This window comes from Mirounga angustirostris, unplaced genomic scaffold (genome assembly GCF_029215605.1).
Source record: "Mirounga angustirostris isolate CCGP_5_RB_7025 unplaced genomic scaffold, mMirAng1.0.hap1 SCAF_7, whole genome shotgun sequence".
Classification (NCBI taxonomy): Eukaryota; Metazoa; Chordata; class Mammalia; order Carnivora; family Phocidae; genus Mirounga; species Mirounga angustirostris.
Window position 1 is genome coordinate 2,101,100 of NW_026991715.1, and position 273,406 is coordinate 2,374,505.

Here is a 273,406-nt window from a genome sequence, read left to right on the forward strand (position 1 = left end):
GGCATGCACCCCGCCCCAGGGAGGCCCAGCTCTGGGGGTGCCTTGCTCCCCCACTCTAAAGGAGGAGGCTGCCCTGCTCCCCGCGGCCCATCCAAGCAGGAGGCTGGCATGCCTCCTGCCAGCTGCGTCCCTGGGTGCTTGGAGGTCCTGACACTTGGCACATTCCCGGTAACCCTGGGGGGCTTCTAGGAGGAGGCGAGACTTCCACGATGGAGCGGCACCTCCAAAGAGGAGCTCGGAAGTCTTGCTCTGACCCTCCAGCTCCCCCAGGGCTGCTCTGCTTCCAGCCCAGGTCCTGTCGCCTCCCAGGCCAGGCTTCCACCCCGTTCAGCCTCCTCCAAGTCCCACTCTCCACACACACGGCCCTGCCCCACCCAGCAGCCATCGGCACCAGGGAAGACAGGAATGTGGGAAGGCAAGAGGTGAATAGTGGAATTCGAGGCCTGCAAGGGACGGCACTTCCGCTCCTGTCTGTCCCTCGCCTGACAACTGGGCGCAGAGGCGGGCAGGCCCACGCACAACCTGCAGACAGGCAAGGCGGGAAGTGGGTAAGGCCGCCTGAGATCTGCAGCCCCGTAAATCACTCTGCCCTGGGTGTCCTTTTAATTCCCAGGCCTGGGCCAGACAGAACCTCCGGGCCAGAGGACGTGGGCCAGGCAGCCTTCCTGGTCACACAGCCCAGAGCTAGCCCCTCCTGTGCTCAAGAGCCTTCCATAGCTCCCCAGTGCCCACAGGGTGGAGCCCATGTCTCAGCCTGCAGCTGCTGCAGTCTGCCCCCTCTGAGCTGAAGGGGTTCCTCTGACCCACGGTGGAGAAGCTGACCCCAGGCAGGGCATGACACCAGCAGCCCTCGGCAGAGTCCTAAGGAAAGCTGAGCCCGTAAGTCATGGCCTTGGGTCCCACCTGCAGCGCCCCCCCCATGCCTTCCTTCACTCTTACCTCCACCCCTACAGCCACGGGGGCCGTGGCTTGGTGGCTCCCACCTCACTCCTACCTGGATCCCTCGAAGGGGCCCATGTGAGGCACCCGGGCTGTGGAAGAGCTCTGCACGTGTGCGTGCGTATGTGTGCATGGGCGAGGGGGGGAATGCCTCGGTGCGAGCCCCCTGCCCGGCCTGTCCCGACACATCCACCCTCCCCAGCCCCAGCCCCTGGCAGGCCAGGCCGAATGGACCACAGTAAGGCCCCCGGAGCCTTTCAGAGGGACACCTTGTCTGGGGACTGGCAACGTGTGGCTCCCCCACCAGCTGAGGGGTCCTGGTGCATAGGCCCACTGGGGAGCACACTGTGGCTTCCCCATCAGCATGCCCGGGCGGTGGTCCCGAGGAAGGACGCCCAAGTCTCAGAACAACAGCTGGGCTGCCAACAGCGAAACAGGCCTCGTCCCAGCCTCAGAGTCAACAGCAAACTAAGGCCAGGCCACGTGCAGGGTCCCTCCTGCCCTAGGAGCCCACCAGCAAAAGGCCGTGTCCAGGGCAGGCGGCTCCAGCCCGGGGAGCCCCCAGGGAGGGCAGGGTTAGGGTCCAGCCTGAGGTCCAAGGTCAGGGGTAGGTCTGCGGCAGGATGGAGGGTCAGTCTACATCCTGCAGGGTAGGGATGGGGGAGCCTGCCCAGGCTCCCGGACACCCCCGCACGCGCCGTAGCAGGTGCCTGGGCCCTGACCAGCCCCCGAGCCCCTCAGCTCCACGGCCCCCCACCCCAGCAGAGTGCTGCTTGGAGAGCGGCCCAAGCACTACCCAGCGGCCCATAGTTCTTTCAGCACTTGCTTGCCCGCTAGTCCTGGAGTGGGGTGGGGTTAGGAGAGCGGGCGAGCAGCTTGGACCGGCCGGGGCGGGGTTAGGGGAGCGGGCGAGCTGCCTGGACCGGCCGGGGCGGGGTTAGGGGAGCGGGCGAGCAGCTTGGACCGGCCGGGGCGGGGTTAGGGGAGCGGGCGAGCAGCTTGGACCGGCCGGGGCGGGGTTAGGGGAGCGGGCGAGCTGCTTGGAGTGTGGCCTCCACTAGCAGATAGTTCAGCCCACCAGGCCTCAGCTTCCCCTCTGAGCCACGGGGATGCCGCCCAGCTGCAGACAGCTGTGAGGGTAACAGGTGTGGTGCGCAGAGACACAGGTGCCACGCACACGGGAACGAGGCAGGTGGGACAGTGCAAGGGGGCATACTGGGGGCGCTGCACAGAGCGCAGGGGGGAGGCCTCGGGCGGGACGCACTCGCCGGAGGCTCAGACCTGCTCCTGCCTCTGCCGTCAGGCGGGCCGTCAGGGCTGAGCGGAAGGAGCTGAGTTTTGTTCCCGACTCCAGGGCAAGCTGCTCCCAGGCCCGACCCTCAAGGGCGAGCTGAGCCCGGCCCAGGCCCTCGGGGAGGTGCCTGCATCCTCAGAAGGAGAAGGGACGTACTGACTTCCCATGTCCCCTCCCACGGGGGCCGGGGGCCCTGAGCAGGCCCTTGGGTTAAGGGAGTGGGGCCACGCCTGGGCTCAGGAAGCCCGCAGGACCCCCCCGGGTCTCCCTCTGCAGCCGTCTGGCGGCAGCCCCCACAAGACCTCGGCTCGGCTGTGGCCTCCAGCTCTGTGTCTGTTCCACTGAGGTGCTCTTTCTAGATTTTTCTCACCCAGTTAATGAGGGGCAATTTCTCCCCAGCCAGGACTCCTAACACAACCTGGATGCCCGCTTGGGCTCCCCCAGGCCCCAGCCCAGCGCCGCTGGGCCTCCGGGCCTGGACCCTGCACGTTGCCTGGAGGCCCAGGCTCTGGGGGCACGCAAGCAGACGGCTGTCCTGCGGGCAGCGGCATGATGCTCTCACCTTCTGTCCTCCCGCCAGTGGCCTAACAAGGCTAGCTTTTGTCAGGGACTTGGCCTTTCTTGGCCAGCCTGTAGTCTCGCTCTCTGCAGCCAGGCCTTTGAAGGTTCGGCTCCCAGATGCCCACGTCACTGGCTTCTCACCTGGCGGGCCTCAGAGCCCTCGTCTCCCCACTGCCCGCATCCTTCATGGGGCGCCCACTCCCCGCATCCTTCATGGGGCGCCCACTCCCCTGAACACAGCAGGGAAGCCAAGAGCCTCCTGGGAAAGGGGCTCCCCAGACTTGGTGCATAGCTGAGCCCCCGGGGGAGGGTTGGGGCCCTAGAGGACAGGCCAGCCCATCATGGCCTGGGAGCCAGAAGCAGGGTCTGGACCCCTGGGCTGGAGTCGAGAGCTGGCACAGGCCGGCCAGTGCCCCCAGCAGCCCTGCCCTCTTGCTGGGGTCAGAAACTCGGGGTCTCTGAGCGATAGTCACCCCCTTGGAGGGGTGAGCTGTGAGAAGGTGGACTCAGGGGCCCAGGTGGGGTGACAGGCGAGGGGGCAGACCTCCGGGGCGCGGGGCGGGGTGCGTGCGGGCAGGCGCTGCGGCAGATGCCAGGACACCACGATGCCTTCAGCTGGGCTTTTTAATTAACCTCGGCCGCTCTGAAGGGCCCCAATTAAGTGGAGAATGTGGTGGCAGAGTGGGGTCAAGCAGAGGGGCGGGCTTTAATTAAAGCGTGGAGAGTTCCCAGCCCGAACGGGGCGGCAGTGGCCTGGGCAGGAGCGCCCCCGCCTGACCGCCGCCGCCCGCATCTGGCTCCGAAGGGCCTGGGCTTGCCTTCGCCAGCCCCCGACAGGGAGCCCTGCCTGCGTCCCGCCCAGCCGGCCCCCAGGGCCTGAGGCCTTGTCTGGTCTGCGGGGCCCCTCTCAGAGCCTGCCAGCTGCCCCGAGACCCGCCCTGCTCTCCGGTCATCTGCCCTAGGACAAGGGACAAGCACTTAGCGAGCGTCTATGGTGTGCCTGTCAGCAGGAGGCAAGCAGTAAAACAAATAAATGCATCCGATGTGTCGTGTGCAGTGGAAGAGAGCGGAGTCAGGGGCAGAGACAGGCAGGAGCACAGACCCACGAAGGGAGGGAGGGAGCTCACTTAGAGGCGGGCAGCCAGTGCAAAAGTCCCGGGGCAGGAGCCTGGGTGCAGCTGAGGGGCTCTGGGGGCCGGAGCGCTGAGGCCTGGGAACTGCAATGAGCGGGAGGGTGTCGGGTGGCAGAGGGCCATGGGCACAGGGAGGGAGGGGCTGTCAGCTTCACTTGGGGCTTGCTAGGGACCTGGCCCCCATGGCCCCCACTCTGCTTGCTGTCCAGGCGCCCTGGCTTTGACATGCGTGGTCCTCGAGAGAGTCCGTGTATCCTGGCAGGTGCTCCTGAGGCTGGTGCAGCCCTGGGACGGGGCCTGCGGCCGGGGTGGGGGCCAGCTGTACCAATCACCCCCGGTGTGGGGGCTGAGGGCAGCAGGCTTTGTCCTCTCTGGGTCTGGAGGCCAGGAGTCTGCGGTCAAGGTGTCGCAGGGCCGTGCTCCCTCTGAAGGCTCCAGGAGGAACCCTCCTGTCTCTCCCAGATGGAGGGGGGGACCCAGGCGTTCTGGGCTCGTGGCCAGGGATTTCAGAACCCTGAGTGAATTCAGGGCCTCCCAGTAGGCAGGGCCCCTTGCTCCCATTGCCCTCTGTTCTGGGGCTTGAAAGACGGAGAAGGACCGGAGAGACCGGGACACAGGCAGCAACCCCCCTCAAACCTGGGGGGTGGACCTCAAGAGAACAGCTTCATCCAGGTGAGCCTGGAGCTGTACCCCTCACATGCTGTGTCCCCTGCCAGACCTGTGGGGCGCCAACCCCTTCCTCCCTTCCCTACCCACCACCTCAGGGGGTGCCAGGCCCTCCCCAGCCACACCTGAGGGACCCCACCTGACTGACTGTGTCCCGACGAGACCCCTACGAAGCGGGGTCTGCCCAGATGTTCTCCAAAGACAAAAGGAAGGTCCTCTACTCAACACACGCCTCTCCCCGTTCTGACTTCCTTCTGCACAAGAGATAATGGAATCGTAGCTCTAGCTCACTTTGAGCAAGCCTTACCTGATGCCAGACTCCCATGTGGAAAATCCATTCAGCCTCCTCTTGCATGCTTCCAGCGACAGGAGCTCACCCACGCTGTCCCAACCTGTGGAGCTGCTCCCTGCCCTGTGCTGGCCCCCTGCCGGCCTGGCTGCACCCCCAGCCCCTGGGCATTCCTGGAGAGCTCAGAGTGGAGCAGGCTCTCGTGCCCGCCCCACCAGGTGGAGCGGATCCACACCCTCCGCCATGTCCCCGGACGGTACACTGCAAGGTTAGTTCCCAGAGCGCTGAGCTCAGATGCGGGCCCTGCTGGTGGCCACGGGACCACACCCCGGTGTCCCAGACAGACCCCAGCTGCGGGATCCAAGGGAGGATTCTGTCGAAGATGGTAGAGGCCCCCCTCTCCTCCCCGGCCCCCAAGAAGAGGGGCAGGCTCAGGACCTTATTGAAGGTGAGAGGGCAGAGGGCAGGGGTGCCACAGGGGAGGGCCAGAAGCCTCTGCCCCCGACAAGGTAACTACGGAGCAAGAAGGGGAGCTGGCCCGTGGACGGTGGGGCCCAGGGAAGACCCCGGTCTGAGGGTGGGGCTCAACTCCGAGGCCCCCAGGAGGGGAGCCCGGCCTGCCAGGCCAGTACGAGCACTCAGCCCGTCCCTGAGGCCCAGCTGCCTCCTTTCCACAGTGGGTGTGTGTGGAGCGGCTGAGGCAGAGTCCTTCCGCCAGGGGTGGAGACGCTTGCACCTTTGTTGAGGTGTGGGTTTTCCTGGGGTATGCACGGGGGTATCCGTGTCCCCACGCTTACTGAATCGATGTGCATGCCAATTTAAACACTCAGGAGAGGGGCGCCTGGGGGCTCAGTCGTTAAGCATCTGCCTTCGGCTCTGGTCGTGACCCCGGGGTCCTGGGATTGAGCTCCGAGTGGGGCTCCCTGCTCAGCAGGGAGCCTGCTTCTCCCTCCACCTCTGCCCTCCCCTCTGCTTGTGCTCGCTCTCTGACAAATAAATAAATAAAATCTTTAAAAACAATAAAAAACCCCAAAAGCTCAGGAGAGTGCCAGGACCGCTGCCCACTGGCCACGGCTGGTCGGGGAGAAGCCACTGGTCACTGGGGCAGCCTGTCCTGCCCTCAGGCCCTGGCTCCCTCTTCCGTGGAGGAGGGGCTGGGTGGCGCCCTCGCCACTCTCCGTGGGCGAGACTGGAGGCTGGGGGTGGGACATGCTCTGGAATCGGGTGCAGTACCGCCCCCCATCTCTGGGCTGGGTACCGCAGAGCTGGGCCCAGCACAGATGGGGCTGGGGGTGCAGGGGGGCTCTTCCCAGAGCCCACCCAGCCCTGTACCAATGGTCAACTTCGTGTCATCTTGACCGGGCTGAGGGATGCCTGGACAGCCGGTAAAGTGGCATTCCTGGGTGTGTTTGATGAGGGTGTTCCAGAGAGATGAGCATGGGGATCCGTAGGCTGAGAGGCCCACCCAATGAAGCAGGTGGGCCTCGTCCAGCCCCCTGGGGTTTGAATAGCACTAAAGGCAAAGGACAGGTGAATTCGTTCTCCTGCGCTCTGGGTTCCCGGCTGTTGGAATGACACCAGGCCTTCCTGGGGTCCAGCTTGCGGACAGCAGATCCTGGGACTTCTCGGTCTCCAGAACCGTGCGAGCCAATCCCCGTGATAATCTCGTCTGTACGGTTCCGTGTCCTCTGGCGAGCCCAGACTAATACATCTAGAGGGAGCAATGGGGCCTGGAGGCTGGCCACCGTCCAGGTGACATGGAGGAGCTGCATCCTGGGGCCCCCTTGTCCCCACAGCCTGGCTGGCAGAACCGATCCCCTGCTAGTTCCTGGCTTCCTCCATGCGTTTATCCGGTGCATCTAAATCCTTCTGGCTGCAGACTTGGCCCCTTCCCACTAGCCGGTGGGATTAGCTGTTCAATCCAGCAGACACGCCCATTGCTGGCTGGGGTGGGGGCCGGCCAGGGCCAGGTTGGCCCAGAGACCCCGTTCTGCCCATCATGGAGAAGTGGGTCAGGCAGCAGGGCTGAGACAGGGGCAGGCCGACGAAGGGCATGGTCCCAAGTGTGGAAGGGGTCACCGTCGTTCTAGAGTGGGGAGGCTGTGTGTGCGTCAGGGGCCCCTAACACGCTGGTGAAACGGGCCCTGTCTCAGAATGAGGTTGGATTAGTGCCTCAGATAAATGAAGCACCATTTGAAGAGGGACAGATCCTGTTACCGAAAGCTGAAAACCATCCCGGGCACGTGAGCTCAGGGGTGACAGGTTTCTAGGCGAACTCCCGGGTGGAGCACCTCCAGGGCGTCCCGCTGACTGCATTCCAGCGCACCCCTGTGACGCCAGGAGTCACGGACAGAAGGATGGGAAGCGCCTTGCAGAGGGAGCGCGGGAGGCGGCCCCACTGTGCCTGTCAGCTCCAGGGTGGTGGGGCGGTGGCCTGCGGACGCCCTGCCTGAGCGCTCTTGTGGGGGGAGCAGAAACAGCCCCTGGCCCCTGCAGCAGCTGCAACGGGACGTGAAAGGGAGGTTCCTGTTGCCCGCAAAACCACAGGTCCCGCACATACTGCTGTCTGGGCATGAGGCCTACTACATCCAGCGTGCAGGCAAGGCCCCATGTCGGGCAGAGACGTGCACCCCCATGTGGTGCCTCCTGAGCGGGGCGCCCTGTTGGCGCCTCGCCAGCTGCCTCCCCAGGGGCGAGGCCAGGCTGAGAACCAGGCCCCGTGGAGCTGGCCTGCCAGGGAGGACCGCCGTGCCCGGGGTGGGGGGAGAGGAGCTAGGTGTGCAGGGGCCACCCACCCCAGGCCTGAGGGAGCAAAGCCCCAGGTCAGGAACGCGTCAGCCTGTCTCAGCAACGAGAAGAGCCCGTGAGCCGGGCTGGGGTAAAAGGAGAGGCTGGGATGAGATGGGGAAACTGAGGCAGGAGCAGGCATGGGGAGAACGGGGATGTCCAAAGAGCCCCGAGGCAACAAGGCCTCTCCCAAGCAAACAAGGCCTCTCCCCTCGGCTGCCCTGTGGACCGGCTGAGCCCATCCCCTGCCAGCCATGGGATTCCAGCATGACTGAAGAGGCAAGAGGCAAGGCCTGGTTGGCTCCAGCCCCTGGCCCAGGCCCAGGACAAGGGGCAGGGCAGCCCTGCGGTGGGGCAGGGGAACGAGGTGTGAGTGTGGGGGCTGGGCCCCTGTCATCAAAGGGCTGAAATTCCTGCCACCTGCATTAGGAGGGACATGCAGGAGGGTGGGCTTTGGGGGCAGGCCTGCAAGAGATGAGAGCAGAGCAGACGGAGATGTGGGGCCCCAGAGGTACCCACCTGTCTGGACAGAAACTTGTCTCGGGGTCCCCTCTGGGAACCAGAGGCCCCCTCTCCCCACACTGCCCCAGGAAGGCTTAAAGGGGACAAAACTTCCTGCAAGCAGGTGCCGGACGTTGAGGGCCTCAGCTAAATGATGACCTGGAGGAGCCCAAGATAGCGAGACCGCGGCTAGAGACCAGGAAGCGCCGGTGTCCTGGGGGCGGGGTGGGGCTGGAGGAAGGGCAAAGGTTCTGGCAACCGGCTAGCTGGGGCCAAGTTCCTGGGGCCAAGTTCCGAGGGCCTCCACCCCAGCCTCCCAGCCTCCTGATCTTCTGTGGGCTCACAGGCTCTCTCAGCCCGCTTAGCCGCCGTGAACAATGCCCACCTCTCAGGTGCCATGCACAGAGCTGCATGAGGGGCCTGCCAGGCCGGGGGACCCGCGGGGAGTGAGCATCTCCACCCCCCACCCCCCCACGCCCCCCCTCTCCTGCCTCTAGCCCTTTGCTGCAGCTAGTCCTTCAGTTCCTTGGGTGGGCGGGCTTCCTGTTCAGCATCCTTGCGTCTGACCTGGTCCTCGGCCTGCGAACCCCCAGAGGTGAGGAGCTTGACCCCAAGCCCCCGCCAGGCCCCCACCGCAAGTCAGGTTGGAGGTGAGAATCTGGGCTTGGGGCCTCAAGTTCCACAGCAGGCTGCACAGCCCTCTAGCCAGCTCACCTCGCCCCCTCCTGGCAGAAGCTGGGCAGGCGCCCCCTTCATCATCCGTCTCCAGGGTGTCCCATTCCGGAACTCCAGGAAAGAGGGGCAGGGAGGCCCTCGGTCCCCAGGTAACCTCAGGTGAGCACCTGGGCCTCAGTTTCCCCAGGTAACCGCCTGGCACGTCCTTGCTCCCTGACGACGGATCCTTCCCCTGATGTGCCCCATACCTGTCTGGCCTGGGCTGAAGATGCCCCCTTTTCCCAAGAATCAAGAGGAAGGTAAATTCCTTTATCTAGGGGCGGGTACACATGAATTATTCTTTTTTCAACTGTGTGTGTATCTTCCATACACTCCTTCCTGCCCGTATTTTTTCACAATTTTTTAAATTTCAAAGAAAGCTTCTGAAGACACAGTGACCACTTGCAGAATCTGGCCGGGGATTGGCTCCCTGGGAGTGGGGAGCCAGCATCACCGGAAGGTTCTGCGCCTCTCCCTGGAGATACAGACCCTGAGGGCACTTTGCATGAGCATTTGTGGTACATGCAGGGCAGGAGAGACCCCCAAACATGTCCATGGAGGGCCAGGAGGGATGAGGGCCTTGGGGACAGATGCTGAGGTGCAGACCACCAGCTGGTTCATTCATGAGTGGTGAGATCTGGGGGAGGCTGGGACTGCCAGGTGCGTCCGCAGGGTCTGGCTCACAAGGTCAGGGGGCCATCAGCCTCTCAGAAGATGAGGGCATCACTGTTTGGGGGTGGAGGAGGGCCTGAGGAGGACCGGGCAGCCGGTAGGATCCCAGCTGCCCCAGTCCAGGGAGGGGGCCCTGCCCAAGGGGAGCAGGTGGGCGAGGGGGGCAGGGGGGCGCAGGAGGCTGCTGGGCAGGCCTTCTCTGCCAGGCAGGCCCCTGGGCCCAGGTGATGGCCTTGCTTTGTGCCCTCACAACACACGGGTTTGGGGAGCCCCTCCAGCAATCTCAACAAGCCCTCTCGGATGTGGGACCCCTCAAAGCAGCACGAAGGTGGGGGAGGGAGCCCGGGTGGCAGAAAGGAGGCGGGCCCGGGGTGGGCAGGAGGGCAGAGTAAGGTCCTACATGGAGTCCAAGCCCCTCACGCCGCTGCGTGGGCAGGGCCTCCCGTGGCCCGGGCCTGTCCCCGCCGCCCGCCGCCCGGCCCCGGCCCCGGCCCCTGGCTCCCAGCCCGGCGCCTCACCCTCGGCGGCCATGTAGGACCTTACTCTGCCCTCCTGCCAACCCCGGGCCCGCCTCCTTTCTGCCCCCCGGGCTCCCTCCCCCATGGAGCCAAGCCCTGAGCCTGGACACCGTGGAGAGGGGCCCCGACTGTCCGCGTCTCCCTTCTGATCAGCCCAGGGAGGTTCCCCCGGAGGGGGTTCCTCCTTCCAGTTTGCCAGGATCTGGGCTCTTGGCGACCCCGGGGGTAGCGCTGTCCCCTGCCCGGCTGGGCTCCTGCTCCCCCGGGTGGGCTCCTCGGGCGCGCAAGGGGCTGCGTGGGTCACGCCGGTACTCAGGCCACCTACTGGTGGCCACGATTTCCCCACCTGGGGTTGGCGCCCGGGGAAAGCGACCGCGGCCCACTGGTCCGCCGGGACCTGCCGGGTCTCGCGGCGACCGCCTGGTCAAGAAGGGGACAGGCAGCCTCTCATGCACCCTGGCGCCGCCTCTCCCCAGCCGCCGCGTCCAGCCCCGCCTCAGTCTCTGCATCTGCAAAATGGGTAGGTGGGGGTGGGTGGGCCCAACACCGCGCGGTCCGGGAGGAGCGCGGCGCAGGCGCAGGCGGACTCGGTCCCGACGAGTGCAAGCGGGTGCGCACGCGCAGCGGCGTGAGGGGCGCGGCCCAGGGCGGGGCGGAGTCCCTGTCCCCGCGCGCTCGCCCCAGCCCAGAGTCTGCGCGTGCGCGCTGTGGCGGGGAGGGGCGGGGCCGCAGGCGGGCCCGCCCCGTTCCCCAGCGTTCCCCGCGGCAGCAGGCACTGACGTGGCCGCCGTCAGAGCCGCCATCTTGTGGGAGCGAAACCAACGCCTGGCTCGGAGCAGTAGCCTCGCCGCGGCCGCCGAGGGTGAGGCGCTGGGCCGGGAGCCAGGGGCCGGGCGGCGGGCGGCGGGCGGCGGGCGGCGGGGCCAGGCCCGGGCCACGGGAGGCCCTGCCCACCGCGGCGGCGGGGCGGTGAGGGCCGTGGTGAGGCTGGGCCGGGCCGGGCGGGGGCCGAGGGAGGCTGGGGCGGTGAGGCCCGAGGCCCGGCCGGCGGCCGCGGCTGGCCCGGGGGCCGAGGCGGGGCCGGGGGTCGAGACTGGGGAGGGGGTCGAGTCGAGGCGGAGGTCGAGCCTGGGGTGAGGGTCGAGGCGGGGAGGGCGCAGAGGGCTGGGCCGGGGGTCCAGTGGAGGCCGGGTCGAGGCGGGGGAAGGGGCCCGCCACCGGGCCTGGGGTCGAGGCGCAGGGGTGGGGGCCGGGGCTGGGGCGGGGGCTGGGAGCCAAGACCCGGCCGGGAGCGGGAGCGGGGCCGGGGCGGGGGCGGAGGCCGGGGCCCGGGGCGGTCGCACCGCCGGGCCCCCGAGCCTCTCGCCGCGGTCTCGCGCCCCTCAGAGCCGCCGGCGTGGACGCCCGGAAGTCCGGCCCGGGCCGCGGGCGCCCCAGGAAGCTGTGCTTCCTGCTCCGCCTGCGAAGCCTCCCGCGTCGGGGTCTCGAGGACCAGGAAGCTGGAGCTCGCGGCCCGGGACGCCGCCAAGGTCACGCGCTGGCCGGGGTTTGAGCCCAGTTCCTGTTGGCTCGGAGGACTGGGGTGGGGCGGGGCCCGCGTTCCCGGACCGGCGCGGCGGGGCGGGGTCCCGGGGTCCGAGCGGGGGCGCCTGGGCCCCGGGAGGCTCCGTCCGCCCGCGGCGGTGCAGGGCCCCCTCGTCGGCACTTGCCGCGACCGGCAGTACTTCGGGCTTTCGTCCTAGCTGGTGAGCGTCCGATGCACCTGTAGAACGGCTCGTCGGGGTCGGGCTGCCGCCCAGCCCTGCGCCCCAGCGCTTACGTCGCACGGTCGGGGGGCTGGCGGGCGTGTGCAGTGTAGCCGGTTCATGCCCAGCCCTTGGCGGCCGCGGGGGTCGTTCACACTGCCCTGTGAGCTGGGTGGCACCGTCCCGTCTCCTCAAGCCGAGTTGCCGTCTTCAGTGCTTGCGCGCACTTGCCCGAGAAGCCGGCGGCAGGAAGGGGTGCGGGCTCCAGCCTGGCCCCGAAGGCGAGAGCCGCGTCCTCTCGTGCGCCTGCCGCCCCGCGGCCAGCTGCAGTTCTGCTTCCGGAGCTGGGAGTGCGCGGTCCGCGCTGCCGCTGCCGCTGCCGCTGCCCCTGCCCGCAGCTGGCATGGCTGGGCCTGCGCCTCGGCTGTGTGCGTAGCCCTGCCGAGACCCACCGCCCCCGGCGCGTCCCCTGCGGGGCTGCCGGGCGTGTGCTGCTGTCACGTAGGCTTTTCCCCAGCACACGAGCGGCCACGTCTGCCGCCAGCTGGGTCCCGCATGGAAGGGAGCTGAGTGTCACTTCGTGGGAGCGTCCTGTCGTCCTGCAGAGGTGCGTCTTGTTAGAGCGGGCTGCACGGACGCGGGCCTCCTCCGCGGCGCCTTCGGGACGTCCCTTGGTCCTCACGCCTGTTTCCGCGGAGGGCTGCCTTCACAGATACCACCTGAAAAGACCTGCAGTAGTGGGTTCGGATAACGGCCGCCTCACACGTTGTCCGATCACCTTTAAAAGAAAGTTAGCGGAAAGCAGGAGCGGGTTGCGCGCTCCTCGTGGGTCGAGCTGTTGGCCGTGTCTCTTCCACAAGACGAAGAGGACATCCTGGCTCGCTAGGCCGCCGCTCCCAGCGCCTGGACGGGCTTGCAGGTACGGGAGGGCACCGTCCGGCTCTCCTGCTGGCTTCAGTAGGCCTTGGTGTGGGGCCTCTGCTGCTGAGACCGTCTCCGCTCGGGGCTCACCCGTGCAAGCTCATGGACAGTGTAGGAACTTGGCTTGAGAAAGTCCAGTCCGTTTTCTGCGGGCTCTTTCAAACGAGGATGGCCCCGAGAACGTGAAGTTCAGTCTGCTCTTCAAGTGTGCCGTTCCTTCCTTGGCTTCCTAAGATTAGGTAAGAGCTTAGGTCTTGTGCTCCATCTGCTCCTCCCTGGTGTGGAGGGTGTTCAGTCTCTTAGAAACGATTTGGACCCGGTAGTGGTTCGTACGTAACTCTGTCTAGTGGCAAGGAAAGGACAGCTTTGCGAATGTGTGCGAGAGAAAGTGTGATATTGAGTATATGAGTGTGTGGGGGGGGAGGGGTGGGGAGTCCAGAGTGTGAGTGTGTGTGTTTGGGGGGGAGGAGGGTGAGTCCAGAGTGTGAGTGTGTGTTTTGGGGGGACGGGTGGTGAGTCCAGAGTGTGAGTGTGTGTGTTTGGGGGGGGAGGAGGGTGAGTCCAGAGTGTGAGTGTGTGTGTTTGGGGGGGAGGGGTGGTGAGTCCAGAGTGTGGGTGTGTGTTTTGGGGGGACGGGTGGTGAGTCCAGAGTGTGAGTGTGTGTGTTTGGGGGGGAGGAGGGTGAGTCCAGAGTGTGAGTGTGTGTGTTTGGGGGGAAGGAGGGTGAGTCCAGAGTGTGAGTGTGTGTTTTGGGGGGACGGGTGGTGAGTCCAGAGTGTGAGTGTGTGTGTTTGGGGGGGAGGAGGGTGAGTCCAGAGTGTGAGTGTGTGTTTGGGGGGAGGGGTGGTGAGTCCAGAGTGTGAGTGTGTGTGTTTGGGGGGGGTGGTGAGTCCAGAGTGTGTGTTTGGGGGGAGGGGTGGTGAGTCCAGAGTGTGTGTGTTTGGGGGGGAGGAGGGTGAGTCCAGAGTGTGTGTGTGTTTGGGGGGGAGGAGGGTGAGTCCAGAGTGAGTGTGTGTGTTTTGGGGGGACGGGTGGTGAGTCCAGAGTGTGAGTGTGTGTGTTTGGGGGGAGGGGTGGGGAGTCCAGAGTGTGAGTGTGTGTGTTTGGGGGGGAGGAGGGTGAGTCCAGAGTGTGAGTGTGTGTGTTTGGGGGGGAGGAGGGTGAGTCCAGAGTGTGAGTGTGTGTTTTGGGGGGACGGGTGGTGAGTCCAGAGTGTGAGTGTGTGTGTTTGGGGGGGAGGAGGGTGAGTCCAGAGTGTGAGTGTGTGTTTGGGGGGAGGGGTGGTGAGTCCAGAGTGTGAGTGTGTGTGTTTGGGGGGGGGGTGAGTCCAGAGTGTGTGTTTGGGGGGAGGGGTGGTGAGTCCAGAGTGTGTGTGTTTGGGGGGGAGGAGGGTGAGTCCAGAGTGTGAGTGTGTGTGTTTGGGGGGGAGGAGGGTGAGTCCAGAGTGTGAGTGTGTGTGTTTGGGGGGGAGGGGTGGGGAGTCCCGAGTGTGAGTGAGTGTGTTTGGGGGGAGGGGTGGTGAGTCCAGAGTGTGAGTGTGTGTGTTTGGGGGGAGGGGTGGTGAGTCCAGAGTGTGTGTGTTTGGGGAGAGGAGGGTGAGTCCAGAGTGTGAGTGTGTGTGTTTGGGGGGGGGGTGAGTCCAGAGTGTGAGAGTGTGTGTTTGGGGGGGGAGGAGGGTGAGTCCAGAGTGTGGGTGTGTGTTTTGGGGGGACGGGTGGTGAGTCCAGAGTGTGAGTGTGTGTGTTTGGGGAGAGGAGGGTGAGTCCAGAGTGTGAGAGTGTGTGTTTGGGGGGAGGGGTGGTGAGTCCAGAGTGTGAGTGTGTGTTTGGGGGGGTGGTGAGTGCAGAGTGTGAGTGTGTGTGTTTGGGGAGAGGAGGGTGAGTCCAGAGTGTGAGAGTGTGTGTTTGGGGGGAGGGGTGGTGAGTCCAGAGTGTGAGTGTGTGTTTGGGGGGGGGTGAGTCCAGAGTGTGAGTGTGTTTGGGGGGAGGGGTGGTGAGTCCAGCGTGTGAGTGTGTGTGTTTGGGGGGAGGGGTGGTGAGTCCAGAGTGTGAGTGTGTGTGTTTGGGGGGAGGGGTGGTGAGTCCAGCGTGTGAGTGTGTGTGTTTGGGGAGGGGTGGTGAGTCCAGCGTGTGAGTGTGTGTGTTTGGGGAGAGGAGGGTGAGTCCAGAGTGTGAGAGTGTGTGTTTGGGGGGAGGGGTGGTGAGTCCAGAGTGTGAGTGTGTGTTTGGGGGGGGGTGAGTCCAGAGTGTGAGTGTGTTTGGGGGGAGGGGTGGTGAGTCCAGAGTGTGAGTGTGTGTGTTTTGGGAGAGGAGGGTGAGTCCAGAGTGTGAGTGTGTGTGTTTGGGGAGAGGAGGGTGAGTCCAGAGTGTGAGTGTGTGTGTTTGGGGGGGGAGGAGGGTGAGTCCAGAGTGTGAGTGTGTGTTTGGGGGGAGGGGTGGTGAGTCCAGAGTGTGGGTGTGTGTGTTTGGGGGGGGTGAGTCCAGAGTGTGAGTGTGTGTGTTTGGGGGGGGAGGAGGGTGAGTCCAGAGTGTGAGTGTGTGTTTGGGGGGGTGGTGAGTGCAGAGTGTGAGTGTGTGTGTTTGGGGGGGGTGAGTCCAGAGTGTGAGTGTGTTTGGGGGGAGGGGTGGTGAGTCCAGCGTGTGAGTGTGTGTGTTTGGGGGGAGGGGTGGTGAGTCCAGAGTGTGAGTGTGTGTTTGGGGGGAGGGGTGGGGAGTCCAGAGTGTGAGTGTGTGTGTTTGGGGGGAGGGGTGGTGAGTCCAGAGTGTGAGTGTGTGTTTGGGGGGGGTGGTGAGTGCAGAGTGTGAGTGTGTGTGTTTGGGGGGGGGTGAGTCCAGAGTGTGAGTGTGTTTGGGGGGAGGGGTGGTGAGTCCAGCGTGTGAGAGTGTGTGCGGGGAGGGGATGGTTCTGGGGGTGAAACTTGGCTGAAAATCATTACAGGTTCTAGCGTTTGTCTCTGTCAAAGCGATGGAAGATTTGTCGGTTCCCGGGTGAGGGAAGAAACCGTATTTCGTCCCCAGTCGCCTGTACCTGAGGGCAGGCCCCCTGCCGCGGGACATTGCTGAGATGCGCACGCTTGCCCAGAGCAGCTGACCGGGTCTCTGCAGGCCTGGCTGCCTCCCCGGAATGTCAGAGGCTCGTCAGACTGCCCCGGCATGAAGTTCGTTGTTGACTTGATGGGCTCTTCCTGACAAACTCGGTTTTTAGGAAAAGCCTGTTCGTAGACGTGTGTGATTAATGCCTGTGGGCTGTGGTAGATGCGCTTGTATGGCTTTTCCTCCGCTCCCTGACGGTGGGTGTCGTGGGTGCCCAGGCCCTGGCAGAGCGCGAGGCTGAGGCTGGGTGGGCGTGCGGTGCCCTGGCCGTGGGCAGAGCAGGCGTGTGGCTGGGGAGGGGCGCGGGGACAGCAGCATACGGACGGGTCTGTGGGAGAGACAGAAAGCCCCCCGCCCCGCCCCGGGCAGGGGGCAGTAGCTGCAGGGGCCCTGCGGCGGGAGCACACCTGGTGGGTTGGAGGCCTGCTGCGAGCCAGTGGGCCCAGCCCCGCAGAAAGGGGATGTCAGGGATTTCTGGGACTGGGAAGAGCGCATTCTCTGTGACCTCACGTAATTGAAAAATCTCGATTTCCCAAACGTAAATGTGTTTTGTGTACGGAAGCAACACTTTTTTTTTTAGTGTGGTCTTAATAGATGTTCTGCATTTTCCAGGAATGCAGCTACCTTGTAAATGAAGGGAGGTTGTACTTTGTTCTTTGTAGAACCTTCCCAAGAGCTGCTCTCTGTTTCCAGGACAAGCTGAACTGCTCCGGGGACAGAGCCACCCTCGGGATCCGCCCCCCTGCCACATGCGGTAATGGCGTGCGTTCGCAGCATCTCTGGCAGGTGGTTCTGCGGAGTCTGCAGTGGTCATGCCCAGCATGGAAGCGCACGTTTGATAATGAGTCCCTGCCCTTTAGTTCCCTGTTTCGTGATAGGTGGAGCAACATGCTGGGTTTTTGGCAGTCCAGGGTGTGTGCTGGTTGTGCCAGCTGCTAGCTTCCTCTTGAGATGGCAGCATGGCGCTATGAAACCGTGGGGGTGTCGGCCCTGACTTTTGTGAAGACCCTAGCTTGGCATGTGGCGCGCAGGCATCTGACTTGACCAACAGGCCACAGGCTCTAGGACCTCCTGGCCACTGGGTGGTTTGCAGGAGGGCTCGGGGGCCTCCTGGCCGCTCTGGGTGAATTTGCAGGAGGGCTCGGGGGCCTCGTGGCCGCTCTGGGTGAATTTGCAGGAGGGCTCGGGGGCCTCGTGGCCGCTCTGGGTGAATTTGCAGGAGGGCTCGGGGGCCTCCTGGCCGCTCTGGGTGGCTTGCAGGAGGGCTTGGCACTCCCAGAGATTGTGGTTGCAGTTCGCTTTGTTTGGAGGGTGTGAGGGGCTCTAAGGGCCTGGCCCCCCAGAGCTCTGCCCCCGTGACTTTGTGGCCCCCGGGCTTCGGTGGGTGCTCTGAGGAGGCACAAGATCAGGTACAGCAGCTTCAGCACGTTTGTGGGGACCCCACTGTGAGAGACACCTCTGAGAATCGCCTAACTGTGGAGGTTATTGCTGGCCACTCTTGCATTCCCATTTCATGGTTGAGCCTTTGTGCCCAGCACCCTTCTCCTGCAGCCGCTCCTTTTGTGAGCGAGGTGACCTTCAGCCCCACTGTGTGGCGAGGGTGCACCCAGAAGGGTGGCGTGGAGAGGACTGTTTCCTGTGGAAGGTGACGTCCCAGCTTGAGTGGGCACCTCATGGAGAAGGCACTGGGGGTGTCGTTGGCGTGGGCTCTTGGGGTCCACTGGATGGGGTTGAGCTACAACTGTAGCCGGCTTGAGAAGGACCAGTCACGAACCCCGTGCAGATTGGTAAGGGTCAGTGGTAGGATGCTTCTTGGGATGATGGGCGGTTTAGAGCTGCGCATGGTTTCCCAGATGCCGCTTTGCCTTGTGGTCACAAAGTACTTAAAATCCCCCGTTTTCAGTTTAATTTGTGCATTTCAATGTTGCGGTTGATGCAAGGTCTTTGGTTTTTTTTTTTCAGTGACGAGTTCTTCAGACTTGACTGCATTTGGGGTCAGAGGGAAGGTATCAATGCCCCTAACATGTAAGCCAGAGGGGAGTGGCTTACGTGGGAGGACACATTAGGAGGGGGCCAGAAATGTCTGTGTCTTCTGGAAGGCCTCGAGCCCAGGGACCAGTCAGGCATGAGAAAATAGCACCAGGACAAATGCAGGGAGCTGAGGGAGGCTCCTGACACAGCATCCTGGCGAGGCCTTATCCTGGGTCAGTGCAGTTGGGGACCGTGGGACGTGTATGTCCAGTGTCCCGCACAGACTGTGTGTGCTATCCACCCTGTTCTGCAGCTGGAGGCCGTGTGACCCCTGTTGAGTGGCCTCCTGTGCGTGTCGTGTATGTTGCGCTGTAGCCCGTGGGGTGATTTGCTCCCATCTGTGGAGTTCACAGGAACACGTTAGGTGAGGTGTTTTGAAGATAGTTAAGTTACAAAGTAGCAAGTAAAACTTCAAGACTCTGAGTAAGGGGGACCTACAAACGAAAGTGGGTTCTTCAGTGAAGTGCTTTGGTTTCTGTAGCTGCGGGTGAGTAGGATCAGTTGCAGTCGGGCTGTTCCCACCTGTGCCTGTTCCGTGGACAGTGGCTCTTGGGCGCGCGTGTCCCTGCACACGAGCTACACTGATGACGAGACCCGCTTCTCGCTGTCGCATTTAGCTCTGAAGCTGAAGCTGACAAGGAGCCCACGACGTTGCTTCTGCCTTCTGAGTCAGACCTGCCAGGTGATGCCCCCCTTCTGCTCGCAGAGGCCGTGTGCAGAGGGAGGTGGTTAGAGAGCATTGGGGTGAGGCCTCCCGGGTCTGGGGCTCATTCTCCCTCCTCGTGGCTGCGTGGATGGGGTCGCGCCTTGTTGGGAAAGCACCATGGGCCTCCCCCAACAGGCCCTCCTCAGAACTGGCCTGAGGCTGCAGATCAGAACGTTCAGGTTCTGCAGTGCGTGTGCCTGCCCTTCTGTTCCCTACGGAAAGTTCGTAGTGGGAGTGGGGGAAATGGGTGACGGTGGCCCCGAGGCTGTCCTGGGACGTAGGGTACAGCGTGGCCGTAGCTGACGGGCCTGGATTGTGTATTAGATTCCTAAGAGAGGAGACTGTAAGAGTTCTCTTCGCAAGAAAGTAACCTGTAGCTGTGATGATCGTTTCACAGTGTACAGCTACCCGAGGAGTCACCGTGTGCCCGTCATGGATTTAGCACTGGGTGGGAAGAAAGCTCAGTCGGTTCACTTACGTCCGTTGAGTGTGCCCGGCTGAATATTCTCCCCTGTGAGCATGTTGATTCCCATCTTTGTTACAGTTGTGTTAGGTCTCTGAGGTGTATCTGCTTAGCACGTGCTGGTTTCCACAAAACAGGGGCGACGTGTCACGTGCCGCTCGGCCACAGGGTGGACTGTGGGGCTTGCAGCTGGGGGGATGGCTTGAGGCTGTGTTCCGCTGGTGCCCTGGAGGCCCACGCGGGTGTGCAGAAAGCAGTGTGCGGCACATTATTTGTGAGCATATCCGCCAGCACTCACTCGTAGAGGACCCCTTCTGCAGTTAAGTTCCGCGTGTCGGGGATGGGTTGGGCTCTTGAGTGACTGAGTGTGTGCGCAGAGCTGGCTGCTGGAAGGCCCCTTAAGAAATAGTCCCTAATGCCTGTCAGCTCCTTGGGAAAGGCTTTGCGGCGTTAACTTTTCTCACACAGATGTCAAAGCTGACAGTGTGGACCACAGAGCTGCACGTTTCACTCTGTGTAACTGAGGCCCAGTGAACTGGACTTGTACGAAGGCGGAGAGAGTTAAGGCTCTGACGTCCCCCAGCTTTTCACTCGAGTAGGGGATTCATCCCTCTGAGCTCCCCAAGTACAGCACAGAAGGTTTTGTCTCAGACTCCAGGTTGGTGGTTTCTTCTTGCTAGTGACTGCAAGCAGTTCAGGTCCTGGCGGTAGTCGCTGCTAGAGATTCTGTCGAGTCAGCTGCCTCCGGTGCCTTGGCTTATCCTGGAACCTCACAGGCCTGTAGGAGGAGGCGCCGAGGGTGCAGGTAGAGGCCACAGCACCACTTGCCCTCAGCAGCTAAACTGGTCTCGTGGTATTCATTTAGGGGAGTGGAAGGGTGTAAACTCACAAAGCTACCTTTTTATCTCGCTGGACTGGCTTCCCCAGGGAGGCCCCATTGTTGGCCCCGGCCTGTGGCCAAATAGACCTTTGCATCCCAAGAACATAGGTCGCCCCATTCTTTGGTTACGTTGTCACTGGCCCTTCCCACAGAGCTGTGGGGCTGGTGCTGACTCCCAGGCAGGAGGGAGCTCTTGTGAAAAAGTCCCATGTTTCCATTGCTCACCAATGCAGAGGGCCATCACCGTAAACCTGAAAGACAGGTTTTGACTTGAGCTCCAGGGATTCTGGTGGCAGAAGGCATGACAGTGTGTCCTGCACTTTGGGACCTGTGCCGAGAGGCCACAGGATGGCTCTGGCCATCGATGTTGACCTTTTTCCTGTGGCAGGGGCTGTGTTAGGTCTTGACCTCTTACAAAACAGTAAATGGTGCTGGACCAGGTGCATGGCAGGTATAGGTGCTTCTGGAGTAGTTGGAGAGAGCAACTGCTATGTGGGGTAGCGTCTTAAACCCAAGACTCCATCCCCAGCCCCCATGGGGCTCTAGGATTTTGATCTGTTGAGAATGCACGTGGGAAGGACAGGGACCAACCATATTGGTCCTGAAGGCCCAGCCCAGCAGACCAGAGACATTGTGTGGACAAGCGGGGTTTTGGGGGGCTGGCAAGGGCACATTGGGAGGAGGAGGCCACTGGGCAGGCTTACTCTGCCCACATGATGGCTTGGGAGAGTACAGAGGACACTTTCACCCCTTAGTCCCTAGGATTCAGTGTCGATTTGTGAGAACAAGATACGTTAACGCTAAAACAAGTAGAAGTCGCGGTCCCCCCTCCTGCCTCCGCCGTGAGAGCTGTATTTGTAAATGAGTGTGCTGGTAGCGTTCCTCGGTCTGTATGCTCTGGGCCGTGAGGGTCGGCCCCTGACCCTGCGGGTGTGGCCTCAGCTTCTGGATTCCCAGCAGTAACAGCAGGGGTACCATGATTGAGCCCGGTGGTCCTGGCTGGTGTTTCCCACAGGAAACATTAAAGTGCTCTCTCCATTTGTTTGTAACTGTCCTCCGTTTTTCCCGAGTGCCCTAGGACTGCTGAGCCCCAGGTTTTAGCCATGCACGTAGCATGTTCACCTTCTTGAGAAGTCTGTCTCTGTGTCTCCTTCCTTCTGGGGGCGGGGGCTGTCCTCCCTTACCTGTGGCCACCTTGCAAGGAAGGCTTGCATTTCTGACCTTCTTTGTTCTGCCCCCTCCCCCTGAATCTCTGCCTTGGCTGGGTATAGAATTACAGGTGGAAAGCACGGTGTGTCACTTCCAAAAAGCACTCTGACCCTTGGTGTCCTCAGAGTGCATCTGTTTCGGTGTTTGTAACCCAGGTTACCTCAGTCTGGAGGTTTCTGTTCTGAGCTGGAGCAATGAAGAAATTCTGTCCCATAATTTTCTGTGTTCTTTGTTTTTTTTTGGAGTTTTCTGTCCGTCAGATTTTAATTATGTTCAAGAATTTCTATCCTCCCCACCCCAAAGACTTTGGAGCGGTTTCTGGCTCCGCAGAATCGAGGGGAAGGAACGGGAGCTCCTATAGGCACGTAGCCGCCCTCAGGGCAGCATCCCCCCCAGCTGATGGACCCGCACGGACGCTGTATCAGCGGAGCCCCTCCTTTCCGAGGGGGTTCACTCTCCATGGTGTGCGTGCTGTGGGCTCGGACGGGTGTGGAAGGACGCGTGTCCGTGCCCACAGGGTCACACAGAGTGATGGTTTCACGGCCCCGGAGCTCCGCTGGGCCCCCCGAGTCCCCCAGCGCCCACCGAGGGGCTCTGTCTCGTCTCCACAGCCCCGCCTTCTCCAGAACGCCGCCGTCCACTTGGAGTCACACGGCGAGTAGCCTGCTCGGATGGGCTCCCTTCGCCCAGTAATACGGCTTCCGCCGCGTCTTCTCGTGGTGGGAGCTCGCTTCTGTCCAGCGCTGACCCCTGTTCGTCGTCTGGGCGACCACAGTCTATGTAGGCTCTCTCCTTCTGAAGGACAGCTTGGGGGCTTCCGACCTGTGGGTAAACAGGCTTTGGTGCAGACGTAGCTTCGGCTCCTGTGTAGTGTGAGAGAGGGTTTTGTTCTGTAAGAAGCCGCCGGGCTGTGTCCAGCGCGGCTGTCCTGTCCTGTGGTCCCACCAGCTGGGTATGAGAGTTCCTGTTGCCCCACATCCTCACCAGCTGGTGGTGTCGTCAGTGTTGTGGGTTTTTGCTTTTCTGATAGGTGCATAGTGAGCAGCTCGTGTGATTTGTATTTCTCTGAGATCTTCTCATGTGCTCATTTGCCATCTGTAGATCTTCCTCAGGGAGGTGTCTGGTCTTTGGCCCGTTTTACAGTTCTTTTTTCTTTCTTTTTTTTTAGAGTGGGAGGGGCAGAGAGGGAGGGAGAAAGATTATCTTCACAGGCTCCATGCCTAGATGCCCAGCTCCGAGCTCAATCCCGTAACTCTGAGATCCAAGACCTGAGCTGAAACCAAGAGTCGGATGCTGCTGCAGTCTGGTTTATCTTCTCATTCTCTTGACATGGTCTTGCCCAGAGTGGAAGTTTGTAGCTTTAATGAAGTCCAGCGTATCAGTTGTTTCTTCTATGGGTTATGCCTCTTGGTGTTGTATCTAAAAAGACATCATCATACCCAAGATAGATGTGGACCTTTGAAATTGCTCCTAATCTTCCTTTTTTATCCAGTGTGTGTGTGTGTGTGTGTGTGTGTGTTTTATTCTGGTTGTCAGGTCATCCATGAGCCTGTCCTTGTTTTGTGGGCACCAGATCCCCACCTTGCTGCCTGGGGCTGTGTGTAGCTTGGGGGGGTTGTTTTTTCCTTTTAAATAGTTTTCTGTGTTGCTTCCTCCGTGTTGGTGACTTTTTTTTTTTTTTTTTTAAGATTTTATCCATTTTGACAGAGACACAGTGAGAGAGGGAACACCAGCAGAGGGAGTGGGAGCAGGAGAAGCAGGCTTCCCGCCAAGCAGGGAGCCCGACGCGGGGCTCGATCCCAGGACCCCGGGACCACAACCCGAACCAAAGGCAGACGCCCAACGACTGAGCCACCCAGGCACCCCTGTTGGTGACTTTTTAAAGGGAGCTAGGGCACAGATGTTCTGGGTCCTCCAGATACCAGCAGCCACACCGTCCCACGTAGATGCGGGTGGCAAGCCCCAGTTCGCTTGCTCTAGAAAGGTCCCTTCCCTGCAGAGCTGAGGAAGAACATGAGGTCCGACTCCACCCACACTTGCGTTGGCTTCCAGAGCTCATCGCCCCTCTTTTCTTTTTGTCTTTGTGGGTCGGGCATCTCTTCCTTAGTGACTCGGCAGAACTGACATTGAAAGTGTGTGTTCCCCAGAGAATTCTTCCTCCTCTGTATGTATGAGGAAAATTGGCTGTCTGTACAAAAAGGAAATGTTACAGTAAAGATTATTTTACATTTTAATTTTTTGAATAGGTAATATTGCTCAGAACCAAAAGAATAAAAACGTGTCAAAGATGCACTGAAGCAGGGCGCCCAGCTGGCTCATTCTGTGGAGCGTGCGACTCTTGATCTCAGGGTTGTAAGTTCGGGCCCCATGTTGGGCGTAGAGATGACTTAAGATCTTTAACGACATCCCGAAACAAGTGCCCTGAAGCCAGTATGAAGGCCTCGCCTGGGCATGCCTGGGCGCTGGAGCATCAAAGCCACCAAGTAAAACAGGAGTGCCACGCCTTGTGGGTGCCTGGGGACAGTGCTGACTGACCGCTGTCAGAATGACTAGGCAGACAGTGACCCGGCCAGGGTGTGTTGGCTGCTGAAACCAGAGGGAGTGGGAGTGTGTGTGTGCTCACGGTAGTGAGAGCCAAAGCAGTGGAGAGCTGGGGACACCACCGGAGCCTGTCCTCAGAGGTGAAGTGGGGCGGGCCCGCGTCTCGTCCATGCTCCAAAGCCTAGGGAGCTCCTGACCGCTGCTGGGGGACGGGTGTGCGGGCAGCGGGGCTCCCTCCTGGGCTCAGGAGCGCTCGGTCTGTGGCTGCCTGGAACACACTGCTGGGGACACAGACCAGCCTCTTGGTCTGAAGGCTGCCCCACACCCTGCTGCTTGGCTTTTGCTCGGTGCTAAAAACCCAGATTCCTGGGTGGTCTGCATTTGAGAAAGGGACCGTTTCTCCCAAGTCCCTGTTTGGAAAGGAAACTGTTGAAGAATGAAAGTACTCCTGTGCCCTGGGGGGTGGGGGGTGGGGAACTGTGGATGGTACACTGCTCCCCCTGTGGCCATGGCCACCGGCGTCTTTCTGCCCCCCCCCCCCCCCCCGACTTGGGCCCTGGTGTCTGCTGTGAACGAGGGGACCCTGTGCGGCCTAGGGGCTTGCCTCCTCGCTGGGGTGGAAGTGCCCGCCTCACGGGCTCCCCCTCGGACTTCATGGCTGGTGTGCTGCCCAAGCGCCCAGGTGAGGTCTGGCTCCAAGTCCTGCCTGTGGGTGAGTGCTGAGCTCTCAGCACATCGGTGAAGGTCGGTCTGGCCTGTGTCACTGGTGGGATGGGTGTTTCTACAGACCTTGCATTCAGGCAAAGCCATGGCCGTCGGGTGCTCAGCATTCCGTCTGCACCGGTCACGTGTCGTACATCATAGCCAGGGCAGGTCGAGCAGACGTGGGCATCACTTCCTTAGGCGACCGCAGCCCCCAACTCCAGTCACCCCTGTCCTGAGATTCCCAGACGCTCCTTCTAAGGGCAGGACTCCGTTTCTGCCGCGTGGGAACCAGGGTTCATCCACTTCTGCCCTGTGAGCTTTCAGGAGTCAGGCCTGTCCATCCACCAGAGCTGGAGGGAGGGCCCCAAGCTGCTTCTGGGCTGCTGGCCCTGGCAGCCCAGGCAGAGACTTGGGGACTGCTGTCTCTACAGGTTTCTCTGGCCAGTGTTGCTCCCACCCGTCTACAGCATGGGAAATATCTTCGCAAACCTCTTCAAGGGCCTTTTTGGCAAAAAAGAAATGCGCATTCTCATGGTGGGCCTGGATGCTGCGGGGAAGACCACCATCCTGTACAAACTGAAGCTGGGTGAGATCGTGACCACCATTCCCACCATAGGTGAGGAGCGTGGGCTGCAGGGGTGGGCCGGGGGTCGGAGGGGGCTCTGGGCAAGGCTCACCTGGGTGGTGCTGCCACAGGCTTCAACGTGGAGACCGTGGAGTACAAGAACATCAGCTTCACTGTGTGGGACGTAGGCGGCCAGGACAAGATCCGACCTCTGTGGCGTCACTACTTCCAGAACACACAAGGTGAGCAGAGGGGCGGTGGCCCATGGCAGAGGTCGGGGAGCCCTCGACACCTGTCCTAACGCCCGCGGCTCTGCAGGTCTCATCTTCGTGGTGGACAGCAACGACAGAGAGCGCGTGAACGAGGCCCGTGAGGAGCTCATGAGGATGCTGGCGGAGGACGAGCTCAGGGATGCCGTCCTGCTGGTGTTCGCCAACAAGCAGGTACACGTGCACGCGGGACCCAGCCGCCCTGTGCTGGCGGGCGGCGGGCGGGGGGTGCGGGGGCCACAGGTGGGCACAGGTGGTCCTTGCAGTGTGCTGACCTGAGGCCGCCGGGCCTGTCCCACCAGGACCTCCCCAACGCCATGAATGCGGCTGAGATCACGGACAAGCTGGGTCTGCACTCCCTGCGCCACAGGAACTGGTACATTCAGGCCACCTGTGCCACCAGCGGGGACGGGCTGTATGAGGGACTGGACTGGCTGTCCAATCAGCTCCGGAACCAGAAGTGAGCCGTGTTCCCCCCCCCACTCCCTCTTTCCACCCTGCTTTACTCTCATGTGGTGTGAGTGCCAGAAGCTGTCTCCATGGTCGGTCACAGTGTGCTTCACCATGCTGTAAATGTGCAGACGCAGCCTGCAGCCGGGTTTTTATTTAATGTAAATAGTTTTTGTTCCCAACGAGGCAGTTTCTGGTACTCCTATGCAATATTACTCAGCTTTTTTTATTGTAAAAAGAGAATCAACCCACTGTTCAATACTGAGAAGGGATGTTAGGCACGCGGGGCCTCTGGGAGTCGCTGTGTCCAACCAGCCTGGTGCGCCTCCTCTGGGCCTTAGATCTGTGTTGAGATCCATTTTGGTGGTTGGTTTTTAACCTGAACTCAGTGCATTTTTAAAATCGTTACAAATACAAGATAAGGAGAACACGTGAACACACAGAAGGGAGAAACGTGCCTATTGTCGGTTCTGCAGCGGCGGCCAGAGTCTAGTCCACCAGTGGTCCGTTTCCCGTCGGGAACGTGAGACGGGGCAGAACCAGCCATGGTCCGTTCTGCATGGTCACGATAGGGTCCCTGTGATTCGCTGTCTCGGGTCATCCCGCATCCCCTAGCGTTTGTGCTTGTTCTTGTGCTCACACAGCCGCCCAGGAGACAGGCTGGGGGCTGTGGCCACAGCTCACGGACGCTCACGGACCCCTCAGAGGGACCCCGGCCTTCCCTTGGGTCCGTGTGGCATCTGGCTTGCTCCGGGCTGCCTGGGGTCTCACCAGCAGGAGTGCGGGCGGGCGGGCGGGCCAGTCACCCTAGAGCCTCAGCCCCCGGAGCCCCTGTCTACATGTGCTTTCACTCCCTCAGCCTGCAAGGGTCGGATTTGCCATCGAAACGACGACCTCTACTGTTTTCTTTTGTATTTTGATAAACACTGAAGAAGCTGGAGCTGTTAGACTTTATCTTGGGGAAATCCTCAGAACTGGTTTATTTGGTGTCGTGGAACCTCTTACTGCTTTCAATACACGATTAGTAATCAACTGTTTTGTATACTCGTTTTCAGTTTTCATTTCGACAAACAAGCACTGTAATTATAGCTACTAGAATAAAATCTCTTAACTATTTCCCGGCTTTCCAGTGCTTGGGTGCCAGCGACCCATGGCTTACCTCCGGGCACGGAAGGCCCCTGGCTGGGGGCCTGGACCGTGCGGCTGTGGCCCCGTGCCCCGTGCGGGTCCGGCCCAGCAGGGCCAGCTGCAGGGCTCCCCGCACGCACCCGCCGCCGTGCACGCATGCGCACACGCACGCACCCAGCCGGCCTACTCCCGAGCCGCAGGAACCCCCTGGCCGGGCTCCGTGTTGCTGCGACAGGCCCCTTCCTGCCCCTTGGAGGCCAGCTCCGCAGCCCCGTATGGCTGTTGGGCAGCTGGACATGCCCAGCAGAGGCCTCGCTCACCTCCACTAACAGGTGGAGAACCAGGGTCAGAGTCGGGAAGACAGATCGTCTTCGTAATTAGCAATCCAGCCTGGGCTGTGTTCTCACTGCAGTTGGGGAGAAGACGTCAGTGTGCTGGCTCGGCGCACACGTCCCTGCAGAGGCGGCGGGAGGCCTGGTGGAAGGAGCCATGCCCCCCCCCCCACCCTACCCCACCCCACCCCACCCGGGAGCAGCAGAAGGGACTCGGCAGGCAGGTCCCCGGGGGGCACGGAGGGGGGGGGGCACCACAGGGACAAGTTTGTGCCCCCCTCCCAACACGGTCTCGGGCCGGTTGTGCTGGAACACGTGGCCACCACCTTCCCTGGAGTATGAAATACTTGCCCCTTAAAATAAGTTTATTTAAGTACAAAGAGCGAAAGAAAATAGAAGCGGCTGTGCGGCGCCTTCCTAGGCCAGTGCGTCGCCCCCGGGGCAGGCCCTGCAGGTGGGACGCCCGGACGCCCCTCCGGAAGCTGCCGTGGGGGCCGGTGTCAGTCACTGTGGTGCGGGCGCCGCTTCTTGGAGCAGGGCCAGGAGTCGCCGTCCGAGTCCGAGCCGTGCCCGCGGTGCCCGGATCTGGGGAGACCGGGGACACCCCGTCCGTGGGACGCTGCCCTGCCCCACCCCCCAGGCCACCCACGGCAGGGGCACACCTACCCCGCAGAAGCGGGGGGCAGCGGCGAGGTCACCCTGCTCCTGTGTGCCTTGTCTTTCTTCTTCTCTTTCTTGTGCTTTTTCTTCTTCTTCTTCTTCTTCTCTTTCCTGCTCTTCCTGTGGCTCTCGGGGCTGCGGGACAGGGTCTCACCATGTACTGACCGCACGTGCCCGTGGCCAGCACGTACAGCCTTCCTTCCACTTGCGGCCGGAAGCTGCCGGGGACACCGGCCCCTTCCAGGCCTGCGGGGCGGGGGGGGCGCGATCCCCAGCAGGCAGGCAGGCAGGGAGGCAGGGCGCCCAGAGAGCCCTTACCCGGACTCCGCCTTCTCCTCCTCCGACCGAGGCTTCTTCCTGGCCGAGGCTGGGGAGGAGCCTGGCCGACCGCTCTCCACGCGATGGTGCTGTGGGGGGAAGGAACACTGGGCTAGGCTGGGCGCGCCCCAGGACGCCCGCGGGAAGGGCCAGGACGCCGGGAAAGCGCACTGGGGGCCCGGCGTGGGCGTGCTAAGGGCAGTTACCGTGAACACCGACAGCCCCAGCTTGGCGGCCTCCTTGTCTTCTCGGGACAAGGCCACTCGGCCTGCGGAGCCGCTGCGGGGAGGAGGAGGAGAAGCCCCAGATGAGAACGCCCCGGCCACCTCCCTTGCCGAGTGCCGCTGCCACGCGCGTAGCGGGCACCACCCACCCCGTCGCCACGCACCTGGAGCTCCCCAGGCCCAGCAGCCGGTCCACTCCCTTCTCCTCGTGGTCCCCTCCTTCCCGCTTACACACCTCCACGAAGTCCTGTGCGGAGGGCACGCGGGCGCTCGCAGCCGCTCCACCCCCGCCTCGCCCCCGCCGCCCCCCGTAAGGGCCCCCTCACCTCCTTGCTCAGGCCGGTGGGCTGCTTCCTCACGTTCTTGTAGCCTCTGCGGGGGCCGCGTGCGCGCTTCAGGGAGCGGCCGGCCTGGCCCGGGCCCCCGCCCCTCCGTCCCCTCCGCGCCCCCCACCCAGCGCGCCCCCGATCCCGCGGGGCGCACTCACAGCGCCGCCATGAGCGCCTCCTGCTCCGCCTGCCGCACGGCCGCCAGCTCCTCTTCCCGGCTCAGGCCCGCGCCGTCCGCCCGGCCCTTGGCGTACCAGGTGAGGTCGCGGCCCTTCTGCCAGCGGCCCACGGGGGCCATCAGCGAGTTGCCTGCGGGGGTGCAGCGCCCGGCGCTCGGCCCGCGGGGTCGGCCGACTCCCGCGTCCGCCCGGACCCGCGGATCGCCCGCGCCCCCGCTCCCCACAGCCGCATACCCCGCAGCTCCCGCGCCCGCGTCCCCCACACCCGCGGACCTCCCGCGCCCCCGCTCCCCACAGCCGCATGCCCCGCAGCTGTCGCGCCCCCGTTCCCCGCACCCGCGGCGCCCCCGTTCTCCGCATCTGCGACTCCCGCGTCCCCTCGTTCCCCGCACCTGGGGTACCCTGCTCCCGCGTCCCCTCGTTCCGGGCACCCGCAGCTCCCCCGTCCCCATCGTCCGCACCCGCGACCCCCTCGGCCCTCGTTCCCCACCCCCCCACGCGCGGGCCCGGCGCCGCGCTGACCCAGGTAGTTCTCTCTCTGTTTGTCGGTCTTCACGTCCTCCCAGTTGAACTGGTCCTGCCCGCCGCGCACGCCGCCCCGGCTGGAGCCGAACATGGTGCCAGGCCGTCCACCGCCCCGCGGGCCTTCGGAAGCCCTGGCCTCGCCGCCTCAGGCGGCGCCGGCGCCGGCACCAGGTCCTGCGTCGCGCGCCTTGACGTCACCCCCGCGCAGGCCCGGCAGAGCCTCGCGCGCCTGCGCACTGCTCCCTAACCGCCGCGCGCCCCTAGGCCCCGCCCCGCCCAGTCGGCGCGCCTGCGCACTGCCCGGGGGGGGGAAGGAGTGGGAGTAGGCTCAGGCGGGACCTGAGCTTCCGGCCCGCACGACACCTGTCGTTAGAAGCCACGTTGTGTGGGTGACGCCGGGGTGCAGGGGCAGGGGCCCGAGGTCGCGCTGCGCGTGTGCCAGGGCTGTGCTGGGAGAGGGGAGGCTCCCGGCGGGGCCCCGTCGTGCCCTCTGTCATCTTGGAGCCTCGGCTTGCGCGCGGGTGGTCCCTGGGTCGGGGGGGCTCCAGCGTGGGAGGGCAGGGGGCAGCCACGGGCGCGCCCCTCCCGCAGGAGCGCGTGGGCATGGCGCCACGGGGGGTGGCTATGGTGGGCAAAGCAGGGTCAGCTCGGAGCTTGCTGCCCCTCCTGCCATCAGCCCCCACCCCCCCCACGGGCCTGGACACCGGGAGGCATCAGCATAGACAGCGTCTGAAGTCCCCCAAATGGGTGGGGGAGAGGTCTTGTGGAAGCGGGGATTGGGGTCCATGGACAGGAAGTCTCAGGGACCTGGAAGGGCCGGGCGCAGATGGGCTTCTCCGCTAGACCAGACCGCCCAGACTCCCGGAGCTCTGCAGACAGGCCGTGGGCCTCCGGTCCCTCTCGGCATCACCCAGTTATGGCCAGAACCCTCCCTCAGACCCCCACCCTCAGTAGGGCTGCAGGTTCCCATGCAGAGCTTGGTGGGGGGGGGGGGTTGCCAGGCCTGCTTTCAGCAGCAGCCCCACTGCGTGGCTTCTGCCAGAACCCCACTATGTGGATGAATTTCGTATCACCAGCACCCACCCTGCCTTGTGGCTGTCAATACCCGTGTCCGTGCTGTGCCCAATCTGCGCCCTGCTGCTAGACCCCTGCATCTGTGGCTGTGACCCCCCTTCGAGGAAACCACAAGCGTCAGGACTAACTCGGTTCTGAACAGCAAGTGCGTCTCCCCCAGCGGGCTGGTGCCGGTGTGCTCGGCGGACCAGCGGGGCCTGAGAGCCCAGCATGCGTCCCCGGGAGCGAGAGACACAGCCACCTCCCTCTCTCCTCGGTCACCGCCGTAGTGCAGGCCCTCCGGTTTCCGAGAGACAGCCTGACAGCCAGGGCCCCGCCATCAACAGCCCAGGACAGGACACCGGGCAGCCCCAGGCCCTTGCAAAGGTTGGGACTTGCCCCTTTGGTCTTGCAGAAGCCTGGCCAGGGGGAAACCCACCCCCGGAGCAGAAAAACGGCAGCTGACCCTACGAAGCCTGGTTTGCGCCATAAGCCAAGCGTGGGGAACGATGGGGTGATGGCGCCTCCCGCTGAGAGCCCCAGTGAGGAGCGGGGTACGCCCGGCCCGGCTTCCCGGACACCCTGCCCCTCCCACCCGGTCCCGCGGCTGCCGTGCTTGGCCAGCAGAGCCCCCAGCGCCCGGAGGCCGAAGGCAGGACAGCAGTGAGGGGGCTCCAGGGCCCTTCCTCCTCCCACACTGTGGCTCGCGTGCCCTTCAGGCCCTGTGCCAACACCAGGCCCCAGCCAATTCCGGGCCACCCGGTTGGCCTGGTCACCAGAAGGAAAGGCCCCGTGGAGACGGCTTTGTGAACACACCATTTAAAGACACACCCTCCCCACCCAGGGCAGCTTCCAGGCAGGTCACTTTTTTGTCCAAAACCGCTTGTACCGCTCCTCGTCAAAGTCATCACTGAGCTCCGGCTTCTCCTCCTTTTTCTTTTGGAGCTGGGTCTCGCGTTTCCGGAGCCGCGTCCGCCTCTCCTCTGGGGACAGGGTGTCCAGGTCCACGGGCATCTGCGGGGAGGAGCGTGCCCACCGTTTGCTCAGAGGGCCCGGGGCCTTGTCCGTGTCCCTTCACCTCGTTCTCCGCAGTTGGGGGTGTTTACCTTCTGCTAGGTTTTGTCTCCCGTCAAAGCTCACAACCCTTAAGCAAACTTTTCTGCTTGTTTCCCCAGCACTGACGCTCATTCGACACACAGCTGCTGTCCGGTCCTGCCCCGCGGAGGGGACTGCACCCTCCGTTCCCCTCTCCTCATTCTGCAGTTCCAGTTCATGGCTCGCCCTCCCTCCCCCTTCGAGCCGCGCAGATGCCGAGTGAGCCCGTAAGCCCCGGGAGGAGCGGCTGCTAGGGGCCAGCCCGCCAAGACCTGTACCCCAGGGAGCGCAGGGAGGGGCATACCTCCAGCACTCGTCGTGGTTCCCGATAGCGGATGTGGACGGTGGAGCCGTCCTGCTTGACCAGGAGCACGGGGTAGAGGCGTGCATAGGCCTGTCGGTGCACACGCGTGAGCCAGGCCCTGCTGCTGTCAGCCTGCCGGGAGGACGTGTGCAGGCCGCGGCGCGCCGGAGCAGACCCCGTCAGCACATGCTGCCGCAGCAGGCTGCAGACAGACACACGCTCCAGTCAGTGGCTGCTGCTGGCCCAGGCCGCCCAGCCCCCCTGGGGGCACGTGGTGATGCACGCCGAGCGGGGCATGGTCCCCAGCTCCTGCCGCATGCAGGAGACTGCTGGGCCCAGTGCAGGAGGCTTTCAGACGAGTGCAGGCAGAGTCAGCAGCTGGGACCCCAGTGGGCTCAGGGCGCTGTCGCTGCACAGCTCAGGAGCCGGACGCACGAGCGTCAGGCCCGGAACAGACTTCCAGGGGAACCTACACCCAGTCCTAGGGCCGGGACCTCTGTCTCCCCCAGATTCACACATCGAAGCCCAGCCTCCATGGGATGACACCAGGCATGGGGCCGGTAGGAGATGAGGAGGATCACGTGAGGTCATGAGGGCCCCCGTGGTGGGACTGGTGCCCTTCTAAGAGCCAGAGAGCAGAACTCCACTGTGAAGACTCAGAGCCAGGAAGACAGGCCTCAGCAGAACCCCAGTCTGCCGGCACCCTGAGCTCAGACTTCCAGCCTCCAGAACCCTGGAGAGGAGGCCGCCCGGCCTGTGGCATTCTGTTAGGGCAGTGTGAACAGACCAAGACACCTGCAGTCCACCTGGTTTCTGAGCGTGGCCGACACCTGGCCTTCCTGCACACAGCAGGGCGTGTGCGCTGAGGTGACGGGAGGACAGAGGAAGCCCCGTGTGCGCCATCTCCCGGGCCGCGTGACCCCCAGTGTCCCTTCCAGCCCGGCTCTCATGCAAACTTGGATTCAGACCCCAGGCTGTCACACGGCAGAATTCCTCCCCGAGCTGTGGGGCTTGCCCGGTGCTCTTTCAGGCACCCCCCACGTGCCTTGCCACTATGCGAGCACCGGCGTCCAGCCCAAACCATCCCTGTGGCCTCCCACCTGGTCCCCACTTTGGCTCCAGCCGCGTCCCCATGCTCTCAGGACCTCTCCGTCCACAAGGCCGCCTGGCTGAGTGCTCTGCAAAAGCACAGCCCCAACCCAGCAGTACCTGCCTCGGGGGGGCGTTCCCACCACGCCCTGTACTTCCCAGCAGCCCCTCAGGCTGAGTGAGGGTGCGTCTCCTCCACTAGACCCTACTGCCCCAGTGGCAAAAACACATCCTGTTTGCTGGGAAGTCCCAGAGCCTTAACTGGACCCTCAGGCAATTCTGACAAAAGACCCCAGTCCCAGCCATTGGAGTCTCGGAGATGGCACAGAGGAGACAGGTGGTAAACTCCGGCCAGGGAAGCCTGCAGTCAGGCGGGCAGGGGAGGAGCGGCGCCAGGGAGCTCAGGACACAGCCACCCCTGAGAACCGTGGGTTGTCCGATTAGGACTGGAAGTGACCCTTGAGAGTGGATGCTCCCTCAAGAACAGCAATTCTAACATGAACTTTCTTAGGACAAGGGCCCTACAGGGAACGTTGCAGCCAGAGTCCCTTGCCTAGTTTCACAATGACCCACAGATTCAGGTGCCCCATCCCTCTCCCCCAGATTCCACAGAACCCACTAGAAGCCTGCTCTCCTTACTTCTCTGTCAACGCTGCGATCACACCATACTTCTCATCTCGAGGAGGCCAGGGGGTGAGGGAAGGGCAGGAAGGGGGCAGTTCCAGGGGGAAGAGCCGGAAGGCATGGCCTTCTCCAAGGACCCAGAGCCAGGCTGGGCTGCAGGATCTGAACAGGAACGTCACCACCACCACGTGTTTGGTGCTAAGTACTCACAAACTGCTTCCATTCCTCCCTCGACACCTGCCACAGCATCCATCCATCCACCGCACCTGCTCGTACCTCATTCCTCCCTCGACAGCTGCCACAGCACCCATCCATCCGTCTGCACCTGCTCGTACCTCCTTCCTCCCTCGACACCTGCCACAGCATCCATCCATCCACCGCACCTGCTCGTACCTCATTCCTCCCTCGACACCTGCCACAGCATTCATCCATCCATCCGCACCTGCTCGTTCCTCATCCCTCCCTGACACCTGCCATAGCATCCATCCATCCATCCGCACCTGCTTGTACCTTCCTCCCTCGACACCTGCCACAGCATTCATCCATCCACCGCACCTGCTCGTACCTCATTCCTCCCTCGACAGCTGCCACAGCACCCATCCATCCGTCTGCACCTGCTCGTACCTCCTTCCTCCCTCGACACCTGCCACAGCATTCATCCATCCATCCGCACCTGCTCGTTCCTCATCCCTCCCTGACACCTGCCATAGCATCCATCCATCCACCGCACCTGCTCGTACCTCCTTCCTCCTTCGACACCTACCACAGCATTCATCCATCCATCCGCACCTGCTCGTTCCTCATCCCTCCCTGACACGTGCCATAGCATCCATCCATCCACCGCACCTGCTCATACCTCCTTCCTCCCTCGACACCTACCACAGCATTCATCCATCCATCCGCACCTGCTCGTACCTCATTCCTCCCTCGACACCTGCCATAGAGCATCCAGCCATCTGCACGCACCTGCTTGTACCTGTTCTCCAGAAAAACACACCGGCTAGGAAAGCTCCCCTTAGATGGCCCATGACAGCAGTCCCCAGGGGCTGGGAAGCCCCTGCTTACCCAAGCAGCCTGCCCATGGTGGCCATTCCTCCTGAGGGCCCCTGTGGCACGTGGAGCCTCGGGGTCAGCTGCTGGCCTAGCGTGCGACCTGCTGGGCAAGGAAATAAGACATCTTTTCAAAAGACAGGGTTTTCCACCTAACTGACCTTCATCGAACCCCAGGCAGGAAGAAGCCACAGACCCAAGTGCGTCTCCGCCACTCCCTCCCGGCACCCTGTCAGGCTGTCGGCCCCGACGTGGCGCTGGAGTCGTCTACGGAAGGGTTCCGAGTGCCGGACGCCCAAGCCTCTGCGTCAGGAAGCCTGCAGCCGGGCCAGACCCTTTCTAGCGGGTTCCGGAGTCCGGGAAGCCGCTCCAGGACGCAGTGTACCGTACACGGTGGGGCTTCCCAAGGTCACCTACTTCCCACAACATACAGCGGTGTCCGCCGAGACTCAAGGCCACCGCTACTAAGCGCCGGGAACCCGGAAGGCGTCTGCGCTGAGGTCTGCGCCGCGACGAGCCGGGACGCTGAACGCCGAACGCCTGCGCGAGACGTCGGACATTCGGAGCCCAGGAAGAGAGCCCTCCCGGCCAGGGCCCCCGTCTGCGTGGGCAGGGGATCCGCAGGCCTCCCTCCGCCTCCAGAAGCGATCCGGCGGGAAAACGAGAGGCTGGGAGACAAGCAAGCCGATGCGCCCCATCCCGTCGCCCCGAGGGCCGGCGGCTGGCGGCGGAGCCCGGCCCACCCATCGGGGAGAGCCCTTCCCGCCCCGCGACGCCGCGCCTTCCGGCACCCACCTGCCCTCCTGCTTGAGCTCCGGAGCAACGTCGAGTGCCAGGGTCCCGGCCGCCGCTGGCCAGACGGGACGGGAAGGGACCGGCGCCGAGCACACGGTCACGGCCGACCCAGCGCCCCGTCCTCCAGGGGCACCGCCGCGACGTCATCGGCGAGCGCTGCGTCGCGCGGCACTGACGACAGCCTGGGGGGCGGGGCGAGGCCGGCGCCGTGCTATGACGCGCACCTCTTCCGACGGTGGCGGGCCGGCGCGGCTCCATGACGTACCCTCCGCGGGCGGGGCGGGCGCGGCGCTGTGACGTAGCCCCGCGGGCCGCGGCGGCGGCGGCGGCGGCGGCGGCGGCGCCCTTCATGCTGCGACGCCCGCTGGCCGGGCTGGCGGCCGCCGCCTTGGGCCGGGTCCTCTCGGACGGTGAGTGGCGGGGCCTCCCGGGGGGCGGAGGCCGAGGCTCCCGGCCTGGGGCTCGCGTGGCGCGGTCGTTGAACCGGGGTCGTGCCCCTCGCAGCCCCGGTGTTCCCGGAGCGCCGTCCGGGGCCTGGCCGGCGGGGTGGCTCGTCGCGGGAGCGGGGCCGTGCGCCCTCACGTGGACAGGGCCGCCCTGGGTGCGTGTGCGTGTCTGCGGTGCTCGCGCTTCTTGCTTGGGCGACTTACAAGCCGCTGCCCCTGGCTGGTCCTCGAGGTGTAGCGGCGGCTTCTACCGGCACGCGAGCCCGCGCGGCCGGACGACTACGCGCCGGATGCCCGTGTGGGGCCTGCGGGGTGCGGAGGGGCAGAGAGGGGAAGCGGCCCGACCGCGCTCCCCCATGGGGGCCGCGCGCACCGCCGGAAGCTCCGGGAGATGCGAGGCCCCTGCGCGCGTGCGGTGCCTTCTCTGAGCTCACGGAGGGAAGCAGAGACGAGAGCAGGGAAGCCGTCCTGCTGGTGCAGCTTTTGGGTGGGCTTCAGTCCCCACCCGGAGGGCAGGCGGTCCTCCGAGCTCTCCCCGCCCCAGGGCCCCCCTTCCGTCCCCGGGGTGGCTGCGGGTCCTGCAGGGGCGGAGCTGGTTCTCTGAGTTCTCCCCGCCCCGAGGGGTCCCCTCCCGTCCCCGGGGTGGCTGCGGGGTCCTGCAGGGGCGGAGCTGGTCCTCTGAGCTCTCCCCGCCCGTCCCGGGGTGGCTGCCGGGTCCTGCAGCGGTGGAGCTGGTCCTCCGAGCTCTCCCCGCCCCGGGGGTCCCCTCCCGTCCCGGGATGACTGCGGGGTCCTGCAGGGGTGGAGCTGGTTCTCTGAGCTCTCCCCGCCCCGAGGGGTCCCCTCCCGTCCCCGGGGTGGCTGCGGGTCCTGCAGGGGCGGAGCTGGTTCTCTGAGCTCTCCCCGCCCCGAGGGGTCCCCTCCCGTCCCCGGGGTGGCTGCGGGGTCCTGCAGGGGCGGAGCTGGTCCTCCGAGCTCTCCCCGTCCCGGGGGTCCCCTCCCGTCCCGGGATGACTGTGGGGTCCTGCAGGGGTGGAGCTGGTCCTCCGAGCTGTCCCCGCCCCGAGGGGCCCCCTCCCGTCCCCGGGGTGGCTGCGGGGTCCTGCAGGGGCGGAGCTGGTCCTCCGAGCTCTCCCTGCCCCGGGGGGTCCCCTCCCGTCCTGGGATGACTGCGGGGTCCTGCAGGGGTGGAGCTGGTTCTCTGAGCTCTCCCCGCCCCGAGGGCCCCCCTCTGTCCCCGGGGTGGCTGCGGGTCCTGCAGGGGCGGAGCTGGTCCTCCGAGCTCTCCCCGCCCCGGGGGTTCCCCTCCCGTCCCGGGATGACTGCGTGGTCCGCCCCGTCCCCGGGGTGGCTGCGGGTCCTGCAGGGGCAGAGCTGGTCCTCTGAGCTCTCCCCGCCCCGAGGGGCCCTGTCTGCCCGGGATGACTGCGGGGTCCTGCAGGGGCGGAGCTGGTCCTCCGAGCTCTCCCCGCCCCGGGGGTTCCCCTCCCGTCCCGGGATGACTGCGTGGTCCGCCCCGTCCCCGGGGTGGCTGCGGGTCCTGCAGGGGCAGAGCTGGTCCTCTGAGCTCTCCCCGCCCCGAGGGGCCCTGTCTGCCCGGGATGACTGCGGGGTCCTGCAGGGGCGGAGCTGGTCCTCTGAGCTCTCCCCGCCCGTCCCGGGGTGGCTGCGGGGTCCTGCAGCAGTGGAGCTGGTCCTCCGAGCTCTCCCTGCCCCGGGGGGGGGGGGGGGAGTCCCCTCCCGTCCCCAGGGTGGCTGCGGGGTCCTGCAGGGGCGGAGCTGGTCCTCTGAGCTCTCCCTGCCCGTCCCGGGGTGGCTGCGGGGTCCTGCAGCGGTGGAGCTGGTCCTCCGAGCTCTCCCCGCCCCGAGGGCCCCCTTCCCGTCCCCGGGGTGGCTGCGGGGTCCTGCAGGGGCAGAGCTGGTCCTCCGAGCTCTCCCTGCCCCAAGGGCCCCCCTCCCGTCCCCGGGGTGGCTGCGGGGTCCTGCAGGGGCAGAGCTGGTCCTCCGAGCTCTCCCTGCCCCGGGTTGGGGGGTCCTCTCCGGTCCCTGGGGTGGCTGCGGGGTCCTGCAGGGGTGGAGCTGGTCCTCTGAGCTCTCCCCGCTCGTCCCAGGGTGGTTGCGGGGTCCTGCAGCGGTGGAGCTGGTCCTCCGAGCTGTCCCTGCCCCGAGGGGCCCTGTCTGCCCGGGATGACTGCGGGGTCCTGCAGGGGCGGAGCTGGTCCTCTGAGCTCTCCCCGCCCCGAGGGGCCCTGTCTGCCCGGGATGACTGCGGGGTCCTGCAGGGGTGGAGCTGGTCTTCCGAGCTCTCCCCGCCCCGAGGGGCCCTGTCTGCCCGGGTTGACTGCGGGGTCCCGGTCTGCCCTGCTGACCAGCGCTACCAGGTGGTACAGATACAAGTTCTTGCCCAACGATAGGGTGTGGGCGGCTCTCCTTTCGGGCTTGTGGGCGTCCTTGGTGGAGCTGAGCTTTTCAGGACCAGAGACGTCAGTCTGGGCTGCTGGACTCTGGCCGGCTGATGTAATCGGACGTTGTTTTGAGAACAGCGAGAGGGAGCGCGCTTCGTTCATCCAGGTACCAGTGCCGCCTCACCCGCTGTCACTGGTCCTTCTCGTCGGGGATGGAGGTGGGGCCCTGTGGCCAGCGTGGGGCCCACGGGGATGGGAGGAGGGAGGCGGAGATCCCCCAGTCCCCTGTGAGGGCTCCTGGGCAGCATGGTTCCCCAGCGTGGCCTTTGCAGGGGTCTCGTGTCCCGCAGACACCGCCCGGCCCCTGACGGGTCAGCAGGGACCCAGCAGGGCTCTGGGATGCCTGTGGTTTCCTCTGCCCCCTGCCCCCCGGCTGAACAGCCACTCACCGCTCCACACAGCAGGCCCCCTCGCACCCCGGGTCGCTGCCAGGCCTGGTGGAGGTGATCCTCGCGTTGACCACGCCCTCGCCCTGGCTGGAGCCGCGGCTGCGGCAGTTCATGGGCGGGCTCCTGGGAGTTCCGCGGGTGAACACACACCGTCTGTTTCTTTTTGACCGCACCCAGACTTTGTTTCTTTGTCTCAACTGTTACTTTCTGGTCTGTGCCGTTTTGGGTGTAGCCGAGAAACGCGTTCATGAAGAGGAGCGGGAAGGGAGGGGGCGTTGTGGTGCGACTGGGGCTGGAAGCGTATGACCCCCGTGTCCAGGAGGAAAGGTGCAGTCGAGAGGGTGAGCTGCTGGGAGCGCTGGTGTGGGGGCGGACGCCTCTGGACTCTGGCCCCAGGTCCCTCCCTGGCCCTGCCTGTGCTGGGCCTCGGTTTCCCCTGTGTGAGAGCAAGGCTGGCCCCCCTCGGAGGGCCTGAGCTTCTTCCTGCTCTGGAGCTCTTATGCCCCTGGCCCGCCCACCCTGCTGGAGTCGTCCACGGTCTCAGAGGGCCCGGCTTCCTCTCAAGGAAGACGGGCCCTGCACCACTGGGGAGGGGAAGTGAGAAGATGTCGGCTGTTCTGTGGGTGTCCCACTTCCAGCCAGGCTCCCGGCGGGTCGCGTAGCTAGGACATGTCCCCCACACGCCTCTTTTGGGGGCGGGCATGACCAGCCTTTTCGGCCCGGGCCCACCTGTCGTGTTTTAGGAGAGGGCCCGCTTGCGCATTGCCGGGGCTTGGAGGCCTGGAGCTCCAGCCCGTGTTGGGTGTGCTCCTGTCGAAGGTGGGTTTGGTCAGGACTCTGCCGCCGTGGCCACTGGACGCAAGACTAGGCTGCCCTGGTGTGGTCTGTGTGAGCCTCCGTTTGTGTCTGGCTGAGCCAGCCTTGGGCTCTGCGGGCACCACTCGAGGGAGGACTCAGCGCCCTTGGCAGGGCCCAAGATGGCCAGGCGTCTCCCACCCCCGCAAGATGATGCCAGGCGGGTGGCCCCTACCCCACCTTATCAGTGTTGTAGGCCTTGAGCACGGGGGTGGTCTGCTGCCCATGGGAGAAGGCGGGCAGGGCGGGGATCCTGAGCACGCACCTGCTGCTCACTGCGGCGCTCCCGGTGGCTGGTGGGCTTGGGAGGGCGGGGCTCTGGACGTTTGGGCGGGAGGCGGCGGTCAGACCTGCGTGGCCCGCCCCGCGCCGGAGGGTGTCGGGCACTGGGACTTCCGTTAGCGGTGTGCGGCCCTCACCGGAGACGTGTATTTCCCGGTAGGTTTGCCGTCTCCACATGTCGGAGCTGATGGAGGTCTGGCCCTGCCCACAGGTACGGGGCGCAGGCAGGAACCGCTGGGGAGTTTACAGTTGGGGGCTCCAGGGTGCCCACGGCCTCTGGGACACAGGTGCCTCTTCGTGCAGTCCTTGGTGGGGAATCCCTCTAGGTCCTTCTGTCCTGGAGGCGGGCGCTCCAAGTTGGGCCCCGAGCGCGGGAAAGCCGGGACACCGCTGCTGGTAGGAGGATGCGTCCTTGAACCGGACACCTGGCAGAGGGGTCGCGGGAGGTGACGCTCAGCGTGTGGTGCCCGGCCCCTCTCGTGTGTCTTTGGCAGGGGATGCCTCCTGCTTGCGGTCCTTCCAGGGCGTGTACGGATGGCGTGGCGGCCTCAGAATAGCCGTGCTTGAGCCAGATTACCGTGCTGGCCTACATCGAGGATTAGGGAGCAGGTGGCCCCAGGCCGGGACCCAGGGCAGCCCCGGGGAGTCTGCCGGCCCGCCGGGGGCCCCCAGATGGAGCCCTGCAGGGCCAGCCCCAGGAAGGAGCAGCTGCGGCTGGCCGCACACCCTCCCAGGCCTCCCTCTGTCCCCACCGTCGGTGCCGGTTCTCCTCACGTGGGACGCCCCGTGGCTGGGTGGTGGCAGGGCGAGGAGCAGCCTTTGCTCCTTGTCCCCGGCGGCTGCCTCGGGAGGGATTTAGTGCTCAGGGGGCGGGGGGCAGGCAGGGGTGAGCTCCAGCTCTTGCAGAGCAACCTCGGGCTGATCACAGAGCTGCACCCTGCCAGGAGGTGGGGCGTGGGGGCGAGCTGGGGGTGGTCGGGTGGGTGCGAGCTGGTGGGGCCGGGGTCCTCTGGAGGGCCCTCTGCTCCGGGGGCAGCTGTCCGAGCCCTGTGCTGCGGGCCGGCCACCTGCCGGCTTCCCGGGGCCCGGCGAGCAGAGGGCTGAGCGCGCTGTGGTCCTGTGGGGTCAGCCCCACGTCCCGGCGCTGTTGTGAGATCAGCCTGGGGCCCCGCGTGCAGCCAGGAGCTGCAGTCCAGGGCTGGACAGCCGGGAGCCGCACGGTGCGGCCGGAGCGGGTTCTAGTCCAGGGCTCTTGGAGGCTGCGCCCCGGCATGGCCTCGCTGACGTCTGTCTCCCTCGCCCACAGGGATGTCAGGACCGAGGCCGGTGGTCCTGAGTGGACCATCAGGGGCCGGGAAGAGCACCCTGCTGAAGAGACTCTTGCAGGAGCATGGCAGCGTCTTCGGCTTCAGCGTGTCCCGTGAGGCCCAGGCTGCGGTGGGGGTGTGGCGGGGGGTTTCAGCCATGCAGGGGTGGGGCCAGGCCCCTGCTGACCCACACAGACGGGGGAGGATCCCCATGCGCTGACCCTGACCTGCAGCCCCCCCACACCCACACAGACGGGGAAGGGTCCCCATGCGCTGACCCTGACCTGCAGCCCCCCACACCCACACACATGGGGGACGGTCCCCACGCCGCTGACCCTGACCTGCAGCGCCCCACACATGGGCAGAGCCTGGCCCGCGGGGGAGGCGTGGGTGGGGTGTGGGGGTCCAGGTGTCCCAGGTCGATCCCAGGCACTTGTTCCTAGACACCACGAGGGACCCGCGGCCTGGAGAAGAGAATGGCAAAGGTGAGCTGGGCCTCGGCATCTGGGTGCCCGTCTGCAGGGTGGGCAGCGTGCTGGCGCTCGGGTGGAGACGGAGTGAGGTCGCCGCGGGGCATCTTTCCTGACCCATGCGAGCGTGTGTGGTTGACTCCAGGCTTCCTCTGTAGTGTCCACGGGATCAGCCCCCATAGCATCCCCCAGGAAGCCCGTGGTTTTCTGGCTCTCGTGACAGGGATGATGTGAGAAAGTGCTGTACGTGGGTTCTCTGTTCGGTGGGGCTGACAGGTCCACGGGGAAGCGGACTCTGGCCACGTTTGGTCCCCGAGCGCCCTGGGGCTTGGGCCGTGGGCAGGCCTCAGATAGCTGTCCTTGCAGATTACTACTTCGTGACCAGGGAGGTGATGCAGAGGGACATCGCCGCGGGCGACTTCATCGAGCACGCCGAGTTCTCGGGGAACCTGTATGGGACTAGGTGGGCCACCCTGGGCACCTCCCCTCCCTCCCAGGGCCTTCCCCTTTGGCTAGACCCAGGCAGGGCGTCTTGTGTGGGTTCTCTAAGGTGCCCACCACGTCGGGTCGAGACGGGGCAGCCGTTGGGGCCCTCCGGGCTGCCTCCTCCCGGCCACCTGTGTGCCCCTGGCCAGGCCTCTGTGGGAACCGCAGGTCCCTGGGGACGGTGCACAGAGAGGACTCGGGGAATCCGGGTCCCCTAGGTGCACAGGCTGAACTGCGGCCTGCCTTCCTGCAGCCCCTGGGCGGGCATGGGAGTGCCCCCCCGTCCACAGGGTCTCTGCCCGCTCTTCCTACCTGGCTGGCAGGCCCCGAGCAGGGTCGTGGGCAGGCGGGCCCAGGCATGCCTCTGAGCAGCCTGTCCCTGAGCCGCCTGGCGAGGGTGAAGCAGAGACCCCACGAGGTCTATCTTGCTGCACCCCAGGCCCTGGGTGCAGCTGGGTGGGAGGGGGGGCCCCAGAGGGGTCACTGGGGCTGTTGGGCAGGCGCAGTGACTGCCAGGGCCCTCGTGCCACTAACCACAGCCACCCTCGGCCCATCAGAGGGCCCAGCACGCAGATGCTGCAGAAAGGGGGACGAGAAGCTGGGGTCCGGGTATGTTCTTGTGGACGTTCTGGCCGGGCCCACGCCCAGCGCAGGCCAGTGGGGGAGGCAGGAGCCCAGGGCATGGGCAGCGATGGTCCTGCGGAGGCCCTTTGAGGCCTTGGGGGGCTGCTGGGCCCAGGCAGCCCCACTGAGCGGTTCCTGCTCCTCTGTCCTCCAGCAAAGCCGCCGTGCGGGCCGTGCAGGCCATGAACCGCATCTGCGTGCTGGACGTGGACCTGCAGGGTGTGCGGAACATCAAGAAGACGGACCTGCGGCCCATCTACATCTTTGTGCAGCCGCCCTCGCTGGACGTGCTGGTGGGGGCGCTGGGCCGAAGCTGGGGGGCCGGGGCAGGGGTGCAGCCGCCCTCGCTGGACGTGGAGGGGGGTGGGGCAGGGGTGCAGCAGTCCTCGCTGGACGTCAGGTGGGGGGCGCCCTGGGGCAGGGGTGCAGCCGCCCTCGCTGGACGTCGGGGGCGCCCTGGGGCAGGATGCGGGCGACCCCAGGGACGCTGACCCTCCTGCGTGTTTCAGGAGCAGCGGCTGAGGCTGCGGAACACGGAGACAGAGGAGAGCCTGGCCAAGCGGCTGGCGGCCGCTCGGGCTGACCTGGAGAGCAGTGAGTGTGGGCCCTGGCCGCCGGGTGTCCCCCCGTCTCCTCAGCCAGCACGGGTCCCCCAGCAGCAGGATCCCCTCCCGTGGAGGACCCCCAGAGCCTGCACTGACCCTGTCCCCCCACCCCAGGCAAGGAGCAGGGCCTGTTTGACCTGGTCATCGTCAACGACAATCTGGACGTGGCCTTTCGGGCCCTGGAGGAGGCTCTGGCCGAGGTGGGCTCCGCAGGGGGCGGGACTCAGCCCTGTGTTGCACATGGGAGCAGGGGCTGGGTAGGCCGCGTGGCCGTCAGCCCACACTGGCTGAGACCCTCCTTCTCTGTCCACGGCAGGAAATCAAGAAGGCTCAGCGGACCAGCCGCTCCTGAGCAGGACCACCAGCTGCGTGCTCCCCGGTGGGGACTGCGCTCGCCTCGGCTAGTGCCCAGACTGCCGCGGCCAGAGGACCCTGGCCTCCCTTTACTCCTCTGTCGTGGGAGCTGTGCCGGGGTGTAATAAAGAACTGCTGGGCAGCAGTGTCCGTGAGCCCATGGCCTCTGTTCTGGGCAGGGCACTGGGGACAGGGGCCGTGCACACCTCCACAGTGGATCCCCGCTCCCGGCGGCCCGCCAGACTCCCTGGGTTCTACTTGCTGGGGCTCCCTCTGCCCCGTCTTCACACCAGGGAGACCCTTGGCCTGCAGCTGAGCTGGGGCCCCGGGCGGCGTGGATGAGCCTGCTGGACAACAGCTGCCTCTCCCACTGGCTCGTGGAGGTGCCATGAAGCCTTGTATGGGGAGAAGGACCCGGAGCTCATCCTGCTGGAGCCCCCTCACTTCCTGCTCGTCCCTACCCTGGGCCATGCTGGCTCAGGGACAGCCACTGCTGACCGGGAGGGAGGCCAAACCCCTGCATTGTGCCGAGTGCTGTCCTCTGTCTTGTGCATGGTCCCCTGAGCCCGGTCCGGTCCCCGTGTTCCAGGGAAGGACACTGGAGGGTCGGAGAGGGGCTGTCCCTCAGCTCTGGTCCGTGCCCGGGCCATGCTCCTGTGGTGGGACCCAGGCAGAAGTAGACAGGCTGGGCGCTGTCCCAAAGCCCAGATGCATGCACAAGGGTAGGTGGGAGCCTGGCCTGGATGCAGGCCGGCCACATCAGCCGGCAGAGGGTTACTGGGCATCCCCCCGCCCCCAGGCCAGAAGGCAGGTGAGGCGGGGCCAGACTGATGTGCGGAGGGAGGGGGGTGTGGAGGGGAGGCCCCCTTCCTCTCTGGGCCCTGTCCAGCCCCAGGGACAATCGGGAATTCAGACCCCAGGCCTTGGGGGGAACAATGGAGCCCTTGAAGGCCCTCCCCCCGCATTGTGCTTGGTGGTGAGAGGTGGCCCTGGGTCAGGCCCAGGACTCGGCCAGGCACACACCCTGCGAGGGACAGTGTCCATCCGGCTGGCAGGTGGAAGGGCTCAGGGACTCCCATTTCCTGGCCTGGAAAAGGTAGGGCGCTGTCCAGGGGACCAGGCGTGGGCAGCCGTGTGGGGACAGACGTCACGCACCCTGTCTGTGGGCCCGGGGTCTCGGGCTCAGGAGACGCACTCGGGGGACACCAGGTACCGTGCCTGGCTGGACCACCCTCCGTTCTCAGGGGACAAAATGGCATGGTGGGGGAGGTGGGGCCCCAGGGCTGCTCAGGCCAGCTGGTGAGCGGGAAGGGAAGGGGGTGCACCGGGGACCTTCCCCAGCAGCTGGGGCTCCTCAGCTGGGCCGGTCCGGCCAGCCAGCTGCAGTGTGTCCAGAGGCTGGGCCTCAGACGGTTCTGGCCCTGTGGGAGGCTGGGGAGGCCTACCCCGCACACGTGGCCGACACACCGGGGTGGGTACACCTGCGTGCCCAGCACAGCGCTCCTGAGCTGGCCTGGGGCTCCTTCCCGTAAGTCCTCGGGGGCGCCTGCTAGACCGCAGGTCCTCAGGTCTGGGCCCCAGGGGTCACCGGGAGCAGACCAGACCCCTGTTGTCCAGGAGCGGCCCCCAGCGTGCCACAGATGTGGTGAGTGAGTGGGCGGGCGGCCACGGCCCCGGGCATGGTGCCAGACTGCTGTGGGGCGTGGGGTCTGGGCAGGGTGGCGGCACTTTGGGAGGGGTGGAGGCCCCTGCGGGTGGTGGTAGGGTGCTCTCGCAGGTCCCAGCCATCCCCATGCCAGGGCTCCCGGGCTTCCTGTCACGGCAGCCCCAGGAGCCGCTGCGACGCCCTCCCCAGACCTGGCCCCTGCGGGACGAGCACCCTCACTGGACGCAGAGGGACTGCAGGGGGGAGCGGTTTGCCGGCCCAGCCAACCTCCCCGGCTCATCCTGCCCCTGCTGAGCACCCGTGTGGTGGGAGGGGGCTTGTGTGTGAGTGAGGGTGGGGGGGTGCATTGTGCACACGTGCGAGTGCTGGGGTCTGTACGTGGACCCTGTGAGGGTGGGGGCTCCCTGGGGCAGAACCCACAGGCTGAGTGTGGAGCAGGAGGGGACTGGAGAGGGGAGGCAGTGGGGAGCCTGGGGGCAGCCCCTGTCCACCAAGCGCGAGACCAGTGTGCTCGGGAGCCACGTGGGGCAGATGGCAGTGGCAGGGTGCCCTCCACGCCTGGGGTTGGAGGACTGGGCCGCCTCTGCTCTGGGCCAGGTGGTCCCGGTGGAGCCCGACTGAGGCCCCCAGGGTGGCGGTCCAGGGGCCCGGGGCAGGACAGGGGACACCCGTAGAGCCAACAGAGGGAGACCTTGGGGGAGTCCCGTGGCCGGGTCAGGCCCTGGGCTCTGAGCTCTTAAAGTTCAGGCCCAAGCTGACCTTGGGGTGCTTGTAGGCGCTCATGTGTGGATGAGGGGCCACCCAGTGCTGGGCGTGCTTAGGAAGGGCAAGAGGCTGCCTCAGCTGCTAGGTTCTGCCAGAGAACCTAGCGGTGCCCTGAGGTTCCCAGGGCAGGGTCCCTTGCAGATTTGGTGAGCTGAGCATTCTGGGGGGGCCTGCCTGGCAGCCCCACCTCAGTGGGAGGAAGCTCCGCCTGCCCTGGAGGGGCTCCTGGGAGGAAGCCAGGCCAGGGATGGGAAGGAAATGGCTGGGCAGGCCCTGGCCCTCACCCCCTGCACACCCCTCCGCTCCCAGGACCTTTGTTCAGACCCCTGCAGGCGTGAGAGGAGCTCAAGTGCAGAGGCCACTCATGGATGCAGGCCATCCTGCTGCCTGCCAGAGCCCACCACCCTCCTCCCGGCAGTCTGGCCGCCCCCCCCCCCCCCCCCCCCCCGCCAAGGCCCTTGCTTCCCCCTCCCGGATCCTGGATCCCGCTGAGAGCGATCCCACCCACACTTGCTCTGACCGAGCTTTGGGGGAGCTGCCATCTGAACGGAGCTTAGGTCCCTGCAAACCAGCACCCCTACCCCCACCCCACCCCCACCCAGTGGCCGAGCCCCACTGGCCTCCTACTGGCAGCACTGGACAGCCTTGGGTCAGCCCTTCACCCCTCCTGGGGGTCAGGGGCCTCCCTGGGGCCTGTGGCTCAGCAGGAGTCATCAGCCAAAGTCCCTGCTCCACGTTGCAACCTCCGGAGAAGTACCTGCCAGACAGGAGGACCCCCGTGCCGGGGCAGGGAAGCCACCCCCGCTCCCCAGCAGCGCTCTTCACATCATCCGGGCCCCTTCTCGGTAACAAAAGCCCACACTTGCACATAGTCCTCCTGCTCCCCTGTGTCCTCTCCTGGAGCCCTTCCACCCCGAACATCGAACATCGACATCGGAGCGTTTATCCTCACAACTCCTCCAGGTGCCCCAGGGTCTCCCTGTGCACTCTCCTGTCCCCGTCCTCCGCTCACCTGTGCTGACCCCCTGGCTGTGTTGATGTCAGGTACCCGTGGAGCGAGGAGTCTCCCATAACGCTTTCCTGCGGTGTCCCCATTGCCGGGGGGCGGGGGGTGGCTGTGCTGCAAGCCAGCTTTCTCACCAGCCTGGGGACTTCCGTTTTCTTGGAAATTCATTCATTTATTTGACAGAGCACAAGTAGGCAGAGGGAGAGGGAGCCCAACACAGGGCTCAATCCCAGGACCCCGGGGTCAAAGGCGCAGGCAGACGCCCAACCGGCCGAGCCCCCTGGGCGCCCCTAGGCTGGGACTTCTGCCAGCCTGGATGCTCCCTCCTTGCTGCGCGGGCTCTCTGGAGGGGCCGTCCTGAGGAACCGGGAGCTAGGCGGTGGGGGCTGCATACACTCTTTAGGGTTCCCTTTGCTTCCACTTTCGTTCATGTAACCGTGTATATCAGTATGGACTCATTTGTTTTACGCTTTGGGTCGGACTCTATAACTAACCCAGTCTGTAATACTGCATTACTCCACTATTAGCCAAATAGACGTGGCTTCAGACACAGGGCGCTTCTGCGGTGCGCTGCCATATCCCTCACTGTGGGCGTGCGTGTGTGTGCACGTGTGAGTGTGTGTGTGCACGTGCCTGCCCGTGTGTGCACGCGTGTGTGCATGTGCTGGTGTGTGTGCACGTGCCTGCCCGTGTGGGTGCAGGCGTGTGTGTGCATGTGCGGGCGTGTGTGTGCACGTGCCTGCCTGTGTGGGTGCGTGTGTGTGCACGTGCCTGCCTGTGTGGGTGCGTGTGGGTGCAGGCGTGTGTGTGCATGTGCGGGCGTGTGTGTGCACGAGCCCGCCTCTGGGTGCGTGTGTGTGCACGTGCCTGCCTGTGTGGGTGCAGGCGTGTGTGTGCACGCGTGTGTGCGGGCGTGTGTGCGCACGTGCCTGCCAGTGTGGGTGCGTGTGGGTGCAGGCGTGTGTGTGCATGTGCGGGCATGTGTGGGCACGTGTGTGTGCACGTGCCTGCCTGTGTGGGTGCGGGCGTGTGTGTGCACGTGCCTGCCTCTGGGTGCGTGTGTGTGCAAGTGCCTGCCTGTGTGGACGTGCGTGGGCATGTGCGGGCGTGTGTGTGCATATGCCTGCCTCTGGGTGCGTGTGGGTGCGGGCGTGTGTGTGCACGTGTGGGTGTGTGCACGTGCCTGCCTGTGTGTGCACACGTGTGTGCGGGCAGGTGTGTGCACGTGCCTGCCTGTGTGTGCACACGTGTGTGCGGGCATGTGTGTGCACATGCCTGCCTGTGTGTGCACGCGTCGGCATGTGCGAGCGTGTGTGTGCACGTGTGGGTGTGTGTGCACGTGCCTGCCTGTGTGTGCACGCGTGTGTGCGCATGTGCCTGCCTGTGTGTGTGCACGCATGTGGGTGCGGGCGTGTGTGTGCACGTGCCTGCCTCTGGGTATGTGTGTGTGCAAGTGCCTGCCTGTGTGTGTGCGTGTGCTGGTGTGTGTGTGCAAGTGCCTGCCTGTGTGTGTGCGTGTGTGTGCAAGTGCCTGCCTTTGGGTGCGTGTGGGTGCAGGCGTGTGTGTGCATGTGCGGGCGTGTGTGCATGTGCCTGCCTGTGCACGCGTGGGCATGTGCGAGCCTGTGTGTGCATGTACGGGTCTGTGTGTGCATGTGCCTGCCTGTGTGTGCACGCATGTGGGTGCGGGCGAGTGTGTGCATGTGCGGGCGTGTGTGTGCATGTGCCTGCCTCTGTGGGTGCGTGTGGGTGCAGGCGTGTGTGTGCATGTGCAGGTGTGTGTGTGCACGTGCCTGCCTGTGTGTGCACGCATGTGGGTGCGGGCGAGTGTGTGCATGTGCGGGCGTGTGTGTGCATGTGCCTGCCTCTGTGGGTGCGTGTGGGTGCGGGCGTGTGTGTGCATGTGCGGGCGTGTGTGTGCACGTGCCTGCCTGTGTGTGCACGCATGTGGATGCGGGCGAGTGTGTGCATGTGCGGGCGTGTGTGTGCACGTGCCTGCCTGTGTGTGCGCGCGCGTGTGCGGATGTGGAGGGCGTGTGTGTGCATGTGCAGGGGCTGAGGGCGTGGGCGCACGTGTCTGCACACGTGTGCATGAGAGCGTGTGTGGGCGCCCTGAGTGTGCGCACGTGCGTACTTCTGTGCATTGCTGCGCGCGCCGGCGTGTGCGCGCCGGTTTGCACTTCCTTGCTTTCCGGCACAAGCGCGTGCTCCGACGCATTCCCTCCCCCCCATGGCACGAGCAGCTCCGCCCCAGGCTCAGGGTCCTTTACTGAGAGTGGGCCCACGGTGCATGTGTTCCTTGCTATGGATGTTTTCGCACTGCCACCCTTCTAGCTGCCGGGCAAGGGACGAGGCGCGTTTACAAACCCATGTACGCGCACGTGATCGTGACATTCCCTGGGGAGCCATCCTGTCTTGTTCAGCTGAACGCGGGTTCAGACCCGATCTCCGACGCCCGACGCTACCCCACATCTACGTGGGACATTCCAGCCCCTTCCCCTTCCCGGTCTATGGCCCCCAGGTAGTGAGAACCCCCAGGCAGTGACAAATAAAGCTGATGGGGGACAGCGCTGCGGTCCCAGCCTCTGAGGCGGGGTGGGGGGGGTGGGGGGGTGGGCGGGGCGTTACGGGGCGTGGCGTGCAGAGGGTGGGCGGGCACGGACACGTATGGGCGCCTGTGCGGGGCAGGCCTGGCATGTGGGGGCGTGGAGGGTGGGGCGTGGAGGGGTGGGTGTAGGCGGGCATGGACCCGTGTCGGGTCGTGTGCAGGGTGAGCCAGGGCATGGAGCTTAGGACGTGGACGCGGTGTGGACGTGTGTGGGCGCATGAGTGTGTGCAGGGTAGGATGTGTGCAAGATGTGAGTGGGGCAAGGACGTGGGCAGGGGTGCGGGTGGAGCGTGGGTGTGTGCAAGTGTGCATGGGTATGTGAGGGGCGGGTATGCTGGAGGCGGGGCCTTGGTCCCGCGGCTGTGTGGGCTCGGCCTGGGGGTGGACCTTACGTGGCGATGGACCAGGTGTGCTTGGCTGTTACTGCAAAGTCTTGGGAGTCCCAGGCGCGGGGTCAATGGGCCTCCTAAGGTGACCGGTGAGCTAGGCTCTCAGGGAGCAAGACAGAGCCTGGCAAAGTTGCCTCCAAGCTTTGCTGATGGTGCGCAGGGGCGCAGGACAGAGAGCCGTCCAGGATAAGGGCTGGGGTTCGCCATTCCTGCCCGCATCCGCCTGGCCACGTCAGGAGGCACCTTGGGCCTTGGGTTTGGAGGACCCTCCCGCATGGGACTGAGGCCGGAGCTGGTCCGTGCAGCCTCCTGAGTGCGGAACAACCCTGGCATCACTGGGTGCGTGACATGGGCCCTGCACACACATGCACGCAGCACTGGGCGTGGCCCTCAGCTGAAGAGCCAGAGGGTGGTGCCACCAGTGAGTCTGCCCCCCACCCATAGGCAGCCTGACTCCCCAGCTGTGCTCCCTCCAACTCCTGCTGCCCAGACTGGCCCCCACCCCCAGCTGAGGGCCTGAGACGCCCTCTCTCCCTGACACATCTCATCTCTTGGCCTCTGACCGTCCAGGCTGGCCCCCAAGGCAAAGCGCTGCTTCTCACACCTCAGGGCAGGGTCAGCCCCAGCGCACAGCTAGAGCTAGTCTCAAGAGCCCCCTCTGGGGGTCTCCTCAAGCTGGCCATGGGCGTGCTGGGGACATGGTCACCCCAGGAATTAGCAAACACTACAGCAAGGCTCCCACGCATACCTAGACCACACACCAAGGGGCTCTTCCTCTCCTCGCTTCTCTGGGGTTCTCCATCTGGGAGGAAGAGAAGAGCTGGGGGCCCTCCTGCTGGGTTCCTGTGGAGGTGGGACTGTCAGGTCAGGGGCGGGGACAGATCCTGGACCAGTGGGGTTAGAACCTGGGGAGAACAGCCAGCCTGGCAGGTGAGGCGGGGCCCCGGCGTGTGGCCCCGCCAGCGGGGGAGGGCTGGGCATGTCCACCGGTGTGTAAGCGTACCTGAGTGTGTGCACGAGCGCAGCGTTGGTAAACGTGTGCAGATAGGAGTGTGTGGACATCTGTGCACTTGTTATTAGTGTGAGCACACACGAGCGTGCGTCTGTCTGGGCTCGCGTGAGCAGCTGTATGCACGTGGGTGTCTGCGTGCACGTGTGGGTGTGCACTTGAGGAGGGCTTGTGCGTGTGTCGCTCTGAGGGGGCACTGCACACAGATGTGAGGAAGAAGGGTCACTTCCCCAGGAACCCCAGCTGCCCCCTCTTCCTGCCCCCACCCAAGGGGAGAGGCCCCAGCTGCATAAAGAGGAGCTTCCCCAGAGCCCCCGCCTGCCTCTGCCGCCTCCAGGCCCAGAGGGAGGGGGCCAGAAGCGGCAGGCACTCGGGGTCTCCTGTGCCCAAACTACCCTGAAGCAGGTACCGGCCTTGGTCACAAAGGAGGGAGGGTGGGCACCAGCGGTGGGGGGGCTGCAGCCCCTCTCCCCTTCCTGGAGACACAAGACAATGAATGGCAGCATCATGGTCTCCTGGGCACAGGCCCACCTGGGGGTCAGCACTGCTCTGGGAGGCGGTGAGTGGCCCCGTGGCTGTCTCCGAGTGTCACTGATGCCCTAATGTCTGTGTGCCTTGCTGGACCAGTCCCCATCCTGGACAGATGTCTGGCCTCACTTGGCTTCCCAGCGGGGCTGTCCTGGCCACAGGACTGCCGAGGACAGGGTGGTGGTGTCAGGACGAGAGGGGGAAGCAGCCCAGAAGGCCTGTGGGCCAGCACGGTCCCTTGAGGAAGGAGTCTGGGGGTCCTTTGTGGAGAGGGAGGAAGCAAAGGCTTAGTGTAGGGGGTGGAAAGGGAAGTGGGGAGGGGTGTGGCGCTGCTGGAGACCGGACCGAAGGGGCTCCAGGGGCTGGGGCTGGGCGCCTGGAGGGCTCCGGGATGCTGGGACCCTTGAGACCCTCTCCAGTGGCCTGGACCCTGCCTGAGTGGGGGGGGGGGGGCATGGGTCTGGGCTGAGGCCCCACAGCCCCCAGATCCTGAGTGGGGCTGGCCTTGCTCTCCCTGTCGGCTCTCAGGGCCTGGGCTGGGGTCCCCAGAGCTGGGGGAGGGCCACAGCTTGCAAGGGGCCGGGCTTTCCGGGGGCGGGGAGGGTATGGGGGCTGGCGCTAGTGCAGGCCACGGGGACCAGGGGAGGGGTCTTGGGGCAAGCCAGGGCTGCGGCTCGGCCTCTGCCAGTATCCATCCCGCAGGCGGGGTCGGGACCGAGGGTGGGCACGGCGCTCCTGGAAGGGCTGCCTCTTTCGCTGAAGGTGGTGAACCCCCCGCAGGCAGGGTCCCTGGCTCCAGGCGCCCCGAGATCTGCTCTCCCCGCCCCCCCCCCGCCAATGCTCCCGTGCCTCCCTCCCCGAAGAGTGCTCCTCCTGGTCCGCGGGTCGTGTCTCCTCCTCCCCACCCCTGCCCGGGGTTGAGCTCCGCTCCCGGCCCCCGCAGGTCCCGCCCCCCGCCCCTATGACCAACATGAGCTGGAGCTTCCTGACGCGGCTGCTGGAGGAGATCCACAACCACTCCACGTTCGTGGGCAAGGTGTGGCTCACCGTGCTGGTGGTCTTCCGCATCGTGCTCACGGCCGTGGGCGGAGAGTCCATCTACTCAGACGAGCAGACCAAATTCACGTGCAACACGCGGCAGCCGGGCTGCGACAACGTTTGTTACGACGCCTTCGCGCCCCTGTCCCACGTGCGCTTCTGGGTCTTCCAGATCGTCGTCATTTCCACGCCCTCCGTCATGTACCTGGGCTACGCCGTGCACCGCCTGGCCCGCGCCTCGGAGGAGGAGCGCCGCCGCGCGCCCCGCCGCCGCCCCGGCCCCGGCCGCCGCCCGGCCCGCGCGCCCCTGCCGCTGCCCCCGCCTCCGCCGCACCCCGGCTGGCCCGAGCCCGCCGGCCTGGGCGAGGAGGAGCCCATGCTCGGCCCGGGCGACGAGGAGGACGAGGAGTCGGCGGTGGCCGACGGCCTGGGCGAGGAGGCCGAGGCCGAGGGCGCGGGCGAGGCCAAGGGCGCGGGCGGGGACGGCACGGCGGCGGGGGCCCCGGGGCCCGCGGCGCAGCACGACGGGCGGCGGCGCATCCAGCGCGAGGGCCTGATGCGCGTGTACGTGGCGCAGCTGGTGGCGCGGGCCGCCTTCGAGGTGGCCTTCCTCGTGGGCCAGTACCTGCTGTACGGCTTCGAGGTGCGGCCCTTCTTCCGCTGCAGCCGCCCCCCCTGCCCGCACGTGGTCGACTGCTTCGTGTCGCGGCCCACCGAGAAGACCATCTTCCTGCTGGTCATGTACGTGGTCAGCTGCCTCTGCCTACTGCTCAACCTCTGCGAGATGGCGCACCTGGGCCTGGGCAGCGCGCAGGACGCGGTGCGCGCCCGCCGGCCTCCGCCCGCCGCCCCGGGCCCCGCGCCGCGCCCGCCGCCCCGCACGCTGCCCGCCGCGCCCGCCGGCCTGGCGGGCCCGCCCGACTACAGCCTGGTGGTGCGCGCGGCCGAGCGCGCGCGCTCCCACGACCACGACCTGGCCAGCCTGGCGCTGCAGGCGCTGCGGGACCGGCACGCGCTGGGAGACCGCGACAGCCCGCCGTGCCCCGGCCTCCCCGCGGCCGCGCGGGGGCCCCCGCGGGCCGGCGCCCCCGCCTCCGGCTCGGGCAGCGCCACGTCGGGGGGCACGGGCACGGGCGGGGGCCAGGCCAGGCCGGGCGCCAAGCCCAGGGCGGGCTCGGAGAAGGGCAGCGCGAGCAGCAGGGAGGGGAAGACCACCGTGTGGATCTGATGGCCTGCCCCTGATGTTGTCTGTCCTCCCTCCAGGCCAGGGCTGGGGCGGGGGGCTCGGGGAAGGCCAGGGGCTGGACGCGCAGGAGCCGGAGCACAGCCTGCCCTCTTCTTCCTCCGCCTCTTCGTCGGCTACGCGCGCACTCGGGAGGGGCGGGAGGCGGGGAGGCACGGCCTGCATCGCCTGCTCAGCACCTGGCCCTCCCTGCGTGAGCCCCGCTCTGTCCAGGGTAGGACCTGCAAGGGTCCCCAGCTCGGATCCCTAAACCCACAAGATGCGGTTGGGACTGTGGCTGGGGCCGTGTTCCTCCCACCCCCAGGGCCACCGCGAGCCTCACCTGTGGGGGTGCTTGGCCCTTTCCTCTGAGCCTCTCTTGGCTCTCTGGCTCGCGGCGCTGCCTCAGGGCGGGGGCTCTCCTCCCCTGCTGCCCTGCAGCAGCTCATGTACGTCACCCAGAGGTGCCTGGCCTGGGGTATTGGGGGCACGGTGCTGGCTCCCTACTCCCTGCAGCAGCAAATGGGGCTCCTTCCCCACACCCCCACCCCAACCCCACTTCCTGTTTCCTGCAGAGCTGGAAGCAATCCTAGGTCTTTCTTGTACACAAGGGGAAACGGAGGTTGGATGGGCCTGGCCCCTGCTGGGCCCCAGAGGGGGAGCTGCCGCATCCTCTTCTGGGGAGTGTGGGGCAGGCCTGGACCGCGCTCTCAGTTCCCCACCTAGACAGCTGGACAGAGGCCCTGAGGTGGACAGACCACACCCTCTGGAGCTTCTGCACTGGTGTGGTGGGGCCCCCTCCCCTGGGACATACTGGCAGTCCCGCAACGGTGTTGGCCCACCTTTTGCCGGGTCCTGCTCAGGGCTTGGGTGTTGGCCATTCTGGGGGAAGGGGTTCTGGGGCTCCTACCTACCCCTTCTCTGCCCTCCGGCCCCCTCCCTAATTCAAACACAGGCTCCAAAACAAAGGAAGCAAAATAAAACTAACTTTTGTTTACAACTGCGTGTGCGGGTGCACGTGGGGCATGCACACGTGTGTAGAGTATGCACGGGTGTGTGAGTGTGCATGCGTGTGTATATGTACGTGTGATGTGCGCGCTCACACGTGATTATGCATGCGTCCGCACACACACGTGTGTGTGTGTGTGTGTGTGTGTGTGTGTACCACTGCCCTCCAGGGACACGTGGCTCAGCTCTGCGCTGGCTGAGAGAAGCAAGGCTGAGGCCACGTGGGTGCCTTTCTGTGCCAGGCAGCGGGCAAGGCGGGGGGGCCCAGGCGAACACACAGACGGTGAGAACAAAGAATGCGGGCAGGCCCGCACGCTCACAGCCCTGCAGTCAGAAGACAGAGAGGCCGAGGACAGCGGACAGCATTATCGGGACACTCGCCACAGCTTGCAGCGCGAGGGGCAAGGGTGACTCACAGGTGGGGGGGGGGTCAGCTGCTGCCAGCAAGGAGCCTCCTCCGACTTGACTTAGGTGACCCCAGCTGTCGCCCAGCCCCCCTCAGGTCCAGAGCAGGCTGTGGCAAACCCCCGTGGCCTGCAGACCCGTTTTGGTGGCCCCAGGCCAAACGCAGGCCAGGACCCCAATGTCAGCCTGCCTCTGATGCCCAGGGCACGCTGAGTCCCCCAGGGGAGCCCCACCCCAGGAAGTCCTGGAGGGCCCAGCCAATTCAGATTCAGAGCAGAGACATGTGTCCCCTCTGCAAGACAGGAAGTCTCACGGGGACGGGCAGCCCCTGATTGGGAGGTGTGCTGCCGGCCCTGTCGTCCTGGGGGAGGCCGGGTCTCTGTGGAGCGGCCTCTCTGTGCGGCCTGGGCCTCCTCACAGCACGGTGGCTCAAGAGGACCTGGCAAAGGCCGATGACTCTCATTCCCCCCACCCCCTTCTTAATTGGTCTAGATGCAATTTGAGGCAGTTTGGGCCAACAGGAGGAGGACCTGCCTGGGGGCCGCTGGGGAAACAGGTTGGCTGTGTGTCCCTGAATACAGAAGTCAGTTGTGGGTCAGGCTGAGTGTCCATGCCCCGTGATTTGTGCCAACACTGGCCTAGATGTCACGGTGAAGGTGTGTTTGTAGCTGGGATTAACACTGACAGCACACTTTGGTAAAGCAGATTGCTCTCCCCAATGCGGGTGGGCCTCATCCAATCAGGTGATGGTCCGAGGAGCAAAGCCCAAGGTTCCTGATCAGTCTGATGGTAATATTTGTGTCAGCCTGACTGGCTGGGTGCCCAGAGTAAGCACCATTCTGGGGGTGTCTTTGAGGTGATTCTGCATGAAATTCACACTAAATCTGCAGACTGAGTAGATGCCCTCCCCCGCATGGGTGGGCCCGACCCATTCAGGTGAAGGCCTGAGTAGACCCAAAAAGGGGAGTCAAAGGGAACTTACTTTGCTGGAGTGTTTGAGCTGGGACATCGGTCTCCCATCTTCAGATTCAGAATCAGGCTGGAAACGTCCCGGCTCTCCTGGGTCCCCAGCCTGCCCTGCATATTTCAGACTTGCCAGCCCTGTAATCACATGAGCCAATTCCTTAAGATAAATCTCTCTATATATACCTATCCTATTGGTTCTGTTTCTCTGGAGAGCCCCAGCTAATACACATCCCATCAGCCAGAGCTTGTTAGCAGGACATCCCATCCCAGGGACCCATCAGTTTTGTGACTTTCCACAGTGATGACTTAGGTTCTGTTGTCACACCCTCCCCATGGACGTCCTGGGCTGCCCCAGGCCTGCAGCCTCCCTCTAACACCAGTTCCTTGACATTGCAGACGGAGTCCTGATCCCACACAGGATCCAGTGCCCTACAGGATGCGGCCCTGAGGCTCTCCAGGCTGTGAACTCCCAGAGGTGTAGACCGACCCCAGCAGTCTGCCTGGCACCTTATGCTCAGTCAGCTACTCCAACAAGCCCCTCCCGTGAGTGGCTTGGTTTCCCCATGCACCTGGGATGGCCTTGAGGACGGAGGCCTGAACCCAGGGCGCAGAGCTGGCCCTTACAGACCCCCCATCTTCTGGGCCCTGCAGCAGGCTGGAGGCAGAGCCCAGGCCTTCCCACCCTGCCTCACTGCGGGGGGGTGGGGGGTGGTCTGCGGGCTGGGCTGGGGGGGCAGGGCAGGAGCGGACGGGATGGCCTTCTTGTCTGGCTGTCATCCGTTTCCACAGCCAGAGCCAACTTGCCGGCTGCTTTGGGAGACTGCAGAGGGCTGTGAGGAGGGGCTGCTTGGACGCTCCCAGAATGGGGGCTGCTTCCCCCCGCCTTTGGGAAGGGAGGAGACCATGAGGAGAGAATAACAGGAAACCACCCCTGGCCCAGCAGCAGCTGGGAAGTGGGGTCCAGGACCCCCACGCCTGCCGCTTTCCCAGCTCTCCACCCCTCCGGGGCTCGCGGCCTCAGAGGGGGGCGATGGCCCACGGATCCGGCTGCTGGACCCGGGGCGATGAGTGGGGTTCCCTGGGAGCCCCCGCGGCCAGTCAGGCCCCAGCCCCTGCCTCCGCCCCCCCAGTGCGGAGTGGCAGGTGCGAGGTGGGGGCACCCCTGAGAAGAGGCAGCCCACGCGCAGGGATCCCTGCTGGCGGGCTGGTGGGCTGGGGGTCCGAGACGGCTTCCTGGAGTGGGGAGCCTGGAGCAGCGTGGCTGGCAGGCGGAGGCGGCCACCGGCCACGTGTGACTCTGGGCACCTCGGTGGCTTGGGGGAGAAGGCGCAAGTTTCCCCTGACTTGGTCTAGACTCGATGTGCACTTAAGCAGCCCTGGTGGAGGTGGTTGCTGTGCTGGACAGTGCTGAGCGGCTGGGCTTGCTGCCCACTGGGAAGCTCAGGGAAGGTTCCGGGTGGTGCCCGCTTGGCCTGCAGCAGTGCTGGTGGGAAGCCGACTCTTCTGCGGGCTGAGGGACGGGCTGACGTGAGGCTGGAGGAACGTGACCCCCAGCCCGTGTCGTCCTGGCTGCTTCCTCCCCCGTCCTCCCTGGGCTGGCAGGGAGGTGCCGGGTCACCTGTGGAATGCCAGGTCGCGCAGAGGAAGACCTTCTCCACGAAGGGCAAGCCGCCAGTGGCCAGCAGCCAGGGGAGCCGCATACCACGACCCATAGGTCACGGCCAGGAGGGCGACCGAGCGCCTGGGAGGCCCGGGGGGACGCTCCGTGCCCCTCACCACGCCCGCCAGCCCGGAAGCACGCAGCACCTCTCAGGTTAGGGGCAGCATGGCCTTGAGGCAGGTTGGGAAGGGCCAGAGGGAGCTGGATAAGCAGAGGGATGGGCGGGCCAGGGCACTGGGTGAGGCTGCCCCGAGGCGCTGCGACCATGCGCTGATGGGCCCTTCCCATGGAGATGGCCTGGACGACGGCCTGTGTGTGGCACCCATGTTGCCTGTGCCCCGGGGATGCAGCAGGGAGCCAGCCAGACGAATCAGCCTGGCCTCTGGCCTCGTTGGCACGCAGTGTTGCCCCTGGGGCTTGGACAGGTGGACCAGGGCAGGAGAGGCAGCGGGCAGAGTCTGGGGGGCAGGAAGCACACTGCCTACAGACTCAGGATGGCCTGTGGGTACTTGCAGCCAGCCTCCATCTCCCACCGTGGCTGTGACTCCAAGGAGCGCATGTGGGATGAGGACACAGGACAGTCTCTCAGAATCTCCCTCAAAGGGGAGCAGAGATTGGGGAAGGCACCTGATGGGGGAAACCCTTGGAGTTTCCCAGTGAGCATGGCAATGATGGTGTCTTTTGTTATGTAACGAGGTGACTCTGGAAAGCCCCTCAGGGTGGGGGCTGGTGACCAGGGGACTCAACCCTGGGACCAGAGGGTTGGAACTTTCAGTCCCACCCCCTGACCTCGGGGAAGGGAGAAGGAATCAATCACCAATCACCAATTGCTGATGACTCCATCAATCATGCCCACGTATCGAAGCCCCCATAAAACCCCACAAGGTCAGGCTTGGAGAGCTTCTGGGCTGGTGACCACGTAGACATGTGGGGAGAAACTCCAAGCCCCTCCCCCAGTGCCTTGCCCCGTGTGTCTCTTCCATCTGGCTACTTCTGGGTTATATCTTTTTATGATAAACTGGTAATGTAGGAAGGAGAATGTTTCTCTGAGCTCTGTGAGCCGCTCCAGCAAGTTAATGGAACCCGAGGAGGGGGCCGTGGGAACCTCGGATCTGTAGCCAGCAGGTCAGAGCACGGGGACCCCTGGACTTGTGACTGGCATCTGCAGTGAGGTGGTCTGTGGGCCTGAACCCCGAACCTGATGCTGACTCCACGTGGGTCTGATGCTGAGTCCATGTGGGTCTGATGCTGACTCCACGTGGATCTGATGCTGAGTCCATGTGGGTCTGATGCTGACTCCATGTGGACAGGGTCAGAGCTGAGGCCCCCCAGCTAGTGTGCGGAGCCCTTCCCCCAAACATATGTAGCGATCCTAAGTGTCAGAAAAGAGGCGCAGAGCGAGAGCAGAGGACCCAGAGGAGCGTGGTTCCTGCACACAATACCCCAAAGGACTGCAACCAGGGTCTCCAGGAGATGTGCACCCATATGGCAGCAAAATCCACCACGGCCAAGTGGAAAGGACACAAATGTCCACCACCGACGGAATGGATACACAAACTGTGTTGTCCATGCAACAGAATCCTACCCATCCTTTAGGAGGAAGACCTGATATACTCACGACGCCAGCCACAGAAGCACACACACTGCATGATTCCACTCGTGAGAGTCAGGTTCCCAGACAGAGGGGGATGGGGGTCCCAGGGGCTGGCGGCCGGCAGAAAGAAGACAATGTGATCCGGCCGGGGGGACGGCTGCCCACGATGTGAATGCGCTGCATGGGGCTGACTGTGCCTTGATGAAAGGGCGGAGATGGCGACCCTCACCGTCGGTGTAGTTCACCGCAATAAAGCGAGCAGGAACTTGCTCCAACACCAGGCGCAGCGCTGGTGTCCTGCGCAGGTGCCCAGACCAGGCGCAGCCAGGGGGCGGGGCGGGAGGCTGACGGACAGCCCGAGGCCCCGCCCCTCCCGGCGCAAGTCCCGCCCCGCTCGCTCCGTCCCCGCCCCCAGACACAGGTCCCGCCCCGCACGCTCCGTCCCCACCCCGCTTGCTCTGTCCCCGCCCCCAGACACAAGTCCCGCCCCGCACGCTCCCTCCCCGCCCCCAGACACAAGTCCCGCGGCCCTGCGAGCTCCGTCCCCGCCCCGCCCCTCCCCTCCCCAAGTCCCGCCCCGCGCAGCCCCGCCCCTCGCGTACCCCCGCCCGCCGCCAGAGGCCGCTGTGGCGTCCACCCGCCCGCCCGCGCCGCCGCCCGGGCCGCCCCTTCAGGCAGCCTCATCCTCCCCAAGATGGCGGCCACGGCGCTGCTCCGGGGCGCGGCTCCGGGGCGCGGCGGCCCGGCCTGGCGCTGGCGGCTGCGCGCGGCCCCGAGGCGTCGCCTGGCCCACGGCTCGGGCCGTCCCGGCGACGACCCCGCGGGCGGCGCGGCCTGGACCTGCTTCTCGCTGGGCGAGCGCGCCTTGGTGCGCGTGCGCGGGCCAGACTCCGCGCCCTTCCTTTTGGGGCTGCTGACCAATGAGCTACCGCTTCCGGGTCCTGCGGACGGCACGGCCCCACCCCCAGCGAGGGCGGGCTACGCCCACTTCCTCAACGTCCAGGGCCGCACGCTCTATGACGTCCTTCTCTACCGGTGAGCGCGGGCAGAGGCGCGGGGGCGGGGCGACCCACGGAGGGGCCGACCGCTCGTGGTGCCTGCAGGTCTAGGAGCCGCCCAGAGCCGGGCACCTAGGTGTGGACTCCCGGAGGCCGGGGAAGGACGTCCAGGGCGGGGCACTTGGGGAAGGACAGGGGGCGTGGGCGTCCAGGGGCGGATACCTGAGGGTGGGAGGGGCACCTGGGGGGGAGCACACCTGAGGGTGGGAGGGGCATCGGGGGGAGGGTACCTGAGGGTGGGAGGGGCACCCGGGGTGGAAGGACACCTGAGGTGGGAGGGGCACCGGGGGGAAGGACACCTGAGGTGGGAGGGGCACCTGGGGGGAGCACACCTGAGGGTGGGAGGGGCATCGAGGGGAGGATACCTGAGGGTGGGAGGGACACCCGGGGGGAGGGACACGGGGGGGGGAAGCACACCTGAGGGTGGGAGGGGCATCGGGGGGAGGGTACCTGAGGGTGGGGGGGCACCCGGGGTGGAAGGACACCTGAGGTGGGAGGGGCATCTGGGGGAAGGACACCTGAGGTGGGAGGGCCACCTGGGGGAGCACACCTGAGGGTGGGAGGGGCATCGGGGGAGGGTACCTGAGGTGGGAGGGGCACCTGGGGGAGCACACCTGAGGGTGGGAGGGGCATCGAGGGGAGGATACCTGAGGGTGGGAAGGGCACCCGGGGTGGAAGGACACTTGAGGTGGGAGGAGCACCGGGGGGAAGGACACCTGAGGTGGGAGGGGCACCTGGGGGGAGCACACCTGAGGGTGGGAGGGGCATCGGGGGAGGGTACCTGAGGTGGGAGGGGCACCTGGGGGGGAGCACACCTGAGGGTGGGAGGGGCATCGGGGGGAGGGTACCTGAGGGTGGGAGGGGCACCCGGGGTGGAAGGACACCTGAGGTGGGAGGGGCACCGGGGGGAAGGACACCTGAGGTGAGAGGGGCACCTGGGGGGAGCACACCTGAGGGTGGGAGGGGCATCGGGGGAGGGTACCTGAGGTGGGAGGGGCACCTGGGGGGAGCACACCTGAGGGTGGGAGGGGCATCGGGGGGAGCACACATGAGGGTGGGCGGGGCACCCGGGGGGAGGGACACCTGAGGGTGGGAGGGGCACCAAGGGGAAGGACACCTGAGGTGGGAGGGGCATCGGGGGGAGGATACCTGAGGGTGGGAGGGGCATCGGGGGAGCACACCTGAGGGTGGGAGGGGCACCGGGTGGAAGGACACCTGAGGTGGGAGGGGCATCGGGGGGAGCACACCTGAGGGTGGGAGAGGCATCTGTGTGAGGCCATCAGAATGGGCAGCCGGGGCCAGGCCAGCGACTAGCACCTGGTCTCCGAGGTGGGCATCTTCCAAGTGGCCACTGCGGCTCAGCCCTGCTTGGGAAAGCCGTGGTGTGGGGTCAGCAGTGCGGCAGACCGGTCGCTCCAGAGCTGGCGGCCTCTTCCAAGGGGGGAGGTGAGGAGCCAGGTGCATTTGTCCCAGCCAGCCCTCCTCCTACCTGCGTCTGTCTCACGGGTCTGCGCTGGGGAGAGGGCCACTTCCCTGGGAGCCCAGCGCCCCCATGCCAGGTGCTCTCTGGAATGTCTCGTGTCAGTGGCCTTGTTCCTTCCCCAGGGCGCCCTGTTCTGAGTTTCCAGAGGCAGCACCTTGTGTTGGGTGGCTCCCGTGTTTTGCTTTTAAAGTGGAGAGCGGTTTCTGGCTCCGCAGAATCGAGGGGAAGGAACGGGAGCTCCTATAGGCACGTAGCCGCCCTCAGGGCAGCATCCCCCCCAGCTGATGGACCCGCACGGACGCTGTATCAGCGGAGCCCCTCCTTTCCGAGGGGGTTCACTCTCCATGGTGTGCGTGCTGTGGGCTCGGACGGGTGTGGAAGGACGCGTGTCCGTGCCCACAGGGTCACACAGAGTGATGGTTTCACGGCCCCGGAGCTCCGCTGGGCCCCCCGAGTCCCCCAGCGCCCACCGAGGGGCTCTGTCTCGTCTCCACAGCCCCGCCTTCTCCAGAACGCCGCCGTCCACTTGGAGTCACACGGCGAGTAGCCTGCTCGGATGGGCTCCCTTCGCCCAGTAATACGGCTTCCGCCGCGTCTTCTCGTGGTGGGAGCTCGCTTCTGTCCAGCGCTGACCCCTGTTCGTCGTCTGGGCGACCACAGTCTATGTAGGCTCTCTCCTTCTGAAGGACAGCTTGGGGGCTTCCGACCTGTGGGTAAACAGGCTTTGGTGCAGACGTAGCTTCGGCTCCTGTGTAGTGTGAGAGAGGGTTTTGTTCTGTAAGAAGCCGCCGGGCTGTGTCCAGCGCGGCTGTCCTGTCCTGTGGTCCCACCAGCTGGGCGTGGCTTCTTTGCCATGTGCGTATTCTCTTGGGGGAGATGTCTGTTACATCTCTACATCTACAGATGTCTCTGGCCCATTTTTAAGCGGGTTGTTTCCTTCCTGTTGAGGCTCAAGCGTTCCTGTGTGTTTTGAACAGTGGGCCTTGGTGGGATGTGACATCTGTCTGCTTCCCTCCTTAGGCGAAGGCTGCCTTTTCTTACTCCTTGACACCTGAGGCCTTGCTCAGGTGCTGGCCGCGTACAAGATGCTCTGGGTTCTGCTCCTGGCTGTGCTGGTTTCGCTGGGATGCCCTCACGTCGGTCTGCTGGTGTCTGGGCTGCCGTTGAGCGTGGGGATGGTTCTCTGCTGCCTTGTTTCCTGGCCGGTGCCCGCCGGCCCCTGTGTACCAGCAGAGAGTGGGCCGGGGACACTTCGTGCAGGACCTCCCTGCCCCTATGTGGCCTCCCTCGGCAGCAGCACTCCTGCCATGGCCTCCTCCAGAGGGTGCCTCCGCCCCCCTGGGCACGGGTGAAGGTGACGGCTGGGGTCACGCTGCCACCGTGTCCCCTGCCGGCCAGGCCCCCCCACCCCCCTCTTGCATGGCTGCACTTATACCCCCAGGAGGCTTGCTGAGCTTAGCAAATACGAATGCAGGGCACCCTGTGCAGTCTCAGACAGACCGCGAGGGACGTTTAGGGTAGGGATGGCCTCTGCAGCGCTAGTGAGCTACTCTGGCTAAAGACAGGATTCCCTGTTTGTCTGATAAAGCTGATCTGGCGGCACTGGCCAACATCTGGGGACACTTGCGGTTGTGACTCAGGGCTGGAGGTGTAGGTGCTCCTGGCATCGAATGGGCTGGGACTTGGGGTGCTCTCAGTGCCCTGCTGTGCCCAGGATGGCCCCCCAGAGCGGCCCAGCCCCCACGTCAGCCCCTGCGCACAGGCTCGCCTTAGGTCGCCCCTTCTCCTGCCGACCTGGCCCCTGTTCCTCAGCTGCGGCAGGGCCAGCAGACGGTCTGACTTGGGGGCACAGGGGAGCAGGGGTGCTTTGCAGCTTTGTTGGTCCCAGAGGCTGCGTGACACACAGAACGTGGCCCTGCCTGCTGTGGCCTGCCTCATCGCCCTGACTGGGTCAGCTCCCTCCCCGGCCGGGACCTGCAGAGGTGCGTGCTCCCCCTTGACCTCACATCGTGCCCCCCCATGCTTGATCGGTCCCCATGCCAGCGTTTCGCGTCTCTGTCGGCTGCTTTCATGTACCTGCATGTGGCTGGGACTCCTGACGATGGGGAAAGGCTTATGGTGGAGGATGACCTTTTACCGCTTTCCTCTGACCCCCACAGACACCCCGAGCCCCGCCTTCCCAGGCAGCTTCTTCCTTTTTTTTTTTTTAACTTTTTCTTTTGAAATGATTGTAGAATCACAGGAAGCAGAAAACGGAACACGGAGGCCCCCAGTACCCCTCCCCCAGTGCCACATGCAGTGTCTAGCCTTCTGTAGTCTGGGGTGACAGTCCGGTGGGGCGTGGGCCACCACAGCGCGCATGCAGGTTCCTCCCAGGCTCCAGGTGCTTGCGTGTGTGTGTACCTGTGTGCAGATGTCTGCGACTCCCATGTGGGCCATGTCACCTCGATGAGGACAGCTGTTCCGTCACCGCGGGGTCCCCTTCTCCCCGGGTGCAGCACACCGCCCTTCTCAGCCCCAGCTCCTCACCCGGCCTCTCCTTCGCACCTCTCTGAGGGGTGGTCATCTCAGGAGGGTCGAACAGAGGGAGTGGGGTGGGACTGGGCTCACACACTCTGACGCCCTTTGGCTCTGTCCACCTCATCAGGGTGGAGCGATGGCTCCTGTTTACGGGGACAAGTGTGGACACAACAGGGTGTGCGTTATAGGCTGAGCTTCCAGAGGTGGGGCACCAAGCAGACACCTGCAGCTCTTTCCTGTGAGGGTGACTGGTTCCTCCCGGGCAGCACTTAAGCCTGTCCTGTCTGGGGGAACCAGCTGGTGGGCTCTGGGGGAGGGGCCGGGGGACACCAGCTGGTGGGCTCTGGGGGAGGGGTCGGGGGCACCAGCTGAGGGGGTCTGGGGGAGGGGTCGGGAGCACCAGCTGGTGGTGTCTGGGGGAGGGGTCGGGAGCACCAGCTGGTGGTCTCTGGGGGAGGGGTCGGGGCACCAGCTGAGGGGGTCTGGGGGAGGGGTCGGGAGCACCAGCTGGTGGTGTCTGGGGGAGGGGTCGGGAGCACCAGCTGGTGGTCTCTGGGGGAGGGGTCGGGGCACCAGCTGAGGGGGTCTGGGGGAGGGGTCGGGGGCACCAGCTGAGGGGGTCTGGGGGAGGGGTCGGGGACACCAGCTGAGGGGGTCTGGGGGAGGGGTCGGGGCACCAGCTGAGGGGGTCTGGGGGAGGGGTCGGGGCACCAGCTGAGGGGGTCTGGGGGAGGGGTCGGGGGCACCAGCTGAGGGGGTCTGGGGGAGGGGTCTGGGACACCAGCTGGGAGGGGTCGGGGGCTCCAGCTTGGGGGGGTCTGGGGGAGGGGTTGGGGGCACCAGCTGAGGGGGTCTGGGGGAGGGGTCGGGGCACCAGCTGAGGGGGTCTGGGGGAGGGGTCGGGGACACCAGCTGAGGGGGTCTGGGGGAGGGGTCGGGGCACCAGCTGAGGGGGTCTGGGGGAGGGGTCGGGGGCACCAGCTGAGGGGGTCTGGGGGAGGGGTCGGGGACACCAGCTGAGGGGGTCTGGGGGAGGGGTCGGGGCACCAGCTGAGGGGGTCTGGGGGAGGGGTCGGGGCACCAGCTGAGGGGGTCTGGGGGAGGGGTCGGGGGCACCAGCTGAGGGGGTCTGGGGGAGGGGTCTGGGACACCAGCTGGGAGGGGTCGGGGGCTCCAGCTTGGGGGGGTCTGGGGGAGGGGTTGGGGGCACCAGCTGAGGGGGTCTGGGGGAGGGGTCGGGAGCACCAGCTGGTAGTCTGGGGGAGGGGTCAGGGACACCAGCTGAGGGGGTCTGGGGGAGGGGTCAGGAGCACCAGCTGGTGGTGTCTGGGGGAGGGGTCGGGAGCACCAGCTGGTGGGCTCTGGGGGAGGGTCTGGTGCACCAATTGATGGCCTTTCTCTGACACACTCCTGGACTGTCTTACTCACGTCCTGTCTCAGTTTCCTCTGGGGCTGTCGGTCCTTGTTCAGTCGTCATCTACAACCAGGACCCCAGCTAGGTAGTTGTGTGGGTCCTGAACGTCTCCACCAAGGTCACCTGCACTGGGCTCTTCTCTGGGCTCATCTGTCCATAAGCACTGCCGCTGTCCCACCTGGTTCCCGCACTGGTGACCAGGTTCCACGGTCACTTCAGGGGGAGTGGCTGCCCAGAGTGTGGGTTAGGATGTTCATGGGCCCTGACTGGGTTCCCGGGCTCCCCTAGGGAAGTGGGCGGTGGGCATGGGCATGGGCATCCCCTACTCCGCGATGGGTCTGCTGCCCTGCCAGCTCCCCCAGCCTCTGCCCCTGTTGAAAGCCGAGTGCCACCCCCGAGGACGTGTGGTTTCTGTGGAGCTGGGGGAGACAGGGCCTCCGGGCCATCAGGCTGCTGCCGTAGCTTTCCGCCTTTCTCCGTGAGGACGCACAGCGCTGTGGTCCCGGCCCGCCGTCTACCTGCCGACCCATCGCGTCTCATCCACCCAGTGGTTTGCCCCTTGCCGTGCAGCAGCTCGGCCAGCGCCCTGGTGCGGCGCGGCCCGCAGCGGACTCGGGGGCTCCAGCGCGCCGGCTGCGGGGAGTGCGGCGCGCAGCCGTCCCCACGTTCAGGAGCCCCGTCTCTGCCCGCAGACTCCCCGAGCACGACGAGGCACCCGCCTTCCTCCTGGAGTGCGACCGCGCGGTGCTGGGCGCGCTGCAGAGACACCTGGCGCTGTACAAGATCCGGCGGAAGGTCACGGTGGAGCCGCGCCCCGAGCTGCGCGTGTGGGCTGTGCTGCCCCGCACCCCGGCGGAGGCCGGCGGGGCTGCGCCGCTGCGGGAGCAGGCCGAGGGGGCCGCCGTCCTCACCCGCGACCCCCGGACCGCCCGCATGGGCTGGCGGCTTCTCACCCAGGACGAGGGCCTGGCCCTGGTGCCCGGCGGCCGGCTGGGAGACCTCCGCGACTATCACCGCCACCGCTACCAGCAAGGTGTGGGCGCGGCCCGGGCCGTGCTGGGGGGCGGGGGTGGCGGGGGCTCGCTGCGTGGGGGGCCGGGGTGAAGGGTCGGCTCCGGCGCTGGCTCGTCGGCCCCCATCCCCCGCCTGTGCCAGAGGATAGGGCGCAGAGCGCGCGCCCTGCGGGGAGTGGTGCAGGGGAGGGGCCGCCCCCAGCCCCGCGGACCTCTCAGCGCTCAGGGAGCTGCTTCCTCCACCCACAGGCGTTCCCGAGGGGATCCATGACCTGCCCCCAGGAGTGGCCCTGCCCCTGGAGTCCAACCTGGCTTTCATGAATGGTGTCAGCTTCACCAAGGGCTGCTACATCGGTCAGGAGCTGACGGCCCGCACCCACCACATGGGCGTCATCCGCAAGCGCCTCTTCCCGGTGCGGCTGTCGGGCCCTCTCCCGGCCGGCGGCGTCAGCCCTGGCACCTCGGTGCTCACTGCGTCCGGGCAGGCAGCCGGCAAGTACAGGGCAGGCCAGGGGGACGTGGGCCTGGCCTTGCTGCGGTCAGAGCAAATCAAGGGCCCTCTCCACATCAGGACCGCTGAGAGTGGCCAGGTGGCCTTAACTGCCTCCGTGCCGGACTGGTGGCCCACAGCCACCAAGTAGCTCTGGAGCTGCCAGGGGCCGCGGAGGGCCCTGTCCATCTGCTGCGCTCTGCAGGCTGGCCCCCACTTCCCACAGTTGTCTGGTTAATGCACACACCCCCCAGAGGCCTCCCAGTGTCGTGGGCCTCCCAGGCTGCGGGCATCGTGGGTGTGCAGGTATGGCCCGGACGTTTCCCACAGAGGGTCCGATGCCCAGCTCGGGCTGTCCCCTCCCGGCCGCCCTGTGGCCAGGAGGGGCAGGAGCCCTCCCGCAGCGTGGGGGTGAGGACAAGCAGGCCCTGCACCTGCTTCTGGGCTGAGCTGAGCTGCAGCTTCTGCCAGATGAGGATGGACAAGACCTCAGCCGTCCGGGTTTAGAGGGTGTTCAGCCATCCGCCCAGGACAAGCACAGTCCAGAGCCTTGCCCCTGGGCTGCCTGCACCTGTCTCCCATCTGGGCTTGGCTGAAAGGACAGGTGGGCCCTGGGAACTGCCTTACCATGTGCAGGCTGTGGGGGGCCCCGCCAGCATTTCAGGTGGGGTCCCCACCTGTGCTCCGTGGTCTCGGCAGCATGCGCCCCACCCCCGGGGCTGCTCAGGGTGCGGGGAGGAGCTTCTGCTTGGTTTCCTTGCTGCTGGTTTGAGATGTTGCTGTGTCCTGACAGCTGACTCCCCCCTCCTTAAACCACTGACTTCCATTGTCCCCTGCAATGTGAACCTCATGCTTACAGGGTGTCCCCCTTGATGCTCCGGGGCGGCTATTAAAGCGTGACCCACCAGCAGCCTGTGTGGACCGCTGGTCTCATTTTGGGCGGAAGGTGGTGGGATGTGGCTTTGGGCAGAGCAGATACACAGAGCACACCGGGTGAAACCTAGCCGCAGAGTGCTGGGACGGCAGGGGAGCACTGGGTCTGGAGCAGACGGTGGAGGGCAGGGCTTGGGAGCGGTTGCAGCCCCAGGCCCCTCAGCTCTGGCTCCCCTTTATATCCTCGGAGGGGAGAGGTTACCAGGAAACCGTGTTAATGCCAGCACCTGGGCCGTCATGGGGCGGTGGTAAGTCCTGCAAGTGTGTACCCCCCTCAGCGCCCACTGGCTGGTCTCCAGACCAACACCAGGCCCCAGTCAGGGTTTGGTCTCCTGCGCAGCCGAGGGCCGCTCAGTGCCCCTCAGTGTGTGACCCAGGGCCTGGGAGCCAGCCTCGCACAACGGGTGTGCATGCTCGGAGCCTGCGCTGCTGCTGAAGACACTCCGGGCTCCTCAGGGTCTGTGGACCCACCTGCAGAACGTGGGCAGTGGCGTGGGTGGGACCTAGAGCCCTGTGCTGGGAGCTGGGAGCAAACAAGAGGGAGGTCAGCCACGGTGGTTGGCGGCTAGCTCGGACAGCTTCCCAGCGAAGTGCTGCCTTTGAGGTCCCGTGTCTTCTAATGTCTTCAGTCAGGATTCCGGGTCACTGGGACCTGAGATTATTCCGCTCAGACCCAGATGAACACACAGTCCGTGTTCTACCTCGGGGCTTTTTAATGGAAGCTGCCGTTCAACAGAAGTGCTCCCTTTGTTGGACAGACCGAGGCCCTTTTCACAGAAACCCTGGTGCTTTCAAGAATCTCTGGCTCCTAGGAGCACACGGCCGGGATCCGAGGGGACATCTGCCTCTGAGTGTGTGTAGGCTGATCTCTGAGAGTCGGAGCTGGTGCCAGAAAGCCCCCTGTGGCTCTGTCTACCTCAGTTTGTACCGAGTACAGAGTTCCAGGAAGTAAGCTGTCATTCACTGCGGCCCGATGCCCCGGGAGGGTCCGAGTGGTGGCCGGGGCACTTCGGTACCCTCCACAGCAGGCAGATGTCCACACAGCCAACTGGTGTGGAAACGCGGCACCCCGCCCGGGCCCCGGGCACAGAGGACCCGGCAGGCAGATCGGAACGGTTGCTCTGTCTTGCTGGTGGCCCTTCCACGCTCAGCGCGTCTTCTGGTAATGTCAGTTCTATACTGTTGTGGGGACGCTGGCTTCGTAATTCAGCCGGGAATTGGGAAGTCCGACACCTCCAGCTTTCTTCTTTCTCAAGATTGCTGTGGCTGTTATTCATGGCCTTTCGTCGTTCCCTACCAATTTAGGACTGTTTGCTCTTTTTCTCTGAAAGATGCCATTGGATTTTTTAGGGCTCGGCCTGAACCTGTAGATCGCATTTGGTAGTATGCATGTCTTAGCGACATTAATTCTTCCGGTCCGTGAGCATGGTATATATTTCCCTTTCCTTGCGTTTTCAGCTCTTTTCGTCCATGACTTACAGATTTCAGTGTGCAGGTCTTTCATTTCCTTGGTTAAATTTATCCCTGGTATTTCGTGCTTTTTGAGTCAATTGAAACGGGATTGTTTTGTTCCTTCCCTTTGCTGTTAGTGTATAGAGATGCAACAGATTTCTGCATATTGATTCTGTGTCCTGCAACTTTATCAGGCATCCTGGCTCTTGGGGCTTTGCTCCTCCGTGTGAATGTGAGCACATTGTTTGTGCTCTGTTCTCACACATGCTCACTCACACACACAACTGCATTCAATTTGTCCAGCTGGGGGGAGTGGCCATCCTAGTGCTCTTGATTTTTCAAGCCCATGGACATCACGGATCCCTTCATTTATTGAAGTCTAATTTAATGTCTTTTACCGCAGCTGTATCATTTTCCTAACGTTCTTACCTATCTTTTGTTAAATTCACCCATGTGGTCTTAAAAACAGTTGTATTATTACTGCAAAGGGCCCCTCTGTGAAACTGCACTTGCCCAAGTTCTTCTCACGCACGTATAGGAATAGGTTTGCAAAACTGTACATGGTTCTTACTGATTCTCTTCTGTAGCGGGTGCAGGGGAGCATAGACAGTCCTGTAATCTGAGGATGAGCGACAGTTTCGTGTCTCTCTGGTGGCCCACACGCCTTCGTTTCCCTGCCCTCCCACGACATGTTGAGTTCCGTGGGGGGGTGGCACCTCAGCCCACTCTTGATCCTCAAGGAGGGGCTGTTGCTGTTTTACCGCTTGACCCCTGCTGCTGAGATTTTTTGGTAGGTACCCTTTCTCAGGCTGAAAAAGTTCTCATGACCGGAAGTCTTCGTTTGCTAAGATGTTTCTTTGTTCTGGATTTTTTTTGGTTATTCTGTGTGTGTGTGTGTGTGTGTGTGTTTAATCACAAATGGGGGCACCTGGGTGGCTCACTCAGTTGGTTGCGTGTCCGATTCTTGGTTTTGACCCAGGTCATGATCGGGGTCGTGGGATTGAGCCCCGCGTGGGGCTCTGCGCTCAGCGAGGAGTCTGCCTGAGATTCTCTCTCTCTGTCTCTCTCTCTGGCTCTGCCCCTCCCCCACCCTGCCCACACACTCTGCCCCCAAAAATTAAAAATAAAAATCACGACTGGTTGTTGGAGTTTACTGAGTTTTGCAGGTATGAATTGAAATGGTGATTGTGTTTTCTAAGAACGTGTCTGCATCATCTAAGTTTTCAAATTCGTTGTGATGAGATCGTTCACAGTATCGTTTTTTAAAAAAAATGATCTCTTTTGCGGTGTGAACTGCATCTGTGTGAAGTACACAATGCAGGGAATTTGGGGAAGTGTCTCTTCGTCGCCCTGACCCTGGCAGCCACTGTTTTACTCTCTGTTACTGTGAATTTGACCCTTTCTTTTTCTTCCCCATTTGGGCTGCATGAGTTCCTTTTGGACACTAACCCCTTGTCAGCCATGTGGTTTACAAATATGTTCCCCCATTCTAGCTGTCTTTTCACCGTGTGGTCCCCCCTCCCGACAAGACTTATCACTTGTGCTTGGGTGTCATGTCCAAAAAATCATGGCCAACACCACCGTCAAGGAGAATTTTCCCTGTGTTTTTTTCTAGGGATTTTACAGTTTTGGGTCTTACACTTACCTCTTTAATCTCTTTTGACTTAATTTTTGGGCATGGTGTGCGGAAGCCTCCAGCTCCGCTATGTTGCATGTGGATATCCGGCCCTGTTTATCGAGGACACTGCCCCTGACCCACTGAGGGTTCCCGGTGAGACCTAGACCCTCTGCGCGTCATGAGCACACTGTGAATGCGCTCACACGAGCTGTGTCGTCACAAGGCCAGCTTTATTCAGTAATAAAGGAAAGTTAGTCCCAATTATACAGCAGGCTCAGGATTCCAAGCTCAGTGACATTTCACCAGGTGATTAAATTTGGCTTCTTCCACGGCACACAGAGCTAGACAGAAAACAAACCACACAACCAACAAGGTAACCGAGGGGGCAGGAAGTTCACGAACCAAACGTGAAGTCAGTCTGTGGGCGCACGGTAGAGGCAAGGCCTCGGCCCGGCCCCGGTCAGCTCTCGGCATGTCCTGCTGCTGATGCTCAAGCACGGAGGGAGGCCGGTTCCGCTGGGGGTCCGAGGGGCAGAGCCTTTGGTGGCAGCTCCTTGTTCTGTGGCCAGACAGAGAGGGGTCATGTCTGAAGATCTGACAGTATGCTGCCAAAATCCTCCCCTTTGTAAGGGATTTAATCGGTCTCGGGCCCCTGCTGGCCTCCTCTTTATCGGTTCTGGGGCTTCCTCAGATGACACTGGTCACAGGGCTAACTGGAAACTACAGTCCATCTCAAATGTCTATCATTACCTGAGCCAGGCTCCTGCCTGACACCAGAACCTCATTGACCTCTCACACTGCTCCTCTCTCTGAGCTGCTGGGAGGGATCCTGTCTCTGGGTGAGATCTGGGTCTTTCTGCTCCTCTCTCTGAGCTGCTGGGAGGGATCCTGTCTCTGGGTGAGATCTGGGTCTTTCTGCTCCTCTCTCTGAGCTGCTGGGAGGGATCCTATCTCTGGGGAGAGAGCTGGGCCTTTCTGCTCCTCTCTCTGAGCTGCTGGGAGGGATCCTGTCTCTGGGGAGAGATCTGGGCCTTTCTGCTCCTCTCTCTGAGCAGCTGGGAGGGATCCTGTCTCTGGGGTGAGATCTGGGTCTTTCTGCTCCTCTCTCTGAGCTGCAGGGCGGGATCCTGTCTCTGGGGAGAGATCTGGGCCTTTCTGCTCCTCTCTCTGAGCAGCTGGGAGGGATCCTGTCTCTGGGGTGAGATCTGGGTCTTTCTGCTCCTCTCTCTGAGCTGCAGGGCGGGATCCTGTCTCTGGGGAGAGATCTGGGCCTTTCTGCTCCTCTCTCTGAGCTGCTGGGAGGGATCCTGTCTCTGGGGAGAGATCTGGGCCTTTCTGCTCCTCTCTCTGAGCAGCTGGGAGGGATCCTGTCTCTGGGGTGAGATCTGGGTCTTTCTGCTCCTCTCTCTGAGCTGCAGGGCGGGATCCTGTCTCTGGGGAGAGATCTGGGCCTTTCTGCTCCTCTCTCTGAGCTGCTGGGAGGGATCCTGTCTCTGGGGAGAGATCTGGGCCTTTCTGCTCCTCTCTCTGAGCAGCTGGGAGGGATCCTGTCTCTGGGGTGAGATCTGGGTCTTTCTGCTCCTCTCTCTGAGCTGCAGGGCGGGATCCTGTCTCTGGGGAGAGATCTGGGCCTTTCTGCTCCTCTCTCTGAGCTGCTGGGAGGGATCCTGTCTCTGGGGAGAGATCTGGGCCTTTCTGCTCCTCTCTCTGAGCAGCTGGGAGGGATCCTGTCTCTGGGGTGAGATCTGGGTCTTTCTGCTCCTCTCTCTGAGCTGCAGGGCGGGATCCTGTCTCTGGGGAGAGATCTGGGCCTTTCTGCTCCTCTCTCTGAGCTGCTGGGAGGGATCCTGTCTCTGGGGAGAGATCTGGGCCTTTCTGCTCCTCTCTCTGAGCAGCTGGGAGGGATCCTGTCTCTGGGGTGAGATCTGGGTCTTTCTGCTCCTCTCTCTGAGCTGCAGGGCGGGATCCTGTCTCTGGGGAGAGATCTGGGCCTTTCTGCTCCTCTCTCTGAGCAGCTGGGAGGGATCCTGTCTCTGGGTGAGATCTGGGTCTTTCTGCTCCTCTCTCTGAGCAGCTGGGAGGGATCCTGTCTCTGGGGAGAGATCTGGGCCTTTCTGCTCCTCTCTCTGAGCTGCAGGGCGGGATCCTATCTCTGGGGTGAGAGCTGGGCCTTTCTGCTCCTCTCTCTGAGCTGCAGGGCGGGATCCTGTCTCTGGGGAGAGATCTGGGCCTTTCTGCTCCTCTCTCTGAGCTGCAGGGAGGGATCCTCTCTCTCGGGTGAGATCTGGGCCTTTCTGCTCCTCTCTCTGAGCAGCTGGGAGGGATCCTGTCTCTGGGGAGAGATCTGGGCCTTTCTGCTCCTCTCTCTGAGCAGCTGGGAGGGATCCTGTCTCTGGGGAGAGATCTGGGCCTTTCTGCTCCTCTCTCTGAGCTGCAGGGCGGGATCCTATCTCTGGGGAGAGATCTGGGCCTTTCTGCTCCTCTCTCTGAGCAGCTGGGAGGGATCCTGTCTCTGGGGAGAGATCTGGGCCTTTCTGCTCCTCTCTCTGAGCTGCAGGGAGGGATCCTCTCTCTCGGGTGAGATCTGGGCCTTTCTGCTCCTCTCTCTGAGCTGCAGGGAGGGATCCTGTCTCTGGGGAGAGATCTGGGTCTTTCTGCTCCTCTCTCTGAGCTGCAGGGCGGGATCCTGTCTCTGGGGAGAGATCTGGGCCTTTCTGCTCCTCTCTCTGAGCTGCAGGGAGGGATCCTCTCTCTCGGGTGAGATCTGGGTCTTTCTGCTCCTCTCTCTGAGTTTTCATCTGGAATATGTGTGTCTGTGGGTGCATGTGAAAACACACATACGTGGGGTTGCCTGGGCGGCTTAGTTGGTAAAGTGTCTGCCTTTGGCTCAGGTTGTGATCCCGGAGCCTGGACTCAAGTCCAGCATCAGGATCCTTGTTCGGTGGGGAGTCTGCTTCTCCCTCTCCCTTGTCTGCCACTCTCCCTGCTTGTGCGCGCGCTCTCTCTCCAATAAGTAAAATCTTAAAGAAAAATTTAAAAACCACAGATGTAGGTGTGTGACTCTGGGGCTACCTTGCCACATGCTGCCCACCTCTGGCTGATGAACCGCGAGTCTTCAAGCCTTTTGCTCAGAAGCTTCGCGCCCTCTTGCGTGATGCTGTTGCGCTACGTTTTCGGGCAGTTCTGGGGCTCCTTGGGGGATTTGTGGCCGCAGAACGACGTCGCCTCTCAACACTCGCAGGCGTCAGCCTCCGTCTCTACAGGAGAAATCTACTGCTATCAAAGCAGAGATTGTAAATGTATATTAGTGCATTTAATAATAAGCTCAGGCTATGCCAACACAGGAGACGTGTTTTTAATGGAAAACTGTTCTCTGAAACCCACAACACACACAGTGCAGGAAGGGGAGTGGTGTTTGCTACAGGGTGCGAACCTCCAACAACCAGCTTCACCAAACACAGCGGTTCTCGGCTCAGCGCCGCGAGAGTGACGTGTGCATAAAATGCAGACGGGTTCTGACTGCTCGGTCTCGAAGGGGCTCCGGGACCCGCGGCGTACGGGGACCCCACAGCGAGAGCCATGCGCTGGAACACTTCTGCTCTGACCAGCTTCTTATGCTTGAGCTCTGATTACGGTTTCTCAGGAAGAAATGGCTCTGGAGGCAGGTTGGAGAGTAGGTCGTGGGGGATGCCTGACCCCAGCCTGGCCACACAGCTGCCGGGAGCCCACCCCTGTCCTAGCCCAGCCGGGCCTGCTTTGTGGCCCTGACTGTGGTCCTCACATTGGCCTTGCACTTGGTCCTCCCCTTGGTCCTCACCATCACCCTCACCCTTACCCTCACTATGGTCCTCCCCTTGGTCCTCACCATCACTCACTATGGCCCTTCCCTTGGCCCTCACCCTTACCCTCACTATGGCCCTCCCCCTTGTCCTCCCCTTGGCCCTCCCCTTGGTTCTCCTGTTGGCCCTCCCCTTGGCCCTCACCATCACCCTCACTATGGCCCTTACCATGGTCCTCCCGTTGGCCCTCCCCTTGGTTCTCCTGTTGGCCCTCCCCTTGGCCCTCACCATCACCCTCACTATGGCCCTCACCATGGTCCTCCCCTTGGTCCTCACCATCACTCACTATGGCCCTTCCCTTGGCCCTCACCCTTACCCTCACTATGGCCCTCCCCCTTGTCCTCCCCTTGGCCCTCCCCTTGGTTCTCCTGTTGGCCCTCCCCTTGGCCCTCACCATCACCCTCACTATGGCCCTTACCATGGTCCTCCCGTTGGCCCTCCCCTTGGTTCTCCTGTTGGCCCTCCCCTTGGCCCTCACCATCACCCTCACTATGGCCCTCACCATGGTCCTCCCCTTGGTCCTCACCATCACTCACTATGGCCCTTCCCTTGGCCCTCACCCTTACCCTCACTATGGCCCTCCCCCTTGTCCTCCCCTTGGCCCTCCCCTTGGTTCTCCTGTTGGCCCTCCCCTTGGCCCTCACCATCACCCTCACTATGGCCCTTACCATGGTCCTCCCGTTGGCCCTCCCCTTGGTTCTCCTGTTGGCCCTCCCCTTGGCCCTCACCATCACCCTCACTATGGCCCTTACCATGGTCCTCCCGTTGGCCCTCCCCTTGGTTCTCCTGTTGGCCCTCCCCTTGGCCCTCACCATCACCCTCACTATGGCCCTTACCATGGTCCTCCCGTTGGCCCTCCCCTTGGTTCTCCTGTTGGCCCTCCCCTTGGCCCTCACCATCACCCTCACCCTTACCCTCACTATGGTCCTCCCCTTGGTCCTCACCATCACTCACTATGGCCCTTCCCTTGGCCCTCACCCTTACCCTCACTATGGCCCTCCCCCTTGTCCTCCCCTTGGCCCTCCCCTTGGTTCTCCTGTTGGCCCTCCCCTTGGCCCTCACCATCACCCTCACTATGGCCCTTACCATGGTCCTCCCGTTGGCCCTCCCCTTGGTTCTCCTGTTGGCCCTCCCCTTGGCCCTCACCATCACCCTCACTATGGCCCTCACCATGGTCCTCCCCTTGGTCCTCACCATCACTCACTATGGCCCTTCCCTTGGCCCTCACCCTTACCCTCACTATGGCCCTCCCCCTTGTCCTCCCCTTGGCCCTCCCCTTGGTTCTCCTGTTGGCCCTCCCCTTGGCCCTCACCATCACCCTCACTATGGCCCTTACCATGGTCCTCCCGTTGGCCCTCCCCTTGGTTCTCCTGTTGGCCCTCCCCTTGGCCCTCACCATCACCCTCACTATGGCCCTCACCATGGTCCTCCCCTTGGTCCTCACCATCACTCACTATGGCCCTTCCCTTGGCCCTCACCCTTACCCTCACTATGGCCCTCCCCCTTGTCCTCCCCTTGGCCCTCCCCTTGGTTCTCCTGTTGGCCCTCCCCTTGGCCCTCACCATCACCCTCACTATGGCCCTTACCATGGTCCTCCCGTTGGCCCTCCCCTTGGTTCTCCTGTTGGCCCTCCCCTTGGCCCTCACCATCACCCTCACTATGGCCCTTACCATGGTCCTCCCCTTGGCCCTCCCCTTGGTCCTCCCATTGGCCCTTCCCTTGGCCCTCACCCTTACCCTCACTATAGCCCTCCCCTTGGTCCTCCCCTTGGCCCTCCCCTTGGTTCTCCTGTTGGCCCTCCCCTTGGCCCTCACCATCACCCTCGCTATGGCCCTCACCATGGTCCTCCCCTTGGTCCTCACCATCACCCTCACCATCACCCTCACTATGGCCCTTACCATGGTCCTCCCCTTGGCCCTTCCCTTGGCCCTCACCCTTACCCTCACTATGGCCCTCCCCTTGGTCCTCCCCTTGGCCCTCCCCTTGGTTCTCCTGTTGGCCCTCCCCTTGGCCCTCACCATCACCCTCACTATAGCCCTTACCATGGTCCTCCCGTTGGCCCTTCCCTTGGCCCTCACCCTTACCCTCACTATGGCCCTCCCCTTGGTCCTCCCCTTGGCCCTCCCCTTGGTTCTCCTGTTGGCCCTCCCCTTGGCCCTCACCATCACCCTCACTATGGCCCTTACCATGGTCCTCCCCTTGGCCCTTCCCTTGGCCCTCACCCTTACCCTCACTATGGCCCTCCCCTTTGTCTTCCCCTTGGCCCTCCCCTTGGTTCTCCTGTTGGCCCTCCCCTTGGCCCTCACCATCACCCTCACTATGGCCCTTACCATGGTCCTCCCGTTGGCCCTTCCCTTGGCCCTCACCCTTACCCTCACTATGGCCCTCCCCTTGGTCCTCCCCTTGGCCCTCCTGTTGGCCCTCCCCTTGGCCCTCACCATCACCCTCACTATGGCCCTTACCATGGTCCTCCCCTTGGCCCTCCCCTTGGTCCTCCCGTTGGCCCTTCCCTTGGCCCTCACCATAACCCTCACTATGGCCCTCCCCTTGGCCCTCCCCTTGGTTCTCCTGTTGGCCCTCCCCTTGGCCCTCACCATCACCCTCGCTATGGCCCTCACCATGGTCCTCCCCTTGGTCCTCACCATTACCCTCACTATAGTCCTCCCCATGGTCCTCACCATCACCCTCACCCTTACCCTCACCATGGCCTTCCCCTTGGTCTTCCCCTTGGCCCTCCCCTTGGTTCTCCCGTTGGCCCTCACCATCACCCTCACCATTACCCTCACTATGGCCCTCACTGTGGTCCTCCCCTTGGCTCTCCCGTTGGCCCTCCCCTTGGCCCTCACCATCACCCTCGCTATGGCCCTCACCATGGTCCTCCCCTTGGTCCTCACCATCACCCTCACCCTCACTACGGCCCTCACCATGGTCCTCCCCTTGGCCTCCCTTTGGTCCTCCTGCTGATCCTCCCTTTGGTCCTCACCGTCACTCTCACCATGGCCCTTACCATGATCCTCCCCTTGGTCCTCACCATCACTCTCACCATTACCCTCACCATGGTCCTCCCCTTGGCCTCCCCTTGGTCCTCACCATCACCCTCACCCTTACCCTCACCATGGCCCTCCCCTTGGCCTCCCCTTGGCCTTCCCCTTGGTCCTCATCATCACTCTCACCGTGGCTTTCCACTTGCTCCTCCCCTTGGCCCTCCTCTCAGCCCTCCCCTTGCTCCTCCCTCAGCCCTCCCCTCAGCCCTAACGCGGCCCTCACCATTGCCTTTACTGTGGCCCTCCCCTTGGTCCCTACCTTGGCCTTTCTCTTGGCTCTCCCCCGGCCTTCACCATGGCCCTCCCCCTGATGCTGCCCAGCTCCAGCCTCCTGCAGTGTGTGGTGGGGGAGGGGGGTGCCGCTCTGTTCTCACCGGTTTCCTTTGTCCTGTGAGCCAGGCTGCCTGCTCTCAGCTCCTCAGAGTTGGAACACGAAACACCAGTTTGGGTGCTCCCAGCCTCCTCCTGGCTTTGGCCTTCCTGGTATCCCCACCCAGCTGAGTTCTCTGGGTTTCTGCCTGCATACCTGCCAGTTCAGGCCCTCTGCTTGTTGCACCCAGTGACCCCTGCTCATGGGGTCTGGCATCAAGGCCAAGCACACTGGCTTGTCTTTCCTCCTAAAATTGTATCATACTGTTACTTTTTAGCTGCCGTTGGGATGAGTGCCTGTTGAATTCAATTTGGTGGCACAGACGCACACAGTGAAAAGCCTGTGTCCCCCCCACCCCCCTGAAGGTCACCTGGTTCGGCTGTCTGCACGTCCTACATCTGTGTCCACACACAGTGTTTCGTGTTGCCTTCTGTGTCCTGTGACTCCCATTTCCACACTGGACACAGGCTGATTTTATGTGTCAGCTTGACTGGACTGTGGGGAGTCCAGACATTTGGTCCAGCAGGATTCTGGGAGTGTCTGTGAGGGCATTTCTGGATCAGGTTAACAGTGTGTGGACTGCATGAAGCAGATTGCCCTTCCAGTGTGGGTGGGCCTCATCTAATCAGGGGAAGGCCTGCAGGGAACAAACAGGTGGAGGAAGAGGGAACTCGTCCTGTCCGACTGCCTGACCCCCTCCCCCTCCCCTCCCTCCCCTCCCCTCCTCTTCCCTGATCTCTTTCCCTCCCCCTCCCCTCCCCTCCTCTTTGCTCCCTTCCCCCTCCCCTCCCCTTCCTCCCCCTCCCCTCCTCTTCCCTCCACTCCCTCCCCTCCTTCTCCTCTTCGCTCCCTTCCCCCTCCCCTCCCCTCCCCTTCCTCCCCCTCCCCTCCTCTTCCCTCCACTCCCTCCCCTCCTCCTCCTCTTCCCTCCACTCCCTTCCCCCTCCCCTCCCCTCCACTCCCTCCCCTCCCCTCCTCTTCCCTGCTCTCTTCCCCTCCCCCTCCCCTCCCCTCCTCTTTGCTCCCTTCTCCCTCCCCTCCCCTCCCCCTCCTCTCCCTCCCCTCCCTTCCTCTTCCCTGCTCTCTTCCCCTCCCCCTCCTCCTCTTCCCTCCACTCCCTTCCCCCCTCCCCCCCTCCCCCTTTCCTTTTCCCTCCGCTCCCTTCCCCCTCCCCTCCCCTCCCCTTCCCCTCCCCTCCTCTCCTCTTCCCTGCTCCCTTCCCCCTCCCCCTCTCCTCCTCTTCCCTCCGCTCCCTTCCCCCTCCCCCTCCCCTCCTCTTCTCTCTGCTCCCTTCCCCCTCCCCCTTCTCTCCCCTCCCCCTCCCCTCCTCTTCCCTCCACTCCCTCCCCCTTCCCTCCACTCCCTCCCCCTCCTCCTCTTCCCTCCCCTCCCCCTTCCTCTCCCCTCCCCCTCCCCTCCCCTTCCCCTCCCCTCTCCTCCCCTTCCCCTCCCCCTCCTCTTCCCTGCTCCCTTCCCCCTCCCCCCTCCCCTCCCCTCCTCTTCTCTCTGCTCCCTTCCCCCTCCCCCTCCGCTCCCCTTCCCCTCCCTTCCTCTTCCCTCCACTCCCTCCCCTCCCCTCCTCTTCCCTCCACTCCCTTCCCCTGCCCCCTCCCCTCCCCCTCCCCTCTCCTCCTATTCCCTCCGCTCCCTTCCCCCTCCCCCTCCCCTCCCCCTTTCCTCTTCCCTCCACTCCCTCCCCTCCCCCTCCCCTTCCTCCCCCTCCCCTCCTCTTCCCTCCACTCCCTCCCCTCCTCCTCCTCTTCCCTCCACTCCCTTCCCCCTCCCCTCCACTCCCTCCCCTCCCCTTCTCTTCCCTGCTCTCTTCCCCTCCCCCTCCCCTCCTCTTCCCTGCTCCCTTCCCCCTCCCCTCCCCTCCCCCTTCCTCTTCCCTCCGCTCCCTTCCCCCTCCCCCTCCCCTCGCCCCTTCCCTCCTTCCCCTTCCTCCATACCTGAGCCACTGTCTTCATTACTATGGCTTCCTGATGAGCTACCAGCACATCTGAGAGTCAGTGGTTGGAAAGTAGGGTCTGTTTCTTGCTTGGACAGTGTTCTCTGGCCTCTGGACTCCCCTGCATGTGCTTGCCCAGGCTCTTGCCATTGAAGGCCCAGGAGTGGCCATGTGGAGGCCCCAGCTCTAGGGTGTGCCCTGCAGCTGACTTTGTTCAGCCTAGGACAAAACGCAGTGATAGGATTTTGCATGAGCTGACTCAGAACCTGATGCCCAGGAGACGATGAGTAGGGGTCTTGAAGTTCTTTGGAAAGGCCCACAAGGCAGCAATTGATCTGAAGTGACTGAGTCCCTTAGTAGCAAAGCCCTGGCCATGAGAAGGGCCACTTTCTGACCACAATAGAAGGGCCAGATTGCCAAATTAAGTCACCCGGTTAATTGTGGCCCTTCATTTCTACTCTAGGAATTTGTGCAGCCCTAATCTTAGCCCTCCCAGGGAGGGAAGGCAGCTGTTGGGGTGGGTCATAGCTCCATGCTCTGTGGTGACTCCCAGACCCCGTGGGCTCTAATTTTAAAGCATGACCACGGAAGGGGGGGCACACAACTCTGTTGGTGGCACCAGAACCAGGGTGCCTGGGGGCTTGTTTTCCTCAGACACATCAACAAGTTTTCCAAAGGTTTTGGAAACTACTTTGGGCCAAAAAGATTTTCATATGCATTCTCCGGCATTTGTTTGAGAGGACACAGGCTAGATCACCATAATCCTTGCATTTACTTTGTTAAAATTCTTACCCCGCATTGCTGCCTGGAACGCTATATCAGATTATGGAACCACTCTTGGGTTTTCACCCAAATTAGTCACTGCAACTGAATTTCTAATTTCAAGCATGTTGCACTGAATTTGATGTTCTGATTTGGTGCTTTTTAAAAAAGATTTTATTTATTTATTTGACAGAGAGAGACACAGCGAGAGAGGGAACACAAGCAGGGGGAGTGGGAGAGGGAGAAGCAGGCCCCCCGCTGAGCAGGGAGCCTGATGCGGGGCTCTATCCCATGACCCTGAGATCATGACCTGAGCCAAAGGCAGACACTTAACCAACCGAGCCACCCAGGCGCCCCTGACTCAGCGCTTTTTAAGATACCGGTTGACTGAGAGGCTGTTCTGGTGAGAGAATGGATGGTTTGCCCAGGAGGTGTGCCCTGCGCTGTGAGCCCAGGGCTGCCTGTCTCCGAGGAGCGATGAGCCGCCCCGCGGATGAGCTTCTGCCCTCGAGCTGCCTGGTCTCTGTCAGGCGCGCATCGGTCGCCCAGTGCTGTCCCGTGTGTCCCTCGTCCTTGATTCTCTCCCTTGTTTGCTGCGCATGCTCTGTGCTAGCTCCCGGGTTCCCTCTTCTGCCCCTGACAGCTCCCTGGCCCTGCTGGTGCATGTTCAATTTTATAATTCCTCTCTCTTTATTGCTATTCTCTATTTGATGACACATCAGCATGGCATGGTCTCCCACAGTTCTCAGAACAGTAGAAACAGCTGCAGTAGTTCCCTCCTGTCCTTGCCATGTCTCCTGCTTGCGGTGGAAAATCCGATACTCGAGACGTTACATTGTAGCAGCTCTGGATAGACTCCCGTCAGGTCTGTTTTTGCTGTTGTTTCGTGGTCCGTGCGTGTGGACTCTGTCAGTGGGGTCTCTGTGCCCTGCAGGGGGAAGCCACGCCTGTCCATCCTGTCCGTCCTGTCAGCATGCAGCCTGACTGTGAGCAAAGCCCCCGGGTGCAGGGATGCCTGGGGCCTCTGACCGTCTTTTTCCCGGACCCTCCATTCCGTGGGGCCCGTCTAGGTTACGTCACCGTCAGCTGCTGGCCTCCCTGACCGCTGACGGACAGGTCTCTGTTCTCAGCAATGCCCGGCCTACAGGCAGGGAGTCCTTCTTGATCAAGGCCAGTGTCTGAGGTTCTTCCCCACCCCGGAGGTTGTCCTCAGCTCTCTTTCCATGGTTCTCTCCAGTGAACTCTGGCTCAGCTCTTTGCTCTTAATGAAGATGAGCTAATATTCTCAAGGGCAGCCTCAGGCCTGAAACTTCCTGCACTGGGTTTCAAATGAGGTCAGTTCCTTTGGGGAGAGCTCCAGAGCCCTCGGGGTGTCAGCAATGGCCTGGACAGCGGCCTGGGCCTTCTAGGTCTGCTCTCCTGGGGTGGAGCCTCCGCTCGGCTGGTGCGCTGGGCTGGGGGCAGCCCGGACCCTGGCAAGCCCGGCCGGCCACGCCTCCGTGGGCGGGGTGCAGCCTCCAAATGTGAAAGGCACGTGCTGGAAAATCTCTGGGCCACACTGCTTCAGGTTTTAGCCCCCTTGACTTGGATGGGGAGCTGAGGAATGTTGGTGGGATACCACACCCCCTGATTGGGAGCCCCGTCCTCTCGGCCACACGGAGCAGGAGGGGGGCCCTGCCCAGCTGAGCTGGAGGCAGTTGGCCGAAGTGCCCCAGACGCTCACTGTCCTCACCAGGTTCTCGTAGATGTTCCTGGATCAGTGTCTCTTCATTGGCTGTGTGCACTGAGGACAGTGCGGAGATTATAAATGTTTCCTCTAATCGGCTTTCGCTGCTTCTACCTGCTCTGCTGTGGAGCGAGTCCTTGGAAGTGGAAGCTTTGTACCTTGCACCCATGGTTCCTCCGGGAGGAGGCCTAGGACCTCTGCTGCCTGGACTCCCCACCCCAGATGTGATCTGATTGTCCTGGGCTGTGGCCTGGGCACGCGTGGGAGCATTCTCCAGGGATTCCAGTGTGTAGCCAGGGCGGACACCACTGTCTTAGGCAACCGGGTGGCTTTGCATTAAGGGAACCACATGGGGTATTTTCAAACAGGGATGTTTCCAACAATGGGAGGGCCCGGGGGCAGCTTCTTTGCACCAGGTAAGTTCAACAGGCGGCTGAGGCTTTGAAAAGCAAAAGAGCTGTTTCCCTAAAATGTGTAGCACTTACAGGGGCGCCTGGTTGGCTCAGTCAGTCCTGCATGCAACTCTTGATCTCAGGGTCGTGAGTTCAAGCCCCACGTTGTCCGTGGAGCCTACTTGAAAAAAAAGTAAAATAATCAGCATTTACGGTGTCTGTCGGACGGTGGTGGTTTATCAGGGTGTCACAGGGTGAAACGCAGAAATGCTGCCTGGTGCTTTCAAGTGGCTGTACAGTGTGGTGGGTGTGCAGGTGGCCTGGGACTGCAGTCCCAGGACACGAGGGTCACGCGTGTCCTCAGGGAAGTTTGTTACTGTTGCCACGGCCCTCCAGGTTCTCGGTGAAGAAAGGCACCAACTGTTTGCCCCCCACGTAGATACACACACGCTGCATTTGAATAGGAGTGGGCACAGCCGACCCCCAGGCAGGGACAGCCTTGGGGGGTGACAGGAGGCCAGCAGGGCCCTGCGGGTGGCTCCTCCCACTCGCCAGGCCCCAGCCCAGTCTTAGGAGGAGGCTGAAGCTGCTGCGGGGCTCGCGGTGTGTTGGGCACAGATGATTAAAATGCAGCCAGTAAATACCTAGTCATTCCGTATAGAACACTCCATTGAAAACTAGGGGTGGACTATAGGGTGGCTAACGGAACATAATAAAGAAAAATAAGTAAAACAAAATGCAGCCCAGCCGGAAAGGTTTGCCTGCGATACGCTGCAGATAACCCTGAGACCAGACGCAGAAGCTAGCGGGTGGCTTTGAAAGGCCCCCCCGCTCAGCTGAGACCCCACACAGCCCGGGTCACTGAGGAATGCACACGCGTGGCCTCCGGGTCGCCGTTCACAGCCTGCCCTTGGGACGCACCCGCCAGACGCACTTCCTTAGGAAGGAAGGGGCTGCCCTGGGCGTCTCCCAGGAAAGCTTTGCAGACCCCTGACCCTGACCGGGGGACGACCTTCGCAAAGATGACGCGGCTTTCCTCCGGGCCGGGCGGGAGGCACCGAGGCCGCGGTCCCGCGCTCAGGCCCGCAGTGCGGTCCTTACGGCGGCAGGGAAAGCCCTGGGTCCGTGCCGGGCCGCGTTTCCCTTGTAACAGACGCATTCGGGGGCCTCCGCCCTTGGCTCTTGCCGTGGAAACAAAAAGGTAAGGCGGTCTGGAGTATCTTTAGGAGGAGAGGCTGGGGACCGGAGACTGTCTCCTCCACGGTCCGGTTGTCTTCCGCTGGACGAAGCTCGCGCAGCACCAGCGTGCGCGCGGACCCAGAGAGGCGCGTGGCGGGAGAAAGCGCGCGGGCTCGCCGGCATCGCCGTGCGCCCCGCGGCCGTTCGGCCGTTCGTAACCTCGCGACAGGTTCTTCTCTGCACCTGACGCGCGCAGTCTCCGCGCCCAGGTGTCCCTGGTGCTGCCGTGTGGCGGCTGGCCCTCCCCGGGGTCCACGCGGCGGTCATTTGCTCCAGGGCGTATTATTGTGTTCTCGAAATACTCCTGGGGAAAGTCCACTTGAAACCGGCTGGAATGAGAGGACGCATGGCCCCGGGAGCACAGCGGCGCGTCCTCCAGCGTCCACAGGAGCCTTGGCAGCCAGCCGCTCTGCCCGCCCCGCCGGGCCCCAGCCGGGGGCAAGGTGGGCTTCGTGGGGACCACCAGCGGGGGCAGGCGGGGGACCCACCCCAGGTAGCTCCCGCCACAACCCGGTTTCCTAGAACAAAGTTTAGTCTTTCACGTGTTTTCCTTGGGAAGGAATCTGTGCTCGGGGTCTGAGGTTAAGGTCCTGTAGGGGCAAGTTGGGTTCCAGCACAGGGCTTCTGGGGATGGCCACTTCTGGGGAAGGACAGTTCTCTGGCCTTCTCACTCCGGGGGCTTCTGAGGGACAGAGGGAGGCAGCGTGGGCCGCAGGGCTCCCTTCCTGCCCCCCTGATCCTGCAGGCTTCTCCACTAGGCTGCACCGCTGAGCTCAGAGAGCGGCCCTTCCTCCTGAGCCTCGGGACGGTGGGTCACGGACGCGGCCTCCTGGGGCTGAGGAGATCAAGTGCTTCCCCACACGACTGGGACCGGCTGGTGGTCTTCCCCTGGAACCAAGGCTGGCCCCCGATTCCTTGCACACTTCCTTCTGTAGCCCCATGTCACGTGTCTGGGGTTTGCAGCCCCCCTGAGCCACCCTGCAGTGGGGTTGGGCGGGGCTGACCCCCCGGTGGTGGCTGTGGTCCTGGCTGGGACTGGGGCGCAGGCCTGGAGCGGCAGGACCACGCTGCCCAGGTACGGTTGTGGGTGCTGGTGGTGGCCTGGGCCCCACAGGGGTGCACTCAGGTCCAGAAAGAGATGGCCACCCCAGGCGTGTGCACAGGGCACAGTGTGGGTTGGTGCTCCCCCACCTTGGGTGTCCTTCCGGGGGCCTCAGCCATGCCCTCGGGCTGGCAACTCTCCCTGCCCACGGGCCCGTGAGGCTCTCCCAGATGCCTGCCCTGCCCACCCAGAGCCAGCTCCCCTTCCCCTGTCCCACCCCTGCTCGGGCGAGTGCAGAGCCTGGAGGTCCCTCACCTGTCCTGCTGCCTGCAGCCCTGGGCCAGCGGCTAGCCAGGATGTCCCTCTGGTCCCTGCCTGCGGCCCTGGGCCGGCGGCTAGCCAGGATGTCCCTCTGGTCCCTGCCTGCGGCCCTGGGGCCAGCGGCTAGCCAGGACGTCCCTCTGGTCCCTGCCTGCGGCCCTGGGGCCAGCGGCTAGCCAGGACGTCCCTCTGGTCCCTGCCTGCGGCCCTGGGGCCAGCGGCTAGCCAGGACGTCCCTCTGGTCCCTGCCTGCGGCCCTGGGGCCAGCGGCTAGCCAGGACGTCCCTCTGGTCCCTGCCTGCGGCCCTGGGGCCAGCGGCTAGCCAGGACGTCCCTCTGGTCCCTGCCTGCGGCCCTGGGGCCAGCGGCTAGCCAGGACGTCCCTCTGGTCCCTGCCTGCGGCCCTGGGGCCAGCGGCTAGCCAGGACGTCCCTCTGGTCCCTGCCTGCGGCCCTGGGGCCAGCGGCTAGCCAGGACGTCCCTCTGGTCCCTGCCTGCGGCCCTGGGGCCAGCGGCTAGCCAGGACGTCCCTCTGGTCCCTGCCTGCGGCCCTGGGGCCAGCGGCTAGCCAGGACGTCCCTCTGGTCCCTGCCTGCGGCCCTGGGGCCAGCGGCTAGCCAGGACGTCCCTCTGGTCCCTGCCTGCGGCCCTGGGGCCAGCGGCTAGCCAGGACGTCCCTCTGGTCCCTGCCTGCGGCCCTGGGGCCAGCGGCTAGCCAGGACGTCCCTCTGGTCCCTGCCTGCGGCCCTGGGGCCAGCGGCTAGCCAGGACGTCCCTCTGGTCCCTGCCTGCGGCCCTGGGGCCAGCGGCTAGCCAGGACGTCCCTCTGGTCCCTGCCTGCGGCCCTGGGGCCAGCGGCTAGCCAGGACGTCCCTCTGGTCCCTGCCTGCGGCCCTGGGGCCAGCGGCTAGCCAGGACGTCCCTCTGGTCCCTGCCTGCGGCCCTGGGGCCAGCGGCTAGCCAGGACGTCCCTCTGGTCCCTGCCTGCGGCCCTGGGGCCAGCGGCTAGCCAGGACGTCCCTCTGGTCCCTGCCTGCGGCCCTGGGGCCAGCGGCTAGCCAGGACGTCCCTCTGGTCCCTGCCTGCGGCCCTGGGGCCAGCGGCTAGCCAGGACGTCCCTCTGGTCCCTGCCTGCGGCCCTGGGGCCAGCGGCTAGCCAGGACGTCCCTCTGGTCCCTGCCTGCGGCCCTGGGGCCAGCGGCTAGCCAGGACGTCCCTCTGGTCCCTGCCTGCGGCCCTGGGGCCAGCGGCTAGCCAGGACGTCCCTCTGGTCCCTGCCTGCGGCCCTGGGGCCAGCGGCTAGCCAGGACGTCCCTCTGGTCCCTGCCTGCGGCCCTGGGGCCAGCGGCTAGCCAGGACGTCCCTCTGGTCCCTGCCTGCGGCCCTGGGGCCAGCGGCTAGCCAGGACGTCCCTCTGGTCCCTGCCTGCGGCCCTGGGGCCAGCGGCTAGCCAGGACGTCCCTCTGGTCCCTGCCTGCGGCCCTGGGGCCAGCGGCTAGCCAGGACGTCCCTCTGGTCCCTGCCTGCGGCCCTGGGGCCAGCGGCTAGCCAGGACGTCCCTCTGGTCCCTGCCTGCGGCCCTGGGGCCAGCGGCTAGCCAGGACGTCCCTCTGGTCCCTCTGTTCCTCAGGAGCCCCTCACCACCTCGCTGTGGGCCCCTTTCCCCTGCTTGACCCCTGGCCCTCGCCCTCAGCTCCTGGCCACAGGCTCAGCCTCTTGTGGCCGAGAGCGGGCGGTGGGGGCACCAGGAACCAGCAGAGGTGCAGGGAACAGGAGCCCCACTTCGCAGTGTGGTTTTCACTTGATCCCTTGCTTTGCTGACTGACATCATCTTTTTAAGAGTTAAGTCCGTGGATACAATCTCCCCTCATTTTATTTATTTATTTTTTAAAAGAGTTTATTTATTTGAGAGAGAGAATGAAATAGAGAGAGAGCACGAGAGGGGGGAGGGTCAGAGGGAGAAGCAGACTCCCCGCCGAGCAGGGAGCCCGACGCGGGACTCGATCCCGGGACTCCAGGATCATGACCCGAGCCGAAGGCAGTCGCTTAACCAACTGAGCCACCCAGGCGCCCCCGTCTTCTCACCTTTTTTTTTTTTTTTTAAGATTTTATTTATTTGAGAGAGAGAGACTGAGAGAGAGCAAGCACGTGAGAGGGGGGAGGGTCAGAGGGAGAAGCAGACTCCCTGCCGAGCAGGGAGCCCGATGCGGGACTCGATCCCGGGACTCCAGGATCATGACCTGAGCCGAAGGCAGTCGCTTAACCGACTGAGCCCCCCAGGCGCCCCTCCCCTCATTTTAAAAGGTGCTGTGTAGCGCTGACCTGCCCAAGGACACCGTCATTTCTGTGTCCACGTGGCATTGATGGGCATGGAGCTTCTTTCCAAAGCTCATTAACGGCAACAGTGTGACTGCTCCCATGGGGCCAGGTTCTTCCCACTGTTTACCTTTGTGTACCACCCCCTCCCCCCCCCGCAGCTTCCCCAGTCCCCCTCCACACCCAGTAGTTTTAACCCCTTGCACGTTCTTTCAAAACCGAACTCCAGACCGTACTTGGAATTCAACATTTTCCCCATTCATGTCCCCGTTTTATGCCCGATCTGTGCAGGCTGTGGTCTCACGGCCATTGGTCACGTGCTCAGGAGAGTCAGCTGTGACCCCGTCAGCCGTGGAAACAAGCAAACCTTGCCCACTCTGCGCCACGGTCCCTCTGCTGCGAACTGCAGACACGCTGTCCTGGGGACCATCCACCGGGTGTCCAGAGGAAACACTGGGAAGTGAGACTGAGCATGCTTGCCTTCCCCCTGGGAGCATGCCAGTGGCAAACCTTGGGAAGGCCAGCGAGCAGGGCAGCCAGCTTCCCCCTCCCGTCCCGCAGAGTTCACCACTCCCACTTCACAAGCACTCCCGTCTAACACAAGAGGCTCCCAGGGCCGTGGAGTTCGCAGCCCCCACCCCACTCCCAAGAGGGTGGTTCCAGGGTCACGCCGGGAGGGTGGTCGCTCAGGCCTGGGGGTGCCTCTGAGCATGGGGCTCCCCAGACAGACCACTCACAGCCCAGGGACACCCACTCCTTCCTGTCAGGGCTGCTAGGGAGATGGCACCATGGGACACAGCCAGCATGGGGAAGGTCAGACACGTCACGGGGGCTGAGTAGACACACGGAGCACCCAGGAGAGCGAATGTCCCACAAGGGCCCAGGGATGTGTGGGCGGGACTGCAGCCAGTGACTTGGGATCCCTACAGAGACAGCAGAGTGGGAGGGTGAGCTATGGAGGGTCACAGGACGGGGACAGGACAGAGGAAGAGGGTGAGGTATGGAGGGTCACAGGACAGGGAGGAAGACAGAGGAGGAGGATGAGCTGTGGAGGGTCACAGGACAGGGAGGGGGACAGAGGAGGAGGTTGAGGTATGGAGGGTCACAGGACGGGGGTGAGGACAGAGGAGCAGGGTGAGGTATGGAGGGTCACAGGATGGGGGGGACAGAGGAGGAGGGTGAGGTATGGAGGGTCATAGGACAGGGGGGAGGACAGAGGAGGAGGGTGAGGTATGGAGGGTCACAGGACAGGGAGGAAGACAGAGGAGGAGGATGAGCTATGGAGGGTCACAGGACAGGGAGGGGGACAGAGGAGGAGGGTGAGGTATGGAGGGTCACAGGACGGGGGTGAGGACAGAGGAGCAGGGTGAGGTATGGAGGGTCACAGGATGGGGAAGACAGAGGAGGAGGGTGAGGTATGAGGATCTCAGGTTGGGGAGGAGGACATAGGAGGAGGGTGAGGTATGGAGGGTCACAGGATGGGGAGGACAGAGGAGGAGGGTGAGGTATGGAGGGTCACAGGACAGGGAGGGGGACAGAGGAGGAGGGTGAGGTATGGAGGATCTCAGGTTGGGTCGGAGGACATAGGAGGAGAGTGAGGTATGAGGATCTCAGGACGGGGCAGAACAGAGGAGGAGGGTGAGGTATGGAGGGTCACAGGACAGCCAGGAGGACTTTGGAGGATGGTGAGGAACCCCTAAATGCTGGGTTAGGGGACCATTTGAGTTGAGATCATCCCTCTAGTCCCCATAGGGATCAGTGTCTTTAGAGGAGGAGGAACGGGCTCCTGGGGTTTGCCCTCTGTTCACTGAGACACCTTGAGTCGCTGGCTGTGTCTGTACCAGGAAGAGACACCCCAGTGTCCTGGAATCTGCAGCACCTTCTCCCCAGAACCCTGAGAAATAAGTGTTTAAGCCTCCTGGTCTGTGGTGTTATCATGGTGTCTGAGTGAAGACTTGGGTACCCCAGGGCATCTGGTCTGTGCTCAGAGCCTTGGTTTCTCCACTGCACACAGGGGTGCTGGCTCAGGGGCAGGGGAGAAGCTCAGCATGCAGAGCAGTCCCTTAATGCTGGTTATGGTAGGTCCCGTCCTCCCTCGTTCCCACCTCGCTGGGTGCTCCGGACCCCTGGCCCTCACAGCCCACTGTGGTGGGGGTCTGCAGGTAGACACACCTGCAGGAGAGGTCATTGGGTCAAGTGGGTGCAGGGGCCTGCTGGGTGTCTTACCCTGGTCCCTAGCCTCAGATGGGGTCCCTGAGGGTGTGTCTCAGGCCTGGGCTGCTGGGGGCAGGGGGCAGCCCCTTCCCAGGAAACCCAGGACTCCCACAGGGTGGCCCCTCTGGGTTCTGGCTAGGCCTCCACCAGGCAAAGGCCACCTGTCATCCAGGTGGGCCTGGCATTTTGTCCCTGCTGTCCCTGCAGCAGGGCCATGGGGATGGAGTTGGGGACAGACTTCCTGGGGCATTTACAGCTCTGGCCATTGTCCTGCCTGCCCACCCCTGGGGCCTGCAGCCCTTGTCCATGGCCAGCAAAGGTCCCTGGCTGGGTTCTCGGGGACCCCCCACTCCCATTTAAAGGTGCCATGGACACCCAGTCAGGGCAGGTGCTGCCAATGAAGGACCAGGGATAAAGAACCTGCCTTGGGCATGTGTGTGGTGGGGACAGATTGGGGCTGATGCTGGGGCCTGTGCTGGGCTTCTGGCTGCCTGCCTCCCCCCAGAGACTCAGGACTTTCAGATGGCCAGTGCTCTTGGCATGCTCCTGGGTCTCCCTCTCCCCTCTGGGTCGTTCTGGGTCCCTTTCTGGCTGGCCCCAGGTCCCCACTCTCCCCTCTGGACAGTCTGGGTCTCTTCTGGGTGGTTCTGGATCCCTTTCTGGGTGGTTTTGGGTCTCCTCTGGGTAGTTCTGGGTCCCCTCTGGATGGTTCTGGATCCCTCTCTGGGTGGTCCCAGGTCCCCCTCTCCCTTCTGGACAGTTCTGGATCCCTTTCTGGGTCTCCTCTGGTGGTTCTGGATCCCTTTCTGGGTGGTCCCAGGTCCCCCTCTCCCCTCCGGACAGTTCTGGATCTCCTCTGGGCAGTCCTGGGTCCCCTGTGGCTGGTTCTGGGTCCCTTTCTGTGTGGCCTGGATCCCCCTGTCCCTCTGGGTGGTTCTGGATCCCTTTCTGGGTGATCCCAGGTCCCCCTCTCCCCTCTGGAGAGTTCTGGATCTCCTCTGGGCAGTCCTGGGTCCCCTCTGACTGGTTCTTGGTCCCTTTCTGGGTGGCCCCGGGTCTCCCTGTCCTTCTGGGTGGTTCTGTTCCCTTTCTGGGTGGCAAGGGGTCCCTCTGTCCCTCTGGGTGGTTCTGGATCCCTTTCTGGGAGGTCCCAGGTCCCCCACTCCCCTCTGGACAGTTCTGGATCTTCTCTGGACAGTCCTGGGTCTCCTCTGGCTGGTTCTGTGTCCCTTTCTGGGTGGCAAAGGGTCTCTTCGAGGTGGTCTTGGATGACCCTCTGGGTGGTCCTGGATCCCTTTCTGAGTGGTCCCAGGTCCCCCACTCCCCTCTGGAAAGTTCTGTATCTCCTCTGGGCAGTCCTGGGTCCCCTCTGGCTGGTTCTGGGTCCCTTTCTGGCTGGCCCTGGGTCCCCCTGTCCCTCTGGGTGGTTCTGATCCCTTTCTGGTGGCAAGGGGTCCCTCTGACCCTCTGGCTGGTTCTGGATCCCTTTCTGGGAGGTCCCAGGTCCCCCTCTCCCCTCCGGACAGTTCTGGATCTTCTCTGGGCAGTCCTGGGTCTCCTCTGGGTGGTTCTGGGTCCCTTTCTGGCTGGCCCCGGGTCCCCCTGTCCCTCTGCATGGTTGGGTCCCTTTCTGGGTGGTCCCAGGTCCCCCACTCCCCTCTGGAAAGTTTTGGCTCTCCTCTGGACAGTCCTGGGTCTCCTCTGGCTGGTTCTGGGTCCCTTTCTGGGTGGCCCCAGCTCCCTTCGAGGTGGTCTTGGATGACCCTCTGGGTGGTCCTCGGTCTCCTGGGCTCCTTCCTGTCTTGTACTCTAGGACGCTAGTCTGAGCAGGGTTCCCCACCAGGTGGGGTCCCGGTCCCACCCACATCATTGCTGCCCCCCCACCCCCACAGCTGACCACCCAGAGCCTCTGCCCTTTGCCTCCCTGGGGCTGGGGGTGAAACCAAATCCCAGGCGGTGACACCCGGGCTATTTTGGAGCTGGGCTGGGCTGGGCTGGGTTGGCCGGCTGTGGGGGCGGGCCCAGCCTTCTCCAGCTGACAGCATCGGCCTGTCCTTTCGTCCCCGACCAGTCTGAGGACTGACCAGAGAGTGGGCTGCTGGGTGGGAGCTGTGTCGGTCCTGGGCCCGTGGCGGGAGGTGAGACCCAGCAGCCCCTGCTCCATCTTCTGCGCCCCACGCCTGGGTGCTGCTCCCAGCCTCCCTTAAAGACAGGTGAGCAGGCGGAGTGGGCAGGGTGGGGGGCCATCCCAGGCCAAGCCCCTCTCCTCCAGGGCTGTTCGGTTGAAGGTCAGGGCTGGGGTGCAGAAGGCCTGGGGAGGGGTGTCCAGCCAGGCTGTGTAGCTCCAAGCGTTGGGGCCCTGGGATCCAGCCCCTGACACCATGGTGACCTGAGCTAGGCCCTCATGCGGGCGGCGGGGGAGCAGTGGGGTGGGAGGTCAGGGACCGGGGGCGCATCCACCTCCTCCTTCGTGGCCTCTTGCTCTAAGTGAGGCCTGGGGGTCTGGCCAGCCCTGCCCCCATCTCTGCTGAGATGGATGCCCGCTGACAGCTGGGGCTATTTTGGGCCTGTTGGCTCAGCAGAGGGGACAGCCAGAGGGGCACTGACACCTGACTCCAGGAAAGAATTTCCCCGGGAGTTCGGGAAGCCGCCAGCCCAGGGGTCTAGGGGGAGGCGCAGACTCCAGGAGCTGTGGTGGAAGTCTTTTCTGGAAGGGTTGAGGGGGGGCAGCAGGGGCTCCTAGGAGGGGACCAAGGTTCTTCAGTCAGGCTGCAAGCCACTTCCCACTTGGCCCCATGAGGAGGACCCCAAATGGGCCAAGCTCTAGAAATCCAAGGATGGAGGCTGTGGGCAGGGCTTGGGTCAGCCCTAGGGACTTCGAGGCTCCAGAGGCATGACCCAAGGTGGGGGTGGGGAGGTCATGGTCTCCTTGTGGAGGGAGACTCTTGCCAAGTTGGGACCTCCACGGAGTGAGGAGTCCACTCTGAGGAAGGAAGGGGCTTCCCTGGGAGGCTGGGGCTGAGGTCCTGGCCGGGTGTCCCCTCCTGAGCCTCCTGCCTCACCGCTGCATGTCCAAGTCCAGTGGGAGTTCTGGGGGCCCCCAGAGGGTGCCCCCCTTTGGCCTGAAGGAGTGTGGCTCTGGAGTCCTTGGGCCAGCATTTAGGGCACTACGGCTCTGTGGACCAGTGGGGATGCCTGCCCAGAGGCGGTTGAGTGTGTGGGAGCCCCCAGGTCTCATGGGTCTGCTGCATTGAGGTGGGGAGCCCAGGCCCTTCACCAGGGCGCCAGGCATCAGGACCATCCCTGGGAGTCCGAGAAGATCTTGGGGTCTCTGCCCATCCTTCCCAGTCCAGGATCAGCCTGTCACCTGCCAAGGTCCTGGGCTGGTTCCCCCTAAGCACATGCAGCAATGGGAGCTCTCTTTCCCCTCCCCCCAGTCCTTTCCACCTGGAATGGAATCCCCCTAAGCCCCCTTTCCACCTGGGCTGGTTCCCCCTAAGCACATGCAGCAATGGGAGCTCTCACCTCCATAGCTGGTGGCCCCCAGAGACCACCAGCTATGGAGGTGGCCCTCTGCCCCTGCCTGCTCATGAGCTCGGAGCACCTTGCTCCCATACGTGCACCTGGAGTGGTGGGGGTGAGGATGCAGTGTCCTGTCTCAGGGGTACCCGCAGACCAACTGTGATTGAGGAGGGGGGCACTGGGAGCTCAGAGCTCAGGGCCTCTGGAGACCTGGAGTCAGAGTAACCCTTCCCCAGAGGGACATCAAGGCCCAGGAGGGCGTCCATGGAGGCGGGGCTCGGGTGACCGCCCGCCCGGGGCCTCCCAGCCCCAGAACTTGGCCAGGCAGTGGGGGGCAGGGGACAGAGGTGCTGACTGCACAGTGAGTCAGCAGGCTGGTGCGGGCTCACCTCCTCGAGGGGGATTAAGGGAGATTAGGCCCTGAATCACAGGACAGGAGCCCGAGGGCCCAGAACATCACCCACTTGTCCCCCAGTAGGCAGCCCATGCTGGAAGCCCAGCCCTGGGTTGGGGAGGGAGTTAAGGCGCTTGGGGCCAGCCCCGAGCCCAGGGGTCTGCTATTCTTACGGAGGGAGGGGGTAGGCCAGGCCCATGCTCACCTTACCCACCTGTGCTGAAGGCCAGCCAGGGCCTGCAAGGGGTAGGCAGAGGCCAGTCACCTGGGGCCTTCAGTATGAGGGGTGCCGACCTGTCCCCACAGGGTCCTCTCAGCCAGTGGAGACACAAAGTCTGTGGAGTGACCAGGCCCGGCCAGTCGACCTGGCCAGTCTCAGCCCGACATCCCTGGTTCTTCCCAGGGGACTCTCCGCCTGTCCTCCCTGGGCACACAGCGGGCTATGTGCCGTCCCCCAGGGAGGAGCGGGTGCTCCCAGAGAGCGGGTATGGGCAGCTCAGTGGGCTCGGGGCCGGCTTGTAAGGAGTCCACCTGGCAGCAGGGTGTCCAATCTCCCTGCTCATCAGGGTTGAGGCGAGTGGGAACCCTGGAGAGGAGCTGACAGGCCCAGTACACAGGACTTTTGTCGTGTGTGCTGCCGGGGCGGGGAGAGCTGAGGTGCACAGAGCCAGAAGTGTGGCTTCGGAGGTTGAGTCACCTGGAGGAGGAAGGGGCAGGGGCTCAAAGGGGAGCCTCCTGGGACGGAGAACTGGTGACCTCTGGGGCACCGCACTCAGAGAGGGACGAGCCAGCAGCAGGCACCTCCCTTGGCCAGGCCCTGTCCAGGTTCAGAGAGCTGCCACCTCTTTGAGTAGGGGAGACATGGGCAGATTGGAGTTTCAGACTCCAGGAGTCAGCGGTGTGTGGGGAGGGGGACTGGTCACCCGAAGGCAGCTGGAGGGGGGGCGGGGAACACACATACAGAGGCAGGTCTGTGTGGAGAGGTACAGCGTGGCCCCCAGGTAGGGAGGCCGAACAGAGAGGGGGACCAGCCAGGTTGCTGTGTGGTGTTTTGGGACAGGTTCTCAACTGGCCCTGGAGTTGGGGTGTGGGGCTAGAGCTGGGGGTACAGGAAGGGGATACACCCACCTGTTAGAAAAGCCTGTTGTGGGGGGGGGTGGCACCAGACTCCAAGTGCCCAGAAGGTGGCAAATCTGAGTTTCTGGACCTGCGGGGGTGGGGGCAGATGAGGCGGTGGCGGGGGAGGGGGGCGCGTCCATCCTGGGTCAGCCTGGGTTCTTCAGGAGGAACTGGCCAGGTGGGGCGCAGGGGGGGACCCGAACAGTACCTGGGTCTCATCCCCACTATGACCTTCCCCCACCTCGCTCGCAGGTCCCTCCCACCGCCCCCACCCCCCACCATGGATCACTCATTCAGTGGGGCACCCCGATTTCTGACCCGGCCCAAGGCTTTTGTGGTGTCGGTGGGCAAGGACGCCACGCTGAGCTGCCAGATCGTGGGCAACCCTACGCCGCAGGTGACCTGGGAGAAGGACCAGCAGCCCGTGGAGGCGGGCGCTCGCTTCCGCCTGGCCCAGGACGGCGACCTGTACCGTCTCGCCATCCTGGACCTGGCACTGGGCGACAGTGGGCAGTATGTGTGCCGCGCGCGCAATGCCATCGGTGAGGCCTTCGCGGCTGTCGGCCTGCAGGTGGACGCTGAGGCCGCTTGCGCCGAGCAGGCGCCGCATTTCCTTCTGCGGCCCACGTCCATCCGCGTGCGCGAGGGCGCGGAGGCCACCTTCCGCTGCCGCGTGCGCGGCTCGCCGCCCCTGGCGGTGAGCTGGGCCAAGGACGGGCGGCGCTTGGGCGCGCCCGACGCCCCCCGAGTGCGCGTGGAGGCCAGCGGCGAGGCGAGCGCGCTGCGCATCCAGGCAGCGCAGGCCCGCGACGGTGGCACCTACACGGTGCGCGCCGAGAACGCGCTGGGCGCCGCCAGCGCCGACGCCGCGCTCACCGTGGACGCGGATGCAGACGCTGCCGGCCCTCCCGGGGCCTCCACAGCCGCGCTTCTGGAGCACCTAAAGCGGCGGCGCGAGGCGATGCGCGCTGAGGGCGCCCCGGCCTCGCCACCCGGTTCTGGCACGCGCACCTGCACCGTGACTGAAGGCAAGCACGCGCGCCTCAGCTGCTACGTGACGGGTGAGCCTAAGCCCGAGACGGTATGGAAGAAGGACGGGCAGCTGGTGGTCGAGGGCCGGCGACACGTGGTGTACGAGGACGCTCAGGAGAACTTCGTGCTCAAGATCCTCTTCTGCAAGCAGTCAGACCGGGGCCTCTACACCTGCACGGCATCCAACCTGGTGGGCCAAACCTACAGCTCCGTGCAGGTCGTCGTGCGAGGTGAGCTCGGGGTGCTGGGCGCACGATCTCTGCGCGTGGTCGCTGCCGAGAAGCGCCTCCCCAGCCCCTCCCCCCAGTCCTTTCCACCTGGAATGGAATCCGTCGCGGAATCCGGAGGTAGAGGTCTTGGCGGGCTCTCGCGTTTCCAGAGCCACAGAATGAGGGTGACAGCGGATGACCCCCAGCCTGTCCCATTGTTTGTGAGAGTCGCATGAGTGAATAACAAAGCGCTCTGTCCTCAGCGCCCCCTCCTCCTGGGAGATGGCCCTGGTGACCCTGGCACTCCACCTCTCTCACAGGATGCTAAGGGGGTCTCCCTGGCAGAGTGGGGAGAAAGGTAGGGCCGGGGCTGGGGCCGCTCCAGGTTGAGCCGGAAGGCGGTTCTGGGCAGTTTAGAGGCTCCTGTTGAGGACCCCTGTAGGGGTCTGGGCCTCCCCCAGGGTTCTGGGGGAAAGCGTGGGCAACATAAGAGGTTGTGTTGGCGAGACTCCTAAGACCAGAGACCCACCTCCACTTCTGTCCCGCTGGAGGGTCTCAGGGCGCTCCAACCTTCTGTGCGCGCCACAGTACCATCGCCCCAGCGGGTAAATGGCCCGGTTCCTCGGGGCGCCCTGCAGAAGCTGCACAGGGAAAAGTGCGCAGGGCAGCCGGGCTTGGCCGACGGCCGGCGCTCAGGGGGTTGCGCGGCGGCCAGCCCTGGTCCCGCTGCCTCACTGCTGGCGTGGCTGTGAGCGTGAGCCCTGCGGATTTTGCGGCCCGGGAGCAGCCTCACTGGGCTGTTTTGGGGCTTTACGTGCCTCGTTTCCAGACATCTTCTATTTAAGGGGAGGGGGCTCTTTACGTTCTGTGCCCTCTCCCCTGCCCCCCTTCCATCCCCCTACCTCCCTGGACTCATTCCTGCTGCACCTCTGCTTCCCACCCACCCCCTGCCCTGGTCCCCTGCCCCCACTCCAGCCCCGTACTCCAACTAAGGAGCCCCTTGACCTGCCCTACTTCCTGCCCTGACCCCACTCTCCGCCGCCCCACCCCCCTCCACCTCCTCCCGGCTCCTCTCCCCGGCCCACCGGCCTCAGGCCCGCCGCCCCAGCCCCGCTCACGCGCCCTCTCCCCGCAGAGCCCGCGGTGCCCTTCAGGAAGCGGCTGCAGGACCTGGAGGTGCAGGAGAGGGAGTCGGCCACGTTCCAGTGCGAGGTGGAGCTGCCGACCACCGAGGCCGCGTGGTACAAGGAGGAGACGCGGCTGTGGGCCAGCGCCAAGTACGGCATCGAGGAGGCGGGCACCGAGCGCCGGCTGACCGTGCGCAACGTCTCGGCCGACGACGACGCCGTCTACATCTGCGAGACTGCGGAGGGCAGCCGCACGGTGGCGGAGCTCGCGGTGCAAGGTGGGCGGGGGTCGCGCGGGGCTGGGGTGGGGAAGGGGAGGGAAGGGGCAGGACTGGCTGGAGAGGAGCGCGGAGGAGCGGCGGGGCAGGGGCCGTGTGGGGGCCATGCAGGGGGCGGAAGGTGGGCTCGGAGGGGGGGCGAGCAGGGGCGGGGGGCGGGGCAGGGGCGGAAGGTGGGCTCGGAGGAGGACGGGTGGGCAGGCCCCCCTCCCGCCCCCCGTCTGACCAGTCCCCCGGCCCTGTCCACCGCAGGCAACCTCATCCGGAAGCTCCCGAGGAAGACCGTGGTGCGAGTGGGGGACACGGCCATGTTCTGTGTGGAGCTGGCCAGGCCGGAGGACTCCGTCCACTGGCTGAGGAACCAGGAGGAGGTGGTGGCTGGGGGCCGCGTGGCCATCACCACGGAAGGCACGTGCCACACGTTGACCATCTCCAAGTGCAGCCTGGAGGACATGGGCGAGGTGACCTTCACGGCTGGGGACTGCCGGACATCCACGCAGTTCTTTGTGTCTGGTAAGGGCCTGGGGGGGGCCCCTTGGACAGACAGGGCCCTCTCCCCTTCCTCTGTCCACTGGGCCGCACTGTGCAGTCCCGTCTGCTGCAGGGAGGGCTTCGGGGGCTGGACCAATGGGTCATAGCTCTAGTTTCCTCGGACCACTGGTTTGTTTGCTGCCCTCCTTCACTGTGGTCACCCCAGGTGACTGCAGAGTAGGAGTTCTGGTGACCCCCACTCTGCAAACCGAAGTAGAAAGCACAGATTGTTCCAGGGGCACACATGTGGGTGAGACGGGTGTGGGACATTGTGCGTGAGTGTGGCCTCTTTCTGTGGCCTTTGGTATCACATTTGTAGATTGGGAGTAGTTCCTCCCACCGCCCCCACTGGGTCAGCCCTTTGTTGGGGTCAGTACCCTCAGAAGGGTCCCCGCACCCTGCTTTGGTCACTGCCTGGACCAAGACCTGGATACACAGAAGGGGTTTGTCGCCAAACCCCCTGGACAGCTTGTGGTGGCCCTGGACTGCGTGTCCCCAAAGCCAGAGCACTCTTTCCACTGCAACCAGAGAAGGGGCCACAAGGCTGGGGCCAGGGGTTACGGGCCTGCAGCATCCCTCGGGCCATGGACAGTGCGGATGGGGAAAGCACGCCCCCAGGAGGGGGGTTGACCTTGGACCCAGGGCTTGGGGAGGGAGCTCCCAGTCAGTGACGTCCTGGGGCTGTGCTCTACCCAGCCCCTAGGAAGCCGCCCCTGCATGCCCCTGAGGCCCCTGAGGTAAAGGCCAGGACAGAGAGCTCCGTGACCCTCGGCTGGTCCCCCCCACCCCACGGGGACCGCTCTGTCCCCATCGATGGTTATCTGGTGGAAAAGAAGCGGCTTGGCGCCTACACCTGGAGCCCGTGCCACGAGGCCAAGTGGGTGGATGTGCGTGAGCTGACTGTGGCAGGCGTGTCCGAGGAGGGGGACTTCCAGTTCCGGGTGTCAGCTGTGAACAGCTTTGGCCACAGTCCCTGCCTGGAGTTCCCAGGGACTGTCCACCTGGGTAAGTGTGCCTGCACCGTGGGCTTCCTGGGGAAGGGGCGCTTGGGCCCAGGCTCAGGAGGAGGAGGGAGGAGGGTGGAGCCTGGCTCCTTCTGAAGCCCTCACCCTGCAGCCCCCCAGCTGGCCCTGAGGACGCCTCTGAAGGCAGTGGAGGCCGTGGAGGGTGGCGAGGTGACCTTCTCCGTGGACCTCACTCTGGCCTCGGCGGGCGAGTGGTTCCTGGACGGGCGGGCCCTGAAGGCCAGCGGCATGTACGTGATCCGTCACGAGGGCACACGGCACGCCCTCACCATCCGCTCCGTGTCTGCCAGCCTGCACGGCGCGGAGCTCAAGTTCGTGGCCAACGGCATCGAGAGCAGCATCCGCATGGAGGTCCGAGGTAGGAGGACCCCAGCTGTGGCCCCCAGGCGTCTGCCCCAGGGGTGGGGTGGGGGCTCCTAGAGCTGCTGCTTGTCCCGGGGCAGGTGGGCTCCTGGGTGGTCTCCTGGATGAGGCAGGGCTGGGCAGGGGAGGGCGGTGTGAGGCAGCTTGCCCAGGGCTGGCAGTGGCCTCGGCCACAGTGTGCGAGTGGAGGAGGGGCTAGAGAGCCTCAGTCTTCTATCTGCCTGCTCCTCTCCATCCCCAAACTCCCCTTCCTCCCTGCCGATTCCTTCTGTCACCCTGTAATCTTGTCTCTTCCTTTCCTGCCTCTCCCTGTTCCCGCATACCTGACTCTCCCCACTCTGTCCACTCTCCATTGTCCCCTCCCCTCCCTGTCCATCCTCTCTGTGCACCTCTGTCCACTCTTCTCTCTTCACTCCTTCTATGTCCCCTCCCCCGTCCATGTCCTCTGCCCATACCCCAATGTCTCCTCCCCCGTCCCCTTCTCCTCTGTCCATGCCTCTTCTTTCGCCTCCTCCACTGTCCACTCCCCCTGTCTGTCCACGCACCTTCTGTGCACTTGTCTCGTCCATGCCTCTTCTTTTCCCTCCCCCACTGTCCGCTCCCCCTCTGCCCATCCCCTGTCCATTCTTCCCTCTGTCCCATCCCCCACTGTCCACTCCCCCTCTCTGTCCACGCACCTTCTGTCCACCTGTCTGTGGCCTCGCGCGGCCCCAGGACTGACCACCAAGCGTCCAGTGGCAGCTGTGAGGGAAGTGCTGGCCCGGCTGCATGAGGAGGCGCAGCTCCTGGCCGAGCTGTCAGACCAGGCTGCGGCAGTGACATGGCTGAAGGACGGCCACGCGCTGCCACCAGGCCCCAAGTACGAGGTGCAGGCGACGGCCGGGCAGTGGGCACTGCTGGTGCGGGACGTGGTGCGAGACGACGCTGGCCTCTACGAGTGTGTCAGCCGTGGGGGCCGCGTCGCCTACCAGCTCCTGGTGCAAGGTGATCCCGCTGTGTGTGTGTCCACGTCCACCATGGTCACGGCCGCACCCTCTGTTCCCCAGCTCGGGGCGGACTCCAGGGGTCTGGGCGCTGGGAGCCACTGCTCACCGTCCCTGTAGCGAGGTGGGGGTGGGGTGGGCGAGGATGGGGAGGGGAGACTCTGCTCAGTAGGGGGAGGGGCTTCCTCGCAGCAGGTGGTGCCCCCTGAGCCCAGGCTCACGCACCATGTCCCACACCTGCCTCCGGAGGGGACCCTGGTCTGGGTGAGGCCCCCAGGCCCCGTCCCACACCTGCCTCCGGAGGGGACCCTGGTCTGGGTGAGGCCCCCAGGCCCCAGGCGTCTCCGTCTGCTCTCCGCGTGGGTGTGTGTGTGGCCGGGGCTCTGCTGCTCGCCTGACCGCCCGTGTGCCCTTGCAGGGCTCACTCCCTTTCTGCACAAGGACACAGCTGGTGGCTGTGTGGATGCCGTGGCTGGAGGCCCAGCCCACTTCGAATGTGAGACCTCTGAGGCCCACGTGCGCGTGCGCTGGTACAAGGACGGCACGGAGCTCAGTCGCTCCAGCCAGCGCTTCTCGCAGGAGGACGTGGGCACGCGGCACCGGCTGGTGGCAGCCTCGGTCACCAGGCAGGATGAGGGTACCTACTCATGCCGCATGGGTGAGGACTCCGTGGACTTCCAGCTGCGTGTCTCCGGTGAGCTGCAGCCTCCAGGGCTTGGTGGGTGGGGAGCAGGTCCGGCTGCATCAAGGACCTGTGAGGCCAGGCTGTCCGGCCCTTCCTTTCTTCCAAGAATGCCCGGGAGGGGCAGTCGCTTCTGGATTTGGGAAAAGAAACTTCCCACAGAACTAACATTTAGATGAGAAAAGACGTGGGTGTGGAAAAGAAAAGATAAGAGGGAAATTCGCAGCCCCCTTTCTCCTTTGAAGATGAAGAAGTGAGGCAGGCAGGACCCAAAAGGTGCTGGAAGCGTTCTCAGCAGCTTAGATTGGGATCTTGATGCCTAAGGCCCTGGCTCTTTCTAGAAACTCTAGGGGCCTCTTGGCAGATTCTGAGTCCAGCTTTGTCTGAGGCCCAGCCCTTAGTAGGCTCTCGGCCACTGCCCCCCAGGCCTCCCTCTGTCTGTCCCCAGGCACTGGCCTGGCTCTCCATCGTGGTGCTCAGAAGCTGCTCCCCGCCATGCCTAGGAGGGGTCACGGCGTCAGGTCCCCCTGTGCCCGAGGAGGGTCCTACCGGCAGCACCTGACCGTGAATGATTCCCAGGGTTGCCTGGAGTCTAGAGCATGCTGTGCCCTGGCTCCAGGACTTGGGGGCCCTCACCGCAGTGGGGCTTCTGACCGTACATCCCTCTCTGTCCCCAGAGCCTGCAGCTGTGTTTGCCAAGGAGCAGCCAGCACACAGGGAGGTGCAGGCCAAGGCGGGGGCCAGCGCCACCCTGAGCTGTGAGGTGGCCCAGGCCCAGACAGAGGTGACGTGGCACAAGGATGGGAAGAAGCTGAGTGTGAGCTCCAAAGTGCACGTGGAGGCCAAGGGCTGCAGCAGGCGGCTGGTGGTGCAGCAGGTGGGCCAGGCGGACGCTGGGGAGTACAGCTGTGAGGCCGGGGGCCAGAAGGTGTCCTTCCACCTGGACGTGGCAGGTCAGTAATTTGGGTTCAAACTCTAGCCTTGATCGAGGGTGATGATGGGAATAGCATAGAGTTCAGACAGACTCTGGAACACTTTCATTGAACATCTCCCTTCACATGTCCCTCCTCCCGCCTGCTATTCTCATACACGTGGCTGAGGCAAGAGAGTTTGGATGGGAACGTGTACATGGGAGGTTTGGGTATACTTGTGCTCTGTGACTGGTGTTCCAAGCGATGGTCCCCACTTAGGAGAGCTCACGCAGAGCAGTCACATAATGTGTGGTCCCCACCTGGCACAGCCCACGGGGAGCAGTGATAGAATATATTGTCCCAATTGGGACAGCCCACATGGAGCACTGATGGAATGTGTGGTCCCCACCTGGAACAGCTTACGTAGATCAGTGATAGAATGTATGGTCCCCACCTGATCAGCCCACCTGGAGCAGTGGTAGATGGTATGGTCCCACCTGGAGCAGCCCACGTGGAGCAGTGATAGAATGTGTGATCCCACCTGGAAGAGCACTCGTGGAGGAGTGGTAGAATGTAGGGTCCTCAATAGGTCAGCCAACGTGGAGCTTGAACGCTCCATGCAGAGCAGTGATAGAATGAGTGGTCCCTATGGTGGAGCAGAGAGAATGTCTCCTCCCCACCTGAACAGCCCACCTGGAGCAGTGGTAGAATATATTGTCCCATTGGGACAGCCCAAGTGGAGTAAGGATAGAATGGGTGATCCCCACCGGGAACAGTCCAGGAGAATCAATGACAGCATGTAAGGTCCCTGCCTGGAGCAGACCAGGTGAGCATTGATAGAATGTATGGTCCCTCCAGGAACAGCCCACGTGGAGCAGTGATAGAATGTATGTTCCCTACCAGGCATGTCCCATGTAGAGCAGAGATAGAATGTCTGGTTCCCAACTGAACAGCCCACCTGGAGCAGTGGTAGAATATATTGTCCCAGCTGGGACAGCCCACGTGGAGTAGGGTTAGAATGTATGGTCCCACCTTGAACAGCCCACATGGAGCAGTGATAGAATGAATGTTCCCACCTGGAACAGCCCACATGGAGCAGTGATAGACTGTATGGTCCCTACCAGGGACAGCACACGTGGAGCAGTGGTATGATGTGTGGTCCCCACCTGGAACAGCCTATGTGGATCAGTGATAGAATGTTATGTCCCCACCAGGCACGGCCCATGTAGAGCAGAGATAGAATGTCTGGTCCCCACCTGGAACAGCCCACGGTTAGCAGTGATAGAATGTGTGGTCTTGTGTGGTGACTAACATAACATCATAAAAGTAAATTAAAAAAAAAAAAAGAATGTGTGGTCCCACCTGGAACAGACCTCATAGAGGAGTGATAGACTCTATGGTCCATACCAGGGACAGTCCAGTTGGAGCAGTGATAGACTGTATGGTCCCACCTGGAAGAGCACTCGTGGAGGAGCGGTAGAATGTAGGGTCCTCACTAGGTCAGCCAACGTGGAGCTTGAACGCTCCATGCAGAGCAGTGAGAGAATGTATGTTCTCCCACGCACAGTGTTGATCACATGGGTCCATAGATTGTGTTACTCATTTTCAAGAAGCCAGTCGGGGTTTCCAGACCACACAGCGGATGCAGAGCCTGAGAAGTTTTAGGTCCCCTGCCTCCCTCTTTGGTCTTTCTTCCCCCAGTGTTACTAATGTACATGGTGACTTTGATTGAGTGCATCCCTCTCTGTCCCCAGAGCCGTCTGTGGTGTTTGCCAAGGAGCAGCCAGCACGCAGGGAGGTGCAGGCCAAGGCGGGGGCCAGCGCCACCCTGAGCTGTGAGGTGGCCCAGGCCCAGACAGAGGTGACGTGGCACAAGGATGGGAAGAAGCTGAGTGCGAGCTCCAAAGTGCACGTGGAGGCCAAGGGCTGCAGCAGGCGGCTGGTGGTGCAGCAGGTGGGCCAGGCGGACGCTGGGGAGTACAGCTGTGAGGCCGGGGGCCAGAAGGTGTCCTTCCACCTGGACGTGGCAGGTCAGTGATGGGGATGTGAATTAGCCTTGTCTGGGAGGGTTGTGCCTGGTTTCCAGTCCAGACAAAAGTGATGGCCATTCCATGTGAGCTGATGTGGGCTCACCTGGGTGTCCTGGCGTAGCTGAGCTGGGGGTGATGGGTCAGAGGGCGATGGCCACAGGTTGGTGTGCCGTCTGATTGGCCCACTGGGCATGCATGGTCTTGCATCCCTCTGAGGCCCAGGCAGAGGGTAGAGGTTGGGTCTGGTGCATGTCACAGGTCAGTTGACAACGCCGACGTGTCCACATCCCAGGAACAGGCCCAGAGGAGGTGTTTTGGAGGGGGCTGGGTCAGGCTCGTATCAGTCAGTTGTCTCGGGCCAAGTAACAAATACCCCCAAACCTTGGAAACAGTTGGCTCTGTGGTCGGGGTCTCGGGCAGGGCTTGGTGAGGCCGCCCATTTCTGCTCCGTGAGGTGTGGGCTGGGACAAGAGGATCCAGCCTGGCCTCGTCCGTGCATCCGACGTCCCGGCAGTGTGACTTCAATACATGGCTCTGGCCAGAGGACAAACCTCTGTCTCCTCGTGATGTTGGCTGGTCTCACTCCTGTGTCTGGGACCCCATTCCCTCCTCATGGCATCCCCGCCCCAGGGTCCATGTTTCCCTGTGGGCAGCCTGGGCTCCCTCACATGGTGGCTGTGTTCCCCTCAGGGAACAGCAGGTGCTACAGGGCGGGTTTGGCCTGTGCTCAGAGTGTGACCTCCATCACGTTCCACTGTGCAAATCCTGGCTTCCAGGTGGGGGAGAAGCAGAACCCACTGCTGAGGGTGTGGATACAGGGAGGCTTGGCTCATCAGGGACCATTTGTAACAGTCTCCCACAGGGACACCGCAGGGACACAGCCTCTGTCTGGCTCTAGTTCTCTGCCACCCTGAGCACGAGATAAGGGTCTTCCTAATGCTCATTGCCTCATGGTCACAAGATGGCTTCCACATGTGGCTAGAGCCATCATATTCAAGGTGGGAAGAACATGCAGGGGGTGTTTTTGGTTCATTTTTTATTGCTGTGCAACAATTATCGCAAACTCAGTGGCTTAAAACAGCTCTGATGGCCACAGCCCACTGCAGATAGCCTGGAGAAATGAGTCCCTGGCTTTACTGTCTGGGCAGTGGGATGTCGAGGGTGTGGGAGGTGGGCCTGTGGTTGAGTGGCTGGCCTGGGTCTGGCTGAGGAGCCTGTGTGTGTCCTGGGACCACTCCGTGCCCACATGGGGTGGCTGCACCCTGAGTCTGGACACCCCCTTCAAGGCAGGCAGTGCTGGGGTCAGAGTGTGGACAGGGTCAGATCTCACCCCTGCTGGGTGACCTTGGGCAAGTTCTCTGTGTTGCTTCTCATGTCTGCCTGGACCACAGAATGTGGCCATATGTGGAAACGGGGTCTTTGTAGAGGTGATCAAGGTGGGGATGTCGAGGTGAGAGCATCCTGATTGTAGAGGTGATCAAGGTGGGGATGTCAAGGTGAGAGCATCCTGATTGTAGAGGTGATCAAGGTGGGGATGTCGAGGCGAGAGCATCCTGATTGTAGAGGTGATCAAGGTGATTGAGGTGAGAGCATCCTGACTGTAGAGGTGATCAAGTGGGGATGTTGAGGTGAGAGCATCCTGATTGTAGAGCTGATCAAGTGGGGATGTTGAGATGAGAGCATCCTGATTGTAGAGGTGATCAAGGTGATCGAGGTGAGAGCATCCTGAATGTAGAGCTGATCAAGTGGGGATGTCGAGGTGAGAGCATCCTGATTGTAGAGCTGATCAAGTGGGGATGTCGAGGTGAGAGCATCCTGGCTCAGGGTGGGCCCTGAGTCCCGTGACAGGTGTCTGTAGGAGAGAAGGGAAAGGGGGATTTGAGATGGCCATGCAGTGGCAGAGGCAGAGACTGGGGAGACGCGGCCATGAACCCAGAATGCCTGGGCACCCGTTCCAGCTGGGAGAGGCAGGAGGGACCCTCCTGGAGCCTTCAGAGGGAGCACAGCCCTGCGACACCTTGACCACAGACTCCTGGCCTCCAGACCTGGGAGAGGACAAAGCCCCCTGCTTGTGGCCATTTGATCCTGCCACCCTGGGACCTCGTGCAGTTGCTCCTTGTGACTCAGTTTCCCCATCTGTGAAGTAGTAATGGAGCTTCTAGGGCTTTGTTGAGAGACTCTGCCAGTAAGACCATCCCTGGCCCTCTGGGGGCAGCATGGGCTGGGCCACCTCCCATCCAGACACTGAATTCTGGCCTCGGGACCAGAGTTCTGGGGGCAAGGTAGGCAAGAGAGGAGACCTGGGCTTGCCAGGCAGGAGTGTCCTGGAGGATGAGCCCAAGTGTGTCAGGTGGGTGGCACTCAGGGAGTGTGCATATGTTGGGGTGTCTGGAAAGTTCTGGATGGCAGTGGCTGGCTCAGGGCAGGAGGCTGAGCATGAACCAGTGCCAGATTAATTGAGTAAAATGCCACAAATCCACCCTTTTACAGTGTACAATTTTGTGGTTTTTAGTACATTCACAAAGTTGTGTGACCACAGTACCACCTAGTTCTAGAACATTTTCACGGCCCTATGAAATGCCAAACCTGCAATCACTGCGTGTTTGCCTTCCCCCAGCCTCTGGCAACCACGAATCCACTTTCTGCCTCTGGATTTGCCTATCATGGACATTTTATTTAAGTGGAATCACATAGCATGTAGCCTTTCGGTTCTGGCTCTTTGCACTGAGCATCGTGTTTCCAGGGTCCATCCGTGTTTTACTGCGTGCAGAGTACAGAGCCTCCTTCTTACGTTCGGCACAGTGACATTCCACAACGTGGATTGTGTCCCACGCTTTGTCTACCTTTTCATCAGCTAATGGACGTTGTGGTTGATCCCAGTGTTGGCTGTTGTGAACAGTGCTGCTAGGACATTCTTATATGGCTGAACAAATAACTTCCAATTCTCTTGGGATTGCTTGGTCATATGGTAATTTTATGCTTCACTCCCTGGAGAACCATTTCCCAGAGTGGCTGCCCCCTTTTACACTCCCACCAATAGTGTGCAAGAACCCATTTTCCCTACATCCTTACCAACACTCATTATTTTCATTTCATTTATTTATTTTTTGCTTCTAGCCACACTAGTGAGCATGAGGTGGTATCTCATTGTGGTCTTGATTTGCATTTCCCTGGTGATGAGTGACGTTGAGCATCTTTTCATGTACATGTTGGCCATCTGGATATCTTCTTTGGGGAAACATCTATTCAGGTCCTCTGCCTGATTTTTAAATTGTGTTATCTTTTTATTATTGAGTTGTAAGAATTCTTTCCATATTCCAGATACTAGATCCTTATCAGATAAAGATTTGCAAATATTTTCTCCCATTCATTTTGTTGATAGTGTCCTTTGATGCAAAAAATTTTTAAATTGTGACTAAGTCCCATGTACCCTCTTTGCTTGTATGTTTGGTGTCCTATCTAAGAAACCAGTGCCTGATCCAAGGTCACACCATTTGACACCTGTTTTCTTCTAAGAGTTGTCTAGTTTGTGCTCTTACATTTAGGTCTTGGATCCATTTTGAGTTAATTTTTCTATATGGTTGACATGGAGATCCACCTTTATCCTCTGCATGTGGAAATCCAGTTATTTCAGCCTTGTCTGTTGAACAGGCTTTTTTCCCCTGTTAAATTTTCTTGGCATGCTTGTGAAAAATCAGTTGACCATCAATGTCAGGATTTAGTTCTGGATTCTCAATCCTGTTCATTGATATATATGTCTGTCTCTCCTATGTCAGTACCACAGTCTAGATCACTATAGCTTTGTGGTGAGTTTTGAAATTGGGAAGTGTGAGTCCTTGAACTTTGTTCTCTTTATTTTAAGATTGTTTTTGGTATTTGAGGTCCCTTGCACTTCCACATGATTTTTAGGATCAGCTTTTCAGATTTTGCAAAAAGGGAAACTGACATTTTGATTGAGATTGTACTGAATGTGTAGATCAATTTGAGTATTGCTATCTTAACAATATTAGTCTTTCAATCTATAAATACAGCCTGTCTCTCTGTTTATGTAGGTCTTTAAATTTTTTCAACAGCTTATAGTTTTTAGTGTAGAAGACTTGTTGAGTTTGTTGCTAAGTATTTTATTCTTCTTGATGCTTCTTTAAATGGAATTGTTTTTTAAATTTTATTTTTGGATGGTTCATCACTAATATACAGAAATAGAAACAACTTTTGAATCTTGGTGTTGTATCCTACAACCCTGCTGAACTGGTTTATTCACCTATTAATTCTTTTGTGGATTCCTAAGGATTTTTTTTTAGATACAAAATGGTGTCACCTGTATGTACAGATAGTTTTACTTCATTATTTCCAGTCTGGATGCCTCTTATTTTGTTTCTCATTACTGATTTAATCTCTTTACTTGTAGGTCTATTCAGGTTTTCTATTTCTTCTGGGGTCAGTTTTGGTAGCTTGTGTGTTTCTATGAATTTGTCCATTTCATCTGGGTTGTCCAATTTTTTGGCATCTGCTTGTTGATGGTGTTCTCTTACCATGCTTTGTATTTCTGTAAGGTCTGTACTGATGTCCCCACATTTGTTTCTGTTGTTATAATTGGAGTCCTCTAACTTTCTTGGTCAGTCTAGCTAATGGTTTGTCAATTTTGTTGATCTTTTCATTCTTTCTATTGCTTTTTAATTCTCTGTTTCATTCATCTCAGCTATAGACTTTATTTCCTTCTTCTAACTTTGGGTTCCACTTACTCTTCTTTTTCTAGTTTCTTAAGGTGTGAAGTTAGGTAATTGATTTGTGCTCATCTTTTTTGACATAGGCCTATAATTTATAGCTCTGAATTTTCCTCTGAGCACTGCTTTCAGTGCATCTTATTAGTCTTGGTGTGTTGTGGTTTCATTTCCATCTATCTCAAAAATATTTTCTAATTCTTATAATTCTTCTTTCAGAATGCACTGTTTAATTTTGACAGACTTGTGGATTTTCCAGGTTTCCTTCTATTATTTCTAGCTTCACTCCACTGTGGTTGGAAAATACATCCTGTATTATTTCAATCTCTTTACATTTATTGAGACTCATTTTCTGGCCTAACCCATGGTCTGTGCTAGTGCTTGAGTAATGTCTCCTGTTGTGGTGGGGTGGAGAGTTCTGTAGAGTCAGCTGGGTCTACCTGGTATACACTGCTCTTCCCTTACTGAGCTCCTGTCTGTTTGTCTGTCCATTACTGAAAGCCGGGCATTGAAGTTTCCAACTATTATTGCACAGCTATCTGTTTCTTTAATCTGTTAGTTTTCACTTCATACAGTTTGGTCTCTCCTGTAAGTTGTGCTTGTGTTTGTGAGATCTTCTTGATGAATTGACCCTTTTATCAACTTATTATGTCCTTAATCAATTCATTTATCAACCAATGTATAATGTTGTGTATGGTTTTTACCTTAAAGTCTGTTCTGACTGACATTAGTATAAATACCTTAGGTCTCTTCTGGTTGCTATTTGTAAGGAGCATCTTTTCACTTTAAGCCTATTTGTGTCTTTGGATCTAAAGTGAGTTTCTTGTATACAGCATGCATTTTTTTTTTTTACTATGTTCAGTTAGCCATTGTATTAGTACATCATTAGTTTTTGATGTAGTGTTCAATGATTCATTAGTTGAATATAACACCCAGTGCTCGTCACAACACATGCCCTCCTTAATACCTATCATCCTGTTACCCCCATCCCCCTCTCGCCTCCCCTCTGAAGCCCTCAGTTTGTTTCTCAGGGTCCCTAGTCTCTCATGGTTCATTTCCCTCTCTGATTTCTTCCCATTCAGTTTTCCCTCCCTTCCCCTGTGGTCCTCCATGCTATTTCTTATATTCCACATATGAGTGAAACCATGTGATAATTGTCTTTCTCTGCTTGACTTACTTCACTTAGCATAATCCCCTCCAGTTCCATCCATGTCAATGTAAATGGTGGATGAATATAATATTCCCTTGTATATATGGACCACATCTTCTTTATCCATTCATCTGTTGAAGGGCTTCTGGGCTCCTTCCACAGTTTGGCTATTGTGGCCATTGCTGCTATGAACATTGGGGTGCATGTGCCCCTTCTTTTCACTACATCTGTATCTTTGGGGTAAATACCTAGTAGTGAAATTGCTGGGTCATATGGTAGCTCTATTTTTAATATCTTGATATTTTCAGATAGATATTTTTAATATCTATTTTAATATCTCCACACTGTTTTCCAGAGTGGCTGTACTAGCTTGCATTCCCCCCAAAAAATCTATTTTGCCAATCTCTACCTTTTAAGTGGAGAATTGAATCTATTTACAGTTAAAGTAATACTTACAAGGAAGTATTTCCTATTACTTCTGCTATTTTGCTCTTTGTTTTTTTAATATGTCGTATCTTTTTTGTTCTTTATTCTCTCCATTACTGTCTTTTTTATGTTTAATTGATTTTTTTCTGGTGTTTCATTTACTGAGTGTGTGTGTGTTGTAGTTAATATAACTTTATATATATTATATATACATATAACATCTACTCTAGCTATCTACCTATCATCTATCTATCTATCATCTATCTATCTATCTATCTATCTATCTATCTATCTATCTATCATCTATCTATCTATCTATCTATCTATCTAGTTTTTTCTTAGTGGATATCCTTAGTGGTTATCCCAATTAATATCTTAACTTTGTAATATTCAAGTTTAAAATTATACCATTTTAGTTTAAATAAAAAACTGCTCCTTTACAGCTCTGTGCCCCCACACAAAGCACAGCTTTATGTTGTTATTGTCACAATTTGTCTTTATACACTAGCTTCAATCCATTAACTTTATGGTTTTGTAATTATTGTTTATGCATTTGTATTTTAAGCCATATAGGAAAAAAACGAAGAGTTAAAAACTTATAAATGCTGTAATACTGGCTTTTACATTTACCTGTGTAACTACATTTACTATTGTTCTTTATTTTTTCACATGATTTTAAGTTACTGTCAGTGTTCAGTTTAAATTCATCTAAGCCTGAAATGCCTATTTAGAATTTCTTGTAGGACAGTTATAATAGTGACAAAATCCTCAGTATTTGTTTGAATGGGAATGTATTACTTTCCTCTTCGTTTTTAGGGATGCTTTTGCCAGATATAAAGTTCTCAGTTGGTAGTTTTTTTCACTGAGTAATTTATACACATCACCTACTAACTTCTGACCTCTATGGTTTCTGAAGGGAAATAAGCTGTCACTCTTAGGAGGAGGCCTCTTACATGATGAGCTACTTCTCTCTTTATGGTTTTAAGATTCTTGTTGGGGCGCCTGGGTGGCTCAGTCAGTTGGGTGCCTGCCTTTGGCTTGGATCATGATCCTAGGGTCCTGGGATTGAGTCCCCCATCCAGCTCCCTGCTTGGCGGGGAGTCTGCTTCTCCCTCTGCCCTTCATCCCACTCTCTCTCACTCATATGAATAGATAAAATCTTAAAAAAAAAAGATTCTCGTTGGTTTTGGCTGTTGAGTTTTAGTATAATCTGCCTCAGTGTGGCTCTCCCTAGTTTGTCTTGCTTGGAGTTTGTTGAGGTTCTTGAATATTATTTTTGGAAGATTTTTGATCATTCTTTCTTAAATATTCTTTGTGCCCCTTTCTTTTCCCCTCTCCCTATAAATTCCCCTTGTGTATATGTTGCCCCACAGGCATTTAAGGCTCTATTCATTTTCTCCATTCTTTGTTCTTTCTGCTCCTCACACTGGGTAATTTCATGAGATCTGTGTTCAAGTTTGCTGACTTTTTTCTTCTGCTCAAATCAGATGTTGAACCCCTCTAGTGACTTCTCATTCCAGTTATACTTTTCAAATCTAGAATTTCTATTTAGTCTTGGAAATCTATCTTGTTATTGATATTCTCTATTTGGTGAGACATTGTTCTTTATTTGATGAGAAATGGTTTCCTTTAATTTTCTGAATATATTTAAACTAGCTGACATAAAGACTTTGTTTAGTGAGACAATATCTGGATGTTCTCAGGGACAGTTTCTGTTGACTGCTTCCTTTCCTGTAATGGGCCATTCTTCTTTGCAAGTCATGTAACTCTTTGTTGATAAGTAGAATATTAAGTAATATAATGTGGAAACTTGAGTTCAGATTGTCCAACCCCCTCCCCACTTCATTGGTGGTGGTGTTTGTTTTTGTTGCTATTGTTTGTGTGTTCAGTGACTTTCCTTTTTGAAGAACTTATTTATTGCATGACATTGGGAACAAAATGAGTGTCATTTGCCCATTTGTTTCAGGAGTATGTTAAATTATATGATAAACAGAGAGGAAACATCTTGCCATTTTTCCCCATACAACTTGATTTTTGTATGACCTTATTAGCTAAGATTTTTCCAAGGATTATCTCCTTCTTCTGACTTTTCTGAACTACTTCTGTGAAGTCTACACTTTGTACTGTGTGAACCACTGAAGTCTCTGGTTGGTTAGCTTATTGGTCAGCTAATGGTTTTACAGTGATTTCCTTAGATGCCTGTAACCAGTAAGTCTCCCAGTTCTTGTCATGGGCCTTTGTGTGGGTGTTGGTACATGCATATACCACTTAGCCAGGAAGTTTACAACTCCATATTTGCCCTTACGTCATGCTTCCACAGCCTCAAGTTTAGCCCAATGTGTGAGTTTAGGACCTTCTCAAGTAATTCCTGAGTATACATATGTGTGTGGCCTTCTAGATGCCCAGAAATGTGCCAGAGCTTTCCAGAGCCCTCTACGGACATCTCATTCTGCAGCTTTTCCTTTTAAGCTGATTAGGTAGCCTGTTGTTTGCCCAACTGATATCTACCACCTTGGGCAGCCATGATGTTCAGTAATTGCCTGCAATTGTTTTCAACAAATGCTGATGGGAAAAAGGCTGTTTGCATTGGGTGAGCTTCTCTTCAGGCTTGAGTAATAAGGAAGGAAGGTAGGAAGGAAGGAAGGAAGGAAGGAAGGAAGGAAGGAAGGAAGGAAGGAAGGAAGGAAGAAAGGAAGGAAGGAAGGAAGGAAGACTGTATTGTGAGTGGAGTTTTCCAGTGAACCACCGAATAGGTCAAATAATGACAGTTCTCTGGCAATGGGGCTTTTGCCTCGTTCTTCCCCCCTTGTGTGGCTTTCAGGCTGCCATTCTTCACTGTGATTGTGGACTATTGGTTTTCCAGGCTACCTGAGGGCTAGGGAGGCAGGTATGAAAATTTGGTAAGTTAAAACACCACAAATCTTGATGTTCTTACTGAGATTCAGCTGTTTTCCTGGAATATATGCTCTCTAGATTGTTGCAAGTCTTTGGTTAATTTCCAGAGCTCTGAAAAAGTTGATTCCAACAATTTTTGCCAGTGTTTTAATTACATTTATGGATGGAAGTTTTACACAATTTTTGAAAAGTTGTTATTTTGCCATTTTTGCTGACATCTCCTTTAGTGATTTTGAAGTATTTAACCAGCCTTTCAATCCTGAGATTAAGGCCACTTGACTGTGGTGTGTTATTCTCTTTACATGTTTCTGATTCAATGGGATGCTGTTTGGTTGAGTATGTTTATATTTATGTTCTTGAGGAATTCTGGTTTGTAGTTTTCATATATGTATTTATGTGGTTTTGTCCTCAGGGTAATGCTGGCCTCACACAATGGGTTGGAAAGGGTTTCTTTCCTTCTCATCCGTTTTCTGTGAGAGATTGTGTAGAATTAATGTGATTCCTCTTTCTTCTTTAATTTATTTTTAAAAATTATTTCTCTGATTAAGTCAGTGAAGTCATCCTGACCTAAAGATTTCTCTCTTTAGAAGGCTTAAATTTTGAAAACATTTTATTTATAGTGATGAAATTATGCAAGTTATCTGTTTCCTCTTGAGCAGATTTTAGTAGTTCGTGATTTTTGAGGAATTGTTCTGTCTCATCACATTTGTTCAATTTATGTGCATAGAGTTGCTTGTAGTGTTCTTTTATTATACATTTAATGTCAGCAGGGTCTGTGGTGATGTTCTGTTCCATTCCTGATATTGTTAGTTAGATCTTCTCTCTTTTTTCTTTATTAGTCTTGCTAGAGATTTATCCATTTTATTGATCTTTTCAAAGAACCGTATATAGGGGCACCTGGGTGGTTCACTCGGTTAAGTACCTTTGGCTCAGTTCATGATCTCAGCATCCTGGCATTGAGCCTCAAGTCAGGCTCCCTGCTCTGCTTCTCCCTCTCCCTCTGCCACTCCCCCTGCCTGTGCTTTCTCGCTCTCTCTGTCAAATAAATAAATAAATAAATAAAAATTTTTAAAAAACAAAACAAAAAAAAGAACTATATATAGTTTTCATTGATTTTCTCTATTTTTTTATTTATTTTTATTTATTTTTATTTATTTTTATTTTTTTTAAAGATTTTATTTATTTGACAGAGAGAGAGACAGCGAGAGAGGGAACACAAGCAGGGGGAGTGGCAGAGGGAGAAGCAGGCTTCCCGCGGAGCAGGGAGCCCGATGCGGGGCTCAATCCCAGGACCCCAGGACCATGACCCGAGCCGAAGGCAGACGCCCAACGACTGAGCCACCCAGGCGCCCCTCTCTATTTTTTTATTTAATTGATTTCTGTTCTTATTACTTTTCCTTCTGCTTGCTCTGGGTTTACTTTGCTTCTAATTTTTTAAGGTGGAAAAATGGATTACTGATTGAAATTGTTTCTTTTCTGAGTGAGTTTCTTTTGCAGTGAGTTTCTTGTAGATAACACAAAGTTGAGTCATTTTTAAAAATCAATTCTGACAATCTCTGTCTTGTAATCAGTGTGTTTAGACTATTTTCATTTAATTCAATAATTGTATGTTTGGATTTAGGTCCACTATTTTATTATTTGTTTCCATTTTTTCTCTTTTTTGGTTTCTCTTTTTCACCTTTTCTGCCTTTTTTGGGTTATTTAGGATGTTTTTAGTATTCCATTTTATTTTTTTAAAAAGATTTTATTTATTTGAGAGACAGACACAGAGACAGTGAGAGAGAGCACAAGTGGGGAGGAGTGGGAGAAGCAGGCTCCCTGCTAAGCAGGGAGCCCAACACGGGGCTTGATCCCAGGACCATGAGATCATGACCTGAGCTGAAGGCAGACACTTAACCACCACCAGGTGCCTGGGATGTAGAAGTTTTATCAATACGTAGGTCCTTTTACTCTTCTACCATTATGTTATTAGTTGTTTTATATAATATCTCTACCATTGAAAACTTCATCAGACAATGTGATAATTCTTGCTTTCAATTACCAAATACATTCCAAAGAATTCAGCAGGAGAAGAATAGTCTGTTTTGTTTACCCAGCATATTAGTCATCTCAGGCTGCCATAACAAAATACCACAGATTGTGTGGTTTACACAACATTTATTTTCTCATAGTGCTGGAGGCTAGAAGCCCAAGATCAAGGTATCAGCTTGGGCATGTGCTGGTGAGACCTCCCTGTCTAGCTTGCAGATGGCTGTATCCTCACACATCATTTCCTCTGTGGGTACATGGAGAACAAGAGAGATACCTGGGGTCTCTCTCTTATAAAGATGCCAGTCCTATGGATTAGGGTCCCACCCTTATGACCTCTTTTAACCATAATTAACTCCTTAAATGCTCTATCTCCAAAATTGGGGGTTAGGGCTTCAACAAATGGATTATGGGGGTGGGGTGGGAGGACAGATAATTCATAGTCCATAACACCCAAACATTTACCATTTCTGTTGGTCTTTCTTCATTCCTGATGCTCTGAGTCTTCCTACAATGTCATTTCCCCTATAGAAATTCTTGTAGAGTGATCTCTGGCAGTGAATTTTCTTAGCTCCCTTCATGCAGAATGTCTTTACTTTATCTTCATTCTTGAAGGATATTTTTGCTGGATACAGAATTCTGGGCCAATTAATGCTGACTAATTTTCAATGAGAAATTCACAGTCATTCAAATTGTCCCCCCACAAATCATGTGTTTGTATTCTCTGGCTGCTTTCAAGAATCTTTGTTGTTTAATTTTCAGTGGCTCTGAAATGGTGTGTCTGGGTGTGGATTTCTTTGGATTTATTATGTCTGAGATTTGCTGGGCTCTTATAATCTGTTTGATGTCTTTCATCAAATTTGAAAAGGTTTCAACCATTGTTTCTTGAAAATATTTTTTGAACGTACTCTTCTCTCTTTCTAGGACTAATGACATGAATTTTAATCCTTTTAGTTTCATCCCATAGGTCCCCAAGGCTGTATATAAAAATTCCCTTTCTCGCTCTTCTTTAGATTGGTTAATTTCCATTGATTTATCTCCAAGTTCTGTAGCTCTTTTGTTGTCTGGATTCTGCTACTGAGCCTATTCAGTGAATTATTTCAGTTATTTTATTTTTCCACTTGTAAAAGATATAGTGGTTCTTTATGTCTTGTCTTTCTTTGTTGAGAATATCTATCTTTCCGTTCCTCCCAAGGATATTTGCTTTCACTTTTTTTAAAACAACTGCTTGAAATTCTTGTCAACTATTTCCAACATCTGTGTCATTTTGACACTGGTATCTCTTAATAGTCTTCTCCCATGCCAGTGTGAACTGAGAGTTTCCTGGTTATTCAGGGGACTGTTTTGGATGGCATCCTGGATATACTGAATACTATGTTTGAAACTCTGGGTCTTCTTTACATCTAATGAAGAATGTCGATTTTTTTAAAGCTGGAAATAAGCTTTGTTGAGTTCAAACTATGGGTTTCTGCCAGGCTTTCATGGGTTGTTTTGTTTCCAGAGGCTTTGCAGTGCCATTTAGATCTGTCCTGAATGTGCCCACCTAGTAGTTAGTGTGGCTCTGGACAGTGGCCCATGTCCCAGTTCAGAACTCAAAGTCTTTGGCCTGCTGATTGGGGTCAGATCCACTCACATGTGGCTCAGGGTGAGCCCTGGTGTTCCTGGACAACCTCATGTTCTAGATCTTCTGTCATCCTCTTGTTCTTTAGTTGGAAAGGAGGAGCTCCTGGCATGTTGCTTTGATACCTGCTTCCCATGGTCCCTCCTGCACCAGCAGGAGGATAGAAAAAGAAAGATCAGTGGGTCCTTCTTCAGTTGGAGAGCAATATTCTCCATCCTCAGTGTTCTAAGGGTCTCTAATCTTCATGGGCTAGGATGTAAGAGCATGGAGAAAAAATGGGGTGTCTTCCATTCTCTCTTCTGAACATTTGGTTTTCTCTTCCCTATGCTCTGGGGGAGACATGGGGGCCTACTTCTGGAAGTTGAGCTGCCCTATGTGCAGGCAAGGGGGAAAAGGTAGACTCACTTCTGGTTTGGTGGACTTCGAATTCTGTTTTCTTTTTCTCCCCAATCTGCCTGCTGCTGCTTATTTTGAGAATCTTCAAACCAGCTCCATGGCCCTGTGGCTGCACTTGGTGACTGAGACACAGTGGAGTGTTTGTGCCTGGAACTGGAACCAACCACAGGTGTTTTTGTAAAAATATGGGTTTTAATTTTTTGTAATTATGTACATGGACCCAAACTTTGGTGTTTCTAGCGTGGGACAAATCCTAAGCATCCTTGTGGTGATATTTATAACTCAGGTCAATTTTGAAGGTAAACCATTGTGCAGTTGGGGGCCTCATGGTGTGGGCTCAGCTGTGGGGTCAGAGTGACCATGGAGGACTCCACATGCTTCTTCCTGGGCACAGCCAGTGGCAGACCATCCCAGACACACAGGGACATGCACACACATACACACACACACTTATACAGGCATGCACATTTAAACACATACATGCTCACACACATGCATGCATAGACACACACATGCACATATACACGCTCAAAACACATACATATACACATGAATAGACATATATACACCCTTGGACACATTTCAACACACATACACACTCACAAACACATATGCACACAAACATACATGCATGCACACTTACATGCACATTTAAACACATACACTCTCACAACACATGCATAGACATACATATACACATGCACATCCATCCATACATACATACCTCCCCACACAGATATACACATAGACATATCCACATATGTAGACACTACACACACAGTGTGATCAGGAATGATTTTGTGACATGCATTTCAAAGAAACACAGTTTCCTTTAAGGTTAGTCTGTGAGGATTCCTATGACGTGAACATCAGAAATAACAGAGACCTGGTGTGACCCTACCTTGAGAATGCCGCTGAGTCTGAGGCCACAAAATGAGTGGCAGGTGCCACACTGTACAGTCTGCAAGGTGTGTGTCCAGCTGGCCGTGGCTGAAGGTGACAGTGGGCTGTGTGGTTAGGTGTTTTCTGCTTTCACATGGTAGTGTTTGTGAGGACTCATCCATTTGCAGAATTCTGGTGATAGCTTCAACAGGTGAAGAAATGATAGAGAGGCCGATTCCAAAAGTAAGGCTGTTGTTGGCTGGGAGGGTAGATGTGGCGGGAGCTCAGGTGGGCATCATATTCACAGGAAGCATGTGGACTCCACTTAACCCATCTGGCCCCCGAAGACATCTTACTGCAGAGATTTTGCCTCTTGGGGTGTCTGGGTCAAACAGAGGTGGTAGTTGAAGGGATGGAGAGGGTGTATGAGTGTATGAAGTGGTGCTCGTGTGGGTGTGGGCTGAGAAACTGTAGACATAGGTGAGTCTTACAAGCTTAGGTGAACACATAGACTGAGGGGCCACCATCTGAGACATGGCAGGTGGACAGGAGCAGATTCGCTGGGAGGAGCAGTGACAAGCTAGCCTGGGATGTCCAGGGGGTGGTTGGCTGTCTGGGCATGGTACTCAATTGATATTAGTCTGAGGAAGGAGATTCAAGATTTGTTGGCGTGTTGGTGGTGGGAGGGACTGGAGGAAGAAGTACCGTGGAAGGAGTGGATGATGATGGGACCTACCCCTGGGATCCTGGGGGAGCTGGAACCATGTAAGGAGAGGCCCGGAGCGTTGGGGGGAGAACCCAGTGACATGGAAGCTGACTGCAGCCCTCGCCAGCCACTGCACAGATTGTTGGATTATCACTGTCTTCCACCAAGCCACCTGCTCCAGGTGAAAGTCAGCCAGCTGATGCTTTATCTTTTTCTCCATGAAAAATACATTTAAGGCATAAAAATAGCACCATCTATACTTTGGCTATGTGCATTTTAAAAAACATTAAAAATCCAATTAAAAATCTTGTAACTCAAGGATATTGCCCATTCTTGGTGATATCACATAAAGAATTCTCCCTGAAATGCAAGCTGGTATAGTCACTCTGGAAAAAAGTTCCTCAAAAAGTTGAAAATAGAGCTTCTCTATGACCCAGAAATTGCACTACTGGGTATTTACCCCAAAGATACAAATGTAGTGATCTGAAGGGGCAACTGCACCCCGATGTTTGTAGCAGCAATGTCCACAACAGCCAAACTATGGAAAGAGTGCAGATGTCCATTGACAGATGACTGGAGTGGAATATTACACAGCCATCAAAAAATGAAATCTTGGGGCACCTGGGTGGCTCAGTCGGTTAAGCGACTGCCTTTGGCTCAGGTCATGATCCTGGAGTCCCGGGATCGAGTCCTGCATCGGGCTCCCTGCTCGGCGGGGAGTCTGCTTCTCCCTCTGACCCTCCCCCCTCTCATGTGCTCTCTCATTCTCTCTCTTTCAAATAAATAAATAAAATCTTTAAAAAAAAATGAAATCTTGCCATTTGCAACGACGTCGATGGAACTAGAGGGTATTATGCTAAGCGAAATAAGTCAATTAGAGAAAAACAACTATCATATGATCTCACTTATATGTGGAATTTAAGAAACAAAACAGAGGATCATAGGGGAAGAGAGGAAAATTTCAAACAAGATGAAATCAGAGAGGGGGACAAGCCATAAGAGACTCCTAATCATAGGAAACAAACTGAGAGTTGCTGGAGGGAAGGTGGGTCGGGGGATGGGGTAACTGGGTAATGGGCATTAAGGAGGGCACTTGACATAATGAGCACTGGGTATTATATAAGACTGGTGAATCACTGACCTCTACCTCAGAAATCAATAATACATTATATGTTAATTAATTGAATTTAAATTAAAAGATGAAGAAAAAATATAAAATTTAAGCAGTATTAAAAAAAGGAGTTCTCCCTGAAAATACCTATGCTTTGATGTGCAGGCCAACAACCAAGATTTCCACTGACTTCTATTAGGAGGAGATTAGAGAGGTGTTCCCAAAGCAGAAAGTCCCTAGTAGATGAAATTGGAAAGGTGGAGTTAAAAGCACCCCATCTGGATTTTGGTTTTCCAGCAGTACCATTGACTTCTATAGTGTGAAAACTCTCCCACTGTGGACATCTGAAAATGTGGGGCAGAATGTAACAAAGTCAGGTTAAGTTAATTTCTGGACTGGAAGGAGAAAAAAGGACATTTCCAGGTGCTAGAAAAGAGGAGGCACTGAGAAGCTAAAGCAGTGGATGATGAGTTGGTGCACAGATGCTATTGTGGGGGGCTTTGGGTCCCAGGGACTTGGGTCTGACTTACACTACCAGCTTGCAAATAGGCATGGGAACAAATAGGAAGTGGAATGGAGACGAACATACAGAGATGGAAACCTTATAAAACACATCATTAAAGAAAAGATGGGCCAGAAAAACAATCTCCTGCAGCTAAGGGAGGTCACAGGGCACTTGTATGTCTGCCTTGGCTCAGGTGGGAAAAGTTCCCCTAAGAAATGGAAACCTATTTCTCACTTGGGATTGAGATTTCAATTTATAATACTAGGGACTCCAGACTGAGAAGTTAACCTACCAGTGGGGCTCCAGGCCAGTGGTACTCCTGGAGTGCCTGGCAACAGTGAGTATCAGGAAGGTTACCCCACCACCAAAGCCACCCTTAATACCACTGCCTGAGGAAGCCATGCTAGATTCACTCACAGTAAAACACGTCTAAGCACCAGAGGAACAATCCTATATAGAAGGGAGTTGGAAGTCACAGAAAAGATCAGGATTAGCCCACCCAGGGACCTCAGATGATGAAACAGCATACTTAGAGTGAGTAATACGAGAGATTTGAAAATGTAAGAAAGAAGTAAAATAGTAAGAAGAAAAAAGGGAGATTCAAAGAAGAAGCAAATGAAGCTTCGTGAATGGGAAACACATGATAAATAGCAAATTAGACATGGCTGAAGACAGAAATCACTGAATTGGGAGATAGATTTGAGGAAATTACTCAGAGTGAAACAGAGATAAAAAAAAAAAAAAAAACAAGAGAGAAGGACAGATGTAGAGAAGAGAAGCAGTAGGCCACATGTGTGTCCAAAAGGGCTTCTAGGAGAGACTGGAGAGAATGAGAAGATAAAATTATGAAGGAAATAACACAGAGAACTTCTAGCAGTGGTTGAAGATGTGATTCCTGAGCTTCAGAACTCCCAAGTGATCATGGGAAATGTAGGAAAACTAAACCCACAGCTAGACACATCATAATGAACCACAGAAAAGTAAAGATTAATGAGAGGACAGTAATCCTTCCACAGATTTGTCAACAGCAATGAAGAGCACAAAGAAGGCATCATCTCCAACTTACTGGAGGAAGATATCTGTCAACTAGAATTCTGTATCCAGCTAAACTATCATTCAAAAGTTTGAGTGAAGTAAAGATGTTTTCAGGAAGTAAATGGAATTTCCTTTTCACAAAATCCTGCTGGAAAAAAATTGCTGATGGATATACGTCAAAACGAAGAAAATTTAGCCTAGAGTGGGTCCTAGAAGTAATGTGATGTGAAGCCAAGAAGGAAGTCAATAAAAACTATGTCTGTCCCCAGGCCCGGGGTTAGGTTACAGGGATGGTGATTGGCTTGCTAGAAGTCACAGGCTGCATTAGGGGTCATTGTGTCTGTGTTCTTGTGACTTGGACGTCACCCACTCTTGGTGACAGTGCACAAGAAAATCTCCCTGAAAATATCTGTGCTTTGATGTGCAGGTATGCCTCCATTTGTTAGGATAATTATGGCATCACAGATGATAAATGCCAAATCCTGAAGCATAACACATACCTACCTGGAGATTATTTGACATGGAGTCTTCAGATTCTGAAAACTAACCTGTTCCTTCCTTAATGTGTCTTCTGAGTGTGGGGTTCTCTGTGTGGACGGAGCCAGGAGCAGCACAAGCATGTGGCCAAGGCATCCTGGTTTTGAGATCTAGAAGGTGGGCCCTAATTCAGTTCTAGATATTTGATTGTCCCTCTCTGTCCCCAGAGCCCTCTGTGGTGTTTGCCAAGGAGCAGCCAGCACGCAGGGAGGTGCAGGCCAAGGCGGGGGCCAGCGCCACCCTGAGCTGTGAGGTGGCCCAGGCCCAGACAGAGGTGACGTGGTACAAGGATGGGAAGAAGCTGAGTGCGAGCTCCAAAGTGCACGTGGAGGCCAAGGGCTGCAGCAGGCGGCTGGTGGTGCAGCAGGTGGGCCAGGCGGACGCTGGGGAGTACAGCTGTGAGGCCGGGGGCCAGAAGGTGTCCTTCCACCTGGATGTCGCAGGTCAGTAATTTGGGTTCAAACTCTAGCCTTGATCGAGGGTGATGATGGGAATAGCATAGAGTTCAGACAGACTCTGGAACACTTTCATTAAACATCTCCCTTCACATGTCCCTCCTCCCGCCTGCTATTCTCATACACGTGGGTGAGGCAAGAGAATTTGGATGGGAACGTGTACATGGGAGGTTTGGATATACTTGTGCTCTGTGACTGGTGTTCCAAGCGATGGTCCCACCTAGGAGAGCTCATGCAGAGCAGTCACATAATGTGTGGTCCCCACCTGGAACAGCCCACGTGGAGCAGTGATAGAATGTCTGGTCCGCACCTGAACAAACCACGTGGAGCAGTGGTAGAATATATTGTCCCACCTTGACTAGCCCATGTGGTGCGGTGATAGGATGAATGGTCCCACCAGGATCCGCCCACATGGAGCAGTAATAGAATGTGTGGTCCCTATGGTAGAGCAGAGATAGAATGTCTCCTCCCCACCTGAACAGCCCACCTGGAGCAGTGGTAGACTATATTGTCCCAATTGGGACAGCCCAGGTGGAGTAAGGATAGAATGTATGGTCCCCACCGGGAACAGTCCAGGTGGAGCACTGGTAGAATGTGTGTCCCCCACCTGGAATAGCCCAGGAGAATCAATGACAGCATGTAAGGTCCCTGCCTGGAGCAGACCAGGTGAGCATTGATAGAACGTATGGTCCCGCCAGGAACAGCCCACGAGGAGCAGTGATAGAATGTGTGGTCTTGTATGGTGACCAACATAACATCATAAAATTAAATTAAAAAAAAAAAAGAGAATGTGTGGTCCCACCTGGAACAGACCTCATGGAGGAGTGATAGAATGTGTGATCCCACCTGGAAGAGCACTCGTGGAGGAGTGGTAGAATGTAGGGTCCTCAATAGGTCAGCCAACGTGGAGCTTGAACGCTCCATGCAGAGCAGTGATAGAATGAGTGGTCCCTATGGTGGAGCAGAGAGAATGTCTCCTCCCCACCTGAACAGCCCACCTGGAGCAGTGGTAGAATATATTGTCCCATTGGGACAGCCCAAGTGGAGTAAGGATAGAATGGGTGATCCCCACCGGGAACAGTCCAGGAGAATCAATGACAGCATGTAAGGTCCCTGCCTGGAGCAGACCAGGTGAGCATTGATAGAATGTATGGTCCCTCCAGGAACAGCCCACGTGGAGCAGTGATAGAATGTATGTTCCCTACCAGGCATGTCCCATGTAGAGCAGAGATAGAATGTCTGGTTCCCAACTGAACAGCCCACCTGGAGCAGTGGTAGAATATATTGTCCCAGCTGGGACAGCCCACGTGGAGTAGGGTTAGAATGTATGGTCCCACCTTGAACAGCCCACATGGAGCAGTGATAGAATGAATGTTCCCACCTGGAACAGCCCACATGGAGCAGTGATAGACTGTATGGTCCCTACCAGGGACAGCACACGTGGAGCAGTGGTATGATGTGTGGTCCCCACCTGGAACAGCCTATGTGGATCAGTGATAGAATGTTATGTCCCCACCAGGCACGGCCCATGTAGAGCAGAGATAGAATGTCTGGTCCCCACCTGGAACAGCCCACGGTTAGCAGTGATAGAATGTGTGGTCTTGTGTGGTGACTAACATAACATCATAAAAGTAAATTAAAAAAAAAAAAAAGAATGTGTGGTCCCACCTGGAACAGACCTCATAGAGGAGTGATAGACTCTATGGTCCATACCAGGGACAGTCCAGTTGGAGCAGTGATAGACTGTATGGTCCCACCTGGAAGAGCACTCGTGGAGGAGCGGTAGAATGTAGGGTCCTCACTAGGTCAGCCAACGTGGAGCTTGAACGCTCCATGCAGAGCAGTGAGAGAATGTATGTTCTCCCACGCACAGTGTTGATCACATGGGTCCATAGATTGTGTTACTCATTGTCAAGAAGCCAGTCGGGTTTCCAGACCACACAGCGGATGCAGAGCCTGAGAAGTTTTAGGTCCCCTGCCTCCCTCTTTGGTCTTTCTTCCCCCAGTGTTACCTTCCTAACGTACATGGTGTCTTTGATCGAGTGCATCCCTCTCTGTCCCCAGAGCCGTCTGTGGTGTTTGCCAAGGAGCAGCCAGCACGCAGGGAGGTGCAGGCCAAGGCAGGGGCCAGCGCCACCCTGAGCTGTGAGGTGGCCCAGGCCCAGACAGAGGTGACGTGGCACAAGGATGGGAAGAAGCTGAGTGCGAGCTCCAAAGTGCACGTGGAGGCCAAGGGCTGCAGCAGGCGGCTGGTGGTGCAGCAGGTGGGCCAGGCGGACGCTGGGGAGTACAGCTGTGAGGCCGGGGGCCAGAAGATGTCCTTCCACCTGGATGTCGCAGGTCAGTAATTTGGGTTCAAACTCTAGCCTTGATCGAGGGGTGATGATGGGAATAGCATAGAGTTCAGACAGACTCTGGAACACTTTCATTGAACATCTCCCTTCACATGTCCCTCCTCCCGCCTGCTATTCTCATACACGTGGCTGAGGCAAGAGAGTTTGGATGGGAACGTGTACATGGGAGGTTTGGGTATACTGGTGCTCTGTGACTGGTGTTCCAAGCGATGGTCCCCACTTAGGAGAGCTCACGCAGAGCAGTCACAGAATGTGTGGTCCCCACCTGGAACAGCCCACGGGGAGCAGTGATAGAATGTGTGATCCCACCTGGAAGAGCACTCGTGGAGGAGTGGTAGAATGTAGGGTCCTCACTAGGTCAGCCAACATGGAGCTTGAACGCTCCATGCAGAGCAGTGAGAGAATGTATGTTCTCCCACGCACAGTGTTGATCACATGGGTCCATAGATTGTGTTACTCATTGTCAAGAAGCCAGTCGGGGTTTCCAGACCACACAGCGGATGCAGAGCCTGAGAAGTTTTAGGTCCCCTGCCTCCCTCTTTGGTCTTTCTTCCCCCAGTGTTACCTTCCTAATGTACATGGTGTCTCTGATCGAGTGCATCCCTCTCTGTCCCCAGAGCCATCTGTGGTGTTTGCCAAGGAGCAGCCAGCACGCAGGGAGGTGCAGGCCAAGGCGGGGGCCAGCGCCACCCTGAGCTGTGAGGTGGCCCAGGCCCAGACAGAGGTGACGTGGCACAAGGATGGGAAGAAGCTGAGTGCGAGCTCCAAAGTGCACGTGGAGGCCAAGGGCTGCAGCAGGCGGCTGGTGGTGCAGCAGGTGGGCCAGGCGGACACTGGGGAGTACAGCTGTGAGGCCGGGGGCCAGAAGGTGTCCTTCCACCTGGACGTGGCAGGTCAGTTCTTTAGGGTACTGAATTAGCCTTGTTTGGGAACATGGGACTGATTTAGAGCCCAGATTATCTCTACTATTCTCACCATCACCTCCCATGTCACATCCTCCTACCTGCCTATTTATCTTCACATGGGAGGCTCAAGAGTGGCTTGATCGAACAGGTGTGTAAGAAGGAAGGGGACCACTTGTGTCCACCTTCAGTGGTGTTTAGCACACTGATGCTTAGTTATATGTTCCTCAAACCTGCCCAGTTTCTTTGTGGCCTGGAATTTGGGTCTGAAGTAGACCAGGTGCTTCTCACCTGGGAATATGTAAATTTCCTCCTATTGGATGGTCTGGCAGCTACCAGGTTCACTCACTCAGAACCACAGGCAGGTTATCACTGGCCAGATGTTTGGATCCCATTGATCAAGGATAAGGGGAAATTTCAACTACCCATCCATACTTGTAAATATCTCAGACTGACTTGATTATCCAAGTTTTAGATGTTCTATGAATCTCTTCCTTCCTTGCCCGTGGATAGAGAAGCCCTCTCTGCTCTTTCTGTAACAGCTAGATCCATTCCATGTTGCGATGTCTGTGTAAAGTATACAAAAGCAGAGATTGGTAGATACATGCCTGTGATACATACCTCTGAGGTATGGAATATTCCTTTTAAAGCAAATCTTTTGTATTCAGTTAAAGCATTCTTGGTCAGAATTCCCATTGGAGTCTGATATATAAATTTAGAAGTGGAGAGGAATAAATAGCTTAGGCTATATCAGCACACTTTGTTAAAGATGAGTTGCTGTAATGGCAGCCTGACTGGTAGACCAGTATTTATTTTGTAGCATTACCTAGTGATTAGTGTGTATTTGTGCTTCCTTGGCTGGTTCATAGAGAAGGCTGAGAAATGTATTCATTTTCTTTTGTTAAGAGAGTCTTAGCATTCAATAAGGATACCACATTTGACTTAGAGGTGCCACCACAAAACAGTGTGGTATCCTATCTGTATTTAGTGGTTTGTGTTGTAAAGATATAAAAAATTATGCTAGTTATCTTTGTGAAACATTATTTGAAGAGAACTTGGCAGATTATTTCATAGTAAAAATTTGGAAAGTTTAAAAATTTAATAGCAAACTACCATATCAAAACTGACATAAGGAGAAATGGAAAATTCAAATAGTCCTATAAATTTTAAAGAAATGGAACCATTAATAAAAAAAAAATATTTGCAAGGCACCTGTCAGTTAAGCATCTGATTCTTGATTTCGGCTCAGGTCATGATCTCAGGGTTGTGAGATTGAGCCCTGCATCGGGCTCTGTGCTGGGTGCGGAGCCTGCTTGAGATTTTCCCTCTCCTTTTAACTCTACCCCTCCCCCCTCTTTAAAAAAATTTTTTAAAAAGAAATATTTTCATAGAGAACAATCTAAGCTAAGTGGATCTACTGGCTAGTTATACCAAATATTCCTGGAAAGACATTATCCCATTTTCGTGAAGATTTTTCTAGAGAATAGAAAAAGGATGTACACTCTCCAACTCATTTTATGTAGATGTAGATAGCATAATATTAATGTTGAAATCTTATGAGGAAAACACGTGGAGTTAAAATTATAGGCCAAAACCTTCTGAATATCAAGGCTAAACTCTTTTTTTTTTAATTTTTATTTTATCATGTTATGTTAGTCACCATACAATACATCATTAGTTTTTGATGTAGTGATCCACAATTCATTGTTTTCTTGTAACACCTAGTGATTCTCAAACTTAACACCCAAAAAACAAATAATCAAGTCAAAAAAATGGGCAGAAGACATGAACAGACACTTCTCTGAAGAAGACATACAAATGGCTAACAAACACATGAAAGCATGTTCATCATCATTAGCCATCAGGAAATTCAAATCAAAACCACATTGAGATACCACCTTACACCAGTTAGAATGGCCAAAATGGACAGGGAAAGAAACAACAAATGTTGGACAGGTTGTGGAGAAAGGGGAACCCTCTTGCACTGTTGGTGGGAATGCAAGTTGGTCCAGCCACTTTGGAAAACAGTGTGGAGGTGCTTCAGAAAATTAAAAATAGAGCTACCCTGTGACCCAGCAATTGCACTCCTGGGTATTTACCTCAAAGACACAGATGTAGTGAAAAGAAGGGCCATATGCACCCCAATGTTCATAGCAGCAATGTCCGCAATAGCCAAACTGTGGAAAGAGCCGAGATGCCCTTCAACATGAATGGATAAAGAAGATGTGGTCCATGTATACCATGGAATATTACTCAAGGCTAAACTCTTAAACAAGATATTAGCCAACCAAGTTGTACAACATATGAGGCAGACAATGCATTATGATGGAAGTTGTAGTACAAGAGTGTCTGGTTGTTTTAACATTAGAAACATTAAAAAGGCAAAAGAATGCATGATATTAATGTATTGAAAGAGAAAAAGGGGTTATCTTAATAAATGCTGAATAAAACTATTTGATAAAATTTAATTAACATCATCCTGTAATACAAAATTATTATCATTTTATTTTATTTTATTTTATTATGTTAGTCACCATACAATACCTCATTAGTTTTTGATGTGGTGATTCCCTATTCATTGTTTGCGTATAACACCCAGTGCTCCGTACAGTACGTGCCCTCCTTAATACCCATTGCCGGGCTAACCCAATCCCCCACCCCCTTCTCCTCTAAAACCCTCAGTTTGTTTCTCAGAGTCGATTGTCTCTCATGGTTCATCTCCCCCTCCGATTTACCCCCCTTCATTTTTCCCTTCCTTCTCCTAATGTCCTCCATGCTATTCCTTATGTTCCACAAATAAGTGAAACCACATGATAATTGACTTTCTCTGCTTGACTTATTTCACTTAGCATAATCTCCTCCAGTCCCATCCATGTTGATGTAAATGTTGGGTATTCATCCTTTCTGATGGCTGAGTAATATGCCATTGTATATTTGGACCACATTTTCTTTTCTTTTCTTTTTTTTAAGATTTTATTTACTTATTTGACAGAGAGAGACACAGTGAGAGAGGGAACACAAGCAGGGGGAGCGGGAGAGGGAGAAGCAGGCTTCCTGTGGAGCAGGAAGCCGGATGCAGCGCTCGATCCCAGGACCCTGGGATCACGACCTGAGCCGAAGGCAGACGCTCAATGACTGAGCCACCCAGGCATCCCTGGACCACATTTTCTTTATCCATTTGTCTTGTAATACAAAATTATTAACTAACTATAAATAAAGGGGCTCTTCTGTAATTTGGAAAACAGTAGTACAGGAAACACCAGCTAACATCACACTTAACAATTAGCCAAGATGTGGAAAGAGCTCAGCTGTCCATCGACAGAGGAATGGATAAAGAAGAGGTGGACATACATACAATGGAATATTACTCAGCAATCAAAAAAAGTGAAATCTTACCATTAGCAACGACATGGATGGAACTAGAGGGTATTATGCTAAGTGAAATAAGTTAGTCAGAGAAAGACAAATATCATATTATTTTTCTCATACGTGGAATTTAAGATACAAAACAGAGGAGTATAGGGGAAGGGAGGGAAAAATAAAATACGACGTAAACCGAGAGGGAGGCAAACCATGAAAGACTCTTAACTCTAGGGAAACAAACTGCTGGTTGCTGGAGGGGATGTGGGTGGGGGAAGGGCGTAACAGGGTGATGGGCATTAAGGAGGGCACATGAGGTGATGAGCCCTGGGTGTTATATGCAACTGATGAATCACTAAATTATATCCCTGAAACTAATGTAAAAAAAAAATGGAAGACCTGACTTTGTGATTGGAAACGAGGTAAGGAGGCTTTCTGTCTAACAATGGGCAGCACAATAAGGAGGAGAATAAGATAAAGGTACAAAATAAAGGAAATAAGTGGAATTTATTTTAATTTTTCTTTCAGTATTTTATTTAAATTCCAGTTAGTTAACATATAGTGCAGTATTGGTTTCAGATGCTAATGGCCAAACACATCAGAAAATGCGCATCACTTTGTCAGTCTTCAGAGCAAAGCCAAAGACAGCCACAGGCACTTACGGCTTCACTCCCACTGGGTTGCCGACAGTTGACAACACAGTGGGCATGAGTGTGGAGTGGAGGAACTCCTCTGCACACTTGTGGAAAGCCTGCGTCACCTGGGAAGGCTGAGGTGTGCATGCGTCGTGACCCCACCGATCGTCTCCTAGAGGAGTGTGTGTGTGGTGAGGTCTTACGGCATCCCCATCTGGAGCAGCACGGAGCTGTGGTGGGTGGTGTAGATGGATTGTGGCTACCCATTGCTGAGGGAGCTTCTCCAGGCCACACAGCTGGTGCAGAACCTGGGGAAGTTTCTGTCCCCCTGCCTCTCCATTTGGGCTCCTTTCACCAGTGCTGCCTTCCTGACTTACAAGGTGACTCTGACCCTGTGTGTCCTTCCCTGTTCCCAGAACCTGCAATGGTGTTTGCCAAGGAGCAGCCAGCACGCAGGGAGGTGCAGGCCAAGGCGGGGGCCAGCGCCACCCTGAGCTGTGAGGTGGCCCAGGCCCAGACAGAGGTGACGTGGCACAAGGATGGGAAGAAGCTGAGTGCGAGCTCCAAAGTGCACGTGGAGGCCAAGGGCTGCAGCAGGCGGCTGGTGGTGCAGCAGGTGGGCCAGGCGGACGCTGGGGAGTACAGCTGTGAGGCCGGGGGCCAGAAGGTGTCCTTCCGCCTGGACGTGGCAGGTCAGTTCCTTCTGGTACTAACTTAGTCTTGTTTGGAGGTAATGAAGCAATTGCATTCCAGACCCCACAGGCTCTGAGTCTCCTTCCATTCGTCTTCACCCTTTCACCTCTGCCATCCTGGCCTTCTAATTTCATAGGCAGGGCTAGACCAGTGGACGTTTAATGAGAAGGGTGTGTAGAGCGATAGGGGCCATTTTTGGGGCCCTGAGTGGTGCTTTCACGTCATAATGCTTACTTATGCATCTGAACACCTGCACAGAGCACTCCCAGAGTTCCTTGGTGCCCAGGACTATGGCTGTGCATCACGCTCGGGTGCTGAAGTAGACTAAGCATCTCACACCTTGGTTATCTGACTGTGCTTTTTTGATTGCCCCAGATGCCCTGTTCAGGAGTGTATCGGGTTCTTGCTAGTGAAGAACCTGATTTCTTTAAATCAGGATAGGGGAAGTTTTGACCATATAATCATACTTGGAAATATTTCAACTAAACTTTGAATTATGATGTTTTAGTTGTTTTTAGGACACTTTTGCACATGGATATATGCTCTCTGTGCACCTCAATGCAGGGATAGTTACCAGATCAAGGGAACAAAATAAAACAGAAACAGATTCTTACATAAATGGAGTCCTGCCAACCCCCAGGTGTTTTTTGTTTTGTTTTGTTTTGTTTTTACTGCAGGGTCTATGCAAGGAGTAGAGAAAGGTTGTTGTTTTCATAAATAGTGCTTGTGTCACTTAACCATATGGAAAAAAATAAATTGTACTGGGAATTCACACAACATAAAAAAATCAACTCCTGGTGTGTTGGAGACCTCAGCATAAAAGCTAAAATCGTAAAACCCTCCAATGACAGCACAGTTTTTTAAAGAGTTAGTAAAGAAAGATTTCTTCAACAGAACACAAATACCCTAAATGCAAGGGGACAAGATAGACCTATGTGACTACATTAAAGCCAAAATTTCATTCATCAGAAGAGGCCATGAGAGAGTGAAAGGCAAGTCACAGAGTTGGGAAAGGAACTTTAAAACACATAGTTGTCATTTTTTAACATTTAAATATGTGAAGAGTGTCTTAAAATGAATAGAGAGAAGACAGTACCATTGGTGTATGAGCAAACACACGAAGAGTGTCACCACCGACGAGCAAACAGTTATGGCCAGCCTAGTAATATTGGGGAAGGTGCGCAGCCTCATGAATCAGCAGACAGTGGCAATCGGGGGAAGAACAATGACTCCCACCAGACAGCCACCAGTTGACAATACTAAGATAGGAAACGGCTTGGCGTCTCAGGAGCTTTGTAGACTAGAGGTAGAAAAATTACCTTCAAACCATACAGAAAAGATCTGATGTCCTCTAGAAAAGGAGAGAAATACATGTATCATGACCCCACAGAGTCCACATACATGGGAAGTTTCTCAGACTCCCCACCTGGAACAGCCCACGTGGAGCAGTGATAGAGTGTGTAGATAAATTGTGTTAGTTGTTGCTGAGAAAGTGGTAGGACTTCTTCAGACCACACAGCTGGTAGAGAGCCTGGAAAGAGTTCCAGTCCCCCCTCCTCCCTGTTTAGGCCTATTTTCCCAGGGCTGTATTCTTTTTTAAAATTTAAATTCAACTAATTAACATATAACGTATTATTAGTTTCAGAGGTAGAGTTCAGTGATTCGTCAGTTGTATATAACACCCAGTACTCATTACAGCCTGTGCCCTCCTTAATGCCCATCATCCAGTTATCCCATCTCCCCTCCCACCTCCCCTCCAGCAACTAGCAGTTTGTTTCCCTAAAGTTAAGAGTCGCTTATGGTTTGTCTCCTTCTCTGATATTGTCTTGCTTTATTTTTCCCTCCCTTCCTGTATGCTCCTTGGTTTTTGTTTCTTAAACTCCACATATGAGTGAAATCATATGATAATTGTATTTCTCTGATTGAGTTATTTCACTTATCATAATACCCTGTAGTTCCATCCACGTTGTTGCAAATGCAAGATTTCATTTTTTTGATGGCTGAGTAATATTTCATTGTATATATATACCACATCTTTATCCATTCATCTGTCAATCCCAGGGCTGTATTTTTGACCTACATGGTATCTTTGACCCCATGCATCCTTCCCTGTCCCCAGAGCCTGCAGCTGTGTTTGCCAAGGAGCAGCCAGCACGCAGTGAGCTGCAGGCCAAGGCGGGGGCCAGCGCCACCCTGAGCTGTGAGGTGGCCCAGGACAAGACGGAGGTGACATGGTACAAGGATGGGAAGAAGCTGAGTGCGAGCTCCAAAGTGCACGTGGAGGCCGAGGGCTGCAGCAGGCGGCTGGTGGTGCAGCAGGTGGGCCAGGCGGACGCTGGGGAGTACAGCTGTGAGGCTGGAGGCCAGAAGGTGTCCTTCCACCTGGATGTCACAGGTCAGCGCTTTGGAGGTAACAGTTAGGTGGAACAGGTTTATACCCAAGCCAGACTGTGTTGCTCTTTCAATTAGACTTTGTCCCTTGACATCACCCACCCACCCAGCCACCTCCCCTTTCCGCATCCAAGGTGGGACCAAGGGAGCATGGCTAGAGGGAGTGTACAGGAGGGAGAGACTCTTCTTATACACCTCGAGGTATGTTTCCACGTAGCAGTGCTGGTCACATTTTCCCAGCACCTGCTCAAAACCCACTGATGGATCTGGGTATCTGGGAGTCGAGATCTCCCTGATACGTGGGCTTAGGTAGACCAGACGTCTCTCCCCTGGGGTTGTTGGGGAAGGTCACCTGTCTCTTCCCCAAGTGCACCTGAGAGTTCCTGCTAGCAAGATATGTTTGTCTTCACTGAACCAGGGAGAGGGGACATCTGGGCCACATGATCACACCTGGAGTTTTCTTAGGACTGTGCTTTGAGTTCTCACAGTTTTAGGTGTTTGGGACACTCTTCGACATTTTCACAGGGTTATAAAAGCTCTCTCTGCACCCATATGTGGACAAGTCTAGATCCGTATTTTGTTGCAGCACCCTGTGCAGATAACACAGAGAGCAGAGGACTGGTGTGTATGTGCCCCTGACACACACCTGTGATGTTGGAATCCTCGTTTCAAAGCACATCTTATTTTCACTTTGTCATAAGTTAGTGTCTTGCCTCTGAATTCTGCTTGCAGTTAGACTTACACATTTACAGATGGGATGTACTCAGTAGCATATTGCATAGCAACATTAACTCCATTAAAGGAGTTGTGAAGACGCAGCCACTGACAAGTAAGTCAGATTTTATTTCCGGCATTTTCTGCTGATTAGCGTGCATCTGTTCTGCCCTAGCTAATCACTAAAGAACCTGAGAACCAGCTTTATATTCCTTTTGTGCAATTCAGACAGGTTACACGTTCGATTCCTAGTTGCCAGCCCATAACATGTTGGTATTACATCGGGAATTAATGGTTTTTGAGTGTATATAGATGTTACAAACTCTATGTGTATTTGTGATGTGATTATCTGAGAATATGACATACTATTATGTAAGTCAATTTGGAGAGTTATGACAAATTGATCAAGAAAACTACATCACAACTCATAGGAGGACAAACAGAAAATTTAAATAGTCCTATAACCTTATAAGGGAGAGGAAACTAATAAATAATCTTGTCACAGAATACTATTCAAGACCAGTGGCTCTACTCTTAAATATTTTGGGGTAGAAACCCTCCTGCACTGAGGGACAACATTCCCTAAGCTATCATATGGTAAACTCTGAATCATTTAGAAATGTTGAGGTATGTACGCATCATGACCACACCGATCATAAGTACAAAAGTCTTTCACAGATTCCCCACTGGAACATCCCACATGGAGCAGTGATAGACTGTATGGTCCGACCTGGAACAGCCCATGTGGAGCAGAGATAGAATGTCTGGTCCCCACCTGGGTCAGCCCATGAGAAGCAGTGATATAATGTCTGATCCCGACCTGGAACAGCACTTGAAGAGCATTGGTAGAATGTCTCGTCCCCAGCAAAACAGCCCAGGTGGAGCAGTGGTAGAATATATTATCCCACCTGGAACAGCACAGGTGGAGTGAGGTTAAAATGGATGGTCCCACGTGGAACAGCCTCTGTGGTGCAGTGATTAGATATGTGGTCCCCACCTAGAACAGCCCAAGTGTAGCAGTCATAGAATGAATTGTCCCACCTGGAACAGCCCAGGTAGAGCAGTGATATAATGTCTGGTCCCCACCTGAACAGCCCACCTGGATCAGTGGTAGAATATATTGTCCCAGCTGAGAGAGCCCACATGGAGTAAGGATAGCATGTATGGTCCCTACCACGTACAGCCCACCTTGAGCAGTGATAGACTGTATGGTCCCACCTGGAACAGCCCACATGGAGCAGCGATAGAATGTGTGGTCCTATATGATGACTAACATAACATAATAAAATAAAATTAAAAAAAAAGTGTGGTCCCATCTGGAACAGCCACATGGAGCAATGGTATGATGTGTGGCCCCCACCTGGGACAGCCCAGGTGGAGCAGTGAGTGTATGTATGGTCCCACCTTGAAGAGCCCACGTGGAGGAGTGATAGAAGGTGTGGTCCTGTATGGAGACTAATGTAACATAATAATAATAATAAAAAAAAGAATGTGTGGTCCCACCTGGAACAGACCTCATGGAGGAGCAGTAGAATGTAGGGTCCTCACTAGGTCAGCCAACATGGAACTTGAACACTCCATGCAGAGCAGTGAGAGAATGTATGTTCTCCCACGCACAGTGTTGATCACATGGGTCCATAGATTGTGTTACTCATTGTCAAGAAGCCAGTCGGGGTTTCCAGACCACACAGCGGATGCAGAGCCTGAGAAGTTTTAGGTCCCCTGCCTCCCTCTTTGGTCTTTCTTCCCCCAGTGTTACCTTCCTAATGTACATGGTGTCTTTGATCGAGTGCATCCCTCTCTGTCCCCAGAGCCATCTGTGGTGTTTGCCAAGGAGCAGCCAGCACGCAGGGAGGTGCAGGCCAAGGTGGGGGCCAGCGCCACCCTGAGCTGTGAGGTGGCCCAGGCCCAGACAGAGGTGACGTGGCACAAGGATGGGAAGAAGCTGAGCGCGAGCTCCAAAGTGCACGTGGAGGCCAAGGGCTGCAGCAGGCGGCTGGTGGTGCAGCAGGTGGGCCAGGCGGACGCTGGGGAGTACAGCTGTGAGGCCGGGGGCCAGAAGGTGTCCTTCCGCCTGGACGTGGCAGGTCAGTAATTTGGGTTCAAACTCTAGCCTTGATCGAGGGGTGATGATGGGAATAGCATAGAGTTCAGACAGACTCTGGAACACTTTCATTAAACATCTCCCTTCACATGTCCCTCCTCCCGCCTGCTATTCTCATACACGTGGCTGAGGCAAGAGAGTTTGGATGGGAATGTGTACATGGGAGGTTTGGGTATACTTGTGCTCTGTGACTGGTGTTCCAAGCGATGGTCCCACCTAGGAGAGCTCACGCAGAGCAGTCACATAATGTGTGGTCCCCTCCTGGAACAGCTCACGTGGAGCAATGATAGAATTTGTGGTCCCCACCTGGAACAGCTTACGTAGATCAGTGATAGAATGTATGGTCCCCACCTGAACAGCCCACCTGGAGCAGTGGTAGATGGTATGGTCCCACCTGGAACAGCCCACGGGGAGCAGTGATAGAATATATTGTCCCAACTGGGACAGCCCACGTGGAGTAAGGATAGAACGTATGGTCCCACCTGGAACAGCCACAAGGAGCAGTGATAGAATGTGTGGTCTCCACCTTAAACAGCCCACCTGGAACAGTGGTAGAATATATGGTCCCAGTTGGGATAGCCCACGTGGAGTAAGGATAGAATGTGTGATCCCCACCAGGGACAGCTCAGGTGGAGCAGTGATAGACTGTATGGTCCCACCTGGAAGAGCACTCGTGGAGGAGTGGTAGAATGTAGGGTCCTCACTAGGTCAGCCAACGTGGAGCTTGAACGCTCCATGCAGAGCAGTGAGAGAATGTATGTTCTCCCACGCACGGTGTTGATCACATGGGTCCATAGATTGTGTTACTCATTGTCAAGAAGCCAGTCGGGGTTTCCAGACCACACAGCGGATGCAGAGCCTGAGAAGTTTTAGGTCCCCTGCCGCCCTCTTTAGTCTTTCTTCCCCCAGTGTTACCTTCCTAACGTACATGGTGTCTTTGATCGAGTGCATCCCTCTCTGTCCCCAGAGCCGTCTGTGGTGTTTGCCAAGGAGCAGCCAGCACGCAGGGAGGTGCAGACCAAGGCGGGGGCCAGCGCCACCCTGAGCTGTGAGGTGGCCCAGGCCCAGACAGAGGTGACGTGGCACAAGGATGGGAAGAAGCTGAGTGCGAGCTCCAAAGTGCACGTGGAGGCCAAGGGCTGCAGCAGGCGGCTGGTGGTGCAGCAGGTGGGCCAGGCGGATGCTGGGGAGTACAGCTGTGAGGCCGGGGGCCAGAAGGTGTCCTTCCACCTGGACGTGGCAGGTCAGTAATTTGGGTTCAAACTCTAGCCTTGATCGAGGGGTGATGATGGGAATAGCATAGAGTTCAGACAGACTCTGGAACACTTTCATTAAACATCTCCCTTCACATGTCCCTCCTCCCGCCTGCTATTCTCATACACGTGGCTGAGGCAAGAGAGTTTGGATGGGAACGTGTACATGGGAGGTTTGGGTATACTTGTGCTCTGTGACTGGTGTTCCAAGCGATGGTCCCACCTAGGAGAGCTCACGCAGAGCAGTCACAGAATGTGTGGTCCCCACCTGGCACAGCCCACGGGGAGCAGTGATAGAATATATTGTCCCAATTGGGACAGCCCACATGGAGCACTGATGGAATGTGTGATCCCACCTGGAAGAGCACTCCTGGAGGAGCGGTAGAATGTAGGGTCCTCACTAGGTCAGCCAACGTGGAGCTTGAACGCTCCATGCAGAGCAGTGATAGAATGAGTGGTCCCTATGGTGGAGCAGAGAGAATGTCTCCTCCCCACCTGAACAGCCCACCTGGAGCAGTGGTAGAATATATTGTCCCATTGGGACAGCCCAAGTGGAGTAAGGATAGAATGGGTGATCCCCACCGGGAACAGTCCAGGAGAATCAATGACAGCATGTAAGGTCCCTGCCTGGAGCAGACCAGGTGAGCATTGATAGAATGTATGGTCCCTCCAGGAACAGCCCACGTGGAGCAGTGATAGAATGTATGTTCCCTACCAGGCATGTCCCATGTAGAGCAGAGATAGAATGTCTGGTTCCCAAGTGAACAGCCCACCTGGAGCAGTGGTAGAATATATTGTCCCAATTGGGACAGCCCACATGGAGCACTGATGGAATGTGTGGTCCCCACCTGGAACAGCTGATGTAGATCAGTGATAGAATGAATGGTCCCACCTAAACAGCCCACCTGGAGCTGTGGTAAAATATTTCGTCTCAGCTGGGACAGCCCATGTTGAGCAGTGATAGAATGTATGGTCCCTACCAGGGACAGCACACGTGGAGCAGTGGTTCGATGTGCGGTCGCCACCTGGAAGGGGCCAGGTGGAGCAGAGATAGAATGTCTCCCCACCAGAAGAGCCCATCTGGAGCAGTGGTAGAGTATATTGTCCCAATTGGGACAGCCCACGTGGAGTAAGGATAGAACGTATGGTCCCACCTGGAACAGCCCACGAGGAGCAGTGATAGTGTGTGTGGTCTCCACCTTAAACAGCCCACCTGGAGCAGTGGTAGAATATATTTCCTAATTGAGACAGCCCACGTGGAGTAAGGATAGAATATATGGTCCCACCTGAACAGCCCAGGTGGAGCAGTGATAGAATGAATAGTCCCTCCTGGAACAGCCCACGAGGAGCAGTGGTATGATGTGTGGTCGCCACCTGGAGCAGGCCAGGTGGAGCAGAGATAGAATGTCTCCCCACCAGAAGAGCCCACCTGGAGCAGTGGTAGAATATATTGTCCCAACTGGGACAGCCCACATGGAGTAAGGATAGAATGTATGGTCCCACCTGGAACAGCCCACGTGGAGCAATGATAGAATTTGTGGTCCCCACCTGGAACAGCTTACATAGATCAGTGATAGAATGTATGGTCCCTACCAGGGACAGCACACGTGGAGCAGTGGTTCGATGTGCGGTCGCCACCTGGAAGGGGCCAGGTGGAGCAGAGATAGAATGTCTCCCCACCAGAAGAGCCCATCTGGAGCAGTGGTAGAGTATATTGTCCCAATTGGGACAGCCCACGTGGAGTAAGGATAGAACGTATGGTCCCACCTGGAACAGCCACAAGGAGCAGTGATAGAATGTGTGGTCTCCACCTTAAACAGCCCACCTGGAACAGTGGTAGAATATATGGTCCCAGTTGGGATAGCCCACGTGGAGTAAGGATAGAATGTGTGATCCCCACCAGGGACAGCTCAGGTGGAGCAGTGATAGACTGTATGGTCCCACCTGGAAGAGCACTCGTGGAGGAGTGGTAGAATGTAGGGTCCTCACTAGGTCAGCCAACGTGGAGCTTGAACGCTCCATGCAGAGCAGTGAGAGAATGTATGTTCTCCCACGCACGGTGTTGATCACATGGGTCCATAGATTGTGTTACTCATTGTCAAGAAGCCAGTCGGGGTTTCCAGACCACACAGCGGATGCAGAGCCTGAGAAGTTTTAGGTCCCCTGCCTCCCTCTTTGGTCTTTCTTCCCCCAGTGTTACCTTCCTAACGTACATGGTGTCTTTGATCATGTGCATCCCTCTCTGTCCCCAGAGCCGTCTGTGGTGTTTGCCAAGGAGCAGCCAGCACACAGGGAGGTGCAGGCCAAGGCGGGGGCCAGCGCCACCCTGAGCTGTGAGGTGGCCCAGGCCCAGACAGAGGTGACGTGGCACAAGGATGGGAAGAAGCTGAGTGCGAGCTCCAAAGTGCACGTGGAGGCCAAGGGCTGCAGCAGGCGGCTGGTGGTGCAGCAGGTGGGCCAGGCGGACGCTGGGGAGTACAGCTGTGAGGCCGGGGGCCAGAAGGTGTCCTTCCACCTGGACGTGGCAGGTGCGTGTCAGCTTGGGCAGAGGGGATAAGCTCCTGAGAAATCAGGAAATGAGCCCTCTTGGACAGGGTGGGGGACAGGTGTGTGTTATACCCGTGTTGGGTTCTCTGTTGATCTGCCCAGCCCAGGGCTCTGTCCTCTGCCCAGGTCCTTGGATTGGAGAACACTCACCGCAGCCCTTCTTGTGGGTTGTTCTGGGCATCTGTGTCCCCAGGCTTCTCCCTTATATGCCACATCCCCACTTCAACTAGCATGGAACCTGCCACTGAGGCTTTCTTGGGTACCTGCAGGCTGCTAGGGCCTGTGGTTTGTGGCAACGACTGTTCTTTGTCTAGGGTTGGTGAGCAGATACGTTTCCCATTTTAAATCCCCCTTGGGCCACTGTGGAGCCTCACTTGAGGGGCTTTGGCCTTGGGATCCTGACCGTCCAGCTGTCCTTTTGTCAGCCCTGTGGCCTTGCCCTTGCTCGGATGCCCATCCTGGCCTGGGCCTGGGCCAGGCTGTCCTCTCCTGCCTCCCCTCCTGGGCCTGCTCCCTGATGCCCTTCTGTAATGTGGACCCAGGCCCCAGGCTGTGGCAGGGTCCCTTAAGTGCCTGCTTCCCACTCTCTGCAGTATCTGCTCATGGGGCCATCTTCGCTGGCGGGCAGGGGTCTTGGGCTCTCAGCTCTTGGCCCCCAGGCTGTGGTCCCAGGGGGCTCCTCCTGGCTGCCCTTTCTGGCCTCTGGATGCCTGGATGGTGGCTGCCAGGTGGCATGGTTTGCTCAACAGAGAGACGGAAGTGGGGCAGTTGTAGGGCAATGGGAGTTTGGGGTGGCCCCATTTCGGGTCTTCTCCCACAGTGTGGCTCCTCGGTGGGATGGGGCCCAGGCCAGGAATGCAAGGGCTCTGCTCTTATGCCCACTGACCTCCCCCCAGAGCCGGAGCCTGAACCCCCCGCCCTGGAGAGACCTGGCCGCAGGGAGCCTCTGGTGGTCAGGGAGCATGAGGACATTGTCCTGACTGCCACGCGGGTTACACCCTCTGTGGCCGCGGTGACGTGGCTCAAGGACGGTGTTGAGATTCGCCGAAGCAAGCGGCACCAAACGGCCAGTCTGGGGGACACCCACACCCTGACCATCCACAACGCGCAAACCCTGGACAGCGCGGTCTACAGCTGCCGTGTGGACGCAGAGGTGCAGGATTTCCCCGTGCAGGTGGAAGGTCAGCAGGGCTGGGGGCGGTCCTCTGGGAACCCCGTGTGTGCGCGGGGGGGGGGGGGGGGGGGCGGGGCGCAGGAGGCGGCTGTCCCCCGTGAGGTCCTGCAGGCAGCATCCCTGCCCGGAGCCAGAGGGGGACTCAGGGCGCACGGCTGCTGGGCACAGAGCTTGTCCCCGGGCCGAGCCCTGCAGCTGATGCCCCTCCCGTCCTGCAGAGGTGGCCGCCAAGTTCTGCCGGCCCCTGGAGCCCGTGAGCGGGGAGCTGGGCGGCGCAGCGACGCTGGTTTGCGAGCTGAGCCCGCCCCAGGCCGAGGTCGTGTGGCGCTGCGGGAGCACGCAGCTCCGGGCTGGCAAACGCTTCCAGATTGAAGCGGCGGGGCCCCGGCGCTCGCTCACGGTGTCAGGCCTGCGGCTGGAGGATGCGGGGGAGTACGCGTGTGAGACACGTGACGCCTGCACCAGCGCTCAGCTGACCGTCAGCAGTAAGCCGCGGAGGGGCGCGCGGGTGGGCGGGCAGTCGGGCGGGGCGCACCCGGGCGGCTGCCTGGAGGAGGTGTCCTTCTCCACGCCTGCGGGGCGGGGCCTCTGCCTCTCCCACCTGCCTCTCAAGCGAAACCCCTGTCCGCAGCCCCCCGCACGGTCAAGTTCACGGCTGCGTTGAGCGCCGTGGTGGCGGAGGAAGGCCGCGAGGCCACCTTCCAGTGCGTGGTGTCCCCCGGCGATGCGGCAGTCACGTGGTTCCGGGACGGCGCCTTGCTGCAGCCCAGTGAGAAGTTTCTCATAGCGCAGAGGGGCGCCGGCCACAGCCTGACTATCTCCGGCCTGACCCTGGAGGATGCTGGCGAGATCACTGCAGAGGCTGAGGGTGTCAAGTCCTCGGCTGCTCTTCGGGTGCGAGGTGCGTGGATGGGGCCGCGGGGAGGGCCTCCCCGTGGGCTGGTTCCCTGGCGGCCTTCTGATGCCGGCCTGGGTCCAGCTGGTCTGGGTGACCTGGAGGCTGCACAAAGGAGACTCGGGTGGGGCCCAGGGGCTGGGTAGCTACTCGGAAGGGGACAAAGTAAACTCCCCCAAGGGGCATCTGGTCGGGGAGTGGGCAGAGGTTGAGGCTGTCCAGTGAGGCTTCCTGGAGGAGGCATCCCAAGCCAAGCCCCATGGATGGAAGTGGAGTTGGCAGCCAGTGCAAGCACCTTCTGGGGAGAACATGGCAGAGCCTGGGGCGGGGAGGCCCACTTTTCATTCCTTGATGTGGAGTGTCCAGGGTCTCCTTAAGGCTGGTGCGGCAGGTCTGGGGGCTCAGTCTGTTGCACCAGCTCCCGGGACCCGCTGTTGGCGGTCATGGGCCACACTTAGGAGTGCCAGGCCCTTTGCCTGGTTGGGTTGTTGGGAGCAGGGGAGCAGGAGATGAGAGGCGTGCTGAGGAGGGAGCAGCCTCCCAGGGCCTCAGCTTCCTCCTGTGTGACTGGACCTGTGCAGGTGCAGGGCTGGGCCCAGCTTGGAGGCGGAATGTGAGGTTGAGGTGGGGAGCAGCTTTGCCCGGTGGGGGGAGGGAGGGCCCTCGGGCTCTGGCTCTTTCAAGAGTGGCAGTGACTGCGGTGACCTCCCTTGCTTGCGGCCCCAGAGGCTCCGGTGCTGTTCAGAAAGAAGCTGGAACCCCAGACGGTGGAAGAGCGGAGCTCAGTGACCATGGAAGTGGAGCTGACGCGGCCGTGGCCTGAGGTCAAGTGGACACGGAATGCAATAGCCCTGGCGCCAGGCAAGAACGTGGAGGTTCACGCGGAAGGCACCAGTCACCGCTTGGTTCTGCACTGCGTGGGTTTCTCGGACCGTGGCTTCTATGGGTGCGAGACTCCGGACGACAAGACACAGGCCAAGCTCACCGTGGAAAGTGAGCAGCAGCTGGACCTGGGGGTCGGGCATCTAGGCAGGAGGGGGGGAGGGCGGTGGATGTCCCCCTGGAGGGGCAGGCCCCGGGGGTAAGGAAGGGGTGTGCCTTTCCCCCTGGACAGCTGGCCTGCGGGCTAAGGTGTCCATGCACGGCTCACCCCTGCCCCTGCGTGTGTGCCCAGTGCGCCAGGTCCGGCTGGTCCGGGGCCTGCAGGCCGCGGAGGCTTGGGAGCAGGGTGCCGTCAGCATGGAGGTGAAGCTGTCACATGACCACGTGGAGGGCAGCTGGACGCGTGATGGCCTGCGGCTGCAGCCAGGGCCCACCTGCCAGCTAGCAGTGCATGGCCCCATTCACACCCTCACGCTGCTGGAGCTGCGGCCGCAGGACAGCGGCCTCATCGCCTTCAAAGCCGAGGGGGTGCACACGTCTGCGCAGCTCATGGTCACCGGTGCGTGGGCGTGGGTGGGACCCGCCGCAGAGCGCACCCGCCTCTGTCCCCAAGGTGGCCTGGGGAGGCAGGCGGGGTCGTGGTCGTGGAATCCTGGGGGCAGGGCACTGGGTCTCGCCCCTCGAACCAGCTGTGTGATACCGCCCTGCTCTCACCTCCCCCCTCCTGCCCACCTAGAGCTGCCTGTGAGGTTCAGCCGCCCCCTGCAGGACATGGTGGCCACCGAGAAGGACAAGGTGACCCTGGAATGTGAGCTGTCGCGCCCCAACGTGGATGTGCGCTGGCTGAAGGTGCCTCCCTCCCCCCGGAGTCCTCTGGCTGCCCTTACCTCTCACGGGTGCCTGGCAGGCGAGGCGCTGCTCTGCGGGGCAGTCCCAGCACCTGACCCGACCTCATCCCTCCTCAGGACGGTGTGGAGCTGCGCGTGGGCAAGACAGTGGGCATGGTGGCCCAGGGTGCGTGTCGGAGTCTCATCATTTACCGGTGTGAGCTCGGGGACCAGGGCGTGTACGTGTGTGATGCCCACGATGCTCAGAGCTCAGCCTCCCTGAAGGTGCAAGGTGGGCAGATTAGGGGTCAGAACCTCCTGGCCTCCCCACATTCCCAGCCAGGTGCTTAGCCCCCTGGCTGCCCTGCCCTGTACCCTTCAGCAGTCTGGGCGGGAGGGGGGGAGGGGCAGCTCCGTGTGTCCAGGTGCGACAAGGCCCTGCTTGTTACCCCAGGTCGCAAGGTTCAGATCGTGAGGCCCCTGGAAGATGTGGAGGTGATGGAGAAGGAGGGTGCCACATTCTCCTGTGAGGTCTCTCTGGACGAGGTGCCGGCCCAGTGGTTTTGGGAGGGCAGTAAGCTTCGGCCCAGTGACAACGTGCGCATCCGCCAGGAAGGTGCGATATTGGGCAGGCTGCGGGAGGGCACGTCCTCCTCCTGTCCCCAGGCCCTCCTCCCCCCAGTACTGAGTGACCTGTGTTCCCAGGAAGGAAATACACTCTCATCTACCGGAGGGTCCTGGCAGAAGATGCAGGGGAGATCAGATTTGTTGCCGAAAGTGCAGAATCGCGAGCGGAGCTCCGAGTGAAAGGTGAGGGAGCCCAGAGGGGGGTCTGTGCTGGGCAGTGTGTGGGTGAACACACACGTTTTGGGCCTTCCAAGGGCTGACAGTCCGCTGTCCCAGGAAAGACCCCAGGCCCTTCTTGGGAGGAGGACAGCAATGACCCAGAAGGAGGAGAGGGAGGTGTTGCCTCCTCAGCAGGAGGACAGGGGTCTGGGAGAGGCAGCTCCGGGTATGAGGGCTCAGGGTCTCCTTGTTGAAAATGGAGGCAGCAGTAAACCGTTCCTCTTCCTGGGACCGTGGCAAGTGCTGGAGAGGTGGCGAGGGCAGGTGGCACCCCGGCAGGTGGCGAGCGTCAGCCCTTACCTGGTGGCCTTGGTGACAGTGAGGGCATCGAGGAGGGAGGATCTGCCTCAAGGGGGGACGGGCTAAGGCATACGGGGCTTGGATTTGCTTGATGCAGGGGTGTGCCAGGCGGGCGCAGGGTGTGGTGTGGGGAAAAGTGGCAAGGCGGGCATGTGTGGGGGTCAGGGGTATGCCGAAGGAGCTTGAGAAGGGCCAGGGGCATGCATGTGGCTGCGCTCAGCTTTCTCCCGGCCAGCGGTGTGCAGTGGGTCCCAGAGAAGCCCGAGGGGGACACTCGGGGTAGCCGTCTGCTGGACAGGGACGGGGCCAGCGCGGGCTGTTCTGCCCGAGGGCGGTGGCCCAGCCTGCTGGTGGAAGGCTGCAGAGGCAGAGCGCCCAGACCGAGGTGGGGGTGGGGTTTCGAAGCCCAGAGCACCCCCAACCGCCCCCGCCACACCCACAGAGCTGCCGGTGGCCATCCTGCGCCCGCTGCGGGACAAGATAGCCATGGAGAAGCACCGGGGCGTGCTGGAGTGCCAGATGTCTCGCGCCAGCGCGCAGGTGCAGTGGTTCAAGGGCCCCGTGGAGCTGCGGCCCGGGCCCAAGTATGAGATGGTCAGTGACGGCCTCTACCGGAAGCTAATCATCAAGGATGTGCAGCCCGAGGACGAGGACACCTACACCTGCGATGCTGGGGACGCGAAGACCAGCGCCCAGTTCTTCGTGGAAGGTGCGGGCAGCGCGGTGCGGGCGCCTCCCCCGAGTCCCGGTGGCGGTGCGCCGTCCTCCCAGCGGGACCGCGCCGGTGACCAGCCCCTCCCCCACAGAGCAATCCATCACCATCGTGCGCGGCCTGCAGGACGTCACGGTGATGGAGCCCGCCCCCGCCTGGTTCGAGTGTGAGACGTCCATTGCGTCGGTGCGGCCGCCCAAGTGGCTCCTGGGAAAGACGGTGCTGCGGGCCGGGGCCGACGTGGCCATGGAGCAGGAAGGCACCGTGCACCGCCTGACGCTGCGGCGCACCTGCTCCACCATGACGGGGCCCGTGCACTTCACCATCGGCAAGTCGCGCTCCACCGCGCGCCTGGCAGTTTCGGGTGAGCGCTCGGTCCGCGGCTGGCTGCGGCTGGAGCTGGCACAGGGCGCGGGGTGGACGCCGGGGTCCCTCCGTCGCCGCAGCGCCGCCCTCTCCCCTTCCGCCGCAGACATCCCCATGGTGCTCACGCGGCCGCTGGAGCCCAAGGCGGGGCGCGAGCAGCAGTCGGTGGTCCTGTCCTGCGACTTCAGGCCATCCCCCAAGGCCGTGCAGTGGTACAAGGAGGACACGCCGTTGGCGCCCTCTGAGAAGTTCAGGATGAGGCTGGAGGGCCACATGGCGGAGCTGCGCATCCTCCGCCTCACGCCCGCCGACGCGGGCCTCTACCGCTGCCAGGCCGGCAGCGCCCAGAGCAGCGCTGCGGTCACCGTGGAAGGTACGGAGGGCGCACGGGCCCTGGGAGGGCCTCCGGGGGAGGCGCCAGCGCGGGTGCTGAGCGGCGCGCTCTGCTCCGGGCAGCGCGCGAGGTCACAGTGACGCAGCCGATGCAGGACGCAGAAGTCACGGAGGAGGGCCGGGCCTGTTTCTCGTGCGAGCTGTCCCAGGAGGACGAGGAGGTGGAGTGGTCGCTCAACGGCGCGCCTCTGTACGGCGACAGCTTCCATGAGATCGCCCACGAGGGCCGGCGCCACACGCTGGTGCTGAAGCGGGTTCGGCGGGCGGACGCGGGCACCGTGCGCGCCCGCTCCCCCAAGGTGTCGGCCACTGCCCGCCTGGAGGTCAAAGGTGAGGCGTCCCTGCGGGGCCCTCGGGGTTCCCCAGGGAGGGGCGCGGGGCTCTCGGCAGGCCGGACGGAGCGGCGCTCGCTCACCTGCCCACACTCGCCCCAGCCAAGCCGGTGGTGTTCCTGAAGGCTCTGGACGATGTGTCCGCGGAGGAGCGGGGCACGCTGGCCCTGCAGTGTGAGGTCTCGGACCCCCAGGCCCGCGTGGTGTGGCGAAAGGACAGCGTGGAGCTGGGCCCCAGCGACAAGTACGACTTCCTGCACACGGCGGGCACGCGCGGGCTCGTGGTGCATGACCTGAGCCGGGACGACGCCGGCCTCTACACTTGCAGCGTGGGCTCCGAGGAGACCCGCGCCAGAGTCAGTGTGCACGGTGCGTGGCGCTGGGAGAGCTCAGGGGGCGTGGCGGGCCCGGGGGCGTGGCCTGTTCCAGGGGCGGGGCCGGCTCTAGGGGGCGGAGCCGGTCTTAGGGGCGGGGCCGGGGGCGGCCGGGCCCAGGGGGTGGGGTCAGTCCCAGGGGGTGGAGCCGTTTCCCGGGATGGGGGCGGCTCTGGGGGACGGGGGCATGAACGGGTCTCGGTCCAGGGGTGGAGCCGCGCCCAGGGGGCGGGGGTGGGGGTGGGCCCGGGGGGGGGGGGCAGGGTCAGTTCCAGGGGGCGGGGCCTGTTCCAGGGGTGGGGGCGGGGTCAGTCCCGGGGGCGGAGCCGTGGGCGGTTCTGGGCTCAGGGGGCGGGGCCGGGTCCAGGGGCGGGTCTGGGTCCAGAAGGCGGGGGCGGATGCAGGGGCGGAGCCGGCTTCTGGGGGCGGGGCGGGGGGCGGGGCGGGTCTGGGTCCAGGGCGCGGGCGCGCCTCCAGGGGCGGAACCGGTTTCAGGATGCGGGGCTGCTTCCAGGTTTCGGGGGCTGCCCCTGCTCGGGGCCCAGCCCTTCTCCAAGGCCGGAGGCTGCCCTGCAGAGCTCTTGAGGTCAGGGCTGGCTCCTGGAGGAGCGGGTTTGATGGGATCCTGGGAGGCCCAGGTGCAGGCAGAGGGGTGAGGGACGGTAAGCAATGGTAGGACTGGGGACACTGAACTGGCCATGCTTGATGGAGTCTCAGGGGGCCAGGGATTGAACAGAGGCTGGAGACAGTCCCCCTGTGCCAGGGGCTGTGTGTGGGCAGTTGCGGGGGCCACAGAGAGGTACAGTCAGGATCACGCTTGGGGGTGGCCGGTGGCAGAGGCCCAGATGTCGGGCATAGGGTGCCCTGGAGGGACCCCCAGGCTCCAGGCAAAGCCTGGTGAAGGTGGTTGTTGGCAGGCCACGTTCTTGTTGGGTTGCCACATGGAACCACACCGTGGACCCCATAGGCCACCCAGCTATCAGGGCAGCATGGGCCCCCTCACCCCTGGGACACCAGGGTCCCTTTGGATGTCCCTCTCAGCCTGGGCCTGGCCTCCTGTGTGCACTGCTGTCCTGGCCCAGCTGCTCTGGTCCGGTTCTCCTTCGCATGCACGCATGGCAGGCTTGCTGCCCAGTCACCCTGTGCGGGTTCCTGCTGGTCTGGTTGGGGTTTGAGGTGAGACAGGAAAGGGGGCAGGGCAGTGTGGTGAGTTCGTTCTAGAGCTGGATGGCCCCTTCATCTGGGGCTCCCATTCTTGCCCTGCTGGAGCATTCGAGCTGGTGACCGCTGTGGACAGGGCTTGTTCTCTAGCAGACAGGAAGTGACCACACTGGTTGGAACAGCTCTCCATGATGCGAACACCAGGGTTCAGCCAGCTGGAGGCATTTGCTGAGGGGGCAGCAGGCCCCCCATGCCTGGGGCAGGTCCGGGCTCGACAGTGCCAGCCTTGGGGGCGGGGGGGGGGGGGAGACTGGTGTCCAAGAGCCCGGCCTGGTACGACCACCATCTCCTGTGGCCCACAGACCTGCACGTGGGCATCACCAAGAGGCTGAAGACGGTGGAGGTACTGGAGGGCCAGAGCTGCAGCTTTGAGTGTGTCCTGTCCCACGAGAACACCGGCGATGTGGCCACATGGACAGTGGGTGGGAAGACGGCGGGTGGCTCGGGCCGCTTCCGGGCCACACGCCAGGGCCGCAAGTACACCCTGGCTGTCCAGGATGCTGCTCCTAGTGATGCTGGGGAGGTGGTGTTCTCCGTGCGGGACCTCACCTCCAAGGCCTCCCTCATTGTCCGAGGTGGGCACCGTGGGCAGGACGGGATGGGGGTGGCGTGGGGCCTCGGCCGGGCCCTGGAGAGCTCCCTGGTTGGAGACCCAGAGACACCTGTTGGGGTGCTGGGGGGTTTAGTCATCTGAGGGAGCTCCCTCTGTAGGGTGAGACTGTCCAGACTCTGGGCAGAAGCAGGGTTTCTGGTCTCTGGTGTGTGGTCTGACCACTGTGGGATCTTCCAGGCTCGCGGCTCACTGAGCTGGCAAAATTGCCACGCTTTGCGTCCTGGGGCTCTGAACATGCTGCGGTGTGAGAGTCTGTGGTCTCGTGTCTCCTCTCCCCAGCCCCTCCCTCGTGACCACGGGGACTCCTGATTCCCAGGGCCCTGTGCCCACCTGCCCTTTCCTCACCCTGAGCACGGCTGGGGCCTGGCCGGGGCTCACGGGGGACTGCTCTGCTCTCTTCAGAGAGGCCAGCGCATATCACGAAGCCGCTGGAAGGCCAGCGGGCTGCTGCGGGCGAGGATGTGGTGCTGAGCTGCGAGCTGTCTCGGGCCGGCGCCCCGGTGCGCTGGCTGAGGGCTGGGAAGGCCATTCGCGAGAGTCAGAAGTATGACCTGGTCACAGAAGGCACTCGGGCCATGCTGGTGGTCCGTGCGGTCTCACCCAAGGACTCAGGCGAATACACGTGTGAGACAGAGGCTTCCAAGAGCACAGCGAGCCTCCTTGTGGAAGGTGACCCCACAAGAGACCCGGGGATGGGTCCCCATGGCCTCGGCAGGGGAGCTGCCCATGGTGGGGGCCGGTCCCTGTCCCGAGGGGCCGGCATGGGGTCTGAGCAGCCCTCAACCCCCCTCCTTCCCACCCCCTTCCCAGAAAAGGCAAACCGATTCACAGAGGAGCTGGCCGATCTGCAGGCAGAGGAGAAGGGCACGGCCGTGTTCGTGTGTAAGACAGAGCTTCCCGCAGCCACGGTGACCTGGCGCAAGGGCCTCGCGGACCTGCGTGCCTCAAGGAAGTACACCCCCAGCCAGGAGGGCCTGACCTTGAAGCTCACCATCAGTGCCCTGGACAAGGCAGACGCTGACATCTACAGCTGTGACATTGGCCAGGCCTGTTCACAGGCCCGGCTCCTGGTGCAAGGTGAGGCCTGGCGCCGTGCTGGCCTGCGCCGTGGTTAGCTGTGAGCTTTGTTTAAGGGGGCTTGGAGGCCCTCGGAGACCAGCCTCAGTTTCCCTATCCGCGGGGGGTTGGGCCTGGGTGGTCTCGTCTCTGAGACCCTGCTGGGGGCACCTGGTGTGAATTCGTGCAGTCATGTGCTGAGAGCTCTTTCTGTGTGCTGGCGTGAGCCTGGCCCCCCACATGGGGGCTCCGCGGGGATTGCGCACGGGGTGCGTGGGCCCGGCCCCCACACGGGGCCTCCGCGGGGATTGCGCACGGGGTGCGTGGGCCCGGCCCCCACACGGGGCCTCCGCGGGGATTGCGCACGGGGTGCGTGGCGCGGCCCCCACACGGGGGCTCCGAGGGGATTGCGCATGGGGTGCGTGGCCCGACCCCCACACGGGGGCTCCGCGGGGATTGCGCACGGGGTGCGTGGCCTGCAGGCCTCCCGGGGTGAGGAGCAGTTGCACCTGCCGGGCACCCACCTCACAGATCGGGAGATGGGGCCTGACGCAGGGTCCGTGGCCGGCCCAGGGTCCACAGGGCACGCTGGTGTCCCCGCAGAGCGGTGCACCGCCCTCCCAACGCCAGCGCCAGCAACCAGGGTCGGAGAAGTCCCTCCTGGGGGGGAGGGGTCTGTGCACAGGAAACAAGGAAAGAACAGCAAAGAAGACTTGCTGTGTTTTTTCCTCTGCTTTTCTGTGAAAACCAGCAGATCCAGTGACCTCACCCCAAACCACTCTGTGACTGCAACAGAAACCATGCTCTGTAAGAAATTGGTACTCAGGCTTAATCCAAAAGATGTCAGTTAAAGTGAGCGTCACACAGTAGCAAAGCATTGTCCTTGAAAACGAGACACCGACGCGCCTGCCCGGCGGTACGGCCGGAGCCCTGGGTTTGGGTGCCGGTCTGCGACTGTTTCCTAGTCCTCTCTGCAGGCGCTGCCCACCACGCGTTCCTTCCGTGGTCCCACAGCTCTAAGACCCCTGCAGGTGCAGGAGGAACCCGCAGGCAGAGTCCTTTGTAGTCGTTCGGACTTCTCTCTGAGCTGTCCCCACATCTATATCGGCAACAGAAGTGGGGTTTTCCCCTAACAAGTCAAGTTGCTCATTCTCCAAAGCGTTTGATTTAAATTTTAACACAGACACAACTGCGTTGTCACACTCCTGTTCCTTGTGTTCCTCCACGACTAGATGGCTTTCTGTGGCCTTGAGGGTGGATGTCGGCAGGTGAGGGGGCAGTTTGGTGACAGAGGACCTGCTGTGGCCCTCGCGGTGTGCTCTGCAGAAGGACCCCAGATGCGGGTTTGGGGCTCATCAGTGAAGCGGAAACAAACACGGTGCCCCTCGCTGGTTCCTGGGTTTGTTGTCCTGAGCCCGTGAAAGCCACGTGCTTGCTCTGACCGTGACCCATTTAGGTCTTGGGGAGTGCTGGTCTCCCTTAGCAGCTGGCTGCAGGGGACCCTGACTCGCCAGTCTGTGCCCTGCAGGCCAGAGAGTGCTCATCACAGAGGATCTGGAGGACATGGAGGTGCGCGAGGGCTCCTCAGCCACCTTCTCCTGCCGCGTCTCCCCTGCCGACTACGGGCCGGTGCACTGGTTCTTGGACAAGACGCCCCTGCACCCCAACGAGCTCAATGAGATTGAGGTTCAGCCAGGTGGTTACCACGTGCTCACCCTGCGGCAGCTTGCTCTCAAGGACTCAGGCACCGTCCATTTCGAGGCAGGGGACCAGCGGGCCTCGGCCACCCTGCGGGTCACAGGTGGGCGGTGTGCTCAGCGCGATGGTGGGGCCTGGTCCGTGGGGCTGAGGGTGCAGCCTGTGGAGGGCAGATGCTGGCCATGCGCAGAGCATGGTCCTGGGGCTCATGGGGATGGTGCCCAGCCCGTGGATCCCAGGGAGGTGGGGCTGTTGGAAGGTGATCATTGCACGTGGGGTGCAGAGGTGATCCCGCTGTCCCCAGTGTGGGCTGCGCCATGCCAGGCCTGCCCCGTTCCCCCGCAGCCCCTGTGCAGCCCCACCCGAGGGTCTGCAGCAGTCCCCAAGCGTCCCGCGCCTCTCTCTGTACCTCCAGAAAAGCCAAGCGTCTTCTCCCGCGAGCTCACAGATGCTACAGTCACAGAGGGGGAGGATCTGACCCTGGTCTGTGAGACCACCGCCCTGGACAGCCCCGTGTGCTGGACCAAGGACGGGAAAGCCCTGCGGCCATCAGCCCGTTGCCAGCTGAGCCAGGAGGGCCACCAGGCCCAGCTGGTCATTACCGGCGCCACCCTGCAGGACGGCGGGCGCTACAGGTGTGAGTCCGGGGGCTCCTGGAGCAGCTCCATTGTCAGGGTCCATGGTAAGTCCCCGGGCTCACACCCATGTCTCAGGGTGGGAGGGCCCCCTCTGTCCATCTCCAGGGCTCTGCTGCTTTGCTAGAATCACCCCTCTTCTGTCACCTCATCAGATGCGTGTTTCTTGCTTTGTTCCTGCGTCTTGTTTTCTGTGTTCCCCTCCTTCTGACTTGGCTCGTCTCCACCTGTCCCAGCACGGGCCACGTAACAAATACCTCACACTGGGCAGTCAAGCAACAGACATTGATGGTCTCCTCGCCCTGGAGCTGGGGAGCCCCAGGTCCAGGCGTGGGCGTGTCTGGATGCACTTCTCCCCGTGTCCCTGCATTGTTGTCTGTCTGTGTCCGTCTCTTCTCACAAGATTACATAACTCACAGGATTAGGCCTCATTTTACCTTAATTACCTCTGGAAAGACCCTCTCCAAAAACAGTCGTTCTGAGGTTCTGGGGGCTGGGGTATGAATTTGGGGGTACAGTTCATGCTACTCTGCCCTTCTCTGCTCGCACCTGTTCGGCTCCCCCTCCTGGAGGATGGAGTTTGGGGGCTCGCTCTCCATAGCCCCCAGTGCATAAAGGGCGAGGCGGGCCTGCCTGCGCCCTCTGGCTGCCGCGTCCCCAGTTGTCGTCAGCCATGGGGGCCCGCAGCTGGGATGCAGGACGTGGGTGCCGAGCCGAGCCTGTGCCTGCCCACAGCACGGCCGGCACGCTTCCAGGAGGGGCTGAAGGACCTGGAGGTGCTGGAGGGCGGGGCTGCCACTCTGCGCTGCATGCTGTCCTCTGTGGTCACGCCCGTGGAGTGGCGCCGTGGAGACGAGGCTCTGCGGCCCGGAGGCAAGTACAGCTTGCGTCAGGAGGGCACTGTGCTGGAGCTGGTGGTCAGGGACCTGCGGCCCCAGGACAGCGGGCAGTATTCCTGCTGCTTCAGGGACCAGATGACCTTGGCCACACTCACTGTGAAGGGTAAGCATCCCTGCCCGCACTGCCCACAGGCCTCTTTCGTCCCTGTGGGAGGATGAAAATGACATTCTCTGTTGGGCCCTGTTGCAGCCCTGCCTGCTGAGTTCATAGGGAGACTGAGAAGCAAGGAGGCCACGGAAGGGGCCACGGCCACGCTGCACTGTGAGCTGAGCAAGGAGGCCCCTGTGGAGTGGAGGAAGGGCTCTGAGACCCTCAGAGCTGGGGACAGAGTCAGCCTGAAGCAGGACGGGGCCGTGTGTGAGCTGGAGATCCGTGGCCTGGCCGTGGCAGATGCCGGGGAGTACTCGTGCGTGTGCGGGCAGGAGAGGACGTCGGCCACACTGACTGTCAGGGGTAAAGACCGTGTGTGGCCATGTGGAGCAATGTCTCCATGTCCCAAAGCTGTGTCATGTCCTGTTGCTCTGCCCTAGTCACTGCATGGTCCTTGTGCTTTTCTGTGTGTCTCCTGCATCCTGCAGCATGAATCTCTAGGACCTCCTTGAGTGATGCTCATATTGGATAAACTGTGGAGAACAAGGCCCTTCCTGCCCTCAAGGGGCATCCCTCAGTAGAAACACAATTACAGCCTTCTTGAGGCCTCTGAAGTGAGTGTGCCAGAGGAGGAACTAGGAAGTAGATTGAAGCTTGGCATTCGAGACAGGGTTACCAGGAGGCTGATTAAGGAGGAGAGCCAGGACACACATGCAGGGCCATGGGAGAGCTTTAGGGGGTGAAGTGTGGGTGGAAGTAAAGTCTAGGTATGGAGATGAAGTAGAGGCTTGTTGGATCTGGAGACAAGGTTGTTGAGGTATGTACGAAGGTTGAGGTGAGGTGAGTTGGGTGTGGAGCTGAGGTGAGGTGGGTGAGGAAGGTGAGGTGAGGTGGGTGTGGAGGTGAGGTGAGGTGAGGTGGGTGAGGAAGGTAAGGTGAGGTGAGGTGGGTGTGGAGGTGAGGTGAGGTGGGTGAGGATGGTGAGGAGAAGTGAGGTGGTTGAGGAGCTGAGGCAAGGTGAGATGGGTAAGGAAGGTGAGGTGAGGTGGGTGAGGATGGTGAGGAGAAGTGAGGTGGGTGAGGAACTGAGGTGAGGTGGGTAAGGAAGGTGAGGTGAGGTGGGTGTGGAAGGTAAGGTGAGGCGAGGTGGATGTGGAGGTGAGGGGAGGTGGATGTGGAGGTGAGATGAGGTGGATGAGGAAGGTAAGGTGAGGTGAGGTGGGTGTGGAGGTGAGGTGAGGTGGGTGAGGATGGTGAGGAGAAGTGAGGTGGTTGAGGAGCTGAGGCAAGGTGAGATGGGTAAGGAAGGTGAGGTGAGGTGGGTGAGGATGGTGAGGAGAAGTGAGGTGGGTGAGGAACTGAGGTGAGGTGGGTAAGGAAGGTGAGGTGAGGTGGGTGTGGAAGGTAAGGTGAGGCGAGGTGGATGTGGAGGTGAGGGGAGGTGGATGTGGAGGTGAGATGAGGTGGATGAGGAAGGTAAGGTGAGGTGAGGTGGGTGTGGAGGTGAGGTGAGGTGGGTGAGGATGGTGAGGAGAAGTGAGGTGGTTGAGGAGCTGAGGCGAGGTGGGTGTGGAGTGAGGTGGGTGAGGAGGTGAGGTGAGGTGGGTGAAGAGCTGAGGCAAGGTGAGATGGGTGAGGAGGTGAGGTGAGGTGGGTATGGTGGTGACTCGATGTTGGGGTTATGTGACAAGCTGAGGTGGGAGGTGAGGTTTGGGTGTAGAAGGAGGGGAAGGTCAGGAGTGCCTGACCCAGGAAGGCAGGTGAGTCTCCATGTTGGGTGGGGGTCCACGTGGGGTGACTGGCAGGTGGGTTGGCTGTGCTCACAGCAGCCGTAGGAGGGTCCAGTGGGGTATGTCAGGCTGGGGTGGAACAGGATGCACAGGGAAGGGCAGGGTTGTGTCAGCTGGAGGAGGAGGGCTGGTCCGGGGATCAGGGATGACAGGGCCATGTCCTGTGGGGGCGGGGCTGGAGGAGGCAGGTGGGGGGGTCCCTGTGCAGTGGAGCTGCCTCCTAGGGGGTGTCCTGTCCGCCATCCCCAGGGACCTTGCCTCCGATAGGCAGCCATGTTGCCAACTTTGTGTCTGTGGTTGTTCGTTCTCTTCTGGCTTGAGCTCATGGTCTGTGTCTGTTTGACCCTCCCAGGCCTGACCACCCCCATTCACAAAGGTCCTGAGGCCTGGGCAGGCGAAGGGAGAGGGGCCTTGTGCAGTGTTGTGAGGGTCCCAAGACCCTTGGGGATGCACAGGCCCTGGCCATGGTGTGGCTGGTGGCTCCCTGGGCTGGGGCTGGGGTCCTCAGGGGTCCTTTTGGGGGCCTGGTCACTTCCTGCAGGGAAGCAGATGGGACAGGGCAGGATGAGGCCGCCCACTGCATCCTGGAGTGGTCCCAGGAGCAAGGCCAGGCCCCTTGCCACTCGAGCCGTGTGAACAGGCACCACATCTTTGCCAAGGAGGTACTGGGTGACCTCATGGGGCGTGGGCAGGGGGCCCAAGAGAGCCGGTTCTAGAAGTGTGGGTCTCAAGGACACTTGCTGAAGGTGACAGGCCAGGAGGAGGGCAGCTCCTGTTTCCCTCAGCTGGGTGGTCCTTGCTCCTGTGGAGAGTTCAGGGGGCCTGTTTCATGTCTCCTTCCTCAGCTGTATCTGCCAGGATCACAAAAGCACCACAATATAGGGAGCCACTGAGGGGCCCATGACCATGGTGTGATCTGAGTGGGGCAACTTGGGGTGTGTGGAATAGAGGAAGGACCGGGGCCCTTGAATCTGGTATCAGGCTAGTCTGAGGCAGGACGGGCCATGGGAGATGCTGGAAGGTGTCCCCTGTGGGCGCTGTGGCCGTTTCTGCATGTGTGTCCATGTCCTGAGGTCCGCTGAGGATGCCAACTCCTCTGTCTACTTGCTGGCCTGCATGCAGATGAGTTTAGGTCAGTCTGTCCTCTGCTCCTACACACTGATTCTCCCACCTGTCTGAGTGTCCAGGCTTTGATTCCTAATTTGCTCCAGAATGTGTTTCTTTGTTGAATGCCCACATCTGGACTCCTCATATTCCCCAGTCTGAGGTGCTCTGTCTCACCTTGACCCTCCCCAGCCCTGCCCCCCAAGTTCACCAAGGGCCTGAGGAAGGAAGAGGCCACGGAAGGGGCCACAGCCACGCTGCTCTGTGAGCTGAGCAAGGCGGCCCGTGTGGAGTGGAGGAAGGGGTCTGAGACACTCAGAGCTGGGGACAGAGTCAGCCTGAGGCAGGATGGGACCGTGTGTGAGCTGGAGATCCGTGGCCTGGCCGTGGCAGATGTTGGGGAGTATTCGTGTGTGTGCGGGCAGGAGAGGACATCGGCCACACTGACCATCAGGGGTAAAGACCACGTGTGGCCGTGTGGACCTGTGGCTTGGTGTCTGCCCATCATAACTGTGTGACCACCTTCCCTCTGTTAGACTGCATGGACATGTGTGTCTCTCCAGCTGGGTCCCCCTGGGATCTCTCAGTCTCCATCTCTGTGTCCAGTATTTGTCTTGATGTTCATGTCCAGGCTCGTGTCTCCTCCTGGACCATTTGCCTCCTACCCCACCTGCGCTTCTTTCACTCATTCATGTCCTGGTCCTCTGCAGTTTGTGTGGTACTTGTGGGTGTCTGGTCCTGGACACAGAGTCCCCAAGACAGTCTGATGTCTCTCTGATCCTTGGCTCTCCCCAGCCCTGCCTGCCAAGTTCACAAAAAGTCTGAAGACTGAGGAGGCCACAGAAGGGGACACGGCCACGCTGAGGTGTGAGCTGAGCAAGTCAGCCCCTGTGCAGTGGAAGAAGGGGCCCGAGACCCTCAGAGCTGGGGACAGAGTCAGCCTGAGGCAGGATGGGACCGTGTGTGAGCTGGAGATCCGTGGCCTGGCCGTGGCAGATGCTGGGGAGTATTCGTGTGTGTGCGGGCAGGAGAGGACATCGGCCACGCTGACCGTCAGGGGTAAAGACTCTCTGTGGCCACATGGGCCTCTGGCTTGGTGTCTGCCCATCATCTCCCTGTCACCGCTTATTCTTTGTAGGATTTCGTGGGCATCTGTGTCTTCCCAACTGTGGTTTCCGTGTCTGTCCTGGATCGGGTGTCCTCATTCAGCAGCCGTCCTGATGTTAGTGTCCGGTCCTTTGTGCCCCTTGTTTCTGCAAGGCCATTGCCTCCATCACTGTCTCTCTATGTGGGTCTCATTGATGCCATGGCCCTTTGTAGTTGGTTTGATCCTTGCGTGTGTGCCTGTCCTGGACACAAGCCCCCCAGCAGCCTACTGTTCTCTCTACTTTTTGGCTCTCCCCAGCCCTGGTGGCTGGAGTCATGCAACGTATGAGGCCTGAGGAGCCACTGAAGAGGCCATGGCCACACTGGGCACAGGCCAGGTTGAGGGAAGCCACAGCCACAGTGTGTGCTCAGCTCACCGAGCACGTGGCCCATGTCCACGTGGGTTTGTGTCTTCTTTGTGATGTTCGTGTGCTGTCCCTGTGGTCAGAGACCGTGATTGTGTCTCTGTCACTCTGACCCTCCCCAGCCCTGCCTGCTAAGTTCACCAAGGGCCTGAGAAAGGAAGAGGCCACGGAAGGGGCCACAGCCTCGCTGCACTGTGAGCTGAGCAAGGCGGCCCCTGTGGAGTGGAGGAAGGGGTCTGAGACACTCAGAGCTGGGGACAGAGTCAGCCTGAGGCAGGATGGGACCGTGTGTGAGCTGGAGATCCGTGGCCTGGCTGTGGCAGATGCTGGGGAGTACTCGTGTGTGTGCGGGCAGGAGAGGACATCGGCCACGCTGACCGTCAGGGGTAAAGACCACGTGTGGCCGTGTGGACCTGTGGCTTGGTGTCTGCCCATCGTCACTATGTGACCACCTTCCCTCTGTTAGACTGCGTGGACATGTGTGTCTCTCCAGCTGGGTCCCCCTGGGATCACTCAGTCTCCATCTCTGTGTCCAGTATTTGTCCTGATGTTCATGTGCAGGCTCGTGTCTCCTCCTGGACCATTTGCCTCCTACCCCACCTGCGCTTCTTTCACTCATTCATGTCCTGGTCCTCTGCAGTTTGTGTGGTACTTGTGGGTGTCTGGTCCTGGACACAGAGTCCCCAAGACAGTCTGATGTCTCCCTGATCCTTGGCTCTCCCCAGCCCTACCTGCCAAGATCACAAAAAGTCTGAAGACTGAGGAGGCCACAGAAGGGGACACGGCCACGCTGAGGTGTGAGCTGAGCAAGTCAGCCCCTGTGCAGTGGAAGAAGGGGCCCGAGACCCTCAGAGCTGGGGACAGAGTCAGCCTGAGGCAGGATGGGACCGTGTGTGAGCTGGAGATCCGTGGCCTGGCCGTGGCAGATGCTGGGGAGTATTCGTGTGTGTGCGGGCAGGAGAGGACATCGGCCACGCTGACCGTCAGGGGTAAAGACCACGTGTGGCCGTGTGGACCTGTGGCTTGGTGTCTGCCCATCGTCACTATGTGACCACCTTCCCTCTGTTAGACTGCGTGGACATCTGTGTCTCTCGAGCTGGGTCCCCCTGGGCTCTCTCAGTCTCCATCTCTGTGTCCAGTATTTGTCCTGATGTTCATGTCCAGGCTCGTGTCTCCTCCTGGACCATTTGCCTCCTACCCCACCTGCGCTTCTTTCACTCATTCATGTCCTGCAGTTTGTGTGGTACTTGTGGGTGTCTGGTCCTGGACACAGAGTCCCCAAGACAGTCTGATGTCTCCTTGATCCTTGGCTCTCCCCAGCCCTGCCTGCCAAGTTCACAAAAAGTCTGAAGACTGAGGAGGCCACAGAAGGGGACACGGCCACGCTGAGGTGTGAGCTGAGCAAGTCAGCCCCTGTGCAGTGGAAGAAGGGGCCCGAGACCCTCAGAGCTGGGGACAGAGTCAGCCTGAGGCAGGATGGGACCGTGTGTGAGCTGGAGATCCGTGGCCTGGCTGTGGCAGATGCTGGGGAGTACTCGTGTGTGTGCGGGCAGGAGAGGACATCGGCCACGCTGACCGTCAGGGGTAAAGACCACGTGTGGCCGTGTGGACCTGTGGCTTGGTGTCTGCCCATCATCACTATGTGACCACCTTCCCTCTGTTAGACTGCGTGGACATGTGTGTCTCTCCAGCTGGGTCCCCCTGGGATCACTCAGTCTCCATCTCTGTGTCCAGTATTTGTCCTGATGTTCATGTGCAGGCTCGTGTCTCCTCCTGGACCATTTGCCTCCTACCCCACCTGCGCTTCTTTCACTCATTCATGTCCTGGTCCTCTGCAGTTTGTGTGGTACTTGTGGGTGTCTGGTCCTGGACACAGAGTCCCCAAGACAGTCTGATGTCTCTCTGATCCTTGGCTCTCCCCAGCCCTGCCTGCCAAGTTCACAAAAAGTCTGAAGACTGAGGAGGCCACAGAAGGGGACACGGCCACGCTGAGGTGTGAGCTGAGCAAGTCAGCCCCTGTGCAGTGGAAGAAGGGGCCCGAGACCCTCAGAGCTGGGGACAGAGTCAGCCTGAGGCAGGATGGGACCGTGTGTGAGCTGGAGATCCATGGCCTGGCCGTGGCAGATGCTGGGGAGTACTCGTGTGTGTGCGGGCAGGAGAGGACATCGGCCACGCTGACCGTCAGGGGTAAAGACCACGTGTGGCCGTGTGGACCTGTGGCTTGGTGTCTGCCCATCGTCACTATGTGACCACCTTCCCTCTGTTAGACTGCGTGGACATGTGTGTCTCTCCAGCTGGGTCCCCCTGGGATCACTCAGTCTCCATCTCTGTGTCCAGTATTTTTCCTGATGTTCATGTGCAGGCTCGTGTCTCCTCCTGGACCATTTGCCTCCTACCCCACCTGCGCTTCTTTCACTCATTCATGTCCTGGTCCTCTGCAGTTTGTGTGGTACTTGTGGGTGTCTGGTCCTGGACACAGAGTCCCCAAGACAGTCTGATGTCTCCCTGATCCTTGGCTCTCCCCAGCCCTGCCTGCCAAGTTCACAAAAAGTCTGAAGACTGAGGAGGCCACAGAAGGGGACACGGCCACGCTGAGGTGTGAGCTGAGCAAGTCAGCCCCTGTGCAGTGGAAGAAGGGGCCCGAGACCCTCAGAGCTGGAGACAGAGTCAGCCTGAGGCAGGATGGGACCGTGTGTGAGCTGGAGATCCGTGGCCTGGCCGTGGCAGATGCTGGGGAGTATTCGTGTGTGTGCGGGCAGGAGAGGACATCGGCCACGCTGACCGTCAGGGGTAAAGACTCTCTGTGGCCACGTGGGCCTCTGGCTTGGTGTCTGCCCGTCATCTCCCTGTCACCGCTTATTCTTTGTAGGATTTCGTGGGCATCTGTGTCTTCCCAACTGTGGTTTCCGTGTCTGTCCTGGATCGGGTGTCCTCATTCAGCAGCCGTCCTGATGTTAGTGTCCGGTCCTTTGTGCTCCTTGTTTCTGCAAGGCCATTTGCCTCCATCACTGTCTCTCTATGTGGGTCTCATTGATGCCATGGCCCTTTGTAGTTGGTTTGATCCTTGCGTGTGTGCCTGTCCTGGACACAAGCCCCCCAGCAGCCTACTGTTCTCTCTACTTTTTGGCTCTCCCCAGCCCTGGTGGCTGGAGTCATGCAAAGTATGAGGCCTGAGGAGCCACTGAAGAGGCCATGGCCACACTGGGCACAGGCCAGGCTGAGGGAAGCCACAGCCACAGTGTGTGCTCAGCTCACCGAGCACGTGGCCCATGTCCACCTGGTTTTGTGTCTTCTCTGTGATGTTCATGTCCTGTCCCTGTGGTCAGAGACCGTGATTGTGTCTCTGTCTCTCTAACCCTCCCCAGCCCTGCCTGCTAAGTTCACCAAGGGCCTGAGGAAGGAAGAGGCCATGGAAGGGGCCACAGCCATGCTGCACTGTGAGCTGAGCAAGGCGGCCCCTGTGGAGTGGAGGAAGGGGTCTGAGACCCTCAGAGCTGGGGACAGAGTCAGCCTGAGGCAGGATGGGACCGTGTGTGAGCTGGAGATCCGTGGCCTGGCCGTGGCAGATGCTGGGGAGTATTCGTGTGTGTGCGGGCAGGAGAGGACATCGGCCACGCTGACCGTCAGGGGTAAAGACCACGTGTGGCCGTGTGGACCTGTGGCTTGGTGTCTGCCCATCGTCACTATGTGACCACCTTCCCTCTGTTAGACTGCGTGGACATGTGTGTCTCTCGAGCTGGGTCCCCCTGGGCTCTCTCAGTCTCCATCTCTGTGTCCAGTATTTGTCCTGATGTTCATGTGCAGGCTCGTGTCTCCTCCTGGACCATTTGCCTCCTACCCCACCTGCGCTTCTTTCACTCATTCATGTCCTGCAGTTTGTGTGGTACTTGTGGGTGTCTGGTCCTGGACACAGAGTCCCCAAGACAGTCTGATGTCTCCTTGATCCTTGGCTCTCCCCAGCCCTGCCTGCCAAGTTCACAAAAAGTCTGAAGACTGAGGAGGCCACAGAAGGGGACACGGCCACGCTGAGGTGTGAGCTGAGCAAGTCAGCCCCTGTGCAGTGGAAGAAGGGGCCCGAGACCCTCAGAGCTGGGGACAGAGTCAGCCTGAGGCAGGATGGGACCGTGTGTGAGCTGGAGATCCGTGGCCTGGCCGTGGCAGATGCTGGGGAGTACTCGTGTGTGTGCGGGCAGGAGAGGACATCGGCCACGCTGACCGTCAGGGGTAAAGACCACGTGTGGCCGTGTGGACCTGTGGCTTGGTGTCTGCCCATCGTCACTATGTGACCACCTTCCCTCTGTTAGACTGCGTGGACATGTGTGTCTCTCCAGCTGGGTCCCCCTGGGATCACTCAGTCTCCATCTCTGTGTCCAGTATTTGTCCTGATGTTCATGTGCAGGCTCGTGTCTCCTCCTGGACCATTTGCCTCCTACCCCACCTGCGCTTCTTTCACTCATTCATGTCCTGGTCCTCTGCAGTTTGTGTGGTACTTGTGGGTGTCTGGTCCTGGACACAGAGTCCCCAGGACAGTCTGATGTCTCCCTGATCCTTGGCTCTCCCCAGCCCTGCCTGCCAAGTTCACAAAAAGTCTGAAGACTGAGGAGGCCACAGAAGGGGACACGGCCACGCTGAGGTGTGAGCTGAGCAAGTCAGCCCCTGTGCAGTGGAAGAAGGGGCCCGAGACCCTCAGAGCTGGGGACAGAGTCAGCCTGAGGCAGGATGGGACCGTGTGTGAGCTGGAGATCCGTGGCCTGGCCGTGGCAGATGCTGGGGAGTATTCGTGTGTGTGCGGGCAGGAGAGGACATCGGCCACGCTGACCGTCAGGGGTAAAGACTCTCTGTGGCCACGTGGGCCTCTGGCTTGGTGTCTGCCCGTCATCTCCCTGTCACCGCTTATTCTTTGTAGGATTTCGTGGGCATCTGTGTCTTCCCAACTGTGGTTTCCGTGTCTGTCCTGGATCGGGTGTCCTCATTCAGCAGCCGTCCTGATGTTAGTGTCCGGTCCTTTGTGCTCCTTGTTTCTGCAAGGCCATTTGCCTCCATCACTGTCTCTCTATGTGGGTCTCATTGATGCCATGGCCCTTTGTAGTTGGTTTGATCCTTGTGTGTGTGCCTGTCCTGGACACAAGCCCCCCAGCAGCCTACTGTTCTCTCTACTTTTTGGCTCTCCCCAGCCCTGGTGGCTGGAGTCATGCAAAGTATGAGGCCTGAGGAGCCACTGAAGAGGCCATGGCCACACTGGGCACAGGCCAGGCTGAGGGAAGCCACAGCCACAGCGTGTGCTCAGCTCACCGAGCACGTGGCCCATGTCCACGTGGGTTTGTGTCTTCTCTGTGATGTTCATGTCCTGTCCCTGTGGTCAGAGACCGTGATTGTGTCTCTGTCTCTCTGACCCTCCCCAGCCCTGCCTGCTAAGTTCACCAAGGGCCTGAGGCAGGAAGAGGCCATGGAAGGGGCCACAGCCATGCTGCACTGTGAGCTGAGCAAGGCGGCCCCTGTGGAGTGGAGGAAGGGGTCTGAGACCCTCAGAGCTGGGGACAGAGTCAGCCTGAGGCAGGATGGGACCGTGTGTGAGCTGGAGATCCGTGGCCTGGCCGTGGCAGATGCTGGGGAGTATTCGTGTGTGTGCGGGCAGGAGAGGACATCGGCCACGCTGACCGTCAGGGGTAAAGACCACGTGTGGCCGTGTGGACCTGTGGCTTGGTGTCTGCCCATCGTCACTATGTGACCACCTTCCCTCTGTTAGACTGCGTGGACATGTGTGTCTCTCGAGCTGGGTCCCCCTGGGATCTCTCAGTCTCCATCTCTGTGTCCAGTATTTGTCCTGATGTTCATGTCCAGGCTCGTGTCTCCTCCTGGACCATTTGCCTCCTACCCCATCTGTGCTTCTTTCACTCATTCATGTCCTGGTCCTCTGCAGTTTGTGTGGTACTTGTGGGTGTCTGGTCCTGGACACAGAGTCCCCAAGACAGTCTGATGTCTCCCTGATCCTTGGCTCTCCCCAGCCCTGCCTGCCAAGTTCACAAAAAGTCTGAAGACTGAGGAGGCCACAGAAGGGGACACGGCCACGCTGAGGTGTGAGCTGAGCAAGTCAGCCCCTGTGCAGTGGAAGAAGGGGCCCGAGACCCTCAGAGCTGGGGACAGAGTCAGCCTGAGGCAGGATGGGACCGTGTGTGAGCTGGAGATCCGTGGCCTGGCTGTGGCAGATGCTGGGGAGTATTCGTGTGTGTGCGGGCAGGAGAGGACATCGGCCACGCTGACTGTCAGGGGTAAAGACCATGTGTGGCCACATGGAGTGCATGGGTTTCTGTCCTTGTCTCTGTGTCTTGCATCTTCACTGGCTCTCAGAGGCCCTCCCCTACTCTGTCCTGTCTGCTCGCCTGTCCAGTGTCTTTGGTTAATGACCTCTATCCTCATGACCTCACGGGGCCCATCCTGGTGGTAGGGACAATTCCTACCTCATGTCCCTCTCCCACCTCACCCCAATCTGCCCAGCTTTTCCATCTTCAGTGTGTCCCGCTGTCTGTTGGGATGCCCATTGGGAGGCTGATCCTGTGCCTACCCTTCAGCTCCACAGGTGGTATTCAGGGAGCCGCTCCAGAGCCTGCAGGCTGAGGAGGGCACCTCAGTCACGCTGCGGTGCGAGCTGTCTCAGCCCAATGCCGCCGTGGTCTGGAGCAAGGGCGGCCTGGAGTTGCAGGCTGATGGGCGCAGGGAGCCTCGGCAGCGGGGCCCCACGGTGGAGCTTGTCCTGCGGGACCTGCGCCGGGAGGACTCGGGAGAATACACATGTGCCTGTGGACCCCAGTCCACCAGTGTAACCCTCACCGTTACAGGTGGGCCCCAAGGCAAGACCTGTCGCATGTGCGGGTCTCCTGTGCTTTGGGCGCAGCGCACACTGGGCATCCCAAGGGGGACCTGGGCTCTGTGGGCATGTCAGGCCTGGCAGGAGGCTCAGTTCTCACTATCCCAGCCTGGTAGCTGAGACCCTGAGGTGACCCCCAGCGCTCACAGCCACACCCCTGTGTTTCCCTCCACTGTCATGCCCCTGTGGTTCACCCCTACACCACATGGCCACACCCCTGCAGTTCCCCTCCTGCACTCCGTAGCTTTGTTCCTGTGGTTCCCCTCTGTACCCGTAGTCGCTCCCCTGCAGGACTGACCCCAGTCCTGTAGCTGTGCCCCTGAAGGTCCCACTTGAAACCCCTGCAGTTCTCGTCTGCACCGTGTAGCCACACCCCTGAGGTTCCTCACTGCACCCAGTAACCACGCCCTGCACCTGTAGCCACGCCCCTGCGGTTTCCCTCTGCACCCAGTAGCCACGCCCCTGCATCCACAGCCATGCCCCTGCAGTTTCCCTCCGTACCCCAGTAGCCACGCCCCTGAGGTGCCCCATTGCACCGTGTAGACACGCCCCTGAGGTTCCTCAGTGCACCCAGTAGACACGCCCCTGCACCCATAGCCACGCCCCTGAGGTTCTGCACTGCAACCAGTAACCACGCCCCTGCACCCGTAGCCACGCCCCTGGACCCATAGCCACGCCCCTGAGGGGGCCCACTGCACCCAGTAACCACGCCCCTGCACCCGTCGCCACGCCCCTGAGGTGCTCCACTGCACCCAGTAGTCACGCCCCTGCACCCAGTATTCACGCCCCCGGATCCATAGCCATGCCCCTGCAGTTCCCCTCTGCACCCAGTAGCCACGCCCCTGCGGTTTCCCCTCTGCACCCAATAGCCACGCCCCTGCGGTTTGCCCTCTGCACCCAGTAGCCACGCCCCTGCATCCACAGCCATGCCCCTGCAGCTTCCCTCTGTACCCCAGTAGCCACGCCCTTGAGGTGCCCCATTGCACCGTGTAGACACGCCCCTGAGGTTCTGCACTGCAACCAGTAACCACGGCCCTGCACCCGTAGCCACGCCCCTGAGGCGCCCCACTGCACCCAGTAGTCACGCCCCTGCACCCATAGCCACGCCCCTGAGGTTCTGCACTGCAACCAGTAACCACGCCCCTGCACCCGTAGCCACGCCCCTGCACCCGTAGCCACGCCCCTGAGGCGCCCCACTGCACCCAGTAGTCACGCCCCTGCACCCAGTATTCACGCCCCCGGATCCATAGCCATGCCCCTGCAGTTCCCCTCTGCACCCAGTAGCCACGCCCCTGCGGTTTCCCCTCTGCACCCAGTAGCCACGCCCCTGCGGTTTCCCCTCTGCACCCAGTAGCCACGCCCCTGCAGTTCCCCTCTGCACCCAGTAGCCGCGCCCCTGCATGCCCATAGCCACGCCCCGGTGGTTCCCACCCGCAGACGCTTAGCAGCTCGCCCCTCCCACTCTGTAGCTGTGCCCCAGCTCTTAGTCCCATCGCCCCCAAACCCTCAGCTGAGTGCCTGCCCTGCCTCCCCTATTTTATAGCTGCTGTCTGGCGGTTCTCCCCTGCACCCCTCTAGGCACCCCGGGTCCAGCCCCCACTGTCTCCCCGACCCACATGGTTGCACCCTCTGGTGTCCCTGCCCCAATAGCTGCGCCCCTGTTGTCGCCCCCTGTGCCCCCTAACTGTTCCCGCCCCTGCCCTCACGCTCTCCCGCTTCTCCATAGCTGCACCTGCGCGGTTCCTCAGGGAGCTGCAGGCCCAGGAGGTGGACGAGGGAGCCACGGCGCGCCTGCACTGCGAGTTGAGCCGGGAGGGCGCCAGCGTGGAGTGGCGCAAGGGTTCCCTGCAGCTCTTCCCCTGCGCCAAGTACCAGATGGTGCAGGAGGGGAGGACCGCCGAGCTGCTGGTGCGTGGCGCAGAGCAGGAGGACGCCGGCCACTACACCTGTGACGCTGGCCACACGCAGAGCACTGCCAGCCTCTCTGTCCGAGGTGAGCGGCCCAGCAGCCCCGTGCCCTCCATGGGGCCCTCCGTCCCCCAGCGGCCGGCGCCCTGCTCGTCGGCCCTAAGCGCCCCTCCCTGGCCCCCCAGCCCCCAGGCCCACATTCCAGGAGGAGCTGCAGAGCACGGAGCAGGAGGCGGGCGGTGTGGCCCAGCTTCGCTGCCAGCTGAGCGAGGCAGAGACCGGAGTCCCAGTGCAGTGGCTCAAGGAGGGGGTGGAGCTGCACAGGAGCCCCAAATACGAGATAAGGCGCCTGGGGACCACATGCGAGCTGCTGATCCACGGGCTGGAGGCCAAGGACACGGGCGAGTATGTCTGCGTGGCCGGTGGTCAGAAAACCGTGGCCTCTGTCATGGTCAAAGGTGAGCCCTTCCTGCCACACCCTCTGTCCCGGTGGCTGCCCTGGGGGTGCACCTGGCCTGGCCCAGCTCCCATTAAGGCCGAGCCCTTGTCTGGGCGTCGTTCTGAGGGCCCTGGGGTCATAGGCTCTGTCTTCTCCTTTCTGCTCCACTCCGGTGCAGGTGCTCTTAGAGAGGAGTGTTCACAGTGGGAAACACGCTGCACCCCCCAGCACTGCCCTGCGTCCCACCCCCGGCCTTCAGGAGCCCTGGGCTGCCTTAAAGGGCTTGCCTCCCGGCTGTCCTGGCCAGGGCAGGGCTGGCCGCAGGGTGGGGATGGACAGAGGCAGCCCAGCACCCCCCCAAGTGCTCACGTTTCTTCCAAACAGAGGTGCCCCCAGCCCAGTCTCTGCCCCTAGGAGTCGGGTGTCGTGGTGGCAAATGTGTAGGGCACATAGAGGCTGGGGCAAGAGAAGACTGTGAGGGTGTTCAGGAAGGCTTCCTGGAGGAGGAAGAGTGGGAGGTTGGCTTGGGTGCTCTGACCCGGCTGGTAAAGGGATCTCTCACCTACACCCCAGAGCCAGAGGTGACCATTGTGCGGGGTCTGGTGGATGCTGAGGCGCAGGTCGACGGGGACGTGGAGTTCACCTGCGAGGTGTCACGGGATGGGGTCGCGGAGGTGGAGTGGCGCCTCCAGGGCCTGCCCTTGCAGAGCAACGAGGTGACGGAGGTGTCCGTGCGGGGTGGCCGCACCCACACGCTCCGGCTGAAGGGCGTGACACCCGAGGATGCAGGCACCGTCTCCTTCCACGTGGGCGTCCACACGTCCTCTGCGCAGCTCACTGTCCAAGGTAGTGGGGCTGGGCAGGCTCACTGCACTCGGCTGGAAGGTCCGGGTCCTCTGTGGGCCAGACACAGATCTCTGGATCCCTGCCTTCGGGGGTGGGGAACTGGTGGGGAGGTGGCCCTGTGAGTGGGTGATTCTGGGATGGCCAAGATATGCTGGAGTGGGGCCTCCCGTGCTTGTCCTCAGGAATTGGGGTGGGGTGCTGGGGCAGACCCTGGGATCTGGGACGCACTCCTGAGCTGGAGACCGACGCTGCATCTCCCTCTGTGCAGTCCCTGAGGTGACCATTATGGAGCCCCTGCAGGACCTGCAGCTCAGCGAGGGCCAGGACGCCCACTTCCGGTGCCAGCTGTCCAGGGCCTCCGGCCAGGGGGCCCGCTGGGCCCTGGGAGGGGTGCCCCTGCAGGCCAATGAGATGAACGACATCACTGTGGAGCACGGCACGCTCCACCTCCTCACCCTGCACAAGGTGGGCTCCCTGGGACCTGTCCCCAGCCACAGTGTTTTCGGGGGTGCGGGTGAGGGAAGGCCCCAACTCCAGCCGGACTGGGCTGGGGGCCTGCAGAGATGGTGGGAGCAGGGCTGCCAGGCTGAGACCCCCTCTCTCCTTCAGGTGACCCTGGAGGATGCTGGAACCATCAGTTTCCAAGTGGGCTCGTGTAGCTCGGAGGCCCAGTTAAAGGTCACAGGTGGGAGCCCCCTCCCCTAACCAGCACCTTGCCTGGGGGTGTCTGTATTTCCCTCCTCAGGGAGGTATTTGGGTGTGGTGTGACCAGAAACCCAAGCCTTCCAGAGGCGATCTTGCCTTGGGTTGGCGAAGTTCCACTGCTTGGTGGCTAAAGCCACAGACCAGAAAGCCCAATGAGATGGACCAGTGCAGGTCAGCTTGGGACGTTCTGGTGTGTGTGGGATCCCAGGATGGGATGAGTGCTGTTCACAGGAGGGAGGTGGGGAGGCTGGCTGCTGTGGGCCTGGGCCCTGCGGTGGAGGCAGGGCCTTCTCCACCCTGCAAATGACTACTCTTGTGACGCCAGTCCCTGTGCTCACGTCTACACTGACACACGGCTGTGCATGCAGCAGATTCAGCCGCACAACTACGATGCATGTAGGTTTAGACAAGAGCATACGAGTCTCCAGGCCTGTAGGCAGGATCTGAAGACTTTCAACTTGGTTTACACTTTGTCTCCAGAGCTGGTCATCTCTGAGCCTTACCCTGGGAGCATCTCCTGTTCTGTCCTACTCCTGGTTTTCAAGCTGATCCCATGCATCTCACCACCCATCCACATCCATCATTCTGTATACATCCATCCACTCATCCATCCACCACCCATCTTTCTGTGTATCTACTTATTATCTGTTCATCCCTTTATCCACCACGTACCCATCTACCGTTCATCCACCCATCATCCATCTATCCATTTGTTCATTTACCGTCCATCTATCTATCTATCATCCATCCACTCATCCATCCATCCATCCATCCATCCATCCATCCACTTGCCATCCATCTGTCCACCCCCATCCATCCATGTGTCCATCTATCCACCCACCATCTATCCATCCATCATTCATTCATCCACCCACCATCCATCCATCCATCTGTTCACTTGCCATACATCTGTCCACCCACCATCCATCCATGTGTCCATCCATCCACCCACCATCTATCTTACCATCTACTTAGGGGACAGATGCAGCTTTGCCCTCAGGGAGTCCCCAGTCTGCTGTTGGAGTTGGACATAGAGACATAGAAACAGAGTGTGTCCCGATGGAGTTGGACATAGAGACATAGAGATAGAGTGTGTCCTGAATCTCAGGTCCCCTCTCCTCCTCCACCAAATTTTCAGAAGGTGGACAAACAGAGTCAGCTCTGGGAACTGTGGGGCTGGGTAAGGCTCTAGAGTGCAGTGCCCTCAAGTTGAGTGATGGGAGAGGGGTAGGATCCTGGTTGTCCTGAGCAAAATGGGTCCAGTAAGGGCCGTGTGTTTATCAGGGTGGGCATCTGTGAGGGGGCAGCATGGGACTGGGTTGGGCCTTGTAGGCTATACTGAGGGCTGTGTGTCTTGGCCCCTCTTGGCCTGGTGTCCCCAGTTGGAGTGTGCTGTCTCATGTACAGATACCTGGCCATGGCTTTGTGGGGAGGGCTGTGAGCATGGGGGTGTGCAAATGGGTGTCCTGTTAGGTGGCATATGGATGAACTTGGGAACTCTGCTGGAGATGGGAATGCAGAGCTAATGGGGTAGGGTGGGGATGCAGTCAAGTGTGCACTTTTGGGAGAGGGTGGACAGGCAGGTGGGGCTAGGGCGTCAATGGTGCACCCCCGGGAAGGGCATGGAGGGCCTTCTGGGGGAAGGGCCAGCCATAGTGGGTACAGGGGTACAGAGCAGTGGGAAGGGCCTGGGTTCAGGCCCCACTGTGTGACATGTGGCGTTAGGGCCCGGGAATCTTAGGGCTGGAGGGACCTGAGGGCACATCTGCACAAATGGAATTCTGGGGATGGGAGAGACACCTGCTTCCACACCTCCAGGAATGGAGGGCTTACCTCCCAAGGGAGATCCCACACCGTATCAGAGCATTGGGCCCCATGGCTTCTCCTCCTCACCCCACACCCACCCCACAAAGATCACAGTTTTGGGGCTTGGAGACTGTGTGTTGTGCCTTCTGAAAAGGGCATGGAGGCAGGTCATCAGTCTCCTTTGGTGCAAGTGGACATATTGCAATGGGGGTGTTGGGCGCAGGGGGGCTGAGCTGGCCCTCCACGGGCTTGCCATGGGTGGTCTCTGTATCACATTCTGCAAGCAAGGCGGGCCAGCTGGCCTGGGTGGATCTGTAGACTCAGACCCCAGGTTGGCCCCACAGACCCAGGGTGCCCAGCGCCCTTCCTTTTGCCCTCTTGTGCAGAGGCGGCACCATGCCTGGTACGTGGCTTGCAGAACGTGGACGTCTTTGCGGGGGAGGTGGCCACGTTCTCCTGTGAGGTGTCCCGCGCGGGTGGGCCGGAGGCCCGCTGGTGGCTGGATGGCACCCTGCTGCAGGATGGCCCCCAGAGCGCCATCTCCGTGCGCGGCGGGACCCTCCACTCCCTCACACTCTCGGGCCTGGGGGTTGCTGACTCAGGCACCATCACCTACCGCGCAGGGCCCCTGGTCTCCACGGCCAAGTTGTTGGTCAAAGGTATTGGCCGACGGGACCTGCCCCGGGCTGGGGCTTCTGCACCTGCTGACTTGGCATGCTTGCTGCGGGCTCCCTGGGCGGCGGGTCTGGGGCTGGCCCCAGGACACGGATGGGGCAGGCACCGTGGGAGGTCTGCTATCCTGATTTGTGGAAGAGAGTGGTGAAGCTGCAAGCCCACCGCCTCCACCCACCTGTAGGGCCACGCCCTGCTTCCTGCCTGGGCCACCACGCTGTGGAGCACCTGAGGGCAGCCAGGAGGCGAGAGCCCCCTTCCTGGAGCTGGCCGAGGCGGCACTGTCCCTGCCCGCAGCTGCTTCCCTTGCTGCGGGCTCAGCTGAGGTCTTGTGCCCTTCTGGGAGAGAGCTAGCCTTTGGGGAGGGACACCGGTGGGGGTGTCAGGCACTTCTGGGACGGCTGGCCAGCAAGGCTTTGCCTGGCACCCTGGTCCTCCTCTGTGCTTCTGCAGAATTAACGTGGCCATTCACCCGCATCCCAGGGGCAACCCATTTGTTGAGTAGGATGTCAGCAGGCCAAGATGGGGTGGGGACCCCAAGGAGGCCGGCGAGCAGGCCAAGATGGGGTGGGGACCCCAAGGAGGCTGGCGAGGCCCCTGGAGAAGGGACAAGGTGGGCTGGGGGTGCCACATGCCCAGCAGAGGCCTGGGGGCTTTGAGGACAGGTGTCATGTCCCTGCTGAGGCAAAGTATGCCCTGGGCCAGGGGGTGGGGAGGGAGGCAGGGGCTTAGGGGACAAGACGGGTGAGGAAGGGCCTAGCCCCGACGAGGCCGAGCCGACAGTGCCGTCCTCGCGGGTGGTGGTGTGGGGGGCAAGGCTTGCCCTGCGAAGAGGGCCCCGGGCCGCCGGGGCAGGTGCCCCTCCCGCCACAGCCCCGCGCTTGCTTGCTGCTGAGCCGCTGAGACCAGAGGGCGGGTGGGGTGCAGCCACGCGGCCCCAGCTGACGCGTGACCGGGGTGTCGGCCGACAGATCCCACGGTGGAAGTGGTCAGTGCCATGCAGGACCTGGTGGTGGAGGAGGGCGGCCGGGCCGAGCTCCTCTGCCAGTACTCGCGGCCGGTGCAGGCCACGTGGAAGATGGACGATCAGGAGGTGCGGGCCGACGGGCGCCGTGTCATCATAGAGCAGGACTGGACCGTGGCCAGGCTGTCCTTCCAGCCGGCCTTGCCTTACGACAGTGGCATCTATTCTTGCGAGGCTGCAGGCACCCGGGTGGTGGCCCTGCTGCATGTGCAAGGTGAGGCCTGCCCGGCCCTGGCCTGGCTGGGACCGTCCTTCGTGGTACAGAGGCAGGTGGGGACGGCCAACGCCCTGTGACCATGTGGCCCTGCCACAAAGACAGGGTCCGGCGGGCAGACCCCCTCTGCTCCCAGAGCAGCCTGGCAGGACAGGACGGGGTGCTGGGCTGAGCTCCTCGAGTCCCAGGATCTTAGCCACGCTCCTGTCCGGGTCGGCCACCCAGCAGGCTCTCGAGCTCTGTGTCCCTGTCCACGGCATGGCAAGGACACTCTCTGGGAACCAGGGGTGGGGGGCGGTGGACGGCAGCCCCTGTTGCATCTCTTGGCTGCTGCCACGTTCTATTTAGGAAAATCTGAACCCCTCCCCTTGGTGAGTGAGCTGGAGGCTGCAGGCAGTGGTCAGGGGGCCACCTGCCGCGTGGTGCGCCCACTGCTTCACTCTTGAAAGATCTGAGTTGTTAAAACGCTGTGTTTTTGGTTCCCAGAGGCACAGCTCCGAACAGACAGCAAGCCCTCTGTGCAGGGACCATCGCTGTGGGGGCTGAAGGCAGGGGTGAGAGCTGATAGCTGGAGATGGAGATGCACTTCTAAGCCCCCTCTAGTGCCACTGATTCTGATGTGGGGAGGAAAGGGGCCGGGCTGTGGGGATGTCTGGTCTGTGGGGCGAGCAGCCCAGGGCCGGGAAGGTGACCAGAAGAAGGACATGGACAGGTTCTCTGGGTACTCTGCTCTGCCCCTTTCCCTCCCTGGGACTCCTTGTCCATAGCGGGCACCCTTGCCCGCAGGGCACATGGACTCTGTGGACAAGCTGGGATTGACCACGAGGGCTGTGAACAGGTTTCATTTGGGTGTGTACCCCAGAGAGCAGTTGGGGCCGTGCGCCTGGCTGCCCCCACCCCCCATCCCTCAGGTCGGCGTCTGAAGTCATGTGAGTCAAGGTCACACCCTTCCCAGCATCCAGGCCAGCCCTGGCTCACCTGGCGCTCCTTTCCGGCCTGACATGCACCCCCCTCCCAGGACCCCACCTGGTGCCTTGCATCCCTTACTCTGCTGGCCAAGTCCCCGCTGGCCCTCATGAACCCCTCCTTCCTTCCCATCCTGGTGTCCCTTCTTGTCGCTGCTCCTGCCCAGCTCAGTCATGCCCATTCTGAGGTTCCTCCTCCTCCTGGAAGCCCACTCAGACTGTTCCTATGGGCATCACCTGCCCAACAGGTGGTGTGTCGTGGGAATGGGCCGTGGCAGGGGGCAAGCAGTGCGGCCAGGCATGCCCAGTCCTGAGCTCGTGGCTCACACACACACAAACTCGTGTGCACTTATTAAGACTGGTGTTGTGTGTGCATGAGAGAACGAGAGGGGTGGGGATTTAGGGCAGAGGTCTGTCTGGTCTGGGGAGTGAGCGGAGCAGCTCAGCAGGGCTGACAGCTCTGGCCGGGGGCATTTCCAGAGCCCCATGCGCAGCCTAGGGTGGGGGAGGGCGGGGGTTTGAGCCTGGCTGTGCGTCAGGCAGCTCCCGGACCACCTGTCTGGTGGTGGAGCACCCCCTCCCTGGCCACGAGCGAAGGCCACCAGAGCAGTGAAGATGTGGGAGTGGGCAGGGCGTCAGGAGGCCCCCCGGGCGCCCCACGTGGACACTGGCGCTGCCCTCCACTGGGCCGCGTTCTGTTTAGCCCTCGGGCCCTGTGCAATGACGGGGAGGCTCTCCCACGCGGAGCGCAGGGATCCCTGAGCGGCCTCCTTCCCCGCAGCCAAGAACAGCGTGGTGCGCGGCCTGGAGAACGTGGACGCCCTGGAAGGCGGCGAGGCGCTGTTCGAGTGCCGGCTGTCGCGCCCCGAGGTGGCCGCCCACACCTGGCTGCGGGACGACGAGCCCGTGCAGACCTCCGAGAACGCGGAGGTGGTCTACTTGGAGAACGGCCTGCGGCACCTACTGCTACTTAAGAACCTGCGGGTGCAGGACACCTGCCGGGTGACCTTCCTGGCTGGGGGCGTGGTGACGTCCGCGTTCCTCACAGTCAGAGGTTAGGGCTGGGGGGGAAGGGGCATGTGTCTGAGAGCCCTCCCACCGCTGCCGCGCCACAGCTGTGTGGAGGGGGCGGGCTGGGGCCGCAGGGTGGGGCCAGGTCTCTGAGACAACCCCCCCCAGGACCCCGCGCCGTGGAGGTGCAGGGCCGCGGTCTGCTCTCCTCCGCCGGGGGCGGGGGCGGGGCTGGAGGGACCTGGAGGCGCAGAGGTCTCCCAGCCGTGCCTCCAGGCCGGCCCTGCGCCCGCGCGCTCACCGCACCGCCCCCGCCCGCAGGCTGGCGCCTGGACGTGCTGGAGCCGCCGCGGGACGCCGCGGTGCGAGCCGGCGGGCGGGCCAGCTTTGGCTGCACGCTCAGCGAGGCGGTGTCGGTGGGCGAGGCGACCTGGTACATCAACGGGGCCGCCGTGCAGCCGGACGACCCCGACTGGATGGTCACCGCGGACGGCAGCCACCACACCTTGCTGCTGCGCGCTGCCCAGCCGCACCACGCTGGCGAGGTCACCTTCGCCGCCCGCGACGCCGTGGCCTCCGCGCGGCTCACCGTGTTGGGTGGGTGGCTCGGCCGCCTGGGGCAGGTCGGGGCTAGGGCTCTGCTGTTCCCGTCCCAGAGGCTGCGGGAGCCTCTCCGTGGCCCCCGTCCAGGTGGGCTCGGGGCACACAGTCTCCCTTTGCTCTCTCAGACGGGCTGGGCCCAGAGCGCAGGGGCTCACCGGCCTTGGGGGCGGATGGCCTGGCGCCCACTCCGCACCCCAGGATCAGACCCCAAGCAAGCAGGCTGGGCACGCGCGGGCGCCGACGGGGAGCCTCCACTGACCAGCCCCTCTCCCCGCAGGCGTCCCGGACCCCCCAGAGGACGCTGAGGTGGTGGCGCGAAGCGGCCGCTCGGTGACGCTGTCATGGGTGGCCCCTGCAAGCGACGGCGGCGGCGGTCTCTGTGGCTATCGGGTGGAGCTGAAGGCGGCCTCCACGGGCGAGTGGCGGCTGTGCCACGAACTGGTGCCCGGGCCCGAGTGCGTGGTGGACGGCCTGGCCCCTGGGGAGACGTACCGCTTCCGCGTGGCGGCTGTGGGCCCGGCGGGGGCTGGGGAGCCGGTGTACCTGCCACAGACAGTGAGGCTCGGTGAGGCGCTGCGCTCCCCACGGTTGGTGAGGGTGAGGTCTGCCCGGAGTGCTCCCCGGGCTGGAGGGCCCCGGGCACGCCTTGCTGAAGTGGCGTTGTTCCCCGCAGAGCCCCAGGAGCCTGAGCCTGGGCCCCCGGCTCCCGCGCCCCCCGCTCCTACGCCCCCGGCTCCCGCACGCCCCGCTCCCGCGCCCCCGGCTCCCGCGCCCCCAGCTCCCGAGAGCCGGCAGGTGGCTGCTGGCGAGGACGTGTGTCTGGAGTGCGAGGTGGCCGAGGCGGGTGAGGTCGTCTGGCTGAAGGGGACGGAGCTCATCCAACCGAGCGGGCGCTTCCAGGTTCTCTGCCAGGCTCAGCGGCAGATGCTGGTCATCCGGGGCTTCTCCGCGGAGGACCAGGGCGAGTACCGCTGCCGCCTCGCCCAGGACCCCAACTCCTCTGCAGCTGCCTCCTTCCAGGGTGCGTTCTGGGGACCCAGCGAAGGCGGGAGAGCCCTGGGGTGTGGGAGTGAGCCGGCCCCTCCTCTTCATCAGCTCCAGCGCAGACAGGCAGGGGTCCTCTTGGGGAGCCCGCCTCAAGACTGAGGCCTGGTGGGGCCCTGTGGCTCGGCTTCTTTGGACGGCTGGCAGCTCACATCACACTGGTCCCCGAGCAGGACGCTGACCAACATATCTCTTGGTCCCACTGCTGGTCCCTTGAGTTCTCTGGTCCCTGCCCTCGTAGCCTCCTCCCCCGTGCCTTCTGAGTCCCCCACTCTGTGCTCGGACCCCACCCTGCGAGCCCCCACTCTGAATCACTCCCCCCTGAACTCATGCCCCCACACTATAAGGTGCCCCATGCTCTGTGCTCTGAGCCCCACATTATGAGCATCCCGTTCTGACCCTCTCCCCTCTGTGCTCGAGCCCCCCACATTATGAATCCCTCCCACTACCAGTCTCCCCACTCTGACCCCCTCCTCCCTGCACTCTGAGCCCCCCCAGCTCTGACCCCCTTCACCCTGTGCTCTGAACCCCCTCACACTATGAGCCTGCACTTGCACTGACTCTGGCCATATCCTTGGGCTCACTCCTCCTCTGCAGGTGCTCGATGTAGGTTGAGGTCTGGCTTCATCAGGGGAAGCTGAGGCTGACAAGGCAGTTCAGAACCTCTAAAATCTCGTTTTGGGGGGGCCTTCAGAGCTCTCTGGTCTACTGAGGGGAACCACAGTCAGAGCCTAGGCCAGCCTGGGGTCAAGGGTTTGTCAACCCCCACCCACCTGCTGACCAGTCTCCTGTCCTTCTCAGTGGTGCTGACCCCAGGATCTGGGGATGAGGCCCCTGCGCAGCCCAGCCTCCCCCCTGAGGCAGCCCAGGAGGGTGACCTGCACCTGCTGTGGGAGGCCCTGGCCCGGAAGCGCCGCATGAGCCGTGAGCCCACACTGGACTCCATCAGTGAGCTGCCCGAGGAGGATGGTCGGTCGCGGTGCCTGCGGCATGAGCCAGAAGAAGCAGCCCGTGACCTCTCTGAGGACTACTCCACAGCTGATGAGCTGGCACGTTCCAGCGAGGCCGACCTCTCACACACCAGCTCTGATGACGAGTCCCGGACAGGCACTCCTTCCCTGGTTACCTACCTCAAGAAGGCTGGGCGGCCCAGCACCTCACCACTAGTCAGCAAGGTGAGTGTCCAGTGTGGCCTGCAAGGAGAGGCCTGGATGTCTCAGATCTTCACCACCCATCCACCATCCACCCACTCATTGCTCCATCGTCTGTCCGTTTGCTACCCACTGATACAGCTACCCATCCATTTGCTATCCATCTGCCATCCGTTGTCCGTCCACGCATCATCCACCACTCACCCATCCATCCACCCATTCACCATTCACCCACCCACCACCCACTCATCCACCATCCATCCATCTACTACTCACCTATCAACCCACCCATCCACCACCATTCACTCACCGATCCATCCACCATCCAGCTGCCCACCTACCCATCCATCCATCCACCACCCACTCATCTACCATCCATCCACCACCCACCTATCAACCCACCTATCCACCACCATTCACTTACCCATCTACCATCTATTCATCTACCACCTGCCCACCCATCCACCCATCCACCACTCACCCATCCATCCACCCATCCACCACCCACTCATCCACCATCCATCCATCTACCACCCATCGACCCACCCATCCACCACCATTCACTTACCCGTCTACCATCTACTCATCTACCACCCGCCCACCCATCCACCCATCCATCCACCTATCCACCACTCACCCATCCACCATCCATCCATCTACTACCCACCTATCAATCCACCCATCCACCACCATTCACTCACCGATCCATCCACCATCCAGCCGCCCACCCACCCATCCACCCATCCACCACCCGCCCACCCATCCACCCATCCACCACTCACCCATCCATCCACCACCCACTCATCTACCATCCATCCACCACCCATCTATCAACCCACCTATCCATCACCATTCACTTACCCGTCTACCATCTACTCATCTACTACCTGCCCACCCATCCACCCATCCACCACTCACCCATCCATCCACCCATCCACCACTCACCCATCCATCCACCACCCACTCATCTACCATCCATCCACCACCCACCTATCAACCCACCTATCCATCACCATTCACTTACCCGTCTACCATCTACTCATCTACTACCTGCCCACCCATCCACCCATCCACCACTCACCCATCCATCCACCCATCCACCACTCACTCATCCACCATCCACCCACCTATCAACTCACCCATCCACCACCAGTCACTCACCCATCTACCATCTACTTGTCCACCACCTGCCCACCCACCCACCCATCCACCACTCACTCATCCATCCACTATCTAGCCACCCACCCATCCACCATCCACCATTCACCCACCCATCCACCACTTACCCACCATTCACTCGCCCATCCATCCACCCATCCACCATTCACCCACCCATTTACCACTCATCCATCCGTCCACCCATCCACCATTCACCCACCCATCCACCACTTACCCACCATTCACTCACCCATCCATCCACCCATCTACCATTCACCCACCCATTTACCACCGATCCATCCATCCATCCACCCATCTATCCATCCATCCACCATTCACCCATCCATTCACCCACCCACCACTAACCCATCCATCCATCACCTGCCCACCCATCTACCACTCGCCCACCCATTCATCTTCCACCCACTCACCATCTATCCATCTACCACCCACTCATCCACCATCCACCCATCTACTACCCACCTATCAATCCACCCATTCACCATTCACTCACCTATTTACCAACTACTCATCCACCACTCACTCATCCATCCATCCATCTACCATTCACCCACCCATCCATCCACTCATCCACCACCCACTCATCCACCATTCACCCATCTACCACCCACCTATCAACCCACTCATCCACCATTCACTCACCTGTCCACCATCTACTCATCCACCACCCACCCACCCATCCACTACTCACCCATCCACCACCCAACATCCATCCACCTACCCACCCACCCACCCACCACTCACCCACCCACCCATCCACCACTCACCTACCCATCCATCACTCACCCACCCACCTACCCATTCATTCTATTACTCACCCATCCACCACCCAACATCCACCACTCACCCATCCACCATTCACCCAACCACCCACCATCTACTCACCTACCCATCCACCTTCCACCACCCACCTACCCACCTGTCCACCACCCATCCATCCACCATCCACCCATCACCATTCACCCACCCACCCACCATCTACTCACCCACCCATCCACCTTCCATCACCCACCACTCACCCCACCCATCTACCATCCACCCACCATCTACTCACCCACCCATCCACCTTCCACCACCCACCACTCACCCACCCACCTACCCACACATCCACTACTCACCCATCCACCACCTATCCATCCACCATCCGCCCATTCACCCATCCACCCGGCTGTTAAGAGCCAGAACTGGTCTCTGTGTCTCACAACCTGCCAGTCTCTGTCTGGGTGACCACTTAGAGTGATTTCAGGGAGCGGGCTTGCCTCTTGGCAGCACCAGGAGCCATCAGGCACGCAAAGGCTGAGCAGCTACAGGTGGGCAGGAAGCAGAGGGGCATGATGACCTGGAGCTGGGACGGGAGACCTGTGCTTTGCTTCCAGCCCTGCCCCAGCTGTCCCTGCACTGTGCTTTTTCTGTCATGGGCCTCAGTTTCCCTACCTTCCCTGTGTGCACAGGTTGGGGGCCCCACGGTCCCACCTGGGAAGCCACAGGAGCATCAAGAGCAGCCAGCTGCCGTTTGCCCACCACCAGGAGACCTGAGTGACCCCTCCATGGACAAGGCAGCTGTGAAGATCCAGGCTGCCTTCAAGGGTTACAAGGTCCGCAAGGAGATGAAGCAGCAGGAGGGACCTGTGTTCTCCCGCACATTTGGGGATACCGAGGCACAGGTGGGGGATGTCCTGCGTCTGGAGTGTGTGGTGTCCAGCAAGGTGGATGTGCGTGCTCGCTGGCTGAAGGATGGCATGGAGCTGACGGACGGCCGGCACCACCACATCGACCAGCTCGCGGACGGCACCTGCTCCCTGCTGGTCACGGGCCTGGGCCGGGCTGATGCTGGCCGCTACACCTGTCAGGTGAGCAGCAAGTTTGGCCATGTGGCCCACAGCGCTTGTGTGGTGGTCAGCGGGACCGAGAGCGAGGCAGAGAGCTCCTCAGGGGGTGAGCTGGACGAAGCCTTTCGCCGGGCGGCCCGGCGGCTGCACCGTCTCTTCCACACCAAGAGCCCGGCTGAGGTTTCAGACGAAGAGATCTTCCTCAGTGCAGATGAGGGCTCAGCACAGCCCGAGGAGCCTGGGGACTGGCAGACGTACCACGAAGATGAGCACTTCATCTGCATCCGCTTCGAGTCGCTTGCCGAGTCCCACCGTGCGGCCACCTGCTTCCGGGAGGTGTTTGGCACCATGGGCATCGGGGTGGACATCAGCCTGTTGGAGCAGGGGCCCCGGGGGGTGGAGATGCGCATCAGCAAGGTGGGTCCTGCCCCTGCCGCGCCTCAGGAGATGGTGCCCCGCCCGCTGACTGCAGAGGCCGGTGAGTCTGCCCTCTGCCCGCGGGGGAGGGGGGCGGGCAAGGAGGAGGAGTAGGGCCAGCCAAGGTGAACTGCGGCAGCTGAAGACTCAGCGAGCTGGCTGGGCTCAAGCCTCTGGCCCCTGCAAATGCAGCCCACTGAGCTGGAAGAGCCCCAAATTTGGTGATAGACAGAGCTCGATGTCAATCCCAGCTGCCTGTTGTGAGCTAGCCTCTCTGGGCCTCAGTGTCCTCCTCTGTGAAGTGGGTATAAGATACTGACTTTCCAGAGTTTGTGTGTTTTGCTCCGTAAGGGTTTGGGATACTACCCCTATGAAAGGTGGGGTTCCACGGCCCCCATCACCTGCTCCAGCAACTAATATTAATTTTAGAGCCATTCCACTGTTGGCTTGCATCTCCCTAGGGACAACAAGGGGTCTAATGAATAACCCATGGCATCACGTCTGGGAACCTCCCTGTGCAATGTTGGGCCATTCTCATGCTTGCAACCCTTGGACCCTCAGCCCACACAGCATTTGTCTCCCCTTACCTCCCCCTGCTCCCTGTTTCCTGTCCATGATCCCTCTGGCCTCTCGGTGGTTTGGACCTAGGCGGGCAGAGACAGAACTGTGTTTGGCCCAGGCGCCTGCGAGCGCCCCCCCACCTGAGTGGGAACAGATGATGCACACTGAGCTGCTGGGGTGGCTGGGGGAGAGGCCTGGGGCCCACTCACTGCACACCCCGCCTGTCCCTCCCAGCCCCAGTGTTCCTGACTGGGCTGCAGGATCAGGAGGTGCAGGACGGCTACCCCGTGAGCTTTGACTGCGTGGTGACAGGCCAGCCCGTGCCCACCGTGTGCTGGTTCAAGGATGGAAGGATGCTGGAGGAGGATGACCACTATATGATCAGTGAGGACCAGCAGGGCGGCCACCAGCTCATCATCACAGCCGTGGTGCCGACAGACATGGGCGTCTACCGCTGCATGGCTGAGAACAGCGTGGGCGTGTCCTCCACGAAGGCGGAGCTCCGCGTGGACCGTGAGTATGGCGGTCCGGGTTTGATGGCCCCAGGGCCAGAGCTGGGCGGGGGTGGTGCTGGGTTGCAGGAGGACCCAGACAACACTGGAGGATTGGGGTCAGGTTGGGGGTGGGGGTCTCATCTCCTTGGGTGGTGTCTAGGCTGGGGCGGGGCCTGGGAAAGGTCACAGGTGCCCCAGGCACACGTGGAGGTTAGCTGTGTGCAATAGAAATACGGATTTGGTCGTCCTTCGTTCCCAGCACACAGTTCCCGAATCACTGGAAGTTTCCCCGAGTGATAAGGGGACAGGAGGTGTGTTTTATTCTAATGCAGTGAGTCCTGGTAGGCCTCAGGACGAGTAGGTCCATCTGATCTTTGAGAAAAGTGTGAGAGCGTTTACGTGCAGGAAGGGTAGAACTTCAGATTCAAGGATAGAATCTCAAGTTGTGCTGGAGTAATTGGGATATTTACAGGCAAATAATTAGACCTTGACCTCAGACAAAAATGAGCTCAAAATGGATTACATACGTAAACAGAAAATACAAAACTATGAACCTTTCAGAAAAAAAGATGGAAGGAAATTTTTAGGAGCTATGGCCAGGAAAAGACTTCTTAGATTTGACAACTAAAGCAACACCCATAAAAGGGAAAATTGGTAAAAGTTAGGAACTTCTGCTCTGAGAAAGACCCCATGTGGAGAGACTACATGGCAGGAGAAGGTATCTGCAAGCCAGGTATCTAAGAAAATAACTTTATCTTAAAACAACGTAAAGAATGCTCAACAGTAAACAGATTTAAAAAAAATCAAAACTCCACTTGGAACCAGAGCAATAGACGTGTCCAGACGCTTCACAGGAGGAGGACTCGCAGAAGGCTGAGAGGCACCTGGAGGATGTTAGCCATGGGGGCAACGCTAATGGAGCCCCAGCGAGATGTCGCGTGCACTCAGCAGGATGGTAACTTCATCACTAGGGATCACACGTCGTGCTGGCGAGGATCAGAGACACGGGAACGCAACGTGGGACACCGTCTCTGGAAAAGCGGGTGTCAGAGCGGAGACCGAAGCGTGGGTGGGGTCTGGGAAGGACTGTTCTCTCGAACGGATTCATGGGCGGCCAGCCCCACGAGAGGTCGTTGAGCGGACATGAGCAAGATGCAGGGCCACGGCCACGGCTGTGTCCACAGCACAGCTGTACGCAAGTCAGCGTGACCGAGGCAGAACTGTGTACATTCACCAAAGCAGGAGCTAGTCCACCCTGCCGTGGAGATCTAGATTTCTGGCATCGCTGTCCTTCTGCCTGAGGGACATCTTTCCACATTTTCCCCATCATCTGGGAATGCTAGAATTCTCTTAGCTTTTGCACGTCTGAGAAAAAGTCTGTATTTCTCCCGTGGCTCTGAAAGATATTTTTACTAGGATGATTCCTTTTTCTTCTCATACCTTGAAGGTGCTGCTCCCCTATTTACTAGCTTGGATGGTTTCCACTGAGAAATAGGGTGCCATTCTTATCTTTGTTTCTCTGTGCAAAACTAGCCCTTTCCCCTGGGATTTAAAATTGGGACTGCTGAGCCGCGCTCCGTCCCCACCCCGCCTCCCCCAGCCCCTGGACACCACTGAGCTACTCTCCATCTCTGTGGCTTTGCCTTTTCTGGACATTTCACATAAATGGAATCCTAAGATATGTGGTCTCTCGTGTCCGGTTTCTGCGGCCTGGCGTGTTTTGGAGGTCCATCCACGTTGTGAACCTCACCAGTTTCTCAGGTTGAAAATCACTCCGTGTATGTGGACTATTCAGCCACTCATCGGCTGGTGTTTCCGGTGAAAACGGTGGTGGTTTTGGGTCCTTTCAGTAATGCTGCTGTGCCCATCTGTGTACAAGTTTTAGTGTTTGGGGACCTGTGTGTTCAGCTCTCGGGCACATAGGTAGGAGTGGAATTGCTTGGTCATATGGTAATTCTGTGGCTTCCTGGTGCAGGAACTGGCAAACTCTGTTGTACATGCCGCCCACTATGGGGTTCCCGTCCCCCTCTCCACCCCCAGCCCCTGCCATTGATCCTCTGTTCAGCCATACTGCCCTGAGCACTGTGGTTTCAACCTGCATTTCCCAGCTTGCTGACGATGCTGTCTTTTCATGTGCTTATTGGATACCTGTGTATGTTCTTTGGAGAAATGTCTACTCAGATCTCGTGCCCATTTTCAAGTTGGGTTTTTGAGTTGTCAGAGTTCTTTATGTGTTCTGGGTACTATGCCCTTGTCAGATATATGATTTTCGAGTATTTTCTCCCATTCTTACGATTTTCCTTCCACTTTCTTGATGGTGTTCTTGGATGCACAAGAATTTTTTTTTAAAGATTTTATTTATTTATTTGAGAGAGAGAATGAGATAGAGAGCATGAGAGGGGGGAGGGTCAGAGGGAGAAGCAGACCCCCCGCTGAGCAGGGAGCCCGATGCGGGACTCGATCCCGGGACTCCAGGATCATGACCTGAGCCGAAGGCAGTCGCTTAACCAACTGAGCCACCCAGGAGCCCTGCACAAGAATTTGTAATTGTGATGAAATCCAGTACTTTTCCTTTGGTTGCTTGTCTACAAGACCATCGCCTAATCTGACGTTATAAAGATGTACAACCTTGTTTTCTTCTAAGAGTTTTATAGTTCAGCTCTTACGTGTAGGTTTTTGGTATATGGTGTGAGGTAAGGACCCAAATTCATTCTTGTCTTGTGAAAGTGTAGTTATTCCAGCACCATTCACAGAAAAGACTATCTTCCTCTGTAAAATTGCTGTGGAACTCTCGTCAAAAACTGACTTCCATGACACGTATGGGTTCATTTCTGGGCTTCTAACTGTCCCGTTGATCCGTACGTCTGTCATCCTGGCAACACCACACTGTCTTGATTACTGTAGTTTCGTAGTCAGTTTTGAAATCTGGACATGTTAGTCCTGCAGGTTCACTCTTGTTCAGAGCATCTGGATCCCTTGTGTTTTATGACTTTGAGGATCAGTTTGTCATTTTCCTCAAAAATGGTCTCTGGGTATTTTTTAGGATTTCCTTCTTTTCACTGGTTTTGAGGCATCTGACTGTGCTGTTCTTGGGTGCACTTTTCTTTATGTTCCCTTGTGCTTGCTGTTCACGGAGGTTCTCGGGATTTGGGGTTTCTAGTTTTAATGAAGTTTGGAAGTGTTTTTGGCTGTGATTTCCTCAAGTGTCTTTCCTTCCCCACTCATCTGGGGGCTGCAGTCACAGGCACAAGAAGCGTGCAGGGGCGCAACCACGCACTGACTCTCTTCATGTGCAGCTCTTGGGTCTGCATTCCATTTCACATTGTCCCACTATCTCTGACCTTCGCTGTCCTTCTGAAGTCGCTACCCTGCCGTCAGGCCTGTCAGTGTACCGTCTGTCTCTACAGTGCCACTGGAGTCTCTTTTCATGTGTGCTGGGTCTTGGTCGTACAGTTCTAATACCTGCTTTGATGATCTTGTCTGCCAGTTCCACGTGCGTCCATCCTGACTTGGTTTTGACCCACTGGGGGGTGTTTTCCTGCCTCCGTGTGAGTCTGGAGGTCCTTGACGGGATGCCTGCCCACGTGGCAGCTGGAGACGTTGTGTTTCTGCAGATCTTCTTGAGGTCTTCCTCTGAGGTGGAGGGCCGGCACAGTTCCATCCAGGGCTGATCCCCCTTCCTGAGGACCAGATGCCACAGATTGGGGAAGTTCCCAGTCCGACTGGAAACACAGCATCCTCCCCACTGTTTCGATGGCCCCCTCAGATGGCTCATCCCCACCCTGTGCACATGCTAGTCAGTGCTCTGCCCTCTCTCTTCTCTGGCTTCCGTCCTGTGGGCACCAGCAGTCTTCATCTCCCAGGATGCCAGCTCCTCCACTCAGGGTCTACCTGGCTCGGCCTCAGTTTCCCCTCCTGGAGCTGGAAACTCAAGGCAGGAAGTTGGGGCAATCACAGGGCTTATCATCGTTTCCAATCTGTAAGCATTCAACAAGAAATTCTCTGATGCCAGCTGGGGTTTCTACAATGAACTCAGCTCTGAACCTGTCCACATGGAGTCAGCATCAGACCCACATGGACTCAGCATCAGATCCACATGGAGTCAGCATCAGACCCATGTGGAGTGAGCATCAGACCCACATGGAGTCAGCATCAGGTTCGGGGTTCAGGCCCACAGACCACCTCACTGCAGATGCCAGTCACAAGTCCAGGGGTCCCCGTGCTCTGACCTGCTGGCTACAGATCCGAGGTTCCCACGGCCCCCTCCTCGGGTTCCATTAACTTGCTGGAGCGGCTCACAGAGCTCAGAGAAACATTCTCCTTCCTACATTACCAGTTTATCATAAAAAGATATAACTCAGAAGTAGCCAGATGGAAGAGACACACGGGGCAAGGCACTGGGGGAGGGGCTTGGAGTTTCTCCCCACATGTCTATGTGGTCACCAGCCCAGAAGCTCTCCAAGCCTGACCTTGTGGGGTTTTATGGGGGCCTTAATACATGGACATGATTGATGGAGTCACCGGCCATTGGTGATTGGTGATTGATTCCTTCTCCCCTCCCCAAGGTCAGGGGGTGGAACTGAAAGTTCCAACCCTCTGGTCCCAGGGTTGAGTCCCCTGGTCACCAGCCCCCACCCTGAGGGGCTTTCCAGAGTAACCTCGTTACATAACAAAAGACACCGTCATTGCCGTCCTCACGTGGGAAACTCCAAGGGCTTTGGAGCTCAGTGCTAGGAGCAGTGACAAAGACCAAGAACATGCTTCTTGCAGAAATTACACTCTCACAACTGTTGTACTTCGTTTGGGGCGTGGTGAGGGTGGGGGAGGGTGTCTGGGTCCAGGCTGCACTAACAGGTGCCACGGAGCAGGTGGCTGAAACAACAGAAGGTTACTGCTCGGGGTTCTGGAGGCTTCACTGGAGGCTTGCGTCTGAGCTCAGGGCGCCCCGGCTTGGGTTCCAGCAAGGCCCTCTTCTGAGCTGCAGACATGGTATTCTCATGGTGTCCTCACGGGGGTCGCTCCTTGTTAGGGCACTCCTCTAGCCCTGATTACCTCCCAAAGGCCCCACTCCTGACACCCACACATTGGGGTTGGGATTTCCACATATGAATTTGGGGGGAGGACAGGAACATCCTGCCCCTGGTAGAGAGTAGGTCCAGTCCCTGTTCCTCTTTCGTGGCTGGATGTGGAAGCCCCCAGCTGCTGGTTTTGAGGCCTGCATGCATCACCCCCTTGTCCCCTAGTGGGTAAAACTGGATGACGCAGCCCCGTCATGAGGCCCAGAATCACCAGAGCTGACCAGTGGTTGAGGTTGCAGTTACTTCCAAGCCTAGAAGCATGGGCTGGTGGGTGACAGCCTGGGGTGTGGAGGGCCAGTGGACAGCCAGGTCCCCCGAGGCTTCTGGCCCAGGAGTGTGCATGGTTCCCAGGGATGGTCTTGCAGTGAGAGCCAGGTGGCTGGCCCCCGGTGTGAGGCCGTGTTCGGGCAGGTGGGGCACAAACCTCATGGAGGCCACTCTTCCTTTCCCAGTGACCAGCACAGACTATGAAACTGCAGCTGATGCCACGGAGACCTCCTCTTACTTCAGCGCCCAAGGCTACCTGTCCAGGTAGAGGGCCATGCACAGGCAGGCAGCGCCCAGCGGGCTGGTGGTGCCAGCCCCAGTGGGTGGCAGTGCTGGCTGGGACCAACAGAATCTGAATCCTGGAGCTCTCCACCAGGTCCCACAGTGTCTGTCCAGCTCACGGGGGCCCTCCAAAGCCATCCACGCCTGACCTGGTCCCCCGCCCAGGCACTGGATTCCTCCCCCATCCACCTCACTGCCCCTGACCCCACCCCAGGCGCTGGCCCCCTCCCCGGTCCACCTCACTGCCCCTGACACCCCCCAGGCGCTGGACCCTTCTCTGGTCCACCTCACTGCCCCTGACCCCCCCAGGCACTGGAACCCTCCCTGGTCCACCTCACTGCCCCTGACCCCCCCTCAGGCGCTGGACCCCTCCCTGGTCCACCTCACTGTCTCTGACCCCCCCCAGGCGCTGGTACCCTCCCTGGTCCACCTCACTGCCCCTGACACCCCCCAGGCGCTGAGCCCCTCCCTGGTCCACCTCATTGTCCGTGACACCCCCCCCTCCCAGGCGCTGGACCCCTCGCTGTTCCACCTCACTGCCTCTGACCCCCCCGAGGCGCTGGACCCCTCCCTGGTCCACCTCACTGTCCCTGACCCCCCCCAGGCGCTGGACCCCTCCCCGGTCCACCTCACTGCCCCTGACCCCCCCAGGCACTGGAACCCTCCCTGGTCCACCTCACTGCCCCTGAACCCCCAGGCACTGGCCCCCTCCCCAGTCCACCTCACTGCCCCTGACACCCCCCCCCCAGGCGCTGGACCCCTTCCCGGTCCACCTCACTGTCTCTGACCCCCCCCCAGGCGCTGGACCCCTCCCTGGTCCACCTCACTGCCCCTGACCCCCCCAGGCACTGGACCCCTCCCCGGTCCACCTCACTGCCCCTGACACCCCCCCCCAGGCGCTGGACCCCTTCCCAGTCCACCTCACTGTCCCTGACCCCCCCCAGGCACTGGACCCCTCCCTGGTCCACCTCACTGCCCCTGACACCTCCCCCAGGCACTGGACCCCTCCCCGGTCCACCTCACTGCCCCTGACACCTCCCCCAGGCACTGGACCCCTCCCCGGTCCACCTCACTGTCCCTGACCCCCCAGGCGCTGGACCCCTCCCTGGTCCACCTCACTGCCCCTGACACCCCCCCTCCCAGGCGCTGGACCCCTCCCCGGTCCACCTCACTGCCCCTTCTCTGTTCTCCCCACCAGCCGGGAGCAAGAGGGCATGGAATCTACCTCAGAGGAGGGTCAGCTGCCCCAGGTGGTGGAGGAACTGAAGGACCTCCAGGTGGCCCCCGGCACACGCCTAGCCAAGTTCCAGCTCAAGGTGAAAGGTGAGGAAGAGAGACAGCCGGCCAGGTGGAGGTTGGGCTGTCCCTGGTGCCCCCACGGGACGGAGGCTCGGTGCTGACCACTCCCCTGTGGCCGCAGGCTACCCAGCACCCCGACTGTACTGGTTCAAAGACGGGCAGCCCCTGACGGCTTCTGAGCACATCCGCATGGCTGACAGGAAGACGCTTCACACCCTGGAGGTCCTGTCGGTCACCAGTGAGGACGCCGGCCAGTACTCAGCCTACATTGGCAACAGCGTGGGCGCCGCCTACTCGTCTGCCCGGCTGCTGGTCCGGGGTGGGTGCTGGGGACGGAGCGTCTACACCTGGGCTGCTCTCTGCCACACCCCGCGCCTCCATACACGTGCTCCGGGATGGGTGGGGGGCACGGGTTAGTCAGCGGACTGTGCAGAGGAAGAGGTCAGTGGTTACTGTGGGAGGAGAGGTCTGCACTTACTTGTTCTCCGAAGTTCTGAGCACCACCACCTGAGCCGGCGGTGGCTGGGGGACCCAGCGCTCCCCAGGCTTCCCTCTGACCTTCAGCGACCTTGCATCGGCTCCAGAGTGACCCCCACACTCCTCGGGCGGTGGGGTGGGGGGGCATCACACTGGGACTGAGCAGCCTCAGTGTGAGCTCCGTGCATGGCCTGAGTCTCAGGGAAGGTGTGGATAGGAGTGGGTACCCCGACCCTCGGCAGGTGCACGGGCTCTGGGGAGACAGGCCCCTCGGTGCTGCAGGCCTGATTTCCACTTCTTGCTCTTTCAGGCCCCAAAGATCCTGAAGAGAAGCCAGCCTCAGGTGAGCCAACTCGGATGGGCAGAGGGTGGGTGGGTGGCTCAGCCAAAGTGACCGAGGGACACCACCTTGCAGACCGAGGAGGGTTGGGTGCAGGCTGTAGAGACCCAGCCTCCAGGCGGATGAGGCTGGGACCTGGGGGCTGGGGCTGCAGCCGGTGCCCCTGGAGGCCTCGGTGCCCCAACAGGGAGCAGGGGTTCGACATGTGTTCATCGCCAGTGTCTGCTGCTTGTCCAGATGCACACCAACAGCTGGTGCCGCCCCGATTCCTGGAAAGATTCGCCTCCAAGAAAGTGAAGAAAGGCTCCAGCATCACTTTCTCAGTAAAGGTGGAAGGTAAGGCTCTCCTACCTCCCCGCCCCCCAGCAAGGACCCTCCCCCAGGCGGGCTCAGAGCAGGCCCCTCCCCGCCCCGCAGCAAGGACCCCTCCCCCAGGCGGGCTCAGAGCAGGCCCCTCCCCGCCCCGCAGCAAGGACCCCTCCCCCAGGGGGGGCTCAGCAGGCCCCTCCCCGCCCCGCAGCAAGGACCCCTCCCCCAGGGGGGCTCAGAACAGGCCCCTCCCCGCCCCCCAGCAAAGACCCTCCCCCAGGCGGGCTCAGAGCAGGCCCCTCCCCGCCCCGCAGCAAGGACCCCTCCCCCAGGCGGGCTCAGAGCAGGCCCCTCCCCGCCCGCAGCAAGGACCCCTCCCTCAGGGGGGCTCAGAGCAGGCCCCTCCCCGCCCCCCAGCAAGGACCCTCCCCGCCCCGCAGCAAGGACCCTCCCCCAGGGTGGCTCAGAACAGGCCCCTCCCCTCCCCCCAGCAAGGACCCTCCCCCACGAGGACTCAGAGCAGGCCCCTCCCTGCCCCCAACAAGGACCCTCCCCCAGGGGGGCTCAGAACACGCCCCTCCCCACCCTGCAGCAAGGACTCCTCCCCCAGGGGGGGCTCAGGGCAGGCCCCTCCCTGCCCCCCAGCAAGGACCCCTCCCCCAGGGGGGCTCAGAGCAGGCCCCTCCCCGCCCCGCAGCAAGGACCCCTCCCCCAGGGGGGGCTCAGAACAGGCCCCTCCCCGCCCCACAGCAAGGGCTCCTCCCCCAGGGTGGCTCAGAACAGGCCCCTCCCCGCCCCGCAGCAAGGAGTCCTCCCCCAGGGGGGCTCAGAGCAGGCCCCTCCCCGCCCCAGCAAGGACCCTCCCCCAGGGGGGCTCAGAGCAGGCCCCTCCCTGCCCCCCAGCAAAGACCCTCCCCCAGGCGGGCTCAGAGCAGGCCCCTCCCTGTGTCCACTCACAGCCCCGCAGGGGGCTCAGAGGCCACCCCAGTTCCCGGAGCCCCCTTCCCCATGGACCCTCGACTGTCCCGCAGGCTGCCCCGCCCCAGCCGTGCACTGGCTGCAGGAGGAAGCCGAGCGGGGCGTGCTGTGGATCAGCCGTGACACGCCGGGCTACACGGTGGCCAGCTCTGCCCAGCAACACAGTCTGGTCCTGCTGGACGTGGGCCGGCAGCATCGGGGCACCTACACCTGCATTGCTACCAACGCGGCCGGCCAGGCCCTCTGCTCCGCCAGCCTGCACGTCTCTGGCTGTGAGTCGGAGCCCCGCCAGAGCTGGGGGGACCCCAAACACAGCCCCCGCCAGCTGCCATCCCCTGTCCTGCAGGCTGGCTCAGCCGGCTGAGACCCTCCTAGAGGCCCCCTGCCACCCCGAGTGTGTCCTTCCTGGGCCCCGCTCCATCGGGAGGCTCCCGAGGGCCAGGGTCAAGGTCCCTTGGGGGCCGGGACATCCTGGACCAGGTCCCAAGCAGAAGTGGCTCAGGGCTGTGGGCTGTCACCCTGACTCACCCCGTTCTCCTAACAGTGCCCAAGGAGGCGGGGGCGGCGGATGAGCATGCTGGGGGGAAGGAGGTCCTCATCTCCAGCTTCCTGCAGGGGTGAGTGCGGGGGAGCCGGCTCTCCGTGCCTCAGTGTCCCCACTGTGAAATGAGGGCCCTGGCTGAGGCACTCTCTTGGGACACCGCTCCCCTTTAGGACCCAAGCTGTGTCTACACAGATGTCAGAGCCTGTGGGGTTCGCTGATCTTGCCGGACCGAGGAAAGGTATGGGCTGGGTGGGAGCACGACCTCGCAGGGAGGGGGCCGACAAGCCCTAGTGCAGGGGTGAGGCGTGGAGGGGGCTGTCCCAGGCTGTGTGGCCCCAGAAATGGCTGCTTGTCCTCCCCTGGGCCTGGTTCTGAGCCTTGTGGATCTGGGGGCCCCGCCAGCCCTTGGCTCAGAGCTCACAGATGCCCGGCCCAGACGCAGGTGGCCGCTGAGGGCTGGGTGAGCGCAGTGTGGGGGGGCAGGGGCTGGGCATGCCACCATGGAGACCTCATCCGCCCTGGATTCTCCCCGGTCCCCAGCGGGGCCTGCCACCTACACAGGGCCTCCCCGCACCCTGGGGTATTTGTAACTTCAGAAGGCGAGAAGGGGGGGGCCATGTGCTCCGCCTGCTGGTTGCCCACCTTTGGGGTCACTTCTCAGCTGACCCCCGCTCACCAGGCAGCCCTCATGAACCCTTAACCCGACCCTGCCAAGCTTCCCGCAGTGATGGTGTCAAGTCCATGCCTTCCTCGGCACTGCAGACCCCCGAGCCCAGGACGGGGCCTGGAGGGGGTGCTGGGGCGTGTCTGTGGGGCACGGGACCGGCTGAGCTACGTTCTGGCCCCCAGCAGAGCCCACGGTGGTGGAGGCCCGTGGCCACATGTCCCTGGCCGAGGTGGGCACGGAGGAGTTCTTGCAGAAGCTCACGTCCCAGATCACCGAGATCGTGTCAGCCAAGATCACACAGGGTGAGGGCTCTGTGGCCACAGCGTGAAGGCGGGGCTCTCCTTTGTCCACACCCTGGGCACCCATGGGAAGGGGACAGGGGCGCAGGCCCTTCCTGGGTATCATGTGTATTGTGTCCGCCAGCCAAGCTGCAGGTGCCTGGAGGTGACAGCGATGAGGAATCCAAGACGCCGTCTGCATCCCCCTGGCACGGCCGTTCCCGTCCCTCCTCCAGCGTCCAGGAGTCGTCCTCAGAGTCAGAGGACGGGGACTCCCGAGGCGAGGTGCTCTGCCTGGCAGGGGCGGGTAGGGCACTGGTGGGGGGCCACACATCTCGGTGGCCAGACTCACTGCCACCCCCTGGTGGGATTTCCATCAGCAGAGATGGTTGAGCTTGTTCTGGAACTTAATGGAATCTCAGGATGGCTTCTCCCCCAACTTAATGCTAGGCACCCTGTAGCCTCTGGAGGCCTGGCTGGCTCCCGTCCGGGTCCCCCGCCCCTCTGGAGTCTTTGGGGGCTGTTGGGGCCTCTGTGGGTTGGGCTGGCCCCCCGTCCAGGTCCCCCGCCCCTCTGGGGTCTTTGGGGGCTGTTGGGGCCTCCGTGGGTCCCCCGACTGGGTCCCCTGCTCCTCTGGGGTCTTTGGAGGTTGTTGGTACCTCCGTGGATCAGGCTGGCCCCCCACCCCGGTCTGAGTCAGCATCATGCCCCCAGATCTTCGATATCTACGTGGTCACAGCTGACTACCTGCCCCTGGGGGCCGAGCAGGACGCCATCTCACTGCGGGAGGGCCAGTATGTGGAGGTGTTGGACTCGGCCCACCCACTGCGCTGGCTTGTGCGCACCAAGCCCACCAAGTCCAGCCCCTCGAGGCAAGGCTGGGTGTCCCCTGCCTACCTGGACAAGCGGCTCAAGGTACTGGATGGCTGGGATGGGGTTCTGGGATTGTCATCCCCTGTGAGGCCAGAGCCGAGGCCACCTGCCACCCTCCCCCATTTTCTCACCAGCTGTCACCCGAGTGGGGGCCCACGGAGACCCCCGAGTTCCCCGGGGAGGCCGTGTCTGAGGATGAATACAAGACAAGGTTGAGGTGAGGGTCTGGCAGGCGGGGGCGTGAGCGGCTTTGTGGTGGCGGGGGCAGGACGGTCGTGGGGGTGCCTCCCTCCACCACTTTACCAGGCTCTTCCTGACAACCGGGGGGCGGGCTGTGCGGGGGCGTCACTAGCCCTTGGGTCTCTCCTCACCTCATCCCCTCCCAGCTCCATCATCCAGGAGCTGCTGAGCTCCGAGCAGGCCTTTGTGGGCAAGCTGCAGTTCCTGCAGGACCACCACATTCAGCACCTGGAGCGATGCCCCCACGTGCCCCCGGCCGTGGCCAACCAGAAGGCAGTCATCTTCCGCAACGTGCAGGACATCAGCCACTTCCACAGCAGGTGGGCTGGCCCTCGGGTATGCGCACGTGCACGCCCGCACGTGTGCACGCCCGCGTGCACACGCACGCTCCTGCACCTGTGGCACGTGTGGGCACGGCACACGCACCGACGCACGCACGGCTGCATGAACCCGCACGTCCTTGCATGCAGGCACACAGACGCGCATGCCCCCCCACCCCCCGCACACCCGCAGCCCCCGAAGCTCAGCGCACTCCGTTCCAAGTAGCCACGCAGCCCAGCCCTGGGGGGTAGCCTGCTCCGTCCCAGACCTGAGGCCTCACCCGCGCCTGCCCACCGTGCCCTCTCCTGCAGCTTCCAGCGGGAGCTGCAGACCTGTGACACAGACGACGATGTGGCCATGTGCTTCATCAAGAACCAGGAGGCCTTTGAGAAGTACCTGGAGTTCCTGGTGGGCCGCGTGCAGGCCGAGTCCGCGGTGGTCAGCACGGCTGTGCAGGACTTCTACAAGGTGCACCCCAGCCCGCGCCCCTCGGCTCACTGAGAAAGCAGAGCCCCCGGAGCCCCGGGCTCCCCTTCAGATGGTGACAGCGGGGCAGGGGTGCGGCTGGCTGGGGAGGAGGGCGGTGCGCGCGCGTGCGTGTGTGTACGCGCGTGTGTGCCGCGGGGCAGGGTGCGGCTGGCGAGGGAGGACGGTGGTGCGCGCGTGTGCGTGAGTACGCGCGCGCACCCCGACGCCCCAGCCCCCCGCCCTCCACCTCTGCCGGCGTGTCCCCAACCCCGCCCCGCGGCTCCCACAGAAATACACGGAGGAGGTGCTGTCCGCCGCGGACCCGTCGCAGCCGCCCCCACCGCCCCTGCAGCACTTCCTGGAGCGGCCAGTGCAGCGCGTCCAGCAGTACCAGGCCCTGCTCAAGGTAGGGGTGCGCGCCGGGCCCCTCCCCGGCCTCGTCGCGCAGCGGCTGGGAACGCGGCCTGACGCTGTGCCCCCCAGGAGCTGATCCGCAACAAGGCGAGGAACGGGCAGAACTGCGCGCTGCTGGAGCAGGCCTACGCGCTCGTGTCCGCCCTGCCGCAGCGCGCCGAGAACCAGCTGCACGTGTCGCTCATGGAGAACTACCCGGGCACCCTGGAGGCCCTGGGCGAGCCCATCCGCCAGGTCGGGACGGGGACGTGGGCGGGGCGCCTGCGCAGGGCCGCGGGGGGCGGGGGGGCGCCTGGGCTGCGGGCGGACTGCGGGGGCCTCCGGGGGGACTGCGGGGGCTGCGGGTGGACTGCGAGCGGACTGCAGGGGCTGCGGGCGGACTGGGGGGCCTCCGGGCGGACTGCGGGGGCTTGGGCTGACTGCGGTGGCTGCGGGTGGACTGCGGGCGGACTGGGGGGCTTCCGGGCGGACTGCGGGGCTACGGGGGCTGCGGGCTAACTGCGGGGGCTTGGGGCTGACTGCGGGGGCTCCGGGCGGACTGCGGGGGCTGCGGGTGGACTGCGAGCGGACTGCGGGGGCTGCAGGCGGACTGGGGGGCCTCCGGGCGGACTGCGGGGCTACGGGGGCTGCGGGCAGACTGCGGGGGCTTGGGCTGACTGCGGGGGCTCCGGGCGGACTGCAGGGGGCTGCGGGCGGACTGCGGGGGCTGCGGGCGGATGCGGGGGCTGCGGGCGGACTGGGGGGGCTGCGGGCGGACTGGGGGGCCTCCGGGCGGACTGCGGGGCTACGGGGGCTGCGGGCTGATTGCGGGGGCTCAGGGCGGACTGCGGGGGCGGGCTGTGGGCTAACTGCGCGCTGACTGCTCCCTGCAGGGCCACTTCATCGTGTGGGAGGGGGCGCCGGGCGCGCGGATGCCCTGGAAGGGCCATCACCGCCACGTCTTCCTGTTCCGCCACCACCTGGTTGTTTGCAAGACCAAAAGGGATTCCCGCACCGACACCTTCAGTTACGTCTTCCGAAACATGATGAAGGTGCGCGGGCGCCGCGGGGGCCTGGGGGCAGGGGGCGGGCAAGCAGAAGCCTGTGTTGAGGCAGTCAGCCTGCATTCCCCGCCCCCCACAGCTGAGCAGCATCGACCTGAACGACCAGGTGGAGGGTGACGACCGTGCTTTCGAGATCTGGCACGAGCGGGAGGACTCGGTGCGCAAGTACCTGCTGCAGGCGCGCACGGTCATCACCAAGAACTCGTGGGTGAAGGAGATCTGCGGCATCCAGCAGCGCCTGGCCCTGCCCGTGTGGCGTGAGTGCTCCTGCCTTTGGCAGGCGGGGAGATCACACTCAGCACCTGAGCCTTTCTGGCCCCCCCCCCCCGAGCCTCAGCCCCCTGCCCCGGTTGTGGGAGGCACGAAGGACAGGCTCCATCTGGGGCACAGTCAGCTCAGCCTTTCGTGAGCCTGAGCTGGGGTGTAGGGCTGACCTTGACCTGAGTGCAGGAAGCTTCAGGGTTCACACAGGGGCCCCCCAGCACAGGACAGGTGCCCAGATTTTGTTAGGGACGGGAAGGGCCCCCTGGACGGAAGGTCGAAAGGGGCAGTGTCCGTAACAACCATACCCCTGGACGCTGGGGCTTCTGACCAAGGACATGGGGACACCACCATCTCACCCACCAGGAACTCAGAGTCTTTGCGTGTGTGCGCCCAGATCCCCCAGATTTCGAAGAGGAGCTGGCGGACTGCACAGCAGAGCTGGGCGAGACCGTGAAGCTGGCCTGCCGTGTGACGGGCACCCCCAAGCCCATTGTCAGCTGGTACAAAGGTAGGCTGCTGCAGATGGAGGGATGTGGACGCTGCACCTGCAAGAGCCTTCCAGAGGGAATTGGGCCTGGTCGGGGGCCCTCGGGGGGCGCGAGGGACAGGCGTCCTCTTCCAGTGGCTGACTCAGCCAGCTTGGCTGGGAGCAAGGCTAGACGAGGTGGTTCAGAGCAGAGGCTGTGCCCCCGTGGTTCAGACTCAGTGACCCTACCCGCTCCAGATCTCGTTCCTTGGCTGTCTTGTTTGACGAGTTTGCACCAAGGGCTAGCACCCCGTTCCAGGTGTCGGGGACGCAGTGGCAAATAGGCCCTGCCCAAGGGTGCTGGCCGGGTAGGGGGCTAGACTGATGGCAAACCAGGGGACAAACAAAGTGGGGAGGTGGTGTGGCCGGCCAGAGAAATGAGGATGGAGGGTTAGCTGGCAGGTCTCTCTGGCAGACGTGCAGGAGCTCTGGGGGGCCAGCCAGGTGACCAGGAGAGGGCAGGATGGACTCTGAGGCCCGCCCTGTCGTAGGGTCTCAGGTTTGGCTCTGGATGTGATGGGAGCCACAAAGTTCGGGGGTCCCCAGTTCTGACACCAGCTGCCGTTTGGGGGTTCCCAGGGCCACCCCCAGTTCTGACACCAACTGCCATTCTGGGGTTCCTAGGACCACCCTCCGTTCTGACACCGGCTGCTCTTCGGGGGTCCCCAGGGTCACCCCCAGTTCTGACACCAGCTGCTGTTTGGGGGTCCCCAGGACCACCCCCAGTTCTGACACCGGCTGCTCTTTGGGGCTCCCCAGGACCACCCCCAGTTCTGACACCAACTGCCGTTCTGGGGTTCCCAGGACCACCCTCCGTTCTGACACCGGCTGCTCTTCGGGGGTCCCCAGGGTCACCCCCAGTTCTGACACCAGCTGCTGTTTGGGGGTCCCCAGGACCACCCCCAGTTCTGACACAGGCTGCTCTTTGGGGGTCCCCAGGACCACCCCTAGTTCTGACACCGGCTGCTCTTCAGGGGTCCCCAGGGTCACCCCCAGTTCTGACACCAGCTGCTGTTTGGGGGTCCCCAGGACCACCCCCAGTTCTGACACTGGCTGCCATTCGGGGGTCCCCTGGACCACCCCCAGTTCTGACACCCGGTTTGGGGGTCCCACGACCAGCTGTGGTGGGTTCAGTGAATCGCTAGAAGGACTCACAGAACTCAGCAGAGTGTGCACTCAGGGTCTGGCTTATTGCAGGAGCGGGAAGAGGCGCGTGGGGAGGGTTCCAGCTGGGTGTCCAGGCAGGGTCCTGGTGTCCCCCCGCCCTCCCTTCCAGTGGAGTCCTGCAGATCTCATGCCTCTCCCATGTGGACGTATAGTAGCACAGTCCAGCCCCCCGGGGACACTGATCTGAACCTTGTGTCCAGGGCCCCTGTTGGGTGGTCACTCAGGCAGGCACAGCTGAGGTCTGTCACAGACCCTGCAGAGGTCAAGCCGCTGCCACGTGGCCTTAAGCCCCAAACCTATATATATCACAACAGATGGGGTCCGAGGCCCCCAGGTAAACCAAGACTCTTTTACTGGGGGTCACTTGGGCTGGCCTGGGCTGGCAGGTCAGTCTCCAAGGCTCCAGTGCAGCCTGAATACCCGAATCCAGCCCTGGTCTTGAAGGAGCCGTTCCAGGGTGGTCAGGCCCTGGGGGCATTTGTGTGTCCCTCCTGGTTAAGGACAGGGCTGCTGAGGAAACCTGGGGGTGTTGCTGGGCCTTCCCTGGGTCCCACGGTCAGAGCCACAGGCCGGAGCCGGTGGATGCAGCAGCTGGTTCCCGGTGGCAGTTTGGGAGAGCCCCCTCCTCTGCCCTGGGGTCTTCTTCTGGAAGGAGGCCCCACTGCCCCCATGTCCTGGGGTCTGAGAGGTCTCTCCCAGATGCTCCCCCCGACCCCTTACACAGAACCTGGGAGTGCAACTGCCCATCCACGATCCCCTCATGGCCAGACCTGTGCCTGGGATGGCCAATCCAGAGGGACAGGGCGGTTCAGAAAGTTGCGTGGAAGTAAGAACAAGCCCCTGGGACCACCCTGCTTCTGGTCAGGCTGCCCCCAGTAAGGCGAGCTGGCCGGGCCATGTCTGTATCCAAGGGGAAAGGAGAACACATCTCATCCTGGAGCGGTCAGGTGGGGGGACCTCTGCTTCTTTAATGCTGTGAGCACCCTGGAGGGAAAAACTTGTGTCTGGGGACAGCTGTGTGTCCGGTGACCAAACTGCCCTCCCGAGGGGTGGACAGGAGGAAGTGTGAGGGTCAGCAGATGCTGACACATGCCGTCTCAACGCAGGCGGCTCACATGGCCAAGAGCCGCTGTGACCCAAAGCAGCGTCATGGTGGGAGAGCCCACAGGGAGCCCCCAGAGGCTGCGATCTGCCAGGATGAGGAGCACGCCCCCTGCCATGGGGCCCCACCGTGGATTCAGAGCATCCCTCTGGGCATGGCCTCAGGTGGCACGCCATGCAGGAACCCTGCTATGAGCCTACTTTCCGAGGCCACACGGTGGGCACAGACATCTGGGGAAGGGGACAGGACTCTGGGTCAGCGTGACCAGCCGGGCTCCCCACCAGGGGTCTGTGCTCCAGGGGTGGCCCCCCATCACCCCCCAGGCAGGCCAGCCTCCTGTCCCTGGCAGGGTGCCCTCCGTGACAGCGCTGCCTTCCTTTGCAGATGGGAAGCCAGTGGAGGTGGATCCGCACCACATCCTCATTGAAGACCCCGATGGCTCATGTGCCCTCATCCTGGACAACCTGACTGGTGTGGACTCGGGCCAGTACATGTGCTTTGCGGCTAGTGCCGCCGGCAATGCGAGCACTCTGGGCAAGATCCTGGTGCAAGGTGAGCCGCTCTGGGAGGGAGACTGGAGTAGGAAGCATCCAGATCCCACTCCACCTCAGTGGCCCCACGGGGTGGGCTGCCGGTGACGTCTGGGGCACTCGTGAGTGGGGGTAGGGTCCCGCTTCATCATGGTGTCTCTCTGTGTATCTCTTTCTCTTACCTTGCTCTGTGGCCCCACAGTACCCCCACGATTTGTGAAAAAGGTCCGGGCGGTTCCTTTTGTGGAGGGAGAGGATGCGCAGGTCACCTGCACCATTGAAGGTGCCCCACACCCTCAGATCAGGTGGGCTGGGCAGCTTGCACCCGGGGCACAGGAGGGGAGGTAGGCGGCATGCTTGCTGCTTGGGGGGGTGGGCAGATTCTAAACATGGCTCCCGCTGTAGGCGGGGCAACACCCACTGGAGGCTGGGTGGGTGGCGTCAGGAGGACGTGGGTTCTGGATGGAAGCCCGATCCTGCAGGGTGGGCGAGAGGAGAGTCTCGAGTGGAAGGAACCTGGGGAGGCCCTCCTCACCCCCTGGGGTTGGCTGCAGGTGGTACAAGGATGGGGCCCTGATAACACCCAGCAGCAAGTACCGAACCCTGAGTGAGCCCCGCAGCGGTCTGCTGGTGCTGGAGATCCTGACAGCCAGCAAGGACGACCTGGGCCATTATGAGTGCGAGGTGAGGTGGGCAGGCACAGGGGACCTACCTCGGGGCCCACCATCACCCAGGGTCCCTGAACCATGATGAGGGAGGGGACACCTGGCCCACCATCACCCAGTGTCCCTGAATCATGATGAGGGAGGGGACACCTGGCCTACCATCACCCAGTGTCCCTGATGAGGGAGGAACCCCAGACCATCACCCAGGCTCCCTGATGAAGGAGGGTCCCCAGACCAACCATCATCCAGGCTCCCTGATGAAGGAGGGACCCCAGACCTACCATCCCCCAGTGTCCCCAGTGAAGGAGGGACCCCTGGCCCACCATCATCCAGTATCCCCGTAATGAGGTTGGGACCCCCAGCCCATCACCCAGTGTCTATGGCGAGGACAGGGACCTGGGTGGGAGCTCTGTGTGGCATCCTCTGTACCAAAGCCACCTGTCCACCTGCAGGGCCGGTGGTGGTCTGCGGAAGGTATGTGTAGGCTGTGGCTCTTCCTGGCTGCCAGCCTCCTCTGTGTGGTTGCTGCTGGTAGCCTGGGTTGGGCTAGGTGGGGCCTGCCGCCCCGGCAGCTCCTGGGAGGCACACATACCAGAGTTAGCTCTGGACCCCCACTGTCTGATTCTGTTACTACTAGCCACACGTGCAATTTGAGTTGAAATCAGTTATTTAACTCTAGATAAGAATTTGGTTCTGTTTTCAGTGTTCGGGGCCCACATGGCCACCACACTGAACTGTGCAGATGGTGTCCCCACAAGCTAGGAGACCCCTGGGCTGTGCTGGGTCTGTGTGGGCACCTTTCTTCTGTGGCGGGCTCTGTGGCTCCGGGACACAGCCAGGGAGGGCCCTCCATGTTAAAGATGGCCTCGACGGTCCCAAGGGAGCCACTGGCTCTAAGCGGGCTCTGCCATCCGCCCTGCAGTTGGTGAACCGGCTGGGCTCTGCGAGGGGCGGGGCAGAGCTGTGCATGCAGAGCCCTGCTGTGCGGGCCCGGGAACAGCTTCACAGGGAGCAGCTTGCAGCCATGGAAGGTAAGTGCTACTGTGGGGCCAGGTTGGGGGGAAACCAGCAGCCTTTCCAGTCAGGGTGTGCTTCCTGGAGGAGGGGCAGTGAGGGCTGAGGAAGGGGTCTGGCTGGGAGAGATGGGTCAAGGGCTGGTTCCCAGTCCCCTACTGGGGCAGCGTGAGGTGAGCCTTGAGCCCAGAGCTTTGGCAAGGCTGGAGGGCAGCCCTGGGGTCCTGCATCTTGCTTACCATTTCTGGGGCAGTAATGAGTATGTAGAGAGGCAAGGCCTGGGCCCAGTAGGCTGCTGGGTAGTGGCCAGCAAGACGTCGTAATAGGCAGCAGGAACGTTGGGGAGGACGGCTCTGTGGGAGGCATGCTGAGTGCAGAGCACCAGCTGCTGGGTCCCACCTTGGCTCCCAGGAGAGGGAGTGATGTCAGGGACCTGGTACCTCCACACTGGGTGGAGCTGTTCATGGAAAAGTCAGAATGCCGTGGCTTTGCCTCCCTAGGGTGGCCTGGGGTGGTGTCTGGGGTCCTGGGATGGGTCTCACCAAGGGGGATGTCCACCTGGGTGGGAGGTGAAGGGTGGGCAGCAGGATATCTCATGCCTCTACTTACATCTGAGTCCACGGTTCCAGCTGTGCGCAGCCTAAGAATGGCAAGGATGGGAAGGGAGGAAGCTGGCATCTGTCCTGGGACTGCTCAGAGAGTAGGCTTATGGTGCCCGCAGGGCAGGCTGCAGGTCCAGGGACAGCTTCTTCCAGTCTGGGTTGCCCCACCTGGAAGGGGCTACCTTGTCAGTTGATGAGCCTCCTGTCCCTAGAGGTATGCAGGCAGAGGCTGGATCAACACCTGGTGGAGCTGTAGCTCTCACAGTAGGTCGGGTTGGAATACATGTCCTCCCAAGTCCTGAGTGTTGGCTTCTGTGACGCCTTGGGCTAATGGATCCCGTCCATCCTGGATGGGGCCCAACGTCCAGGGGCCTCTATCTGTCTGGACCCTCCCAGAGTCAGCCTGCTTGGCATCTGGAGCTCGACCTCACAGCCTTGATGCCTTCCACAGCCATCACAGAGTGGGCAGGGGTCCATGTTCCTGCCCCCCCAGAGGGCCCTGTGGTGTCTGCAGGCACCTGCACTTCCTGCCGTATGGCGTCTTATGTTGGGGAGGTGCTGAGCAAGGACTTCAGCACTCCTTCTTGGGCTGGAGACAAGCGTGTCCTACAGAGGCATTCACTTCATTGTCATGATGGGTCACTTTCTGTCAACGTGTCATGGCTGTGAAGTCTGGAAGAAGGGCAGCCTTCTGATACCAGGAACATGGTATCTCACATCCAAAAAAGCCAGTCCTCACAGACCCAGGAGTTGGAGCCCGCCGCCTCCTGCTTCCTAACCCTATCCTGCCGCTTCATCTTTAACCTGGTGGCTCCACAGCCAGAACAGGCCCAGCCGGCCTTGTGGGGTGGGTGCTGCCCCCTCGCTTTTGGAACTGCACTGGGCCAGGAGCCCCGCTTCGCATGGCTGCACCCCTCTGGTGGCTGCCAGTATTCACCGGGGCTTAGAGCCCGTCAGGTGGCAGGTCAGGTCAGGAACAAAGGCACCAGGAATGTAGCAGCCAAGACATTCCCTGACCACCACTCTTCAGAGCAGCAGGACAGGACTCCAATCAGGGGAGGGTGAGGGAAGGAGCTCTGGGTTTTCCCACTACTCTGCATGCAGGATGTGGACTGCAGGCGGCAAACAGGCTGGCTCACTCTGGACCCAACTTAATCCAAACACACAAAGCCTTTTGGCTGGCTCCCATTCTCTCTCCCAGGGGGCTACCCTCTCCAGGAGGCAGCGGACACAAACACACCCATGCACATACATGCATACATGCACACACATACACAAATAAATGAGGCTCTCAAGGGCCATACAGACACAGCTGGTACCTTTAATTTACATGCACCCAATCAGAGACAAGTTTAAAATACTCTTGGTTATCTAAGGGAAATCCTTTCTCTATATGGCACTGCAGCAAAGCCTAAAACCCACACACCGGAAGCCAGAGTGCTATGTGCTGCAGGCCTTGCCACCTGACTTTTCTGAGCATCCCACTCAGCTTTGTCCCCAGGATGGCAAGAGGGACTGTTGAGATCTGAGGGTACTGGTATGTGCTGGACTGCCTGTTGCGCAGCAAGATGTGGCTGGGAGGGGCATCTCAATGGTAAGCCTGGCCCTGCCCAGAAGCTATAGAGGAAGAGGCCTCAGGATGGGTGAGAACAGGTGCTGCCTGGTCCCAGATGAGTCCTGTCCTGACTCTGGGACTCAAGTCCTCCATCTGTTGACTCCAAGGAGATGGAAAGCTAGGGCAATCAAGGCAGTTGAGTTTATGGGGAGCTTCTATGGAGAGACCTAGGTTTCCCTGCTCATTTGGAGCTCAGGACCCTGTCCAGGTGTCTCTGGTTGCTCCTGATGGGATTTCCATGGCCTCGTGGTACAGAGCTCAGATGTGCCATCTCTAGGACTCCACTGTCCCTTTCCCCTGGAGAGATGCCTTTAGTCTTTAGGATTTTTTATAAAATAGGCACCAGCCATCCCAGTCCCAGTTTGGTTCACATGAGCCTTTCCTTCCCCCCACCCCTAGCCTTCAGTTTTTGTCTGAGAAGTGGGACCTCAGGTTTGACAAATTCACAGGGCTCCCTGGGCACATGGGCTGAAGAAGGAGCTGGGATTTCTGCATGGGCAGCCTAGACGGGGCCCCTGCTCTTGCTGCAGTCACTGCAAGACCCTCATTTTCTCATATGGGACACACTGAGGTCACACTTGCTCATCCCCCAGCCACTCAGAGCAGGCACTGTCATCTCCGTGTTAAAGATGACAGAACTGAGGTTCCAACGTGAGACAGGCAGATCAGGCAGGGCTTGGATACAGTGCTCTGAAGCCGAGCAGGTTACTATACTGCCATGCCACTCAAATGGCTCAGCACCCGAGCGCTGGCTGATCTGTAACCCTCGCTATTCCGACTGTTTTCTTTGTAGTCACTGAGCAGGAGACTAAAGTCCCCAAGAAAACCGTCATCATGTAAGTGCAGGCGTGTTCCTAAACTTCCTCCTGACTGCAGTGCCCCCTGCATGCCCACTAACCCACGTGGACCTTGTCCGTGTGGCCTGTCCACCTGCTTGTCTTAACTGCTTGCCCACATGGCCTTTGCTCACCATGCAGACTGCCAGGACTTTGCAGATGCCACCGAGGGGACCAACCTTCCCCTGGGGCCTTGGCTACCTTCACACTTCACAGCTCTCTCTTCCAGGGCCTCTATACTCCAGTGCCTCCACAGGGTAGACTTACTCTGCATACTTCACAGCAACTCACTCAGGGCTTGGACCCAGAATCACATCAGTTAATTTGGAGCTGGGACCAAGAGCTGCTTCCCACAGTGGGCTAGAGGGAATATTCTACCCCTCAAACCCTAGGACCTAGGGCATTTTTGTCCCAACAGAGCTTTCTGTCATGTTGGAAATATTCTATCTTTATGATGCCCACTACAAGAACAGCCACTAGCCACAAGTGGCTACTGAGTATTTAAAATGTGTGCAGGATGGTTCATGATTGAAAGCCAGCAGGTAACCCATTTCCCCGGTGCCACGCCCATTGTCCCCTTTTTATTAGGTGCCTTCAAGGCTGGGGTTGTTGCTAATTAAATAACACAAGAGGGGGCGCCTGGGTGGCTCAATTGGTTAAGCGACTGCCTTTGGCTCAGGTCATGACCCTGGAGTCCCGGGATCGAGTCCCGCATCGGGCTCCCTGCTCGGCAGGGAGTCTGCTTCTCCCTCTGACCCTCCTCCCTCTCATGCTCTCTGTATCTCATTCTCTCTGTCTCAAATAAATAAATAAAATCTTTAAAAAAAAATAATAATAACACAAGAGGTCTGGAGCTGAGTAAGCCCACAGAAGGCAGAGTTGGTTTTCACCTGGATGATCCAGTAGGAGGTGTCTGCAGGCGGAGATTGTGTAAAAGTTTGTGGAAGCCAGGAGGCAAGAAAGACTGGTCTAAGACCAGATGACTGGGAAGCTCCTGTTGGTTCCTCATGGGCCTATGACCTCCTAAAGGGGCCTGCAGTTGGCCAAGTTTTGGAGAATCCTATCGCCAGACATTTGGTCAGATCCTGGATTAACCCTTCCTCAATTTCCTCCATCCTCCCCCAAGGCACATTGCTGCCCACATGGGGCAGTACATGGGGCAGTAGTAAGCATCCCTGGAGGCATGCAGCTGTGCCAGAGCTATACACAGATTAACTCTACATTTCGTCTATGAAGAGAGCATTTCTATTATTTACATCTTACAGATGACAAAACGGAGAAACAGAGACAGGGCCAGGCTGCCTCATCAGTAAGACTTCAGAGAGGACTCGCACCTGGGGCAGCCGGACTAGGGGACTCAAGGGGCATCCTGAAGTCCAATCTGTTCCAGGCTTAGGGAGGTAGCAACACACACCCTGTGTTGCTGGAGGAACTCAGCTGGAGGAATTGTGCCAGGTATCTCTCCCAAGGACACACCACAGAGTGGGGACTCAGGGTACATGGGGAGGAAAAAGGGCTTGGAGAGAGACCCCTGCCACCTGGCAGTCCCACCTGCTGTCCTGGGAGCCCCAGTGCAGGATGCCCACATGTCTTCATGGGGGCAGTAATGAGCTCAACACAGGGAGGCATTTAGGAGGCATGACCCCAGTACCCACATGACTGACTGTCCTGCCTTGGCGAACTGAAGAGGCATGAGGCCAGCAGATGGGCCTGGCCCAAGTTCCCATGATGTTTGGGCAAGCTCCGACCCAGGGACAAGCCTAGTGCTCCCGAGCCTGGGCATGAGGCAGGAAGGCAGTCCTGTGATTTTTTATTAGGCCACGCCTCCCAAGCCTCAGTTGCCCCGTCAGTTGAGTGGGGTGTAGTATTTCCTTCTTACCTGTTGAGGTCTGAGGACGCAGGGCCTATAATCGCTGTGCTGTAGCACACATTTCTGGGCCCATCCCTGGAAATATATGCTCCTGGGTGGAGCCCTAAGTTGGATAAAAGCTGAATGAGGGAGAGAGAGAGAGCACGAGCCTGCCTTAGTCATAGCAGGCAGGTGACGACAGCATTGAGCTGTCACCACATGCGTGCCTGAGCCCAAGAGAAAATGCAGGTCCCAGGGCCCAGGAGAGTTGTGAGTTCCCCAGGGTCTGTGTGTTTAGCACATCCCTGCTCCCTGATACTGCCTGATACTCATTGTACCCCCAGCACCCACCAAGGTCAGGGGCACAGGGTGGCAGGGGATCCTGGGGGTGACTGGTGGACTTCTGAGTCATGGCCCTGGGCATGTGTGCAGCCTTCTCAGCCTCGTGGTCCACACTTGCAAAAGGAGGTCAGACCCATCCCCCAGGGCTGCTGCAAAGTCCCTGGCCAGTACCTGATGTTCACTCACATGCAACTGGCCTTGCATTCTGCCTCCTCTTTCCTTCCTGCCCACTCCCATTTAGGCGGAAGGGGCCCAGGAAGAGGAAGTGCTTGTCTGATGTCACACAGCCCATGACGGCCAAGCCACGCTCAGAGCCGGGTGTTCTTGCTGGGCTTCACGCCCCCAGATGAACAGATCAGGAACACAGGCAGCAGATCAGTGCTCTGACAACCCTCCTGGACCTAGCATCAGCTGCCAACCTATCTCCAGCTGAGGACCATTGAGGTTCCTGCCCTCTGAGAGCTCACTGGGGTCATCCCCCATGATACAAAGCACAAAGCACTCATGGGATAGACAAGGAAGGCCACATGGCTATGTCCCTGCATCCCTGTCCATTAGCTCTGCAACGAGCATTGGCGTCTCCAAAAGAAGGTGGCCATAAACGGAGAAGAGACACACGTGGAGACATTGTGAACCAGACTTGGTCTTGGGTTTGGAGGTGCACTGTGATGAGGCGTGGGCCTCCCCTGTTGCCTCAACTCTTGTTTTGAGATCTGTGTGCTAGAGCCTGAGTTGGCCAGATGAGGCTTTGTGCTTTGTTCCATTGGTTCTCTGGCTAGAGGTTTCAGAGGGCGGGCTCAAGCACACATGTAGGAATTTGTTTATGCAGTGTCACCAATTGCTCGCTACACTAACCTGATCACTCACGTGGCCCCCGCATGTGCTGATGGCGCGGGCAGCGGGCAAGGGTACAGGTCTCTGTGCACATTTCCTCTTGGCCCTCTCCCTGCAGAGAAGAGACCATCACCACCGTGGTGAAGAGCCCTCGTGGCCGGCGCCGGTCCCCGAACAAGTCCCCCTCCCGCTCGCCTTCCCGCCGCACTGCCAGCCCGCCCAGGCCAGGCCAGTTGGCCCCTGAGGTGCTGTACTCACTGGGGGCCAGCCAGCCCCACAGGCCTGAGGTGGAGCCAGGCTGGAGACCTACTGTACCCACGCTGTATGTGACGGAGCCTGAGTCCCACACGCCGGGCCTGCCCCAGGGCACAAGGCCCCAGCCCAAGTGGGTAGAGGTTGAGGAGACCATTGAAGTCAGGGTGAAGAAGACGGGCTCCAGGGGTGCATCCCCTGCCGGAGAGGCACCTGACAGCTCTGCAGGGCTTCTCTTCACGCTGCCTGGTGGGACCCCCATAGGAGACCCCAATGCAAACAACTCCAACAACAACCTACTGGCCCAGGAGCCCCAGGCCCAGGGCAGGAGCACTGGAGAGCCTCTCATCTGCATGGACACGGGGCCAGAGGAGACCTGTGAGCCGTTCCCTCCCCAGGGGGCTGAAGAGGAAACCCCCATGGAGGAGGTGGAGGAGGTGGAGGGAGGAGATGCCCTCCTGACGGAGGAGCCCCTGGGCACCAACAGCCTTTGGGGCCGTGACCCCAAGATCCTCACACATGATGGCCGAGTGCTGACGCTGGCTGATCTGGAGGATTACGTGCCCCAGGAAGGGGAGACCTTCGGCTGCCATGGCCCTGTGCCCAGCACTTCTGACGACCCACCCTGCGAGGTCTCTGTGCTCCAGAGAGAGATCAATGAGCCCATGGTGGGGCAACCTGTCCTGCTCAATGTGGGGCGTCCCCTGGGCCCTCGAAACCCACCTAGCTTTTTCAGTCGCCGGGAGGCGTCTCCCTTGGGCCCTCAGGTCCTCGGCCCCGCAGGAGTCTCCTTCTGTATGCAGGAAGCCCAGGCTGGGGGTGCTGCGTCCTGGAAGCCGTCCTTCTGCATCCAGGTCCAGAGGTCTGCAGACAGTGGCCAGAGCAGCTTCAAAACGGAGGTTAACACCCAGACGGTCAGCTTTGGGACGGTGGGCGAGACCGTCACCCTGCACATCTGCCCGGATGGGGACAAGGCCCCGGGCCCCTCCCAGGGCTGAGGCTGTGAGCAGCAGGTGCCTGGCTGCCGGGCCCTGTGGCTTCATGGAGGAAACCAGCGCTCCATGGACACATGTGTGCTCTGACCCTCTCTCTAACTCTCCAAGAACTCAGGGCTGGAGCCTGCTCGCCCCTCTGTCCCCAGGCACTTGCTACCTCATGGGGCCTGGTCCGGCTGAAGGCACTGTGCCCAGACCTGGCGTCTCAGAAAGTACAGAAGGCCGGAGGGACTCACAGACTGCAGCTCTGGGCTCAGGTCTCTAGATGCAGGTCAGGGACTCTGCATCTGTCCTGCCACGTTCATGAGGCCAGGCTGCCAGATGGGCCCTGCCTGCTCCAGGCTGGGGTCCCAGTCTTTCTCTCACTGGGGGGCTCCCCAGCTACATCTTCACTATGAACATTTCTCTTGGCCTCCTGGAGGTCTGTGCAGGGCCTAGCCCTGCAGGAACTCTTGGGCCTCTCTGCAGGGTGAACCAGGGTCTGTGCCTGGGGAAGTGGCCCATCAGTGACCCCCATGATAATAAACTGGTTCTCTGCACTGCTTCTGTTCTGCTCTCTTGCCTCTCTGTCTGGTGGCTCCGGCGTCTTGTCGGGGAGGACCCTGGGTCGGCACCCGGCATTAGCCTGTGGGTTCTGGCCCATTCTTGGGGTCCCTGGATGGAAGCGGGACAGCTCACAGGTTTAGCTTGCTCACATGGGCTGTGTGGCTGGTCACAGGTGCATATACTGGGATCAGGATGGCCCATAGTGGTCGTTCCCAGCCTGCTGTGCAATGGGGGCTGTTGGCGAGTTTGAAACAGAGGGTGTTTGCGTCAGAGGCGTGCTGATGTCTTTGGACTGGGTAAGGACAGGATGGGTTCCCCAGTGTCATAGAGGGCAAACAGACAGCAGACTGCCCAGTTGTCTCTCTGTTCTGGAGGGCCCGAGGATACAGAAGATCGGCAAGAGAGAGGGTCTGGGGCAGGGGAGAGCTCCAGGCAGGGGCACCTGCTGGGAATGGAGTGGTGGGCATCCCTGGGCATGTGTGAGGCTGTGGGGTGGCTCTACCAAGTTACCTCTAGGTAGAAGAGGAAAACGTCCTGGGAGCTGGGGGCAGAGAGCCCACACATGGGGTAGTTGGAGGGTTCCTTTGGGGGCTGTGTGGGAAGCTGGGGTAGGAGCCAGTGAGGGTGCGGTGGCCTGGGTGGGCAGGAAGGAGCCCCTGGTCCCTGACAGCATCAGGCTGTCCCCAGGCCTCCCTAGAGTGTGGGGCTGGGTCCACCCTGGCCTGGGTGTCCCAGTACCTTGGGGTCTGGAGTGGGCCATGGGGTGGGGGGAAGCCAGTCCCAGGGTGAAGGGGTGGGATGACCTGAGACTGAGGACAGACCAGGACAGAGGGTAGGTATCCAGGCCCACCTGTCCCCAGAGGAGCCCGCATGCTCCTGAAGGCCCTGAGTTCACTGCCTTGAGTGGGTGGGTGGGGCAGGCAGGTGGGAAGGGCACTGCTGGGAATGGAGTGGTGGGCGTCCCTGGGCATGTGTGAGGCTGTGGGGTGCCTCTACCAAGTTACCTCTAGGTAGAAGAGGAAAACGTCCTGGGAGCTGGGGGCAGAGAGCCCACACATGGGACTCTGAGGCCTGTGACTAGGTTTCTGGAGCCTTCTTCTGGGGCCCAGGCCACCTTTCACTCCTACACACTGACCTGCCTCTCTCACAGATGCTGCTGTCCATCCCACAGTTGCCCTGGAGCCAGCAGACCAGGAGGTCACAGTGTGCACCAAGGCTCCAGGACCCTCCACGGGGGACCACGCTGGCCCCAGCACTGGCCCTGGGGGGCCACCCAAACTCCAGGACGCTGGCCCCCAACTCCCAGGCATGGAAGATGCAGATGCATCTGGTGAGGCCCAGCGGCCTCAGGCTGACCACCCAGTGCCACCTGCTGTCAGAGTCCCCCCTGTGCTGGCCCCAACCTTGGCCACCCCAGGTATCCATCCTGTGTGGGCGAATGGGCAGAGCCCCTAGGGACCGTGACATTCCAATGGCTCCATGCACTCAGCCTCAGTCTCCCCATCTATGAAACTAGGCAGGGGAGTGGGTGCTGGGAGGTTCTTCCCCAGTACATTTGTCCTGGGAGCCAGAGACTTTGGTGGTCAGTCCTGGGCAGAAAGCCTAGGGAACCTGTACTCCTGGGTAAGTGAGGAGGAGAAGGAGGAGGGAGGAGGAGGGGGGAGAAGAGGGAAGGAGAAGTAGGAGAGGGAAGAGGGAGGAGGGAGAAGAGAGGGAGGAGAGGGAGGGGTAGACCCCCCCGCCGCCCCAGAGAGATGAGACCCCCAGGGATATGCCTTGAGACCCCTCCCCCCAGAAGCTGCTGCACCTGCTGGGGCCCTGCAGAGTGGCTGGCGAGGGGGCCTCAGGGCTGGTGGCCCAGGCTAGGAGCTAGGGCAAGGCTCTGGGCTCTGTAGGGAGGTCGGGAGCCCTGGGTTTCAGGGGTGGGTGTTCCCTGTCCGTTCTTACCCATAGGGCCCTGCACCCCTGGAGTCCCGGCTTTGTCTTGTGCTCCCACCCTCTGGGCCTGGAGGACGACATGGGGGCACATTGTGGGGGACAGTCCCAGCTCCATCCCAATGTCTCACTAGGCCCCTTGTCTCTTACCAGTTGAGCCCCAGAAAGTGCCACAGCCTCTCCCCCAGGAGGGCCAGGAGCAGGACTCAGGGGCCCATGCTGAGGGCCAGGGACGCATCGTGCCCATCCGGTAACCTCCCTGGCGTGCTGGGTGGGGGCAGTTCATGAGAGGGACATCCCAGGGGCAGAGCACGGAGGAGAGGCCGCCCTCAGGGTGAGGGGTGTTGGTGGAGCCCTCTCATTGCCCAGGGCTGGGTCCCCTCTCTGTACATCCCCTCCCAAAACATCTGCTGCCGTCCAGGGAGGGGGAGGCACGCACCCCCATCTTATGGTGAGGCTTGGCCGCCCGCACTCCAGAAGTGTAGGAGACGGGCAGACGGCTCATCCAGCTCCATGACCACAGGATGGAGGGCACAGCCTGGCCGGGGGCAGGCACAGTGGAGCTGTGGGACGTCCACAGCCAAGTGTTCATGGAGACCACCCATAGGACATACGTGTACCAGGCCAGCAACACAGCTGCCGCAAGTAGGTTACACGTGTGCTCCCCATGCCCTGGACTGGGGGTGGGGGGCACTTGTGCAGAGGAAACTGCAAAGCCACCTGGCCTGTCCCGGCCTTGCTGTGGCCGGGGGCCTCACTGCCCATTTCCCTGCATTCCCTAAGAGGGCCATCCCTGGGAGAGGTGAGATCTCTCTCACTGGGGGTGCTGACAGGACTGAATGGGATGTTGGGTGCTCCTTTACCCAGCAGGTGTTAGCACACTCTGCATGCCCTGCCCTTGGACAGCTAACGTCTAAGCAGGACAGACAGAGGTTAGATGGAAGGAAACACTTACTGGCCTTCAGGGGCCCGGGCAGAGTCAGGAGGGGATTGTCCTCATTTGGGGAGGCAGGTGCCCCTGGGGAGTATCTCAGGGCCTGGCTGCCCACTGGGGTGTCAAGACAGGCCCAGGGTCAATGCTGGTCCGCCAGGGGTTCTCTGACTGCAAGCCCCAGCTTGACGAGTCCATGCTGGAGGGGCTGTGGTGGGCAGGGTGGGCGGCACAGCCTGGGCCCCCCCTCACAGACTCGGTCCTGCACCCCAGGGCCCCCGTCCATGCAGGTCACCATCGAAGATGTGCAGGCACAGAAGGGCAGCACAGCCCAGTTCCAGGCGGTCATTGAGGGCAACCCGCAGCCCATGGTGACCTGGTACCGGGTATGGACAGGCGCCTTGTGGGGGGCCGGGCTTGGGGAGTGTGTGGCATTCCCACCCGACAGCAAGCTGCTCACTGGAGGCAGGGACAGCCTGCCTTGCAGGGGTCTCCAGGTTGGGCTGATGGTGGCCCCACCCGCCTGTGCCCCCAGGACGATGCCCAGCTGGTGGATGGCGCCCGGCTCAGCCAGCAGCAGGAGGGGACCACCTACTCCCTGGTGCTGAGCGATGTGACCCAGCACGACGCTGGTGTCTACACATGCCTGGCCCGCAACGCTGGTGGCCAGGTGATGTGTAAAGCGGAGCTCATAGTCCACGGGGGTGAGTCGGGGGATCCCTCCTAGAACCCGAGTGTCTGCTCCTTGAGGGCACGGGGTGGGGTCTGTGGCCTCTCACAGGCTCCAGCACAAGGATGCTACACTTGGGGGAAATGGACATCTTTACCCACACCGAGGGCTTCCCGCTCCTTGACTGCAGGAGACAGCGAGCCGGACTCAGCGAAGCAAAGCTATCGAAGGAAACTGCGCTCTTTCTACGAGGTCAAGGAGGAAATTGGAAGGTATGGTCCAGAAACCCAGCCCCAGGAGCCGCTGCCCCGCCCCTAGTCCCCGCCCCTCAGTCCCGCCTCCCGAGTCCCCGCCCTCAGCCCCTCCTTCCTGAGTCCCTCCCCCAGTCCCCTCCTGTCAGCCCCGCCTCCCTGAGTCCCTAACCCGAGTCCCCGCCCCTCAGCCCCGCCGCCGTGTCCCGACACCGAGTCCCCGCCCCTCAGTCCCGCCCTCAGCCCCTCCTTCCTGAGTCCCTCCCCCAGTTCCCGCCCCTCAGCCCCGCCTCCCTGAGTCCCCACCCCGAGTCCCCGCCCCCTCAGCCCCGCCCCCCTGAGTCCCTCCTCGAGTCCCCGCCCCTCAGCCCCGCCTCCCTGAGTCCCCACCCCGAGTCCCCGCCCCCTCAGCCCCGCCTCCCTGAGTCCCTCCTCGAGTCCTTGCCCCTCAGCCCCGCCTCCCTGAGTCCCCACCCCGAGTCCCCGCCCCGAGTCCCCGCCCCTCAGCTCCTCCTTCCTGAGTCCCTCCCCCAGTTCCCGCCCCTCAGCCCCACCTCCCTGAGTCCCTCCTCGAGTCCCCGCCTCCCAGCCCCGCCTCCCTGAGTCCCCACCCCGAGTCCCCGCCCCCTCAGCCCCGCCTCCCTGAGTCCCTACCCCTAGTCCCCGCCCCGAGTCCCCGCCCCCTCAGCCCCGCCTCCGAGTCCCTACCCCTAGTCCCCGCCCCGAGTCCCCGCCCCCTCAGCCCCGCCTCCCTGAGTCCCTCCTCGAGTCCCCGCCCCTCAGCCCCGCCTCCCTGAGTCCCCACCCCGAGTCCCCGCCCCGAGTCCCCGCCCCTCAGCCCCTCCTTCCTGAGTCCCTCCCCCAGTTCCTGCCCCTCAGCCCCGCCTCCCTGAGTCCCTACCCCGAGACCCCGCCCCTCAGCCCCGCCTCCAAGTCCCTCCCTCAGCCCCGCCTCCCTGAGTCCCTACCCCGAGACCCCGCCCCTCAGCCCCGCCTCCGAGTCCCTGCCTCGAGTCCCCGCCCCTCAGTCCCCTCAGCCCCGCCTCCCCAAGTCCCTACCCCTGAGTCCCTGCCCTGGGAGCCCGGCCTTTCACAAGCACCGCCCCCGACCCCTACTCTAACCCCAACCACGACCCCGGGGAGCCTGTCGCATGCACCCAGCGTGGCTCCCCTCCTCCCAGGGGCGTGTTTGGCTTCGTGAAGAGGGTGCAGCACAAGGGAAACCAGATGTCCTGTGCAGCCAAGTTCATCCCCTTGCGGAGCAGGACGCGCACCCATGCGTACCGCGAGCGGGACATCCTGGCCACGCTGAGCCACCCACTGGTCACCCGGCTGCTGGACCAGTTTGAGACCCGGAAGACCCTGATCCTTGTCCTGGAGCTGTATCCCGCCCTCAGCCGGAGAGAGTGCGGAGAGGGGCGCGCCCTGGGCAGGCAGGGGTCCGAGGGCCACATGGGGCCCGTTGTTCTGGTGTTCCTGGACACAGCACCGTCCTTGTAGCTCCGGTCCCGTGGTTCCGGAATTTGGGCAGGGCTGTGTCCACAGGGTCCAGGACATGCCTTCACTGGGCCCCTGCCCTGCTCCACGTGGCCTCACCAGCAGGGACGTCCGACTTATGTGGCTGCCCCCAGCGCTAAAGCTGAGAGGGTCCTCAGGCTGCCCACCCAAGGTCCAGCGAGGGGCAGACACGCACGACTCGCTCCCCTCCTACTCTGCTGCTGCCACCCACTGATCTCAGCCCCTGTCCTCGGGGTCCCTGTTCCTCCCACCCTCGTCAGCCTGAGCACTACCTTCCCCAGCGTGGCTCCCACCCCCACCCCAAGATAAGACTTGCCGAAGGTGTGTGGGGCTGGGTGGGTTGCAGACTCCAGAGCTTTTCTTGACCTGAGCCCCAGGTGCTCGTCAGAGGACCTGCTGGACCGTCTGTTCAAGAAGAGTGTGGTGACAGAGGCTGAGGTGACCGCACAGTGTCCTGCTCCCTTGCCAACACAGGCCCCCAGTGCTCCCCAACTCAGAGACCGTCTGAGGTTGCCCAGGGCCGCATGGGGCGTGGCAGCTCCTCAGCGGAGTTCTCCAAGCCCTCCCACGGCCTCCCCCTCATAGGCTCTGCCTGGCCAGGGGGCCATGCTCGCCTGGCCCTGAGACACGGTGCTTCCTGCTTTGGCCAGGCTGATCCACTGCCCGGCTGGAGAAATCCTCTGGCCTTGGGGCCCATGGGGTCTGGGAGGCTTTGCACATGGCTGCCCCGTGGGACCATCCCAAGCTCAGATCTGAGGGAAGTGGGGGCCTTGCAGGTGGGAGTGGCACAGGGAAGGAAGTGGAGAAAGAGGTGGACGATGGCTCACGCCTGAGGCCTGGCCTTTCTTGCAGGTCAAGGTGTATGTCCAGCAGCTGGTGGAGGGGCTCCATTACCTGCATGGCCGCAGCACTCTCCACCTGGACATAAAGGTACTCGGCCCCCTCGGGGTCCCCAGGGACTGGGGAGGGACAGGTGGGAGCCTGGGGCCTGCCGGCTGGTGGGGGAGCCACAGGCCACCACTTCGAGATTCCTTGTTAGGACTTGGTTGCCTCTGGGGATGGGGAGCTCTTTCAGGGGGCTGCAGCTGGGATGAATTGGAGGCTGTCCCCAAATGGCACTGAAATCCACCCCCAGCACTGCCCACGGTCCCACTCTGGCCTCACTGTTGCTTGGAACAGCCCATCACAGACCCGGGGGTTCCCTGCTCCCTAGGGCATGGCCTCACCCCTCCCTGACTCTCCCTAACAGCCCCCCAACATCCTGATGGTGCATCCTGTTCGGGAAGACATTAAAATCTGCGACTTTGGCTTTGCCCAAAAAATCACCCCAGGAGAGCCACAGTACAGCAAGTATGGCTCCCCGGAGTTTGTGTCCCCGGAGATCATTGAGCAGACCCCTGTGAGCGAGGCCTCCGACATCTGGTGAGCTCGCAGACCAGCAGCCCCCTGACACACACTCCCTCCCCTCCCCCCAACACCCCTCAACCCCAAGCACACACTTTGACTGTGGTTTTGTTCCTGCAGGGCCATGGGGGTCGTCTCCTACCTCAGGTGAGCAGACCCCTGCCTCTGTCAGCCACCTCATCGGAGGCCAGCCCCAGCCCCCCCCCCCCCCGCTCCCACATCAGGCCCATGCACTACCGGCCAGCTTCCCAGATCAAAGACCCAGGCCCCAAAGGGCAGCTATTATGGGAGCCAGCCGTCAGCCAACTGAGAGTGCTTTCTGCTGAGTTCTTTCCTTACATACGCTGTTCCGCTGTTTCGGAGGGGCTCTGCCCGGTCCCCAGGCAAAGCAGGGAGCTGTGTCTCTAAAGGGTCTGGGTGGTTTGCGGAAAGGCCCCTCGTAACAGTCCCTGCTGCCCTGAGGATGCTGCTGGTGTAGACGGCACCTGGATCCCGGGCTGAGGCGGGGTCCACACGCCAGGCCGACCCTCGATCCCCGTCCCGGGCCGAGGCGGGGTCCACACGCCAGGCCGACCCTCGATCCCCGTCCCGGGCCGAGGCGGGGTCCACACGCCAGGCCGACCCTCGATCCCCGTCCCGGGCCGAGGCGGGGTCCACACGCCAGGCCGACCCTCGATCCCCGTCCCGGGCCGAGGCGGGGTCCACACGCCAGGCCGACCCTCGATCCCCGTCCCGGGCCGAGGCTGGATCTCGGGGCTAATCTCAGACCATTGCGAGGACTCTCAGGGCTGCGTGGGAGTGGCACTGTGGCGGTCTCCAGGCAGGACTGGGTGCTCCCTTGTCCTAGCCACCTGCCCCCTATGGATCCAGAAAACCAGGTCACATCTGAAGGCAAGTCGTGTCTCTGCTTTTAGCCTGACCTGCTCGTCACCATTTGCTGGTGAGAGTGACCGAGCCACGCTCCTGAATGTACTGGAGGGGCGGGTGTCCTGGAGCAGCCCTGCGGCTGCCCACCTCAGCGAGGATGCCCAGGACTTCATCACGGCTGCCCTGCGGAGGGCCCCAGAGTGAGTGCACACCCCTTCCCCCTGCCCAGGGTTCTCTTAGGCCTGGGCCTGGGCAGCTGACCCCCTGGCCTGAGCCCTGGCCTTTCTCTCCTCCTAGGGCCCGGCCCAGTGCAGCCAAGTGCCTCGCCCACCCCTGGTTCCAGGTGAGTCCGAGGTGAGCCCGAGCAAGTCTGCACAGGGAGAGAAACAGAGGCCAGGACAGGCAGAGGCCTGCGTGGGCCACCGGGTGCACCAGGGTCTCCCCTCACCACCCCTCTCACTTGGGCCCCCTCAGAAGTCCGTGCCCGCAGAGGAGGCCCACTTCATCAACACCAAGCAACTCAAGTTCCTGCTGGCTCGCAGCCGTTGGCAGGTGAGCTGGGCAGCGAGTGGGAGTGGTGGGGCGGGGAGGGGAGAGTTGAGGTGGTGGGAGTTGGGGAGAAGAGGAGGCGGGGACTGGAGGCCCGCAAAAGAAGCCAGGTCCCGAGGGCTGGCTGTGCGCCCCGCCCGCCGGGCCTGGGAGAACTGGAAGCCTCGCTCGGCGCTGGCCCTTCGTTGGGGTCCCCGCTCTCTGAGCCACCGGGGCAGGTCCGGGCGGAGGTGCGTGCAACTCCAGCGAGGGCAGGGACAGAACGACAGAGCCCTAGGGCTTGAGGAGTGGAGCTTGTGACGCTCCCAGCTCCTGGGTGCCCCGACTGGGCCCGTAGGAGCCGGGGCGGCGCGCGCCCACGGCTGACGCGCCCCTGTCCTCCGCACCCCCCAGCGCTCCCTGATGAGCTACAAGTCCATCCTGGTGATGCGCTCCATCCCCGAGCTGCTCCAGGGCCCTCCCGACAGCCCATCCCTCGGGGTGGCCCGGTACCTGCGGGGCGACGCCAGCAGCTCGTCGTCCTCGTCCTCCGACAACGAGCGGGCGCCTGTCGCCCGAGCCAGATCGCTGCCGCCCTCCCCGGTGGCCCACTCCCCGCTGCTGCGCCCTCGGGGCTTCCTGCGGCCGTCCGCCAGCCTGCCCGAGGAGGCCGCGCCTCCGCCCACGCCGGCGCCCCGCGCGGAGGCGCCCGCCGCCCGGGGCTGCGTTGCGCGGCAGAGCGACCTCCGCTGTCTCTTGTGCCAGCAGGCGGGCGAGGGCCCGGAGCGCGGAGGCCCCGCCGCGGGCGGCCGGCGGCACCTGCTCACGGGCGGCTACTTCGCCCGCGCCCTGCCCGGCCTGCGAGAGCCGCTGCTGGAGCAGGGCGCGCGGGAGGAGGCGGCCGCCCTGCGGCTGCCGGGCTGCAGCGCCCGCGGGGCCCCCGGCCGCGGCCGCTCCCTGGAGCTCGGCCGGCCGCCCCCCGCCAGCGCGGCGCCTGAGGCCGGTGGCGGAGCGCAGCGCCGTGGCCCGGGCCGCTCGGACCTCCAGGCGGACTCCGGGGAGAGCTGGCCGGGAGGGCTCTCCCGTGCCAGGGACACGGAGCGTCCGGAGGGGTCCCGGCAGGAGCCGGGACTATTTCCGTGCACCGGTGGCGACCCGGGGTTCACTCGGCAAGAGGGGTCATCTCAGGACAGCCGCGGGGGGCAGGCCGCGCCTTCCTTTCATCCCCAGAGGAGTCCTGCTCCCCAGGAAGGCTGTGGCCGCCCTCAGGCTGTTACACCACAACCTTCTGGCTCCTTCCCTGCAAAGCAGTGCACGGGGTCCCTCCTGGCACCCTTGAGCTCCTCCCTCTCTCCGGCCAAAGGAAGCCCCCAGCCGGCCTCTAAGAAGGGACCAAAGGACACCCCTCTCCCTGGGAGGCCGAGTCCCCCCAGCTCCCCAGGGCTGGCCTCCGCAGTGGGCGCACAGCCTGGCCCCTCCCAGGCTGCGGAGCCGGAAGACGCCTCAGAGTCTGAGCCCAGCCCGCAGCGCCCTCAGGAGCAGACCACCGCGCGCAAGTTCTCACTGGGGGCGAGCTGTGGGGGCTACGCGGGAGTGGCAGGCTACGGCACCTTTGCCTTTGGCGGGGACGCGGGAGGCATGCTGGGGCAGGGTCCCCTGTGGGCCAGGATGACCTGGGCCACCTCTCAGTCCTCCGAGGAGCATGATGATGCTGGGGCACAGAGCCCACCCCCCCAGGCCAGCGCAGAACCCCTTCCCGAGGGCAGCGGGGCACCCCCAAGGGCCTCCCCAGAGCTGAGCTCGTGGGAGGACTTTGGTGGGGGCTCCCAGGTGTCCCTAGTGCAGATCCGAGACCTGTCTGGGGACGCAGAAGCAGCCGACACCGTGTCCCTGGATATCTCAGAGGTGGAGCCTGCCTACCTCAACCTGTCTGACCTGTATGACATCAAGTATCTCCCGTTCGAGTTCATGATCTTCAGGAAGGTCCCCAGGTCTGTGCCACCAGAACCACCGTCGTCCCCCGAGTCTGAAACCGAGGGGCCCTGGCCGGGCGCGCCGGGCCTGCCAGCCAGCTTGCAGATCACCGAGGAGCCGGAGGACATGGACACTCTGCTCAGGGAGGCCCCCCGCAGCAGGAAGCGCAAGTGGTCGCCCCCCTCCGGCGGCCTCTTCCACTTCCCAGGAAGGCACGCCATACTGGACGAGCCCGCGGAGCTGGGACTGCGCCGGAGGGTGAGGGCCTCTGTGGCCCACATCTCCCGCCTCCTCAGGGGCAGGCCTGGAGGTGACTCCCCCGCCCCACCCCTTTCCCTTCCACCCCGCAGGTGCACCTTGGGGCACCTCAGCTCCCACGCGGGGAAGGGCTGGGGTGACCCAGAAGCTGCTCTCTCCAGGGTCCCCCTCCCCGTGCCACACACACCCAGCCCTGTTCCTGAGGTCACCCATGTGGCCTCAGCCTCTCCCCACATGCATCTGAGGCCCAGCATGGGGACCTAAGGAGGCTTGTAGACACTCATACAGAGAACATCCAACCAGGCCAGCCCTGCTGGCCCGTCCCTGACCGTCGGGGCCTTGGCCAGGCCTCCCCAGGCACCACGGGCTCCCGAGTCTTACCTGCCCCTGGTGCCCTTGCCCAAGGTAGACTGATCCTGACAGAGGTGGGGAGGGGGTGGTCTCTGCAGCAGAGTAGCTCCTTTGCGACAAAAGCCCGTGGGATCGGGGCTCTTTTGCCATGTGGGGATCCCGCCGCAGGTGGCTCCGAGTTCCTCCTCCCATGCTCCCAGGGGAGCTGGGCCCCTCGCATGCACTTCCCAGAGGCCTGTTCCTCCCTGCAGGTCTGGAGAAAGAGAGCCCCCCCAGGAAGAAGGCAGGCCTGGCTTCCTTCCGGTTGGGCCTGAAGAGCAGGGACCGAGGTGGGTGCGCTGCCCAGGGGCCGAGGGGACCCAACTGTGGGGGAAGGGAGACCCTCCCTGGTGCCCAGACCGGCAGAGGGGGCAAGCTTACATCCACAGGGGTTGGAGCCCAGATTGGTGGGGGGGCAGTCCTGGAGACCTTCCTCAGGAGGTGCTAGGGCCGAAGATGAGCTGAGTGGGCACGGGCTTCCCCAGCATCCTCCTCTCGGGGGTCCAGGCTGTGTTCTTGGGTTGGGGGTCACCTTTGAAAGCTTGCCGCCCCCCCTTCCCATGCCCTAGCGCCATCATTTCTAAGGGAGCTCTCGGATGAAACGGTGGTCCTGGGCCAGTCCGTGACTCTTGCCTGCCAAGTGTCGGCCCAGCCAGCTGCACAGGCCACCTGGACCAAAGGTCAGGAGGAGTCCTGGGGCTGGGGGGCGGGAAGGCAGGGGGTGCCCCTTGCGGGCATTGCTGTCATTGTATGGAGGGAACCGGGCCCCAAGAGGGTGGGCATCTCAAGGCTGGGTGCCTATGGGAGCCGTTCCCCAGGCCTGCTCTGTCCTGCTGCAGACGGAGCTCCCCTGGAGGGCACCAGCCGCCTCCTCATCTCCTCCACGCTCAAGAACTTCCAGCTTCTGACCATCCTGGTGGTGACTGCTGAGGACCTGGGGGTTTACACGTGCAGCGTGAGCAACCCTCTGGGCACAGTGGCCACCACGGCTGTCCTCCGGAAGGCAGGTGAGTGGACTGCGCCAGGCCCCCCTGGGTGGGATGGGGCGGGGACTGACTCTCATGGGGCCTGGAGACCACCTGTCACTTGGTGAGTTGGTTTGTGCTGGTGCCCTTCACTGAGGGATGGGATGCTTACCACCCGGTCACCCACGGCGGGGCCGCAGAAGGCCTGAGTCGGCTCTGCAGACTGCCCCCCCCCCCCAGAGGGGAAGCAGAGGATGCCAAACAGGGGCTGTGGGACTAGCTTGATTCCCACCAGTGGCCACCACCAAGTGTCCAGGCTGCCGGAGGAAGCTGAATAGCCAGGACAGGCCCCTCTGATGGGAGCCCGCGGCTGGCACAGGGCGGTCAGGGAGGGCCACTCCGCGGCGGGTTGCTGACGTACACTGGTGGGAGGGGGGCCTGGCAGAGCAGACCCCCCCGAGGCCCCCACCAGAAGAGGCACCGGGCCCCTCTACCAGTCGGCGCTGGAAGGGGACCCTGACTGAACGGGTCCAGGGGATGGTGGGCTCAGGGGCCTGGCAGCAGGTGCAGGAGGGTGAGGCCGGGCTGGCTGGGGCTCTGTGCTGCCTTGGAAGCCGCGGGGAGCCCCCCTCAGGCTGCTGACCATGGGCCCCGCAGAGCGCCCCTGCTCTTCCCCACGCCCCGACCTCGGGGAGGTGTATGCTGATGGGGTGCTGCTGGTCTGGAAGCCCGTGGAGTCCTGTGGCCCTGTGACATACATCGTACAAAGCAGCCTGGAAGGTAGGAGCCCTCCCGATGGCCTCCCCTCTTGGGCAGCCCTGGCGTCCGCACAGGAGGACCGCAGGGCAGTGCCCCTGGGTGGCTTCGGGAAGAAGCCAGCCACCTCGGGGTCTCTCCGCCCCTGACCTGGGCTGTCCCTCACCCGCTTGCATGTGGCCCAGGTGGCAGCTGGAACACGCTGGCTTCGGACATCTTTGACTGCTGCTATCTCACCAGCAAGCTTTCCAGGGGCGGGGTGTACACGTTCCGGACGGCCTGCGTGAGCAAGGCGGGCATGGGTCCCTACAGCAGCCCCTCAGAGGAGGTCCTCCTGGGAGGGCCCAGCCACCTGGGTGAGCCGCTCTGGGAGGCCTGGGGGGGGGGGGCGGGGAGCCCTGCCACTCCACTCAGCCACGCGCACTCACTGGGATGGTTTGTTCTAACTGGTAGGCCCCTGCCCCCAAATGGCCCAGGGGAGGAGACATCAAAGTGGGGGGGTTCACAGAAGGGCCTCCTGCTAGGGGGCCTGGGAAGGGGTGTGGGAGACGAAGTCCGGGGGCACTGGGGCTGTAGGGGTGCCTCCCAGTCACTGGCTCCTTCCCCACAGCCTCCGAGGAAGAGAGCCGCACCCCGCGGCCACCCCAGCCCCTCCCCAGCGCGCAGACCTTCGCCTTCCAGGCGCAGATTCGAAGGTGCCACACACAGCCCACCGCCTCACTGGCTTTGCCTGCTCCACCCCCCGCCCCCCGCCCCCCCTCACTTCTCACATCCACACAAGTTTGGTGCAGAGCATCCGCGCCCCCTCCCCCGAGGCTCGGGTCACCTCCCGCCGAGCTTGCTTTTTCTGACACTGGGAAGGAGGGCGCGGGGGGCCTCACAAGGCTGGCCGGTGCCGCTTCTCCCAGGGGCCGCTTCAGCGTGGTGCGGCAGTGCCGGGAGAAGGCCAGCGGACGCGCGTTGGCCGCGAAGATCGTCCCCTATCGCCCCGAGGACAAGGCTGCCGTGCTGCGCGAATACGAAGCCCTCAAGAGCCTGCGCCACCCACACCTGGCCCAGCTGCAGGCCGCCTACCTCAGCCCCCGGCACCTGGTCCTCATCTTGGAGCTGTGCTCGGGACCCGAGCTGCTCCCCTGCCTGGCGGAGAGGTGAGGCCCGGCCTGGATGCGGGGCCGCGGGCGGGACGGTACACACGCCGGGGCGAGGGGCGGCGCAAGGTGCGGACCGGCTCACACCTCCCCGCCCACCTCCCGGGCCCGCCTCCGCCGGTCAGCCCAGGCCGGGGAGCTAAGCAGAGCCGGGAGGCGCCTCCCCCAGGCCCACAGAGAGGGCTGATGTCCCCGCTGATGCCCCCTCTGCCGTGGACGGAGCCGAGCCCCCCTTCCCGTGCGCCCCCAGGGCCTCCTACTCGGAGTCGGAGGTGAAGGACTACCTGTGGCAGATGCTGAGCGCCGCCCAGTACCTGCACGCCCAGCGCATTCTGCATCTGGACCTCAGGTCCGAGAACATGATCGTCACCGAGTACAACTTACTCAAGGTCGTCGACCTGGGCAACGCCCAGAGCCTCGCCCAGGAGAGGGTCCTGCCCTCCGAGAGGTTCAAGGACTACGTGGAGACCATGGGTGCGCAGGGAGCGGATGCCAATCTGACCTGGGGCGGGGGGCGGGGGGGGAGAAGGGTGGGCCAGCAGGAAGCCCCGCCCCCCGTCCTGCCTCCCTCCCCATTGCTCTGCACCCACCCAGTCTCTCGCCTGGGCGCTCCCCTGTGTCCTCCCCCAGCTCCCGAGCTCCTGGAGGGCCAGGGTGCCGTCCCGCAGACCGACATCTGGGCCATAGGCGTGACAGCCTTCATCATGTGAGTCCCCCAAGCGCCGGGGCGGGAGGCTGGGGATCCATCCAGGGTGCCCCCGGAGGCCCCGTGTGTCCTCCATCCGAGGGTGACCTCAGATCCCTGTGCCTCCCATCCATCGAGGGGGAGCCCAGAGCCCCCGGTGCCCGCGCACCTCCACCCGAGGGTGACCTGAGTCCCCTGACCCCCACGCGCGCAGGCTGAGCGCGGAGTACCCCGTGAGCAGTGAAGGGACACGCGAGCTGCAGAGAAGCCTGCGCAAGGGGCTAGTCCGTCTGAGTCGCTGCTACGCGGGGCTGTCCGGCGGCGCCGTGGCTTTTCTCCGGAGCACTTTGTGCGCTCACCCGTGGTAAGGCGGTCCCGCCGCATCCATCACCGGGCCGGCCGGGTCCAACCCCCTCCACCAACCCCGCCTGGCCCGCTTCCCTCCCGCCTCCCTCCCCCACCCGGCCCCAGCGAGAGCTCAGCTGACAGCTTTGCCCTCTCTCCAGGGGCCGGCCGTGCGCGTCCAGCTGCTTGCAGTGCCCGTGGCTAACGGAGGAGGGCCCTGCTGCCTCCCAGCCGGCGGCCGTGACCTTCCCCACAGCGCGACTGCGCGCCTTCGTGCGCGAGCGAGAGAAGAGGAGGGCGCTGCTGTACAAGAAACACAACTTGGCCCAGGTGCGCTGAGCACTTGGCCTGGCAGAGAGGATGTGTGTGTGTGGGGGGGGGGGGGTCGCCCTGCTGGGCTTCACCCCCTACTCTCCCCTTAGGACTTGCTGTGTATGCACAGACACGCCAATAAAAAGCAGAAACGGACGAGGTGTCATCTGTTTCTTTGTTTTGTTTGGGGAAGGAGATGAGGGTCCTGACACCTCACCTGGGGTTTGGGGGTGGGGGACCAGGCAGCAGAACTGCCCTTCCCTGTGGAATGGCTGCTAGTGAGGCCTCCCGGTTCGCGGAGTGGAGGAGCCAGAGCGGCCAGGGCAGCCTCACCTGGGGTGACCAGCTCATCCAGCTTACGGTCCTGCACAAACTGGGACAGTTAGGTGGTCCCCAGCCTCACCCCCACCAGCTGGCCTCCAAGGCACCGCTCCTGGGGCTCCTGGATGCTCAGAGGTGCATAGGTTGAAAACCATCAGCCTGGGTCCCATGGTCACCTCCCTGGCCTGGTGTGGCCTCCAGGACTGGCCATAGCAGCCCCTTCTCAGTCGGAGGCAGAAAGGAGCCTGGCGAGTGACCAGCCAGGCCACCGGGAGGAGGCAGGGGTGGACTCCTGTATGCAAAGGCCGTAGGAGAATGCAGAAGGATCCTGAACCCCTCTGAACCCCACCTACATCCAGCAACCCCCCCCCCCCCCCCGCCTGCCAGGACTCCCTCCTGGGACACGTCCACTGTGCCCAGGGACTATCTCTGAGCCCTCTGCTGAGAGTCCCTGCACAGTCCTGTAGCTCTGATGATGCTTGTTCACACACACACACTCTGGTCTTAGCCCTCAAGGTTTGCATCTGAGCCCACTCCTTCCTCTCCATCCCATGCTCCCCAGCCCCAGGTGGCCATGTCCACATCAAGCCTGGCTCTGTGCATGGGGACCCAGGTGAGACTCTGAGCAACTTGTCTTCCAAGGCTGCATTTCTTTGGTAACCTCTGTGCTGGGTGCTGGGATGACATGTCCTGTCTCAGCCTGTTTAGATCGTATTTTGCAGAGTCAGCCCAGCTTCTGCTCGCGCGTGCTGAGAGACATTCACTAGGGCTGCATGCAGGGAGACAGTGTCTCTTCCAGGAGCTCAGCTTGCCCTGGTCCTTGCTGCTGGCTGGCTGGGTTTCCCAAGCACAGCGATCCTTGGATGTTCTGCCTCTCGGGCTCCGTGCCTTCTCACAGCCCCGTTTTGGACTCGCCCTTCCGAATGTCATGTGGTATGATCCATGGCCCTTTTCCCAGACTGAACCCTGCCGGATGAACTCACTCAGTCCCGAAGTCCCCGCATCTATCAGTTATGAGTATTTTATTGGTGGGTTATTTCTAAAGATCAAATCTAATGTTTTTAGATTTGCTTTTAATAGCTCTGTTGTATTTTATTATATGGTAACTTTTTCAATTAAGTTTTTTCTTTTGAGATCATTTGTTGAATCACAATGCAGTTGAAAGAAATACTATAGAAAGAGCCCAGTCACTGTTTACTGAATTTCCCCCAATGGTCGTATCTCACAAAACGATAATGTAATAACAACCAGGATATTGACATTGATATAGGGCTACAACACATTTCCGTCACGGGGATCCCTCATGTAACCGCCCCCCTTTTCTTTATGGCCAGCATCACTTCCTTCCCATCTTAACACTCTTCAACCATGGCAACCAACAGTCTGTCTTATATTTGTTACTTTTGTGATTTTAAGAATGTAGTCACTTGTATGTAACCTTTTTTTTTTTTAAAGATTTTATTTATTTGACAGAGAGAGACACAGCAAGAGAGGGAACACAAGCAGGGGGAGTGGGAGAGGGAGAAGCAGGCTTCCCGTGGAGCAGGGAGCCCGATGCGGGGCTCGATCCCAGGACCCTGAGATCATGACCTGAGCCGAAGGCAGACGCTTAACGACTGAGCCACCCAGGTGCCCCTGTATGTAACCTTTTAAGATTGTTTTTTTCCCTCTGGTAATTCATGAATAGAGTTGTAATGTCGGTAGTTTGTTACTTTTTACTGGTGAGTAATATTCCATGCATAGGAGCACCACAATCCATATAGCCGTCCACCCACTGAAGGCCATTTAGACCCTTCCCAGTTTGGGGCTATTTCATGTACAGATTTCTGTGTGATCATACTCTTCATTATTCTGGGATAAATGCCCAGGAGTGCCAATGGTTTCATTTGCCATCTGTATATCTTCTTGGGTGGAATATCTGCCCATGTCTTTTGCCCATTTTCTGATAGGACTGTTTATTTTTGAATTTTGAGGGTTCTGTACGTATTCTGGAGACGAGTCCTTTGTCGAATATGTGGTTTACAAATATTTTCTCCCACTTGGCAGCTTAACTTTTAAGCATCCTCTCGCCAAAGCCTTTCAGAGAGCAAGTTCTAAATTTTTAGAACATTGTAAATGGTACTACAACACATAAGACATACAATATATCATTTTAATGTACAGTGCAGTATTGTTAGTTAATGCATATCGTTGTGCAAGCATTAATGTTAACCATCTGTACAATCCTTTCATCTTGCAGAACGGAAACTGTGCCCATTAAAAAAACAACTCGCTATCTCCTCTTCTCCCAGCTCCTGGAAACCACCATTCTACTTTCTATGAATTTGACTGTTCTAGATGCCCTCATATAAATGGAATCATACTGTAGTTGCCTTTTTTTGTCACTGGCTTGCTTCAGTCCCAGAACGTCTTCAAAGCTCATCCATGTTGTAGCGTGTGTGAGAACCTCCTTCATTTGAAGTCACGGCTTCTTTGAGTGTTCTTTCAGCCCTACTGATTTTATTCTCTCTTTCCAGGACTCTAATGATGTTAATGTCACATCTTGTGTAATAGTCCCCCTCCACAGGTCCCCATTCACATTTTTTCACTCTATTTTCTCTATGTTTTTACAGATGGGGTAAGTTCTATTGTCCTATCTTCACGTTCACTGATTCTTTTCTCCGTCCCCTCCATTCTGCAGTTGAGCTTTTATTCTTGGTTATTGTATTGTTCAGTCCTAAAATTTCCATTTGGTTATTCTTTATATCTCGGCTCTTTTGCTAGGACTTTCGATTGCTTTGTGGGACCATTCTACTTATTATTCGTCTCACATGTTTTTATAATTTTTGTTGGAGCACTGAAGCATTTTTATCATAGCTTTAAAACATTTATCAGATAATTTCAACAACTTTGTCATCTCAGTATTGGTGCCTATTGCTTTTTTTTCCCCACTGACATTACTGAGATGTTCCTGGTTCTTGGTTATGACAAGCGACTTTTTACTCAAATGTGGACATTTCCGTAACATTTTATGAGACTCTGGTTCTTATTTAAGGTTTCCGTTTTAACTGGCTGTGATATAAAAAGAAATATATTTGGTTTTTTCCCCAGGTTTCTGGCACAGAACTCCTACAATTTCCAGGCTCTTTGGGAAGTGATGAAAATGTTTTTGGTTACTCCTGAAGAGTTCCTTTAAAGTACACCTTAGTTTATGCTAATGAGGTGACTTAGGATGGGTCCCATGGGTGGCCTCAGGATGACCAGGAAGACCAAGTGCCTAGAGAGTTGGAACTTCCATCTCTACCCCTGACCTCCAGGGAGGAGAGGGGGTTGGAGATTGAGCTCTATAAAAACTCTTTTTTAAAACTCATTTAAAAACCCTTTATTTATTTATTTGAGAGAGAGAGAGAGAGAGAGAGAGCACTGGGGGAGGGGCAGATGGAGAGGAGAGAGAGAATCCCAAGCAGACTCATGCTGAGCATGGAGCCCAATGTGGGGCTTGATCTCACAACCCTGAGATCATGACCTGAGCTGAAATCAAGAGTCGGACGCTCAACTGACTGAGCCACCCAGGCGCCCCTCTATAAATCTCTGGAACAATGATATTCAAAGAGCTTCTGGATTGGTGAACACATCAACTTGCTGGAAGGGTGGTGCTCCCAGAGAGGGCATTAAAACCCCATCCCCTTCCTATACCTTTCCCTGTGCACCTCTTCCACCTGGCTATTCCTGAGTGGCATCCTTTATAGAAAATTGGTAAACCTAAGTGGTTCCTGAATGCTGTGAGCCATTCTAGCAAATCGACAAACCTGGGGAGGGAGTTGGGGAACCTCTGATGTATAGTTGGTTGGTTAGAAGTACAGGCAGCCTAGGACTTGCACCTTGCATTGTAAGTGGGAACAGTCTTGGGGGGTTGAGCCCTTATCCTGTGGAATTAGTTAGTGTCAAAACCAAATTGAATTGCTGGACAGCTAGCTGGTGTCCAGAGCACAGGAGAATTGGTTGTTGGTGATGGAAAGCAGCCCAGACTGGCTGTCTCCAACACTTCTCTGGCAGGGAAAGGACCAGTGCCACCTTGTTAGTGCCTGGTGGAGGGAGGAGTTTGGGTTCCCCTGACATTGCAGGGTAGGGGTCCCAGTTACTGCTAAGCAGAGGAGGGCATTCCAGCAGCCCTCTGGTCTCATTCCGACACTCAGGTATTGCACAGCAGGGCTGAAAGGCCAGCTCCCCATGTGGTCTTCTGTGATACCCTCCCAGCAAGGGTGGGTTTGGGGCAGCTCATTGCAGCCTGGCCAGGGCCAGTCTGGGATATTCAAGGGTTCTGTGCTGGGCGTGGAGCCTGCTTCAGATTCTCTCCCTCTCCCTCTGCGACTGGACCAGCTAGGCAGTCCTATCTTATTAATTTAATTTTGCATTTTTTTTTAAATTTTATTTATTTATTTATTTGACAGAGAGAGACACAGCGAGAGAGGGAACACAAGCAGGGAAGTGGGAAAGGGAGAAGCAGGCTTCCCACGGAGCAGGGAGCCCGATGCGGGGCTCGATCCCAGGATCCTGGGATCATGACCTGAGCCGAAGGCAGACGCTTAACGACTGAGCCACCTAGGCACCCCATTAATTTTGCATTTTAAGAATATTGACAGAAAGGTAGAAATGTCCCAGTATTCCTCCTCTATTCCTTTCTCCTAGTTCTTGGTTCTCGCCTATGTTTTGTTTCATGTTCCCTAGCTTACATGTTTGCTATTATCTTGGTTATCTGGGAAAAAACAATACGACCCTGTTCATCTTAAAAGCATTTTGTGAAAACTCTTACTTTCCTATTTCTCTGGGTAGGTGTCTTGGTTACTCAGGCTGCCGTAACAAAATACCACAGATGGGTGGCTTAAACAACGAAAATTTTTCCCCCAAGTTCTGGAGGCTGGAAGTCAGAGATTAGGGTGCCAGGATGGTTGGGTTCTGGTGAGATCTCGCTCTCGTGCTCGCAGATGGCCACCTTCCTGTTGATCCACGCACGGTGGAGACAGATGAGAGCTCCGGTCTTTCCCTCCTCCCATGTGGACATTAATCCCATGGGGGGCCCCATGACCTCATGTCAGCCAAATCACCTCCCACAGGCCGCCTTCTATCACAGTGGGGTCAGGGTTTCACCCTACGCATCTGGAGGGTGGAATGCAAATATTCAGTCCAGGGCAGCAGAATTCATCACGTTACCTGTGTGGGTTGCAGTCTGTGTCTTGGGGATCCCTCTGCATGCCCACCTCACTGTAGGGGCTGCTCGGAAGCACACGGGCCAACCACCTGCCTCAGCCTGGATCTGGGAAAAGCTGTCCCGAAGCCAGTCTTCCTGGCTGTTCTTTTTTGTTTTTCCTGATTGGTTCTTTCCACAGAGAAAAATAATTTTTTAAGATTTTATTTATTTATTTATTTATTTATTTATTTATTTATTTATTTGAGAGTGGAGACAGCATGAGTGGGAGAGAGCAGGGAGCCCGATGTGGGGCTCAATCCCAGGATGCTGGGATCATGACCTGAGCCGAAGGCAGACGCTTCGCCGACTGAGCCACCCAGGTTCCTCCAGAGAGAAATTTATTTTTCTTATACCTAAATCATTATTTTCCCCTCATTTATATACTTTGCCTTTTCATGCCATGAGCTGATAATGCATTTTTGTCATGCCCTGGACTTCAGCTGTGCCTGAATTCTAGATGGACAGACCTCCAGATATTCATTTTTATTTTATTAAAAATAAGACAACAGGCCCCCAAAAGAATGCCTTATGTTAAGCCCCATGTCACCAAACCCAGACATGTTAATGACAATGTCGGCTCTTCTAAAAATGGAATCTTAAGCTAATCGGTCAGGAATCACCTGCTCAGCACTGGTGAGCAAATCTGCCTGATAGACCCCCGCATCCCCTCCCTAAAGGAAAGTAACCTTGCAATAACCAACGCCTTTTTGCCCGTATGACTCCCTTCTGCCTATAAAACTCCTTCATTTTGTACAGTTCTTTGTCATGACTTTCAGTCTGACCTGGATTGAGTGCTGCCTGATCCATGAATCAATTTTTGGCCCAAATACACTCTAAAAATTTTTAATCTGCCTCAGTTTATCAATCAACAGTTTGATCAACAAACATATATATTTGTATATGTATTTGTTGACTGGCTTACAAAATATATTGATTAATACATATTCAAATGTATATCTGTGTCAATTTATACTTATATCTGTATTGAATCATCTATCCACAGTATCTATACTGTATCAGTCTGTGTCTATATGTATCTACCTACATGTATATTGATCTTAATTCTGTATCAGTATGTATATAAACGCAACCCTGGTCCTTCCTGCAACCAGCCCTATCCTGAAGTTATTTAGGGGCTGCCCTGGGTCACCTCATCAGGATCATGCAGACAATATATGTAGTTATGTATAATATATGTATTGCCTGAAACAAAATATCGGGCCTACAATGTTAAGAACTATTCCAGGCGATGGAGACAGCGATGAGAAAACCTACCCCAAACCCGACCTCATAGTGATTGTGTTTCCTTCTTATTGCACATTTGGCTTGATCTCCTGTCATTGCAAGGTTCAGAGCTTGGACAGGACCAGGCTGAGACTTGGTCAGACTGCAGAGGTGGGTGCGGGAGGATGTTCTGGTTTATCCTGGGCCCGAACGGTAGTGCTGGGCTGTGAATCAGCTGTCACCCTGAAATTGAGGGGAGAAGCGAGGCGGGTGAGGAGGCCGGGGGCCTGCCCAGCGGTGAGGGCTCTGTGCTGCCTGGGATGCCACCCTGGGTCACGCATGGCCAACACAGCTGATCTCTGTCCCCAGTTCCTGGCACAGTTTCATACTTGAAATTCCCCAAGTGATAGGAGCCTCTTGTGGGATGCTAATGAGGTGACCCCTGGTGGCCCCACATAGCTTCAGATGGGGACTGTTTCTCTAAAATGACCAGGGACCAGGTGTGGTGATGAGAGGGTTGGAACTCTGACCCCGGCCCCTAACCTCCTGGGAGGCGAGGGGGTTGGAGACAAAGTTTAATCACATCAATCACTGTGTAATGAAGCCCCAGTAAAAGTGCCGGACCCCAGGGCTGAGGGAGCTTGTAGGGAGGATACCCTGGTTCCAGGTGAGGGCACAGAGGCTCTGTGCCCCCTCTAGCCTTGCTCTGGGCATCTCTCCCATTGGCTGTTCCTTCGTGATGAAACCCTTAAGTATGGTGTTTGCCTGAGTTCTGTGAATCATTGCAGCAAATTACTGAGCCTGAGGCGTTCGTGAGAGCCCCTCAGCTTACAGCCAGTTGGTCAGGAGTGCAAGTGGCCGGCCCCTGGGACTTGCTGCTGGCCTCTGAAGGGGGGGTGGTCTCGTGGAGCCCTTAACATGTGGAGTCTGCGTGAACTCCGGGTAGTGAGGGTCACAGCGAGGTGGCCTGTGGGTGCCGGCCAGTGTCGGAGTTGGTGTGGGGATAACTCTCACCCGGAGTCCATGCTTCGGGAGGCAGAAGGCTGAACCCCTGCTCCCCCATACACCCCAGCGATCTTGTGAGCATACTTCCCTGTACTGGGGGCTGGTTATTTGGTGGAGCCCTGGGTGAAGCCGTCGCCCCACGGGCCTTTTGAAGCCCATGGTGAGGGATGGTTTTGCCTCCACCGTGGCCTGCAGACCCCTCCTGATGATGTGTTAGCCGTGCCTCTCACAGCCCCAGCACCGGCTCCTGGCTCAAGCGGTCTGAAGTAATGCCCTGGGTACCAGTGGTCATGCCACTTGAGTGCCAAGTGGAGGGATGGAGTGGAGCAGAAGCTGAGGGAACATGGAGCCTACCCAGCGTCTGCACCTGAGGGCTCTCTGAGACTGTGGCCTTCGATGCAGAGAGGATGGGCCAGGTCTGGATTCCTGTGTCCGGGCACACACTGGTAAGAGCCAATAACAGCCGGGCACCAATTCACTGAAATGATGATAAATGATAGCCAATCACACCGAAGATAGTGGGTAACACCTTCACAGCCTTGGACACTTAGGTGTCACGGTGAACAAAGTACTCATGCAAATGTGACACATTACGACCTAGCACAGAGAAGGCAGGAAATTATGGAAATCAAAGAAAAAACTGATGTGCTGGTGATCCTAGTAGGAGATTTTAATACAAACAGCCAGTAACTGGGAAGTTTTAGAATACATCCTCAATAATTTCTGCATTAAATAGGAAAACCAAAATGATAGTTAATTTTAAAGAGGCATCTTTGGCGCCTGGGTGGCTCAGTCAGTGAAGCATCTACCTTCGGCTCAGGTCATGATCTCAGTGTCCTGGGATCAAGCCCCGCATCGGGCTCCTTGTTCAGCAGGGAGCCTGCTTCTCCCTGTGCTGCTCCCCCTGCTTGTGCTCTCTCTCTGTGTCAAATAAATAAATAAATAAAATCTTAAAAAAATAAAGAGGCATCTTGAGGAGAAGGCATGGAGGCTGGCAGCAAAAGATGTTCTTTTCTTCCCCAACCCTAGAACTGTTGGGTGAACATTGCAGAAAATTATTCATTCTGGTTATATTCCTTGCTAACACAGGCATGGAATTCCTGCAGAACATAAAACACCAAATACAGATTTAAGTGTTCATTTGCCCACATTATACAAACTGTTGTTACCTCATGGTACCTTGGAAACAATTAGTGTTCAGAATACAGACCCTTGGGGTTTCTCCCAAGACTGTGGATGCTGGTCCCTTGGACTTGACTGACAGATACAATAGCTCACTAGTTAGATGGTAGAATAATAATATAGATCAACTCTTAGACCAGATAGCTAGATTGGTAAATACATATAGATTAGAACCATGAGAGACTATGGACTCTGAGAAACAATCTGAGGGTTTTAGAGGGGAAGGGGGTGGGGGGATGGGTTCGCCCAGTTATGGGTATTAAAGAGGGCACATACTGCATGGAGCACTAGGTGTTATATGAAAACAATGAATCGTGGATCACTACATCAAAAACTAATGATGTATGGTGACTAACATACCATAATAAAATGAACTCAAAATGGATCAAAGACCTAAATATGAGATGTAAAACCATAAAAATCCTAGAAGAAAACATAAGCAGTAACTTCTTTGACATAAGCCATGGAAACATTTCTCTAGATATATCTCCTACGGCAAGGGAAACAAAAGCAAAAATAAACTATTAGGACTATACCAAAATAAAAAGCTATTGCACAATGAAGGAAACCATCAACACTATGAAAATGCAACCTAGTAAGAGTATTTGCAAATGACATATCCAATAAGGGATTAATATCCAAAATATATAAAGAACTTATAAAACTCAACACCAAAAAACAAAGAGTCCATTTAAAAATGGGCAGAGGACCTGGGTAGACACTTTCCCAAAGAAGACATCCTGATGGCCAACAGACACATGAAAAGATGCTCAACATCACTTATCATCAGGGAAATACAAATCAAAAGTACAATGAGCACATGTCAGAATGGGGGAATTGGGGCACCTGGGAGGCTCAGTTGGTTAAGCATCTGTCTTCGGCTCAGGTCATGATCCCAGGGTCCTGGGATGGAGCCCCACATCAGGCTCCCTTCTCCTTCTCTCTCTGCCTTTCCGCTTGCTTATGCTCTCTCGCTATAATAAATAAATAAATAAATAAATAAATAAATAAATAATAAATAGTGGAATTAAGAACACAAGAAATAAGTCTTGATGAGGCTATGGGAAAAAGGAACCCTCTCACACTGTTGGTGGAAATGCAAATTGGCGTAGCCACTGTGGAAAACAGTATGGAAGTTCCTCAGAAAGTTAAGAATAGAATTACTACATAATCCAGTACATCGATTACTGGGTATTTACCCACAGAAAACAAAAACACTGATCCAAAAGGATCAATGGTGTTCAACCATTGATGAGTGGGTAAAGAAGATGTGGTCCATACATATAATGGGATATTACTCAGCCTTAAAAAAGAATGAAATCTTGCCATTTGTGGTAACATGAATGGACCTAAATGGTATTAGGCTAAGTGAAATAAGTCAGTCAGAGAAAGACAAATATCATGATTTCATTCATATTTGGAATTTAAAAAACAAATCAAATGAACAAAAGAAAGAAGAAACAAACAAAAACAACTCTTAAGTGTAGAAAACAAACTGGTGGTTGCCAGAGGGGAGGGGGGTGGGTGGATGGGTGAAAAGGGGATTTAGAAGTACAAACTTGCAGTTACAAAATAAAAAGTCATGGAGATGAAAAGTATAACAGTAAGATTGTAATTACATTGTTTGGTGACAAATGGTGACTACACTTATTGTGATGAGCACTGGGTGATGTATAGAATTGTCGAATCTCTATATTGTATACCTGAAACTACTATAACCCTGTATGTCAATTATACTTCAATAAAAAAATAAAAGAAAAAATACCTGACTAAATATAAGCAAATAGAATCCTATAATATATAAGAAGGATAATCCATGATGATAAAGTAAGACTTAACCTAGGAACACTAAGTTGGTTTAACATTCAAAAATTGATCCATGTAAGATAGTGACATTTGTAAAATGGCACATTAGGAATCTCCATTCTTATTCTCCATTAGAAAAGTAAAAAACAAAACAAAAACAGAGACTGGCTAAAATAACCTTATACAAGCTCTGGAAAACAATCGAAGGTCTGCAACAACCAAGCTAATGCCCGATCATGAAAAGGCCACCTTCCAAACGGAATGAAAGTTCATGGTGTTTTTGTTTGCATAACCCACTACTTCTCCAGCATGGCACAATCATGGTCTGAAGCACCAAGGAGTTTAGTTCCCAGTTCCCTCCCTTGAACCAGGTGGAGCAGAGTTGACCTTATATGCAATGGTCTTACCTGTCTGGTGGATGCCTGAAAGACTGACTGATCTCCATCTTGCCTACCTTGGATCTCAAATGGAGAAAAGGGGCAGCCGCTGATCATGAAAGCTACAGGAAGACACCGACTTACAGAGATTTGTGGCAAGAAATTACAGGTGGAGACATACAAGAGACAGAATCTAAGATCCCAAGGAGAAGCTAGAGTGAGACTCTTTGAGAAATTAAGACATTCAAAAGCAGTATGTGTACAAAAGAATTGAAAAAGCCAGTGAATTCCAGGCAAGATGTATCAGTAAATTTCCAAGAAGACCTTAAGTTTTCACTTTGATCTGATCTCTAGGCTTGAAGCATGTTCAACTAATCAGTAGAGAACTGCCCCAGCACAGAGCCAACATGAAAAGACATGAAGAAGTGGCTGTCTTTTCAAATGCCCACTTTTCTACAAAAACAAAAATCACAAGGCATACAAAGAAAGAAGAAAAAAATGGGCCATTCAATGGTACAGAATAAATTTCCAGAAACTATCCCTGAGGAAGCACAGATATTAGACTTATTAGATAAAAACTTTAAAACAACTGCTTTAAGTATAACCAAAGAGCTAAAGGAAAACAAAGGCAAAGAACTAAAAGAATTCAGGAAAAAAATATATGAGCAGAATAAGAATATTCAACAAAGAGATAGAAATTGTATTAAAAAAACTGAATAGAACTTCTGAGCTGAAAATACAGGAAATATATTGAAAAAATTTCATTTCTATTTTATTATTTTATTTTTTTAGATTTTATTTTTAAGTAATCTCTACACCCAATGTGGGGCTTGAACTCACAACCCAGAGATCAAGAGTTGTACACTCTACTGACTGAGCCAGCCAGGTTTCCTGAAAAAGGAGAATTTAGACAGTAGATTTGTGCAAGCAGAATACAGAGACAGTGAATTTGAAGAAATTATCTAGCCTGTGGAGCAGAAAGAAATCAAATGAAGAAAAGTGAACAGAGTCTAAGATTTTGTGGCACAACATCAAAGGTACCAACACACGCATTATGGGAATCCCAGAAGGGGAATAGAGACAGAAAGGTCAGAGAGATTATCTGAAGAAATAACAGCTAAATACACCTCAATTTAATAAAATACAGAAATCTAAAAATCCAAGGTCAATGAACTCTTAATAGGATAAACTAAGAGACCCACCTGAAGCACATTATAATCAAACTGTTGAAAGAGAAAGGCAAAAAAAAAAAAAAAAAAAAAAAAGCAAGAGAGAAAGAACTCATCACATCCAAGGAATTCTAAATAAGATCATAAGTAAATTTCTCAATAGAAACCAGAAGGCAGTATTGAAAAGTGTAAAAGAAAAGAAAACTGTCAACCAAGAATTCTGTAGCTGGCAAAACTGTCCTTCAGAAATCAGGGAGAGGGGCCCCTGGGTGGCTAGGTCAGTCAAGCATTGACCCTTGATTTTGGCTCAGGTCATGATCTCAGGATCATGAGATTGAGTTTCACATTGGGCTCCTTGCTGGGCATGGAACCTACTTAGGATTCTCTCTCTCCTCTCCCTCTGCTTCTCCCACCTCTTTAAAAAAAGTGAGGGAGCAATTAAGACATTTCCAGACACACAAAAGGTTAAATTACAATTAACATGCAGTGTTACATTAGTTTCAGGTGTAAAGCTCAGAGAGCTTATTACCAGTAGACCTGCTCTACAAAAAAAAGTGCTGGTGGGAGTCCTTGAGGTTGCAATGAAAGGAGTTAGACAGTAACTCAAACCCATATGAAGATGTCAAGACCTACGCAGTATCAGCTCGATCCCTGGAGGGACTAGAGTATGGAGGTCCACCATGCAGACCATCAGCCAAGGCTGTGTGACCACAGCTGGCTGGCAACACTCCATGCTTGTTGCCACGTATGGTTGCTGGAGCAGTGGGTGCCACCCACAACTTCACCAGGAGAGGACAACTGGAACCTCACTCTTGGTGTATTCTGGATCCTGCCTCATGTGCCTCTTTCTTTGGGACGATTTTCACCTGTGTCTTTTTTCCATAATAAACCATAACCCTCTGAGTTCTGAGAGTACTTGTAGGAAATCACTGAGCCTGACGGTGGTCTTGAGCACTCCCAAAGAGCATTTGCCACGACTATTCTTGAACTCAAAACTCCTGGCTAACTACCAACTCAACCTTTCTGTTTGGAGGCCTCGAAGACTCCCTCACACTCAGCATCAAACAAAACTCAAAAATGCAGGCTCTACCTGATACACCCAACCCTGCCCAAACCCCATCCAGGGCTCTATCATATCTCAGATGTTCAAGCTGGAAACCCAGGCACCAGTCTTCCTCTGCTCTTTCTCTCCCAGTAGCCAATCCAGCCCTCCACTCTGTCCTTCATGTCCTGAGTCTGTGAGAGCTTCCCTCCCCTACCCCATCTGCATGGCCATTGCCTCAATTCAAGCCAACATCTCTTGTCTCTCTGGCAAGTGTCCTATCTACTGCCTCCCCATCCAACTAGCTTTCTAACCTGATGTCCATGCCACTGTGACCTTTCAAAACACAAATTTCATCCTGTCCCTCCAGTAGCTTCCCAGTGCTTGCAGAAAAAGGCCAATCTTACTTATCTTCACCTTCAAACCGCTCGGCCCCCTCCCCAGCCCTCCCCATGCTCCAGCAGGTTCTCTGTAAGGTGCAGCCGGACAGCTACGTCCCCTTCTCAGAACCTTATCTCCGTTCAAAGCTCCACTTCCTCTTCTAAGTCCATCTGGCCAGCCTCCTTTCTGCTCTAGGGCAGTGTCCATTCTGGTATCTCAAGACACAGCAGACACTCACCTACATATGTGTGGAACAAACATTCTGGGTTGTTCTGTGTTATTCTAGAATAGTTATCCTAGGTTATTCTGGTTATTCTTTATATTGCAATGAGCACTCCCATTGCTCATATTCCTCAGAGGGGGGTGTTTCTCCCCTCCTCTCCAGTCTGCCTTCTGGATTGCTATAAAACATACACTGGATTTGGTTTAAATCACTTGTTATGAAGATGTGATCTAATAATCACCTAAATATATAACTCTAATGTTCTATCTGGTGTAAATATGCCTGTCCTTCCCAACTCAGGCAATGGAAGTCTCCATTTTATCAATCATTTCTCCAGGAGACACATTCCAGCTCCATGAGGACAGAGGGTCTGAGTTCACTTCTGTGTCCCCAGCCCCAGAAGCAATGCCCAGTAGATAGAGGTACGATTATGGACTGAATGTTTGTGCTCCCGCAAAAATTTATATGTTGAAGCCCTAACCCCCAATGTGATGGTGTTAGGAGGTGGGGCCACTCAGAGGTAATTACGTTTAGATGAGGTCATGAGTGTAAAACCTCCATCATGGAATTAGTATCCTTATAAGAAGGGGAAGAGCCCAGAACTCTCTTTCCATCATGTGAGGACACAGTAAGAAAGTGGCTATCTGCAAGCCAGAAAGAGGTTCTTGCCAGGACCAAAAATATGAGAAAAATAAATGTCTGTTGTGTGAGCCCCCCAGTCTATAGTATTTTGTCATGGTGGCCCAAGCAGGCTAAAACCCTGAATATTTGCTGGTTGGATAAGTGAATGAATGTTATTTTTGGACAATCACACTTTAGACTTAAAACCAAGGATTTTAAAGGCGTTTACTGGACCAGATTATTAAGGATAACATTTTATTTATTCGTAAACATTTTTTGAAGTTTTTAAAAAAATTTAATTAATCTCTACACCCAACGTGGGGCTTGAACTTATGACCCCGAGATCAAGAGTTGCATGCTCCACTGGTTGAGCCAGCCAGGCACCTCTAATGATAGCATTTTAAAAAATGAAATAATGTATAAATGAGATACATAGTGTCCTTACTGTAGATCTTGAGCTATTGGCTGTCCTTAGAGTTATATAATTAGAGAATGTCAAATAATATTAATTTAAAAGTTAAAAACCTGATTGTCTCATTGTACTTTTGTTACAACTACTTAATTCTTAATCTAGAATGCTTATGCAAAAATATCTTTAAAAATTAGAGAATCATACAGAGCCATCTAGAAATAAAAGTTGAGTAAAATTCACTTTATGCCAAATGGGACAGGAAATGATGAGAAAGTAACTGTTTCCAATGTTCGTTATTTTTGTCCCATCACGGAAGTTTGGAATTGGGTTGCAGGTGTCTGAAGGTGTCCACTTTGGGTCTGCTGGGTGCTGGGGGCGTGGCCACTGAGGCAAGGGCGTGGAGGTGATGGTCCCAAGGCACCTCGATCTGTGACACATGATTCCAATGCCTGAATGGATCCCGGGAGGGCTGTGTGTTGGAGAGGAAAAGAGCTCCAGGACCAGTTAGGCTGTGGGACACATATGTCTTCCCCGGTCCATGAAGTCCACCTCCTAACGCTTCTTCTTCCCTGTACAGATAAGAGAGGAATGGGGAGACTGCCAAACCCCTTAAAAAATGGCTGACTGAAGAGCTCAGCAAACCCTCTTCCCAAAAGGTGACATCAAAACTGGGCAAAGTTGTCAAAACAACTACATAAAGACTGGAAAATGATGGAAAGCATACAGCAAATTGAAAGCATTTACTCAGGAGAGTATTCTGAGCCTTGGCAAGGATGGGGGTGTTTGTGGCATGTCAGCCAGGGGTGGCCCCACTCCCCACCTCCACAGCAGAGCAGCCACATGTGTGAGGCGAACGCTGACAGACCTAAAAGGAGAAATAGACAGTAAATACAATTACAGTAGGAAATTTCAACACCTTACTTTCAGCAATGGACCGAAGAACCAGACAGAACATCCGTAAGGAGACAGAGGACTTGAACAACACTACTGATCAATTGGGCCCAACAGTAATATACAGAACACTCCACCCCAAAGCAGCAGAATACACCTTCTTCTCAAGTGCACACAGAACATTCTCCAGGATAGATTCCATGTGTTGGGACACAAAACAAGTCTTAACAAATTTAAAAAAGACTGAGTCATACCAACTGCCTTTTCTGACCACAGTGGAATGAAACTAGAGATCAACAGCAAAAGGAAAACAGGAGGAAAAAAAAAAACCTGCTAAAAAACATGTTAGCCTGGGTGGCTCAGTCGGTTGGGCATCTGCCTTCGGCTTGGGTCGTGATCCTGGGGTCCTGGGATTGAGCCCTGCATCAGGCTCCCTTCTCCCTCTCCCTCTGCCTGCCACTCTGCCTATCTGTGCTCTCTCTATGTGTCTGTCAAATAAATAAATAAAATCTTTAAAAACAAAAAACCCCTGCATATAGGTGGAAATTAATCACTCTTTTTAAAAGATTTTATTTATTTGAGAGAGAAAGTGAGAGCAAGAGCAAGAGAGAGAGAGAGAGCACAGAGGGAGAGGGAGAAGCAGACTGCCTGCTGAGCAGAGAGCCCCATGTGGGGTTCAATCCCAGGATTCTGGGATCATGACCTTAGCCAAAAGCAAATGCTTAAGTGACTGAGCCACCCAGGTGCCCCCAAACAAACACTCTTGAACAACAAGTGAACCAAAGAAGAAATCACAAGGGAAATTAGAAACTACATTGTGACAAATGAAAACACAACATGCTGGAACATATGGAATGCGGCAAAAGCAGTGATAAGAGGGAGGTTTGTAGTGGTAAATACCTACAGTAAAAAAAGAAAGAAAGAAAGAAAGAAAGAAAGAAAGAAAGAAAGAAAGAAAGAAAGAAAGAAAGAAGAAAGAAGAAAGAAAGAAAGAAAGAGAGGAAAGAAAGAAGAAAGAAAGAAAGAGAGGAAAGAAAGAAAGAAAGAAAGAAAGAAAGAAAGAAAGAAAGAAAGAAGAAGAAAGAAAGAAAGAAAGAAAGAGAAAGAAAGAAGAAAGAAAGAGGAAAGAAAGAAGAAAGAAAGAAAGAAAGAGAGGAAAGAAAGAAGAAAGAAAGAAAGAGAGGAAAGAAAGAAGAGAGAAAGAAAGAGAGGAAAGAAAGAAAGAAAGAAAGAAAGAAAGAAAGAAAGAAAGAAAGAAAGAAAAGAAAGAAAGAAAGAAAAGAAAGAAAGAAAGAAAAGAAAGAAAAGAAAGAAAGAAAGAAAGAGCTCAAATCAATAATCCAACTCTACACCTTAAGAAGCTAGAAAAAGAAGAATGAATTAACTCAAAGTTAACAGAAGAAAGGTCACATTCGAGGAAAAAATAATGAAACAGAATAGAAAACTATAGAAAAATCATTGAAACTAAGAGTTTTTGAAAAGATTAACAAAAATGACAAAGCACTCAGCACAGTGCCTGCTGTATTACCCACATTTTCTTATCTTGTGTAATTTTCATGCCCTGGCACTTACGTCCTCTCTGACTGGGGGAAAGACTATCCCTACCCAGGCTAGCAAAGCCTTAGAGAGAGCAAAGGCTCTTCTTTCATAAGCAAATTATCCAATGCAGAGCCCACCACCAGCCATCTTCAATCCTCACACACGAAGCCAATATTCCCCCTTCCCTGAATCAACGCAGGGCCAGGTACCAGACAACCAGCCCCTGTGCCCCACACCAACCAGAATTTCTCAAACCAGCGAATCTAAGCTGTTCGCCCTGTTCTGCCTTGTCTTTCCAGTGGAAACCAGGGTAAACACTCTGGTTCTCACCCTTCACTGCTTTCTGCTTCCTACCCAAACTGCTGCTTCCCCATGTGGTCCTGTGTGGTGTGGCATGCCCCTTTTTCTTGAGAAATATCAGTAATACATTCTTCTTTCCATGTTGTCACCACTGAGTCACTCTCATAAAATAAAATCCCAAGGGTACAAACACTGGTACAACAGAACAGTCCACTAAATAGCAGAAGCATACACACTTCCCGTTAGGTGCACCTGGAACCTTCTCCAGGGTAGACCATGCCCCGGGCTACAAGATAGTAAACAGCATAGAAAATCTATCAGGAGTCAACCACACAAGGAAATTTGAGAAAGCCACAAATATTTGCAAGTTAAAGAACAGGCTTCTGAATAATCCATGTGTCAAAAAAGAAATGATGAAGATAATTAGAAAGTGCTTTGGGCTGGATGAAGAGGAAAACAGAGTATGAGTAGTAATGGGATACAGCTAAAGCAGTGTGTAAAGGGAAATTTATAGCCGCAAATGTCTGCGTTGGAACAGAAGAACAACCTGAAATCAACTTTAAGAAACAGAGATAAAGGGGGGGGGGGGGGGCGGAACAAGATGGCGGAGGAGTAGGAGACCTGGATTTCGTCTCCTCTCAGGAATTCAGCTGGATAGGGATCAAACCATTCTGAACACCTACGAACTCAACAGGAGATCCAAGAAAGGAATAGCAACAACTCTCTCATCAGAAAAACGACCACTTTCTGGAAGGTAGGACGTGTGGAGAAGTGAATCCGAGGCAATATTCGGGATGATAGACGGCGGGGGAGGGGCCTCCGTCGGCCGCTTCTGGCAAGTGATAGAACCACGGAGCACAAAACCGGAACTTTTAAAAGTCTGCTCCGCTGAGGGACGTCCCTCTGGTGGCTGAGCGGGGGGTGGAACCCTCCGGGACAGTGTGGTCTCAGGACCCTCGGGGTCACAGAAAGACCGGGGGTGCCTGAGTGTGGCAGAGCTCCCAGGGATCGGAGCAGGGAAGCCGGCTGCAGAGGCGGAGCCCAGGCGCGGGCTCTCAGCTCGGGGTGGCCATAAACCATGATCCGTGGCACAGTCGGGCCCCTGCTCCTCCAGCAGGGACCCAACAAGCGGCAGATCCAGGGAGACTCACCTTCCTCCCCTGGGAGGAGCCGCGCGGGAGCGCACTGCGGGGATCTGCTGGGTTTGGAGACTCCACCCGGGGTCGGGTGCTGGAGATAAAAACGCGCAGTCACAGGCCGGGTGAGCACGGAGTGCTGCCGGAGACCGGGGAGAGGAGAGTGACTGACGGCTTTTCTCTGGGGGCTCACTGAGGAGCGGGGCCCCGAGTTCTCGGCTCCTCCGGGGCGGAGACTGGGAGGCCACCATTTTCAGTCTCTGCCTCCAAAGCTGTACGGAAAGCTTGCAGGGAACAAAAGCTCCTGAGAGCCAACCCAAGCAGATTACTTAGCCAGGACCAGGCAAGGGCGGGGCAATTCCACCTCCGGCAAAGACGTTTGGGAACCACGGCAACAGGCCCCTCCCCCAGAAGATCAGCGAGAACCGCCAGCCAAGACCAAGTTTACCGATGAATGAGAATGGCAGAACTCCAGCGCTAGGGGAATACTGCACATAGAATTCATGGCTTTTTTTTACCATGATTCTTTAGTCTTTCAAAGTTATTTTTTTTAACTGTCTTTTTTCTTTTTTTTTTTTTTGAATTTTTCTTTTTCCCTTTTTCAACCAACCCCTTTTTTTAAAAAAAACATTTTTATTTTTCATTTTAAGAGTCATATTCTATCCCTTCATAGTAGTTACCCGTATTTTTGGCTTATATATATAAGTTGTTCTCTCTTTAAAATTTTGAGATAGTTTCTTCTAACAGATTAAAATGTACCCTAAATATCTAGTATATGGTGTTTTCTATTCCCCTGCCTGATCACATTCTCTCCCTTTTTTTTTTCTTTTTTTAAATGCTCTTCTTTCTTTTTTCAAACAACTTCTTACCAATTCCTTTTATAAAATTTTTTATAATTTCCATCTTTACAGTCATATTCCATCCCTTCATCATATAAACCCTTATTTTTGTACATATATAAGTTTTTCTTTCTTTAAAATTATGGGAGGCACTTCTTCTAACAGACCAAAATACACCCAAAATCTAGGGTGTGGCACTGATCTATATACCAGCCTGATCATATTTGATCACATTCTGTTTTTTTTGTTGTTGTTGTTGTTTTGTTTTGTTTGTTTTTGTTTTTATCTTTATCTTTTTCTTTTTTTTCTTTTTCTTTTTTCTCTTTCCATTTCTTTTTCCACTGCTTCAGGTCTTTTCTGATTTGTTTAGAGTATATTTTCTGGGGACATTGTTACTCTGCTAGCATTTTGTTCTCTTATTAATCTATTCTCCTCTGCACAAAATGACAAGACGGAAAAAATCACCTCAACAAAAAGAACAAGAGGTAGTACCGACTGCCAGGGACCTACTCAATATGGACATTAGTACGATGTCAGATCTAGAGTTCAGAATCATCACTTTAAAGATACTAGCTGGGCTTGAAAAAAATATGGACGTTATTAGAGAAACCCTTTCTGGAGAAGTAAAAGAACTAAAATCTAACCAAGTAGAAATCAAAAAGGCTATTAATGAGGTGCAATCAAAAATGGGGGCGCTAACTGCTAGAATAAACGAGGCAGAAGAGATAATCAGTAATATAGAAGACCAAATGATGGAAAATAAAGAAGCTGAGAAAAAGAGAGATAAACGACTACTGGATCACGAGGGCAGAATTCGAGAGATAAGCGGATACCGTAAGACGAAACAACATTAGAATAATTGGGATCCCAGAAGAAGAAGAGAGAGAGAGAGGGGCAGAAGGTATAATGGAGTAAATTATAGCAGAGAACTTCCCTAATTTGGGGAAGGAAACAGGCATGAAAATCCAGGAAGCACAGAGAACCCCTCTCAAAATCAATAAAAATAGGTCAACACCCCGACATCTAATAGTAAAACTTACGAGTCTCATAGACAAAGAAAATCCTGAAAGCAGCTCAGGAGAAGAGATATGTAACCTACAAGGGTAGAAACATTAGATTGGCAACAGACCTATCCACAGAGACCTGGCAGGCCAGAAAGGACTGGCAGGATATATTCAGAGCACTAAATGAAAAAAATATGCAGCCAAGAATACTATATCCAGCTAGGCTGTCATTGAAAATTGAAGGAGAGATAAAAAGCTTCCAGGACAAACAAAAACTAAAGGAATTTGCAAACACAAAACCAGCCCTACAGGAAATCTTGAAAGGGGTCCTCTAAGCAAAGAGAGAGCCTAAAAGCAACAGAGACCAGAAAGGAACACAGACAATATACGGTAACAGTCACCTTACAGGCAATACAATGGCACTAAATTCCTATCTTTCAATAGTTACCCTGAATGTAAATGGGCTAAATGCCCCAATCAAAAGACACAGGCTATCAGACTGGATTAAAAACCAAGACCCATCAATATGCTGTCTGCAAGAGACTCATTTTAGAACCAAAGACACCCCCAGATTGAAAGTGAGGGGGTGGAAAACCATTTACCATGCTAATGGACACCAAAAGAAAGCTGGGGTGGCAATCCTTATATCAGACAAATTAGATTTTAAACCAAAGACTGTAATAAGAGATGAGGAAGGACATTATATCCTACTTAAAGGATCTATCCAACAAGAAGATCTAACAATTGTAAATATCTATGCCCCTAACATGGGAGCAGCCAATTATATAAGGCAATTAATAACAAAAGCAAAGAAACACATCGACAACAATACAATAATAGTGGGGGACTTTAACACCCCCCTCACTGAAATGGACAGATCGTCTAAGCAAAAGATCAACAAGGAAATAAAGACTTTAAATGACACACTGGACCAAATGGACTTCACAGACATATTCAGAACATTCCACCCCAAAGCAAGGGAATACACATTCTTCTCTAGTGCCCATGGAACATTCTCCAGAATAGATGACATCCTAGGTCATAAATCAGGTCTCAACCAGTACCAAAAGATTGGGATCATTCCCTGCCTATTTTCAGACCACAATGCTTTGAAACTAGAACTCAATCACAAGAGGAAAGTCCGAAAGAACTCAAATACATGGAGGCTAAAGAGCATCCTACTGAAGAATGAATGGGTCAACCAGGAAATTAAAGAAGAATTAAAAAAATACATGGAAACCAATGAAAATGAAAACACAACTATTCAAAATCTTGGGATGCAGGAAAGGCAGTCCTAAGAGGAAAGTATATAGCAATACAAGCCTTTCTCAAGAAACAAGAAAGGTCTCAAGTACACAACCTAACCCTACACCTAAAGGAGCTGGAGAAAGAACAGCAAATAAAGCCTAAACCCAGCAGGAGAAGAGAAATAATAAAGATCAGAGCAGAAATCAATGAAATAGAAACTAAAAGAACAGTAGAACAGACCAACGAAACTAGGAGCTGGTTCTTTGAAAGAATTAACAAGATTGATAAACCCCTGGCCAGACTTATCAAAAAGAGAAGAGAAATGACCCAAATCAACAAAATCATGAATGAAAGAGGAGAGATCACAACCAACACCAAAGAAATACAAACAATTATAAGAATATATTATGATCAACTCTATGCCAGCAAATTAGATAACCTGGAAGAAATGGATGTATTCCTAGAGATGTATCAACTACCAAAACTGAACCAGGAAGAAATAGAAAACCTGAACAGACCTATAACCACTAAGGAAATTGAAGCAGTCATCAAAAATCTCCCAACAAACAAAAGCCCAGGGCCAGATGGCTTCCCAAGGGAATTCTCCCAAACATTTCAAGAAGAATTAATACCTATTCTTCTGAAACTGTTCCAAAAAATAGAAATGGAAGGAAAACTTCCAAACTCATTTTATGAGGCCAGCATTACCTTGATCCCAAAACCAGACAAAGACCCCATCAAAAAGGAGAATTACAGACCAATATCCCTGATGAACATGGATGCAAAAATTCTCACCAAAATACTAGCCAATAGGATCCAACAGTACATTAAAAGGATTATTCACCACGACCAAGTGGGATTTATCCCTGGGCTGCAAGGTTGGTTCAACATCTGCAAATCAAGCAATGTGATACAATACATTAACAAAAGAAAGAACAAGAATCATATGATCCTCTCAATAGATGCAGAAAAAGCTTTTGACAAAGTACAGCATCCTTTCTTGATCAAAACTCTTCAGAGTATAGGCATAGAGGGTACATACCTCAATATCATAAAAGCCATCTATGAAAAACCTACAGCGAATATCATTCTCAATGGGGAAAAACTGAGAGCCTTCCCCCTAAGGTCAGGAACGCTGCAGGGATGTCCACTATCACCACTGCTATTCAACATAGTATTGGAAGTCCTAGCCACAGCAATCAGACAACAAAAAGAAATCAAAGGCATCCAAATCGGCAAAGAAGAAGTCAAACTCTCACTCTTTGCAGATGATATGATACTTTATGTGGAAAACCCAAAAGACTCCACCCCAAAACTCCTAGAACTCATACAGGAATTCAGTAAAGTGGCAGGATATAAAATCAATGCACAAAAGTCAGTGGCATTCCTATACACCAACAACAAGACAGAAGAAAGAGAAATTAAGGAGTTGATCCCATTTACAATTGCACCCAAAACCATAAGATACCTAGGAATAAATCTAACCAAAGAGACAAAGGATCTGTACTCAGAAAACTATAAAATACTCATGAAAGAAATTGAGGAAGACACAAAGAAATGGAAAAACGTTCCATGCTCATGGATTGGAAGAACAAATATTGTGAAGATGTCAATGCTACTTAGAGCAATCTACACATTCAATGCAATCCCCATCAAAATACCATCCACTTTTTTCAAGGAAATGGAACAAATAATCCTAAAATTTGTATGGAACCAGAAAAGACCCCGCATAGCCAGAGGAATGTTGAAAAAGAAAAGCAAGCTAGCGGCATCACAATTCCGGACTTCCAGCTCTATTACAAAGCTGTCATCATCAAGACAGCATGGTACTGGCACAAAAACAGACACATAGATCAATGGAACAGAATAGAGAGCCCAGAAATGGACCCTCAACTCTATGGTCAACTCACCTTTGACAAAGCAGGAAAGAATGTCCAATGGAAAAAAGACAGTCTCTTCAACAAATGGTGTTGGGAAAATTGGATAGCCACATGCAGAAGAATGAAACTGGACCATTTCCTTACACCACACACAAAAATAGACTCCAAATGGTTGAAAGACCTCAATGTGAGACAGGAGTCCATCAACATCCTAAAGGAGAACACAGGCAGCAACCTCTTTGACCTCAGCCGAAGCAACTTCTTCCTAGAAACATCGCCAAAGGCAAGGGTAGCAAGGGCAAAAATGAACCATTGGGACTTCATCAAGATAAAAAGCTTTTGCAAAGCAAAGGAAACAGTCAACAAAACCAAAAGACAACCGACAGAATGGGAGAAGATATTTGCAAATGACATATCAGATAAAGGGCTAGTATCCAAAATCTATAAAGAACTCATCAAACTCAACACCCAAAGAACAAAGAATCCAATCAAGAAATGGGCAGAAGACATGAACAGACATTTTTCCAAAGAAGACATCCAAATGGCCAACAGACACATGAAAAAGTGCTCAATATCGCTCGGCATCAGGGAAATCCAAATCAAAACCTCAATGAGATACCACCTCACACCAGTCAGAATGGCTAAAATTAACAAGTCAGGAAACGACAGATGTTGGCGGGGATGCGGAGAAAGGGGAACCGTCCTACACTGTTGGTGGGAATGCAAGCTGGTGCAGCCACTCTGGAAAACTGTATGGAGGTTCCTCAAAAAGTTGAAAATAGAGCTACCATATGATCCAGCAATTGCACTACTGGGTATTTACCCCAAAGATACAAAAGTAGGGATCCGAAAGGGTACGTGCACCCCAATGTTTATAGCAGCAATGTCCACAATAGCCAAACTGTGGAAAGAGCCAAGATGTCCATCGACAGACGAATGGATAAAGAAGATGTGGTATGTATATACAATGGAATATTATGCAGCCATCAAAAGGAATGAGATCTTGCCATTTGCAACGACGTGGATGGAACTGGAGGATATTATGTTGAGTGAAATAAGTCAAACAGAGAAAGACATGTACCATATGACCTCACTGATATGAGGAATTCTTAATTGCAGGAAACAAACTGAGGGTTGCTGGAGTGGGGGGTGGGGTGGGAGGGATGGGGTGGGTATGTGCTATGGTGAGTGCTGTGAATTGTGTAGGACTGTTGAATCACAGACCTTTATCTCTGAAACAAATAATGCAATATATGTTAAGAAAAAAAAAAGAAGAAGGTAGCGGGAGGGGAAGAATGAAGCGGGGGAAATCGGAGGGGTAGACGAACCATGAGAGACGATAGACTCTGAAAAACAAACTGAGGGTTCTAGAGGGGAGGGGGATGGGAGGATGGGTTAGCCTGGTGATTGGTATTGAGGACGGCACATTCTGCATGGAGCACTGGGTGTTATGCACAAACAATGAATCATGGAACACTTCATCTAAAACTAATGATGTAATGTATGGGGATTAACATAAGAATAAAAAAAAAGAAGCTGGAGGGAGAACAAGCAAAAAAAAAAAGAAAGAAACAGAGATAAAGACATGCAAACCAAACCCAAAGGGAGCAAAATGAGGGACTCATGACGAGGGTGGAAATCACAAACAGAAAAAACTAGAGAATACCAAATGAAACGGAAAGTTGTCTGAAAACGTCAAAATCATTTTGACAAAATGTTAGTTTTACTGACCAAGAAAAAACAAGGAAATCACCAAAATGAAAAATGAAAGAGGAGAAATGTTACTTCGGACATGGAGAATCTGAACAGCCCTGCAAGAAGCAATGACACAGAAATAGGAACAGAAAGTAGAAGAGCGAGGACTCCGAAGGCTTCGCTGGAAAGTCCCAGAAAACCACGATGGAGGAAAGAGCAGTCCTGCGCGAGATGGCTCAGAAACTAGTAAGGCAGGGAACCGAGAGCCCCCGGACAGCTGCTACCGGCCAGGACTGTGCACTTGAAACAGCTGGATTCTAGGGCGTACTAGGGTCATCGGGAGGCTGGTCGGGCTGTGCAGGGCAGGGTCAGTGCAGGGGTGCAGAGGACTCAGGCGGGCGCACTCGCTAAGGGGACGTGGGGGACAGGGACGTGGGGAGCAGCGAGGGTGTGGGGTATCCGGGGTACGAAAGGGCGGGGTGGGAGGGATGTGGGAGATGCGCGGGGTGCGAAGCAGGGACTGCAGGGATGGGAGCACCGAGGAGGGGGCCCAGGGATGCGGAGGATGCGGGTGGTTGCTGGGCGAGGTGAAGGGGGTTGTGGAGCCTGAGGAGCGTAGGGGCACGTGCGGGGGAAGCGGGGTGATGGGCGGGGCGGTCGCGCGCAGCGCAGGTGGGACTGGGCTGTCCTCCACCCGACCTTCGGACTCCAGGCGCCGTCGGCACCCCCAGAACGACCCTCGGGTCGTGCGCACTCGGGTTGGGGGGGCGCGGGCGCGGGCGGGCTCCACTTCGGGAGTGATTCCAGCGCTCCCGGGGTGACGGGGTGCGCGCTGCTGGGTGCGCAACTCTATCAAAGCGTGCGAAATCACCCAGTTGTACGTGTGCCGCAGGTGAAGTACAAGACCTCAGTGAAGGTATTTAAGATCCAGGCTGTGCTCTCAGAGACTCCACCCAGCTTCCCCGAGGCCTCGGGGCGAAGCGGGACATCGCTTAGGTCACTGACCTGCTGTCGGATTATGTGCAGTAAGGTGTCTCCATGTGAGGGAACAAGAGAAGACAGATGTTTTGTCTGTTAAAACCATCTTGTGTGCCGAGTTTAAAAAGTTCTTTATCAAGTCAAAAAATGGGCAGAAGTGGGGCGCCTGGGTGGCTCAGTCGTTAAGCGTCTGCCTTTGGCTCAGGTCATGATCCCAGGGTCCTGGGATCGAGCCCTGCATCGGGCTCCCTGCTCAGCGGGAAGCCTGCTTCTCCCTCTTCCACTCCCCCTGCTTGTATTCCCTCTCTCGCTGTGTCTCTCTCTGTCAAATGAATAAATAAAATCTTAAAAAAAAAAATGGGCAGAAGATATGAAAAGACACTTCTCTGAAGAAGACCTACAAATGGCTAACAGACACATGAAAAAATGTTCATCATCATTAGCCATCAGGGAAATTCAAATCAAAACCACATTGAGATACCACCTTACACCACTCAGAATGTCAAAAATGGACAAGGCAAGAAACAACAAATGTTGGAGAGGTTGTGGAGAAAGGGGAACCCTCTTACACTGTTGGTGGGAATGCAAGTTGGTCCAGCCACTTTGGAAAACAGTGTGGAGGTTCCTCAAAAATTTAAAAATAGAGCTACCCTATGACCCAGCAATTGCACTCCTGGGTATTTACCCCAAAGACACAGATGCAGTGAAAAGAAGGGCCATATGCACCCCAATGTTCATAGCAGCAATGTCCGCAATAGCCAAACTGTGGAAAGAGCCGAGATGCCCTTCAACAGATGAATGGATAAAGAAGATGTGATCCATATACACAATGGAATATTACTCAGCAATCAGAAAGGATGAATACCCAACTTTTACATCAACATGGATGGGACTGGAGGAGATTATGCTAAGTGAAATAAGTAGAGAAAGTCAATTATCATATGGTTTCACTTATTTGTGGGACATAAGAAACAGCATGGAGGACATTAGGAGAAGGAAGGGAAAAATGGGGGGGGGAATTAGAGAGATGAACCATGAGACACTATGACTCTGAGAAACAAACTGAGGGTTTTAGAGGGAAGGGCGGTGGGGGGATGGGTTAGCCTGGTGATGGGTATTGAGGAGGGCATGTGTTGTAATGAGCACTGGGTGTTATACGCCAACAATGAATCACGGATCACTACATCAAAAACTAATGATGACTAACTGGTGACTAACATTAAAATAAAATAAAATAAAAATAAAATAAAATAAATAAAATACCATTTTGTGGATGCTCTACTGACCAGGAGAGGTGCAGAAGGAGGGGAAGGGTTGCAGAGACTGAGTGCCAGCCCCAGCAGGTTTGGCTTTAGTGTTGGATTTTCTTTTTACCGTACTTACTAATGCCATAAGATTAGGGTACGCGTCCCGTTCCTGAATATTGTCTTCATTCCACTAAGCACAACCCAGACGGCCTGCTTTTCTTTTCTACCTGCTTTCTCTCCCGTTTCCCCATTGGACAGCTGAGCTAACAGGAAGTAAGGCTTCTGGGCATTCCAGGACACGGTGGGCTGTGTGCAGGGTTATTTTTGGAAGCTCTCGATGGCTGGCCACATCCCACACATCCTGGCTCTGCACTTGAATCCTTGCCGTATCCGCCTCCGGAGCACTCACCCACCATGAGGGGCTGAAAGCCGGTGGAGGGGCTCGTCAGTGGGTCTTGGAGGGGCTCGCACCTGCTAGTGGGGACATCTGTGACAGGTCATCACCCACCCCTCACATGGGCATCAGCTCCACAGGCAGGAGCCTGCATGCTGCTGGAGAGGTCTGTCCACCATGTGCAACAGCGGATGGCACCCTCGGTCCTTGGAGGCAAGCAGGCGGGCCACATGGAAAGAGCAAGCATGTGAGTTTCGGGTCCACACTCGCGAATGGGCATCACTGAAGCTTGTTCTCATCCTCCCTGCCGCAGGGTGGCAGAGTGTGACAGCTCCTAGTAGCCCACTTGGGCAGGAGGAGTAATTTGAGCTCGAGGCAGGTGAGAAGCATGCCCTTCCTCTACCTCTCTAAGAGCAGGATGCAAATTTAGGTGCCCCTGTCTCCGTCCTCCATGCCAGGAAGGACTGCCGGCCACAGGAGAGAACCCTAGACCCTATTAGCCTGGACATGGCACCGGGGGACCCCACAGGATCCTACTAACTAGCCTTCGTCTACCACTGTTTACCTCCACGGGGCTGGTGCCTTGAAGCCTAACGCATCCCGACATGTGTCCACAACATGTGTGCTGGTTGAACACGCCTAAGCTGCAGCTCCAGGCTCCTGCTCTGAGGTCCCGTTTTCATCAGGTCATCTCCCCCAGTACACGAGGTCTGGGTGTCGAGAACTTGTTTTTCTATTGTTGATCTCTTATCATGGGGCTCTGAGCTAAGCCCTCAGAAGGGGGCAGGCAAGTTTCCAGAGGGTCCGTCCTGTGGCTGTGTGCCTGTGGCTGTGTGCCTGTCTGTGCTCCTACCCATGAGGGTGTCCCTCCAGCTGGGTTTCTGACGGCCATCGTGCAAGTCCCAAACCCTCACAGCCCGAACTTGCTTCTGGGGAAAACAGCCAGTATCGCCCAGATTCAGGGAGTGAGGCAGAGGGAAGTTGCTTGGAGAGAGGTGGGAAACTGCCAGAACCCAGGTCCACGGGGGGGGGGGGGGGGGGGACACTCTCCGGTGTATGTAATTTGAAGGAACTGTCGAAGGTGGAATGGGGTGTGTGTGTATACAGCAAAAAGCCCCAGAATGGGAGAATGATTGTGTAACCAAGTGCGCGGGAAAGTACTTAGCTACTGAACACAATGGCGCCTGCAGAGTAGTTTCAGGCTCTCTGAAAAAACAAGAAAACAACTCCTGAGGCCGTTGTGTGAAATGAACACACAGAAGAGCGCCCCTGAACCTGACCTTGGGGGTCCTGCCTGTGTGTCACCCCTCTCCGGCATTTCCTCCCCTCCCCCCAATTGCAGACAGTGGATTACAGACAACGGTTAGTTTATTTACTGTGAGAACAGTCCTTACAATAAATACAATCTAGTGGTACGAAGAAGCTGGGGCAGACCTTTAGGGAGGGTGAGGCAAAGTCTGAACAAAGCAAAGACAAATCCCAGACTCTGGTAGCCAGAAGGTGTGTGGGGGATGCTCTCTGAGGCCTCACCTGCCCCCAGGCAGGGCAGGAAGGACTGGGGACCAGGTACGCGAAGTTCTGGGGTCAGGAGGCCCCCAGGCCAGCGAGGAGAGAACTGCGAGGGTGACTCCAGCTGGGGGTTCTCCGGGCAGCTCGGAGGGAAACTGGGGGGCTTCTGTGCCTGCTCCCCACGGACCTGCTCTATCTGCAACAGGAGCCAGGAGCCCCCAGTGGTCTGTGCTCGGGGGAGGGGGTGCTCGGGTGTCCTGCTCCCAGCTCCCTCTGGCCTATCACCGGGTATCTGGCTACTGCAGGGCAAGCCCAACCCGCCCCCCATTCTCCAGGACCGGACTGCACACGGGCGCGCGGCCTTAGAGCTGCCTTAGAGCTGCCTCCTGGCCGCAGCTTTCTGGAGGGGTAGCTCCAGGGCCGCGGGGAGTGGGGGGCGCGCAAGGCTCAGGGCCCGGCGCTGGTGAGCGCGGGTGTCTCAGGGCCCTCCGCCCGGGCGGCAGGACCAAGCCGGCCCCGCACACGCGGGCACACGCTTGCAGGAGTGAGTGCGCACCTGCACATCCACCGGGCACCGTGAGCGCTTCCCCAGCTCAGAGGACCGCAGGAGATACCCAGGTTCCTGAGCAGCTGGGAGGCCCCCTCACTGGGGAGCCAGCGAGTCCCCAGGCCCGCCTTTCAGCCTGCAGATGGTCATGGGGGTCGGGCTGCTGGACAGAGGCGAGAACAGGGCCCGCAGGGTCCCCGAGAAGGGGGTCTCGGGGAAGGCGTACAAGAGGGAGCCATCGGTGGCGCTGTAGAAGGACAGGTGTCCGGCCTCATAGTCCAGGAAGATGCCCACGCGCCGCGGCGGGTCCCGGAGTGGGGCGAAGGCCCGCTCGGAGGAGTTGTAGTAGCTGCCCAGGAACACCAGGATCCAGAACCCGTTGCCCGCGAACAGCTCACCCTTCTCCTTGCGGTTGGCGTTCTCCCTGCACACGCCCAGCGCCCAGCTGGCCCGCTCTCCCACCTCCACCTCCCAGTAATGGCGGCCCGAGGTGAGGGGCTCCCGGCCCAGCACGCAGGGCCCGGGGTCGAACCGCTCGGGGCTGTCGGGCAGGGCCTGCCGCAGATCCCCCCGCCGCACGCTCTTCCTGTCTTCCGACAGGACCAGCTCGGGGTTGGCGGTGTCGGGGTCCAGGGTCACGTCCCCTGCAGACGGAGCAGAGGTCGCCCCGTGAGTCTGCAGGCCTGCCCGTGCACCCCTGCCTGCGCGCTGAGCATGCCGCATGATGCTCTGTCTGAAAAAATCACCTACCGGCTTGCCCCCGCAACTGGGAACGTTCTAGAAAGTGGTCCGTGCTCCCTTGCGATGCGCCCTCCTTTAGAGGACAGAAGAAACCCCAGGGGCTTCCTACAGCCATCTTTCCACACCTTTCAGTTCCTGGAGCGCGCGGCACTCCCCACGCCTGGGGCGCACGCAGGCGCTCCGGCACCTCTTGGACCCCAGCGGGCGGGGGGTCGGGTCTCACCTCCGCTATCCCTGCACGCGTCAGCCCACAGCCCCTCCCCCCAGGGGGGTTTCTGTGAACCGGGAACCTAGGTTCACTCCTACCGCAGACCCACCCGGGCCCCGCAAGCGCACAGGCGCTCGGGACCACACGGCACGCACCTCGGAATCTGCGCAGGGCCTCCACCAGCCCCGGAACCCTGCACACCGTCCTCATCTCCATGGGTACCACCTCAGGCGGCTGCAGCTTCACATCCTGGACCCTGCAGGGGTGGTGCAGGCGTCACGCCCCAGGGCAGCCCCACCCTGCGCCCCGCCCACCTTCCCCGGGGAGAGGCCGCGGCTCCTACCTGCGCAGGGTGTCCCTGATGTCCTGTGGGAGAGACACACGCGGCATCAGCGCCTGTCCCCGATCCTCTGATCCTCCCCACGTCCCGGCCAACAGTGCCCCCAAACCCTTGTGCTGCCCGCTCTGCAGACACACACACACGTGATGAGAACCCACGCACGGGCTGTCCCCCCATGCAGCTCAGACACGGGGACCCTTGAAAGCCTCTGGGCACGGCCAGCCCTGCAGACCTGCCCTCACTCCCCCAGCACACTCGGAGGATACAGCGCCTCAGCTACCGGCTCACCCACCGAGTCCCCAGCACCCCTGGGTGGTGGGACAGGCGGGCGGGGACCCGGCCCCCCAGCGGGGAGCCATGCCTGTGTTGGCCCAGCGCTTCCCGCCTCCCAGGGCTCCCTGGTGCCTGGTCCCACGCACATGCCCGCCTGCCCTCCCGGAGACCGTGACACACCCACCTTCCAGGTGAGGCCTCTCCACTTGGATGTTCTGCTCTCCCATAATGACACATACAAGCATTTCACTCAGCATCACAAACTAACCGTGTCCCTCGCATCAAAATGTTGGAGACTCAACCCCCAGGAACTCAGAATGAGGCTGTATTTGGAGATGGGGTCTTTACAGAGGTGGTTAAGGTATAAGGAGGTCACTAGGGTAGTCCCGGATCCCGCATGACTGGAGTCCTTACCGGAAGAGGGGATCAAGGAACAGATACACATGCCGCCGACCACGTGAGGACACGGGCAGGAGAGAGGCCTCGGAGGAACCAGCCCCACTCACGCCCGGATCTGTGACTTCTCGTCCCCAGGACAGGGACACAATAAATGTGTGTTGTTTAAACCTCCCAGCCCGTGGTATTTGTTAGCAGCCCGAGCTGACTGGGACATTCAATTACTTAGAACACTGGCTATTGATGGGAAGTCTCTGGTCTTTTTAGAACAACCCCCGAGAACAGCAGGTACCTGCCCGGCCCACCCGTGTAGATTCTAACCACGCACCAACCATCAGGGGTGCAGAGGTAAGTAAGACATGGTGCCTATAGAGGGTTTCCCTCGAGGTGGGAGATCTGCACACACACGAGTGATGGTCTGTGTGTGGGTTGGTTGGCGGGAGGGTACGACAAGACACATAAGGCCTCAAAGGAAAAGGGAGACTGTAGGTTTCTGAAGATACAGTGAGGGGGACAGTGCAGGACTGGAAGAGACATGTGCAAAGGGCCTGGGGCACAAGGAGCTTGGTGTGGGCAGCAGGCAAAGCAGAAAGAGCCTGTCCTTGGTAGTTTCGCGGGGTGGGTGGCCCACTCCGGGGCACTGGGAAGTGAAGGGGATAGTCCTGGTTGTCACAGGCCAACCCACTCAGGAACAGTATGTGTGGACACACCACACAAGACCCTCCCTGCCCTGAGGGTCCTGCAGGGGTCTTAACCTTAAGGAAAGGGGTTGGCCTCCATGTACACCACCTGGCCCCTTGGGAGACACATGTTCCTTTAGGAAAAGGCTCTGCACCTACACAGGACGGCTACACGGCAAGCCTGGAAGGGAAGCTGGGACCCAGGGTGTGGCCTCCTGATGTCACCCAAACCCTCACTTCCTCTGTCTGTGAGGGCACATCCCCTGCCCACCCCAGGTGCCAGAACCTGACCTGGCCACTCCCTGTGGTGGGTGGGCCTCCACCGAACACTGAGGTCCGATGGTGCGGGCACACCTGACCTCCCTTATTGACACCAGTAAACTGGGGGGGGGGGGGGGGGACTGCCCGGGGTTGCTGTCCTGCGCCTCCACGCAGCAGACCCCACCCCTACCCCCTGTGCTGGGGAAGCCTCCACGCAGCAGACCCCACCCCTACCCCCTGTGCTCAGGGAAGCCCTGAGGCTGGGGGAGGGGGGAGGGGGGCTCTTCCCTATAGCTGGCCACCCAGGCAAAGACCCCAGGTCAGCACCGGTGAGCAGGTAGGGGTGAGGGCAGTGGGAAGCAGGTAGGGGGCAGTGGCGAGCAGATGGCAGCAGGGAGGCGCAGAGGGGGCACAGGTGGTCACTTTTAGTATGAAATCCAAGAGTGCAGATGTCCCACACACTGGGACATCTAAGCTGAGACCCCAAACCACGTTTCATACAGACCTGGGGTTCTCATCTCACTTCTGGGGCTGACCCCTCCTCTTTCCAGAACCTCCACTTCCTCTGGCTTCTCCAGCACCATTCACTTCCCCTGACCTCCTTGGCTGGCCACCCAGACCCCACCTCAGTGACCACAGCCTACTTCTGCCGACTTCCCTCACTCCCCCCCAGACACCCGCCTGGGGTTCTTCCTGTTTCCCAGGCCGGAAACCACCCGAGGTCTCAGCAGCGGTGGAAGGACCAAGGTCAAACCCCAGGAGGGCCGTCAAGAGCCTCTGCCTGGTCCCTGGAGGTCCGCTCAGCTCTGGGACTCAGGAGGGCCACCCCCCGCGGGAAGCGCCCTGGGATGCGCACACAGCGCATAGCGTCCTCACTCCCGCCTGGGGCCAGGGGTCAGGAGCCAGGCCGAGTGTCCGGGTGACACGGGGCTGATGCAGGGCTCCGACGGGACACCTGCCAGGCTTTCTCCTCCACACAGTGGACCCGGACCTTTGGAACCAGCCTGGTGACCCATGGACCCTGGATGCCACCCGCCACGCAGGCCGGCCCGAGCGCGAACGGGCTCCAGGAGCGGCCCGCGAACTGCTGGCGGGGCTCGGGACCTGTGTCCACTGCGCAAGACCCACGAGGGGTACCTGCCCTGGCGGGCCCGCCCCCGCCTTTCACGGGCACGCGCGTGCAGGCGCGCGGCGCGGCTCACCTGCAGCAACCCCAGCGCCGGCAGCTGGCAGCGCCCCTCCAGCTCAGCGATGAGCTGGGCCAGCTGGGCGCTCTGCTGCCCCAGGCGGGCCGCGCTGTCCCGCAGCGGGGGCAGCACCTCCAGCTCCTCGTCCTCCAGCCTGCGCAGCAGACGCCGCTCGTCCTCCGCAAGCAGCCGGCGCAGCCGCTCGAACTCCGCCAGCACGTTCTGCCGCTGGCTCTCCACCATCTTCTGCGGGCGGGCGGACAGCACAGCTGAGGGCCTGCCCCACCCGCGCCCCGCGCCCCCGCCCCGCCCCCGCCCTCAGCCCCGACGCGGGGTTTCCGCAGGGTCTGCAACAGGGCTCCCGCCTCGCGAGCTGCGCGGCGCCGAGGGCCGCAGTGTCCCCCCGCGGGGGCTCGGGTGCCGGCCGCTCCCCGCCCGCGACCTCGGGCTCTGGGCCACCTGCCTGCCACAAGGCACAGGTCTCCTCAGCCTGCGCCTGGAACAGCAGTGCATCCTCCATTTGCTTCCGCAGATGCTCCAGGGACTTCTCCAGCTTCCCCTGCGGGAAAGCGAGACCACAGTGACCTTTGCTGTGTGGGCCCGGGCCCTGCTCCCGTCAACGTCAAGCCCGCAGAGCCTGAAGTCGGCTGGCAGGAACCACAGTCGTGGGCATGACCGGCCGACAACCTCAAGTTAGCCAGCCAGGGCACAGCCCGGACACCCAGGCCCCTTGCCGGAACGTCGTGTCCTGACCTCCCCCAATCCCGGCCCCCTTACTTCTCCATGCCTGCCCTGGGCTCTCTGTAGGCCCCTAGCCGGCGCAGCTCTGCCTGACTAGAGGCTCCGTCCGACTTCCAGCTGGACCCAGGCCGGGGAGGTGGTGCTTTCGCGACCCAGCACCCCAGGGTAGGCGAATATCAGGCACAGCCCGCCCGGGGGGGCAGGTAAAGGCAGTTTGCTGGGCATCCCCAGCACCAAGACCAGCGAGGCATCAGCACCGTGAAGGGGTTGGCATGTGCCACCCCAGAGTAGGCCACTTTGGACACAGGGACGTCATAGGAAGGGCCCTCTGCCCTCCTCCTTTCTGCCTCCCTGTCTGTACCAGGAAGGGGAGAGCACTCAGCACAGATGACTCTTTGTCACAGATGAGTCTGCCTGAACAGACTTTTTTACTCGGATAACCCTGATCTTCCATCAGTCTCCCCCCGCCCCAAGTCCTTAGGTCTTCCTGGCGCTAGAAGCCCAAATCCCCTTTCCTTTCTCTAGCCCCTGCTCCCCAGTTTATTATTCGACGTTAACAGGGAACAAAAACTCAGTCTAACTGGGTCTTTCACTTCTTCTCTGCGAAGCCCCTTGTGTCTATGAGATTGAAAAGACTAATAAAATGTACGTCTTTTCACTTGTTACTCTGCCTTTGTTGGGTTAATTTGCAAGCCCCGTGCGGATAACCTAACAGGTTAGAGAAAAAGGTTTTGTCTCCCCTACAACAGGAAGGGGTAAGTGCTGTCCCAAGGGTCTGTATCGGGCCAGCTGGGAGGTGCCTCTGGAGAGCTGCTGGTCACTCTCTGCCCTCATGATCACCTTCCGCTCGTGACAGGAGTGCGCACTTGCTGGGCTAACACAGAGGGTGGGGTATCCCGCACGTGTGTTGTGCCCTGGAATCGTAAGCAAGACTACAGAGATCTGTCACAACGAGTCCATTGATGCAGATCGGGTACCAGTTTGTTCTGTGTCCCAGAGCTTGCTCTGTAACAGCGACAAAGTGGCCAAGCATTGACTCAATTGCCAAACCATGTCCCCGGAGCACCCAGCACACACACGCTCCTGGCCAGGAGCAAATGCAAACCACATTCACAAAGCTGGAAGGGCGCCACCCAGGCACTCCATACCTCGGTTCGTCCGGTGAGCAATGCAGGCGACAGCAGCCAGGGGAGTGTTTGCCCCGAGGCTCTCAGCAGTGGGGTGAGGGTTGGTTTGGGTTTTAAAGACATGCATTTCCAGAACAGATGGAGGCATCTCAGCCTAGTCAAAGCGGGGCTAACCCCTGGCATGTCGGATGGCAGAAGTGGCCCCAAGTATCCCACTCACCAAGCCTGATGGCCGCAGCAACCCTGGCACCTGACCCCCAGGGCAATGGCTCTGTCCTCCACCCATCCTGGCCTGGCTGACTTCCCACAGCCCAGCCTTGCCCGCAACCCTCTGAGGGCTGAGGCCTTGTCTGGCTACCTCCCTCCGACACCAGCTACCTCTAAGGTTCTGCTCCTGCTTTCTCCTGCTCTGAGCTCCATCCCCGCCAATGGTCAGTCACACCTGCCCGGTCCCTCCAGACTCCCACCGTGGGAAGTCCTAGCAGGGCCTGCGCCTCCCAGAGAGCACGCCTCTCCCCGACCTCCGGGCTGGTGGCCCAGCCCCAGGAGGGTGCGGGTTTGGGACTGGCTGCCCGCACACCCTCTGTGCGCCCCCCCCACCCCGGGCCTCCGGCCAGGCCCCGCCCCGCACCTTGAGGTCGTCGGCCGCGTCCTGCAGCGGGCGCACGCGGTGCGTCCAGTGCTCCCCCGAGCGCTCGCAGGCCGCGCACAGCAGGCGCAGCTCGTCGCCGCAGAAGGCGGCCAGCGGCTCGCGGTGCGCGGCGCACACGCCCTGCGGGACGGGCGACGGCGGGTGCAGGCGCCGCGCCATCTCGGCCATCTTGGCGAGCGGGCGGTTGGGCCGCAGGTTCCTCTGCGGGGACAGCTCGCGGCACTCGGGGCAGGCGTACGGGCCCTCGGGCTGGCCCCAGCAGCGCCGGATGCACTCGCGGCAGAAGTTGTGGCCGCAGTCGGTCATCACCGGGTCCGTGAAGTAGTCAAGGCAGATGGCGCAGGTGGCCTCCTCCTGGAGGTTGGTGGACAGGTCGGGGGCGGCCATGGCGCCGGTGGGGCGGAGGAAGGCGGCGCTCTCCGCCGGGTCGGGCGGTGGCCTCCGCCGCCGGGACTCTGGAGAGCGCGCGGGGACGCGGGGGCTCCGGAGACGCGTGGCGCAGGGCGCCGGGCACGCGGGGGTCCCGGGGGACGCGGGGTTCAGGCCACCTGAGGTCGCGAGGTTCAGGGCACCGGGGGACTCGGGACTCAGGGCTCCGGGGACGCGGGGCGCAGGGCGCAGGGCTCCCGGGACGCGGGGCGCAGGGCTCCCCGACGCGGACAGGAAGAGGAGCCGCGGCGGAAGCAGGAAGCAGCTGGTTTTTTTTTTTTTTTTCCTCCTTTGGAACAACCCGCTTTAGCCTCGGATTGGCCGCGGCCTGTCACGCGGCCCGCGGGCGGGACAGAGTTGGAGGCTGTTCACCCGGTGACCTCGCGGCGGCGCTGCCCCTGCCTGCGCGCGCGCTCGTAGCTCCGGGTCACTGCTCCCTCGCGTCCCAACCGGTTGCAGGACCCGGGCCATCGGGGCGCCCCGCACGTTCGCCGGGTTCCCCGCCCAGCACAGCGACTGCGAGGACGAGGGGGGCCTGAGGCTGCGGCGGCGAGCCCCAAGCCGTGCCCCGTGCGCCCCTGGGCCGGGCACGATCGGGATGCGTGGAGGGAGGGGCTCGGCCTGCGGGCGCTCTGGGCTGCGTGGGGAAGGCATACACTGAGTGGGATTCTGGGGTGCCCGGCGGCCGCAGGGTTGTGAATGCGCCTGAAACTGCAGAGAACGGCGGGTGGAGAGGAGTCTCTCCCACCCAGGACCCTTACTCTGAATTGCGCCCCGGCTTGTGCAGCTTAACCTCCCTTGAGGTTTTTAGGGATCAGTGTGGAAAGTTTCGTTTTCCCATCACCCCCCCCACACACACACACCCGCGCAAGGTGCAAACATGGAATGTATGGAAGACAGAGCAGGTGGACCCTGGAGGCCGCGGCTCTACGTAGAACAACCCGAAGTCAGCAGAGCCAGTGCGCGGGCTCCATCCCTAGGTGGGCGCGGGTATCCCAGGGACAGCTTTAAAGGCAAGCACGCCACACCGCGCCTGGTACTGGATGTCCTTACTCAGAATCGGTCCACTAGGAAACTCTGCGGCTTTTCAGAGTTTCCTTTATGAAACACGTGTGAATATAGCCTCTTAACATTTAACTGCTTTAATCAGGATATTTCATCTTTGTGAAACCGCCAGAGGTAAGCCTGGCAGGTGGCCTGTGCTGAGCTGGGCCACCTCACCTTCCCGGGAAACCAGGGCCGCCCGCACCGCCCCAGCCTCTGCCCCTATCCCTTCACCCACAAGGTCACTGTAGAGATGACCATCTGGCCTGATTTGGGGGCCCCGAGGCAGAAGAAGGGTTGCAGGGGGCCGGAGAATTCAGGCTGGGTGTAGGTGTGTAGGTGGGACCCGTCCTTCAGGTTGTAGAAGGACACGTCCCCTGCCTCGAAGTCCAGGAAGACCCCTACGTGGCTGGGGGGCTCGGCCAGCGTGACAGGGGCCGGGGCGGATGTGACCGGCAGGTACTTCTTTCCCTTGCACAGCTGCACCACCCAGAACCCGTTTTCAGGGGACTTGGGGACCCTGTCCCTGCGGCTCACGTTGTCCCTGCACACGCCCAGCGCCCAGAGTGCGTCACCGGTGAGGTTTATGCCCACCTCCCAGTAGTGCCTTCCCGCGGAGAAGGTCTCCCGGCCCACGGCACAGGGGTAGGCCAGGAATCTGTCCTTGCTGTGGGGCACGCCCTCCAGTGGGGCAGTCAGGTAGCGCCTCAGGCGGCTCTCGTACAGGAGGAGGTAGGGGTAAGCGGTGGTGGGGTCGGGCACCACATCCTCTGCAGACAGGCCCGGGGCCATGGGGAAAGGGGCCGGATCATCCCTGCCATCCCTGGCCATCCCCTAGGCCTCCCCAAGGCTGAGTCCAGCTGTGAGCCTGGGTCCCTGCGTGGGTCCCTACCCCACCTGTCCATATTAGTGGTGCTAAGGAGATGGGGGTCAGGGGGCCGTTTGGGCGTCTCCATCTGTGTCCCCGTAGGAATAGAATGGAGAGCATGGCCCTGGAGCAGAAGCTCAGGGCCCAGAGCGTGACTGGCCATTACGGAACAGTCGCCCCAACTGGCGGCTCACGCTGAGTGACTAGGAGCGGGGCGGGGAGTAGCCGAGAGCACCGGGGCCCCTGCTTACCTTGAAAGCTCTTGAGCACCTCTATCTGCCCGGGGACCCTGCAGACCGTCCTCAGCACAGTAGGGGTGGCCTCCGGGTACTGAATACTCAGGCTGTTCTTCCTCCAGTGGACACAGGTCTCACTGTCCCCTCTGGCCCCACGCGGAGCCCTCCCTGCGCCCATCACTGCCTCCCCCGCAGGTGGCCACGTACCTGCTCAGGAGCTCCTTCATGTCCTGTGAGACAGGGAGCGGGGAGGGAAATGGGCAAGGCCTCGTGAGGAATGTGGGGCGTCATGGCTGCATTTCCGGTCTGCAGAGCTAGAAGGGCTTTATGATGTTCTCCTGGGGCCCCGTACCCACTTTCCAGAGTGCCACCCTGCCGTGGCCACGCACAGGAATCCTCCACCTCTGGCCACTGGGCCCCCTGCCCTCCCCCTGGAACTGAGGATGCTGGAAGCTGTCCTGCTCACGAGGGGTGATGAAGGTGTGGGGCGGCGGTGGCGATGGGGGGACGTGACTGGTGACCATCGAATGGGGCCTTTTGTGCTTCAGACGTCTGCCTATTAGCTTGCAGACCAGCCACTTTCTAATGGAAGACAAAACGTTCCCCAAAGTTTGGGCAACTGTCTAACTTGTCTGCAGCAGGTGGCTCCCTGGGCCCAAAGCCCACGGGAGCTCAGGACGACAGACAAGCCCTGGGACCGACCCAGGCAGGCAGGATGTCCAGCGCGGCAGCATCTGCCTCTGGTGTCTCAACACGCCTGTGCGTGTGTGGAATCTAAGCTGTTGCTGTGGATCCCTGAGCTTGACAACTTTCCCACCTGTCAGCCACCGTCACCCCCCGCTGTCAGGGCCTCGCCGGGCCAGTGAGCCCTCACCCCCCATCACCACCCTGGGCTAGGAAGGGAAGGGACACAGTCTGCGGGCCTGGGGCCTGGGCAGACTGTCCTCCAAATGCATACGCCGGGGCCCCAGCCCCTAGGGCCCCAGAAGGTGGCTGTATTTGGAGATGGGGTCTTTACAGAGGGGGTTACGGTAAAGTGAGGTGACTAGGGTGGGCCCTGATCCCAGCAGATCGGAGTCCTTGCAGGAAGCAGGGTTTAGGACACAACACACAGAGGGACGGCCCTGTGAGGACGCAGGGAGGAAGGAGGCCTTGGGAGGAACTAGCCCCGCCCACACCTGGAGCTCAGACTCCCAGCCCCCAGGACGGGGAGACAGTACACGTGTTGTTGGAGCCTCAGGCCTGTGGTCTTTGTTACGCAGCCGCAGCTGACTGAGTCAAGGCCTTCCCTGTTTATATTTGTTCTGCAGTCACCTGGCCCTGAGCACACCTGGGCCTGAGCTCCTCCCCCACCAGCCAGGTGAGCAGGGGTGTGAGGGCTCCCCACCACCGGCCAGGTGTGCAGGGGTGCTGAGGGCTCCCCCCACCGGCCAGGTGTGCAGGGGTGCTGAGGTCTCCCTACAAACAGGTGAGCAGGGGTGCTGAGGGTTCCCCACCCCTGGCCAGGTGTGCAGGGGTGCTGAGGGCTCCCCTCCACTGCCAAGTGAGCAGGGGTGCTGAGGGCTCCCCTCCACTGCCAGGTGGGCAGGGGTGCTGAGGGCTCCCCCCCTGGCCAGGTGAGCAGGGGTGCTGAGGGCTCCCCACCCCCGGCCAGGTGTGCAGGGGTGCTGAGGGCTCTCCCCACCGGCCAGGTGTGCAGGGGTGCTGAGGGCTCCCCCCACCGGCCAGGTGAGCAGGGGTGCTGAGGGCTCCCCACCCCCAGCCAGGTGTGCAGGGGTGCTGAGGGCTCCCTACAAACAGGTGAGCAGGGGTGCTGAGGGTTCCCCACCCCTGGCCAGGTGTGCAGGGGTGCTGAGGGCTCCCCTCCACTGCCAGGTGAGCAGGGGTGTGAGGGCTCCCCTTCCCCGCCAGCCAGGTGAGAAGGGGTGCTGAGGGCTCCCCTCCCCCACCAGCCAGGTGTGCAGGGGTGCTGAGGGCTCCCTACAAACAGGTGAGCAGGGGTGCTGAGGGTTCCCCACCCCTGGCCAGGTGTGCAGGGGTGCTGAGGGCTCCCCTCCACTGCCAGGTGAGCAGGGGTGCTGAGGGCTCCCCTTCCCCGCCAGCCAGGTGTGCAGGGGTGCTGAGGGCTCCCCTTCCCCGCCAGCCAGGTGTGCAGGGGTGCTGAGGGCTCCCCTCCCCCACCAGCCAGGTGAGCAGGGGTGCTGAGGGCTCCCCACCTCCGGCCAGGTGTGCAGGGGTGCTGAGGGCTCCCCACCCCCAGCCAGGTGTGCAGGGGTGCTGAGGGCTCCCCCCCCACTCCGGGCCAGGTGAGCAGGGCGCCTGCCTCACCTGCAGCATCTGCAGGGGCGTGTGCTCCTCCCTGTCTTCCAGTGGCAGCAGGAGCCTCTCCAGGGCGTGGCTCCGCCTCTCCAGTGTGGCCGCGCTCTCCCGCAGCCTAGCCACTACCTCGTCCTCCTCCTGCTTCAGGGCCTGTAGGAGGCCCTGCTCCTTCTCCAGCAGGAGGAGGCCCATCTTCTCAAACTCCAGCTGGATGCGCTGCTTGTGCTCATTCACCTTCACCTGCGGGGGTGGGGGGCGGGTGTGAGGAACCTCCTGGGGACCTGGTGCCCCAGGGGTCCACTCTCTTCCTGGCCAGCTGCACCCACCAGCTGGGATGCTGGCAGCCCTCCACCCCAGGGCGCCGACGACCCCCAGAAAATGAGCCGTCCCTGGAGGGGTGGGAGGTCTGGGGTACCGGGCAGGGTATGCAGTGGACCCTTGGTCCCGTGTCCGTGCCGCAGCCAGCCTGGGCCGAGCGCATGTCCCAGATCCCGATTCTAGTGGGGCCTCCGAGCTCTGGGTGCGTCTCATCCACACAGGACAGCGATCTCCCCCCACCCCCCACCCCACGAGGCTGCTGTGCGTGCACACCCCAGCCCCCAGCACCTGCCTGCCACTCGGCCAAGGTCTGTTTCTCCCTGGCCTGCAGCTTCCCCGTCTTCATCATCTCCTCCCGAAGGTACCCCATGTCCGCCTCCAACTTCAACTGTGGGACACAGACAGCAGGATGTGGGATCAGGGCCCCTCACACCCTAGCATCTGGACGGCATCCCCTGAAGCTGCACCCCCAAAGAACACCGTGAGGGGGTGCTGGGGGTGGACACACGCCACCCAAAACGTGCCCCTTTGCAACAGTTATTTTGGGCTGGAACCAATCGAGAAGGAACAGTGGCAGAAAGACACCTTCCCAGGGCTCCCCTTTTCTGAATGAGCACCCAAACTTCTGAGAAGTGAGAGGTGCCCTGAATCCCCTCTCCTGGGAAGTCTTATGGCCGAATAGGAAGAAGGACCGTGGGCGCCAAGATGCATCTGCACTAATGCCCCTTCTCAGCCATGAGTTTCCCTGTATTCACTGCCTGCTGTGGTTTGCATGTGTCCTCCCAAGCTCATGAGCTGAATCCTAACCCCAGCACCATGGTGTGAGGACCGGGGCGGGGGGGGTGATGAGGCCACGAGGGTGGAGCCCCAGGAATGGGATTAGTGCCCTTGAGCCTCCCGCCCAGTGAGGACACAGGGCAAAGACTGCCCCCAGGAACCAGGATGCGCTCTCTTCCCCAACGGTGCTGGAGCCCTGACTGGATGGACCTGGGGAGGGCCTTCTTCAGCCTAGACTCCCGAATAACCATGGCCTGGCTGCCCACGTGGTCGTGGGCCCGCGCAGACACTCACCACGCGGTCCCACACTTGGGCTGTTGGTTATGGTAGCCGTCCTCCTGCCTGCCTTCTAACGCGTGCACTTGCCCCCTCCTGCATTCCCCTGCCCCCAGCCCTGGACCCACCTTGTACTCCTGCACGGCCTCCTCGATGGGGACCACCCTGTGGGGCCGGTGCGCCCGGGACTCCCTGCAGACAACACAGATGGGGCTCTGGTCGTCCTCACAGAAGAGTTTGAGCAGCTCCTGGTGCACCCTGCAGAGGTCCTGGCTCTGCAAGGCTGGGTGCCGCCGCGCCATCTCGGCCACCTTGGTCAGCAGGCGGTTGGGCCGCAAGTTCCTCTGGGGGGACAGCTCGCGGCACTCGGGGCAGGGGAAGGAGCCCCTCCGCTTCCTGCCCCCTTTCCTGCCTTTGACCTTCTCCCAGGTTAGCCGGATGCACTCGCGGCAGAAGTTGTGGCCACAGGCGGTCATCACGGGATCTGTGAAGTAGTCAAGGCAGATGGAGCATGTGGCCTCCTCCTGCAGCTTTCTGGCAAGTTCCAAGGCATCCATGTCTCCTGGGGAAGGAATACAATGTCCCTCACACCCTCCTCCAGGGACTCTGTCTTTGGCTGGCCCCACCCACGTTAGGGAGAATCATGCTAAGCTGGTTTAGAGTGCCCCCCAATATGATGTCTGACCTAGTTCTCAGTCCCCCACTGACCTGTCTAGAGCAAGAATCCTGTTAGGCCAGTCTGGCAAGAATCCCCCTCCCCATGGCACCTCTTCATGATTTTCCATCACTGACCCACCCCCCCACCCCTCTGGTCTTTGGCCATAAATCCTGACTTGTGCCCCCTATGTTGACATGACCCAGTTCTCTGCGGGGATCTCTTTCCCCCTATTGCAATAACCCTGAACAAAGTGTTTCTACCGTTCTAACTATGGACCGGCTGTGGTCTTCCTTGACAAGGTGTAGTGTGCATACATGCCCAGAACATAGACACACGAACGCAGGTGCAACTGCAGGAACACACACACACTAGGCGCACACACACGGTATGCACACGTGCACTCACCCAAAGACTGCCCACATGCACAGGGAACGAGCACATGCACTCACGGTATACACACATGCACACATACACACATGCACAGGGCAAGAGCACATGCACACACAGTATGCACACGTACACACATGCACAGGGCACGTGCACACGCACACACAGTAAACACACATGCACACATACACACATGCACAGGGCACGTGCACACGCACACGGTATACACACATGCACACATACACACATGCACAGGGCATGAGCACACACACAGTATACACACATGCACACATACACACATACAGGGCATGAACACATGCACACACAGTATACACACACGCACATACACACATACAGGGCACGAACACACACACACAGTATACACACGCACACACATACACACATGCACAGGGCAAGAGCACATGCACACACGGTAAACACACATGCACACACACACACATGCACAGGGCATGAGCACACGCACACATAGTATACACACATGCACAGGGCACGTGCACACGCACACACAGTATACACGCACACACATACACACATGCACAGGGCACGAACACACGCACACATGGTATACACACATGCACACATACACACATGCACAGGACACGAGCACATGTGCACACAGTATACACACACGCACACATACACACATACAGGGCACGAACACACGCACACACAGTATACACACGCACATGCACACGCAATGCACACGCACACACAGTATACACACACGCACACACGGTATACACACATGCACACATACAGACACATGCACAGGGCGCTGCACACGCGCACACGGTATGCACACACACAGGGCTCATACACACGCACACACTTTGGCCTGCCACTACCCCTGACCTCATGCCCTGGAGGTCCAAAGCCGCCTAGGCGGGTCACCCGGGGCTACTGGAGCCCTGTTAGAGGCTGGATTTGCACGTCACTCCTGGGCTGCTCTCCCGACCCCAGCTCCTGTTTCTGCAGTCATCTGAAGGGGTGGGGGCCGGGTGCCTCAGACGTTCCACAGTCCCTGACAGGGGCTTCAGTTTATCCGGAGCTGTCTCTGCAGAGACTTGGGGTCAGTCTCTCTCTCAGCTCTCAGCCACCCCGAGGTGCACTGCTGCACACCCAACAGAAGCGGGGGGAAGCGCGGCAGGCTGGTGGGCTGGGGGCCCGGGTCAGTGACGACGGACAGGCCACCCTCCGTCCCTGCTCCTCTGTAAATGCGGGGCTGGGGTGGGGAAAGTAGTTCGCCCTCTGCTTCCACTTTGTAACCATCTTCAAAGCGGGGTCTGCGACTGGGCCGGCAGGCGCGCGATCCCGACCTGAGCCTCAGCGCCCACCGGGTGACCGCCCGCCGGCCTCGGGGTCTTGAGGGACTGGTACTCACCGGGGAGGGGGCCGCGGGCCGCACCTCGAAGGGCGTCCGCAGCCAAGCGCGCAAACAGCGCCCCGGAAAGCCTGCGTTTGCGCGCTGAAGACCATCGGAGCGATGGCCACGGGGGAGCAGGGCTTTGTGGCGTCAGCAGGGGCGGGGGCGGCCGCAGGGGCAGGGGCGGGGGCGGGGGTGTGAGTTGTCAGCAGCCTAGGGTGGGGGCGGGAGCCTTGACAGGCGAGGGCTAGCGCTAGCGCAGAGTTGGCGGGGGTGGGGGTGGGGGGGGTGGGGGAGTAGGGGGTTCTGGCAGCGGGGGGTGGGGGGGGAGTGGATGGTAGGGACTGGATGGGGAGAGGGCATAGGCCAGTCGGGAAGATCTTTCTGAGAGGTAGGAGATAGCGGGGTGTGGGTCTGCGGGGCGGGGAGCCGGAGGTGGATCCCCAATGCGTAAGACTAGAGAGGAAGAGAGCAAGTCTGGGCGCCCCGTTGCGGGAGGTGAAGGGGTGGAAGAGGTCTCTGCAGGGGGGTGGGTAGATGAAGGGGGTCGCGGGGGTTGGCAGCAGGGTGGGTGCCCCGTTGGGGGAGATGAAGGGAGGTCTCCCCGTTGGGGGAGGTAAAGGGTTCTCTGGCGGGGGGGAGATGGAGGTCACCCCATTGGGGAAGGTGAAGGGGTCGCTGGGGGAAAAATGAACGGGGGTCGCCCCTTTGGGGGAGATGAAGGGGTCTCGGGGGGAGATGAAGGGAGGTCGTCACGTTGGGGGAGGTGAAGGTGTCTCTGGGGGGGAGATGAAGGGTGTCACCCCGTTGGGGAAGGTGAAGGGGTCGCTGGGGGGGAAATGAACGGGGGTCGCCCTGTTGGGGGAGATGAAGAGGTCTGGGGGGGAGATGAAGGGGGTCACCCCGTTGGGGAAGGTGAAGGGGTCGCTGGGTTGGGGAAATGAACAGGGGTCGCCCCGTTGGGGGAGGTGAAGGGGTCTCTGGGGGGCAGATGAAGGGGGTCGCCCCGTTGGGGGAGGTGAAGGGCTTCTCAGCCAGGCCTGCAGCAGCCCTACCTCTCTGGTGGTGGCTTCGCTAGTGGTCAGCGCGGGGTAGAGGGGAGGGGGCGGCTTCCAGATCCCGGGGTAGGGAAGGAGGGGCCGACCGGAGGGGTGGGGGGGCTCCAGGCAGGGTCGGCCCCTTGGGGTGTTGCCACTGCCGGAGGTGGCTTTGACGGGTCGCTGCCCCCAACCCCGACCTAGCCCTGGCTGGTGGCTGCACGCCCCCAAGTCCTGGGTCCTGGGGGAGCGGACAGATGAGAGAACTGAGCCTGGGCCCCCACAGGAGGGCGAGAAAGCGGTTGTGCGGGTGTAGACGCACGCTGGGACAGTCTGGCCGCTCATCCCCCTGTGCGCGTGCCTGGGCAGTGCAGGGGGGAGGGGCGGCAACTTGCAGATTCTAATCTCCCCTCCAGGAGGCCCCAACCCCTCTGCTGTCCTTTCCACCAGAAGGGCGGAGGGTTTCTTTCATTTTAGGACATGGAGTCACAGAATGTTTAAAACTTTAATTAAAAATTTTAGGAAAACACAAGAAAGCAATGGATCCCATACTAACACCTTTTAGGGTGGTTGCTGTGTCTGTCGTCCTGTCTCGTCTGGGAGGAAGCATGTTTGTGTTGTTTGAGCAAACCCCAGACACCCCTGCGCTCACCTCCACCTGCTGCTTCCTGTAGGGCAGGAAATATCTGGAGCCTGCTGGTTGCAGTGACTGCAGACCGAGTATCCGGAAAAAATACTGCGTGTATTTTGTATGCGTTGGGAGCCTGCCAAGGAACTAGCCGGCTTGTTAAATGGTGGAAGGCTTTTCGGAACACAAGGTGTACACCTGACTTAGTAGGGGAAACGGAGGGGAGAAATGGCCTCTGGGCCCAACGAGCAGGTCCGTTTAGGAAAGGCAAGTGGGTTGTGAGGAGAACGGGAGGTAAGAAAGCTTGTGACCCTGTTTGTCTGTACGGCTATGAGTGGTCCATCTCCTTCGGGTGGGAAACCGCTCCCAGAGGGGTTTAGGGCAGCCTCATTTCCCAGACCTTGCTTTTAGTCTAACAAGAGAAGCTCCCAGGAGGCTTTCTTTTGCATCTGTTGAATCGTACGTGTCTTTATCTTAAAATAATGTGGCAATTTTGGGGTCTGGAGTGGCCCCCACACTTCCCACGCATCTCCAAAACTGTGTTTCTTGCATAACCAGCACACACAGTAATTCCTTGTTTTATCTGCCCTCTGGTCGTTACCCAGAGTCCACCTGTTATCTCAACGGTGGCTGTTAAAAAAGTTGGTTTGAATCAGGATCCAAACAAGGTGATGAGGTCTTCCAGGACTTTAGGTTGGTACTGTTCCTCTTCTTTTTCTTACATATTTTTCCTCGTCCTCCATCATCTAAATGCCAATGACTGCAGGCCTCAGGGCAGGTGCCCTATGAGTCTGTTACCTTGCTTCTTTAGAGTGTTCCTGATGTTATCCCTCCATCCTGGGAACGCCTTGCCAAGGGAGGTTTGTTTTATTTTTTTAAAAGATTTTATTTATGTATTTGAGAGAGAACACATGAGCAGAGGGGAAGTGCAGAGAGGAGAGGGAGAAGCAGACTCTGTTGAGCAGGGAGCCCGATGCAGGGCTCGATCCCAGGACTCTGGGATCACAACCTGAGCCGAAGGCAGACGCTTAACCAACTGAGCCACCCAGGTTCCCCTAGGGAGGTTTGCTTTAGAGCTGAGTTTTGCACCAGGGATTCCCCCTCATCTTGCCCCGGGATTTTTTTTTTAAGTAGACTCCATTCCCAGGGGCTCTAAATCATGACCCTGGGATCAAGACCCGAGCTGAGATCAAGACTCAGATGCTCAACCAACTGAGCCACCGAGGCGCCCCAGCCCCCGGGAAGCTTTAAACAACCCTGTGTGGGGCAGCTCAGAATCTCTACGGAGGGGCCTGGCACCGCTATTTGTAAAGCTCTCAGAAAGCATCTCACTGTAAGAACAAACACAATGAAAAGTAAGAGGTTTAGGTCTCCTTGTGGAACATAAGAGACTCCCCCACCCTTCCCCTTCAGAATTTCTTTTTCTGTCCCTTGGAAATGCATGCAAATCTTTTCAATGGCTAAAGAAAGACCTGGGAATGTCTCATGGGCATTCTGGTTGGATGCTCATTCAACAACAAACTGGCTTTCTCCTTGCTTTTTGTGGAGATGTTTTCTGGGTTGGGAGCAGATTTCATTGTATGTCATTATATTTCTGCGGCAATAACGTGCCACCACAGTTGGAAGTAGGTTGGTTTTGGACGTGATCCGATTCACTCAAAGATTTGGATGTTTTGTTTGCCACTTTTAGTCAGAGGAACAGAAACACAAAATTAAAGTCTGAAAGGAAATATAAAGTTTCAATTGATGATTTTTGTGCATTCAGAGCATTTCTTCTAAGGTGTAGGAAAGGGAAATCTTTCTCTCTACCCTCTTAGATTCTAACCCTGAGGCCTGTGAATTAAACAGGCAAACCACAGAATAACAGAGGAAAAGCATATGCATTTTTACTTGATGTTAATTTTTTATGTGCCTGTGGGCTTCATAGTAAGATTTCCAAAACCCAAAGCAACAGACTCGGGGGCTTATGTACAATTTTAACAAAGGGTGATCTATTGTGCAGAACTGACAAGACAAAAGGGAGTTTGAGTGGTAAATTGTGGGTGGTAAATGTATGTGGGGAAACCAACTAAATCAGGGTTATTTAATAAGGTTGGCTTATGCAGACTCATCTGGGTGCTGCCTCCATCTCTGGTAATAGGGTTATTCTCCTTTTCCTGGTACAGGGATGGTGGAGACACCTTCACAAGGGGGATTTACGTCCTGTTTTAGGCAGGAGAAGGGCAGAAAGCGCGTCCTGTGTCTGCTTTTTCTTACTTGCCTTCGGCTCAAAATCATCCTTATGCCAAACCGGCCTTTCCGGGGGTGACATGTTTTGATCCCCTTCAGAGGTTATAGTCAGAGGTAAACTGGGCACTAGGTAAAGGGGGTAAAGACAGTTTTTATTCAGCACTATTGCAAGAGTGCAAAGATGCACAGACTACAACAGAGCTGAGCTGCAAACACAGCAGAGATGGCTGGAGATTTGGACCAGCAAGCCGAGAGAGAGGCTCAGCTCCAGCAGGATGCTAGA

At 59.0% G+C, this 273,406-nt stretch overlaps 9 protein-coding genes across 42 annotated transcripts; 5 read left to right on the forward strand and 4 right to left on the reverse strand.

Annotated features, from left to right (window-relative positions):
- The first annotated feature begins 10,798 nt into the window (after window positions 1-10,798).
- Window positions 10,799-26,683, forward strand: ARF1 (ADP ribosylation factor 1). Of its 3 annotated transcripts, none has more exons than XM_064595674.1 (5): window positions 10,799-10,936; window positions 24,799-24,983; window positions 25,064-25,174; window positions 25,251-25,375; window positions 25,504-26,683. In XM_064595674.1, the coding sequence occupies exons 2-5, from the start codon at window positions 24,836-24,838 to the stop codon at window positions 25,663-25,665; spliced, it is 546 nt and encodes a 181-aa protein (XP_064451744.1). In that variant the 5' UTR covers window positions 10,799-10,936; window positions 24,799-24,835; the 3' UTR covers window positions 25,666-26,683. The 3 variants fall into 3 exon arrangements, with proteins under 3 accessions (XP_064451744.1, XP_064451743.1, XP_064451745.1); XM_064595673.1 differs by lacking the exon at window positions 10,799-10,936 and adding an exon at window positions 12,214-12,738; XM_064595675.1 differs by lacking the exon at window positions 10,799-10,936 and adding an exon at window positions 12,812-12,979.
- Window positions 26,684-27,458: 775 nt separating this feature from the next.
- On the reverse strand, window positions 27,459-31,058 carry CUNH1orf35 (chromosome unknown C1orf35 homolog). 2 transcript variants are annotated; one of them, XM_045871073.3, is made up of 8 exons: window positions 29,344-30,979; window positions 28,801-28,951; window positions 28,640-28,685; window positions 28,478-28,560; window positions 28,296-28,368; window positions 28,090-28,178; window positions 27,778-27,906; window positions 27,459-27,696 (listed from the first exon to the last, which is right to left on the reverse strand). In XM_045871073.3, the coding sequence occupies exons 1-8, from the start codon at window positions 29,435-29,437 to the stop codon at window positions 27,612-27,614; spliced, it is 750 nt and encodes a 249-aa protein (XP_045727029.1). In that variant the 5' UTR covers window positions 29,438-30,979; the 3' UTR covers window positions 27,459-27,611. The 2 variants fall into 2 exon arrangements, with proteins under 2 accessions (XP_045727029.1, XP_045727031.1); XM_045871075.3 differs by lacking the exons at window positions 28,478-28,560; window positions 28,640-28,685 and having other exon boundaries at window positions 29,344-31,058.
- A 144-nt stretch (window positions 31,059-31,202) lies between these two features.
- Window positions 31,203-35,707, reverse strand: MRPL55 (mitochondrial ribosomal protein L55). Of its 14 annotated transcripts, none has more exons than XM_045871066.3 (6): window positions 35,357-35,707; window positions 34,993-35,101; window positions 34,577-34,664; window positions 33,527-33,673; window positions 31,799-32,000; window positions 31,203-31,413 (listed from the first exon to the last, which is right to left on the reverse strand). In XM_045871066.3, exons 1-6 carry the CDS (start codon window positions 35,705-35,707, stop codon window positions 31,261-31,263), a joined length of 1,050 nt encoding a protein of 349 aa, XP_045727022.2. In that variant the 3' UTR covers window positions 31,203-31,260. The 14 variants fall into 14 exon arrangements, with proteins under 14 accessions (XP_045727022.2, XP_045727021.2, XP_045727024.1 ...); XM_045871065.3 differs by having other exon boundaries at window positions 34,577-34,667; XM_045871068.3 differs by having other exon boundaries at window positions 34,979-35,101; window positions 35,357-35,391.
- On the forward strand, window positions 35,638-43,781 carry GUK1 (guanylate kinase 1). 2 transcript variants are annotated; one of them, XM_064595672.1, is made up of 9 exons: window positions 35,638-35,766; window positions 39,954-40,004; window positions 41,100-41,213; window positions 41,544-41,585; window positions 41,937-42,033; window positions 42,835-42,973; window positions 43,190-43,274; window positions 43,400-43,485; window positions 43,602-43,781. In XM_064595672.1, the coding sequence occupies exons 1-9, from the start codon at window positions 35,706-35,708 to the stop codon at window positions 43,635-43,637; spliced, it is 711 nt and encodes a 236-aa protein (XP_064451742.1). In that variant the 5' UTR covers window positions 35,638-35,705; the 3' UTR covers window positions 43,638-43,781. The 2 variants fall into 2 exon arrangements, with proteins under 2 accessions (XP_064451742.1, XP_045745915.1); XM_045889959.3 differs by lacking the exon at window positions 35,638-35,766 and adding an exon at window positions 38,486-38,997.
- An 8,532-nt stretch (window positions 43,782-52,313) lies between these two features.
- GJC2 (gap junction protein gamma 2) lies at window positions 52,314-55,174 on the forward strand. Its single transcript, XM_045886119.2, has one exon. The coding sequence runs from the start codon at window positions 52,572-52,574 to the stop codon at window positions 53,874-53,876; it is 1,305 nt and encodes a 434-aa protein (XP_045742075.1). The 5' UTR covers window positions 52,314-52,571; the 3' UTR covers window positions 53,877-55,174.
- Window positions 55,175-60,127: 4,953 nt separating this feature from the next.
- IBA57 (iron-sulfur cluster assembly factor IBA57) lies at window positions 60,128-73,412 on the forward strand. 3 transcript variants are annotated; one of them, XM_064595665.1, is made up of 3 exons: window positions 60,128-60,538; window positions 66,671-67,011; window positions 67,241-73,412. In XM_064595665.1, exons 1-3 carry the CDS (start codon window positions 60,198-60,200, stop codon window positions 67,630-67,632), a joined length of 1,074 nt encoding a protein of 357 aa, XP_064451735.1. In that variant the 5' UTR covers window positions 60,128-60,197; the 3' UTR covers window positions 67,633-73,412. The 3 variants fall into 3 exon arrangements, with proteins under 3 accessions (XP_064451735.1, XP_064451736.1, XP_064451737.1); XM_064595666.1 differs by having other exon boundaries at window positions 60,497-60,637; XM_064595667.1 differs by lacking the exon at window positions 60,128-60,538 and adding an exon at window positions 61,808-64,026.
- A 19,375-nt stretch (window positions 73,413-92,787) lies between these two features.
- OBSCN (obscurin, cytoskeletal calmodulin and titin-interacting RhoGEF) lies at window positions 92,788-223,886 on the forward strand. 12 transcript variants are annotated; one of them, XM_064595676.1, is made up of 115 exons: window positions 92,788-92,910; window positions 95,985-96,994; window positions 98,109-98,378; window positions 98,631-98,891; window positions 99,606-99,914; window positions 100,026-100,292; window positions 101,012-101,281; window positions 101,699-101,974; window positions 102,640-102,915; window positions 104,628-104,903; window positions 123,084-123,359; window positions 125,436-125,711; window positions 126,343-126,618; window positions 131,039-131,314; window positions 133,435-133,710; window positions 136,232-136,507; window positions 137,492-137,767; window positions 140,030-140,305; window positions 141,221-141,505; window positions 141,717-141,983; window positions 142,130-142,399; window positions 143,120-143,386; window positions 143,568-143,834; window positions 144,012-144,124; window positions 144,241-144,394; window positions 144,557-144,718; window positions 144,808-144,912; window positions 145,691-145,957; window positions 146,055-146,324; window positions 146,433-146,699; window positions 146,783-147,049; window positions 147,154-147,420; window positions 148,949-149,221; window positions 149,662-149,928; window positions 150,070-150,336; window positions 151,844-152,116; window positions 152,429-152,695; window positions 153,384-153,650; window positions 153,738-154,001; window positions 156,725-156,988; window positions 157,328-157,591; window positions 158,166-158,429; window positions 158,769-159,032; window positions 159,364-159,627; window positions 159,967-160,230; window positions 160,570-160,833; window positions 161,409-161,672; window positions 162,004-162,267; window positions 162,607-162,870; window positions 163,446-163,709; window positions 164,049-164,312; window positions 164,613-164,879; window positions 166,635-166,901; window positions 167,002-167,274; window positions 167,829-168,101; window positions 168,370-168,566; window positions 168,711-168,786; window positions 170,999-171,271; window positions 172,256-172,522; window positions 174,269-174,541; window positions 174,820-175,095; window positions 175,379-175,666; window positions 175,775-176,122; window positions 176,947-177,320; window positions 179,927-180,782; window positions 181,517-181,795; window positions 187,307-187,385; window positions 188,602-188,726; window positions 188,824-189,021; window positions 189,490-189,522; window positions 189,757-189,855; window positions 190,860-191,078; window positions 191,351-191,423; window positions 191,521-191,588; window positions 192,200-192,319; window positions 192,441-192,580; window positions 193,010-193,210; window positions 193,303-193,385; window positions 193,555-193,728; window positions 194,041-194,197; window positions 194,487-194,603; window positions 194,681-194,845; window positions 195,484-195,642; window positions 195,734-195,911; window positions 196,313-196,426; window positions 199,098-199,265; window positions 199,446-199,548; window positions 199,798-199,927; window positions 200,831-200,939; window positions 209,944-210,210; window positions 210,882-210,978; window positions 211,252-211,373; window positions 211,933-212,045; window positions 212,195-212,363; window positions 212,520-212,601; window positions 213,762-213,962; window positions 214,476-214,536; window positions 214,951-215,028; window positions 215,348-215,520; window positions 215,623-215,649; window positions 216,417-216,569; window positions 216,667-216,712; window positions 216,844-216,921; window positions 217,312-219,181; window positions 219,732-219,809; window positions 220,089-220,199; window positions 220,359-220,526; window positions 221,142-221,264; window positions 221,426-221,596; window positions 221,851-221,935; window positions 222,149-222,388; window positions 222,639-222,862; window positions 223,019-223,094; window positions 223,288-223,437; window positions 223,580-223,886. In XM_064595676.1, exons 2-115 carry the CDS (start codon window positions 96,013-96,015, stop codon window positions 223,755-223,757), a joined length of 26,409 nt encoding a protein of 8,802 aa, XP_064451746.1. In that variant the 5' UTR covers window positions 92,788-92,910; window positions 95,985-96,012; the 3' UTR covers window positions 223,758-223,886. The 12 variants fall into 12 exon arrangements, with proteins under 12 accessions (XP_064451746.1, XP_064451748.1, XP_064451747.1 ...); XM_064595678.1 differs by having other exon boundaries at window positions 209,965-210,210; XM_064595677.1 differs by having other exon boundaries at window positions 192,203-192,319.
- A 29,335-nt stretch (window positions 223,887-253,221) lies between these two features.
- On the reverse strand, window positions 253,222-261,215 carry TRIM11 (tripartite motif containing 11). Of its 4 annotated transcripts, none has more exons than XM_064595688.1 (6): window positions 260,513-261,215; window positions 258,477-258,572; window positions 258,029-258,256; window positions 255,220-255,341; window positions 255,032-255,132; window positions 253,222-254,571 (listed from the first exon to the last, which is right to left on the reverse strand). In XM_064595688.1, exons 1-6 carry the CDS (start codon window positions 260,918-260,920, stop codon window positions 254,024-254,026), a joined length of 1,503 nt encoding a protein of 500 aa, XP_064451758.1. In that variant the 5' UTR covers window positions 260,921-261,215; the 3' UTR covers window positions 253,222-254,023. The 4 variants fall into 4 exon arrangements, with proteins under 4 accessions (XP_064451758.1, XP_045745939.1, XP_045745929.1 ...); XM_045889983.2 differs by having other exon boundaries at window positions 255,220-255,242; window positions 258,029-258,259; XM_045889973.2 differs by having other exon boundaries at window positions 258,029-258,259.
- A 923-nt stretch (window positions 261,216-262,138) lies between these two features.
- On the reverse strand, window positions 262,139-267,489 carry TRIM17 (tripartite motif containing 17). Its single transcript, XM_045886131.3, has 6 exons — window positions 266,929-267,489; window positions 266,040-266,135; window positions 265,439-265,669; window positions 263,318-263,340; window positions 263,126-263,226; window positions 262,139-262,776 (listed from the first exon to the last, which is right to left on the reverse strand). Exons 1-6 carry the CDS (start codon window positions 267,355-267,357, stop codon window positions 262,229-262,231), a joined length of 1,428 nt encoding a protein of 475 aa, XP_045742087.1. The 5' UTR covers window positions 267,358-267,489; the 3' UTR covers window positions 262,139-262,228.
- Window positions 267,490-273,406: the final 5,917 nt, after the last annotated feature.

Bases quoted from the DNA above. Each gene is read 5' to 3' on its own strand.
- TRIM11 (XM_045889973.2), bottom strand. From the start codon at position 260,920: ATGGCCGCCCCCGACCTGTCCACCAACCTCCAGGAGGAGGCCACCTGC. The intron at 255,342-258,028 runs GTGAGCCGCGCC...GTGTGTCTGCAG, and splicing joins CGGCGCTGGGGTTGCTGCAG to AGCGGGCAGCACAAGGGTTT. The intron at 254,572-255,031 runs GTGCGTGCCGTG...CTCCGTCTGCAG, and splicing joins GGCCCTGCGCAGATTCCGAG to GGGACGTGACCCTGGACCCC.
- TRIM17 (XM_045886131.3), bottom strand. From the start codon at position 267,357: ATGGATGCCTTGGAACTTGCCAGAAAGCTGCAGGAGGAGGCCACATGC. The intron at 263,341-265,438 runs GTGAGGCAGGCG...CCTGTCTCACAG, and splicing joins CGCCCCTGCAGATGCTGCAG to GACATGAAGGAGCTCCTGAG. The intron at 262,777-263,125 runs GTAAGCAGGGGC...GCCTGTCTGCAG, and splicing joins GGTGCTCAAGAGCTTTCAAG to AGGATGTGGTGCCCGACCCC.
- CUNH1orf35 (XM_045871073.3), bottom strand. From the start codon at position 29,437: ATGTTCGGCTCCAGCCGGGGCGGCGTGCGCGGCGGGCAGGACCAGTTC. The intron at 28,179-28,295 runs GTAACTGCCCTT...TTCCCCCCACAG, and splicing joins TGGGGCTGTCGGTGTTCACG to CACCATCGCGTGGAGAGCGG. The intron at 27,907-28,089 runs GTAAGGGCTCTC...CCTGTCCCGCAG, and splicing joins GAGGAGAAGGCGGAGTCCGG to CCCCGAGAGCCACAGGAAGA.
- MRPL55 (XM_045871065.3), bottom strand. From the start codon at position 35,707: ATGAAGGGCGCCGCCGCCGCCGCCGCCGCCGCCGCCGCGGCCCGCGGG. The intron at 32,001-33,526 runs GTAAGGAGAGCA...GTCTGTCTGCAG, and splicing joins ATCGCAGCGTTGACAGAGAA to CCTGCTGCGGCAGCATGTGC. The intron at 31,414-31,798 runs GTATGCCCCTCC...TCCTCCCCGCAG, and splicing joins AACCACGACGAGTGCTGGAG to ATGCCCGTGGACCTGGACAC.
- ARF1 (XM_064595674.1), top strand. From the start codon at position 24,836: ATGGGAAATATCTTCGCAAACCTCTTCAAGGGCCTTTTTGGCAAAAAA. The intron at 25,175-25,250 runs GTGAGCAGAGGG...GCGGCTCTGCAG, and splicing joins CTACTTCCAGAACACACAAG to GTCTCATCTTCGTGGTGGAC. The intron at 25,376-25,503 runs GTACACGTGCAC...CTGTCCCACCAG, and splicing joins TGGTGTTCGCCAACAAGCAG to GACCTCCCCAACGCCATGAA.
- OBSCN (XM_064595676.1), top strand. From the start codon at position 96,013: ATGGATCACTCATTCAGTGGGGCACCCCGATTTCTGACCCGGCCCAAG. The intron at 133,711-136,231 runs GTCAGCGCTTTG...CTCTGTCCCCAG, and splicing joins CTTCCACCTGGATGTCACAG to AGCCATCTGTGGTGTTTGCC. The intron at 213,963-214,475 runs GTATCCCGCCCT...CCTGAGCCCCAG, and splicing joins CTGATCCTTGTCCTGGAGCT to GTGCTCGTCAGAGGACCTGC.
- GUK1 (XM_045889959.3), top strand. From the start codon at position 38,904: ATGAAGAGGAGCGGGAAGGGAGGGGGCGTTGTGGTGCGACTGGGGCTG. The intron at 41,586-41,936 runs GTGAGCTGGGCC...CTGTCCTTGCAG, and splicing joins TGGAGAAGAGAATGGCAAAG to ATTACTACTTCGTGACCAGG. The intron at 42,974-43,189 runs GTGGGGGCGCTG...TGCGTGTTTCAG, and splicing joins CGCCCTCGCTGGACGTGCTG to GAGCAGCGGCTGAGGCTGCG.
- IBA57 (XM_064595665.1), top strand. From the start codon at position 60,198: ATGGCGGCCACGGCGCTGCTCCGGGGCGCGGCTCCGGGGCGCGGCGGC. The intron at 60,539-66,670 runs GTGAGCGCGGGC...CTCTGCCCGCAG, and splicing joins TATGACGTCCTTCTCTACCG to ACTCCCCGAGCACGACGAGG. The intron at 67,012-67,240 runs GTGTGGGCGCGG...CTCCACCCACAG, and splicing joins CCGCCACCGCTACCAGCAAG to GCGTTCCCGAGGGGATCCAT.
- GJC2 (XM_045886119.2), top strand. From the start codon at position 52,572: ATGACCAACATGAGCTGGAGCTTCCTGACGCGGCTGCTGGAGGAGATC.